The sequence below is a fragment of the Balaenoptera ricei genome, chromosome 1, assembly GCF_028023285.1.
Source record: "Balaenoptera ricei isolate mBalRic1 chromosome 1, mBalRic1.hap2, whole genome shotgun sequence".
In the NCBI taxonomy this organism is placed as follows: domain Eukaryota; kingdom Metazoa; phylum Chordata; class Mammalia; order Artiodactyla; family Balaenopteridae; genus Balaenoptera; species Balaenoptera ricei.
In genome coordinates this window covers 74,075,008-74,363,365 of record NC_082639.1, presented here as the reverse complement: position 1 = coordinate 74,363,365, position 288,358 = coordinate 74,075,008, and the positions used below count along the sequence as shown (strand labels likewise).

General features: G+C 38.8%; 6 protein-coding genes and 1 pseudogene across 14 annotated transcripts; 3 read left to right on the top strand and 4 right to left on the bottom strand.

Annotated features, from left to right (window-relative positions):
• Nucleotides 1–71,885: 71,885 nt before the first annotated feature.
• On the bottom strand, nt 71,886–72,457 carry LOC132350536 (large ribosomal subunit protein uL11-like; annotated as a pseudogene).
• Nucleotides 72,458–81,481: 9,024 nt separating this feature from the next.
• Nucleotides 81,482–120,586, top strand: SSX2IP (SSX family member 2 interacting protein). Of its 9 annotated transcripts, none has more exons than XM_059899718.1 (14): nt 81,482–81,593; nt 99,183–99,302; nt 99,908–100,077; nt 100,544–100,756; nt 101,671–101,781; nt 103,375–103,510; nt 105,851–105,926; nt 106,008–106,185; nt 109,266–109,416; nt 111,340–111,476; nt 111,828–112,001; nt 115,435–115,549; nt 116,027–116,192; nt 119,968–120,586. In XM_059899718.1, exons 2-14 carry the CDS (start codon nt 99,272–99,274, stop codon nt 120,140–120,142), a joined length of 1,833 nt encoding a protein of 610 aa, XP_059755701.1. In that variant the 5' UTR covers nt 81,482–81,593; nt 99,183–99,271; the 3' UTR covers nt 120,143–120,586. The 9 variants fall into 9 exon arrangements, with proteins under 9 accessions (XP_059755701.1, XP_059755684.1, XP_059755692.1 ...); XM_059899701.1 differs by having other exon boundaries at nt 105,996–106,185; XM_059899709.1 differs by having other exon boundaries at nt 99,183–99,314; nt 111,831–112,001.
• Nucleotides 120,587–151,231: 30,645 nt separating this feature from the next.
• On the bottom strand, nt 151,232–193,484 carry LOC132367270 (transmembrane protein 258-like). The gene is made up of 3 exons (XM_059925308.1): nt 193,432–193,484; nt 153,883–153,981; nt 151,232–151,802 (listed from the first exon to the last, which is right to left on the bottom strand). The coding sequence occupies exon 3, from the start codon at nt 151,677–151,679 to the stop codon at nt 151,440–151,442; it is 240 nt and encodes a 79-aa protein (XP_059781291.1). The 5' UTR covers nt 151,680–151,802; nt 153,883–153,981; nt 193,432–193,484; the 3' UTR covers nt 151,232–151,439.
• CTBS (chitobiase) lies at nt 183,987–199,578 on the top strand. The gene is given in 9 exon segments (XM_059925281.1): nt 183,987–184,160; nt 186,954–187,092; nt 187,590–187,694; nt 187,697–187,760; nt 187,762–187,789; nt 193,373–193,544; nt 195,462–195,559; nt 195,951–196,097; nt 199,299–199,578. Coding segments are annotated over 9 exon segments (1,128 nt in total). The 3' UTR covers nt 199,500–199,578.
• On the bottom strand, nt 193,457–246,397 carry SPATA1 (spermatogenesis associated 1). The gene is given in 14 exon segments (XM_059925267.1): nt 193,457–193,524; nt 201,438–201,525; nt 210,075–210,173; nt 212,096–212,274; nt 215,144–215,269; nt 215,959–216,070; nt 220,970–221,030; nt 221,782–221,896; nt 229,640–229,871; nt 229,963–230,016; nt 232,652–232,769; nt 234,370–234,476; nt 239,813–239,974; nt 246,236–246,397. Coding segments are annotated over 12 exon segments (1,326 nt in total). The 5' UTR covers nt 239,849–239,974; nt 246,236–246,397; the 3' UTR covers nt 193,457–193,524; nt 201,438.
• GNG5 (G protein subunit gamma 5) lies at nt 246,398–250,427 on the top strand. Its single transcript, XM_059925323.1, has 2 exons — nt 246,398–246,677; nt 250,257–250,427. The coding sequence occupies exons 1-2, from the start codon at nt 246,597–246,599 to the stop codon at nt 250,380–250,382; spliced, it is 207 nt and encodes a 68-aa protein (XP_059781306.1). The 5' UTR covers nt 246,398–246,596; the 3' UTR covers nt 250,383–250,427.
• A 4,518-nt stretch (nt 250,428–254,945) lies between these two features.
• On the bottom strand, nt 254,946–274,262 carry RPF1 (ribosome production factor 1 homolog). Its single transcript, XM_059925294.1, has 9 exons — nt 274,014–274,262; nt 273,135–273,191; nt 270,968–271,048; nt 262,329–262,424; nt 261,596–261,749; nt 256,685–256,767; nt 256,118–256,299; nt 255,818–255,944; nt 254,946–255,177 (listed from the first exon to the last, which is right to left on the bottom strand). The coding sequence occupies exons 1-9, from the start codon at nt 274,239–274,241 to the stop codon at nt 255,136–255,138; spliced, it is 1,050 nt and encodes a 349-aa protein (XP_059781277.1). The 5' UTR covers nt 274,242–274,262; the 3' UTR covers nt 254,946–255,135.
• Nucleotides 274,263–288,358: the final 14,096 nt, after the last annotated feature.

The window sequence follows — 288,358 nt, the reverse complement described above, 5'->3', positions numbered from 1 at the left end:
CTTCACAGAGACCAAGAAATATTTGATGATAATGATGATTCATTCAACAGAATCTATCCAAAAACATTTATTGGATGCCAAATTTGTTTTTATATATGTTGTGGTTGATGTTGACACTCCATCAACCAGAAATCACATCTATCTGGACATCTGCGCTTCTTCTGCCAAGTATTAATTCACATTTATAATAAATAAGGCATTTTCACTAGTGGAAAGGTTCAGAGTGCAGGATCTGTTCTGGTTTGAACTTTTCTGCCACTGCTGCCCTGTGTAACCCTGGGCAATCATGTAACCTTGCTAATCCCTATACTTCTTTTCTCTAAAACTGGAGTCATGTTTTGATTCTAAATTATCTTACAATGACAGGTAATGCCACCTAGTATCCAGATGTTGTTTCCTAAATACTGTTCTCCCTTGAAAGGAAACAGGGCTCCTTTGGAAAAGTGATTGATTATCGGACTGAGGCAGGGAAAACACAGGATAAATCTGGAAGATTTTGGTGGTGCCAAAAAGCAAGAAAGTACCCCCAAAAGGACAATAGCAGCATGTCAAAAGGGCACAGGACATGTCAAAAGGACAACAGCATGTCAAAAGGGCACAGAAGCTAATCTAAAAGAGCTCCCAATGGCCAGAGCTAGAACAATTTGAGCAGCAAAATAAATAATAATAGAATCAGATTATAATTCATAGCCTAAAATATTCCTGAGTCAATACTGATGTAAATAAATTGTCAAATTAATAAATAAATAAAAGGGGGGAGAAGGGACAACTTTACAGAAGAATTAAAATTAATAAATGAGGGAATGAGGCACATATAAAAATCACCTCTAGAACACCGCAGGCAAGATCCACAGATGCATGCTAAAATCAGTGGGCAGAAGTTTGAAGGGAAACAGATTATTTGAACAGTCTGAAAGTATCTCCCTCAAGACACTTGCTAATTACAATGGGAATATAATAACTTGACAGTGGGAAAACCCAGCAGACACCACCTTAACCAGATGTTCATGGTCAACATCACCAGTTATAAGACACACTGGCATCACCAACCCCTGGATATGATGGACTGAGACGGGCACATCACTTCTATGTGCTCCTGATAAAAACACATACCTTCGATCTAATCATAAGAAAACATCAAACAAACCCAATTTGAGAGATATTCTATAAAAATTGCTGACGAGAACGCTTCAAAAGCATCAAGGTGATGAAAGACTAGGAAAGACAGAGGAGCTGTCACAGATTCGAGAAGACTAAAGAGAAATGACAACTAGATGGAATGTGGGGTCCTGGATTGCAGCCTGGAGCAGAATAAGGACATTAGTGTTCCTGACAGAGGGGACGGCAAGAGACATGGACCCCTCACCCTCTGGCAGGAGGGGGCCTGAATCAGCCTCTGTTACCCCCTTGCTGTACAAATATTATCATTTTTTACATGTGCCACAATGGGAAAGAAGTTAGACAGCACTGAGGCTGGGGACCAGACCAATGGTGAACCTTTCCACTACCCATCCTGCTACCATCTTGCAGATTGGCAAAGGGCCAAGAGCTACTTCTGAAATCAGTGACTCCGACCAGGCTGGGGCTGGTGTGTTCTGGGCAGAACCTCACATCTGTGGGCTCCAGTTTGGGCCTGGTTTTATTTTTAGGAGACAGCCCAGAACTTACTAAAACATATAGTATACTAGGAAGAGCTCTGGGATAAAACACATCTGGGTTTAAGTCCCACTCACAGCTGTGCAATTTAGGGTAACTTGCTTAACCTCTCTGATCCTTGATTTCCTCATCTATCAAATGAGGATTAATAATGGTACTTAACATTAAGTGTTGGTCAGAAGGATTTAATGAGACATAGCAGACTCAGTAATGGGTTGTTTGCCTCGTTCTACACCTGTGTCTTTGGTGGTGTTGGCAAATTAATGGCAGGTTACCCTGGAGGCATTAGGCTTCTGTTTAAAGTGAGAGGCAGCCTAGCTGGGTGAAGTTGCTCAGTCTGTTTTGGTTGAAGTGCATCACTAACACCACCACAAATCCCCCTCCATACAGAGACTAGATAATAAACATTAAAAGTTAAACACTGATTTAAAGAAGAACCAAAACCCAAACAGATCAGAGGTCAGAACTTAGATGGACTGTTGGGGTGAAAGAGGGAAAGGCAGAGTAAAGATGGGGCAAACTGACTGTTTCTATTCAACATCCATCCTCCCAAACTTAGTAATGAACTTGAGTTGTATGCATGGTGACCACACACCAGCCAAAATACTATGTTTCCCAGCTTCCCTTGCAGACAGTTGTGTCCACGTGACTAATTTCCGGCCAATGAAATATAAATGGATGCTGTTCAGTGGAACTTCCAGGAAGGCTCCTTAAAGAGGAAAATGGTTGAGAAGTGCTCTTTTTCTCTTCCTTCTGCTTCCTACCTGGAAGGCAGGCTTAATGGCTGGAGTGATTGTGACCATACTTGAAGCATGAGGCAGCCTTGAGGTGGAAACCACATGCTAAAAGAGTGAGAGAAAACCCTGAGTTCCTGATGACACGCAGAATCACCAACCAGGCCTGGGCTACCTACATCCATAAACTTCATGTTTATTACACATTATTTCCAGCCTGTTAATAGTAGCCAATAGAAATTCCTAGCTGAGGGACTTCCCTGGCAGTCCAGTGATTAAGATTCTGCGCTTCCAATGCAAGGGGTGCAGGTTCGATTCCCGGTCAGAGAACTAAGATCCTACACGCCGCGTGGTGTGGCCAAAAAAAAAAAAAAAAATTCCTAGCTGATACAGGAGTATAGGAAGACATGAGATAAAATAAAATTTGATGATTGATGCTGATCATCACAGTGAGAAGGATAAATCCCTTTGGTGGCCTTGACCTATTCTTAGCCCAGGAAGACACAACCCCGGGTAGATTGTAAAACATCATTAGTTAGGATTTAAATGAGAAGTGCCAGATCCTATGAAAGTGTGATTTTGATTTTCATTTTTTGGTGTTATACAGAACAAAAGGCTACCAGGCCTGATGCCATGTAAGAAGGGATTCTGCATAGGCTCTGGGGTTAGTTCACTTGTCCATCCATTTATCCCATCTATTTATCTATCCAACCATCAACCCACCTACGTATCCATATTCATCCATCCAACTATGTGCCCACCCACTCACCAATCCATATCCATCCATATCCATTTATCCATCTATCCCATCCAACTATCTACCCAACCATCAAGCCACCCACCCACCCATATCCATCCATCCAACCATCCACCCACCCATTCATATCCAACCATATCCATCCATTTATCCATCTATATCCATTCATCCATCCACCCAAGAACATCTAATCACGGCCTCTGTGCCAGGCATGGAGCCTACTGATGAATGAGACACAGCGCCTTACCTTGAAGAACTCCTGTTCCAGGAGCCCAAATAGGGATATAAACTACTCAGCAAATGTAGTTGAGCCTACAAGACTTCACCTGATTTCCCAGCATAAATATAAATTGGTGAGCTAGCGATGCTGAAAAGAAGGAAGTTAAAAAGCAAATAATAAGTAGATCCTTATTTTCCCCAGGTATTAGTAATAATTATTATAGTTTATCATTTATAGAATGATAGCTTTGTGCCAGGCACTTGACATGCACTATCTCAGTTCATCTTTACAATGATTCCCCAAGATAGAAATTTGTATCAGTTGGAATGCTCTAAGTTGCAAGAATCCGAATACTCAGTGGACAGTGGCCTAAACCAAAGAGTCATTTAATCATCTCACTTGACAGAAGGATGGATGAGTAGTTCTAGGGAAGTTCAGCAGCTCAGTGATATCAGGGCACAGGCCGAACACCTCTACATTCTTTTGGCCTCCCTTTCATGGTGACATGATCATGGCAGCCGCAAACATCACGTTCTCACATGACAGCATCCACAACAGAAAGAGAGGAGTGTAAAACAAAGAATCATTTCCTCCCATGCCTTTCATTATAGAGGAAGCTATTTCCCCCAATTCTTCAGCAGCCTATTCGCCAGGACTGGGTCACCTCTAGCAGCAAAGGAGAATGGGAAAGCACGTGTCTGTTATTCTCCACTTCTAGTGTGAAGCAGGTAGGGAAGACAGGATTGGTCATGTACTATTGTTATCTTTTTTTTTTTTTTAATAAATTTATTTATTTATTTTATTTATTTTTTGGCTGCATTGGGTCTTCGTTACTGCACGCAGGCTTTCTCTAGTTGCGGTGAGCGGGGGCTACTCTTCGTTGCGGTGAGTGGTCTTCTCATTGCGGTGGCTTCTCTTGTTGCAGAGCACGGTCTCTAGGCGCGTGGGCTTCAGCAGTTGTGGCACGCAGGCTCAGGAGTTATGGCTCACGGGCTCTAGAGCGCAGGCTCCGTAGATGTGGTGCACAGGCTATCTTTTTTTATAGACAAGGAAGCTGAGACACGGGAGGTTACACGTCTACTAGTCCAAGTCACACAGTCAGAAATGGCAGAATTCAGATTAAAATATAGGAAGGCCTGATCTTGGGCTTGGACTCAATCACTGTATACGTCCCTCACCTGCTGTAGAAGACTGCAACAAATTTAGCAACTTTCCCATTCATTGTATTTCTCTGCTCTTCCTATTAAGCCTCCCAGTTGGTGGTAGTTTGTTACAGCAGCAATCAGAAACAAATACAGGGGCAAAGGTGGAAGCAGGCACCCACTTGAATGCCTGCAGACAAGGATGAGATGGTCAAGGTGAGGCAGAGGTGGGCAGGGAAGGGGGAGGGGTCTGTGTGAGGACTCAGCCTCAGCTGCCCTGTGCTTCCCCCTCCACTGTGGTCTACCTCTGTAAACTATCCTCACCACCCCAGACCCCTTCCCAAAGCAGGTGGGAGACTCCTGTTGAGAGCTAATCACCTACCTCCGGTCTCTGTGCTGGAAATTCACCATGTATCTTTCAGGGCTGAAGGGCTGATGATTAGCCCTCGATTTCAGGGGATCTTGCCCATTTCCTGGGCCACACTGAAGGGCTCCACTGTGTTTCTCCTCCAAAGTGTTTTCCTTGCTCTAGCTTTAAATGATCTGGCTGACGTGACTGCTCTCTCCGCCTTCCCTGGGAGTCTTGGTTCATTACATCCATTAGCACTCCCCGGGATCTTCCCAGCGGGAGCTTTTCAAAAGCACCTGTTCAAACAGGCAGCCTCCTCCCTTCCATGAGCTTTGGCATCCTGGCTCCATTCTGGTTTCCTCCCCTGTCCCACGGCAGTGGCGACATCCCAGGCGGCCTCTCTGCAGTGTGAGACATGTTTCTGGTGAGAGAAACTGTGTGCTTGGGTTTTACACGGATTGCATTCCTTTGCAGTAGATGTTCCCTGATTGGGAAGATAATCACTTTCAGAGTCTACAGAGAAAGCGAAAAAATACCCAAGTGAATAAAACCTGCTTTCAACCTTAACTCAGGAGGTATCCTTGTTTTACCTGAATTGACTGTGATCACAGGGCACCGTGTGGACCACTGACTTGGGTTAGAAACCTCATTAGGGAGTGTCTGTACAAAGACTGGGAACCTGTCTCGAGCTTCAGATGCAAATTTCCTCACTGTGGGCCCCCAGTCAAATAAGGATGGGAAGAGGTATACGTGGTCTTTTGCAAGAGCATTTTGCTCTCCAAATTGCTGGATGAAGATCAGATTGTGCTTCACTGTTAAGCATCCAGAACACATTATTCATTGAATGTAGAAGACGGTATTGTGTAGGATCAGCTATGCAGACAAGCAGCAGTATCTGAGGCTCAGAACATTGAAAACTAAGAGTCCACATAATAATAATGCCTCAATGCTGTAAAATATCAGTGGAAGGTATTTAATCCAGCTGCATTTTGTTTTAAAGATCTTTTTCTCATTATTTAGCCAGCGGTATGGATGGTACACACGGAAGCTTCCAAGAATCTATGGGCTAAATGTGGGTATAGTCAACTTGAAGGGCAACAGACAGCTGAAAAACTGCCTCATAATGACTGAGAACATGTTATTCTGACAAAATAGCAACAACAACAACGAGGACTATAATATATTAACAACAACAAAAAGTATGAGCACTGTGGAAGCTTCTAGTGAAATAATGGAAAAATGGCATGCATGTTGCCACCCTCTTCCTGTGATAGTGGCAGATTTCATTAATCAACCACCATACCTCTCCTGCTAGACCAGAATGTTGCATTAAAATCCTTCTCTGCGGGCTTCCCTGATGGCGCAGTGGTTGAGAGTCTGCCTGCCAATGCAGGGGACATGGATTCGAGCCCTGGTCTGGGAGGATCCCACATGCCGCGGGGCAACTACACCCGTGAGCCACAATTACTGAGCCTGCGCGTCTAGAGCCCGTGCTCAGCAACAAGAGAGGCCGCGACAGTGAGAGGCCCCCGCTCGCCGCAACTAGAGGAAGCCCTCGCATAGAAAACGAAGACCCAACACAGCCAAAAATAAATAAATAAATAAATTTAAAAATAACTAAATAAATAAAGGCCTTTACCATCTGAGCCTGGCCATCGGGGCTCTTCCTTTAAAAAAAAAAAAAAAAATCCTTCTCTGCATCATCAGAGGACAGAGTTGGCATGCAAGATTAAACTCTCGTCTGCAAACTAGAGTCACTATTAGCAATTTCATTCAAACCCCTTCAGTTCCTGAGGATTTAGCTCACAAGAATGCCCATGTGTCTAGAGCAATGTGTTAGGCACTGGGAGAAAAGCACTACAATGGATATCCTGTTGGGCTAAATGGAATGAATCTGTACGATGGGGGAAATTTTCCCAGGAAAGATAATATTTGAGTAGATGGTCTCCACTCCCTCTTCTCCTTAGAGGGGCAAGAGCATGACCAGCCACGAGGATACAAGTACACCCCTGGGGCATCCCAGGACACAGAAGGATGAGGCTGGGGGAGAGGTTAGGAAGACAGTCATTCTGTGAAGGGCCTTGAATGCCACACTAGGAGTTCTCTGCAGCAAATGGAGAGGCGATGACAACTTGTGAAGGGTGACCCAAGGCTCTCCATGGTTTAGAAAGATCCCCCTTTCAGCAGCATGCAGGAGGTTTGCACAAGGGTGAGCCCTGAGAAAGGAATCAATTATCTTAAAGGAAAGGATGTAATCCCTTCCTCTCCCTTCCTCTCTGCCACATCACAAGCCTTATGCTCAGCTCATTTCTGGATTGAAGATATTTACATTGATCTAGATGACTCTTCCTGAATGTGGGAGGCTCTCTACTGCTGCCGTTCTCCCAAAAGTCTGGAGGCCTCAGTGACCTGTCCTACTCTAGGCTTGATCGCTAGATTGGAAACTCCCTGAGGGCAGGGACCTGGCAGAAGCCCCCTTGATGTCCCAGTACCAGCTTATTCCTGACCCACAGCAGGTGCCCACAGATATTTGTTGAACTAACTCATTGTAGGATATTACTTTTTTAATTAAATATACCGCTATTGCATGTTCTGCACCAGCTGAGCAGATCTTGATATTTTCCAAGCAGGGAAGCTTTTTCCCAGACTCCGTTCTCTAATCTCCTTCCACTTCAAGAGAAAGCCTTCTCTCCTCCCTTCTCACAAAACCCAGTTCAAACTCATCCCTTCAAAGAAGTCTATTGTGAATAATAGGCAGACTTGCCCATCGTTTTGGAACTTGGGCTTTACAAGTCTATGGGACGTGCACTCATCATATGCCCCTGCCTGTGGGGAAAGCTTTGCTGCCCCTTTTGTCTCCAGGGGCTTTGTTAGCTCAGATTCATGAAATGTTATAGCTGGAAGCAACCGTACACAGCCAACCTTGTCGTGTTATGGTAAGGAACTGAAGCCCTCCTTTACCAGGCTTGTGAGTGGCAGAGTCAGAATTAACTCGGTCTCTTGACCTTTCCATCGTCCACAAAACCTCACAGCTGCCTCTCCTATTCACTGGGTGCATGATCCGTGAACTCTCTTCAAATAGTTGTTAATGGTGATGACAGCCATATAGAGATTACTGACTTTGAAAGGGACAACTTGTTTTTCAAACAAAATCCATTTTACACTACAATGGCATGGAACATGATTTTTAGGGGATGGTGTCAGGTGCTCTAGAAGACTGGACAGTCTTGTCTCACGGTGTTTGCATAAATCCCAGTTGACGTCACCTTATTGGCAAATGAGGTCCGTACAGATTACCACTGGGGGGCAGAGTTAGTAGATAGACTGAGTGAATGAGGGAACAGTTATAAAACACCTTCCACAGGGCTGGCCCTTACTTGGGTCTCAAACTGCTTATTTTGTTGCTGTTAACGTTTCCAGATGTTACAACTCAGGCCTGGCATGTTACCATTCACCCCGGAAGGATCCAGGAGAAAGCTGGAGCGGGGGAGGCTGGAGTGATGGCTGAAGGGGAGAACTAGCATTTATTAAATCCAGCTCAGGGCCAGGACCAGTGCAGGAAACTCCCATATCTCATTGATGCCTCTCAAACCCAGCACAGCAGGCGTTGTCGTTTAGGTGGACCTCATTACGCTACATACAGCACCTCAGAGTCTAGCTGTCAGTTACACGCTGCTGCCTGGAAATCGCTGTAAATTGCAGGTTGTTCATTTGTTTATCTTTGCATTATGTACACTGTTTAAGAACATAAATCATTTGCATTCATAGGTTTCCTTTCTGTAAAAGGGGTTAATAATAGTTCCTACTTAATAGTGTGGTCATGCATGTAAGATGCTCAGAACAGTGTCTGATACATGGCACCCACTCAAAGTTTCTTTGCAGATTGTAATTACTATAATGATGATGATTGATATTGTTTTGGTTTATTTAGTGTTACATGTTGTTTCCTTTTCAAAATGAAGTTAATTTTTTTTCTAATAACAAAAGTAATAGAAAAAAATCAGAAAATAGTGACTAGCAATAAATAATATTAAGCACTATTAATATCCTGGCTAGATTATTTTAGATCCTTTTTGTATACATATGCACATAATACAAGTACACACACACACACACACACATACATGTATATCAATCTGTTTCCAAAACACATTTTAAGCTATGAAGAATTTAACCCAAATAGCAGTAATTCATTTAATCACTCACTTATCCAACAAAAATTACTGAGAGTTGATGATGTGCCAGCACTGCTAAGACTGGATGAAGTGTTGAACAAGGCCGTGCTGGCTTTCAGACGCTTTTTAGATGCTTTTCACAGCTTGAAATGAGTGACCTTGAGAGGCGTGCAGGATTTCTGTAGGAGACACAAACCTGGCTGGCTGAGGCAGAACACACCCCTGGGCTCCCTCATTTGATACTCTTTTCTCAAGTGCCTTGAGGACATTCAGACCTTGGCCCTCCCCCTCCCCCATGTACTCCCCCCAACCCTCCCCCTCCCCAATACACACATGGGCCCAGGAGGTGGGAGCACCCATCCCTCTGATTGACTTTGTGAGAAGCTTTTTGGGTTGTGTGAAAACAAAGATCTTAGTTTTTACAGGGAAACATGATTGTTTCAGCCAAAAGCTCATTCACTGATTCCATATAAGAAAAGTAATAGGAGTACTATTTACTGTTGGCAATTAATCAGACTTCATCCATCTGGGGGCCAAGGCCAGCACTTGTACTCAGCCATGTTCGGGGAACAATTTGGGCCACTCCGTGCTGCTGCAAGGCTCTGCCAGCAAGCTCTGCCCAGATTGCTGGGGAAGGAGTAGTGGGTGTGTATTATTTATGCTCCCGTTCAAAACAAACCCAACAAAAGAACAAAGCTCCCCTTCTGCTGGCGACGTTAGTGGCCCCGACATATGGCGCTGCCCGGTTCTTTCTGCTGAGGAATGGGCGTCCAGGTTGGGCGAAGGTGCTGCCTGCAGCCGTCTGCTGGGTGCCAGCTCTTTTCACTCTGAGCTGAATTCTAACCGTGAAACAGGGAACGAGGGGCGGGGCGGGGAGGAGAGAGGCTGGGAGAGAAGACACGATTGATTTTGTGACAAAGGAGATGTGCCTGTCCAGATCATTACACATGTGGTCCAAGCCCATTCTCTGGGAGAAGCGTGAGATCATGTGGGGAGGGGGGTAGGAAGGGGAAGGGCAGGGGTTTAAAGAGAAGGGGGGAGGAGAGCAGGGTACCTGGAAACCTAGACCTGCAACTGGAGCTGTTTGTAGGTTCCGACCACAATTAACTCTAAAAGGTATTGTGAAATTTCTAGCCTCTCACAGGTGTTTATGAAAACAGTCACAGTGAAAACACCCACAGTGGGTGAAAACTGTATTTTCAAGCATGATTTGGGTCACAAAATTGATGTTTAGTAAAACGTGGCATAACCATAATCTTTTGTGCTCAGGGGTTCTGAAATGAAAGACGTGGAGAATCCATGCAGGGCTGGTGGCATGAGTTAGGCCCTTTGGGGGCAGTAAAATTTGCTTCTGTGCCCCTGAAATCTGACACGCACAGCAGGGCAAGAGGCAGCGGCAGACGTCAGAGCACTGAACTGGGGTGTGTGTGCGCGCACGCACGTGTGCGCATGTGAGCAAGTCCTTGAAGCAATTAAAACGACTTACAATGTGTGTTTTTTAATGTCATGTACTGCATGCTGTTGTGCCCTGAGTGACTCACCACGTCTGGGAGCACTGGTGCTGGGAAAGACAAGAACATACATAGATGCACATTTTTACCCTTGTTTTATTTTTATCTATCTGTCTAGAATCTAAATAATACAAATGTGTCTATATACAAAACAGAAACAGACTCACAGACATAGAAAACAAACTTACGGTTACACAGATGCACATTTTAAAAACCAACTCAAAACACACATTAGTCCTTGGAGATCATGAAATCCCCCAAAGACTTGGTCCCTTGGCTCAAACTCCAAGCAGTGGAATTTATTACTTTAAGCTAAGATTAACTGGGCTGTGTCAGGGTTTATTCCCCCTTTGTTTATCCTCCTCCCAGAGACCCAGGGATCATAGTTCCATTCCTGAAACCACCACCTCACACCTGGGACCGTCACAAGATGAGCCCTTTCCTTCTTGCCCCCGGCACGCCCGGGGACCAGAGCATGTCAAGGGTTGCTAATCCCTCAGCAAAGGCAGAACAGGTGGAGATAGCATTTCTCTAAGCTAAGATTTTTTCCCCCTATACTTGGAGAAAAAAAAAATAGGAAAACAAGTTTAAAGAAATGTGAACACTTTTATTTTCTTAAGGGTATTTCTCTTTTAGAGTAAAAATAACATGACAGTCCCTGGCCCTTGTCTCTACCATCTTCCCTGGAGAGACCCGGAAGGATGGTCCAGGGGTCATCGGCCCTTGTGTGAGGGATGCGCAGGAAAGTGTCCCCCTGGCACTGATGTGAGGGTAGATCTGGGTGACGGTGACATGGCCTGCTCCCGCTGCTTGCCTGTTGGAGCTCATTGAGTTGTCTTTCTCCCCAGCCAGTGAATAAAATCTGAAAGTATAAAATTTAGTTTGTAAGAAAGAGGAGAGAAAGGAAATCCAGTATGTGTATCTGCTAACAAGCACGGCTTAATGTTAAATCCAGGTTTGTTTCCAGAGACTGTACCGTCTCCTGCAGGGACCCTCAACTCCACAGTGAAGCAGCTTTGCTACAGAGTCACTTTGATGGAGGCTTCATCAGAAAATGAGGTGTGTGCAGATCCCAGGACCTCAGAGTTGGCAGACAACAAGCCCTTAGAGCAGGGGTGGGCCCAGGACCAGCTAGGGGGCACTGTAGGCTTTCCAGGGCGGGAGGCAAAATTGAGCACCTGTTCTCACTGAAAAGCTAACAGATCTTTGGCCATTTACACTTTACATTAAAACACGTAGAAACTATTCTTAGCTCTCAGGCCGTACAAAACGTGCAGCAGGCTAACACTGAAGTTCCTCGGCAGCCCCCCCCTCCTACAAGGGGCTGTCCAGGCTTTGCTTAAATACCTCTGAGCCACAGTACACTCACCACCTCCCAAAGTTGCCAAATCCACGCAGGGGCAGCTAAAATGGCGAGAACACTCTTCTTTAGACTGAGCTACAATTTGTCTCCTGCATCTTATTACTGAAGACTGACGTTAAGAACTGATTTTGATCATTTTAAGAACTGATTTAAATTTCTAGAAATGTTTTTCTGTGGAAATCATCCTCCATGACCTATTCCCCTGCCTCGCAGCCATGCTGTAACCTTTTCTGTTGAGTTAGAGCCATTATGCAAATAAATGACTGCAGGACGCTGTAAGGCGAAGGAACCCCGAGGAGCTGCTGGAATTTGCAGAGCTCTGGGCCCTTATGCTAAATGTCCCCGCACCGCAGTGCTCCATGAATGCTTGTTTCTTTTTTCAGTTTTTCATCCTGATCCCTTATTACAGAGATGTCACCCATGTCCATTCTCACTGTTGTCTGCTGCCTACTGAAGCAGTTCACTCCCTCTTCTAATTAAAGGCTTCTAATCTTCCAGTGGACTAAAAACTAGCCCGCCAAGAGGGGACAGACCCCGGGACCTCTGGGGCCTTGGTACTTGACTCACGTATTTCATCAGTGAAGTTTTTAAACCACTCAGAGGCAATGTCTTCTTTCTCTCTTCCTCTCTCCTGGGTCCCCACTATCTTAATACCAGGTAGATTTTTGAATAAATGGTGAAAGTTTGCCCAAAGTCTTTATTACCATTTGTATAGTTTACAGGTTATAAATTCCTTGAGGGTGGTGACTTTCTTTCTCAACATTGTAGCCTTAGATCTTAGCCTAGCGCTTCCTGTACAGTAAGAGCTCAGTAAGTGTTTCTGAGAGACTGAAAGAATGAGATGTTCAAGGGGAGTGTTGGGTTGATTTGTTTCAAGCTATTTTAATTTTTAGTGGAAGATTCTTTTGTTTGTTTGATTAACAGCAAGATTGGGGCTATTATATAATAGGGTTTAATAACCAACAGAAATCAACCCTTAGGGATATAATTTGATATCAATAGACATAGCCAAAAAACAAAAACAAAAACAAAAAACAACAACCTAGTCGTTGACATGGGGGGAAGGGGGAAGATTAAGAGGTACAAACTACTATGTATAAAATAAATAAGCTACAAGGATATATTGTACAGCACAGGGAAATATAGCCACTTTTTATAATAACACTTTAAATGGAGTATAATTATAAAAATATTGAATCACTATGTTGTCCACCTGAAACCAATATAATATTGTAAATCAACTATACTTCAATTAAAAAAAATACAGATAGCCAACTTCCAGTATGCTGTTTCCACAAGGCTGACACTGACTGTCATTAAACACGGATCTGTGGGATTTATGTAAATGTGAGCAGCTGTGTTGGCCCTGCTCCTGGAGTAAGTTCAGGGCTCTTGGCTTAGCTGCGTGGAAGTGGCTCTGTTTGTAGTTCCGGATGCTGGCAGGTAACAGTGAGCTTTAACTAATTACACCTCCCATCACCCCCAGGAGGCAGGTAATGATTATAGACGTGCTTGGCTGAAGTAACTCAGAATGTCTTAATAATCACTTAATAGAATCTTATCATGTGAAGCAAATTGCATTAAATGGGCAAATGAAGTTGACTGTGAGAAGCAGAGTTAGGAAATAAAATGCTATGGGGTGTTTTATATGGGAAAAATCCAATTAACACCTTTTTAAAAGAGTTGGCCCATGGCTTTTTCATATCCCTCTCGGTGCCTATCACAGGGTTATGCCCTGAATAAATACTTTCTCTTGATCGATGTGAAAGAAATTATAGGCAAACATAGAGAATGTGAAAGGATACATGGGGGAGGGGAGGGAGACAGAAGTAGTAGCCATCTGATATCACAATTCCACTTAGAAGCAAAATGCCAAATGATTTGATTGTGGAGCTACTGTGACGAGCTTTACAATAAGGACACATTAAAAAAAAATTTTTTTTTATTGAAGTATAGTTGATTTACAATACCGTGTAAGTTTCAGGTGTACAGAACAGTGATTCCGTTATATATAGATATATATATAATTTTTCTGACTCTTTTCCCATATTGCTTATTACATAATATTGAATGTAGCTCCCTGTGCTATACACAGGTCAAGGACACAGTTTTTTCTTATTTTATTCTTAAGCAAAATTGCTGTCATTACACAAAATGTCAACCAAATAGATTGTGTGTGGGATGGATGTGCCCTCCATTAATCCAAATCTGGGGGACCCTAGCGTTGAAAGAGCCAAGCCTGATGTCAAGGCAGCAAGAAAACAAATTTGGTGAAGAGAGTTCAGGAGGGGGTAGGGTACATATAAACACCCTAGGGAAGGCAGCTGGAATTTTTTATCACAAACAAAGATAAGGAGACTCCATGGAAGCCGCTGGGAGAGTCTTGTGACTGATGGTAAAGAAGGGGGTGGATTTTACTCAGGAGAAACGATTCTGGGAAGCATGGTGGTCAGCGTCAGAGCTGGGCTTTTAGAAAGAACCAGTAGGTGGCAGAAAGACATGGACAAAATCCAACTGCGTGTCCAGGATACCCAGATCCAACATGCAAGGAGCAAGGGCATGGGAGGCCAGCATAAAGTCAGGGGGGTTGGGGAGTGGGATTCTGGGGTCAGCCAAAGCAGCACCAGACCAAGGAGGCTGTGCAGGGGACCAAATTAAAGCAACAATAAAGATTGCACTCTGGACATAGCACAACAGGGTCATTGAGTCTGAAAGTTGAATTGTACACCTCAGTTGTACACACACATACACACACCAGAAACTACACACCAAACTGCTCCCAGAGGACTCCCTATGGAGAGGTGGGTAGAAAGGGAGTAAGAGAGATGAGAGAACTTTTATTTTTTCTCTATACAGTTTCGTGTTATTCGATTTTCTTCCCTTTAGTAAGGGACACGCATTTGGGTAAAACAACTACCACCTATTTACCATTTAAAAGAATTAAATGGGAGGTGGTGGAAGCATGTACTGCTTTCCAGAAAGGGCACCAGGGCTTTGGTCTTTGCCAGGAGAAATTGCTTCCCTTTTCACCTGAAGGACAACATGGACCCTAAAGCTGTGTAATAACGTTTAAGGGGGGTGCTGGGATCTATTTTTCTCACAATGCAAATAAATTTTGACCCTCACCTTCTTCCTGGAAGCTCTGACAGCTCTGTCAGTCTTAGCAGCCTTTTTGTAACCACGGTTTGCCTGTATTTCCTTTACTTGACGCTTCCGTTTGCCTGAGGTGGCCGTGTAGACCTGCATGGCACAGCCTTCCTAAATCATCGCCCATTCCGGGGCCTGAGGCTCAGGCGGGGCGCTGCCATGACCGCCTGATAGCCTGCTCTGCTGCTTACGTCTCCTACCTGTGATGGGCAGACCTCAGGGGTGAATTTTAGCGTCATTCTAATTGAGCGCGGAACATTGTTCTCCTGTGTCTAATGAGAGAAAACAGGCAGGTGCGACGGGCAATCAGGGTCACTTTTCTCACATCCAGGGCCAGCAGCAGCGGAGACGAGGGGCAGGGAGTGAAGAGACAAAGCCGGCTTTTCCGGCATCAACCTAAGACGTGAGCTGCCTGCTGCAGCGGCTCAGTTAGTGATACCCTAATGGGTTTTAAAACCTTGTAAGGGGTGCTCAGATGGGAATCACCGATGCTTCCAGAATGCAGTTATGTCTCTCAGCAGCGCAGATTCCTGCTGACTCCTTGGGGAATTTTAATAACATGTCATTTAACAAATTAGAAGGGGGAGCAAATTCGATACCAAAACAAAGCTTGAGAAACAAAGTAAAAGCAAGCAGACTTTTTCCAAGTGTGCAGATTTGAAAAAGTAAGGTTTCCAAAGGATTAGCAATAAAGGGGAAAGTTACCATAGCAACACCCAAAGCCGGCCTAGCTAGCTAGCCTCCACCTGCCTTCAAATGTCCCGCTCTGTGGAAGGGCAGCGGTGGGAGGCGTTTGAGGGAAGTTTTTGGATTTTTTTTTTGTGTGTGTGGGAAAAGAAAAAAAGAAAGAAAGAAGCTTAATGGATTGTGATTCACCTTTAAATACCGGGAACAGCCCTGTAATGACAAGATTTCTGGAAAGGAGCAGATGTCTTGATAAATGGAGACTGACCGCTTGGTGGCGCTGTTGCTCCACTGCTGCATTCTACAGAGGCCTTTCCCTCGCTGGTGGAAGACTTCTTCCCTTTACAAGTAGGAACCCTTTCTGTGAGCCGCCCTAACATTCATTTATTCAGAAAATATATTAAGTATCCACCACGTGCTGGAAACCATGTGGGTCTCTGGGGATAGGCTGGTGAACAGAACAGTTTGTGGACAGAACAGTCTAGCAAGAGAAACAAATAATCAAGTGAAATAATGACACATTGTGATTAGGTCTGTGAAGGAAAAGGGGCTGCTATGATAGAAGTAACCATGGTAAGCTGTCTTTATACAAGATGGTCAGGGAAAACCTTTCTGATGAGTTTTTAGTCTGCACACCCCACCCCCTTATCCCACCAAGTGATGGAGGAAGAGTGAGTGTATCAAGCAGAGGGACTGTAGGCAGCCACACCGGCTGGGGCACAGCAAGGAAAACAGAAGTGTGAAGAGGCGAGATCATGCAGAAACCTTTACTCCTGCGAAGACCTCCGTTCACATTTTATTCTTAGGGAAAAGGGAAGCCTTTGAAGAGTTTCAGCAGTAAAGTGAGATTATTCAACTTAAACAGTTTGCTTTTCACACTGTATTGTAATTTCTGTTTCATCGTCTTACTTTAGATATATGTAGACACTGAAAAAAACATATTCAGTATTGTAACAATTTTACATTTTCACACAGCTGTGGTTTTTATAATACAAACTATAGGATATAAAACTTAACAAAATCTCTGCTAGTGGGGCAGAGTTTAAGAAGTTTGAGAGAAGTAAAAAAAATATATGGTGAGAGAGGACTGCATTATGGTGAGAGTCAGCAAACTCTCCTCGTAGCATTTTTCAAACTGTGCTGTCATTACTCTTCACCTTGTCTTCTACCCCCACAAGACTCTGGGATCCTGTCTTATCTACCTCAGTAACCATAATGACTAGCACAGGAACGTGGTAGAATCTCAGTAAGTGTTGGATGGGTGGACAAGGAAAAGATGAATGGATGGAGAGATGGAGGAATGGATAGAGGAATGGAGGAATGGATGGATGGATGGATGAATTGATGGAGAAATGGATGGGAAGGCAGAAGATAAGAGGTGTGGAAATAACCATGCTGGATAAGTGAATCTTTAGAGAAGTTTAGTGACACTTTCCCAAAGATAAATCATTTTCAACTTCCAGGTATAAGACAAAGCATTTCCCTGACCTCCTTGTGTACATACCAAATATCAGTTGAGCACCTACTACATGCAAGGCACCGGGCTAGATTAGGGACACAAAATGAGTAAGACATCATAACAGTCCTCAATACTTACAGTCAGTAAAGGAGATAAGACCAAATCACAACCAACACACAGTTTAGAAAGTGTTATGTACACAAAGTGAGGTGTGGATTGAGTGCTGCAGGTGTTGAGAAGAGGGAAAGAAGACTTTGAACTGTTAAAGGAAAGCTTCATGAAAGTGACATTTGAGGTATGGTGGGGTGAGGTGTGCAGGCTAAAAACTCAACCTCTCAAAGGATGAGAAGTTTCCTTCTGGGGTGACATCTCTGTGAGCCTCTGCTAAGAACTAGGAGAGGTGGCTTGTTCCTGACCATGCTGTGCTAACAGGCAAAGAATGCAAAGCCCTCTCCCATCCCTACTCACTGTGTGAGCCCAGGGTGCTGTCGCCCCAGCGCAGGCAGACAGCCCAGCTTCCCAGACCACGGGCTGTGGGCCACCGTTGAAGAGTGCGCTCTGGGGAGGGATATTCTGGACCACAGCTTTCCCAGACCTCCCAAGCGGTGTCTGTGGCTCCCTGTTGGCGTCTTTGGTTTGGGTACACTCTTCATGTTTCTACTGCAGTATTTTTCCAACTGAGATCACAGTCCATTAGAGGGTCAGGTAATCAATAGAGTGAATGTGACCAGCATTTTGAAATTTGGAATAGCCTAGAATGGAAACTATTAAGGGGCATTTCATAGTAAGGGAAGTATCATTTTGTGAAAACTTTTTTCAGTTAAATGTAATGTGTGCCTGGGGGCCGTCCCACCAGGTGATCCTTTTCCTAAAGACTCTAGGGGACAAAATTCCTTGCAAGAGTATTGCTACCCTACTTGGAGGGCGATTCCACCCTTCACAGAACCAGGAGGGAGCTCCCAGTGTAAACTTAGATCTCCTCTGGGTCCCACGAACACGTAGGTTCATGCCATAATTTAGTGGAATCAGAAAACATTTTTGTACTAAACATAAACATTTTTTGAAAACAGATGTCTTTTTTGGAGTGCTACTAAAATATTCTCAATTCCCCACCTCGTGCTTGTGTGCACGGGTCCTACCACGACTGGCCAAAGCAGCTCTGTGCCGACACTCTGAGCACCGTGCCTCATCAGGCAGGAAAATACAAGTCAAGGGACCACGAAATGCTCGAGCCAGGGAGTCAGCCAGAGCCTCACAAAGCTGTGGAGCCTCTTTTTTTTTTTTTTAATGTTTTTTTTCCAGCAGTGTTTTTTTTGGAAATTTTGAATTTTATTTTATTTATTTTTTAATACAGCAGGTTCTTATTAGTCGTCCATTTTATACATATTAGTGTATATATGTCAATCCCAACCTCCCAGTTTGTCACACCCCCACCCCCACCACCGCTTTCCCCCCTTGGTGTCCACACGTTTGTTCTCTACATCTGCATCTCAATTTCTGCCCTGCAAACCAGTTCATCTGTACCATTTTTCTAGGTTCCACATATATGCATTAATATATGATACTTGTTTTTCTCTTTCTGACTTACTTCACTCTGTATGACAGTCTCTAGATCCATCACGTCTCTACAAATGACCCAACTGCATTCCTTTTTGTGGCTGAGTAATATTCCATTGTATATATGTACCACACCTTCTTTATCCATTCGTCTGTCGATGGGCATTTAGGTTGCTTCCATGACCTGGCTATTGTAAATAGTGCTGCAGTGAACATTGGGGAGCATGTGTCTTTTTGAATTATGGTTTTCTCTGGGTATAAGCCCAGTAGTGGGATTGCTGGGTCATATGGTAATTCTATTTTTAGTTTTTTAAGGAACCTCCATACTGTTCTCCATAGTGGCTGTATCAATTTACATTCCCACCAACAGTGCAAGAGGGTTCCCTTTCCTCCACACCCTCTCCAGCATTTGTTGTTTGTAGATTTTCTGATGATGCCCATTCTAACTGGTGTGAGGTGACACCTCATTGTAGTTTTGATTTGCATTTCTCTAATAATTAGTGATGTGGAGCAGCTTTTCAAGTGCTTCTTGGCCATCTGTATGTCTTCTTTGGAGAAATGTCTATTTAGGTCTTCTGCCCATTTTTGGATTGGGTTGTTTGTTTTTTTAATATTGAGCTGCATGAGCTGTTTATATATTTTGGAGATTAATCCTTTGTCCGTTGATTCATTTGCAAATATTTTCTCCCATTCTGAGGGTTGTCTTTTCGTCTTGTTTGTAGTTTCCTTTGCTTTGCAAAAGATTTTAAGTTTCATCAGGTCCCATTTGTTTATTTTTGTTTTTATTTCTTTTACTCTAGGAGGTGGATCAAAAAAGATCTTGCTGTGATTTATGTCAAAGGGTGTTCTTCCTATGGTTTCCTCTAAGTGTTTTATAGTGTCTGGTCTTACATTTAGGTCTCTAATCCATTTTGAGTTTATTTTTGTGTATGGTGTTAGGGAGCGTTCTAATTTCATTCTTTTACATGTAGCTGTCCAGTTTTCCCAGCACCACTTATTAAAGAGACTGTCTTTTCTCCATTGTATATCCTTGCCTCCTTTGTCATAGACTAGTTGACCATAGGTGCATGGGTTTATTGCTGGGCTTTCTATCCTGTTCCATTGATCTATATTTCTGTTTTTGTGCTAGTACCATACTGTCTTGATTACTGTAGCTTTGTAGTATAGTACAGTGTACTATAGTATAGTACAAGGTAGTATAGTCTGAAGTCTGATTCCTCCAGCTCTGTTTTTTTCCTGCAAGACTGCTTTGGCTATTCGGGGTCTTTTGTGTCTCCATACAAATTTTAAGATTTTTTGTTCTAGTTCTGTAAAAAATGCTATTCGTAATTTGATAGGGATTGCATTGAATCTGTAGTTTGCTTTGGGTAGTAGAGTCATTTTCAAAATATTGATTCTTCTAATCCAAGAACATGGTAAATCTCTCCATCTGTTTGTATCATCTTTAATTTCTTTCATCAGTGTTTTATAGTTTTCTGCATACAAGTCCTTTGTCTCCCTAAGTAGGTTTATTCCTATGTATTTTATTCTTTCTGTTGCAGTGGTAAATGGGAGTGTTTCCTTAATTTCTCTTTCAAATTTTTCATCATTAGTGTATAGGAATGCAAGAGATTTCTGTGCATTAATTTTGTATCCTGCAACTTTATCAGATTCATTGATTAGCTCTAGTAGTTTTCTGGTGGCATCTTTAGGATTCTCTATGTATAGTATGTCATCTGCAAACAGTGACAGTTTTACTTCTTCTCTTCCAGTTTGTATTTCTTTTATTTCTTTTTCTTCTCTGATTGCCATGGTAGGACTTCCAAAGCTATGTTGAATAATAGTGGCGAGAGTGGACATCTTTGTCTTGTTCCTGATCTTAGAGTAAATGCTCTCAGTTTTTCACCATTGAGGATGATGTTTGCTGTGTGTTTGTCATATATGGCCTTTATTATGTTGAGGTAGGTTCCCTCTATGCCCACTTTCTGGAGTGTTTTTATCATAAATGGGTGTTGAATTTTGTCTAAAGTTTTTTCTGCATCTATTGAGAGGATCATATGGTTTTTCTTCTTCAATTTGTTAATATGGTGTATCACATTGATTGATTTGAGTATATTGAAGAATCCTTGCATCCCTGGGATAAATCCCACTTGATCATGGTGTATGATCCTTTTAATGCATTGTTGGATTCTGTTTGCTAGTATTTTGTTGAGGATTTTTACATCTATATTCATCAGTGATATTGGTCAGTAATTTTCTTTTTTTGTAGTACCTTTGTCTGGTTTTGGTATCAGGGTGATGGTGGCCTCATAGAATGAGTTTGGGAGTGTTCCTTCTTCTGCAATTTTTTGGAAGAGTTTGAGAAGGATGGGTGTTGACTCTTCTCTAAATGTTTGGTAGAATTAACCTGTGAAGCCATCTGGTCCTGGACTTTTGTTTACTGGAAGATTTTTAATCACAGTTTCAATTTCATTACTTGTGATTGGTCTGTTCATATTTTCTGTTTCTTCCTGGTTCAGTCTTGAAAGGTTATACTTTTCTAAGAATTTGTCCATTTCTTCCATGTAGTCCATTTTATTGGCATAGAGTTGCTTGTAGTAGTCTCTTAGGATGCTTTGTATTTCTGCAGTGTCTGTTGTAACTTCTCCTTTTCCATTTCTAATTTTATTGATTTGAGTCCCTCCCTCTTTTTCTTGATGAGTCTGGTAATGGTTTATCAATTTTGTTTATCTTCTCAAAGAACCAGCTTTTAGTTTTACTGATCTTTGCTATTGTTTTCTTTGTTTCTATTTCATTTATTTCTGCTCTGATTTTTATGATTTCTTTCCTTGTACTAACTTTGGGTTTTGTTTGTTCTTCTTTCTCTAGTTCCTTTAGGTGTAAGGTTAGATTGTTTATTTGAGATTTTTCTTGTTTCTTGAGGTTGGCTTGTATTGTTATAAACTTCTCTCTTAGAACTGCTTTTGCTGCATCCCATAGGTTTTGAGTTGTTGTGTTTTCATTGTCATTTGTCTCTAGGTATTTCTTGATTTCCTCTTTGATTTCTTCAGTGATCTCTTGGTTATTTTGTAACGTATTGTTTAGCCTCCATGTGTTTGTGTTTTTTACGTTTTTTTCCCTGTAATTGATTTCTAATCACATAGCGTTGCGGTCAGAAAAGATGCTTGTTATGATTTCAATTTTCTTAAATTTACTGAGGCTTGATTTGTGACCCAAGATGTGATCTATCCTGGAGAATGTTCCATGTGCACTCGAGAAGAAAGTGTAATCTGCTGTTTTTGGATGGAATGTCCCATAAATATCAATTAAACCTATCTGGTCTATTGTGTCATTTAAAGCTTGTGTTTCCTTATTAATTTTCTGTTTGGATGATCTGTCCATTGGTGTAAGTGAGGTGTTAAAATCCCCCACTATTATTGTGTTACTGTCGATTTCCTCTTTTATAGGTGTTAGCAGTTTCCTTATGTGTTGAGGTGCTCCTATGTTGAGTGCATATATATTTATAATTGTTATATCTTCTTCTTGGTTTGATCCCTTGATCATTACGTAGTGCCCTTCCTGTCTCTTGTAATATTCTTTATTTTCAAATCTATTTTGTCTGATATGAGTATTGCTACTCCAGCTTTCTTTTGATTTCCATTTTCATGGAATATCTTTTTCCATCCCCTTACTTTCAGTCTGTATGTGTCCCTAGGTCTCAAGTGGGTCTCTTGTAGACAGCATATATATGGGTCTTGTTTTGGTATTCATTCAGCCAGTCTATGTCTTTTGGTTGGAGCATTTAATCCATTCACGTTTAAGGTAATTATCAATATGTATATTCCTATTACCATTATCTTAATTGTTATGGGTTTGTTTTTGTAGGTCCTTTTCTTCTCTTGTGTTTCCCACGTAGAGAAGTTCCTTTAGCATTTGCTGTAGAGCTGGTTTGGTGGTGCTGAATTCTCTTAGCTTTTGCTTGTCTATGAAGCTTTTGATTTCTCCGTCGAATCTGAATGATATCCTGCCGGGTAGAGTAATCTTGGTTGTAGGTTCTTCCCTTTCATCACTTTAAATATGCCATGCCACTCCCTTCTGGTTTGTAGAGATTCTGCTGAGAAATCAGCTCTTAACCTTATGGGAGTTCCCTTGTATGTTTTTTGTCGTTTTACCCTTGTTGCTTTCAATAATTTTTCTTTGTCTTTTTTTTTGCCAGTGTGATTACTATGTGTCTTGGCATGTTTCTCCTTGGGTTTATCCTGTATGGGACTCTCTGCACTTCCTGGACTTGGGTGCCATTTCCTTTCCCATGTTAGGGAAGTTTTCGACTATAAGCTCTTCAAATATTTTCTCAGGTCCTTTCTCTCTCTCTTCTCCTTCTGGGACCCCTATAATGTGAATGTTGGTGCATTTAATGTTGTCCCAAAGGTCTCTTAGGCTGTCTTCATTTCTTTTCATTGTTTTTTCTTTATTCTGTTCTGCAATAGTGAATTCCACCATTTTGTCTTCCAGGTCACTTATCCGTTTTTCTGCCTCAGTTATTCTGCTAGTGATTCCTTCTAGTGTGTTTTTCATTTCAGTTATTGTATTGTTCATCTTTGTTTGTTTGTTCTTTAATTCTTCAAGGTGTTTGTTCTTTAATTCTTCTTGGTCTTTGTTAAACATTTCTTGCACCTTCTCGATCTTTGCCTTCATTCTTTTTCTGAGGTCCTGGATCATCTTCACTATCATTATTCTGAATTCTTTTTCTGGAAGGTTGCCTATCTCCACTTCATTTAGTTGTTTTTCTGGGGTTTTATCTTGTTCCTTCATCTGGTACATAGCCCTCTGCCTTTTCATCTTGTCTCTCTTTTTGCGAATGTGGTTTTTGTTCCAAAGGCTGCAGGATTGTAGTTCTTCTTGCTTCTGCTGTCTGCCCTCTGGTGGATGAGGCTATCTCAGAGGCTTGTGTAAGTTTCCTCATAGGAGGGACTGATGATGGGTAGAGCTGGGTGTTTCTCTGGTGGGCAGAGCTCAGTGAAAGTTTAATCCACTTGACTGGTGATGGGTGGGGCTGGGTTCCCTCCCTGATGGTTGTTTTGCCTGAGGCGACCCAACACTGGAGCCTACTCAGGCTCTTTGGTGGGGCTAATGGCGGACTCTGGGAGGGCTCACGGCAAGGAGTACTTCCCAGAACTTCTGCTGCCAGTGTCCTTTTCCTCATGGTGAGACCCTCCTACACAAGCAGGTAGGTCTGGTTCAGTCTCCTATGGGGTCACTGCTCCTTCCCCCTGGGTCCTGATGTGCACACTACTTTGTGTGTGCCCTCCATGAGTGGAGTCTCTGTTTCCCCCAGTCCTGTCGAAGTCCTGCAATCAAATCCCACTAGGCTTCAAAGTCTGATTCTCTAGGAATTCCTCCTCCAGTTGCTGGACCCCCAGGTTGGGAAGCCTGACGTGGGGCTCAGAACCTTCACTCCAGTGGGAAGACTTCTGTGGTATAAGTGTTCTCCAGTTTGTGAGTCACCCACACAGGAGTTATGGGATTTGATTTTATTGTGATTGTGCCCCTCCTACCGTCTCATTGTGGCTTCTCCTTTGTCTTTGGATGTGGGGTATCTTTTTTGATGAGTTTCAGTGTCTTCCTGTCGATGACTGTTCAGCAATTAGTTGTGATTCTGGTGTTCTCACAAGAGGGAGTGAGAGCATGTCCTTCTACTCCACCATCTTGAACCAATCTCGCTGTGGAGCCTCTTAACATACCTCCATTTTGTCAGAATTGTTTGCGAATATGTGATTTCTGCCACAGATTTTTTTCAGATTCCATAAGCTACTGTTTTCTACTTCATTATTGTCTCATAGAAGCCTTCCAATGCAAGTTGTGAAACCATGGAAGCACAATTAAATTTGGATAGGACTGAGTAATGCATAGCTTGTCATTAGTTAATTAATTCTTTGATTCAGTGAACAGTTACAAGGGCCCAGTAAGGGCAAAGCACTTTGGCGAGCCCATGAGAGACAGGCATGGTCACTGCCATCAGTGAGCTCAAGTCACACAGAGAATTCAGCAAGTCACTGTGATGCTTTTCCTTTTTGGGATGGAATTATAGTGAATAATAATACATTTGGAACAAAGAATGAACCTTGTCCCTTCCTAAACAAATGAAGGCATCTGAATGATTGGGTCACTCTTCACTACACTCAGCAGTGCAGGTGACATCATGTGGTCATTTTAAAGTGGTTGCCCCTCTTGTGTATAAGATCCAAACCAACCTCAAGAGTTAACAAGCAAAAGTACCTTATATGAAATGTACATTATATTAAAGTATATTATACGTGAAACTCCATAGGAGAATTTGGGATGCAGGCAAGCCTCTGGCAAGTGTGTGCAGCCCAACTGCTGTCTGCTCAGCATTCCCAAAGCTCTCAAGGGCAGAGCTGACCTAGAGATGACCACTCCTGTGTCATTGCCTCAAGTCCCCATCTGGATCCGTCCACGTGGTGTGTTATATGCCCCCTGGTCTCGGCAGATAAGGTGACCTGACTCATTCATTCTACACTATCTTGCATCCAAGAAGCTGGGGAGGGTGAACGTGAGCACTGAGGAAGCCTGTGTTCTCCCACCTCCCAAAAGGAAATGTTTGCGCGTTCCTGATGAGTAGGATCATCTGTGTAAATATTTGGACCAAAGCCACAGATAACTGAGCAGAGCTGACCTGCCTGACAGCTTTGTCCCCGACCATGACAAACTCACATATTCCATTATACTTATGTCAGTAAAGACAGAACTTTTTTGTTACAAAGTTTAAGCTGAGTGAATAAAAACTGGATAAACAGAGGCTGGATGGATCTAAAACAACCAGATGTCTGCAGTGTGTCATGAGAGTTCATGTGTGGATTTATACTGAACTCTTTTTTCTTAAACTTTTTATTCTATATTGGAGTATAGTGGATTAAAAATGTTGTGTTAGTTTCAGGTGTACAACAAAGTGATTCAGTTATACATATACACGTATCTATTCTTTTTCAAATTCTTTTCCCTTATAGGTTATTACAGAATATTGAGCAGAGTTCCCTGTGCTATATACAGCAGGTCCTTGTTGGTCATCCATTTTAAATATAGCAGTGTGTGCATGTCAATCCCAAACTCCCTGCACTGAACTCTTCTTTGAAATTCGCCAGATGTTAATGGGTTAATATGTTATCTCGGGAAGTGACTGTGGGAAAGGGGGAGCTCATAAAGGCCTGATTCGCTTTATCACTTGGTGAGAAAGGAGAGGTGTGATCTGTATACGCCATCAACCTACACCATACTTTTTCCTCTCCCCTTTGTGGCGTCAGCTTTGTATAGACAAACTGGTGCTTGTGAATAACTGCAGCCTTTGCTTTAGGGACCCTGGACTTTCCCAGGGTTTCTGCTTCTTAGGACAGTGTCCTGGCTCGGGCAATGGGTGGACCGGGCACCTCCAGATGGCAGCTGCTGACAGTGTCCATGCCCCCAGAGGGGCTGCGGAGCTGCCTCAGACTCTTTGGAGCTGCAGGTCAAGCCAGCAGATTCCCAGGCTCCACCCAGACCTGCTGGCCCTGGGCGCCCGCACTCTTGTGCCTAAGATGCCTCACAATTGATTCTTATTCCAATGGAAATCTGAAAACCATTGTCTGATGGGAACCCAAACCTGGCTGCACCTCAAAATCATCTGAGGAGCTTTGAAAAATACTGGTACCCAGGTCCTACCACAGACCAATTGATAAAAATTCCACAGGAATTTGACAATAGCTCTCCAGGTGATTCAAATTTGCAGCCAGGGTTGAAAACCAAGCAATTCATGACAACAAACAGAGTTTTCCAGGTACCTTAGGGGAGCAAGCCTGGGTGACACTCCCACTCCCTGTCCTGGTTCCTCCTCCGGCCCTGAGGCAGGTGTGGGACAGAGCGCTGGGCTCCTTGTGACACAAAGTGGGGACAAGCCAGGGGTGGCAGGACAAAGCCACAGGATTCCTTCTGGGAACATCTGGTTTCTTCCCTGTGGTCTGAGTAAGGCTTTCCCAGCTACCAAGGGCTTTCTCACATTATGGAGGAAACGTGGCCAGGCTCCTAACTTCTTCACGTGGCTGTAGAACAAGGGGACCAGTGAGAATCAAGTTCCTGGGAAGATGTATAAACTCAGTTTTAATAATGACATTGGGATGCAGAACTTGCTTTTAACCAAAGTAATTTTTTTCTTCTGCCTTGCCTGCCTGGAGTAAAACATCAGGAATCAATGCTTTCCGTATAAGGAAAATAAAAATAATCTGATTTCAAAAGTAAGTGTAAGTGGTAAACATCAAGTGTCAATCCCAAAGAGATTCATCTTTGGAATCATTACCTTTGACATTTAAAACCCTGATATTCTATTAAGAATTCACAGGATCCAACATTGATTAGCTTACGTGAGGCGCTTCTATAATACGGTTCCTTCAATATCTCCATGGCTATTGCCCAGCAAATACTTTTGAGCACTGACTAAATGCCAGGCACTGTGCCAGGCTAGGAGTACAAACTGAGCATGACTAGATCTCAATCCTAAGTAGAATGGGGAGAATGGGGACTGTAAATATATACAAAGCAAGGTGATGTTAGCACTTATCATGAATAAAATATTGGATGCTACTGAAGTTGAAGGAACTATTTGTGAATGCATGTGTGAATCAGTTAATTTGAGCTGGGTTTTGAAGGATGAGTAGGAGTCTTCCAAGTACACCTAACAGGGCACTCTAGACAGAGAAAGTGGTACATGCAAGAAGTGTGGATGAGGAGACTTCCCTGGTGGTGCAGTGGATGAGACTCCATGCTCCCAATGCAGGGGTTCCAGGTTCGATCCCTGGTCAGGGAACTAGATCCCACATGCATGCCACAACTAAGGAGCCCTGGAGCCACAACTAAAAAGCCTGAGAGCTGCAACTAAGGAGCCCACCTGCCATAACTAAGACCTGGTGCAACCAAATTAATTAATTAATTAATTAATTTAAAATATATATATATATATTAAAAAAAAGTGGATGAGCAGATCACCTTTGGAAAACTATGTGCATTTTTTTCCTATTCCTGCTATAAAAAATTACCATAAGCTTAGCAGCATAAAATATAACAAGCTGATTATTTTATAGTGCTGGAGGTTAGAAATCCAACATGTGCTAAAATCAAGCTGTGTGCATCCCTTTCTGGAAGCCCAAGGGTAGAATCTGTTTCTCTGCTTTTTTCAGCTTCTAGACACTGCCATATTCTTCAGCTCATGGCCCCCTCCTTCATCTGCAATGGTAGGTCAAGTCCTTCTTTTTTTTTTTTTTTTTTAAACATCTTTATTGAAGTATAATTGCCTTACAATAGTGTGTTAGCTTCTGCTTTATAACAAAGTGAATCAGTTATACATATACAATATGTTCCCATTTCTCTTCCCTCTTGCATCTCCCTCCCTCCCACCCTCCCCATCCCACCCCTCTAGGTGGTCACAAAGCACCGAGCTGATCTCCCTGTGCTATGCGGCTGCTTCCCACTAGCTATCTATTTTACATTTGGTAGTGTATATATGTCCATGACACTCTCTTACCCTGTCACATCTCCCCCCACCCCCTCCCCATATCCTCAAGTCCATTCTCTAGTAGGTCTGTGTCTTTATTCCCGTCTTGCCACTAGGTTCTTCATGGCCTTTTTTTTTTTTTTTTTCCCTTAGATTCCGTATATATGTGTTAGCATACTGTATTTGTTTTTCTCTTTCTGACTTACTTCACTCTGTATGACAGACTCTAACTCCATCCACCTCATTACAAATACCTCCATTTCATTTCTTTTTACGGCTGAGTAATATTCCATTGTATATATGTGCCACATCTTCTTTATCCATTCATCTGTCGATGGACATTTAGGTTGCTTCCATGTCCTGGCTATTGTAAATAGAGCTGCAATGAACATTGTGGTACATGACACTTTTTGACCTATGGTTTTCTCAGGGTATATGCCCAGTAGTGGGATTGCTGGGTCGTATGGTAGTTCTATTTGTAGTTTTTTAAGGAACCTCCATACTGTTCTCCATAGTGGCTGTATCAATTTACATTCCCACCAACAGTGCAAGAGTGTTCCCTTTCCTCCACACCCTCTCCAGCATTTATTGTTTCTAGATTTTTTGATGATGGCCATTCTGACCGGTGTGAGATGATATCTCATTGTAGTTTTGATTTGCATTTCTCTAATGATTAATGATGTTGAGCATTCTTTCATGTGTCTGTAGGCCATCTGTATATCTTCTTTGGAGAAATGTCTATTTAGGTCTTCTGCCCATTTTTGGATTGGGTTGTTCGTTTTTTTGTTATTGAGCTGCATGAGCTGCTTGTAAATCTTGGAGATTAATCCTTTGTCAGTTGCTTCATTTGCAAATATTTTCTCCCATTCTAAGGGTTGTCTTTTTCACTGATGAACATAGATGCAAAAATCCTCAACAAAATACTCGCAAACAGAATCCAACAGCACATTAAAAGGATCATACACCATGATCAAGTGGGGTTTATCCCAGGAATGCAAGGATTCTTCAATATACGCAAATCAATCAATGTGATACACCATATTAACAAATTGAAGGAGAAAAACCATATGATCATCTCAATAGATGCAGAGAAAGCTTTCGACAAAATTCAACACCCATTTATGATAAAAGCCCTGCAGAAAGTAGGCATAGAGGGAACTTTCCTCAACATAATAAAGGCCATATATGACAAACCCACAGCCAACATTGTCCTCAATGGTGAAAAACTGAAACCATTTCCACTAAGATCAGGAACAAGACAAGGTTGCCCACTCTCACCACTATTATTCAACATAGTTTTGGAAGTGTTAGCCACAGCAATCAGAGAAGACAAAGAAATAAAAGGAATCCAAATCGGAAAAGAAGAAGTAAAGCTGTCACTATTTGCAGATGACATGATACTATACATAGAGAATCCTAAAGAGGCTACCAGAAAACTCCTAGAGCTAATCAATGAATTTGGTAAAGTAGCAGGATACAAAATTAATGCACAGAAATCTCTTGCATTTCTATACACTAATGACGAAAAATCTGAAAGTGAAATTAAGAAAACACTCCCGTTTACCATTGCAACAAAAAGAATAAGATATCTAGGAATAAACCTACCTAAGGAGACAAAAGACCTGTATGCAGAAAATTATAAGACACTGATGAAAGAAATTAAAGATGATACAAATAGATGGAGAGATATACCATGTTCCTGGATTGGAAGAATCAACATTGTGAAAATGACTCTACTACCCAAAGCAATCTACAGATTCAATGCAATCCCTATCAAACTACCACTGGCATTTTTCACAGAACTAGAACAAAAAATTTCACAATTTGTATGGAAACACAAAAGACCCCGAATAGCCAAAGCAATCTTGAGAACGAAAAATGGAGCTGGGGGAATCAGGCTCCCTGACTTCAGACTATATTACAAAGCTTCAGTAATCAAGACAGTTTGGTACTGGCACAAAAACAGAAATATAGATCAATGGAACAGGATAGAAAGCCCAGAGATAAACCCACACACATATGGTCACCTTATCTTTGATAAAGGAGGCAAGCATATACAGTGGAGAAAAGACAGCCTCTTCAATAAGTGGTGCTGGGAAAATTGGACAGGTACATGTAAAAGTATGAAATTAGAACACTCCCTGACACCATGCACAAAAATAAACTCAAAATGGATTAAAGACCTAAGTGTAAGGCCAGACACTATCAAACTCTTAGAGGAAAACATAGGCAGAACACTCTATGACATACATCACAGCAAGATTCTTTTTGACCCAGCTCCCAGAGAAATGGAAATAAGAACACAAATAAACAAATGGGACCTAATGAAACTTAAAAGCTTTTGCACAGCAAAGGAAACCATAAACAAGTCCTTCTTATATTACATCTCTCTGACCCTTCTCCCATCATCGTATCTCTCTCTGACTGCTGCTGAAAAAAGGTTCTCTGGGTTTAATGACTCATGTGATTAGGTTGGGCTCACCTGAATAATTGAGGATAATCTTCCTATCTCAAGGTCCATAACCTCAATCACACTTGTGAAGTTTCCTTTGCCGTGTAAGGTAACATATTCACAAGTTCTGTGGATTAGGGTGTGCACATCTTTGGGGGTTTATTATTCTGCCTACCACACCATGCATCAATTTACCGAGTGACTTCTATGGGCCAGCATGATTAGAAAGGGTAAGTTGGAGCCAAATGATAAAAGGCCCTTATGTGTCAGGTTAAAGATTATTCATCTTATCCCATAGGGGACCAAGAGTCACTGAAGGTTTTAAGCAAAGGGTTTCCCTCTTAGACATCTCTCTGGCTGTACTGGCTGATCTTAAGTATCAATGTGTGCTGGGGTGGGGCATGGGGGTGCTTGCTACTAAGAGAGACCTGCAGGCTTGGAGATTCTGATTTAGTAGGTCCAGAAAAATGTTTATGACAAGTCAGGTTACCAATACACCACTAGAGAAGGTGATTGAGAATATAGCAAGGCTGGAGGTAGGGAGACCAGTGCGGAGTCCTCGTGAGAACTAATGAACATGTAAACTGAGGTAGGGAACAGCCCTGCAGATGGAGCCAAGTGGGCAGATTTTAGCAATACTTAACAGGAAAACTTAGCAGAACTATTGGTGATGTATTGAATGCAGCCCTGAGTAGTGGAAAATGCATATCTTTTAGAATCAGATGGATGTGTGTTCAAATCTTGCCCCCTAGAAGCAGTTATTGAAATAATGCCTTTGCTGAAACAATGTCTCTGAACCTGAGGATCTTTGACTATTAAATGAGGACTACAATAGAAATTTTGTAGAATTTGTAAGGACTAGCAATAATGTGTCCAAGTGCCCGAAATATAATAGACACTCAAAAATGGCAGCCACTGTTATTGTTAGGCTGGTGGCTGACGTTATTTGAATGTAAATGGTGATGGCGGGAGACGGAACAGAAAAGAGAATAAAGATGACTCCCAAAAGTTTGGACTTGGACAACTGAATGGATGGAGGGACCATTCTCCCAGATAGAAAATATAGGAGGAGCGAGCCCGGAGTGAACGGAGATGAATTTTAATTTTGAACAGCTGAGTTGGAGATGAGGGTGGGACTTCTGGGTGGAGTGCCCAGAAAGCAGAAAGCTATACAGGTTTGGAGTTAGAAAAAAGAAAGTCTGGGTAAGAGCTAGAGCAGCTTTTCCATGGCTCTGAAAACTTTTGAAAGACATCTTTGAACGTGAGCCACAAAACTGTAGGAATCAAAAGACCTACTAATTCATCAAAGCCTTTTTACTGCTTAAATCACTTTTGTATTGTAATAACGCGAAAGTAATTACAATGTTCCTGTTTAAGTAATAACACCCTGACAATTGAAAGGCATGCTCAGAGAACCGCAAAGCCCTAAACATTCATTTTGAGCCCCCGCAGAGCTGTTTGGTTTATGATTTTACAAGTTTCCTGGAAGCGGGGTCATGCGGAGGTTAATAGACTAGGCTGTAATTCATCTGGGATCTTCGGCAGAAGCCGGAGTCCAGGTCTCTGCTTCCTGCTCTATCATTTCACTCGTTTTTTTGCTTTGTTAACCCAAGGCTGGACCCTCCCTGTGAAACCATACCTGCATCCCTCGTGTGTCCTCTTTGTGGTCTGCCAGTGTGACTCTCCTTCACTCTGGAGCTTTAAATATCCAGTTCCTCCTGCCCATGGACTCCTGGACTTGGGAAGGGGTCAGTGCAGTGTTTCTCACTGGCATCTGCTGCCTCTGGGTCCACTGAGTCCCCCAGACACGTTGATTCTTGGGACTTGTCTTTTATGACCAGACCATTCCTTTCATACTCAAAGCGTCCACAGTCCATGACTCGGGATCGATCACCCAACAGATGGCCTCACCTGCTTCCCTTTCCAGTCTCTCCTGTCTGCCACCAACTGAGCCCAGGATTGGGAGCTGGGATTCCTAGAGATTAAGTTGCTGCCCTCCCACCTTCCAGCTGGATGACCTGGGACAGGACACCTAACCTCTCTGTGCAGCAAATTCTGCTCACTCCCCGTTTCCTTTTTATTATTTTAGATACAAATCCCGTGTTCAAATGAGCTCTGAAGTGGAAGCCCAGGACAGGAAATGGGGGACAAGGCAAAGTGCTCTGGAGAAGTGGGGGTAGGAGTCCCAGGGCCTGTTCAGCTACCACAGCTTAGCTAAGCCCCGAGGTGGCCCCTGCATCTTCACAGAGTTTGGTGCAAGAGGCGCTCAGTGCTCTCGCATTGCCACCTGTGAAATTCTGCTCATTATGTCTCTGTGCTGGAACCTGTCAGTGGCTTTCCAATGGCCCAGAGATCCTGTCTAAATTCATTAATCTCTCCTTTAAGGGGTCCCACAGCCTGACTCAAACCGACCTTCTGACTTTAAAGTCTATTCTACTTGGCTACAGCAACCCTCGGGTCTAAAGACTGTCCCTAAATCATACTTAACATTTTCCTGTCTTTGCACTCAACTCCTCCCCCTGATTTATGCCCTATATTAGTTTTCTACTGCTGCTGTAACAAATTATCATAAACTTAGTGGCTTAAAAATGTAAATTTATTATCTTACAGTTCTCGAGGTCAGAAATCCAGTGCAGGTCTCGTGGGGCTAAAATGTAGGTGTTGACAAGGGCTGCTTTCCCCTCTGGAGGCTCCAGGGGACAATCTGTTTCCTGACCTTTTCCAGCTCCTAGAGTCGACCCTCTTCCTCCCTCTTCAAAGCCAGCAACGCTGTTTCTCTCTGTGCCTTTCTTTTGTAGTTCCATCTTCCTCTGACTGGCGTCTTCTGCCTCCCTCTTCCACTTTTAAGGATCTTTGTGATTACAGCAGGCTCACCCAGAAGATCCAGGATAATCTCCCATCCTCCATATCCTGAATTTAATCACATCTGTAGAGTCATCTAACATAATCACAGGTTCCAGGGATTAGGACAACTTTGGGGGCCATTACTCTGCCCACCACACACCCAATATCTGTTCACATGAGGGATGGGGAAGATCGCAGGGGTGGAGGGATGTTTCACTGCAGCCACAGAGGCTACTTCCAGCTGACTCTCAGGGGTCATGCTTTTGGCCATCCCACCACCGAGGGGGCTTCCCTGGCCCTTCCACCCCACATGGCACCCTAGCCTCATTCTACTCCTCCCACCTTCAGCTCTCCACTTTCTCCCCTTCCCACCCCGCCGCAATCCATGGATTGGCAGTGAGAACTCCCAATTCTTCTCACCCTGTTATGCAAAACAATGAAACTTTCTCTAGCCCTGGATTCCAAACTCAGCTCCCATGGAAGGGCTGAGCTGAAAAACAAACAAACAAACAAACAAACAAACAAAACAGCTTTCACTTAACAAGTGCTACCCTCCTTAGAGTATGATGATGGTTGTAAGGATTTACAACTTGATCCCGTGATGACATGCTGATTTGTCCACAGACATGGTGCCACCAGCCATATCAGTGCCACGTTTGTTTTGCACAGATGTTAATACTGATGTGTCTTCATTTCTTCTTTAGATGAAGAGATCTCAGGAATATGTGTCAGGAATTATCACCGGCTGGGGCAAAAGAACAGAAACTTATGTTGATGCTTTCCCTTCTCATAATCAAAAAGAAGAGACTGATGCGTGATGAATCTAAGTAAAAATGTGGAATATTTAAAGATAAGTTAAAAACTGTAAGTCACATCCCTCCATGGTAGTCAAGTACTAACCCTCACTAGATTGTCAGAACTTAAGGTTGGAGACCATATCTTATTGAATGTCATGTCCCCAGCATTCTAGTATAGAATCTCCACATCCTTAATACATTTTGATGGATATAATTAATAGATACAGTGTAAAAAATCTATCATTTATAAGTATTGATGTATAGATTTCCCCCTTACAAATATAGTCCTCTTTTTCTAACTCAAAAGGGAAGTTGCCCTCCCCCTATGCTCTGGCACATGAGAAAGCGGTCTGTGTTTCTTGCTGTCAGGTGAGGATTGGTGTTAAGGGAGTTGAGTAGTACAATAGACAGAAACTCTCCATGGGGGATGTTGGAACAGGACATTGGCGTAATGGAAGAGGTGTTTTAAAGCCACACATCAGTATGAACATTTGCGCAAAACAAGCTTCCAAACTGTGAACCGACAGAATTTACAGCAAACTATTAATCTTCATTCTGTTCTTGAGAAAGATGTTTTTTCTCAATAGTGAGTCTCTCAGAAACATGGGCTCCAAAAAGCTGCAATCTACAGACCCCAAGAAACACAGGGGAGACAACTCAAAATTAATTCTCACTCCTGTAATTAAGGATAACATTTTCCATTTTGTTTCATACGGGTGGCAAATATAAACCTTTGTTTCTAAGCAAAATTGGAAATTTTTGTTTATGTAGCAGGGACCACCCGGAGAGCCCTTCAGTGGGAATGTGAGGGTGTTGCATGCCTTTTCCAGTAAGATATATAGGAATCAAGAGAGCACTGCTCATGATGGTCAGGAAAGCAGCAACCTTTTATATAGAGAATGAGTATCACCTTCATTCCACGATGATCGGTTATTCATTCATTCATCCATCTGGAAAATACTCACTGTGTGCCTGCCAGCGTTGTGGTTGGAGCAGTGATGGAGAGATGTACCTGGTGATGTGAACACTCAGTACTTAATCCGGGCCCGGGGTGGCATGGGAAAGGCATTACCCTGGGGGAGTGGCTGTTGAGTTGGGTCTTCACGGATGAGTAGAAAAGAGCTGCGAAGCAGGGGGGCAATGCCATTCGGCAGGAAAAGGAGCCAGTGGAAAGGGAGAGATCGAAATTGCAGGGGACAGAGAACAAGATGACGGATATAACTACATCATGGAAAAGGTGGGGAGAGTTTGGGGTCAAGGACTCAGGGTTATTGATTGACAATGAATGGAAGAAAGTATTTTCTTTTTCTCAATCCTTTGACTCCAGCAAAGATACCAAAAAGCAGTACAGTAAACAAAAGTAGTCCTAAGTACCCAGAGAGGGAACTGAGCTGAAGTGAAGGGTGGAAGAACCTCAGGAGCTCATGGGCCCCACAAGGAAGCAGTCTAGGCACGCTCCGCCTGCAGCAGGGTGTGGCAACACTTTGAGAGAACAAGGCATCCAGCCTACAAAGAAGGGTAGGACCTAACAAACACAAGCACAAAATACAGGTGTGGTTCAAACCACTGGGCCAGATAGCATCAGAAGCAGCAACAGCAATCACCAGGAAGACCCAGCCAGGAACATGGAGCTAGGGAATCCGGATGCATTATTTGGAACCTCTGTCTCTGCCAGTCCTATTTTCCCAGCATCTTAGATTCCTGCAGCTCCCCTCTGTCTAGTCCCTTGGGAATTCAAACAATGGGAGTATTTCTGTCTCCATCCACCTCCAGCCCGGTGAGTCCCCAGCACAAGGACTCCAAGCAGGGGATCTGGTGGCCTCCGTTCTAGTCCTAGCTTCTGGCTTTCATGCTGGAGAGTAGAAGTCAAAATCTGAAAATTCTCCTGGACCCAGACTCCATTAGTGACTTCAACATCTACCTCCTGTATGACCCCTCAGCTCCAAAGTGGAGCTGACTTTCTATTGGAGAATGTTCCAGCACCAGGATATGTGTAAATTTACAGACCAGTTCATCCGTTTAAACATCCTGTGTCCCTTGGGGGAACCATGGTGAAACCCTATGACAGCTGTGTGTGTCTGAGAGATTCATTCGTGTTGTTGTATGAAGCTGTGGATTGTTCGTTTTCATTCCTGTTTAGTGTTCCACGGTGTGAATGTACCAGAATGCATCCATTCTTCAGATGATGGAGGTACCTTTGAGTTGTTTCAATTTGGGGTTGTTACAAATAATGCTGCTCTGAGAATCTTTGCACCTGCTGTTTGACTTACTCCTGTCGAATATCTGTGGTGTGTCTGGGAGTGGAGTTGCTGGCTCAGGGCACATGTACAATAAGCTTTGGTAGATTCATACAGTCAGAGTTTTCTAAAGTGATTTCACCGATTTTATACTTTCCTGAGCAATGTATGAGGGACTCTGTACCTTCCGTCAACATTCAGAATTGGGAGACTTAAAGTTTTGCCAATCTGGTGAACGTGTGCTTTTCACTGTGGTTTTAATGTTCATTTCCCAAATGAATTGATCCCTTTTCATAAGCTTATTGGCCGTCAGCGTTTCCTGTTATGTCAAGTGACTATTCAAGTTTTTTGCTCATTTTCCTAACTAATTAGAATGAAGTCTTTGTGTATTTTAGATACAGTTCTTTGTTTTATGTGTTACACATATTTTCTCCCATTCTGTGGCTTGTTTTTTCACTCTTTACGGTGTCTTTCAATGAACAGAATTTCTTGATTTTAGTGTAGTCTATTTCAGTGCTTCTCAAACTATCTGTGGCACTTTTATTTATGTATTTATTTTGGTTTTTTGGTTTTTAATTTCCAATCAGTCATAGACATATTTCTGAGAAATACAATAAAAATCAACTAATATAAAAATTAAATAGAAAACAAAGACATTAAAATTTACAAGAGGAATAAATATTCATTTAAAAGAGGAAGAAAGAGAATTAAGGAATGTAAATGTTCCCAAACCAAGTGAGTGGTTTCATGCTCTCTCAGACTTACCTTACCATGGCCACAGGCTCCCCTGGCCTGGCGGTCACAGAGGTACAGCTGGATCATTGTCAGTCACCAGGAGAGCCAGTCCATTAAGGCTTTCGCCCCTCCCGCCCTGGGTTAGCCCTTCCGCTGAGCTCTCCACATCAGTAACTCAGTCTTTGCCTCAACTATCAATGGGACTGGACCTTGTGATGTAGAAGTCATTCAAGCCTCCTCACCAGGGCTCCCCTTTATTTGGGCTGAGAGAACTTGTCAAACCTTGAATCCCATGACAGTTCTCAGCAGATTTTGTCTGTGTGACCATTCCAGTCTCAAGCAGGTTAGTGATTATAAATATACATCCTCCTGAGAGAAAGAAAGAACAGGAGGTTTTACTGCCTCAGAGGATCCCAGCTTTATGGCTTTCTTCCCTTCCTTGATGGGCTCCTGGTGAGAGAGTGTATTTCTCAGGCAGAGGTAAAGAGAAAATGGGAGTGTAGAGGAAATTATTGTCAGGATTAAGCCAGTCCTCTTTACTCCCTCCATTCCTCAAATATGATTTAAGCACTGGCTTAGAGGACTGTAACGCATGCAGTCATTTCCCATAACCATGACAAAGAACTACTATAAGGTCAACATTATTTGGGTTGTAAAGTAAAATTCCAGAGTGAGCATGAAGCTATAGCTTCACAGCTCAGGCAAAGAAGCTAAGGCCCAAGAGGCTTAAATAATGCACTGAATCAGCAGTAATGTTTTATAACATTTTATTGTGAAATAAAACAAAAATACAGAAAACCACACAAAACAAATATATAGCTTAGTGGAGTATGACCAGCCAAACACCCTTGTAATCACCACCCAGGTGAAGACACAGAACTTTGCCAGCACTCCAGAGAGCCTTCCATGCATGTACTCTGACATTAGCAAAGTCATAACCTCCCACGTTTCTCCAAAAATAACTACTCAGTGTTGACTGTGTACTAGTAATGTCCTCATGGTTCTTCACCCAAGTGCAGGTCTTCAGACACTGTGGTTGATTTAAAAAATTTTTGATATATTTCCTTTAATCTATAGGTTTTTCTTCCATTCTGTCTTTTGCTTACACTTCTATTGAAGAACCATGGACATTTGACCTAGAACAGTGGTTCTCAAACGTAAGCCTACATCACAATCACTTGGAGAGCTCATCAAAATACAGATGGCTGGACCCCACTTCAAGAGTTTCTTATTCAGGAGGTCAGAATGGGGCCTGAAAATGTGCATGTCTAGCAAGTTCCCAGGTAATATAAGTGTGGCTGGTCTGGGACCACACTTTAAGAATCACTGACCTGTGAAAATTTTCACAATTATGATTTTGCTGATTGCATCCTTATGGTGCATTCAATATGTTCCACTGTCCTCTGTGTTTCTTGCAGATTGGTGCTGGATCTAGGGACTTGACCAGACTCAGGTTCTATTCCTTTGGCAAGAATATAGATTGTATGTTCTTTCACTGGGAGGCACATAATATCTGGATGGCTCGTTTTTATGATGTTAGCAGCCATTGGTGCTCATTTCTTAGGTTCATTATTCATTGGTGGTTGCAAATTAGTGATATTCAAATGTTATAATTTAATTTTCATTTATTAGCTGGAATAATTTTGTAAAGAGATGCTTTCTTTTTCTACTATTTGGTTACACAATGGTAAAGTTCATATAGGAAAGGAAGGATAAATGTTTGATCCTTTCCATTTATTTACAGCATTCAAGATAGTAATATATTGCTTCCCTATTATCCTCCAAAGATGATCAATTATTTTTACATTTAAAAAATATCATTATGAACTCATCAATTCTAATATATATATTTAAATTTTTTTAAATTTATTTTTTATTGAAGTGTAGTTAATGTACAATATTGTATAAGTTACAGGTGTACAGAACAGTGATTAACAATTTTTAAAGGTTATACTCCATGTATAGTTATTATAAAATATTGACTATATTCCCTGTGTTGTACAATATACCCTTGTAATTTATTTTATGCATAGTACTTTGTACCTCTTAATTCCCTATCCCTATATTACCACTCTCCCTTCCCACTCCCTACTGCTAACCAATAGTTTGTTCTCTATATCTGTGAATCTGCTTCTTTTTTGTTATATTCACTAGTTTGTTGTATTTTTCAGATTCCACATATCAGTGATATCATACCGTATTTGTCTATCATCTTTCTCTGTCTGACATATTTCACTTAGCATAATACCCTCCAAGTCCATTCCTATTGTTGCAAATGACAAAATTTCATTCTTTTTTTATGACTGAGTAGTATTCCATTGTGTGTGTGTGTGTGTATAAATATATATATATATATATATATATATATATATATATATATATATATATTCACCACATCTTAATCACTTCATCTGCTGATGGGCACTTAGGTTGCTTGCATATCTTGGCAATGGTAAATAATGTTGCATGAACATTGGGGTGCATATATCTTTTCAAATTTGTGTTTTATGGATATACACCCAGGTAGAATTGCTGTGTCATATGGTAGTTCCATTTTTAGTTTTTTAGGAAACTTCCATACTGTTTTACAGTTCATATATATTTTATGTGTTGCAATTCATGGTCCTTATTATCATTACTTAAGCTCAAATCATTCCATCTTTGGCCGGTGGGAACCACTTCAAGTTGGCTCCGAGTATTTTTGACATGACCCTGTAGTCTTTGAGAGCTTCCTTGTTATCTGTAATGACAAGATTGTCCAGGCTCTTTTTGTACATTTCCTACCTCACACCTGAAATCAGCCTGTTCTACAAGTAACAAGCCCTGGTTTCTTGAAATAGTATTTCAAGACCACAATCTGAGCACTAGGGGTATTCAGAGGTACCTGGGTTCATCAGTGTTTCTAGAGCTTTGCGGTGGATAGATATAGATACACACATTTGTTTTTAAAATGTTTTATGTGTTCATACTGACATTTTCCATTCAAATATGAAAACTACAAATTTCAAGTCTCCTTTCTTTCATGTAAGAATTCTGAGTCTCAAGAACACAGTGGATGATAGGATTAGACTGTCTCATAAGTATTCACTTGATTTATCCCACATTACAGTCTCAGGATAACAATGCTGACACTATCACCAACTACTATGATTACTGAAAACAGTTAAACATTTTTTGGCAAATGTTATCCCCACTCCCTTTGCTTTTAAAAAAATATAGTTGTTTTATATCTGTAGTGTCAGAGCGTACAACCCTGACATATGATGCTCTTTCCTTCTTATCCCTCCTTAAGTTTGAATTCTATAGGCAACTGCATCTTCAGTGCTCACCACTGGTCCATATGTTGATATGTCTCGAATCAGTTTGGCTGTCTCAGGAAGGGCTCAGAGGAACAGTATCCTCTGGGTTCTTGTATTTGAAAACAGGCTGTGACTTTGATACTCTAAAGTCATTAGCTGGATATAAAATTCTTGACTCACATTTCCTTTCTCTGAGTATCTTAAATGTGTTACTCAAATTTCTTTTTTTAAAAAAAATTAATTAATTAATTAATTTTTTAAACATATTTTTTGGAGTATAATTGCTTTACAGTGTTGTGTTAGTTTCTGCTGGATAACAAAGTGAATCAGCTATATGCATACGTATATCCCCATATCCCCTCCCTCTTGCGTCTCCCTCCCACCCTCCTTATCCCACCGCTCTAGGTGGTTGCAAAGCACCGAGTTGATCTCCCTGTGCTATGCAGCTGCTTCCCACTAGCTATCTACTTTACATTTGGTAGTGTACATATGTCAATGCTACTCTCTCACTTCGTCCCAGCTCACACTTCCCCCTCCCCATGTCCTCAAGTCCATTCTCTATGTCTGTGTCTTTATTCCTGTCCTGGCTGTAGGTCCATCAGAACCATTTTTTTTTTTTTTTTAGATTCCATATATATGTGTTAGCATACGGTATTTGTTTTTCTCTTTCTGACTTACTTTACTCTGTATGACAGACTCTAGGTCCATCCACCTCACTACAAATAACTCAATTTCATTTCTTCTTACGGCTGAATAATATTCCATTGTATATATGTACCACATCTTCTTTATCCATTCATCTGTTGATGGACACTTAGCTTGATTCCATGTCCTGGCTATTGTAAATAGTGCTGCAATGAACATTGCGGTACATGACACTTTTTTTTTAAATTAATTAATTAATTAATTAATTTTTGGCTGTGTTGGGTCTTCGTTTCCGTGCGAGGGCTTTCTCTAGTTGCGGCGAGCGGGGGCCACTCTTCATCGCGGTGCATGGGCCTCTCACTGTCGTGGCCTCTCTTGTTGCGGAGCACAAGCTCCAGACGCGCAGGCTCAGTAGTTGTGGCTCACGGGCTTAGCTGCTCCGCGGCATGTGGGATCTTCCCAGACCAGGGCTCGAACCCGTGTCCCCTGCATCAGCAGGCAGATTCTCAACCACTGCGCCACCAGGGAAGCCCTACATGACACTGTTTGAGTTATCGTTTTCTCAGGGTATATGCCCAGTAGTGGGATTGCTGGGTTTTATGGTAGTTCTATTTTTAGTTTTTAAAGGAACGTCCGTACTGTTCTCCATAGTGGCTGTATCAATTTACATTCCCACCAACAGTGCAAGAGGGTTCCCTTTTCTCCACACCCTCTCCAGCATTTATTGTTTGTAGATTTTTTGATGATGGCCATTCTGACTGGTGTGAGATGATATCTCATTGTAGTTTTGATTTGCATTTCTCTAATGATTAATGATGTTGAGCATTCTTTCATGTGTTTGTTGGCAATCTGTATATCTTCTTTGGAGAAATGTCTATTTAGGTCTTCTGCCCATTTTTGGATTCAGTTGTTTGTTTTTTTGATATTGAGCTGCATGAGCTGCTTGTATATTTTGGAGATTAATCCTTTGTCAGTTGCTTTGTTTGCAAATATTTTCTCCCATTCTGAGGGTTGTCTTTTCCTCTTGTTTATGGTTTCCTTTGCTGTGCAAAAGCTTTTAAGTTTCATTAGGTGTCATTTGTTTATTTTTGTTTTTATTTCCATTTCTCTAGGAGGTGGGTCAAAAAGGATTTTGCTGTGATTTATGTCATAGAGTGTTCTGCCTATGTTTTCCTCTAAGAGTTTTATAGTGTCTGGCCTTACATTTAGGTCTTTAATCCATTCTGAGTTTATTTTTGCGTATGGTGTTAGGAAGTGTTCTAATTTCATTCTTTTACATGTAGCAGTCCAGTTTTCCCAGCACCACTTATTGAAGAGGCTGTCTTTTCTCCATTGTATACTCTTGCCTCCTTTATCAAAGATAAGGTGACCATAGGTCTGTGGGTTTATCTCTGGGCTTTGTATCCTGTTCCATTGATCTATATTTCTGTTTTTGTGCCAGTACCATATTGTCCTGATTACTGTATCTTTGTAGTATAGTCTGAAGTCCGGGAGCCTGATTCCTCCAGCTCCATTTTTTGTTCTCAAGATTGCTTTGGCTATTTGAAGTCTTTTGTGTTTTCATATAAATTGTGAAATTTTTTGTTCTAGTTCTGTAAAAAATGCCATTAGTAGTTTGATACAGATTGCACTGAATCTGTAGATTGGTTTGGGTAATATAGTCATTTTCACAATGTTGATTCTTCCAATCCAAGAACATGGTATATATGTCGATCTGTTTGTATCATCTTTAATTTCTTTCATCAGTGTCTTATAGTTTTCTACATACAGGTCTTCTGTCTCCTTAGGTAGGTTTATTCCTAGGTACTTTATTCTTTTTGTTGCAGTGGTAAATGGGAGTGTTTCCTTAATTTCTCTTTCAGATTTTTCATCATTAGTGTATAGGAATGAAAGAGATTTCTGTGCATTAATTTTGTATCCTGCTACTCTACCAAATTCATTGATTAGCTCTAGTAGTTTTCTGGTAGCATCTTTAGGATTCTCTACGTATAGTATCATGTCATCTGCAAACAGTGACAGCTTTACTTCTTTTTTTCTGATTTGGATTCCTTTAATTTCTTTTTCTTCTCTGATTGCCATGGCTAGAACTTCCAAAACCATGTTGAATAATAGTGGTGAGAGTGGGCAACCTTGTCTTGTTCCTGATCTTAGTGGAAATGGTTTCAGTTTTTCACCATCGAGAATGATGTTGGCTGTTGGTTTGTCATATACGGCATTTATTTTGTTGAGGTAAGTTCCCTCTGCCTACTTTCTGGAGGGTTTCTGTCATAAATGGGTGTTGAATTTTGTCAAAAGCTTTTTCTACATCTATTGAGATTATCATATGGTTTTTATCCTTCAATTTGTTAATATGGTGTATCACATTGATTGATTTGCATATATTGAAGAATCCTTGCATTCCTGGTGTAAATCCCACTTAATCATGGTGTATGATCCTTCTAATATGCTGTTGGATTCTTTTTGCTAGTATTTTGTTGAGGATTTTTGCATCTATGTTCATCAGAGATATTAGCCTGTAGTTTTCTTTCTTTGTGACATCTTTGTCTGGTTTTGGTATCAGGGTGATGGTGGCCTTGTAGAATGAGTTGGGGAGTGTTTCTTCCTCTGCTATATTTTGGAAGAGTTTGAGAAGGATAGATGTTAACTCTTCTCTAAATGTTTGATAGAAATCGCCTGTGAAGCCATCTGGTCCTGGGCTTTTGTTTGTTGGAAGATTTTTAATCACAGTTTCAATTTCAGTGCTTGTGATTGGTCTGTTTATATTTTCTATTTCTTCCTGGTTCAGTCTCGGAAGGTTGTGCTTTTCTAAGAATTTGTCCATTTCTTCCAGGTTGTCCATTTTATTGGCATACAGTTGCTTGCAGTAATCTCTCATGATCTTTTGTATTTCTGCAGTGTCAGTTGTTACTTCTCCTTTTTCCTTTCTAATTCTGTTGATTTGAGTCTTCTCCCTTTTTTTCTTGGTGAGTCTGGCTAATGGTTTATCAATTTTGTTTATCTTCTCAAAGAACCAGCATTTAGTTTTATTGATCTTTGCTATTGTTTCCTTCATTTCTTTTTCATTTATTTCTGATCTGATCTTTATGATTTCTTTCCTTCTGCTAACTTTGGGGTTTTTTTGTTCTTCTTTCTCTAATTGCTTTAGGTATAAGGTTAGGTTGTTAATTTGAGAGTTTTCTTTTTTCTTCAGGCACGTTGTATTGCTATAAACTTCCCTCTTAGAACTACTTTTGCTGCATCCCATAGGTTTTGTGTCATCGTGTTTTCACTGTCATTTGTCTCTAGGTATTTTTTGATTTCCTCTTTGATTTATTCAGTGATCTCTTGGTTATTTAGTAGCATATTGTTTAGCCTCCATGTGTTTGTGTTTTTTACACTTTTTTTCCTGTAATTGATATCTACTGTCATAGCATTGTTGTCGGAAAATTTGCTTGATACAATTTCAATTTTCTTAAATTTACCAAGTCTTGATTTGTGACCCAAGATATGGTTTATCCTGCAGACTAGTCCATGAGCACTTGAGAAGAAAGTGTATTCTGTTGTTTTAGGATGGAATGTCCTATAAATATCAATTAAGTCCATCTTGTTTAATGTGTCATTTAAAGTTTGTGTTTCCTTATTTATTTTCGTTGTGGATGATCTGTCCACTGGTGAAAGTGAGGTGTTAAAGTCCCCTACTATTATTGTGCTACTGTGGATTTGCCCTTTTATAAGGCTGTTAGCATTTGCCTTATGTATTGAGGTGCTCCTATGTTGGGTGCATAAATATTTACAGTTGTTATATCTTCTTCTTGGATTGATCCCTTGATCATTATGTAGTGCCCTTCCTTGTGTTTTGTAGCATTCTTTATTTTAAAGTCTATTTTGTCTGATATGAGAATTGCTACTCCAGCTTCCTTTTGATTTCCATTTTCATGGAATGCCTTTTTCCATACCCTCACTTCAGTCTGTATGTGTCCCTAGGTCTGAAATGGGTGTCTTGTAGACAGCATATGTACAGGTGTTGTTTTTGTATCCATTCAGCAAGTCTATGTTTTTTGGTTGGAGCATTTAATCCATTTACATTTAAGGTAATTAGTGATATGTATGTTCCTATTAACATTTTCTTAATTGTTTTGGGTTTGTTTTTGTAGGTCTTTTCCTTCTCTTGTGTTTCCTGCCTAGAGAAGTTCCTGTTGCATTTGTTGTAAATCTGGTTTGGTGGTGCTGAATTCTCTTAGCTTTTGCTTGTCTGTAAAGGTTTTACTTTCTCTGTCAAATCTGAATGAGATCCTTGCTGGGTAGAGTAATCTTGGTTGTAGATTTTTCCCCTTCATCATTTTAAATATGTCCTGCCACTCCCTTCTGGCTTGCAGAATTTCTGCTGAAAGATCAGCTGTTAACCTTACAGGGATTCCCTTGTATGATATTTGTTGCTTTTCCCTTGCTGCCTTTAGTATTTTTTCTTTGTATTTAATTTTTGATAGTTTGATTAATATGTGTCTTGGCGTGTGTCTCTTTGGGTTTATCCTGTATGGTACTCTCTGTGCTTCCTGGACTTGATCAACTATTTCCTTTCCCATATTAGGGAAGTTTTCGACTATAACTCTTCAATTATTTTCTCAGCCCTTTTTTTTTCTCTTCTTCTTCTGGGACCCCTATAATTCGAATGTTGGTGCATTTAATGTTGTCCCAGAGATCTCTGAGACTGTCCTCAATTCTTTTCATTCCTTTATCTTTATTCTGCCCCCTGGTAGTTATTTCCACCATTTTATCTTCCAGCTCACTTATCCGTTCTTCTGCCTCAGTTATTCTGATATTGATCCCTTCTAGAGTATTTTTAATTTCAGTAATTGTGTTGTTCATCACTGTTTGTTTGCTCTTTAGTTCTTCTAGATCCTTGTTAAATGTTTCTTGTATTTTCTCCATTCTGTTTCCGAGATTTTGGATCATTTTTACAATCATTACTCTGAATTCTTTTTCAGGTAGGTTGCCTATTTCATCCTCATTTATTTGGTCTTGAAGGTTTTTACCTTGCTCCTTCATCTGTAACATACTTTTTTGTCTTTTCATTTTTTTTTTGATGGGTGGTGCTGTATTCCTGTCTTACTGCTTGTTTGGCCTGAGACGTCCAGCACTGGAGTTTGCAGGCAGTTTGATCGAGCTGGGTCTTGGTGCTGAGATGAGGACCTCTGGGAGGCCTCACTCAAATTGATATTCCCTGGGGTCTGAGGTTCTCTGTTCACCCAGTGGTTTGGACTCAGAGCTCTCACCACAGGAGCTTGGGCCTGACCTCCAGCCTGGGAGCCAAGATCCCGCAAGCTTCGTGGCACGGTTAAAAAAAAAAGGAAGAAAGAAAAAAAGGAGCAGTACAATATCAAAGAATAAAGAAAAAAATAAAATTAGAAAGATAAAAAATATATTAGGAAAAATAAAAGTATAATTGAAACAACTGCCACAAGGTAAAATAAAACCACAACAGAAAAAAGAAAAAAAAAAAAGGGTGGCGAGAGCAAGCCGAAAGGAGAAAACAATAACAAATTATAAAGAATAAAATAAAATAAGGAAAATAAAAAATTTGTTAGGAGAAATAAAAATGTAAAAGAATCAACAATAATGAATCAACAAGGTAAAACAGAACCCCAATCTAAAAGAGGAGAAAAGAAAAGGAAAAAAAAAAAGCTTTGGCTATGGGGGCAGAGTTTAGGCCAGGGGTGGAACTTAGGCAGGGGTGGGGTTTAGGGTGGGGGGGGAACCTAGGCTCAAGACCCACCTAGCCGGAAAAGTCCCTGGGGGCGGGGCCTCTGCTTAGGACCTATGCAGAAGGGGAGAGGCAGCCTGTGGAAAGGAGGGCCTCTGGACTGTGGAGTTCAGGAGTTTGGAGGTAGGGCCCTGAATGAGGGTTTGTGGGTGGGGTTTAGGCCCAGAGCATTGGAGAGGGTCTCAGAGGGGGTCTCCGAGTGTAGAGGTAACGCCCTGGGTGGGGGTGTAAGGGCGGGGCTTGGGCTCTGTGCAGCAGGAGGGAGGCTCCGAGGGCAGAGGATTAGGCATGGGAACCCAACAAGCTTCCCTGTGCCTAAGTGGACAGGGAAAGCAGTGGCCACATTCCCTTCCCTTCCTTCATGCCCCTCCCCCACCATCTCCCCCAGGGTCCCCCCATCACTGCTGGACCCCTAACTGTGGGTGGATCCTGATGGGTGTAGGAACTCCTCCCCTTCCCCATCCACCCCTCAGGGGTGTCATCCCAGAGGTCCGGCCTTTAGGTTTGCTCCCCCTTCCCTCCCTCCCACTACCTCAGGACCCATGCAGCTGGAGGGCGCCGAGGTGTGCAGAGGATCAGGCCTGGGATCTCAGCAGTTTCCTGGGGGCCCAAGTGGGCAGTGGAAACCTGGCCATGCTCCCTTTTGATCCTCTGCCCTCCCAATGGTCCCCCAATTTACCCCTTCCCTCGTGGGATCCCTTCCTCTCCCCCAGCTACCCCTCAGGGGTGCCAGTCCCATCCTGCCTCCATTTCTCCTCCCCCTTCACTCCCCCCATGCCCTATGTCCTACCCGGTTGCTGGGGATTCCTCCCATCCCCTTAGGTGTCTGTGGCCCCCTACCAGTGCCTGGTAGTGACCTAGTTGTGAGGAGACGTGAATTCCATGTCCTCCTAGTCCGCCATCTTGACTCTGCCTTGTTACTCAAATTTCTTGTGGTATGAAGAGTCATTGCTGAAAAGTCTGAAGATTATCTAATTTTCATTCCTTTCTAAGGCACTTGCTCTCTTTGGCTAGATGTCCAAAGATTTTGTTATTTTCTTTTACTCTAAAATCCAGTAATTTTTACCATGTGGGTATTGGGTTGGGTTGATAGTCTCAACAGTGTGCTCTTTCTTTATATACTTTCAAATCATTTTTTTAATTCCAATAATATTTTTCTTGAATTACAGCTTTTAGTATTTCTTCTCTTGCATTGATTTTTTTTCTTTAGTTGCTCCTACTATCTGTATAGATCTTTTTTGCCTGTTTCAAGTATTTGTACTTTCTCTTCTTCATATCGTTTTGATTTTTAACCTTTTTCTTTTTTCACCTTCAACTTCTTTTAAGACATTATTTATTGTGTTCATATGCTTCTGTGTTCTTTCCAGTTTAGACTTCATGTCTAAAAGTTTTTTCTTTTATTCCTCATATTGAGTTCTGTCATCTCATTTTTGTGTTTTGCTACTTCTAATTTATGTTGTTCTTTCATGTATTATATTCTGTTCTTAATGTATTTTAGCCTGTTTTGAAAAAATAGGTTACAGTTTTAATTTATTTTAAAGTCACTAAATATTTTGGCTGCAAGATTATTTCTGCTCCTTAAGTCTCTTTGTACTTGGAATAACTTTGCTTAGGATTTGATCTCAAATCCTTTCTGTGGCTCATTTTTATTTAAAATTAGTTTGAAATAGCCTTTCTAACATCACAGATCTCCCTCTTCTGCTTGTTTACTATTTTTCATATAGAGTTTAGAAAATATGATGGTTTGTTTTCTGAGATCTCCTGGTTCTGTTCCCTCCACCACTTTTATCTGTACTTCTCTTTCCTTTACCTCTATTGTCCTTGTTCTTCTCAGCTTTGATTCCACTCCCAAAAGTTCCTCCTCCTATGAGTCCCTGTCCTTTTACTCCCGGTAACCTGGGAAACCCTTGAAGAGTTTTGAGCAAAGAAGTGACAATCTAACATGTTTTAAAATGATCCCTCTGGTTGTTCTCCTAAACAAAGACTGCAGGGGAGAACACTGTGGTAAACAGGGTTAGAAAACAACTTCATTGCTGGTATTGACAAATTGTATGCAGGAGAAAACTGACAAAGTTGGTTATGTAACCTCTAGTCTCACAGCTGGTAAGTGGCAGTCATGACATTCAAACCCAGGCAGTTTTACTTCAGCATCTGTAGTAAACATCTGCCATTTGAGACTCTTCAACATTTTTCAAACACCCTCTCTACATTTTGATAGTTTTTCACATTGTGAGCCCCAAAGCAACATTTCCCAGATTCCCTTGCAGCTAGAATGCAGAGGTATATAATTTAAGTTTCACTCATCTGATGCACCCTGATTTAACAAATAATAAGGATGATGCCCAGTTAAGACTTTTATTGTATATTTTTTATTGAGATAAAATTCAGCTTTTTAAAGTGTGCAATGCAGTAGTTTTCAGTATATTTACAAAGTGTGACCATCATTACTATTTAATTCTAGAATATTTTCATCACCTCCCCAAAGAAACCTCATACCCACTAGCAATCACTCTCCATTCTCCTTTTTCTCTGGTCCCCAGCAAAACTAATTTTTTTTTCTGTCTTCATGGGTTTCCCTATTCTGGACATTTCCTATAAATCATACAATATGCAGCCTTTTGCATCTGATTTCTTTTACCTTAGTATAATGTTTTTAAAGTTCATTTATGTTATAGCATGAATCAGTACTTCCTTACTTTTTTTTCTTCTTTTTTAAAATTTTTGGTTGTGTTGGGTCTTTGTTGCTGTGTGCAGGCTTCCTCTAGTTGCGGCGAGTGGGGGCTACTCTTGATTGCAGTGCGTGGGCTTCTCATTGTGGTGGCTTCTCTCGTTGCAGAGCATGGGCTCTAGGCGCACAGGCTTCAGTAGTTGTGGCATGCGGGCTCAGTAGTTGTGGCTCGTGGGCTCTAGAGCGCAGGCTCAGTAGTTGTGGCATACTGGCTTAGTTGCTCCACGGCATGTGGGATATTCCTGGACCAGGGCTCAAACCCATGTCCCTTGCATTGGCAGGCAGATTCTTAACCATTATGCCACCAGGGAAGCCCCCTTCCTTACTTTTTGTGGCTGATAATATTGCATTATATGGATATATCACATTTTGTTTACCATGCATCAGTTGATAGACATTTGGGTTGTTTCCATGGTTTGGCTATTAAGAATAATGCTACTATGAACATTCACGTGCAAGTTTTTGTGTGAACACATGCTTTCAATTCTCTTGAGTAAGTTAAGTTTGAATTTCAGATAAACAATGAATAATATTTTAATACAATTTTAACTCAAATATTGCATGGGACAAACATATTTAAAAACTATTTGTCATTTATCTAAAATTCAAATTTAACCTGGAATTCTGTATTTTATCTGTCAACCTTACCCAGGTGAGGCTTGGACAAAGAAGTGAGAAATATGAGGCAATGACAACAGTGAATTCCATCAAATATTTAAGGAAGAAATAATACTAATTCTACACAATGTCTACCAGAAAATAGAAGAGGAGGGAGTACATCCCAACTCATTTAATAAGGCCAGCAGCATTCAGAAGGAGACACTACAAGCAAAGAAAACTATAGACCAATATCCCTCATAAACATAGATGCAAAAATCCTCAACAAAAGTAGCAAATTAAATCCAAGAATACATTAAAAGATAATAAATTATGATAAAATCCTGGATCCCTCAGACTCAGCCCTGCTTCCCCAACCAGGTTAGCCCTGGAAGCATCTCCCTGGAATTCAAGAGTTTCCAGGATACCTAGTTCAAACACCTCCATTTAGAGTTCAGATTTTGTCCTTAGATTAAGCTACAGAGAGCAACATACTGATACTGGGTTATTTTGCCTTTTTGTAGATTTTTTTTCAGAATTAGTATTTTAAGACAACCTATCATAAACAGTGGTGTGAAAATCATAAATGTACATATTTCAATAGGAATATTATGAAGATATTTTATGGCTGTAGGAGTCTCAAAATCAAGGAAACTATTCTTCTGTGGAACATTTAGTTTTCCTTTTACTTTATCTTATGGCACATTCTAAGTCTTGTAACTGATTGGATTTCTCACTTTCTTTTGACCACTAGAAATATTAGAGCCAAATTTGTGGCCCATCTCTAGCAAATATATAAAAACATGTGCATAACATTTTGTGTGCTAATCTTCCTTCTGAATTTATTATCCTCCTGCACTTGAGTCTCCTATTTTTTATTTTTTCATATATATAAGATGTTCTTGAATACCAGAATTAATTCCATCCCTCTCAAATCTCAAGGTAATAACAGTAAAAAAAAATAACAGTCTTTTGGATTAGCAAACTCACAACATCAGGGAGCCATGTAGTCATTCAGTGGTGGCAAAGAATGAGGGGAGAGGATAATTGAGTATAGATCTGGGGAGTCAGTTGTGGACAAATCCTGATTCTTGTTAGGGGAAGGGTATGGCATGAAGAAGAGGAGTATGTCTGGCTCTTAAAATGAAGAGTTGGGAATTGTAGGTTTAGAACGGACTGGTTTGTAATCACTGTTGAACAATCAAGGGGTGGACTGAAGTCAACACTATTTATGTTTGTGGTCAAATAGCATCTGAACCACTCTTTCTTTGCTTGGAGAATTTCCACATTGTAAGTCCCTCTTCCTCAAGTTACTCTTCTAGTCTTCCTTGCAGCTAAGGTTTGGGCATGTGATACTGACCCAGTCCTATTCATGCAAACCTCTTATTTAGAAATGAAGAAAATAAAGTTCAGATACAGTAAAGAATGGGGCTATTGGTGAGGGTGGTGTTAGAAACATCCCATATTTAAACAGCAGTCATGGCAGCATTCCTTACATCTGGTCTCCATCTCTAATGGTGTGAACTCTGGCATCTTCACTGGAGAAGCCCCTATAGTGTGGTTTGAGTCTTGTTCCTGACTGCATGGCCTCTGGTACCCGATGAACTACCCAATATCCTTCAATATCCTTTTTAAAGGGATATTTCTACTTAAACTAGCCAGAATGCATTCTGTTGTTTTTACTAAGAACACTGTCTAATTCAAGGCAAATAAATATACACAGATTATATATGTATCTACAAATACACATATAGCCATCTTTATAACTAAGTAGATTAAAAAAAAAAAAAAACCTTGAGATTGTAAGCATGATTTACTTCTCTGAAAATGTTCCTCTCAGTTTTCAATTTGTCTTTTTTGTTTTTTTGGAAAGAGAAACAACTCCTTGTTCTAAAGATAGTTGACTTCTAAAACTATCAAGAAAACTTGAATGCTGTTTGGATAAGAAGGAGAAGTACAGTACTTTATAGGTTAACCTAAAAAGCTTATTATATTTTTTCACTTTAGGCTACTTCTAGAAACACCCAGATGGGTCAGGGCCAGGACAGGGGTTTAGACCTCTTGCCTCTGCCTGACATCTTGGCCATGGCCCATCCATCAGTTTTGCTCAGGGATGCAGGGTCTGCTCCAGACATTGTTGTCTAGGCCTTTGAATTGGGGTGGAATGGGGATGGGAGAGTGAGAACCAAGATGGTTAAAACTGCCCTTGAAAGCTTGAGATTATTCCTTGAGAAAGAGCCATCTTGGCCTAGGCCTTCATGAGTTCTACAAGCCTAGCATGGAAGAAAGAGAGAGAAGGAAAGACACTTAGTCATTGCCAAGACACCACTGGCCAGGAGAATGACCAGAGATGATCCATTTGTGGCTCTGCCCCCTCCTTACCCACGGGGCCCAGTCAAACCTATCTTGGCAGGATGGCCTAAGCAACACAACCAATGTGCCTGCTCCTTTCCTTGGACTCTTCCAGCATTTATGACTGTGCTAGGGGTGAACGCTTTGTCCCCACTGCTCATGTGCCCATAGAGAGAAAGGAATTTCCATTCCGCCATCCAGAAGAAAAGAACACAATCAACTTCTGCCCCTTCGCTTCCTCCTCAGGGAAGGAGGAGGATTTACCTAATCAGTGAATTTGGTGATGGAACCGAGCATACCTCACTCAGTCTTTCTCTCCCTTTTCTTCAGAGCTGCCAATCTCCAAAATGTGTGTCCATCTGTCCTCCTCTATGTTATAAGTTACAGGCAGGGCCTGTTCCTATTGCAGAGACTAAGGTTGCGTATCTATGTCCGTGACTTGGTGGATAAATCTTTTAGTAAAGGAAGGATATTGGCAAATCTGTCTTGCCACAAATCTAAAGCCATATTGGTGTCTCCTGTATCTTATTTCTTTATTCATTTGAACTTTGGCAGGGCCGAATGCAATGACAGATGTGGGGAAGGGAGAAGCAATAATTATACCACCCTCAGCAACGGATCAACTTGGCTGACTTAATCTCTTTTAACCCACACTGTTCGAACTGACTCATAAAAAAGAGACCAGGTGGCACACTGCGGCATGCCGGCCTTTGTGGAAGATAGGGGTATCTGATTACTTCCATACAGGTGATGAGAAAGGAGTCTAGTTTTAACCTTCAGGTGGCCAGAATTTCTATTCCAGCCATGGAAGTTGGTTTCCTGTGCATCACCAACCCTAAAGCAGTATGAGGAAACTACCATCCAACTACACTGAGAAGATCTAGGAACTGCAGGTGATGAAGACACAACCAGGTAAGGCCATACTCATCATCAGGTGTGATATAAATGTGGATTTTGTTGCTCCATCAGTTTACAAAGACTTGGAAGACAGGGAAAGATGTACTTGGTGCATATGCTGGAAAACCAGAATGTTAAGCCTTTTCTGACTCTACAAATAGATTCAGGAGGAAGAATAAAGTCATAAGGTCTAATCCCTCTCCAATTAAGCCTGGAAACATTCAAAAGACTATTTCCAATTTACGAATTTAAACTCTATAAGATCACTTTCCTTAGATGTTCATAATTACTAGTGAAAAATATGAAGAGCGTGAAGCTGGAGGCAGATTTGCTGCTTTTACAGGGAAAGAATAGCCAAGTGCAAAAGTGGAAGAAAGCCATAAATCCGAGTTAACTGGAAAAATGGAAAACAAAATAATCTATTGCATTTTAGTCACTGGGTTGAAGGCTATGATTATAGTGTTTATTACTAATACTCTGTATAGAGTTACCTAAAAATTACCCAGTTAGACCTGCAATTAAGCTCTGGGACTGTGGCAGGTGCCTAATTTGGTGGAGAGAGGAAGACCCTGAGTCAGCAAACCCTGTGTCCTCCATCAGGCATCTGTGGTTCCACTGGTTTAGCCTGGGACACGGGTCCCCAATACTCACAAACACCATAGAGAGGGGTTTTATGGCTCCTAATCAAAGAAGATGTTTCTTTCTACATTTATACCTTTCCCTATGTAAATTTGCATAGACATAGTTTTCATCTAAAAAGTGAGGTTTGAAGAGAAGTGTGTCTATAAAATAGGGGTAATCCTTATACTATAGTATTTGAGAAAGGGCACTTCTTGTTTTTCTTGTATATACTGAATTTTCAAAGTCACCAAACCCCAGAAGAAAGCTCACCTGAATAGCCACGTTGTTTAAATTTCCTACAGAAATAGCTTTGACCCCGTAACTGTTTGAAAAATAATAGCATTATGCCATAGCAAGAAGAAACCCCAGTAATTTCTATGAGGACCTTTCTTTTTAACCAATGACCTAATTCAACTGGCTATAAGCCCCATAATTATCATTAATTAATAGAAACTGAACAAAGCAAGTATCAACCTATCATACTGGTAGAGAAAGTACATGATATATAAGAAAAAAAGTAATTAATTTCTTTCAGTGAACTGGAAATTCTGGGAATATGTGAGGCTGTGAAGTAAGGTGAATACATGACCTTTTGGTCCCTTAACTGTTAGATTACAATTAGTTCTTTTTCTCTTGGTCCTTAACTTAGGTTCAAAGAGATGTTTGTTTTGAGGAGGGAGCTTCTAATGGGTCCAAAGTATAATCCAGTCTGAGTGTAGGCTGGTTTATAAAGTTCCCTGCTAGTAGCAATGTTTTCAGCTATGGCAGCAGAATTTCTTTATCTTTGTTGCTTACCGGATTTGTGTTAGAATGATACTTTTAAAATTCATTAGACCAGTAATAACGCAGCGGCATTTAATCTGATACTCCGATGGCACAATACACTCTCATCACTGTGCTAATAAAGGGCCTTTTCATTCTAGTCCCTTCCTGTTCAGCTGAAAGCCACTGTTAATGTTTTTTTTTCTTAGTCACACGTCTCCTAACTACACATCCCTTAGTCCATAATAACTGATGTTTCTGGCCAGAACCCTGGTTTAATCGTTTTTCAAATTCATATTCACAGACTGGTCAATTTGGATCAGGAAACAAAATCCAACACATACTGAAGATATGTAATCTTCCAACAACCTCAATCTTAGTTGTAACTGGGTTCCTAGCACAGGGCCTGGCACATTGATACAAATGTTACTGAATGCATGAACGAACAGATTAATAAATGAAACTACCAGCGTGGCACCATTTCCAAATGTACAGCAGGATGGGATGACTCAGAACTAAAAGCACAAATTTTACTTTTACTAGCTTCTGTTTTGTTTTCAAAAAAAGGCTTTCCTGAAAACTTGAACCTTCATCTCAAATTTGAAGCGCAGCAGTTGGTGAATTTCTCTGGGTTTGAGCTTGTTAGCTTTTACTAGTTCTCTTGGGATAGATTTTATGTCTTTTTGGAAAATACTGAAGGGAGAAATCTCTTTTGAACCTGTAAGCCCACATTGGAGAGTTCATCTGTTCTTCTGGGGGCTGAGTCAAGGGTGGCCACTCAGTACGATCCTCATTCCGTATGTTCTGAAATATAGCCAAGGCTGTCCTAACTCATTATGGGACTTTGAAAAGGTTAAGTAACTCAGCTGTGTACTTTTTCCATTCATGCATTGTTGGAATGGAAGGAAAAATAACTGACATACTTATGGACATATTCCCCCATTATTTATTTCCTTCCTCCGTTTAGTCAGTTACTCTATCTCTAAGCATTGCCTCAGAGAGGGAAGATGATAGGAGAAAGCAGAGAAAAACACACCTTTTCCAGCACTTGAGCTTTAAAAGGGCACAAAAAATTATATAAGGGAATACAGCTGAGTAAGAGCAAGGGCTTCCCAGGCTGCAGGAGAAGGCTGTGTCAAAGGGAAATGATAGGGAAATTGTTTGGGTGGGTCTTGAATAAAGGGGGCCCTGCAACAGCTCCCTGGGCTCAGTCTGGACTGGGGAATGGTGGAGGGGGATGAAGCTGGGCAAGACCCCAACTAGGTTTGTGAGGTTCAAAAGAAGACATTAGTGTCTTGTCTCCCAGGTAGCCTCAGAAAGTAGGAAAACCCTAGAGAAGAATGGCCTTAGAGAGTCTCAGGGATGGCCCACTGTAGTGGGAGCAGCAGTATGAGTTCCAAGGACCTAGAATGGCCTGGAAGTAGATTAGAGATCCACCCAACCCAAGGATAGAGAAAAGGGAACGCAAAGGTGAGTGGGTGACATGGGATGGTGGATGTCTCAGAAGATGATAAGTGTGAATAGAACACATTAAGGTTCAGATAGACTACCCCCCGAACCCTGTGCCCACAACTCCAAAACTTGATTCTATAGATGCCTCTGCTATTTAGGTAAAATACAGGTGAAAATTTGGGAGGATCTGAGAATTGAGTGAGATTTTTTTTTCTACCACCCTAGTAGAAAGTGGGATTTAAAAAGAGATTATGTTCTGCTGTAGAAAAATAATGCTGTTTCTTATATGCTTGCAATCACAGGCTAAGATTTAGACCTGCTACATTTAAGAAAAATATTGAATGCTTATCATGTAGTATATACAGCATCATTTTAAGTGCTTTATGCCTATTCATTCAGAAAAGAGCTTCTATGTTCATGAGCTTTGATTGGACTTTTACAGTGTCCTTATATAATAAGAATGTGTAGAAGTACTATAGTGTATTTCTAACAAGAATAATTTTTGTTTTATTATTCAGATCCTGCTCATTAAAAAAAAAGTTTTATTATGTATAATTTCAAACATAAACAAAAGGAGAGAGGATAATATAAAGAATCTCCATGTACCCATCTCCCAACCTTAATAATTATTAACCATGGACAATCAATAACATTGCATATTTTGAACCAAATCCTAGACATATCATTTTATCTATCTGTATCTATCTATCTATATATATATTCGGTATATATCTCAACAAATAAGGCTTTATTTCATCAAATGTCCAGTGTTCAAATATCCCCAATTGTCTCATAACTTCTTTTAAACATTTATTTATTTAAGGCAAGATCCAAACAAGTTCCACACATTGCATTTGGTCGATATGCCTCATGTCTCTTTTATTCTACAGATTTCCCTTTCCTCTTTTTATTTTTTTTTTTCTATTTTATTTATTGGAAAATCCATGTCATATGTCCTATAGGTTTTTCCACGTTCTGGGCTTTGCTGACCTTCATCTAATCATTTAGCTTGTTCCCCTGACCACTGTTGATTCCTGCAATTCTTGCTAATCTTTAGTCTCATTTTTTGTCTGTTTATCCTTTCAGCTATACATATACCTACACTACAATAGAGCCCTGACTAAAAACAAAACCAATAGATAATAAAAGTTTAATGGTAAGAGGAAGTCATCTTTATTTTTAGTGATTCTAAAGTTCTCACCTGAGAAATCTAAATCTCTCCTATTCTATTAAATGAACATCCCGCCTCCACCCCATCGTCTAACTAGACATTTATTTACAGATGACTCACCACATGTCTCAAAACTCTTTATTTAAGCAAAGATAAACATTAACACATATAAAGCATTAATTTGTCTTGGCTTTTGTGTCCTACCCCTGTGTTTCTAATTTCTTTTTGTTTACCAGACTATGTCTGGTGCTCTGGGATTGTGATATGCTAATCTGTTCCCCATGCACTGTGGGATTGAGGTCAGCCCTCAGGGAATAGGCTTTCATCTGAGTAGGCATATTGAATGGCTGATTTATTTCTATTCAGGCCTCTGTAGAGAAGACAGACAGTGGACTCTCCCCTGGGAGAAGGTGGGCCTGATTCTAGACAGCATTTGATACATTCACAGCTGAGAACTCTTGAAAACAAAGAGGGACGGAGGGAGAGTGTTGTGTTGTATTCAGAGCAGGTAGTTGGATAAGCCATCCACAAGCTGACATATTGTAGCTCCTGTGTGTGAACATTGAATGCTATGATGATTATTTTAGCTTTGGCCTCTTGGGTGATAGTAGCATTGACTTATACCATTCATTTGGCCTCAAAACTCTCTAATGAACTTTAAAGCCTCTCCAAACTCTGTTACATAAGGCATATATGTGTTACTCAGCTAAATACAGCCTTAACTTTCTTTGTTATAAATAATTCCAATAAACAGACTTTGTTATAAATAATTCCCAGTTGCATATAGCTTCAGATCTATTTTATCTTTTTGGAGAGTACAGTTATTTTTATTGCATCTGAGTTCCAGTTTCTAACAAATAAATTTGCAAGCAGAAAAAAGCCTGGAGAAATAAAAGCCCAGAACCATATAACTGGAGCACATTTTGTGTTTGAATGTCAGCTTTTGAAGGAAAATATTGATGTACTCAGAAGTAGAAATTGGTGAATATTGCTCGACCTACTATCTACACAGGGACATCAGAAGGTTGTCACTCAGTCTAAAACCCTGTGAAAAGATGAGATTTGCTCTACAACTGAAAATCAGCACGTTCCATGCCTTTAAAGATTGGAGAAGAATGGAAAGTAGGCTGCTTGGGACAAGGGGCATAATAATACCTAACTTTATAGACTTGGCAATTTACAAGAAAACTTACATTTTCTCATTTTAACTTCATGACACCCTTGTGGAATGGGATATTATGCACCTTTTTAACAGAAATAAACGGGGTAAAAGGAGATTAAATGACTTGTCCAAAATCACATAGTGAGTAAGTAATAGGATTTGAAAACAGGTCTTTGGATCCCCTCTGCAAGTCCCTTCACCAGACCCCACCACAGAGCCTACCTGCTTGCCAGCATGAGCTTTTCCCTCCCCTGCCTTCCCGTTGGGCTCTGAGCTGCCTGATCTGGTTACTGTAAGGATACCCACTGGAAGTGGCTCTTTCTCCTCACTTCCTCTGGTGTACCGCTTGATATCTATCTGCTAACTAACTAACAGCGTGTCCTGGGCATAGTTGCTTCTCCTCATTGGGCTTTATTTTCTTAATCCTTAACATTTCTTCTACTTCTTAAATGCTCTTTTTTTTTTTTTAAATTAAAACTTGAGGGGCTTCCCTGGTAGCGCGGTGGTTGAGAATCTGCCTGCTAATGCAGGGGACACGGGTTCGTGCCCTGGTCTGGGAAGATCCCACATGCCGCGGAGCAACAAGACCCGTGAGCCACAACTACTGAGCCTGCGCGTCTGGAGCCTGTGCTCCGCAACAAGAGAGGCCGCGATGGTGAGAGGCCCGCGCACCGCGATGAAGAATGGCCCCCGCTTGCCGCAACTAGAGAAGGCCCTAGCACAGAAACGAAGACCCAACATAGCAATCAAGCAATCAATCAATCAATCAAAAAAAAAAAAAAACTTTAAAACTTGAACTTGGACTTCCCTGGTGGCGCAGTGGTTACGAATGCAGGGGACACGGGTTCGAGCCCTGGTCTGGGAAGATCCCACATGCCGTGGAGCAACTAAGCCCGTAGCCACAACTACTGAGCCTGCACTCTAGAGCCCGCGAGCCACAACTACTGGAGCCCGTGCGCCACGAATGAAGCCCAAGCGCCTAGAGCCCGTGCTCTGCAACAAGAGAAGCCACTGCAACGAGAAGCCCGTGCACCTCAACGAAGAGTAGCCCCCACTCGCCGCCACTAGAGAAAACCTGCACCCAGCAACAAAGACCCAACGCAGCCAAAATAAATAAATAAATAAATATATGTATTAAAAAAAAAAACTTGAACTTTAAAGCATAATGAAAATGATAGCTACTATTTCTTGAGCACTATTTGGAATTAAGAACTGCACTGAATCTTCTGCATGTGTGGTGGCTAACTCAGTACAGCCCTGCGATATTAACTTTATTTTATGGTGAGCCTCTGAGCCACAGAGAAGCTAAGCCACTCTCCCAAAGCCCAGGCACCCCGATCATCCCTCTCCTGAACCACTGCAGTAACATCTTAATTGGTCTTCTTGCCTCTGCTTTGACATTACCACTTGCACTTTCCACACAACATGCAGAGTAATCTTGTTAAAACTTATATCAGAATAGGTTGCTGCCTGATGGCTTCCCATCCCACCTAGGTGACCAAAGCTCACACTCCTCACCACTTTCCTCCTTCATACTCCATTATAGTCAGAATAATGGCCCCCCAAAGACATCCATGTTCTAATCCCTGGAACCTGTGAAACTGTTGCCTTACAGGGCAAAAGGGCCTTTACAGACGTGGTGAAGTTAAGGAACTTGAGGTGGGGAGTGGCCTTTTGGGTGATTATTCTGGATGATCTGAGTGGGCCCGTTACAGTCACAAGGGTCCTTATAAGGAAAGGAAGGAGGCAAAGGAGGCAGTGGGGCAGGGGGCATGTGGTGGTGACAGAGAGATTTGAAGGTGCTAGGCTGCTTGCTGGCTTTGGAGATGGAAGAAGGAGCCATGTGCCAAGGAATGCAGGCAGCCTCTAGAAGCTGGAAATGGCAAGGAAACAAATTCTCACTGAAGTCTATGGAGGGGGTGTGGTGCTGTTGACACCTCGATTTCAGCCCAGGGAAACCTATGTTGGATTTCTGACCTCCAGAACTGCAAAATAATAAATGCGTGTTGTTTTACATCCCTAAGTTTCTGGTAATTTGTTACAGCAGCAATAGGTAACTAGTACATTCTCTATCACCCAACTCCCGTGTCTCAAACGCACCAGGCTTGTTCTGGCTTCAGGACCTTTGTACTTTTTCCCTCTGCCTGGAGTGCTCTGCCCTGAGATTTTAGAATAATACCCCATCTGAAGCAGCCCACCTGCCCATAACTCTCTGTCACATATTTTCTTTTCTTTATTTTATTAACACCATCTGAAGTTACCTTGTTGATTAATTTGTTTTCTTCTTGTCTCACCCAACAGGAAGTATAAGCTCCATGGGAGAAGGGTCTCATCTGTCCTTTTTGGTGCCTTATCCCTGATGTCTAGAACATTGTCTCTCTGAAACAATGTCCCTCTGTCTCCCTGTAGGCAGACAGTAAGTGATTTTGGAGGAAGGTTGGGAACGAAAGTAGCAGAACACATGTACAGACTCAGGTCAGTCTACCCCTAAACATTTTCTAGGACAGTCCTATTGCTAAGCCACATCCCCTCACTCTGTGGATGGTTTCTTCTGGAACCTTGCCAGATTTGGAAATGAGAGAGAAGTGAAATATATTCAGAGGGATAATCTTACCATGTCTTTCCCCTCATTGTTGGCACTCTGCTAGTCACCATGGAAGACTTCCAGGAGCAGAAGAGAACGGAGCCATTTCAGAGGTCATTGTTGACTGTCACACGCTAAGACCTTTACAATATCTAGGACATCTTTACTGTATATATAGTAAACTCAATATTTATATTCTATTTTTTAAATTAGAAAACTTGAATGTTCATCCAGCTCCTTTCCAAGAGGCCAGATCCAAAGAAGAAAATTCAAGTGATTCCTTACAAATGGAGATCTGTCCCTTTTTCCCCCTCCCATGAGGATTAGCAGTAATATTAATACCACGCATTTACATAGGTTAACATGTCTTCTGGGATTTATGTGGGAAACATGGAAATAAGTTCTTTCTAGATGTCAATGAATCACCCTGGGGTATCTCAAAGAGCTAGAAAATGTCAACGGGGAGCAGTGCTGGTCGGCTCTGAGGGCCTGGCCAGGAGCCTGCAAAGGCATTGCCCGATCCCAGCACCATGGTGGTTGGTTTAAGTGAGAGGGCGGGGGAGGTGGAGAAGAGAAGGGGGAATGGCCCTCAGCACACCAGGCATATAACACTCTCACTGCCAGCACCCCAGGGGAAGGAACACTGTCTCTTTCTCAGTCTCTCCACCCAAAATCCCACGAATGAATCTCATTGAATTATATGTCTGTCCCTTACCAATTACTGTGGCCAAAGGGATGCAGTACTCTGCTTGGTCAAGGCGAGGTCTCATGCCCACCTTCAAATTTGGGGTCGGAATCAATGCCGCTTCAATGCCTCAAGGAGAGCTGGGAAGAGGTGCTTTTCTAAGGAAATCAGGATGTTGTTACCAGAAGGAGGACTCGGTGCTGTCAGGCAAAAGCATCATAGGTCCTCTACCTTCTCCAATTGCTAAAGGTGGAGTTTCAGGCACCAAATCTCTTAGATAAGGGAGATATTTTTGAAGTGCTTTTTTTGGGTCCTCAGATAACAGCATGTTGCCACCAGCCTACTTTAAAAGCATTAAAGAGCCATCTGGTCTGGGTTTGACTATTCTATCCATATTGCTTGCAGTTCTAGCTTTAAATCTCTTGGCTTGTAAAATCAGGTAGCAGCATTTAAATATGTCGAATTCTGCAAATGTTGGGATTATAAATAGTTCATATTTAATAAATGCGAACAGCAGTTCTGAGAACTTTAGTGTCTCAAAACCTCCAGCAGGGTTTTTTTCCTGTTTTATTCTGTTTTTTTGTTTGGCTTTGTTTTGTATAGTTGAGAAAAGTGGAAATTTTATCAACAATTATCCTTACACTAAACAAATGAGATAGCAAAACTTTCTGTACAGATAAAACTTCCAATGCTTATTTTTGTTTCTTAAGGCTATTTTTGTTTGAATATCTTAAAATGTGTTCATGTTTTTTATTTCCCATTCTAGATTTGCAAAAACTGTGTTAAATTTAAAGTGCTCTAAATTTAAAACTTTATTTCTTATGAAAATGATAAGTAAAGGATATTAATTGTCTTGCTCTGATTTGGGTGTGTCTCATGTGTTGCCAATTTGCCACATATAAGTTAGATTCCGTTTGTCTTTTCCTAAGTTTTACTTTATAGGGCCTTTGCTTAATATTATTTTATAAAAATATTATTTTATTTTTTATTATTTATATTTTATAGATGATCTGACAAGGCATTGAAATTTATTTCACCGACTCCATTTTGATTATGGAATGAACTGTAATCTAAATTATACTGCAATCATGCTTTCTAGGATTTGTCTGCCACCCACTTTTCCAGGTTCCTGTTCCACCTTAGGAACGTTATTAGGGTATCTGTTGTTTATATTTATCCTGCATCCCTTTTTCTTTGGTAAGAGCACCAGCTCCTTAACTGCTCCGCCTTTACCCTGTGTGGCTCTGGTGGGACTGCCAATCATGGTCACGCTGCCTTTGGCAGAGGATGTTAGTAGGTGATCCAGGCTAAGCTATTTGACCACATTTCTCAGGACACAGTGTTGGTTCAAGGAGCGGGCACATCACCCAAGCTGAAACAAAGTCTCCTCCCAGAATTTTCTGGAATAGATACCATTTTCATTTCTCTCTGGTAAAAAGCAATAGTAGGTAAAGACCCAACGCAGCCAAAAATAAATAAATTAATTAATTTAAAAAAATTAAAAAAAACATGGGCTTCCCTGGTGGCGCAGCGGTTAAGAATCTGCCTGCCAATGTAGGGGACACAGGTTCGAGCCCTGGTCCGGGAAGATCCTACATGCTGCAGAGCAACTAAGCCCGAGGGCCACAACTACTGAGCCTGCACTCTAGAGCTTGTGATCCACAACTGCTGAGCCCACGTGAAACAACTACTGAAGCCCACGCACCCCAGAGCCCTTGCTCCGCAACAAGAGAAGCCACCGCAATGAGAAGCCCGCACACCTCAAGGAAGAGTAGCCCCCGCTCGCCACAACTAGAGAAAGCCTGCATGCAGCGATGAAGACCCAATGCAGCTAAAAAGAAATAAATTAAGTAATTAATTAAAAAAATATATTTAAAAAAAAAGCAATAGTAGGTAACCCAAGAGCTGCCTGCATTCATGTTCCCTACCTCATGGAGAAATCTTGTCCTCAGTAGGATAGAATGAGGTCAAATATACTGAAGGAAGCAAAAGTAAGTGCAGAGAGTAAAGAAAAAGATTTTTTTATAAGACCCCTGTCTATATAAACACTTTGATCCAAAAATGTATTACAAAATTCTTGGGCCCATTCAAGGTATAGTATTTATTGGTGAAGATTTAGAATACTGGGTAGGTGGATAAACAACAAGATCCTACTGTATAGCACAGGGAACTATATTCAATATCCTGTGACAAAACATAATGGAAAAGAATATGGAAAAGAATATATATATATACATATGTATAACCGAGCCACCTTGCTGTACAGAAGAAATTAACACAACATTGTAAATCAATGATACTTCAATAAAATTTAAACAACAACAACAAAAAACACCCCTATGTTCATAGCAGCAATATTTACAATAGTCAAGACATGGAAACAACTTAAATGTCCATTGATAAATGAATGGATAAAGAAGATGTGGTACATATATACAATGGAATATTACTCACCATCAAAAAGAATGAAATAATGCCATTTGCAGCAACATGGATGGACCTAGAGATTATCGTACTAAGCAAAGTAAGAAAAAGATAAATACCATATGATATCACTTATATGTGGAATCTAAAATACGACACAAATCAACATGTCTATGAAACAAAAACAGACTCACAGATATAGAGAACAGACTTGTGGTTGCCAAGGGGTGGAGGTGTAGGGGAGGGAAGGATTGGGAGTTTGGGATTAGCAGAGGCAAACTATTATATATAGAATGGATAAAAAACGATGTCCTACAGTATAGCACAGGGAACTATATTCAGTATCTTGTGACAAACCATAATGGAAAAGAATATGAAAAAGAATATATACATATACACATATATGTATAACTGAGTCACTTTGATGTACAGGAGAAATTAACACAACATTGTAAATCAACTATACTTCAATAAAACTTTAAAAAAAATAAAAATAAAATAGAATACTGGATAGGAAGAGGCACTTTCATATTTGTTTATTGTCCAACCAGTTTACATGAGGAGTCTTTGTAGTATCCAGACACCATCTCTTCTGTTCAAGAATCTCCTCTTCAACTTTATTGTCAAATGCACTGTTCCTCACTAATATCATAAACATTTGTAAAAATGTAGCAATATTCTTATTGCTCATACTGCCATGGCTCTTTAGAATCTCATTTGTATTGAAAGAATACAGATATTCTTGCAAATTCTGTAATATCATTTATTTAATGCTGGTTTCACCATTACTCATGAAGATGCATCATCCATGGTGCCATTCATGAATACTGGCTTCCAATGATTCTCTTAGAGGTGGTTACTGTGTTTCACTGGTGATGACCACAATGCAAGCCTTATCCAGAGTGTGCAGTGATGGATCATTTGTTTTCTGTTCCGATTAAAGTTACCATTTGTAATGTTATAGCATTAACATAAAACAGTATATCTTCCAACCACATCGTTTATTTAATTCTTTAGGCCACAATCACTCACAATCAATCCATTCAAAGCATGTGATCTCTTTCCATATTGACCATATCCCTACATCCATATACCTCCACCGGAAGGATAGGCAGTGGGCCCATGGGAGGGAAGGTAATAGTGGTCCCATCTTCACAAAGAGTGTATGTCCCTTGTGTAACATGGCTTAAGATTGACTTAGAAGAGCACAACATCACCATATCAATTGAAAATAAGAGACGACGTGATCAAAAGGCTCCAGTGGCTTTGCAGAGCAACGATCTCAAAGCCCTCAGATGAGAGGCATGGCCACCCCCAGAGCCCTGCATGACACATGGTATGGAACCTGAAGAGGAGATGGGGTGACTGCCCTGGGTGCCAGTGGTGCAGGCACACAGGGTAAAGGATGCCTGCCACCACTACCCCACAGCTAAGTGCTGTAGCCTGAAAGCATCACTGTGGTTGAAACTTGGATGGGCAACAGATGACACAGGGACCCCTGCATGCAGCTCAAGTCCAGAAATCAGCAGTGGGTTGCTAGTCACCCAAAGACCTGAACTTATCACAATTAAGAAAGTGGAGAATCAGGAAGCTTCCATTGAAACTATTGAAGTCATTAGAGTGTAAGCTCTATCAAGGAAGTGATTTGGTCCGTTTGTTTACTGATGTGTTCTCAGCATCTAGAATAGTACCTGGCACATTAGTAGGAACTCAATAGTATTTGTTGAATGGATGAAAAATACACGGTCATAGCTGCAGGTTAAGGACCAGGAAATTGGAATCAGGAGTTGCTGCCATCACTGCACAATTGGCTAGACAGTGGGATGTGGATTCTGGTCTCTGCAGTCACCATAACTTCCTCTTAACTACTGGAAACTGGTGCTTAGATATTGGGAAGCTGAGGCCAGTCAGCGCTACCACTGCAACTACCTCACGATATCCACAAACTAGAGACTCAACACCGTCATCCTCAAACCATGTTTGCAAGTAGTCAAAGCAGTAACAAGAATTACCTGTGCCTCATTTTTCCTTTCAAATCTCACACTAGTATATCTAATTAGTGGATTTTAATTTGCATCCAAGATTTACCTGCAAGAGAGGTTTGGGTAATGTGTTTTCTTTAGGTCTCTGCAGTCAGGACCCTCACTAGAATGAGGTAGGAAGAGAAGATGGAAACCATTTGTCAATATCAAGTTCAAAAGAAGAGTGCCTGGGGACTAAATCCTGAAACACACTGTATTCATTTTATATTGCTACTATAACAAATTACCTCAAACTTAGAGACTTACAAAGACACATGTTTACTAACTCATACTTCCTATGGGTCAGGAGTCCAGGCGTGGCTAAATGGGGGCCACAGGCTGCAATCTGGGTGTCAGCTGGGCTGTGTTCTCATTAGAGGCTCACCTGGGGAAAGGTCTTTCATGTTTCCTAAACTTGTTTGCAGAATTTATTTCTGTGAGCTCATGGTGACTTGCTTCTTCAAGGTCAGAAGCAAAGAGAATCTCTGACCTTCTAAGGGCCTCCATCTGATTAAACCAGGCCCCAGTCAGGATAATCTCCCTTTTAGACAGCTCAAAATCAACTGATTTGGGACCTTAATTATGTCTACAAAGTTCTATCACTGTTGCATAGTTTATTGGCTAAAAACTAGACACAGGTTCCACCCACACCCAAGGGGAGTGTGTTATACAAGGCGTGACTCTCTGGGGGGGCATCTCAGAGTGTGTCTACTATATACTCCGTGATTTAAAGGTCAGAAAAAGAAGGATAAGCAAGGCAAACCAAGAAGAATGGCAAGTGAGAAGAGGAAAGAGGGGGAAAAAGGAGATTGTTGGAGTCGGGAAATCACGTGAAGAAGTTGTTTCAACTGTGTTATATGCTGTCCAGAGGCTGAGAAAGATGAGAAGACGAGGATGAACAAATGACTATCTGATGTGGTAACGTGACCTTGGCAAAGGGTTCAGTGACTGAATGTAAGCCTGATTAGAAGCCGATTCACAAAGGCAAGGGAGGTAAAGATGTGGAGACACTGAGCACAGACAATTCTTCTAAGGAGTTTTTCTGTAAAGGGAAGCAGAAGAATGAGGTGGTAGTTGGAGGAGATATGAAGTCAAGGAGGGAATTTGTTTTGAAAGTGTTGTTTGTCCGTTAATGAGAATGACTCAATAGAGAGAAAAAAAATGTGAACATCTAGGAAAGCAGGGAGGCAACCATGGGAGTAGGAGGGGTTGGAATCCAGTGCACCAGTGAAGGGGATGGTAGGCAGGAGGCTGAGCCACTCATCCATTGCAACAGCAGGAAAAGAGGGTATAAAGGGACAGATGCAGGAAACAGGAGGATTTGATGGTGAGAGTTTCTGCTGCTGCTTACGTGTGTCTGAGAGGAATGGTCGATGAAATAGGAGGAAGGTGATGGAGTTCTGAGGAATGAAATAGCCCTGGGAGGGTCAAATAAATTGACCAGGAATGTGCTCGCTTCGGCAGCACATATACTAAAATTGACCAGGAATATGCAGAAGAATCGTCAGTCAGCAGTAAGGGGCAACTTAAGGTCTGATGTCAGCATAATCATTTTTTTCTTGAGGTATATTTAGATTCTTAAGGGCAGGAACAGAGCAGGGAGGGACAGGACTATTCCCAGAGTTGGGATTTTTTCTTTTTAGGATAATATAATGGAAGCAATAAAGGGTCAAAAGAGGTAAGAGCAGATTTAAAGGAGTAATTATAATGCAGGACCATGGAATCTAAGTTAGGTAAGGAGGGAATGAGGGCCTGGGGGATGGAAATAAACAGTGAAAAGGCAGTAGGGTCAGATGAACAAAGTGCCTGGTGGAGTAGAAGAATTTTTTGAGCTTAGGGCATGAGCTGGATGTAGAAGTAAAATGCTTGACACTGAGATAATTGAGGGGATGCAGTTATTATAAATGACAGGAACTAAGGATAACAGTGGGGGTTGGTGGCTGAAGTGGCAGAAGAAAAGATCACTGGAAGCAAAGGGATTGAGGACTAGAGAGGCCATGAGATTGGATGGACCAGCCATGTAGATATTGAAATCACCAAGAATAATGACAGGAGAATGGAGGAAACACAGTAAACCTGGTGTTGAAATCTCCAAGGAATGTGTGGGAGGGAAGACAGGAGGAGACGCAGCAAGAAGGTCTGGAGGTGCAGTCTGATAGCATGAGCTTCAAAGCAGTGGATGGGGGAGGGCAAGAAAGAGACAATGGCTTGGAAGTGGCAGTGAGGAGCAAGGCGAACACCTGGATCACCTTCTGACCCAGTGGTGCGTGATGGGTGAGAGAGAACTGGCCACCACTCATGAGGGCTGCAGGGAATTCAGTGTCCTCAGGGAAAGTCACGTTTCTCTCAGAACTAGAAAGTGAAGGGACTGTTCAGAGAAGAGTGTGGATACAGGGGATTTTTCTGATGACAGACCAGTCTGGGGATAAGGATTTGAGTGATGAAATTTGACCTGGGAAGCACGGATATCTTGAGGTCACTGAGATCAACATCTAAGACAAGATGGGGTACCCTGGTGGCTGCTTCAGTGGAGGGAATAATTAATTCTAATTATTCTTAGAACTTGACTCAGGCAATTCTTAGGTGAGAACAGGAATTAAATCCATTGGAATTCAACTGATCCAACAATGCTGTTCATCCTTTTTCCTTAGTAACTTGTGTTGGTCTCCTTTCCAATCCTTACTGATTCTGTCCTGCCTTAGTTTCTCATCAGTTCTTCCCTGGATTATTACGATTGCCTCCTAACTGGTCTCTCTCATCCTCTCACCTCTCTCCAATCCGTCCTCCACATTTCTGCTAGAGTGCTCTTTTTAAATCGTTCATTTAATCAGGCACCGTCTCTGCTCTAAAACCACTGATGGCTGTCCTAATGCTTCATGATCAAATCCAAACTCCTTAGCATGGGAAGGGCCCTCAAAGAGCCTGTCCTGCCCATCAGCCTCAAGGGCCCCGACTCCGCCACAAGCTCTTGCTGTTCCCTTTGTCTCAGGGCTCCATCTCTTTTTCACTTGATTATCTTGCACTCATTCTTTTAAGCTATAATTCAAATCTTTGGAAGAATATACAAGAAATTGGTAGTCCTGATTGTTCTGAGAAGAAGACCAGGCCTGGCAAGGGGAGCATAAAGGGAAACTTTTCAGAGCATGCCCTTTTATAGATTTTGAATTTTATATTATATGGATGTATTGCCACATCTTTAAAAGTAATGAAAATTAAAAAAATTTTAAAGCATCAAATGGACCAAAAAAAGAGATACATTTCAGTGTTTCATCCTCCATGAAGTCTTCACTAACTCGATGCTTCCATCCACTGAGGCATCATCATGCCTTCCACATTACTCTATTACAGCATTTATCAGTCTACGTTGTAATTATCTGTGAACAAGTTAACAGTCTTAATGTCCTCATAGCCTGGAAGCACCTTGAGGGAAGGGACTTACTTTGCCTCATTCACCTTTGAATCTAGTACATGGCAGGTGCTCAGTAAAGGCTTGTTGAATTAATGAACGAAAAAAAATCTTCTGCACAGAAGGGAAACGAAAGATAGGTAAGCAATTCCTCTTCTTTTACAGATGAAGAAAATGAGGCCCAGAGAGGTGATTTATTAAGGATTGGTAGAAGAATAAAATGAGAATCCAAGCTTTCTAGAGTCCAAGTTTGGCATTAGAATAAGTTATAAAACTTTCACGTTGAGACAGCAGATGTGATGTGGATTATACTTACTTATTTTGACCTGAGTTTCTGGATTTTCAAGAAATTTCTGAATTCCAGAAAGCTGCCCAGTTAACCTCCAAAGGATACTTTCACATATCAGATCATGGGTCCTAAATTTGGGTTTGGAAAACATGTATTCTAAGGACCTCATAGACTAGGCTTATATTGCAGAGAAATCACAGGAAAATCTTGTGGCACATTTGTTTATCTTAAGAGCTGTGTTTTGTTTTATTGTTTTCCTGAAACACACGCAGTGTGGACATAGCTACATACAGTAGCTCTCTGTAGAGATGCTAGAATAGCACAGGGAAAAGTGCCTGTGTCAACTCAAAGTGATGTATTCAGTTCTCATTTGTTAGCATTTGCTGAATATCCAGGGCACACGGCAGTGACCAAGGGCATTTTATTTTACACAGCAGCCGTGTTTTTACTGTGTAAAGTGGTAGTGTTAACGATTACTTGAGCCAGATTTTAAGTATCCTGGGGAGGTCTTCTGTGGGCTTCAAGATCAGTGGTCTTCAAACTTTTTGCTCACATAACTCCCTGAAAGAATTCTGAAAAACTTGCATCCTTCCCGTATTTTTATGTTGCCACCTATAATTTTTCAACATAAGTTTGCAAAGAGTATCATTTCCAGAGTACTGAATGCAATTCATATTTTAAAATAAAGCTGTCAGCTCACTTTTTAAAAGTTACCCCAAGGAATCTAAATCCCACAGTACTGTTTTACCCAACATTGTTAATTTTAAATATACGTGACCTAGCTCTTCTTTAACAGCCAGAAAAGTTACATTGTTCCTTCTTCTTGAACTCATATTTTCATTTCCATTTCATTTTCATATTTCCATTTCTCCCACAGAATGCTATCTTTTTTTTTTTTTTTTAATTTTTTTTTTTAAATTTTTTAATTTATGGCTGTGTTGGGTCCTCGTTTCTGTGCGAGGGCTTTCTCCAGCTGTGGCAAGTGGGGACCACTCTTCATCGCGGTGCGCGGGCCTCTCACTATCGCGGCCTCTCTTGTTGCGGAGCACAGGCTCCAGACGCGCAAGCTCAGTAGTTGTGGCTCACGGGCCTAGTCGCTCCGCGGCATGTGGGATCTTCCCAGACCAGGGCTCGAACCCGTGTGCCCTGCATTGGCAGGCAGACTCTCAACCACTGAGCCACCAGGGAAGCCCCAGAATGCTATCTTATTGCATATTTTCATGCCTGAAAAATTTGTGTTGATCATTACATCATTTTTTCAACTACATACTTACCTAATTTTACTTTCCGGTAACTCTAAGGTCCTAGGAGTTATGTCTCTGGATGGAGTTATTACTAAAATTATTAGTAGTACACTCTTGATCAAACAGTGGCTATATTACAAATTGACAACCATTTTTAAACATAAAAATAAGATTTTATTGGAAATGCATCTGTTAACAAAATGGAGGGGACTTTTTCTTTTCCAGTGGATTTGTGGATGAATATTATAGAGTGAGATTGAGTTCCACCCCAATTCTATTTGTGCGTTTGACAAGTTTCTTATAAATGCTGAAGCATTTTGTTCAGAAAATAAGTAGATGGGAATGTAAGGTTTTTGCTGTAGCCATGTTACTCAATTCCTTTAACTCCTTTCAATTATATGCCAAAAACCATGTGATGACGTCTCATTTAAACTATTTTTTCTTCCCATTGGTTGTCAAATGACCCTTTATTGAATTATGTTCCTTTGCAGTTCTTAACTAGCTGGGCATCCCACCGCACCACTGTTGTTGTCATTCATCTATGATGTCACGAGGATGTCGGCAATCCACATCAGAGACCACAGACCTGGCAGTCCCCAGGATCTCTTTAATGGTCCCAGAGTATGCTCTAGCTAAAGACTGGTGTCTCATCTGCTGGGCAATGTTGACGATCTCATCAAAAGTGATGTTCCACTGTGCTTAATGTTTTTCTGCTTCTTTCTGTCTTTTGGTTGTTCCTTGAAGGCTTCGATGATCAGGACTGAGACACAAGGTACCACCTCAATCTGGGCCTGTGTGTTCTGAATGGTCATTTTCACTGTAGTCCTCAGACCCTTCCAATCCCCAGTTGCCTTTGAAATGTTATCACCAACTGCTTTTGGAGACAGACCCAGGGGGCCAATCTTGGGGGCCAGGGCAGACGTGGCACAGACTTCCCCACTGGTGCACCTCAGGTATACAAATTTGATCCCCTTGGGCTCAAACTTAGGCAACATGGTGAGGTGGCTGGTGTCAGATAAACCCGGGTTTCAGAGGACCGAAGAAAATTGCACCTTGGCCTCCTTCAAGCCGAATCTGAATGAAAGCCATTTAAAAGATTTTTTAGTGCGCTAGCAGGTGACACTTTTGTTCCCCAGTCATCATAGTCATTCCCTTTCTCAACACTAACACAGACTTCTCATTTTCCATGTTTTGTGCACCTGGGGTGAATGCACCATGCTACGACGTGGAATTTGTGAGAAGAATGACTTTCTTTTTTTAAGCAGAAAAATGGCGATTGTAAAAAAGGGATGGAAAAGAGGCTGCAAGCATGTTCTCAGGCAGATAAGTTTTAGGAAAGTGTAGAAATGAAAGTTGAGAATGTGGAATTGATCCCCTTAAAACTATCCATGCTGTGTAGCACTACAGAGTCTTCATGTACATGGGCAGAATGTGGTTATCCCAGTTTGAAGATTTCTGTTCACTAATCGGCAGGCATTTGAACAAAAATGATTGGAGAGCAAGAAAGATTAAGGCAGTCCTAAATAGACTGGGAATGACCTGGTGGTTAAGAGAAGAGCTCTGTAAACCCTAACTCTGCAATTTACTAGCTGGGTATTTTTGGGCAAAATAACCTCTGCCTTCTTAATTCCTAGTCTAGAAATAAAAGCAATAATGATACCTACCTCATAGGGTTGTTGTGAGGATTAAATGAATTAATATGTAAAGCACTTAGAACACTGGTGGACAAATAATTATCACTCAATAAATCATTAACATTAATACTAGGAAATGATTACATATGACTAAAAATGTTATATATGGCTAACTCCTAAATAAGTTAACATTCCATATATACTTTGCTGTTAGCAAAGCTAACCCATTTAATTTGTAAATTAAATGAAAAATATAAGTACCCACAGCAAGTATGGGGCAGAGCCAAGATCCTTGCCCAGAGCTTGCATGCTTAATGATCAAGCTATGCTGCCTCTTGAAAAAAAGAAGAAAAAAGAAAAAAGCAACAAAAATAAATGGAACAGAAGGTGTATGAGTTGTAGTTATTCTTTCTAGGTCAAAGGGTAGCCTCTGTTAGGCAAAATTTATAATATGCTTACTTTGGAATGGCAAGAAAAATGTTTGATGTGTTCTTTCCTCATCTTCTGTAATCACAGAAAGTGCCATTACTTCCATTTAAGACATTCCCTCCCCCTACACATACACTAATTACTAAATATATCAACCACTTTTGGTGCTTAGAGGTTCAGGGGTTTTGCCTTGCTACTGTCTGGGGCTTCAGGCAGATCATGTTCAACAGTCCTATCTTTGTTAAATGAAAATTAGAGGTTTTTTTCAATATTATTTTATTTCTCCAGTATTTCTAATTGTCCCCACCCCTACCCCATTCTAAATTTGAGTTTTATGTTTGATAGCATATACTATAAGTCGTGAAAAACACAACAAAGAGCTTGAAAACCCTCATTTGAATAACATCGACTTTAGGAACAGCTGTTAAGATAAAATAAATCCAAGAGAGCTCAGCAACCAGAACGCAATTGCTTTTCTTTTTAAAGGGACAGGCAGATTCACACACGATTGTTAAGTCTTAAGCAGTTACTTTAAATCAATACCATATTTTAATTGATATCTAAGTTTTTCAACTCTGAATTTTTATGTGGGTGTTTTACCCAGTATATAGAGGATTGTATTCCACTATATTTCAAGTTGAACAATTATTTGATGACATCATTGATAGGGGTTTACAAAGCAGGACATAAAATCCACCAGAAATCAAGCCTTCAGATTTCTTCTTCCCTGAGAATGCAGAAAGAGAAACTTTGCCTAGTGAAATAGAAATAATGAAATCAAATGGAAATTTATTACTCAGATAAAATTGAATTGCCAGTTGCAGAATAAAAAGATAAGAACTGTTTTGTTGATTGCAACACCTCAGCCATCTCTATTGAGATTCATATTACAGAAAACTCTTCATTAAAATAGTTACCCAAAAGTCTGGGTTTTAAATAAGGAAAGGTGAAACCCTTTTAAGAAAATCCAACATATTAAAATATAATCTTATAGAATGGACAAATAATGAGATTATTTGTTCTACGAAGGCATCATTCATCATGCGAATAGATTTATCGTAATTTTAAACATCTAGTTTCACTAGTACATTCAGATTATGACTTGATTTCTAAATGCATTATTTACACATGACTTTTGCTGGAATATACCTATAACATAAAGCAAGTACTAGCCAGAAAACATAGTGCTGTGGTCTGAAATTTTCAAAAGAGCAAATCATTTTGTGCAAAGTCATATTTATCAATGTGTCTTAATTTTTCTGGCCTAGTTAAATTAGTAAAGAAAGAAAATATAATTTAGAAAAATGTTAATATCTAAGATACATATTTATAATTCAAAGCATAGACACAGTCCTGCATTTTCCCTGATTCTCATTTAATTATTCCATTCAGTCCTCTGTAAATAACTCCTATACTTCATTTTTCACCGACTTTTTTGCTCACTTGACTGTTTCCACATGTGGCACTTGAGTATATTTGTGCCAATAAAATGAAATATCACACCATCAGGTCACTTCATGAAAATTCTTTTTTCAATGTATTATCAGGATGCTTTTGGCTGCAATTATCAAACAACCTAACTAGAAGTCACTTAGACCATGAAGCATTTATTGTTTACTAAACAGAATGCCCAGAGGAGGAAAGGTGGGTTTGGGAGTTCAGTGATGTCAACATGGACCCAGGTGGCCCAGCCAGTATTTCAGCCCAGGCAGTCAGACTCAAGTGTCAATGAATTATTCTGTGTTTCTGGGAAACTCTGAGTTCCTGTTGTGAGCAGGGGCTTAAAACCTCTCAATCTCTCACACAGTAATCATTCAATAAATATTCATTAAACTGTTAAGGAAATTTTCAAATAAGAGCAGGGAAACTAAGACTATGTGAAATAAAAGGGTGCTTTGGTGCAGAATTATATCACAACTCTTCAAGTTAATGCTGGATCTTTGTGCTCTGTGGCTTTTACATAGATTTCAGTATAACTAAAAAACATTTTGAGTCATTTATAGTCCCCCTACTTCCTTGGAGGGTCTTTTGCTGTCCGCTCAATGCTTGGGGTTTAAATTTGCAAGCTTAGAAGAGTAGACTGAGCCAAAATGTTCTGTATGAGAAAGGTTTAGAGGCCACTGTAGTCCTCAAGGTAAGCTTTGTGCAGTGTTTCTGTGTGTGCGTGTGTGCATGTGTGTATGTTTTGCATGAATGTTCATTGCATTTCCTAAAGGAGGTATGCTTCTCTTTTGGAAATACAGGGTTTGAGAACTACTCTGGTTGGTACCTGATCACTTTTCTATGATAGCACCTTATTAACTGTTGGAGTGACTTATGCATAGTCAAGTTTTATATGAAATATTTTTAAATTAATAAATCAATTTTGGGACAAATGGAGAGTTGGAAACCAAAGAGTTAGCTTGGTAAAAGTCATCAGGTTCAGAAAAAACAAAAACAAAAACCCCCAAAACAACCAACCAAACAAACAAAAAACACTTTCTAAAGAAATCGTAGAGCAAAACATTCAGCAGACCAGACAAAATCTAAAGCACTAAGAGCGAACCACCTAGAAGATGATCAAGCATTTTGGCCGCTGTTCTGTGTGTTTGTTTATGGTGGTGGGGCATGGGAGGTGGGGTAGGGCAGGGCGGCAGGGCTGGTAATGAGGAAGGATAGTTTTCTTTTCTGAGACTCTTCACCTGGGTGGAGGTAGGAGGAAGGGGGAACCACAGTGGTCTGCTTTTTCTGCAGACTCAGCCAACACTTTATAAATGGCACAGGACTGTTGTTTCAAGCTGAACCACTACTGGCCCAAATCCAAAGGGACTGGCCAGAAATGAAATCATCTTTGGAAATGCAGGATGATGCAGAGATTCACTCAGATAGCTAGAGGAGCCAAGCCCAGCTAAGTGTAAGGCCACCTTTTAGACCCAGAAGCAGACCTAGTGGTCTGGTCTCTGCTTACTGCTATGCTAGGCTTGCAGAGTCAAGATTGCCCCAAGGTCCTACTCCAGTTCCCTCTCCTCCACTGAGTACTCCCTGACCACTCCAGCCCTCAGCGAGGACTCTAAAGTCTCATGGCCCTTGGAGTTTGTCCTATACCATTTTGTAGTTAATTACAAACAGGCTTAAATTGATCTTGTGAATAAAATGAGGCTACGGATATGAAAGTTCCTAGTACAGAATCCAGCAAGACTTTGTTTCTCCACCCTGCCACCCCTGGAAAGACAATCCTGGCCAGAACACAGAATTAATGAAAGTGAGGCCATTAAGAAGAGGTGACCCAGCCCCTCTTCTCATCTGTTAGAGCATAGAGGCCCTGAAAAGCAATGGTCTTCACTAGATCCAGAAATTGTTGCTGCTATTGAAATAATCCAGATGGTATGAATTACAGCAGAAAGCCTTTATAAGGTGGCCCATTATTATCCAGATTTGAATATACATGGTATTAGAAGCAGTGTGACCTGAATGTTTGCTGGGGTATTTGAAACACTGGTTTTTGAGGAACACATATGAGTAAATAGGGGGTGGATTATTAACTTACTACATGTATTAAAATCAGAGCCTATTTATTTCAGCAAAATTAAAATATTTAAAAATTATAATAGTACATACTTATAAAAATTCATATGTCACTGAAGTTAATAAAATGTAAAGCAATCTTACTATTAACAGTATGGTTAGCAACCCTCCAGGGAAGGCATGAAGGGGCTGAGACTACAGAGGCAAACATGACCGACAAGGTCCCTGCCTTCATGGGGCTTACATTCTAGTGGGAGGAGACAGGCCATAAGCAAGCAAACAAGTAGACAAATAAACCAGACGTGGGAAGGTTGCTTTACATATGGAAGTGGGATCTGAATGACGGAAAAGAATCAGAGTCTTGAAACCTTCTTGGAAGAGCCTTGCAGCAGAGTGAATGGCAGGTTCAAAGGACCAGAGGAGAAAAAAGGGGGCCACTACGGCTGGCACTTTGCATAACCAAAGTAAGAGTTCTAAGAGGGGTATAGGGGCCAGATCATGCATGCATGACTGGGTAGGAAGTTCAATTTCATGCTAAATACAATGAGAGGCCATGAAAGATTCTTAATTGAAGATGGAGGGGGGGGGAGGGCAGCAGAGAGGATCTGATCTTCATTTTTGAAAAAAAGTAGGGGCAAGAATGGAAGCCTGCAGACAGGTTGGAAGAGATTCATTCACACATACACACAAACATGTAGAGTTTAAAATACATGTATACTTTTCCTTCAACTTGTTATTAGTGTGTATTTTTAGAATTCCTCTTTGAAATTATGTTCACAGTCATTTTACTGTCTTAGAAAATCAAACACATCTTGTTTTTTGACCTTTCCCTATCCACCCAAATGCAATAACTTAGTTGGAAAACACAGGTTTTGGCATTTTAACATGACTCCAGAATGTGTTCATCAGATTTGGCTCTGAATAACTTTTGGATCATTCCAAAAATCAGATTTTTTATCAAAGAGAGAATTCTTTTCAAAAATTCAGTGTCTCCTAATGTGATACTTTTGAGCAGCATCATTGGAACATGTATATAGCCTGCCAAAGTGATTTATTTGAAATGAAAAACATCCATTTGAAGTTATATTCATTTATTCACAAATAATTATTGAGCACCAATCACTAAGTACCAGGCACTGTTTTAGGCACTGGGCATACATCAGTGAACAATCAGACAAAATCTCTGTCCCTGTTGGGCTTACATTCTAGTAAAGGGAAATGGACTAAACAAATAACAAATGAAAAAAAGTAAACTCTGTACTATGGTTGAAGATTACATAAGAGCAAGGTAAGAGATATTTAGGAGGCTGGAGGGGGTTCCAGTTTTAAATAATGTTGTTAGGTTGGGCCTCACAAGAGGGTGACTTTGGTTAGATTTGAAAGGGGAGAGATAAGTAATATAGACTTTAAGGGGAAGAACATTCAAACAGAGGGAATAGTGCAAAGGTCCTGAGGCAGGAAAGTGCCTGGCAAGAACGAAGAGCAGTGGCTAATGGAGAGAGTTGTAGGACATGAGGTCAGATAGGTAAGGAGATGGAGGGCAGGTCATAAGAAACTTGTAGCCACGGAAAGAAATTTGGCTTTAACACTGGCTGAGGGGGACCAAAACAGAAAGTCGTTATGATATGAATTATATTTTTAAAGAATTACTCTGACCACTGTGATATAGACTACAGAGGAGCAAGGATGGAAGTTTTGATGTGTTTTGGAAAACAGCAACACTTAATAGTCACATCCCCTTTATTTTGGTAGAAGGGGGGGGAAAGTAGGCACAGTTAAGCATTAAAAAACATTCTAGATTGTCTTTCCCCTTTATTTCCTTTACCATAGCAAAGTTCTATTAAGCCCAATTCCTTTACCTCTGGGCCAAAAAGCATCCTTAGACTATTTTCAGGCTGTAGCCAAATTCTTTATCTTGTCCTGTACATTAGTCAGGATCTTCTTGGCTGCAAGTAACCAAATACCTGACCCCAAATGGCTTAGGTGATAGGCCACTTGCTATCTCATATGTGAGCAGTCTGGAGGTATGCAGAGCCAGGGTAGGTTAACTTAGCCACTTAGTGACTTCTAGGTTCTGGGTTACCTTTCCTGTAGTTTTCTTGCTCATTGTTGGGGGATATGTCACCACAGCTCCAAACATGTCCTGCTTACTGGAGGATGGCCAAGGCAAGAAGTAAGGAAAAGACTTCTTAGGGGCTCTCAGGGATAAAACCCTTCCCCTGAAGTCCCCTTCCCCCCACTTCCCATTATGTACTCACCAGAATTAGGTCACATGCTTAGCTCCTAAACCAGTCATTGATAAAAGGGGACAAAGTATCAAGACCCATCTGGACCAGTGGCTCTCAAAGTATTAATTGGAGAAAGGGGCGGGGGGCACGGGGATTTTAGGAGGTGATCCCCAAGACCCTTTCAGGGAGTTTGCAAGGTCAAAACTATTGTTATAATACTAAAATGTTATTTGCCTTTTTTTCTCCCATTCTGAGTGTACAGTGGAGTTTTCCAAAGGCTACCTGAAATAGTGCAATAGATTAAATGCAGCAGATTTGAAGATCCAGTTGCCTTCCATTAAGCCAGACACTAAAGATATTTGCAAATTTTTAAAGTACTATGATTCTTTTTACTATGTTAGGGAGAAATATAGTTATTTTCCATAAAAATTTGCTATTTATGATAAGATGTAATTATTATTCTAAAATAAATATTTTTAAATTTCTCAGTTTTAATTTCTAGTATAGTAAATATCAATAGGTATAACCCACATAAACAAAAGCTCTTTGGGGCCCTCAAAAATTTTTAGGAGTAGAGCAAAAGATTCTAAAGCACTGGTTTAATCAGACAGCTCTGATTCATCCTCGCGGCTGGGGGCGGAGCCGAACTTCCCGGAGCTCACCTCTGCCTGACCCAAGCCTTCTTAAAATCCTGCACCGTAAGTGGGTAGGTCACAACAGGGAGTGCCAGGCGCTGCGTATCGAATCAACCGCTCTCAAAGCTTCTAGCTAATCCGAGAGTGAGCTCTCGCTTTTTGACTGTGAGGAGGTTAAAACGGTCAAAATGAACCTGGAAGTGTTACTTCAAACTGTCACACTAAGTTGCTTCTTAAGATGGGAAGGGGTGTGGGATTTTGGGGGGTGGACAGTTGAAATTTCAAAACCCCTCTCGGGAGCAGGGGTAACCCCCTTTACTCCCATCAGTTGTCTGGGTTAGCGATTAACGTAATTATTGGTAACAACTGGCTTTCCTCCCTACCAGCCTGCGCTAATAGTGTCCTTACAATGAGGGCCCTAACTGGCGATTCGGCTGTCATTCACCTATGCTTAACAGCATCAATCCAGGCCTCCTGATCGCTTAGGCCAAAGGCAAACAGGAGGATTACCTTGGTTTCTGAAGTTGCCGCCATGGCATGTTCGTTTTCTCGCCTTGATCTTTCATTCAGGAATGGGGATATGTGTGTGTAAATTGGAAGGGGGCACTCCTCTCTCCCTTGCTCTTCAGCGTTAATATTTCTTGTCCTTCTCTCATACTATTTTGGTTTCAAAGTGCTCTCAGGAGCCTCCTTAAAATACCAAACCTGTTTTTCCTTTCTTGAGTGAATTTCTTGGCTTCACTTAAAAAAAAAAATCTATCCAAGTACATCTTGTGTTTATAACTCAACTCATATGCCTGCGATTTCTCCATCTGATCGCTTTCCTTTCTCTGGCCTCTCATCTTCCCTGGAGAATTTTAGGCTGCCGTGGAACAGGGGAGGAGTCTGCATGACCCCGGCTACGGGTGTAGCAGGCATACGTTTTCTTTGCGCATATTTTGATCAGTGAGTGTGGGACTTCTTTGCATAAACGTCTAGTTCACAAGTGCCTTTTCTTAGTCTTTCCGCTGTCTTCCGCCTAGGTCCATTTCTTGCCCTAATTTTACATGAACTTTCTCCTTGGCATTCTCGACTCCCGGCGCTTGAACCTCCCTTCCCCTAGGCCTGACCTAATTCTGGGTGCCGGCTGTTGTTTGGTTTATTTCCCCACTTTTGCAAGCGCACGTGGCTTTTCTGGGCGCTTCACCTTTGCTCCTAGGGTGGGTGTTGGGGTTCACCGGGGCTCGGAACACGTGCTTTAAAGCAGCCACGACCCCCCTCCCCCCGCCCCCAGCCCCACGAAGCTTTGGGCCCCGAGCTCCGCGGTCGTCAGGAGGGGGTGGGGAGCAGGGCCCGGCAGGGTGAATCACAGGGCGTAACAGGTGCCGCAGCCGCAGCTGCGCCAGCATCCCGCTCAGGCTCTAGGGATAAGGTTTTCTTTTTCTCCGGGTTTTTTTGGAGGTAGGGAGGAGACTCAGGGGCCCCCACCGGACCAATGCAGGCCGCTGTTGTTCATCGCCTAGCAACTGGCGGAGCCAATGGGAGGAGGCTGGCCTGCGGCGCCAGTGGCGCGGGGGCGGGGTGGGAACCTTGCAAACCTGCAGAGCCCGGGAGGGTGCAGCGAGGCGAGAGGCGGAGCCCGGCCGGAGGCGGGGAAGGCGGGAGCTGGAGGTGGAGGCGGGGCCGCCGGCCCGGGCGCTGCGTGCCGCCGCGCCTGTGCGGGCCCTCGGGGCTGCGCGAGCAGGTTTAGGACGCTGAGCGGTGCGTCTCCGCCGCACCCGGGGGCCGTGACGGTGAGAGCCTCGGCCCGCGCCGGGGATTGTGACGCGCTTGCCCGGGGAGGGGCGACGGCGCCGGCAGGGCCTGGGGCCTGGGGCCTGGGGCAGGTGGGCGGGGGGCGGGCGGGGGGAGGGCGCGGAGGTGAGCACCGGCACCTGGCGCGGCGCCCCGCTTCTCTGCGGGAGGCTCGGCGCGGCCGTTGGGGTAGGCGAGCGGTGACCCCCGGCCGCGCCTGGAGGAGGAGGTGGGAGGTAGGTGCCAGCTCGGGGACCGCTCCCGCTGGCGGTCGCAGCGCTAAGCCCCAAATCCTATCGGGGATGGAGAGAGGGTGGCGCCTGGCGTGGGATGACGAGCGACGCGGGGACGTGGGGGAGGAGGGGATGGCCAGTTTGGGGCTGAGGTGTCCGTTTAGCAGAGGCTGTGGGACTCGCGGGCTTGGAGGATTGTTAGCTCGAGCCGCAGGGGACAGCCGTTAGAAGTAGTTGCTGGTGGCCCGTGGCCACTGCAGAGGAAGAGAACTCCGCCAGCGGTCTAGTTAAAAGACGAGCTGAAGGATTTACATCATCTACAGGCAGGCATGTGTGAGAATATTTTGGTGTAGAATTTTGTGGTAAAGTACAGTAAACTGAATTGTGAGCTCCCTGCTCTTTCGAGCCTATGCTGATCGCCCAGTTATGCAAGTCACTTGGGCCCAGGAAATGGAATCTGCTAAATAATTTGTTCTCAGCACGTATAATGTGGGGATCTTTAAGTTATTACCCCATTTCAAGGTCCGTAGTTGTGATTGCCAAGTTACCATTACTTGCAACGGGGATAATAGTTTTTGTTGAATCTGAGACTATTGACATATCCCTTTTCTGGACCCCATAATGGGGCGGCGATTAGAAGAGGCACTCCTCCCAAGGGTGGTTCGGAGGTGTAAGAGGGACTGCCTGGAATTCGAAATTGCTGGGCTCCCTTAACAGTTCAGATTAGAGTCTAGATCTAGAGTTGGCTGTGATTGATGGGGTGCCTTGGAATCCTTCATGGCTCAGGAGGGATTGGTTTACTGTTTAAGTAGGAGAAAATTCTGGTAGCCTTGATCCTGAACTGAAAAGGTAGGTATGACTTGACACATTTAGGAGACTGACCAAAATTTGGAAAAATTAGAGATGTGGACAGAGAAAAAATAATGCCTTTAAAGTTTAGGTCAAGCTATGTCGAAATTTAGAAGTTTGAGGTAGATTTACGAATTTGGATTCAGTCAGCAAAACTTAATCCATCAAATCTCCTGTCCTAGAGCTATCATAACCTACAGGTCTAGGGAGCTTAGGTTATTCATTCAAATTAAACAAGTAAGAGCTAGTAACTAGTTTGACGCTCTCTTCTGCCTGCTGTCAGTGAAAGTTTCTCAAACAAAATGGTTCTGTGAAGAGAGGATGAGGGACTGATAGTTAAAATGAAGGCTCTTTTGGTGACTTGCTGGACCTCTTCAGCCAAGTCATTTTATATCCTTCCTTCCCCCATCTGTACAATGAAGATAATAAAGGCCCAGGATTAAGTAACGTGGGTGAAGCAGCTTGAAGATAACTGTGAAGACTTAGTTATTCTGGGATGAAATGTGAAGATCTCCTCCCAACACATTGCGCCTTGTGACAGGACTTGTTAAAGCACATTGCGTTCCAAACATGCTGAGGCAGTGTATGAGAAACAGAAAATGTTAACAGTTCAGATGATTTGCCTAAGGCCTCAAGGCTGACACATTATATTCTTGGGCTGTCTGGAAACCTGACATAGCTTCTCTTTGACCAAGCTAGCTGTGACTCAGGTTTTTTAAAAGTATATATTTGAGTGCCTTCAATTTGGTATGCACCTAGAGATAAAAAGATGCTGCCCCAGAATTGTGTCATTTTAATTCATTTCACACACTTAAATTGGAGCACTTCCAAAGCCTTTTAAGTGATGTTTTTTCATATCTTTTACCAATAGTTGTAAACATGCCTTATTGGTTCGACTGGGTCATAAAGAGGTTTTGGTAGTCCTTGGGTCTCTTTTGTGTGTTTGGTGATGGTGCTCATGATTAGCTGGTGATGAAGGTACAAGTTATCTTGAATTCACGAGTTTTGGGGATGAGACAGAATAGAAAAGTGCACCATTCATTATCAGTAGTGGAAAGCTACCTAAAATCTTTACTTTTGATAATGGATCAGTATTATATAGTTCCTGCAGATTTACTGAATTATGCTTCAATGATTTACTCTTTTAACAAACATTTATTAAACACTTACTGAGCCTCTACTTGCCAGATCTGAGAATGAAAAAGATCAGTGTTGCCTTGTGGAGTTTGTTTTTAGGAAATTTACAGTATAGTAAGGGAGAGAGCGAAAATGAAAATTGCAAATATGAGAAGGCTTTAAAAAAGAATTTCAGGACTTCCCTGGTGGCTCAGTGGTTAAGAATCCGCATGCCAATGCAGGGGACACGGGTTTGAGCCCTGGTCCGGGAGGATCCCACATGCCGCGGAACAACTAAGCCCATGCGCCACAACTACTGAGCCCGTGTGCCACAGCTACTGAAGCCCGTGCGCCTAGAGCCCGTGCTCCGCAACAAGAGAGGCCATCGCAATAAGAAGCCCGCGCACCGCAACGAAGAGTAGCCGCTGCTCACTGCAACTAGAGAAAACCCACGCGCAGCAATGAAGACCTGACACAGCCAAAATAAATAAATAAATTTAGTTTTTAAAAAAGTAACGATTAAAAAAAAGAATTTCAGTTGTCTTGATGGAGGAGGAGACGTTCACCCGGTGAACACGTATGTTGCAATGGACCATTGAAGAAGTATAGGTGGTTTGGTAGTTGGAACCAGGGAGAGTGGGTTAGGTTTAAGGTTGGAGAACAGGGCTATGACCTTTGACTAGTAGGTGATAGGAATCTTTAAAAGGTTTTATCTAGGGGAATTATATTTGATTTTTACTTCAGAAGGGTATTTCCACCAAAATCAGTGAATTGCGTGGTCCATAGACAATCCAAGTAATATCTGAGGCAGAACAGTCCTACACAGCGATTAAAGACTTTAAAAATATATTATGGAAGCCCCCAGAAACTTCAGAAAAGTATAAATGATTATTCATACAACCAACCTTTACTGAGAATCTTTCTTTTTTTAATTGTGGTATAATTGACATGTAATGGTGTATTAGTTTCAGGTGTACAACATAATTTGATATTTGTGTATACTGAGAAATGGTTACTGCAGTAAGTCTAGTATCTTCTACTTTTAAGATTGAGGGTATAGAGATACAAAGACAAATAAGATACACTCCCATTTTCAAGTAACTTGCAGTTCAGTAGGAGAAATGACACAGTTGTAATGCAGTGCTGAATCTGAGTGTCATAAGAGGCATAAAAATGTCAGGTCTTAGCAATGTAGGATTCTGAGATGAGAGAAGACACAAATTCTTTCAAATTGAAAATAAGTTCTTGAATAGATATTAAACTTTGGCCGGTTAAACAGTCAGTACAGTCTTAACTATAACATTTACAGTTCTCATCTATTAACCCTCACTTCACACATTGTCCACCCTCCCTCTTACTCTTTTGTGTGAAATTTTGGGCTTGACTACCATACTGCTAGCTATGAGACCTCAGCAAGTACCTTATCTTCTCTGTGCCTTAGTTGTCTCATTTGTAAATTAGGAATAGTAATACCTACTTCATAGGTTTGCAAGGATTAAATAAGAAAACATGTTAATATCCAGAACGGTGCGTGGAAAAACACTTTATATCTTTTGAGCACTTAATATTTCTATTTGACATAAAAATGCTGTAATTGAATAAGAACTAACTTAAAGACAGGATTTTCTTTTTTTTTTTTTTAAGAGTCACTCATGGATCTATCCCTGAGTGTCAGGTAAAGCCTCTACATTCAGAGAAGCTAAATATATTCTGTTAAACTCAGCTTCTCGAACAAGTGACCTTTGTTTATTATCTCCTTTTCTTATTTGCTGATCACGTTTCTGAAATCCGATTTCCATTTTTACCCCTCAGCTTTGTCATAAAGTCACTAATTACCAAATCCAATGTAATATTCTATTTAGCGCTTGCCCTTTTTATGGCATTTGTTGCTGTTCATCACTTCCTCCTCTTTAAAACTATTTTCCTTGGCTTTCCTCAAACTCCCCCCACCCCTGGATTTTTATCTCCTACATCTAGGTCACCTGCACTCACCTGTTACATGTTGATGTTCTTTAGGGTTCTTTCTGCTGCCCCTTTTTTTCTGTATAGATTCAGCTATCACATGTATGCTGATGACTCCTAAATCTGCCCTGATGTCTTGATCTCCAGGCCCTGGAGTTTATCTCCATTTGAATGTCTCATAAGGACATATATAAGCCCAGTGAGTTCTACATGGAGGTTTATATCTCCACTCACTTAACCAAACCCACTGGTAGCCTTAGTCCTCTGTTCTCTTTACCTGTGTGACACTGTTATCTGTCTAGTACCAAAGACAGATTTTTACATGAGAGAGTAAATGCCTCCCTTTTGTATATTTGTCACCGTGTTTGTCAGGCCAACTTCTGAAGTATTTCATATCTGTCCTTCATTGTCCTCATTGTCACTGGCTAAGTTAGCCAGCCAACCCCTGACCATTAATTGCTCTGTGCCATAATATTTTTGTGCCAGACCTGCTGAAAATGGGACCTATTTTGGAAACATAATGTGGGAGGAGATTTCTAGAATAATATTGTTCTAAAAGAATTGAGTTTAATGAGTGGCTAGTAGATATTTGTAACCCGCCATTGCATATACACTCGGCCCTCCATATCCACGGATTCAACCAACCGTGGATTGAATTCAGTCAATTGAATTGAACCCAGACTGGTTGAATCCTTGGCTGTGAAACCTGTGGATAAGGAGGGCTGACTGTATTCATTGTACTGTACTGTCATTTTATATAAGGGACTTGAGCCTCCTCAGATTTTGGTATTCACGGGGGCTCCTGGAACCAATCCGTTTTGGAAACTGAGGGATGACTGTACTTTTTACCTGAGAGTTAGTATTGTTTAGGTTACAAAGTAGTTTAGGTTATAAAGGACACAGTCTTGAGTTTGTCAGTCTTTTGCCAGTTGATTTTAATCTGGTTGTTTGTGCTTCCTATCTAAAAGATGGCACCTTCAGCATGATTCTTTCTACAGGTGCCCTCGGAGAAATAGTGGGCTTGGTTCCAGACCACCACAGTTTTATGAATATTGCAATGAAGTGAGTCACATGAATTTTTTGGTTTCCCAGTGCATGTAAAAGTTATGTTTACACTATATTATAGTCTGTTAAGTATGCAGTAGCATTATGGCTAAAAAACAATGTATATACCTTAATTAAAAAATAGTTTATTGGCTTCCCTGGTGGTGCAGCAGTTGAGAATCCGCCTGCCAGTGCAGGGGACACGGGTTCGAGCCCTGGTCTGGGAAGATCCCACGTGCCGCGGAGCAGCTGGGCCCGTGAGCCACAACGACTGAGCCTGCGCGTCTGGAGCCTGTGCTCCGCAACAAGAGGGGCTGCGATAGTGAGAGGCCCGCGCACCGCGATGAGGAGTGGCCCCCGCTCGCCGCAACTAGAGAAAGCCCTCGCACAGAAACGAAGACCCAACACAGCCAAAAATAAATATAAATTAATTAAAAAAAAAAAAGTTTATTGCTAAAAAATGCTATTATCTGAGTCTTCGGCGAATCCTTAACTTTTTGCAGTAGTAACATCAAGGATCACTGACTGCAGTTCACCATAACAAATACAATAATAATGAAAAAGTTTGACATATTGTAGGAATTACCAGAATGTGGACAGAGACATGAAGTGAGCAAATACTGTTGTGAAAAATGGTGCAGATAGAATTTTTTGTTGCAGAGTTGCCACAAACCTTCAATTTGTAAACACAATATCTGCAAAGCACAGTAAAGCAAAGTACAGTAAAATGTGGTATGCTTGTATTCTGTATCCAAGTTTTAGAAATCTCCTCCTATGTAGGATCTAGCATGTAAAAGCAAGAAGACATTTTAGAAATCATCAATAAATACAGTCTGTCATCAGCTGTGTTATTTTAGAATGAGGAGATGGGCTCAGAGAATTTATATCATTTGCTCCAGGCACTTTAAAAATTTTTTATTTATTTATTTACTTATTTATTTATTTCTGGCTGCGTTGGGTCTTCATTGCTGCACGTGGGCTTTCTCTAGTTTCTCTAGTTGCGGCAAGCGGGGGCTACTCTTTATTGTGGTGAGCGGGCTTCTAATTGTGGTGGCTTCTCTTGTTGCGGAGCTCAAGCTCTAGGCACGCGGGCTTCAGTAGTTGTGGCATGTGGGCTCAGTAGTTGTGGCTCGCAGGGTCAGTAGTTGTGGCTTGGGGGCTCTAGAGCACAGGCTCAGCAGTTGTGGCACGCGGGCTTAGTTGCTCTGTGGCACGTGGGATCTTCCTGGACCAGGGATCAACCCGTGTCCCCTGCATTGGCAGGCGGATTCTTAACCACTGTGCCACCAGGGAAGTCCCTCCAGGCACGTTTTGAGTATCAAGAGGAAGCCAGGGCTTGTTAGGCTTTGGAATCAAATACAGACATACCTCTTTTTATTATGCTTCACTTTATTCTGTTTTTTATAAATAGAAGGTTTTGGGCAACCCTGTGTTGTCAGATGATGGTTAACATTTTTTAGCAGTGAAGTATTTTTTAAGTAAGGCATGTACATTGTTTTTTCAGACATAATGTTATTGTACATGTAATAAACTACAGTGTAATGTAAACATAACTTTTATATGCAGTGGGAAACCAAAAAAATTTGTGACTTGCTCTATTGCGGTGATCTGGAACCAAACCACAGTATCTCCAAGATATGGCTGTAACTAATCTTTATTCTTACCTTGCAGGTAAAACAGCTGGGTTTTCCTTTCTATCTTCCAGGTTTGCAACTGGGTAAGGTATCTAACCTCCCTGAGCTTCATATTTTTCCATCAATAAAGTAGTGTTATATCTACTCCTTCCTAGGGCTGTTGTAAGGGTGAGTGACGTGGCTGGTGAATACATCTGGCAGGTAGTAAAGGCTCAGAGCAGCAGTTCTTCTCTCCTACCAGCTTCACATAATTAGCTAGAACAGAAGTTCTTAATTCCCTGTCCTTGATCCTTGGCAAATCTGTGGATGGCTTCACAGATCCTCTGAAACTGGCCAAAACTGCCTGTTTTTGTACTTTTAAGTGGGTGGCTCAGAGGCTTTGAATTCTGTGACCCAAAACAACTTAACCTCTGGGTTGGCTGTAGTCAGGCCTAGAACCCCAGGGCTCTTGATGCCTCACAGCCAGACTGGGTAGAATTTAGAATTGCTTGAAATATTTAAGGAACCGTGTGTGTGTGTGTGTGTGTGTGTGTGTGTGTGTGTGTGTGTGTGTGTGATTTCTTGGTCCCACCCCAAGTTTCTGAATCTGTAGGTCTGAAATGGGACTTGAAAATTTGCATTTTTAACAAGTTCTCAGGTGGTATTGTTGAGGCCTATAACCAGTGATTGAATTCGGGCTAAATCATTGAAAAAACTGTTACAGATACATGATTACATTATCACAGAACAGATTCATGAATTATGTTTAGTTTCTTTGTTATTTCCATTGCCTTTAGTAAATGTCATTACCTTTTACCTAATTTTGAGAATGAAATACCAATAAATGACAGTTGTTTTTTAAATTTTATTTGGACGTCTTAGCTGACTGTCAACTTTACAAAGTTAGATTAATGTCCTTTTTTGTTTTTTTTTCTTAATCCTCTTTTAAGAATGATTGCTGCTGTTCCTACCTCTGCCCTGGAAGAATTTGAAGTTGGTATACTGCCTCTAAATTATCATGCTCTTGATTCATACATCTAATTGCCTTCCTGCTTCTCTAAGCTGGCATCACTGAAGACTCATTTGAAAGCCTTTCTAAGTCACAGCATGGCTAAAGTGTTGATTCTTGTCTGTCATAATATTACAGTAGAATACTTCACACCAATACATCATTGAACTTAGTTGACATTCATTCAGCAAACTTTATTGGGTTCCATACTGACAGTGGGTCAGTTATGATACCTCACACCAAAGCAGGGTACAAACAATATGCTGACAGGCTTGCTGACCAGGAACGCAGCTTAGGTGGTGGGAGAGAAGTTTCATTACAGTTAGATCTGTACTACAGAGTTAATGCAAAGTGTTCTGGAAGCACAAAGAGAAGGGATGGCAGTTTGGGGAAAGCCTGGCAATTTGGGCTGTATATATTGACTAGATTTTTCAAAAAATTTTTTGAATTTCTGTAACATTTAATATTTTGTCTGCTTTAATACAGTTCACATTCCAGTTACTCAATTGGAATAATACTATTGGATTATACTTTAGTCTCAAGGCGAGGTGGTAGAGAAGCAAGAACCTGTGTGTGTGTTGGGTTTGAAAAAGCAGCTTATGTATTGTGTATTCCTTCCTCTCCTACAGTAAAGATAGTAGGGTGTGTAGTTAAATGTGCTGGACTCTTATGGTTTGATTCTTGACTTTGTCATATTCTAGCTATGTGACCTTGGGCAAGAAAGCTCTCTGGACCTCAGTTTCGTCATCTGTAGTGCGGGGAAATGATTATATGAGTTATTGTGATATTGAATCAGTTAATACATGTAAAATGCTTTAAATTTACTTGTTTCAAGTAAATCTTTTATGCTTAATAATTCTTAAAATTAGGTAGACTCTCACTTGATAAACGTGGTTGTGAAGACAGTGTGTGTACATTCTGCTATAAAAATGTGAAGAAAATTTTAATATAAATAGCTGTATTCAATTCTCATATTAGGTCCCATGAGAAATGTAAAAATCGTAGTTCATAGAACTGAAGATTCTGTAAAGATCATGTAGCTCGACCTCCTGATTTTACAGATGTGGAAACTGAAAACCAGAGAAATCAGGGCCTGTTCAAGGTTGCTCAGCGTATGATGGAAGTGGCTGTGGGAACCGTGGTCCCTGGCTCTTGTCTGGGGCTCTTTCAGAGCCTTGTGCAGCTTCCCTGAGGTGGCAGTGCCCTGAAAAAATGAGTTTAATTGGAGAGCCAAGACCAGAACAGATGAAAACATGAGCAGTAAGAAGTCACTGTGTAATGAAATGCCGGATGGTGTGGCGTAGGCTCTAAGAACATACTGTCTCACTTCACCAGCTGCTCTCTTGAAGCAGAGAAACACACTTTAGTAGTTGCCTGAGTCACAGAAGGTTGCTAGATTGAGAGCATTCTTTTTTGAAAAGAGTCTTAATAGTTATAAGTCAAAGTCAGCCTCCCTCTTCTTTCTTCCCACTGCGTTTAGATTGTAACTGAGCTGGAGGAAGAGTCCACCTTTGCCAGGCCAGCCGGTACTCTGTGTCTTCACTCTTCGCATCAGTGGGGGGGAAGCCTCCCTGATGGGCTGGCTCCCCACAGACATGCTGTGACATGGCCGGGGTCAGTGTGAAGGCTGCAGCACCCTTGCCCACTTGTATGTGTGAACACAGGGCCGGGGCGGGCTAGGTGCTAGAAGTGTAATTGATCGATGGGGGGGGCGCATTTATTATTTGTCTACGCTGATATTTCCACTAAAGGGCAGGGTGCTACTGTCTGGGATGGAGGTGGGAGTGCATCCATACCCGTTGTCTTAGTAACTGTGCCTGAATCCACTGCCTCTCAAAGTTTTACAAAATAATAAATGCCCTAGAACATTCCAGCGGTATAAAGGTGTGCTGTAGAAGAAGTGAAAACCCTGGCCCACCTCTCACTACGCCGAACCGTCCCATTCCCCAGGAATGTCCTTGGGAACAGTTTGTAACCTTTCCACACCTTTCTCCTAAACATATTTAGATAGTTTGATTTAGCAAAAAGTGGTGATCAAACTATTCTTGTTTTTCATAACTTTTATTTTTCATGCTATACATGCAGGTCTACTTCACTGAGATTGTATCCCTCAGCCCAAAGGGAAACGCATGAAATATTTTGCCGCAATTTGTGTCTTCACACTATTTTGTGCAGTCTTTGCCCAGTTGGGAGATACGATCTCATGAGTGGTGGTAGGAGATACTGTTCCTGGGCCTCTCGTCCATGAAGCAGCAACACATGATAGTTAAGAGAATGGACTCTGGAGTGTGGGGTGGGGAACATCCCCTGGCTCTGCCACTTGCCAGCTGCGTGACCTTGGGCAAATTACCTAACCTTTCTGTGCCTCAGTTCCCTTATCTCTGAAAAGGAAATAATGTGATAACACGTAGGGTTGTTGTGAAGGTTGCCTTCATGAAGTATGTAAAGCATTTAGAGCAGCACCTGGCACGTGTTTGTTAGATCAGCCCCCTAGGTATTCTGTACTTAGTTTTTCACCCCTTACCCCATTAAATACCCATAACCACCCTACAGAGTAGATAGCATCACCCTGTTTTCCAGGTGAGGAAACCAACTCGGAGAGGATATGACCAGCTCGGTCAGGATACGACCTGTCTGACCCAGGCCTGGGAGGCTCACGTGGTTTGCACTGTGCTCCCCAACTGTAAATCCTCCTCAGAGCCACAAACTCAGCAAGGGGGCAGATGATTAAAGGGATACCAGATTTTCAGTTTCAGCCATTCAGATATATATTAAAATTTAATTTATGAAGAAGAATTTATTTCTGTGGAAAAAAATCGATACTATTTTGCCACTCAGATGAAATCATTTAGATTTTAAATTTGTAAAAAGTAGGTTCTAAGAGGTTGAATTTAGTATTTATCTGTACTGATCTGCATAGACGGATGGTTTTGTATTAGATGGCAGAGGTGTTTGTAGTGGAATTGAAAGCTATAGTCTCCTTTGGAACAAAATTATAGTAGAAGGTGGTAATTTTTAAAGTAATCATAATGTTGGTTTTTGAGAATAATAACATCTATTAAAGTATGCAGATAACTAAATTCTTAAGTTTTATGACTGAATTTGTAAGGACTAATGTTTAAAGACTTAGTTTTAACAGTTTTATTTTCTTAACCCAACAGTTGGGTAACTAACTTTGTGAGATTTTAGCAAAGACTTTAGTTGGTTATTTGTGAAAAATCCTGTGTAATATTTAGAAGTCCAGATGGTATCATGTTACTACCTTCCTGTATAATGAAAAAACTATTATTTTCTGATACTTGATTGAAGTTTGTTTTAGAATTCTGGTTAAGTAGGCAATTGTGCCTTCTCAAGTTTGAACTTCAAGCGAACTTGAAAAGAACGCTTAAAATAGTGTACTGTATGAAGGAAATCTTGTAATCAATACATCACTTAGTTTCTGCCAATCTCTCTTTCCGTGGGTAGAAGTATTAGGAGAGATTTGGGGGATGATGAAGAGTAGTACTTTTCTCTAAAGGACTCACATCTTGTGCATCTCTTCCATTGCTGTTTCATTTATCCACTTTTGCTTGCTGGAATGAATATGCTAATTTATCATCAGTTATTTACTTGGGTATTTGTTGATTATTCTGTCTATTAAGATGGGTGACGGGTATAGAAATGGAGAATGTGACTAAAGAGTCTAACTAGGAAAGATGAAATAAACTAGGAGGACCTAGAGAATAGAGTTTAATGGCCTGTGTGGAGGGGATGATGGTGGGTGAGCTGTGCTTTGAAGAAGAGTTAGTTTAGGGGCAGGTGAAAGAAGAAAGCACATGTGGAGCACACAGGCTGGAGTGAGTGTGCCGTATGTGGGACTCAGTTCATTTTATAAACATCTGCTGAGCACCTGCTGTGTTTCAGGAACTGTTGAACACAAAGATGAATACGTTCCCCACCCTGTCGAAGTTCATAAACTAGTTTGGGAGACATCCAGCTATAATAATATGGAGTGATTTGTTGTAATACTACATGACATCATTGTCATATACCTGATGAGTTGCTTTTGTAGTGCATGGTATCACTTTAGTTATGTTTCAGCAAGAAACATGTAATTATGGAAGGGACTCAGAAATGTAATATATATATGTATATATATATAAAAACTTATGTTATCTATTGCTGCATAACAAATTACTCCAGAGTTTAGCAGCTTAAAACAACTGGCCTTTATCTCTCAATTTCTGTCCATTGGGAATCTGGGTGCCACTTAGCTGGGTGCCTGTGGCTCAGGGTCTCTCACTAGGCTGCCTGTAGGTGTTGACCAAGACTGCAGGCATCTCAAGGCTTGACTGGGGAGGATCTACTTCCAGACTCACTCGCCTGGCTCCTGGCCGGCCTCAGGTCCTCACTGGCTGTTGGCTGGAGACATTGGTTCCTTGCCACATCAGCCTTTCATGGGGCTGCTCACAACATGACAGCTCTGACAGCTTGCTTTCCCTGGAAGGAGGGATCTAAGATACAGCGAGTGAGAAATGACCCCAAATGCAAGGCATGCCCTTTTTATAACCTAATTTGGAAGTGAAATCCAGTCCCTTCTGCTTTATTCTGTTTGTTAGAAGCTAGTCACGAAATGCAGCCCACACTCAAAGAGCAGAATAACCTAAAGGTGTGTACAGGAATAACTGGGGGCCATCCTAAAGGCTGCTTGCCCCAAAATTCTATAAGCGGTTAATATATATTGAGCAACCCTGAGTCTTTGGGGTAGAAGGAAGAAGAAGAACCAGGCAAGGAGCTTTTCTGTTGGAAAAAAACATATATAATTAACCTGAATCACAAATGTTCTTGCTAAAGATCTGTAAACTTAGTTTTGATGTCTTAATATTTATTCTAGGAATAAATGGTAAAGTGAATGAATTCCACCCTCATTAAACTTTCTGTGGAAGTGATCTCATTTCTGGGAGTTGTTTTTATGCCTTTTTAAAGCAAAGTATTCATAAATGAGAAAAAAGCTATTGTTTGTGGCATAGCAGAGAAGTTTACAAGTGTACCTCAATTTAAGTAGTAGGTAAGGTCCTTTAAGCATTGTGTGTTCTGAGTGGAATCATTTAGAATGAATTATAGGAACTCAGTCTTTTAAAGAACCTTGTTGGAAATCTTTTATTATATTCTACTTTTAACATAGATAGATTAATTGATTGTGTGTACGGTGTTGAAAGGTTGAATGGTAGAGAGAAAAGAAGCATGGTTTTGAAGACTGAAATTTGTGTCCAGGCTTCACAACCAATTAGAAGTGTGACCTCAGGCAATCCTGTTGACTTCCCTGAGCTCAGGTTTCCTGTCTGTAATATAGATAAATACATATGAAAGAAAATACTTTGACATGAAGAGTGATAGTTTTTTTTTTTTTTTTGAAACTTACTAAAATCTTCATTTTCTTTCAGAAACAGTATAATTATGTTCAAATGTCACACTGCTTCCCAATTTTCTGTCAGGATCCTAACCTAGAAGATGCTACTTGGTAGTTCTTAGGTTCAGCATAATCATTTTACTCAGAAAAGACGAGAGTACCCTTGCTTATTTTACACTCAAGCATGTGACGTTGTACTTGGGGCCTATAGCAACACAGAGGCATGCCAAAGTAGTTCTTCAGAAATAGTGAGATAACAGTTTTACTGAAGTAATTGCAATTTTACTGAAATTAGTACGATTTTCTGTTATGAAGATTTACTGGAATGTACTTGAGAGAAATACTTGGAACAGGGAAGTTTATTATATACTTATATATGTGTTATCCACTAGGAGGGAACAAAACTATGTCTTTCTGATGTGTCGAATAGGAGATAAAATTCTTACTTATGGATTACTTTGTAGATTTTTTTTCTTTAATTTATTTCAAGATTTTTCGCCTTCAATCTTGGAGGAATGAAATGACTTTTACAAGTTGTTTAAATTCTTTAATCTTCAGGTTTTGCTCATAAAGTTCACTCATGATTTTGGGAATTTGGGCAGCTACTCTGATTAATGGTATATAGAGAGAACTGGGGGTTACAGATTACTTGAACCAAAGCACAATTAACTGTTAACTGTTTTCCTTTCTTCTTCCGTGATGAACCTATAGTAACAGTGCTAGCATAACCAACCTTGTTTTTTACATGACTTGTCGTGGATAATCATGTCCACTATATAATGGTTTGCTATGACATGATTAATATGTAATAATAATAATTTTTATATAAAATATGGAACTTAATTCTGTGTTCCAGCACCAAGCTTTAATGGAGTCCTCCATGGCTGCTTTTAAAGCTTTCAAGTTGAAAGGGACTTGTGATGGTATTAGATTTATGCAAAGCAGAGATACCTCTGTTATCTTTCTTATTTTGCTTTTGAAATTAATATTGACTTATTTTAATATAACATAATAATAGTTTGTAACCTTCATCAATGAAATTTTAGCTATGATTGAGCTAGAATAGAATACTTTGCTTAAATTAGTCTCTTGGTTTTGGGATGCATATTGATGAGTCTTAAGTCTCTGTTCTTGGAAAGACTGGTTGGGTAACTTTTCTTTTATCACAAGCCTCATTGTGTGTAATTTGGTGCCTCACTGAACAGAAGAGGATACATAGAAACTTTTTAAATGGTGTGAAATCATATACTCTTCCTAAGTTTTGTTTCATAGCACTTCAGAATGGAGTTTTGGTTTTCACTTTGAACATTTAACTAGACCTGAATATTTTGCAAGGTTTTTTTGTTTTTGTTTTTTACAGGACAGGGAACAACTTACTGGTGAAACCTGTAGACACTGGAGAACTAAATTCACAGACTAAGAGTAACTGACTTAAATTACAGTTTTAAAGTATGGATATGTAGTAGACACATATTGGTGTTTAATAATCTTTCTGTATGAGGAGAAAAGGCACTTAGGCACACTGTTGTATTTTCTAGTGATGTCTGTCTCAGGTCTTCTAAGGATTTATGTTCAAGCCTTATTAAGAGCAACAGTGCATTTTGTTACAGGTTTTAGAATCCTGTCATTTATACCAAACAGTCAGATCTGTGTCTAGGTGATGACGATAACAACTGATATTAATTACATGTGTCCCATATGCCAGGCAGTGTGCTAAATACTTCACGTGCATTATCTCACTTAATCCTTAGGGGATAATGGCAATTTACCAGTGAGGAAACTAGGGCTTAGAGAGGTTAGGTAACTTACCCAAAGCAGAGCCGGGTTAGAATAGTTGGATTTATTGTCCCTTGGGTCCTGTTTTGCTTATAGCTAATATCTCTGAAAACCAAAAGTAAGATCATTTGTCTTTCTGGATGCAGATTCAACCTTCATCCTGCTCTTCCTGTTGCTGAAGGTTCCCATTTAAGGTCACTGGGAAGTGCCAAAGAGTTCAAGGTGCTCTTCTCAAGGCACATGAGTAGCAAAATAGCAAAAGATCAGTGCCAAACTAGATAACCTTCTGTGTGTATGTGTGTGTGACATCATAATGTATTATATGACACATACAGTCATTTGCACGAATATATATTTTATGTTGCTATGTTATCTAGGAATTATTTGTCATCTCTCTTTTGTCCTTGTTTCAATCCATCTTCAAGTCCTGAAGATTCTATCTCCAGGACACATCCCTAATTTATCCATGTGTCTCTGCTTCCACTGTCGGAGACGTAGTGCAACACTGGTCTTCTTGCCCGAACTGTTGCAGTAGCCTGATTTCGTCAGCGCCCACTATTGCCCACCTGTAATCTCACAGGGTAGATAGAGTGGCCACAATTTTTTTTAAAGCCTAAAAAGAGATCCTGTTGCTTTCCTGCCTAAACTGCTTTAAGAGCTTTTCATTGCAATTTAGAGAAAATCCAGCTTTATACATCTATTCTTGCTTACTGTGCTTCAGGCGTACTGGCTACTTGTATATTTTTAATATGTACCAAGTTCTTTCCATTTTGGGTTTTTGTACATGCTGTTTCCTCCACCTGGACTCCTCTGGTCATTGACCATCTTGTAGTTGATTCCGTATCATTTAGGTCTCAGTTCAAATATCAGCATCTCAACGCAGCCTTCCTTGACGGATCTAGATACCACCCCCCACCCTAATACTCTCATTACGGTGTTTTATTTTCTTTATTCTCATCACTCTGAGTGTGATGTTACTGTAATTTATTGCTTACTTCTTACCTGTTTCTTCCCTACCTGAATGTGGACTTCTTGAGAGCAGGGCTTCTCCTATGCCTAGGAAAGCGTGCCTGGCACGTAGTAGCACAATTAAAATTTTATTGAATGAATGAAAAATTTCATGTCACTTTAACATTATATTGTGAATATTTCCCCACAGTCTTAAATATTGAGAAGAGAGGTGGTAAACTCTTGATCTACAGTCCAGATCTGGCCTAAAGACACATTTTATTCGGCTTATTAAACAGTAGTGGTGTTTGAGGTGTAACTGCCGTTCAGTCAGGTGCGCAGGTCCTACGTGTACAGCTTCATGAATCGTCCTGTTGTGTGTGCCGAAGTAGCCACCTCTCAGATCAAAGCATAGGTGGATCTCTGATCTCCCCCTTCCAGCTGCTCCCCCTTCCACTGGGTAACTTGCGTAGTTACTCTTTTTAATTAGCTTCTAATATTTAAAAATTGGGAGATTTCACATAGAAATCCAGAATTTCAACATTTCATAAAAAATGGAGAGATGTATCAGCACAGGAATTGCTTTCTCTTTTGGCCACAATTTATTGTGGCTGGGAAACAGCTGTCCAAAGTGTTGACATGTGTTCTCCAGTTTGCCTGCAGTCTTCACCTCTCCTCTTCCTCTCCCTGACCTTGAAATCAATTTCCAGTTGCTGTTTATAATTTCATCTGAATTTTTTTTATGGTGGAGAAATAGTTACTACTTCCATTATCTCTGTAAAACAGTAGAGGCATCAGTGATAGACTAAAACGGTTACGTGTTTCTTAGTCTGCTTTATTCATGTGCATTTCTTGCCTTTTGTGTATCTGTTAGCCACCCTAATTCTACATGGCCGTGTTTAAAGGTTACACGGTATTCCAGCGTATAAATGTATTATTTATGTAACCAATCTCCTACTGTAGAACATATATGTTATTTCTGGGGGTTTTTTTTTTTTTTGGTATTGTAAAGAACAATATGTAGGTGAATCTTTGTGAAAATTGTTATTTTATTAGGATAAAATTTTAAAAGTGGAATTTCTGGATCAAAATATATTTTCATTATTAAGACTTTTGATACATATTGCCAGATTGCTTGGTAGTAGTATAAATTGATCTAAATTTTCTGGAGAGCAGTGTATGGGATTATTCATTTCACTACGTCTATGCCAACACTAGGAATTGTAATTAAAAGTTTTGTTAGTATAGTTAGTAAAAACAACAAAAAATGGGAATGCTGGCCAAGAAATTTTTCATCTTTTCATCTGTGTAAGTAGGAATTGTACTTTAAAGGGTATAGTTTGGAAATATTTGTTACTTAGTACAGTTCTGTACCTTATATTGTGAGTCAAATCATGTACCATGTACTTTGTGTATGAAGTAATGTGAATACCTTAGTATAACTCGAGAAGCCATTTACCTTGATTCTTGCACACACACACACAATTATTATTATTAAGCTGTACCATGTTCTGTATGAGAGTACAGGAGAGTAAATAATGCAGAATCCATCTGTTTTGAAGTACATACAACTAATTCTTACACATTGGCTTTATATTTGCTTTCATAGTTTTAATTGTATCCTGTTATTCTGTGATTTGTTTTCTAAGGAGATGCCTACATAGAAGAGTGACAGCAGCTGGGCTGAAAGTTTCACGGCTGAACTGGTTCCTCAGGTATCCTGGCTCTGGCGATTGCTATGGGAGATTGGATGACTGTTACAGATCCAGGTCTGTCTTCAGGTAACTGAGTTTAGAATAGTTGTAAGCAAAAGCAGTAATTATAAAGGTTAATTTTCAATGACACTGTAATTACCAAAAATATTGAAGATGTAACTACAGAGAGACATAAATAGTTGTAAAATATATAATTTTCATCTTCAGTAAAATTATCAGGGAGAGCTAAGTATTGTGCCTAATCCAGTGGGGTTAAGTGCTTTGGCTGAATAGTTGATTACTTGACGAGGAGACTTTTCTGCATTTGAAATAAATTCATTGGCTACTTCAGTACATTTCTCTGATTTATTCCTTTAATCACATAAACTTTGAGTGCATAGACAAGTGGGTTTTATCTATTAGTTTTATAAATCTAAAGTATTGTAAATTAAGATAGTATGTTGTAGCTTAACATGCCTTTTCTAAGAGCACCACTTTATTAGTTTTATCTTTTTGGAAAAAATTATATAGTTTTCATACAAAAACCAGCTTTGTCCTAATTTGAAAAAATTTAAAAATATTTCTATAATTCAAAATCTTTGGTAATGGAGATTATGTTGTTAGCTTTGCATGCATTTTTACAAATTATTTACATAAATGCCTTTTACTGATTCTTTCAGAAAGCAAATACATCTCTCAATATACCTCAGAAACAAAGATGTCTCCATCAAGTTTATACTCACAGCAAGTGCTATGCTCTTCAATACCTTTATCAAAAAATGTGCACAGTTTTTTTAGTGCCTTCTGCACAGAAGAGAATATTGAACAGAGTATTTCATATCTTGATCAGGTAACATGTTTTGTTTTTGTAAGAAGCAATAAATAACATAAATCATGTTATATAATAGAACATATCAAAGGTATGAGAAAAACTTGTCAAGCACAAGTATGTTACATATTGGCCCGGGACTTATATTAGATTTGCAGAGGACCTTGGTGACCGTCTAGTCTAGATACACGAGGTAAACGTTTTTGTCTGGAGCAGGTTGCATCCCCCATCACCCCAGGGGCTCCTCCACGGGGAGTCTTACCCTTATTTTACTGATGCAGAAACCTAAGTGCCTTCTCCAGATCACAGGTGATTGTAGAGCAGAGGCTAAAAGAGCCCAGTTCTCTTAATTCTTTGTCCTTTGGCATAGGTGCTACTTTCTTAACTATCTCAGGATAGTTTTCTTTCTCAGAAAAGATTTCTGTCTTTTGTTTATTTATTAAGTTGTCCGGTAACCAACTTTTAGGAAAACATTTTCTCCTACTAGGAATTGACTACTTTCGGTTTTCCTTCATTATATGAAGAATCCAAAGGTAAAGAGACAAAGAGAGAATTAAATATAGTTGCTGTTTTAAATTGTATGAATGAGCTACTTGTACTTCAGCGGAAGAACCTTCTAGCTCAGGAAAATGTGGAAACACAGAATCTGAAACTGGGAAGCGATATGGACCATCTGCAGAACTGCTATGCAAAACTTAAGGTAGAAATTAACATCTCAATCTGTATTTCAATGCCATTGTTATGTAGTTTGAAACTATAAATTTTCATTGGATTTATTTAGCAAACAAATTTTAGGGTTTTTTTTTTTTTAAGTTTTAGGATTTTTTTTAAACTGGAAAGTAAAACTGAATGTAATTTGTACAAATCAGTTGTGCTGCTTCCTAATACTATCTATATCGAAGGTGATGATTTTATGAACTGTTTAGTGTCTTGCTGAAACTGTAGAAAGTTAGATTAGGAAATACTTATATCTGAGGAAAATAAAATAAGGATTCTCCCACCCTATCCAGTCTTGCTTAATAAAGTAGATGCTTAACTTAAAATAGTCTTACTGTGAGAGATTGCATCAGTAAATTTCAAGAATATTCTTGAGGGCATCTATGCCCTCTAGGAAAAATCTTGAGAGAGTTTACTGCTTACGAGGCAGAACTGGTGTCATGCTGTAGTCCCACCCTTTTTGACCTGAAGTGTTCTACTTTGCTTGGTCACCTGTCTTCTTCATACTTAGCTCCAAATCATTTTTGGCTCTTTCTCAGAGTGTGCTGTAGAAGTGTTAAAAAGTGTTGAAAAGAAATTATGAAAATGTTCAGTGGCAACATCACTGGAATAGGTGAAGAGTCTTTCAAGGGATCCACTTCGAAGGTCTTTTGTATATACATTAAAAATTGGTATTTAAATTAAATAAAATTTGATATTCAAATTTAGGTTAATTTTGTAACACTATAGTATCAAGCTTTATAGTAATTGTTTTAAATAAACATTTTGTGTGCTGCTAAACTTCAATTTTAGGTAACAAACCCTAGTTTATGTAACTTGTTTTTACTAATCTTTTAAGGATTCAGTTGCTCTGAATCCTATGTTAATTTTAGTCAAAATTGCATATGAATGTTTTAGGAACAACTGGAAACCTCCAGGAGAGAAATGATTGGTCTTCAGGAAAGAGACAGACAGTTACAATGCAAGAACAGGAATTTGCATCAGCTACTGAAAAATGAGAAAGATGAGGTGAGTTGTCAGTTATTGCAGATAAAGTTTAAGTGAATGTTTTTGGGTTTTTTTTTTTTGGAATTTGAGGTGACCATAATGGTCACTTGACTTTAAAACAAGAAAGAGCCATTTGCTCACCCTGTGTCACATTGGTCTGGAGGAACTGTGTGTATAGTGTTGTATCGCATTTAACTGAGTGGCCAGGAGCCCTCCCCACCACCCTGTCCCCCAAGTGCATCCATTTGCCCTAGTAGGTTAGTCCAGAGCTCGTGACATCACAGTGTCCTATACCATCTGTCTTGGACTCACATGCACTGTTAACTTTTTGTCAGACACAAGGGCGCTTTAAATGCAAATCTTTTATTCTCTGCTATACCTTTACTTATATCTGGAATGCCTCTTCTTGCACTGTCTTAAATGTCAACATTGTTCATCCAGTCAGGCAATTACTTGACTAAATGGACACTCAAGTTACTGTTTAAAAAAAGCAATTCAGATTAAAAATCTCATTTTTAGGCTGAAGACATCATAATTCTAATCTCATTTTTGCTTAGTGATGACTTAGTATTTGGACCTATAGAGTTAATGCATTTGAAATTATCTTTCAGTTTATGTAAGAAGAAATCATTATGTTTTTATTGCTCTGCAGTTTGATTTCTGATCATGTGATAACTATAAAACCATAACATTTTCAGTGTTGTATATGTTGCTTTCAGTATAATTAAAGACTTTTAAGGGAGCGTATTTCTTTAAGGACCTTGTAGTGATTTAGACAGATTTGTTTTACCATATTTGATTATTTAGTAGTATATTTAGTAAGTGGGTAAGAAGTATCTTAACTAAACCACAAGGTTACTTATACTTTTCCTTGAGTTATTTCACAGAAAATTTTGACTTAATCCGTTGATTATACTTGAAATGGTTTGACTATAATTCTTCCTCAGTGAGGATTAAGTTGAACATGATCATCTCTAGCAGAGATAAAGAATGTCAGTATAGAACTTACTTCCTTTCCAGGGCTGCCTGAGAAGTCTTAGTAGATATAAACATTGACCAGTAGTGCTTGGCATATAATATGTACTCAGCAAATGTCTGAACTCTCTGCTGTTTGTCTCACTCTAATTTGAGAACTGTTTTTGATCAGAGAAAAATGAACCTGTTTATCTACTGCCACGTGTGATGACTTATTGGCCTTGTCACAGATTGATAAAGGATAAAGTGATTCAAGTCATTAGTAAAAGGAAGTCATTACAAATGATCAGATGAAATCTGCTTGCTTCAAATGAAGCTTTAATCACATTAATACTTCCATAAGAGTTTGTGGTTTCTAAATGATCAGAATCTGTATGTAGGGTGAAAGGTGTAGACAATAATTTAGAGAGCAGCTCTGGAAATTTCATAATTAAAACATAAAAACTTTATGTGCTTCATTTAATGATATTTTAAAGACTGATTTCCAGTGGTTACAGAGAAGGAGGAATAATCCTAGAATTCTTGAACTATTATATGAGGAGCTGAATTCTAGGACTTCTTCTCTCTATTGAATTTGTAAATTTTAACTGGGTTTACCAGTCCTAAAGAGACTCACTTAATAGAAAATGCTTTTTTTAGGTGCAGAAATTACAAAATATTATTGCAAGTCGAGCTACTCAATATAATCATGATATGAAGAGAAAAGAGCGTGAATATAATAAACTAAAGGAACGTCTACATCAACTTGTTATGAACAAGAAGGATAAAAAAATAGGTAAGGAGCAGCTGGCTAAGATAAAGCAAAGGGAATAAATAAGCTAGTATTACACTAAGAAATAAATGTAGAGGGACTGAGCTCAATAATTCATGAAGTGTCCTTTTCATGCTTTATACAGTTGATTTTAGATGGTATATATCCATGTAAACTAGAAATTGAGACAACTGGTTAGTTGAAAAATAGTAATTTTGCTTTGCTCCATTAGTTGCATATAAGAATTGCATACATATTTTTTTAACATGACAGATGTAGGATTAATCCACAGAGAAAAGCTAAGCCAGAGGACACTCTAACCTTTCATAGCAAAGAACTGATTATATTAAAAATCAGGATCAGTTTCTGAGTACCAAAAGTGTGATTTTTGAGTTAACTTCATAAAATGGTTCATCAGGCCCAGTCATTCATGTCAGTTTGAGTTCTTTTAAATTAGTTTAGCTGTGCATTTTTGAAGTACAGCTGACTGTGAAAGTTTTGTTTGTTAAAGTATACTTTTTTCTATTATTCTTTTGAAACTTAATTTACAACTTATTTCATTCAAGTTTGTGCATAATTTCAAGTAAATAGTGTAGATTAAAAAGTAGAACTACACTACTCAGGCATAGAAAAGAACGAAATAATGCCATTTGCAGCAACATGAATCCAACTAGAGATTATCATACTAAGTGAAGTAAGTCAGAAGGAGAAAGGCAAACACCATATGATATCACTTATATGTGGAATCTGAAATATGGTGCAAATGAACCTATCTACAAAACAGAAACAGACTCACAGACATAGAGAACAGACTTATGGTTGCCACGGGGGAGGGGAGGAAGGAAGAGGGGTGGACTGGGAGTTTGGGGTTAGTAGATGCAAACTATTACGTACAAAATGGATTAACAACAAGATCCTACTGAATAGCACAGGGAACTATATTCAATATCCTGGGATAAACCAAAGTGGGAAAGAATATAAAAAAAGAATGTATATATGTGTAATAACTGAGTCATTTAGCTGTACAGTGGAATCTAGCACAACACTGTAAATTAACTGCAATTCAATAAAAAAAAAAAATAGAACTACACACACACAAAAGTAGAGCTACACAGATAAAGTTTTGCTGGCCTGCCAAGATTCAGGGAACAGGAAATATGTGCATTGATTTATTGAAGAGTGGTTTCCCAGTGGGCTATAGGCTGTCATCTAACCTACATTATACATTATTCTGAACTTGGACTTGCATACAACAGCTGATGAGCAGATGTTTCAAGCTGTCACATGGTGGGCTAAGCCTGTTTCCAGCAAGCAGTTCAGTGTTCACTGTGTCACTGTCATTCTGTACGGCAGCGCTGTTGCAGTTATTTGAACATTTTATTTTAAAATTATTGAAAACTTTGTGATAATTAGCAGTTAAGACAAGGTTAGACATCTAAGTATTCTGAGATTATAAATCTTAAACTTGGACACTTATTGGTTTTTAAGATTGGTTAACCTTGTGTTCATTCATAAAGGGAATAGCAAAATTAAAGAGCAGGATGAAAGGCTAGAAGTATAAAATGCAACACTTTGTTAGAGAAGTTTATTAAATATTTAACCCTATAGCAGAGCCCTCATATTATGGTCGTCTGGCTCTTTTCCTGGTCCAGACCCAACTGGAAGTGACAGTTCTGTAATGATTTTTATCAGCTCTAAAATTATAATAACTTATTCTCATCTTTTTTCCTTCTTATGCCAACTGCTTTCATCTCTACGTGGGGCAGAAGAGACATTAATACTGTCAGGAGCCTTGTCTCTTTTGATGATGACGATGGTCATGGTTATGATACAGGGCATGGCAGATTTTTTCTGTAGTGATCCAAATAGTAAATATTTTGAGGTTTGTGGGTTCTGTGGTCTTTTGTCACTCTGCCACTGTAGTGCAAAAGTAGCTATAGAAAAGAGATGAACAAATGGTGTGGCTATGTTCTAAAAAAACTTTATTTACAAAATCAGGCAGCTGCCCACAGGCCATAGTTTGCCAACCCCGATGATAAAATTAATAATGATAATTAAATGAACGCTTATTAAGTGCTTACTGTGTTAAGTACTTTAACATTTCTTTCACTCTTCACAACTCTTTGATAGATACTTTCATTATTCCCGATTGATGAAGAAACAGGCTTAGCAGTTAAGTAACTTGCCAAGATCTCAGGCTTATGAGTGATGGAACTGGAGGTTAAAATCTGGGCTGTTTGAGCCTAAATCCTAATTTGTATACCATGTTGACTTACGTCCCTAATGCATATAGACCGTTAGGGTTTTAAACACTTAAAAATGTATGGTAAGAATTGGTTTTGTTCTGTGTGTTCATGTTTGTAGCTATGGAAGTTTTAAATTACGTGGGGAGAGCTGATGGAAAAAGAGGCTCCTGGAGGACGGGTAAAACTGAAGCCAGGTAAGGCACGAATCAAACTGACACGTTTAATCAGACTTCCCTTTCTATACTGCATTTTCATACTGACAGTTTCTTTCTCAGGAACGAAGATGAAATGTATAAAATTCTCTTGAATGATTATGAATATCGTCAGAAACAAATCCTAATGGAAAATGCTGAACTTAAGAAGGTTCTTCAGCAAATGAAAAAGGAAATGATTTCTCTTCTTTCTCCCCAAAAGCAGAAACCTAGAGAAAGAGCAGATGATAGTACAGGAACTGTAAGTGGCTCTTTCCTCTCTAATACAGTCTTCAGATCGCTGATCAGAACAATTAAAACAGTAGATAGGTATTCTCAATGGGGACACTGTTGATATCTTGTGCAGGACACTCACTGCTGTGCTACCCCCAGTCACTCTGACAACCAAAAAAATGTCCCTGTAAGTTTCCAGGCATGCCCTAGGAAATGATGGAGGTGATTTTCTGGGGACTTAATCTGTGCCAAGCACCATGAAAAGCACTTTATAAGCATTGTCTCATTTTAGTCTTAGAATAATTGATGCTTTGGGTACTATGATTATCCCTATTTTATAGGTGAGGAAATTGAGGCACAAAAGCTATCTCCGTATCACGCATGACAGAACTAGGATTTGAATCCAAGTCTGTCTCACTCCAGAGCTCATGTTTTTAACCACTGTGCCAAATATCCTTTAAGTAGCTTAAATGTTGAGTAACTTTAGCAGGCTCTGCTTTTCAGAGAGTGAAACTTTTATTAACTTTGGGAACCAAAGAATCACTTAGTCCATAAATTTATTGAATGTTCATTATGTGTTCTAGTCCCTGGAGAGAAAAAGCTGAGAAGATTTTGACTGTTTCCTTTGCCTTAGTTCAGGCTGCTAAAGCAAAGTACCATAGACTGGTTGGCTTATAAACAAACAAAAATTTATTTCTCGCAATTCTGGAGGCTGGAAATCTAAAATCAGGATGCCAGCAGGGTTGGTGTCTGTGAGGGTCCTTTTCCTGGTTGGATTGCTGACTTCTTTCATCCTCACATGGTGGGAAAAAGTGAGCGAGCTCACTGGGGCCCCATTTATGAGGGCTCCACCCTCATGACCTAATCACTTCCCTAAGATCACCCACCTCCGAATGCCATCACATTGGAGGTTAGGATTTCAACATAAGAATTTAGAGAGAACACAAACATTCAGACCATTGCATCCCACAAGAGCCTTTTTTGAGAGAGACAGGCATATAGAGAAGTAATTATTATACACATTAACAGCTATAATAGGGCGGTACAGTGTGTAAAATAAAACAATTATGGCAATCAAGAAAGGCATCACAGAGGAAGTCACATTTGAATTGGCCCTTAGTAGGTGTTTTTTGAGGTAGAAAACCTGGGGAAATCATTTGATGAGGGCATAACATGTAGAGGTCAGAAAAAAAAGTCACATAATGGTGAAAAGTTTTTAAACTTAGTTCTTTACATATAAATTTAAATTCTGTATTCAAGCAAGTTCACATTAGTAACTAAAATCTGAAAATAACAATGTTGATGAAAAGTAGTAATTACCAGTAAGTCACCAAACATGTTTTATTAACCTACATTTGAGGATTATTTTGTGGTTTCACAAATCAGTCCAACTGATAAGCTCATCTCTTGCCTTTTTTTTTCTTCTTTAAAAAAAGAACCTGAATGTTCTTTTTAGACTGTCCAATTTGGAGTCTGCTTGACATCTTATATTCAGTTAACTAACCTTTTCTCTCAAAGTCTGTCACTTTGGGTCAGTTCTTAACACTCACTAATGCCTTGCCAGAGTTAGCATAGTTTCTGTAACTCCTGTGGTTTCTTCAGTTTTGGACCCAGCCTTTACTAATGTCTGATTACCAGCTTTTAGTCAGCAAAAGTAGGTAGTAAATCAAGGAGATCTTTTTCAGATGATAGTATCCTGTATAATTTCTCATAATTCAGATGTTGAAGTTTGGAGAAACAATAATATCTTAAGTGTATTTCCTGTTTTTTAAAAGATCCTTTTTTTCTCGATACGTTTTCTCTTAAAATTTAAGTAATTCACCCATTCCTTACTTGTAAGGAAAGATTTTGGCCCATTATAGCAAGAAGAGTAAGACATAACCTTGGAATGCCTAGATAGCATCCAAATTTTCATTTATTATTTTGCTTAATTGTAGCCAAAATACATACCCAAAATTCAAGTTAAATGAATTTTGAATTTTTTTGTGGTTTTAGAGTTTCACTCAATCTGGCAATTATTAATGTGCAGCAGTTAATTTTAATAATGAATTTGTAGTATTCTGGTATGCCTTGAAATGTATAGCAGAGAAGGTGTATAGCAGAGAATTCTCCTTGGAAGAATTACTGTCAGGTAGCTCCAGAGTGTTGATTGGCAAGAACCAGAGTCACAATGAGCCACACCCTGGGTGTCCCTACCTACGCCCCCTGGGAGACCTAGACCTCTACCAACCCATTGCTGACCTCAGACTATTGATACAGTTCTTCAGACTCAGTCACTCCCTCACTCCTGCTGCATCTGTCAGTACGTGTGGGGACAGTCTAATCAGCCCTTCTTTCTTTTCATCGTCTCTTTTCTTCTTTTTTTTTTCCCCAGCAAGATATATTGTTCAAATTAGTTAAGTATATGTATCTACTATCCTGGATGTTAATAACAAATTAGGACCATTTTATGTAGATGCAGGTTATTATGACTTGTATACATTTAGTATTGCTTCCCTATGTTCTTTATCCTGCTTTGACTTTATTTGATCATATCAGTAAAGGTTGCTACATTTTCCTGTGATTTAATGTCTTGGTAGAATACAGAGAAAAATATCTCCAGTTTTATAAAAAAAAAAATATATGAGAAAAATAAGATTAACAGTTGCTTTTACTTTGGAGATTATTTCACAGGTTTATTTGTCAAAGCAACCAAAAATTGGAGGCCAGTTAGACTGGAGCTGTGTGACATCAGGAAAGTTAGTCTGCTTCTCTAAGCCTCAGTTTCCCCACGTGGTAACATGATTTGAGGACTAATTAACGTGTGAAAGCACCTAACACAGCATGAGACAGGTTCCTCCTCCTCACACAGTTCCATGACTTTTGTCACTGACTACATTGGGCTTCAAATTCAGCTTTGAAGAGACCTGAGTTGAGGAATTTCTATCTTCAGTATTACTTGCTTTTTCTCAAGACATTTATGTTAAGGACTGGGTCATTTATGCTTCAGATACAGCACAGAAATGATTTTGATATGTGTCTCTGACCATCAGTCTGACGACTACTGCCTGAGTGTCTAAAGCCATTTTAAGATTCTGGTCTTTCCCTCTCATCTCTGGCCACTGGTAGGTTATCTCTGATATTGAAGAAGATGCTGGGGAACTGAGTAGAGAGAGTATGTGGGACCTTTCCTGTGAAACTGTGAGAGAGCAGCTTACCAACAGCATCAGAAAACAGTGGAGAATTTTGAAAAGTCATGTAGAAAAACTTGATAACCAAGGTAAGTACTGCCTGAACACAGGTGGATTGAGCTGTGACACTCAGTAAGCTGACTTCAGTCAGTCACCTGGAAAGCCAAGTTACGGGCTCAGACTGAAGTCCTTAGCTCAGTCTGGTGGTTTGAAAAGCAAGACTCTGCCTACTTCCAGACATGCAGTTTGAACCTCGCTGAGAAAAAATGCTTTGCTCTCAGAGTGAATCTCTCCGAAAAGAGGACATCATATGTCCGTCGGCTCTGAGTGCAGAAGACAGTTGAATAAAGTGAACTGAGTCTCTTACTGTATCATGGAAATCAGGAAAATATTAATCATAATATAGTATAAATATGAACCTTTTGCTTATTATTCCTAGATACTTGCCTATTCCTAGGTTGCTAATAATTCATTTCTAAATTATTTTCAAAATAATAGACACTTGTTGCAAAGTATCAATTAGGAAGTGTTGGGTTGGCCAAAAAGTTCGTTTGGTTAATGAATACATTGTTCAGTAAGGTTCTTGGGTCACTTGTAGACATGTGGATGGACCTAGAGACTGTCATACAGAGTGAAGTAAGTCAGAAAGAGAAAAACAAATATTGTCTATTAACGCATATATGTGGAATCTAGAAAAATGGTATAGATGAACTGGTTTGCAAGGCAGAAATAGAGACACAGATGTAGAGAACGAACATATGGACACCAAGGGGGGAAAGCAGGGGGCGGACGATGGTGGTGGGATGAATTGGGAGATTGGAATTGACTGTATACACTGATATGTATAGAATAGATAACTAATTAAAAAAAAAAAAGAAAATTCTTTAAAAAAAACCAAAATAATAGACATTCGATGCAAAGTATCAATTAGGAGGTATTGGGTTGGCCAGAAAGGTCGTTCGGTTAATGAATATATTGTTCTTGGTGGAAATGAAAAATGTCTTTTATTTTTACTTTAAAACCGAACGAACTTTTTGGCCAACCCAATATATAAAGTAGAATATTCAGGTCTCTGTTCCCTATGTGTAACACCTAATAGTTTGGTGCATACCTTTCTAGACCTTTCTCTGTGTGCTCACAAAATATTTATTTTAAGTGTATACAAACCAAAAATTGAATATTACATGTTTTTTGCCTACACTGTGCTTTTTTCACTTAACAGTCTATTATTTTAGATACCACTTCTTGTCATTCTAGATAGTATAAATAGATATATGTGGATGAATATATCCTTATTTTATATTTGTTAAGATTCGCATGCTTTTAAATCAAGAAAATTAAGATTCCCGCTAAGTAAATGAGGTCTATTTAAAGAAAATTTATTCTAAATGGTCAAAAATGACACACTCAGTGCTAACTGTCTCCAAAAGTAAAGAGCAGTCAGCAAAATTATAGTATCAAAATTACTTTACATGAGATTTTATTGATTTCAGTCATCATTGTCTATTAGTAAATAGCAAGTATTTTTGGACTTCGTATTTGTTGAATTTAATAACAGCAAGATTTGTAGCACTGCACTGATCTTTGGGGAAGTGTCAAAAGAACATAGGTTATGAATGTTAATTTTTCTGTGAATATAGGTTGTACATTTTTAATTAGGACATAATCGTGAGTAAATATGAATTACAGATTAAATGTTGGCAGTAGAGCTCTGTAAGTAAGGATATCATTTAGTCCAGAAATAGCATGAATTTATAGTTGCCATGAACTCCTTAGAGCTGCTTTGTGCTTTTTAAAATTTTTTAGTGTTAAAATAATATACATTTTATTTTATTTTATTATAGCTTATGGAATTTTTAAAGGGCAAAGGAAATACCTACCTTTTAGAAAACCTGCAAGATTCCAGAAAGGGAAAAGTTCTGAGAGCCTTGATTTTTAAATATATGTCCCCAAACACCATAAACTAAAATGATGATTGTAAGGTTTATGTCAAATTACTGGTTTTGTGTTAGTTTCAAAGGTACACGTAGAAGGTTTTAATGATGAAGATGTAATCTCACGACAAGACCATGAACAAGAAACTGAAAAACTTGAGTTAGAAATTCAACAGTGTAAAGAAATGATTAAAACTCAGCAGCAACTTTTACAGGTAAATGCGAGGCACCTTTTAAAACTGTTCTCCCCTGTGAAGGGTCAGAATTTTACTTAATCTTACTATATTTTTACTCCTTTACTTTATAAGATCTGTAGCATTTGACATTTTTCAGTCTAAACTAAGTTCTGTGCTTGCCCGGAGATAGACCACGTAGCACTCCTTAGTAGGGGCTTTGCCAGTTAGAAGCATTTGGGAAATGAGACTCCTCATTTCAGTTGACTTTCTGATTCTTTATCATTTCTCTCCTTCCCCTAAAGTTTGACCTGCTTTTCCCTTGCGTTCATTTCAACTTGCTGGAGTGTTGCAGGGACACTCTGGAACTTACTATGTTTTAAAATTTAATAGCAGCAGCTTGCTACTGCGTGTGATGATGACACCACTTCACTGCTACGAGACTGTTACTTGTTGGAAGAAAAGGAACGCCTCAAAGAAGAATGGTCCCTATTTAAAGAGCAAAAGAAGAATTTCGAGAAAGAAAGACGAAGCTTTACAGAAGCAGCTATTCGCCTAGGATTGGAGGTATTTTAAGCAATTGGCTTTCTTCGTAGAGCGTTTGAAGGTCCTGGAGAGGTCAGCAGAATGCATCTAAGTTCTGCTTTTTCTTGTTTCTTTGCTATCCATTTTTTTTCTCAAGTATTTTACCAGTGATTTCACAAATAGCTTGAAATGGAAGCTATAATAGAAGGATATCATTCTGCCTTTACCAGATTTGGAATTGAAACATTTTTGTATTGAAAAAAAATTTTTTTATTGAAAAAACTATAAGCATTTATCATCCCTTTTGGGTGGCTTTCTTTATTTTATTTTATTTTGTTTTGTTTTGTTTTGTTTTATGTTATTTTTTTGGCTGCATTGGGTCCTCGTTGCTGCATGCCGGCTTGCTCTAGTTGTGGCGAGCAGGGGCTACTCTTCCTTGCGGTGCATGGGCTTCTCATTGCAGTGGCTTCTCTTGTTGCAGAGCATGGACTCTAGGGGCACAGGCTTCAGTAGTTGAGGTGTGTGGGCTCAGTAGTTGTGGCTCATGGGCTCTAGAGCGCAGGCTCAGTAGTTGTGGTACATGGGCTTAGTTGCTCTGCGGCGTGTGGCATCTTTCTGGACTGGGGATCGAACCCGTGTCCCCTGCATTGGCAGGCGGATTCTTAACTGCTGCGCTGCCAGGAAAGTCCATTGGGTGGCTTTCTACTGTTAAGGGTTTAGCTTCACACAAGAGATTTCTTTTGGGCATCTGTCATGTCTCCACTGTCAGTAGGTGTAGAGTCAGAAGAGAGTGCAACCAAAAACATGTCTTTTGTTTTAAAAAAAGGGGGTTAGGGGTAGAATACAGTAAAAATAAAGTTCTCCCTCTCTCTCTCTCCATCCCCTTACCCAGGGATGAATGCATTAACAGTTTGAACTGTGTGTGTATACACTTCGACAGGTCGCTTTTTTATTTAGCAGTGTATTACCTACATATTTCCTTTTCAAAAATTAGAGAAGTAATGTCTGAAAATGGTTTAAAAAAAGAAACTCAATCCATACAAAAAGCTACAAGGTAAGACAGTATCCTCCATTCTTATTGCCAGTTTCTTTCCTCAGAAGTAACCACTGCTAAAAGTTTGTGATTCTTCTGGGAAGTACTATTTTAACTTGAAATAAAGTTCAACCTTTTTTCTTGATATAAGCCTATCGATCCCCCACTATGAAAGATAAGGAGTTTCGTGTCTTTAGCATACCTCCCACTGTTTCTCATTTACATATGATTTCTTCATAATATTTTTACTTTTTTAAGCTACTTTTTAAAGAATTATTTCTCCTGGTTGACTTTTTTGCTTTAAGTAAATTTGTTTAATGCTTCCATTTCAGGTTTGCTCAACTTCAGACAGTATAGGTTTATCCCTGAGACAAAAGATGAGGACATCCTTGTAGTTACCCTTGTTGCACTGCTCTTACCCTTCGACTCCCCAGTTTTTGTCTGTGATATTAGTTTTCATTGTCAAGTATTATCACGTTTATATTCTGTCTTTTAATACAATTCAGGTGTAAGTACTTTGTCTAAGATTGAGACTTAAGAATTAAAAACCAGAAAGAACGTTGGTAACATAGTGATTATGTAAATGTTATTCATTCTGTAGCCAAGTAATTTTTTTGGACACATAAAAAATATTCTGTTACTAAGATTTTGCCACATGGAAGAAAATCTTCCATGTATCACTGTGTAGTAAATACTTTGACTTTCTTTGTAGCTTCCTTTATGATTTCCTGAATCAGATTCAACTTATATCTCATGTTATTCTCTTTCTTCAGTTCCTTTTCCAATTTGCTGTATTACTTTCTTGAGTAAGTTTTTCATAAGTAGTGTGTGAGTGAAAAATATTCTGAATTCTGGAATATGTAAAAAATACATTCTTAGTTGATTGGTTTGGCTGGATATAGAATTTAGTTTTCTAACTTTTCCCCTCAAAACTTTTGAGTTATTCCATTTCTTCCAGTGTTTTGTTTTGCTCATGAGAAGCCTGGCTGTAATATAACCTGTATTACTTTGTAGATACCTGTGTTTTGTTTTTCCCCCTCTCTGGAAGCTTTTGGAATTTTATGTTCTTAAGAGTTCTGCAATTTTACCAGGATATGTCTGGGTAGCTCCTTTCAGCCTGAAGACACTATATTTCTTCAGTTTAGGGATACTTTCTTCAATTCTGTATTTTTTCCTTCTTCTCTTGCATTCTGGAAATTCTGTTAGACAAATGTTTTGCCTTCTGACTACATCTATAGATTGACTTTATGTTCTGGATTCAGGAATATTTTCTCACTCTTATCTTGGGCATCACCAACCTGGTATTCAGCAAAGGTCAGTTTTATTATTCACTTCATCCACTGAGTTTTTATTTCAGAATTTATCTTTTAAGTTTTCTAATGTCCTTATTGTTTGCTTTTTTTGGTATACCATTATATTTTACAAATATTCATAAATCTGTCTGATAATTTGTGTTATTTGAAAAAAAAGTTTATCTTGAATTGTTTCCCTTGGCCAGTTCTCTTTATTTATCCTGGCCGTTTTTCTTTTATGCTGTTAGTTTTCTTCAAATGTCTGGTGATCCATGATTTTGTATTAATATTTATGAATGAAAGACTATATGCTATCTTAAGTAGCTGACATGACCTTCCTCTGTAATTATGAAAGTCTGTGTCATCAATAGCTATCTTCCTCAGGAGCAAAAACAGTTTGCACCAGCATTTCCTCCTGTCTTATGGGATCACCTGTGTTTCTGAGCCCGTATCCCCCCACCACCCCTGACGCTACTCCAAGAGATAGATACTCTTGCTGCTTTACATAACACTCCCCATTCTCTGCCTGAGACTCTATCTGCCTCTGGTCACTGAGGACAGTGGGGCCAGTGAAGGATGGGAAGGAAGTACGAGAGACCCGAGGGGAGAGGGAGAATTTAGGATTGCTAATTAGCTATTCAGAAGGAGGAGGTTTGACATAGGCCCTCTGTGGTCTAGTGGTGACGGCTGCTAGTACTGGGAGATGGTTGGAGGATGAGAGCAGTGCTTGATGAAGTCATATCTCCTTTTTTTTTTCCAAGTGATTAGTTTACAATGGGGTAAATGTCAATTTTTCTGTTGTTTGTAATCTTATATTTACCATGTTTTGTGTGTTCAGAAGTTGTGCTCATATTCCATATGTTTAGAGTTACGCTAACATGCTTATTATTTTGTGTTATACACTTGAATTTATTCAGAATTGATGTGAAAATAGTAGTTGGCTTGTCAGGAGAAACAGATGAATTTTTATTTTTTAAACATAATTTTCTTAAATGAAATTTTTCTTAGTTTTCTAGGGTTAATTCCTTTGACTAAATATATAGAGATAATCAGAGAGCAGACACAAATAGCTAGAGAAATCGTGTGAAATGGCAATTGTGTGAATGTTGAAGTATTGATCGGTCTTTCTTTGGTTTGCTTGTTATGGTAGAGAAAGGCATTTGAAGAAGAAAGAGCCAGTTGGTTAAAGCAACAGTTTCTAAATATGACTACCTTTGACCACCAGAACTCAGAAAATGTGAAACTTCTCAGTGCCTTCTCAGGAAGTGAGTACTTCATAAATTCTTTAATCTGAAAACGCATGTAAATAAAGTAGATAATTATTAATATATAATTTTAGCAGTCACCAGTAAGAACTCTCTAATTGGAACTAAAAATTAACTTTGATATTTTATTTACTGTAGTCAAAATAGAAATGACAGGAGGACTTTGCATACCCAGAGCAACTTTTGTTGTGAGTGTAATAATGTCAAGTTTTGAAAATTCACAATCTAGAAATATTTTTTAAACTAGATCCTTCTAAATGTTTGTGGACAGTGCATAACAAAGATCACCGGATTAGCTAGACTAGACTCATAGGGCCACAGTGGATATTTAGATTAATTTGTTCTCTCACACCTCACTTAAAACTGCAAATGAATCTAGTCTAGGACCCTAGTTAATTACCTTCACTATATTTAATGCTTGTCCATATGTAGTGCCTTTTTTCCTTCTTTTTTTTCCTTTTTTTCTTTTTTAAACAGGTTCTGATCGGGACAACCCTACAGTGCACTCGAGGCCACGGCAGAAGAAGCCTCACGGTGCGCCTAGTGGGTCTCCAGTTTGCATGTCTAAACTTACTAAGTCTCTTCCTGCTTCTCCTTCTACTTCAGACTTTTGCCAGACGCGTTCCTGTGTATCTGAACATAGGTACTGGTCTATAGGTGATCTTCTCACATGTTTGTTAAAGTGCTAGAGTTGCGTTGCAAAGGAAAAGTTGGCGTGTCTAGGACGAGCACCAGTAGAGACTCTGGAGAGGAATTGAGTAGATTGACTCATTCATTGTACAAATATTTATTGGGTATCCTATAGACACCTGTTAGGTGCTGGGAATACAGTAGTGAACAAGGTAGCTCTGGTCCCTGTCTTCTGGGAGCCAAGTCATATAATGTGATTCTTTTTACTTCACATGTAAAATACAATTTAAAATACAATCTTATTTCAGGAGTTACCTAATAATTTAATTGTATTGAATAGAAGGATATTGTTTTGATAGTTTCTGTAGAGTACCTATTTTAGAGTTTCTTGTGGTATGCCCATTTTATTGGTGTGGAAGGACAAAGACCCGAGAAAAGCCCCCTCCCCTTGACTGGTGAAGAGGATCTGTGCCCAAGGATGACAGGGCAGACAAAGTTGCTCCCCACCCCCAGGAGAGCCAGATACTGCTTTTGACTGATGCATTGTGGTATTTTCCTCTGTCTTAAGTTGTTACATCATTTTGTAAGGTATAATATCAGTACTCTACCTCAGAGCCTATTCCAAGATTAATTTTGAGCTAAGCAGATAGAACATTCCTAGGGAGATAGAGAGGAGTAGCAAAGAGCAAAGGGACATGTCGCCAAGTGTGGTGGTGACCGCTCTCCTCTTCATTAACGTAGGAGACAGTGGCACGAAGGCCTTCCCAGGCGCCTTAGAAAGCGGGAGCCAGGGCTGCAGCACAGTTGGCCTGTTGTAGTGAGAGAGAGACTGGCGTGCAGCTAAGTGCTGAAGACGCCAGCTAGCCCTTGGACCAAGAATTGTTAAATAGATAAATTTTTAAACAAAAATATGAAGTTTTAAAAAAGGACAAGGCACTCTCATTTGTAGTTGGCCTTTAAAAGGATTAGGACTCTAAGTAAACACTGGGGGGCAAAAAGGGAGCTGGGGGAAGAGTCCTCCAGGCAAATGTAGGAACCCTGAGGCGGGACACGGGCGTGTTTGTGGATGGCGAGTGTAGTTAGTGAGCACGACCCGGAGGTGTGAGGGTGGGAGGTAGCATTATGTAAAAGTTCACATGTATACACAGGTAGAGGGAATGAGGTCAGGGACGCTGCGTACCCGTCACCCAGGTTCAGCAGTTATCAACTCATGACTGATATTGTTTATACCCAGCCCACTCTGCTTGTGCTCCCACACGCACTTGCGATTTCATTTGTCAACTATGTTAGTCTGTACTTGCAAGTCGGATATTGTTCTAAGGGCAATGGAAAAGCATTGGAGACCTTTTAAGTGAGATAATGATTTTTTAAAAATCCAAGTTTTAAAAAGATTACTTCATTTTATTATATGAGAAACAGATTGTAGGAGCACAAGCCAGGAGAGCCAGTTAAGAAACATCAGTGGAGTTGAGGTGAGAGATGTGGTAATTTGCACCCTAGGGTCATTACATGAAGACAGAACTGTGCTTGGATTTAGGCTGTGTTTTGCAGTTAGAGCCAATAGGTTGATGTGTGAAATATGGGAAGTTAAAGTTTGTTTAATTTACAATCAAAAGATAATGTAAGCTCAGAGTATTTTCTTACATAGAATGTTATTGAAGCCCCCAAATTTGACCAGTCAGAACTCTGTGTACAGATGTAGACAGACGTTCTGCTCACCATTTACAAATACAGGCAGCCCTCGGAGATGTTGCAGATTCAGTTCCAGACCACTGCAATAAAGCGAGTATCGCAACAAAGCGAGATACTCAAACTTGTTGGTTTCCCAGTGCATATAAAAGTTATGTGTGCACTGTACTGTAGTCTATGAAGTGTGCAATAGCATTATGTCTAAAAAACAATGTGCGTACCTTAATTAAAAAATACTTTATCACTAAAAAATGCTAATTCGTCTGACAACCCAGGGTTGCCATAACCCTCTGTTTATAAAAAAAATACAGTATCTGCAAAGTGCAATAAGTTGAAATGCCATAAAACGAAGTATGCTTGTAATGCATTCTGTACCTAAAAGAGAACATAGCTTAGTTGCCTCAATTATTTTTATGTATTTAAAATTTTTACTTTGTTACATAATTATTTTTAGTTGTAAAGTATTTAACATAAATATTCCTTGAAGACTTTGTTTTGTGTTTAATAAAAAGTCCAACATTTAGTACCTACACCATAGGGTACTGTGAGATTCGGTACCAATATATGTAAAGCACTTAAAACAGTACTTGGTCCATTGTAAACCTTCAATAACAGGCTATAAAAATAAAAATATATGTAAACATAAGTGGATTATAAAAATGCTTTTCTGTTTTTTGTGTTCAAGAGCTATACTGAACAATGTCAGTGGCATAGAAACAGAATTGTGGATCTTAAAGAAATTTCATTAAGCTGTTCACAGATACTGGCCACTGAGGGTAAAACAAAAAGTCATGTAACTAGTTACCAGGAGAGAAGCTGTGCAGCTTGACATCGTTCTTGAAATTTTAAATTATTTGGTATATTTGGATTCCTGCTCCTAAAGCACCTTGGATCTGGGTTCGTAATAAGATTATGACAAAATAATGAGGAATATTTGTAGCTAATTTCTACAGCAACATCCTCATTGCTCCTTCACTGTAGAGAGGAATGTTACATACGGGCTGTGCCTGGATTCCCTGCAAAGTACCTCTTGTACTAAGTTACGTAGAGAACTTAGTTCATCATTGATCTCATCTCATCTGAGACAGCAGGGATTCTGAATCTGAATTATAAGCAAGTTCCTTTTTTTTTTTAAGCAAGTAAGTGTAAGTAAAATTGTCAATTATGTTTTTGGTTTAGCGTTTTAGAATTAAAGCAACTCAATTTTTTTTAGGATTGCCACATTATAAGGTTGAGTTAGTTAACCAAAGTCACACCAAAAAATGAACATTTAGGCAAAAGAAGTTTTGTGAAAAAAATTACGTAAGATATTCAGTTGATAAAAATGTATTGTTCATTGGTTCAATCCCATGATTTGCAAGTAATCATTTAACTAAATTTCCTCGTTTTGAGGGTGGTTGCAAAGCATACCTCAGACTGTATCTCTGAAGCTAGGGACTGTGTCTGTGTTCAGACACTTCGATTGTTATTGTCCGACACTTGAAGTTAATTGAGCATCATGGTTAAGTGCTTAGTGTGTGTTAACTCATTTAGTTCCCACCCCAACCCTGTGAGGTGTAGGTTCTATTATTATTTCCATTTTACAACTGAGGAAGCTGAAGAACAGGGAGGGTTAACTTGCCCGAAGTGACGTTGTAAGTGGTCCAGCTGGGATATGAGCATAAACCATCTGTTCAGGGTCTGGACTCCTAACCACTTTGTAGGCACTCATTAAATATCTGCATGAGTGAACGGATGGAGGATGAAAGCATGCATGAACAGATGGATGAGTGAAGAAAGAAACTATGAAGAGATTAGAAACTAGTGACGGAAAGACAGGGGTGTGGGGAACATTAGCTTTCAAAACTCACGTGTTCTCTATCTACCTTAGGCTCTAGTTGGGTAGCATCCTTCACAGTAGACTGAACAGATAAATAAAATAAATAGATGGATAGATAAAAGTGACCATGTTGAAACACTTTTGTGTTCTTGACCAGTGTGTCCTCAAAATTTACTTAGCATGAGACGAGGGAGTAATCAGATTTTAACATTCAGGCATATCTAAGGTATGAAAGGAGGAGGAGATGGTGATGAAGATCTCCCTTTTCTTTCCCCAACAGTTCCATCAGTGTACTAAATACAACCCCTGAAGAATCTAAGCCAAATCAGGTTGGAAGAGAATGTACAAATCAGAAGTGGAGCGTGGCATCAAGGCCTGATTCACAGGAAGGTGGCTATAGTGGACGCTCCTCGACCTACGCAAATTCTCATGTAGAGAAGGATGACTTACCTTAGACATGTGAACTGGGATTTTTTTTTTTCATTAACGTTCATCAAATTTCACATCTGAGTTGAAACAGGGTGTGTTATAAAGTCAGTCATCTCTAATAATTTAAAGTGGTCTGTGTTGTTTGTTTGGACTTCCCTGTTCCTCCCCCAAAGAGCTAAAATGTTAAATCTATTTAAAAGGATATAAAAGCTTTGGATATGTATTTTTAGTAACAGAAGCACCTGGTTCTGTGAATAAAGGAATGTATAAACGTTTGGATGGAAACAAAGCACTAGAATGAGTTTCCTCTTATAGGTATTAAAAATAGCACTTTTAGGAAACTGATTATTGTAAATGTTTAATTTTGTCTCATATAGAGTTGGCATTGGAAGTTTAGCCTTTCCTTGAATGTATACTGTAGCTTTTTAACAAAGCAAGTTATATATTTATTATGTTTAGTGTGATTTGAAATACCCTCTTTCATATGTTTTAAATAAAGTAAAATTTATGTATGTTTTGTACATAGATATACATGATTATGTTAAGAGGCTTTAAGATTTAAAGATTTTACACATCCATAATTATAGTATTTCATGCCAATAAAATTTTTATTAGTGATATTCTGTTTACAGATGTATTAGAGCCATTGCCACATTATGCTTAAGAATTTTTTGAACCCATCTGAGCAATAAATACTGAAAAGCTATTCCATGAAGCCAAGTTCTTTAGATCATTAACATTACTAATGTTACATTTTGGAGATTTCTACAGCATTAGGTTTTTTTAATATGTAGGATATTACAATTTTTCAAAGGATTATTGATTTTAGCGTAATAGAGGTAAGACAAGAGTACCTTTGGATGAAACAATTTAAGAATATTGGCTTAGGATATTTGGATGATAGAAGATAGTAAGGTATTTAAGATGTTTGGATGGTGATATTTTCTCTACCAGATGGGTACCCATACCGTAACACCTATACCAGCAAAGGCTTTGTATAGTTGCCAATAATTCATTAATAATTTTTCAATGAGATATTTACTGATAAGGAAATCTGATAGCATAAAAGCATCAGATTTTATAGTCCAGATACGATACTCTGGACAAACTTGCCATTTCATTTTCAGGACTGACTGCATGTTTCTTCATGGTTGTTATTGTTATTATTATTGATAGTAAGAATAATGTAAGTGTGGGCCCAAGCACTTTCTTAGAATTTTCATCAGAAAGCTTTAAGTACCAAACTCAATTTGTCTCTGCATGTAGAAGCCTACACATATCCAGTCCTTGCTATAGGTATTGTAGTTTAGGCCCATCTGCCTTCCCATTTTCTAGCAGTTTAACCATTTGTATTCACTCGCGTGGTTGTGGCTGTTCAATTTAAATTTGTCATGTTAAAAAGTACTTTTGTCATCCACTCACTATATATATAACTCTTTGGAGTTGCGTAGCAGCAGCCATTTTTTTCAGGGTTAATAGCATATTATTGAGTATCTTGTAAGACATTAGTGAAAGTACTCATGAGAAAGTACCACATTTATAGTCTCAGAAAGCTGGCTCTTGAGCAAAAGCAAATTAGTCACCACATTCAGCTTGGTGCATGCCCCTTCTTTACCATTTAAAAATATTAGAAATGATGCAGAATTTCAGAAGTAGTACCATACTCCAAAGGAAGAAACAGCTGTGATATCGTTCTTTTGCTATTGAGCAATAATGTGATCAAAGAAAAGCAATCACATTTTCTAAATAGGCAGTGATATATTTGTCAAGAATTGGGGGGTTTTTTTCAGGGGTTTCCATGATATACTTGGCTAGAAACAGTGTTCTAATTTTTAGAGTAATCTCTTATTTTAGGAATATTGCATTCCACAATGATGAATTTCTACAAAGCAGCATCAGTTTTTTGTTTTTTTCATTTTAAAGTTGGTTGAATTCTCATATTGGAAAGAAAAATTCCCTTGAGACTTACTGTGAAATCTAAGGTGTGAAAGAAACAGGAAAATGAAAGCCAGGATCATTGTGCTTTTGATAAAAGATCTGCCAGTAGTTGTATCTTTTACTTAACAGCGTAGAGTTTGCTTTACATTCCAGCTCCAATGATGATTCCTATTCATGCTAAACTTCCCAGAATGTTGAAACGGTTTCCATGCTGGATAACTCCTGACTCCACACATAAGACTCCTAGATTTTATTTCCCTTCCCTGTCTAGGTGTTTGCAGTGTACTAGTAATACAGCCGTGCTGCAGTCTTGTGCATTTAGCCACGACGAGGTGAGAGCACCACGTTCACTTTTGCTTGAAAGTCCTCCTCCTGACCATCTTCAGTGTCTTCTTGTTCATCAGGATGCAGATCTGAAATATTCTGTGCCTTATTTGTTTTTATCCATTTTGAATTTTCAAAGCATAAAAGTGGCAAAGAAAATTTAAGAGATTTTATTTCCTACTGTTAAATTTTTATATCTTCAATTTATGATGAGAAACTTAATAGAAGAACAATCCTACCAGAAAATTAAGATTAAAATTAAACTTAATAAATAGGTACTTTCTTGTAGAAGCAATGTATTAAATGTTTAGATTCACGGAACAATCCACGGCAAATTGTTTTCCTCGTGGTATAATTAAAATACTGTCGTACTTAGAGTTGCATTTTTCGTACCTTTGCTGACCAGACTTGTTCATAGGCCTGTGGTAGCACTTTTTGTGGGGAAACATATTCCATGGTGCATGGTGAGAAGGAGAGCGCCCTAGAATCCAGTTTTGACCTGTCCTGGTGGAGCATTTGAAAACGCCCAGAATGCCAGGAGAGGTTTTGCAGTGTGTACGCGCAGAACGCTGTGAGCTAGCAAACCCCTTCTGTGATTGCCCTGTTGTAAAAGTCTTGAACACCTGTTGCCTGATGTAAATCATGTTCTTATTTCTAGATTGGATTTAAATTAAGTATGGGTCTTGGAAGTCTAGTAAATATACTTCTTCCTATGTTTGTCCTTAATTTTTTTCATTCTTTTCATAAGCATATAAAGTAGCTGCTGTGTGTCAGGACTTATTACTACCTTCTAGTTACTGGGGAGAGAAAGACAACTAAGCATGCTCCCTGCCACTGAGAATCTCTGGGTTGAGTGGAAGACCAGCTATATAAACCTAAATAGTCATAAACAATGGGAGATGCTGTTCAGACATTCGGTCTGGTGATAAAACTTGGACTCATTGTTCTGCTCCAGGACCACGTATCCATCTCCTAACAGTGACGTGGCAAGCTTCTAGTTAAAGAGTCTTTGCATTATTTCCTATGGGAAGAACTATGTAATTAATATATTACTGTTTTGTTTTTGTTGGGTGTTTGGTTTTGTTTTTGTTTTCTACAATCAAAATACCTGCAAAGCAGCATTAAGAATTTCTGCCCACAGGGCTTCCCTGGTGGCGCAGTGGTTGAGAATCTGCCTGCCAATGCAGGGGACACGGGTTCGAGCCCTGATCTGGGAAGATCCCACATGCCGCGGAGCAACTAGGCCCGTGAGCCACAATTACTGAGCCTGTGCGTCTGGAGCCTGTGCTCCGCAACAAGAGAGGCCGCGATAGTGAGAGGCCCGTGCACCGCGATGAAGAGTGGCCCCCGCTCGCCGCAACTAGAGAAAGCCCTCGCACAGAAACGAAGACCCAACGCAGCCATAAATAAATAAATAAATAAATAATTTTAAAAAAGAATTTCTGCCCACAAGAACATGTATTATTATCTAATAGGAAAAGAATTTACAAAGATTTGGGCCATGTAGATAAGGATAATGAGATAGGTTATTCTAGTCATTTCTCTAAATATGATGTTTTTTTCAGGTTGGATGTAGATTAAAGTGGAATGGACTGATTAAATTATTTGATTTATATAAAAATACTTCACTTGACTCGTTGGTTTTTTTGTTTTTGTTTTTGTTTTCAACATTTACAAATACCTGATTTCAGAGGTCTTAGGAGGTACTGTAATGCCAGTGATACATAAAGATCCTGGTAGAGATCCTCTTATATTTTAGATTCAGAAATACTTATACCTCATGTGATGCTTAACCCATAGTGAGCACATAACATTTATTAATGAGAGAGATGACATACTAATGAAACAAGTAGCACATCACTTCATTGGCATGAATGGACTAAATTTCAGGTCAAAATCCTGAAACTCTTCTTTCTCAGGAGGGTTAGGAGCCTTTTTTTTTTGGTTGATTTCCAGCCCTATCTAGCTTGGTTCCTCTCACAGAGAATTGGAATAGAGTAGGCCATTCTACAATGAAAAACACCAAACTTGTGTGGTTCAATACAAAAATTGAATTCTTGCTCATGACATGACCAATGTGGATTGGGCGGTCTGCTCCATGGCCAGCAATGTTGTCAGATCGGGGAAAGAGCAGACTGGCAGGTGATGGTGGATAGTAAGAACCAGATCTGAAAGAGACACGCACATTGCTTTGTCCACAACCTAGACCTACAGCCTCAACCTAACAACAAACAAGACTGGGAGATGCAGAAAATGAGACTATTTGGTGAGCACTGATAGCTCTGCTACATAACGTGCTTGATGTGTTACTTACTTTAAAAAAAAATAACCAGCAAAACATATTACTCTGTGCAAGGGATTTATTACTGATTATTAAAGCTTCAAATCATCTTAATTTTTAGAAGGAATGTATCTTAAGACTTCTCTTGCCTTCTCTAACCTTTTCATAATATGAAGTTTTTTAATGTTTAAATGGTAATTTTACATGTTTACTAAAATATAGTATGCTGAACACACATTTTCTTTTGATTCAACAACCCTGCCAAAAAGAATATTAACCTTCCTATTTTTAGAGAGTTGGTAACAGACTCAGATGTCAAGGGACAAATGCGAGCTCACATAAGTGACAAAATCAGAACTGAAAAACCCAGATCTTCTCATCCCTAAATTTCAACTTATTCCAGCCTGCTATAGTGCCTTTTGGTATGGCTTTCTAAGTGAAATTGTTCAATTCTTAACCCATAATCTGTCACCCTGTCATCTTCTACACCAAAGGTATTGATTGTTTGATCCGCATACGAGGCTCACCCTTGTTTTTTGTTAATGGTGACCGTGGCAGTCCTATTCAGAACTGAATCTCTCTACCTTTTCAAGTTTAGGGCATTAAGGATCTAATTGAGATAGCTAATTTAATAGCAAATAATACTCTTAACGAAAGGCCACTGAGTAATGCCAAGATATACCTAGACAGCCTGCTTTTTCTGCCGTGTCTTTTGTTCTCTCGCACTGTGTGCACCATGTCCCTCTGTGACTACAGTCACGGTGACCAAAAACATTGTTTTGTCCGATGGTCCAGTAATCTTTTGCAGATATCACCATGAAAAATGAATGTTAAAGTAGTAGAATTAAGTAACGTGTATGAATATTTTTACTCAATTTAGAAAGAACAGCTGCTTGCAGGGCAGCTGGAGATTTTCTAGTTTCCCTGCTGTGTCTGCATTTAGATATTTAGTTTTCTTGTTTCTGGTCTGTCAAGACAGTTTCCTGGTTACAGTGCTCCGTTAAAGCAAACCACGCCCCAGCCCAGTGTACTGATTAGAAAAAAGCAGACTTTTGCACGTTCCCTAAAGCCCTCAGACTGAGACCCTAGAACCTGCCCTCCATTCCGGTTCTCTGGACCCAATTCTCTAATATACCTGGTGTCCAGCTAGGGATGGGGTCAGACACTGCTGGTTCTCAACCCTAACAAGTGTCTGCACCTATTCCTCTCCAGCCCCTAAGTGTGGTTGTTACTTGATTACAACATCATAATTAATTTACCCCGAATACCTGTAACTCTAACTCTTTCAGAATAACCTTTTTTCCTGATTTTATATCAGTGAAAAGGTTCAATGAAACAGTTCTGAAAGAGTTGCCCAGGAGTGCAATGCTTTTATGGAGGATCAATTAAACTCTTTTAGCCTTTTTCTTTATCAGTTGCTTTTACCTTGAAAAGTAACTAATTGATAGATTATTTTTGGTGGTTTCATTCCTTTTTAAGCAAAAGGAATTAAATAGTGAAAATCTCTATAGAGTATGTGAAATCAAACTTTCCCAAACAGTTATTTCTTCTAGGCTTAACGCCCTAAAGAAAAATAGAAATCCGTCAACAACTAGCCATACAAAACCACGTCCTATGTTAGTTCTAAGAAACTATGTTGATCTTAAAGAAACCATGGAAAATTTTAACTCGAATTAGAAAATTCAGCTTTGATCCTTTATTTCTGACACAGGATTGCTCATTTTTATCAAAGGCAAAGATCTGAGGAAATGACAAATTCAATTCATGCTTTTAATTTAAAATCTAGAAATTATTGTCCAAACTGAGAAGTTTTCAGTAGTGAAAGGGGAGCTGTTCGTAATGAGGCCCATACCAGAGGTGTAAAGTGGGATGAATGGTCACCTTACTTGTGGCTGAAGGCTCCTCCAAGCAACCAAAACTCTGACTTGAGTTTCGACTGTTGAACCCTAATCCCTTCAGAACTACTCCCTTTAATTCATGCCTCAGGTATGGTTTCTATCAATAAAAGATGGAGTCAAGTTGTAGTCTATCTTAATGTACAGTCAGTTCTCCTAAAACACTTGGTTTAGAAGTGCAACGCAAAAAATCAAATTTGTCCCAGTGTGATTGATATGTTAGGGGACGGTTTAAGCATAGTGCAAAATTCGCGTTTGCTAATGCGTGATTCTGTCTGTGAGAAACACCAGGTGGATACGGAAAACGACCCCCAGCTGAACTGAGCTGGGTAGGGACACATAAAACGCATAGACACCTCAAATATCCACCAGCAACTTCAGTTTACCACGTGTGTTACAAGCAACACCCACTGCTATCTGGCATTACAACTTCCCCTTCCATTTCAGACAACTTCCTGCCGCCACTTTACAATAACTCACAAGCTACAACCTTCCAACACCCCTTCCATAAGCAAACTTCCAGTCTTTTCCAAGGTCAAGTGCCGTATTTGTTGTGGTGTTTATGTGTTTCTTAACCATTTAACATGTATAAAACTCTGCTGCTGGTTGTATTAGGATTTTTTTTTTTCTGAGTCACTGATGAAGGTTTTGAGTGTTGTGCCCATAATCCTATTTTCTCCAAACACCCTGTGTTATTTACTGTGCGATTTTGCACATGGTGGTCTTAGGAGTGCATTTGTTGTTTGAGAGCAGAGCTGATAGAAAAGAGCAGCCTTCTGTCGACTCATTTATAACTCAGGCTGCTGGAGAGCCTCTCAAAATTCCATGCCAACTTCCCTCAACCTACACATCCGTGACAAAATCAAACTGCTTTTTGTGGGTAGACACTTACCACGTTTCAAACAGCCCTTGCTGTGTTCCAGACACCACACTAAAGCCATACTAAGTAATTTCTTTTATTTCTCCCAACAACTTTATAGGTAGGAGCTATAGTTATACCCACTTGACAGATGAGGAAACTGAAGCAAGGAGAGAGCAATTTGCCCAATGCCACACAGCTAATATATGGTGGAGCTACAGTTGAGCATAGGAATCATATTAAAATTATTTTATGGCATTTTCTCTCAATCTGATAACATCTATTTTCCTTTAATAGTAACTTAAATGTTATGTCTATAAAGATTTTTCCCTGATTCTATAAGCAGGCAGTCACCTCTCTGCTTTCAGAATTGAACTTTCTTTTATTCTCTCAGCAAATGTTTATTGAGTTCCTAGTAGGATTGCAGTGCTAGGTGCTGGGGCTGTAACATTGAAGGTGACTTGGTCATTGTTGTCAGAAACTAACAATCTACCAGGGGAAACAAGTGAGTGAACTATTGAAGGCAGTGGGACAAGCACTACAATAGAGGTGTCAGAGCGCTCAGAAAATCAGAGAAGGGGGCCAGCGTCTTTGACTGGGGGGTAGGAGATCAGAGAGGCTGTTTGAGCTAAATATTGAAGAGTAGACATTCCAGGTAAAGGAAACAGAACAGTTAAGGTCAAGGGTGTGAAACCACAGAACCTTTATTGAAACTACAAGTGGTTCTGTTTGCACAGAGTAAAGGGTATAGGAGACCAGTGGGAGAGTAAGCAGGGGCCAGGTTAAGAGGGTCTTGGATACAAGGGATTCTGAATTTATCCTAAAGGCTTGGTGATGCTATTGAATAAATCAAGCAGGAACGTGCCACAAGCAGACTGTTCCTCCTCTCTCCTTGTCACAGCGCCATGAGCATTCCTCTATTATAGCATTTATTACAAATGCCTTGATTGTGCATACCTCCATCATAGAATTTATCACGATCTTAATTTCCAGATGGAAGCAATATGGAGAATTGCTGGAAGGAAAGCAAAGTGGAGATGAAGCCAGTTTGCAGTAACCCAAGCGAGAAGTGATTGAGAAAGGGGATGGATTTACAGGTAGATCTGATTGGATGTTGGAGTTAAACAAAGCACTCTGGGCTGATTTCCCACTCAGGTAATGGCAGATGATAGAGTGTAAGGGAGAACAGCCTTGGGAGGTCATGTGGGAAAGAGTTAACTCAGTAGCCCTGGGCTACCTGTACATTACTCCCAAGAAAGTTCTGTCTTTAGGGTTGGCCCTTGGCTGGCTCCTGGGAAATAACCTCTGAGGCCTTGGAATAGTCTGCCCGATAAGAATGTTTTTATATGCCTGAAGCCTTGGGCCGTGCTGTACGGTGTGACCACATAAGTTCATTCTCACAATGTGACTCATGGTGAATGCCTGCTTTTGCCCCATGGGGCTGGCATCTGAGTAGCTGAGGTCATTCACATGGGTGCTCCACGCCTATGTGACTGACTCCCAATAAAACCCCTGGATGCCAAAGCCTGGGTGAGCTTCCCTGGTCGACAACACTTCACAGGTGTTGTCACACATCAATGTGACTCCACTGGGAGAGGATACCTGGAAGCTTGTGCTTGATTTCTCCTGTGCCTTTGGATTTTCCCCATGTGCCTTTTCCCTCTGCTGATTTTAATCTGTATCCTTTTGCTGTAATAAATCATAGCCATGAGTGTAACAGCTTTTCTCAACTTGCGAGTCCTAGTGAATCATCAAGCCTAAGAGTGGTCTTGGGGATCCCTGATGCAGGGATAATGAATTGTTCTGGGCATGCTGAATTTAAGGTGTCTGAAGCATCCAAGTTCATGTGTCCAGTAGGCAACTGGAAATATGGGTTTGGAAATCAGCAAGGAGGTCTGGGCTAGATACTGAGTTCTAAGAAAACATATAGGCACAGATGAGGTCAAAAAGGAGAAAGAATGAAAGGCAGAAGGTAGAGACTTGGATATCACTGGCATCTAAAAGGCACGTGTGTAAGCAGAAGAACCAGGAGTTTGGTTATCGACCATCCCTAGGAAGGAGAGAATTTTAACGAAGTTCAGGCAAAGAGGTTGAATTCATTGAGAAACATCAAGTCTTCAGCAAAAGTGAATTTACAAAGCCATTCAGTATTCAATAACAGTGGATGAAGGTGGTTCCTCCTGCTTTGAAAAGTTTCAGTCTTGGTCCTGTGCTCAAATAATCACAATGAAACTTATCCCTGCTAAGCCACCAAACTACTGTGTGGCCAAGAAAGTTGGGATAGTCAGTTCCTATTGCCGACAAAAATTCACAGAATTGACAATGGTTAAGTCCATGTGAATGAAGGAAATTCACCACTGGGACCACTGGTTCTATAACAAAACAGCTCTTGTGTCATTGCGTAATAAATTCAAATAGATTTACATCTTTCTGCAAAGTACCTGCTGCTTCACACATTACCATCACTTGTCTGAGCAGATTCCACTTCGAATTGTACTGAATTCGTGTTTTCTCAATGTCTTTGAAAATGTCCTCACCTGTAATTGTTCCAGGCCAACTATTCAGAGGCTAATTCTTCCATCACTTCAAACTTGCTGTTGACCCCTCAAATAACAACTGGGCAGTATTGGTAACATATGTTGACTCATCAAGAGCCATGGAAGATCACTTGCCTTGGTTTTTAAAATTTACTGTCGATGTTTCTCATAATGTCCTCAGTTCTTTAAGTAACTTCTTGCCAAAACCGAATAATCTTAAACAAATTCATTTCGTCTGGACACATGTCTTCAGCTGCAGTAATCAAATACTATCTGATTAACTCATCATTGGTAAACAGTTCTTGCTTGGATAACAAATGGACTCCTTGGAAACTTAGTTTGCTTGCAGACTCGTTTTCATTTTTTATTTTTGTGAAGAAATTCTGCTATAATAAGAGATTCCATTTAAACTTAAAATAATTTCTGACCACTGCTTTCCTGTGATGAACGTTTATCTAATAATGTTAACACACATTGTATTCCTTCAGCACAGCTCATATCCTTGCATAATAAAACCATGCTTTTTATAAAATATTTTTGAAAATTGAAGTATAGTTGATTTACAGTGTTGTGTTAATTTCTGCTGTACAGCTAAGTGACTCAGTAATACACATATATGCGTTATTTTTTATATTCTTTTCCATGATGGTTTATCACAGCATATTGAATATAGTTCCCTGTGCCATACAGTAGGACCTTGTTGTTTATCCATTCTATATATAACAGTTTGCATCTGCTAATCCCAAGCTCCCAATCCATCCATCCTCCATCCCCCCTCCCCCTTGGCAACCACAAGTCTGTTTTCTATGTCTACGAGTCTAAAACCATGCTTTGATATCTAATTTGATAGCAAAATTCTGTTAAGAATACAACATTCAAAGTTCACTCCTCTTGTCTCAATTTGTCATGATGAGTGTACACAGGTAATACAAAGAATTTTTAAATGTCACTGTATGGTGTAACCTGTGCCACTTGAAATGTGGACGAGGTGTGACTGCAGTCTGCTGCGCACAGTTATGACCGAGCAGCCATGCAAAGAGACGAGGGCATCACATACGGCCCATCACATCTCCTTGACTCTGCCATGTTAGCATGGGAGCAGTCATAGATGGTGGATAAATGAATAAAAACGGTGGTGTTAGTATAAAACTTAGGTTATGGTCACTGAAATTGAATTTCATTTAATTTTTACATGCCTCAAAATATTCTTTTCAGGGAGACAGTAGTGGGCTTGACCAGGTTTGGGGTCACCATCCCAGCTGCTAGACTGGTCCTCAAGGGGTGTCACCAACAGTTCCATCATGGCAAAGTCATGTCTGATCCTGTCTATAAATGATGGAAACCCAACTGGAAGTGACTTAGGCAAGACAATTTGGCAACTCATGTAAGCGTTGAAAAAGTGTTAGCAATGTGCCCCAACAGAACAAGATGCCAACCTGTAGTTGGAAATACAGAGCAAGGGGTCCACCCCACAGGGAGAAGGAGTTGGCAAGGCCTATGGATGTGGTCAGGACCCCAGGCCTATGGGCAGACTCCAGTCCCCAAGGCATCTGAGCAGAAACCCAATCCCAGGGACAGGTCAGTGGTTCTCATCCACAGCTATGTGGCAAGAAATTAGTTACAATAGAGTATAAGTGCTTGCAAATGAATTCCTTTTAAAAATGTTATTTGAAGCAAATTTAAGCTTATCTTTACTATCATTCCCATGTACTTGCATTTCCTTAGGTTTCTTGAGAGCAATAGAAGGGTGTAGGCTAACTGCTAGCACAAGGTGTGTGCTGTGTATGTGGATGTCACCATTCCTGCTGGGCAGCAAGATGGCTTTCAAGAGGAGACCCACTGTGGTAATCGATCCCGTGGGACCCCAGAGTCCACCGCTGCAGACACTGTGGTGACGGAGATGTAAGAAACTCTAACCCCCAAAAGCCCTTGATCTCAGGCTACCAATGGGCTGCCAGTATTGGTCAGGTTTGCTCCAGAACTCGATGGTTCTCAGCGGACAGGTTGAAGTTTATCACTTCTGCCTCTAGGTTACAAAATATTCTTTCCATTGAGGTTTGGAAGGAGTTATCCAAAACTCTTCTTCTGCCTGCAGTTTCTCCTAGAGTTCCTCAGAAAATGTTCTGCCTGATCCATTGCTGCCTGACCCTGGAAAGGGGTCAGAAATGAGGTCCCCAAAGCCAGAATATATTGGGATTTACTTTCTGGAAGCTGCCCGTGCATGTCGCCCTCCTGGGAGACCTTTCCTAATGCACTGTGGCAAAGTGAAGTGACAAGAATAGGGGCGATAATACTGATGCCAAGAGTGACAGAAGCAGCCTTGGCACTTCTGCCTTCAAACTCTACCTTTTGCTCTGCCTACGTGCAGAGGGGAGAGGAGGGCTGTCTCCTCAATCTCCTGCGCAGAAATCATATCTCCACCTCCCCAAAGCTAAGTGAATTTTCAGAAGATGAATTACTGTGTTAGGTAATTGGCTCCATTTAATATCTGGGGAAATAGGGGGAAGTAGTATTGGCTCAGTTTGGTGGGTCGTGTACTCCATGATGTCTTTGTGCGGGCAGAGTTCTCCCTCCCAACTGTCACCGACCACAGGTAGGGAAGGAGCTCAGGAGAGGGGCTGCTCCCAGAAGCCAGCAGCGGAAGGGCTGCCCCCAGGGACCCTGCAGGGTGGCTTGAGCTCCATTTCCGGTGGCTGGGTGTCCCAACTGGTCCTTGAACCCGTGGTCATCAGACAGGAGCCACCGCCTGCACGATGCACCCCTGAACACAATGGAGCCCTTGACAGGGGAGTAAGAAAGCCGTTTATCCTCCCCTGCACCTGGGAACGAACTTACATTTTCTGTTTCACAGACATGACTCCTAAGGTGAAAACCCTCACTTGAGGTGAGTTAATGAAATAAACAGGCAAAAATAAAATCCCCAACAGGATTACAAAAGAACTCTCATGTCTATTTTTGCTCCCAGGGCATTGCATTTTCACCTTATTCTGTTCCCCAACGGTCATCTCAAAACGTTTCCGGTTCTTGTTTTCAAGTTTGGAAGGCCTGTCTCCCCGCTGTCCATGTGCACCCCAGGAGAAACGTGGGTGTGGGGGAAGGTGGCAGATTACAGGTACCCTGGTGGTCCAGTCAGACTGCCCTTTAGGATAACACGATCAATCATGCTAACAGGAGGGATGGGATTCCCGTATGTTTGAGTGTGTACTGTAGGAACAGCCATGATATACATAAATAAGAATGAGGCAAGGCATAAATTATGTGGCTTAATAGAAAAATTCTTACTGGTTGCTCAGGCAGGTCAAAATTAGATGATCTCTTCTGTGGGATCAAGTGTAAATATTCAGGTCTTACAGATTGCTTCCATGTCCTAACCCAGCTCAGGGCTTAGTCTCTGAAACTGATCAAGATAGCTGCAGTCTATAGACTGGAAAGTATTTAGCGTCAAACTGGCCATTCAATATTTATGATGGTTCAGGTCAGAGCATCTCCACAAACACTCCCTGACAGAGATAATCATCCCACCAGTTCTGAAAAATAGAGTGGTAATTTCGAGTGACTCATTTAACATCAAAGCAAACTATTAAGTTGTCTATTTTCAAATTCCAGTATATAAAATTTTCAAAGGGCTTTAGAAGCCATTTAGGATGCATGTTCAGCTCTGTTATGGAACATGAAGAGCATTATTAAAAAGAAAACGATTCTAAATGCGTAAAGAATAAGGGGCTCATCCTCCCACTCCTAACATTTAGAGCAGCGTCTGAGAACCTCTCTCCCTTTCTCCGTGTCTCCTGCATGGGGAGAGGCATGCCCTGGAACAATTCCAAGGAGACACTTCTTCCCTCTCTTCTTCTATTGGAGATGATGCATGGACAGGTGGGTGAGAAGCCTATGGGCTGCAGTCCACTCCTGTCATGGTCAAGCTGTGTGCCTTTGCGCCAGTTGTTCGGTCTCTCCAAGCCTCTGCCACTACATGGTGGAGGGATTGTCTAGTTGTTGGGAGGCGAAGATATTGGATAATATCCTCTGAACTGAGAAGGAATTTTGAGATGGAAAAAACGAAGCGGGCAACTCCATAAAGTGCAATATACAGCTTATTATGGGTAACACACACAGGCAGGAAAGATGGGGCGGACAGATGATGCAGACGTATTAGCAGTTGCACTCCGAACCACCAGGGGGCTACGGGAGGATTTAAAGGGGCCAAAGCTAAAAGTAGAATCTGACTACCCAGTGAGAAGCACAGTTGGCATTGACTGGAACTGGGGATTTTTCCTCCCCCCGGGAGTCTCATGACCATTAACCATCTGTGTTAGCAAGAGGCATTCTTCTAGTTTTCATATCAGACGAAGGTGAGGGTAAAAGCTGATAGTGAACTCATCTGGCTTGGGCACAATCCTTGTGACTAGGCTAAAGTTTAGTGCTCAGGGAGGGGGCAGGACTGGGGGCCTGAGACGGAGCTGACAAACTGGTCAGCCACACACTAGTTCAATGCCGAGTCATGTCCCCCATCAAGCTCCCCAACCTGCTAGCGGGGGAGGCTTCAACACCGATGGAGGGGGATCAAACATAAGGAGGTATAGCATTTCCAAGGTTAGAAAATTTGCAGATGCAACTTCGAGATTCATTTGAGTCCCACAGCAATCACGGAAGCCTAACCTCCAAGCAAATATTACTCTTCCTTACCGGAGATGAACAAACTGAGGTCAGGTAATTTCAACAAACTGGGTAATGCTATTTGAGGAGTCAGCCTTGATGTTGAAACGGGCTCGTGAAAGAGAAGACAGAAAGGCCAAACGGCAGAGTAAGGGCCTCCAGCCCTTAGCAACCAGGCCTGGCTGCCTCTTGGCTTATCTTATACATAATATCGTGTATAGAAAAAGACACTGGAAGAAAAGAAGTACTTTAATCATGTGCTTATTTCTAAAATGATGGGATTAAAGATGTTTTATTTATTTTCATCTTTACGATATTTAAATGTTTTCCAAAATTTTTTACAACGAATAAGCATGACTTTGGAGAGGAGAAAAAAATAAGTGGTACTGCAAAACACAAAAAACAAAACAACGCAAGTGAAGGGAAATATGGATGGGGAGGCAAGAAGGTGGGAAATGAAAATCAAAACCCAAACCAAAAACTGGTCTCAGAAAACCAGGGCGGGCCCACTCTGACTCGCTCCACGCTTGGGGAGTCTGAGGCCCCTCCGCCGCCTCGCCCCGCGCCCGCGCGCCCCGCCCCTCGACCCCGCCAGAGGGCGCCCTGGGGCCGGCCCGCCGCGTCCTCGCCCTTCGCGTTTCCCTGAGTGCTTCTCCGCTGGGTGAGGAGAGATCGCTCCCGGGCCGCGGGCGAACAGGAAGCGCCGGGACACAGTGACGCGGGATCGGGATGCAGCACAGCGCACCCGCGCCTCACCCGCCGAGCACCGCGGCTCTACACCGTCCAGCCCGGCGCGCGCACGGCCCCGCCGTCTCCCCGCAGAGAGCGCAGCGGGCAGCCTCGCCCGGCCTGGGTGCGATGCCCACAGCTGCGGGTGGCCCTCGGGGCAGATCCCGGCCCGGGCTGCCTCCTACCCGTCCCCGCCAGGCTCCTGCGCCCGATTCCCGTCCCGGGCGCTCCAGCCTCGCCCAGAGGCCACCCTGGGTCACCTCTGCGCACCAGGGCACACCCAGGGGAGTGCATGACAAGATGCCACTTCCCCCAAGAGTGATTGCATTGTTTTTCACACTAAAACAGAAACAAAAACAAACTTTAACAAAAAGGGAAGTAATACACACATAGTAATATGTAGTTGTGAAAAATCCAAATAACCCATGTGTGTATTTTAAAAAATCAGTCTCCCTTCACCACCGTCTTACCAACTCCCTTCTCCGTAAAGAGCTACTAGCGATAGGTTCTTAAATGCATTCATATACATACAATAAGTATACTGTTGTGGATATTAGTGTGTTTGTCCATCCGACCATCAGTCCATCCATCCATACTTTAATGCATGTATCCATCCACCCCTGGAAGAATATTAATCAAAATGTTAACGGTGGTAATTTTTAGGTGGTAGAATTAAAACGATTCTTATTTCCTGAATGTTCTACAATGAAAATATGGGTGCAGGGGGAATTGTTACTATTTTTAAATCCATTTTCTCTCTTAAGGCTGTCCTCACCTCTACAATAAATGAACTAACTCCCAGGGGCATCTCTGAGTCTCCCCATCTTACTGGAGAGATCATCATCATCACCATCTCCCAGCTTCACCAAGCAGCGCTCTGGTCTCCTAGTAACAGACCTGAAGGTTTGTGTCTCGGTGATTAATGACTATGATGGACTTGGCTACTGCCTACGATTTTACCAGTTTCAAGAGCAGATTAATCGGAAAATGTTCGCTGCTGGCTTCTGGGAAATAGCAATAGAATCACGATGATAGTGTTATCTGTGGATTAAGAACTTATACGAAGGGGTATGTTTTTCTTTGTGATTCTTGAAAAGTGATTTTGAAAATTTTCTTTGATTTTTGGAGGCCAGAGAACCCAAGTTTTTATTTAAAATCTTGTTCTAACCAATCCTGAATCTTTATTGTCTTTGGGAGTTATGTAGCTTAGCCATTACAAGGCTCCTCCTTTCCTTCCCAGTGTTTGAAAAACAGCAAAGGGGTTTGGTGCTCTAACCTGAACACATGGCACCCAACATCCATTTCTGGGATGTTTGTGAGGGGCAGACATACAAAGCCTGAGAGGGTCTGCTGCAGTGTTGCCACGCAGGGGTAGTTTGACTTTTGTATGTGTAATAGATTTATTAAAAATACATGTGTTAAAAATCACAATTTTAAAAGTAAATCAAAATGTTTAACATTTTGGTAATAAATGGAGGAAACAAGTAAGAGCCCTGTTTAAGCCTTTGATTCCCTGTGCATCAACTATTTCCAATAAATTATTATTGAATAAGCACCTGCTCCACCACCAGCCAATATGATCTGGGCAGGGAAAGAGAGGATAGGAAAGCAGACCCACCCAACCCTCAGGGAATTGACAGAAATCCCAGTGTGTTTCCAAGCTTGTGGGAAGTGCATTACTCCAGGGATTCCTAGACTTTTACATCGCATAGACAAATAAAATTCCAAAATAAATTTAGGGATGGAGAAGCATGCCAACTTTTAATTTTGCCAAGTAAGGTCATTCAAAAAGAACCTGTCTTCTACTGGCACTACTGTTTTTTATAAAAGAAAGGACACATTGACAACAACAAAAAGGACATGATCTCAGAATAAAGGAGTGTCTTTTAAAAATTAATTTTACATAATAAAATATTTTACCATATTTTCCTTAACTTTTCATTTTTTGCCCATTTTCCTGTCTTAGTTCCAAGAGCACAAGGACGGTAATTTAACCTTTGTTTGATGGGGGTTGTTCTTACACTGTTCTAGGGCCATCATGATGACTATTAGTGAACAATATAGTACACTGAGGTGAGAAATATTAGCTCTCTGGCCGAATTTATACTAATCCTGAATTTATACTAATCATAGGATCCTATACTAATCCTGCACCCAAACTTTCCAACTTGGGTAAGCATACCACCGTTTATTTTAATTTTAGATTGTTTTTGTTGTTTGTGTTGAGTTTGGATCTATATACTTTCTAGATAATTGAAGGTCTTTTTACTTGGATTCTTGTCAGTTGAAGACTCTCTGCTAGTGACCACCCAAAGAACTGAGCACTTTGATATCATATTCTTTGGCCTAAAGTATTTTCCAAATTATAATTGTTGAATTTCAAGAAACCAATGCTCCAAAGATGGGTTATACTAGCCAACGCCTTAAAATGAAATGGGGGAGGAGGAGACGATGGGAGGGAGGGAAATGGGGAGGGCAAGGAAAGAAAAAAGGGATGGAGGCAGAGGAGAAGGGGAAGGACAACAAAAATCAATTGAGATGAAAGGGGTGCTGTATACAAACAGATTTTTTTAAACTGTCCTAGAATTGCAGCAGATCCTGGGACCAAGAATCAACCTCCTATTTCTTGAAAGCAATCAGAAAGGCATTAAATCACCCAGAAGTTGGAAGCGGTTTGTCAGAGAAGATTCCCTGATCTGTCAGTGTTTATGACATATATCTCAACCTGCTGACATTGTCCAGTCCCAGGCCTGGTGGAATAACTACAAGGCAGCTCCCTGGATAATGAGGGGGCAGGAGGTTTTCTGGGCACAGGCTGTACTGTATTACAGAGTAGTAATGGAAACCTCAACCTTGAATATGACTTTTTTTTTTCAAACTGAAAAGTTAAAGTATGTCAGCCAGGGAAATGAAAAGCCGTTAGAGGCTTTACCTTGTCTTGAAACCCAGAGATTTGACCCAGGTCCTGGATGTCTGGGAAAGGAATTCATTTGCAGCCTCAAATTTCTTGAGCTGCAATTCCCAAAGAATCTTCCATCAGAATGGACTTTGCAGAGAATTCATACAACCTTGGCACTTCCCCAAGCTTCATCCTTGACTTGGTTCCCCGATTCTTTTCTGGTCAAGTTATCCCAGATCTGTGTCTGCAGCTGTCACTTAGACACAGACTCTACAGCCCCTGACTTCTCTCCAGAGCTCCAGACACATATTTTTGTCTCCCATCCAACAGGCGTCTTAAACTCAGCAGATCCCCAATCAAATGGACCGCATTCTCCCCCCCAGCAGCACCCCCCTCACTTGCTGTACTCCTTTCTTTACTTTGGTCAGCTGCGCTGTCATTTACCAAACTGCTCAAGCCAAAACCTCGGCGTCATCCTAAGCTCCATCTTCTTCCTTCACTGCAGTCTCCCCATGGTCACCGAGGTCGGTCCTCTCCTGCCCTACTGCGCCTCGCTCTTCCATCCTCTTTGCTCCATTCCCCTGTCCAGGCCCTCAGCCCCTCTCACCCGGACCGGGGCAACTGCTTTCTAACTGGTTTCTGGGTCACAATATCACCCCACCAGAACCTGTCTACATAGATGTCAGGAAGATCTCTGTAAAACACAGTTCTGTTTCCATCTCTCTCCTGCTTAAACCTACCTGGTAGTTCCTCATTGTCAGTAGGATAAAGTCCAAAGGTTAATACTTGCCATGTCAGATCAGGTCCTTCCCATCTGACTCCCATCCACCCTAGTGTCCTCCTGGGACCTTCTCCACCAGGCATCCTTCGGGAGAGACTATAGATAATCCTCTGATTTACATTCTCCCCTCCTTCCTGATTAAAATAATAATTGTTAATTATATTTTCAAGTCCTTTGTGAGGTTTGATGTGGCCGAGTGACAAGTTCTGGATAGTGGAATGTTAGCAAAAGTATCATGAGAGAATTTCCAAAAACTTTTTCAGGGGGCGCTGGTGAGCATCCTTTGCTCCATTTCCTTTGCTCCCTTCTCCACCCTACAGCCTGGAACTCAGATGTGATGGATTCCATCTTGGACCATGAAGATGAGGGACACACCCCAGGGGAGGAAGAGCAGCAAGCTGGATGGTGCCATGGAGCAGGACTGCCAGAGTCCTGACTACCAACCTCTGGAATTTTCTGCCAGAAATAAACTTCTAACGTGGTTAAGCCATTGTCATTTTGAGTCTCTGTCCCTTGCTGCTGAACCTAATCCTAGCGGACCTAGAATTTGGTACCGGATAGGGGATGCTGCAGGTAACCCCATGCTTATCTTTTTCTTTCTTTATGCTCCAGAGGGACTCAAGGAGCCAGCCAACCCCCCAGTGTTTAAATTCTTCACTCTCACCATAAAGGTTTATTACCATAGCCACTTGGCCTTCCAACGTTCTGGTTTCCATAGATACTTTTTTCCCCAGGTGACCACAATGATAATTTGTGTAACTGTTCTGCCGCTGCATATCGCACACTAGTAGGTTTTGCAAGTGCATCTGATTGGCAGAATCACATCCAGAACCATACCTTCAAGGCATTCTGGAAATATGGCTTCATTTGCAGTTCTGCAGAACAGGCAGCACACTGGGAAGGCATGTGCAGTGCATCAGTCCAGACTGTTCAATCTGCACGTGCTGCTCAATCCAGCCCCACACGGCAGCTCTTCTTCAGCAGAATTGCCAGGACGTGCTTGCCTTCTTTACAACACTTCTGCAATTCCTTCTGCCTTGAATCTTGCCTTTCCCCCTCCCTCACTCCTCTGCGGGTGAGTTTATGCTTATGTCTCAGCCCCTGGCAGAGCAAATCCATCCTGCCTGCTGTGGGGTCTGTGCAGCACTTGGAATAATCCACTCACTGTCCTGAAGTGAAATATATTATTGGCTCACAGATCCCTCTTCTCCACTAAAAGGTGAGCTTCTCAAGGACCGAATGATAAGCGACTGTCGCATCTGTGCCCTCTTCTGCCTCCTACTTCTATCCCAGTCTGGCAGAGGCACTGAGGAAATGTTTGTTGAACTAGTGAACACTGACAATGGCTCCAAACTAAGCTACCTCCTCCCTCAGACTGCAGGGTTCAGAGTAGATTCCAGAACATGTATATGTATGGCTGAGTAGCTTTGCTGTGTACCTGAAACTATCACAGCATTGTTAATCAGCTATACTCCAATATAAAATAAAAAGTTAAAAAAAAAAAAAAAAAGTGGACTCCAGAGATGTCACACACAGAACCAGCTGTGTGTGAATCTCGGCTCTGCCGGGTCCCAGCTGGGGCATCCCGGGCATCCTATGTGACATCTCTGTGCGTTAGTTTCCTTCTCTGTGACATGAGTTCAATAACACCTGCAGGGTTGTTGGGAGGATTAAACGCCGGCGCCTGGGCAGCATGTGGTACAGCACCCAGCGCACAGATGGAACTCAGACATCAGCTGGTGTCATTCTGTGTGTGTCGCTCTCTTGCATGCTCTTCACTTTCCCTTTTTTTCTCCTCTCTCTGTACTTTGCTTATGAGTAACATTTCGACACAACGAACACTTTCCGAGCCCCAGCACTGTGCCAGGACAAACACAGCCTTGGGGAGCTTGCTGGCTTTTAGGGAGGCAGACGCAAACCATGAGCCCCAGCAAAGCATGGCACTTGAATGATAGGAGTTTTCACCAGTTTCCATGGAAGCGCAGGGGAGAGAGGCAGTTGCCGCTGTGGATAGGGGCTCGGGGTGGGGGGAGGACTGGTCAGGAAATGATTTACAGAGCAGGGTGGTGATTTTTGCGATGGTTTTTAAAAGAGACGTGGGAGGAAGAGGAGACTTCTGGGCAGAGAGAAGAGCATGTGTAAAGGCAGGGAGATGTCGAACACACAGTGTGGCTTAGAGGACTACCAGTAAAACTAGACCAATGGTTCTCACACTTGAGCTTCCATCGGAATCCCCAGGAAGCCCGGATAATAGGCAGATTGCTGGGCTCCTCTCCCAGAGTTTCTGCTTCACTAAATCTGGGGTTGGGCCTGAGGTCTTGCACGTCTAACAAGTTCCCAGGTGGTATTCATGTTGCTGGTCCAGGACCACACTCTGAGAGCACTGGGGGGCCAGAGCATGATGGGGGAGTGGGGAGCAGGGAATAGTGAAAAGGAGAGCTGGGCTTCACAAGCTAGCTCAGGCGTTTAGATTTTATAAACAATGACAACAATACTTAAAGAGAAGAGTACACAATCAGATCTATGTGGCCCGAGTGGATGTTAAGGGCCTACGACTGCAGAAGGGAAGACTCGCGAGGAGTAGAATCCAGGTGAGCTGTGGAAGCAGAGGAAGAGGTGCTTCTCTCATCTCCAGGGTTAGGGCTTCTGCTCCTGCCTTCCATCCCATCACCATCTCCTCTGGACTCATCCTCTTCCAAATATCTTCAGCCTTTTTTTCTGCACACCCCTTCCTGTTGGGCATAGTTTAAGCCAAACCTTCAAACATATAGCACTCCAGGAATCACACTACCCAGCTCCTTTTGGCTGCTACTATTAATACATTTAAACCAAAATCATCTCAGTGAATGGTCATCACCTGCCCCATTTCCTCACACTCGGTTCCTACCCTCTGAGTCTCATTCTGCACCAGCCTAAGCAATGAGATAGCACCTTGCTTTTCTGATTTACTTTACTTGCATCAGCCTTGCTTCTACCAAAAAGTCTTAAGAGAACCCTACATCAAGAGCTCCAGTAAACATAGTTAATAAATATTGAAAATGCCAAAACAGAACTGAATTTTTAAGCCTCCAAGACTTTATTAACCTTTCTATTTCAAGACAGCTTATAGGAAATCTATGTGATAGAATATATTATTATTTTCCTGTTAGGAAGATCATAATCCAATTTGTCTAAACTGATGGAGTCAAAAAAAATTTGAGACTTATGTAAAGTATAATTCCATAGAGACGTATGTCTTAAGCTTTCCTGGTCTGTCTAGAGCTATGTTCCTTAGAAACAGGATTTATCCACCTTTGTATTAATTACTGTAAGAAGTGTCCATGAATTATCCATCACTTGTTTCTACATTTTAAATTTTTTAAAGGCTTGAGATAGGGGAATTCCCTGGAGGTCCAGTGGTTAGGACTCTGCACTTCCACTGCAGGGGGCACGGGTTCCATACCAGGGCACGGCCAAAAAAAAAGAAAGAAAGAAAAAATAATAAAGGTTTGAGATTAAAATGGGGCCTGTTGGGTATTGGGAGCATAAGCAAAGCCTACTCTTAAAGGTTCTTTATTCAAATGTTGTAAACAAACATGGAACATCCATTGAACCCAGTTCAAGCCCTTGGATGTACAACAGGGATTGGTTTACTTCCTGAACAGGCAGTTTTCTGAGTGTTGCTTAGAGCCAGAGATCTCACACTTCTGTTTGAAATTTTCCCTCTCTTCTGGACCATTTATATATCTGCTGCAAATCCTTGATGTCAAATAGTCTTTTCACAGGTACCTTCCAAAAGTGAAGGAATTGAAATATCTCCAAAATCAATTTCTAACTCAGGCAGAATGCCTTTTATAATGTCAATAGTCAGAAGAGCTAGGAAATTCTAGAAACAAACAGAGGCCCATTTCCTATCAATAAGTTTGCTCCTTTTTAAAAGTTTTTTCTCCACTTTATTCCTGCTGTGACTTTGCAAAAATACATAGCTTTCTCAACTCCCCTGAGAGCGAAACTAACTTTATTTTTCTAATGAGTGGGAACACCACCAATTCTTCCATGATTATCAGAATCTTCTGAGGTTAAGGGCTTCTCTCTTTTTAAAGCAAACAACTTCTTCTTTTAGACATAGTTCCAGGTCCATTTACTTGATTTGATTAGGGGCACAGAGCAGAAAGCCTGTGATCTTAGCTCCCATGCTCCCCTTCCCCTGGACCCCCCGGAGACTAACCCCCAGTGTGCAGGTAGAGCCGAGCCTGTGCCACAATCCTGAAGGAGCCCAAGATGCCCAGTGAGATGGAGCTGGGGGAGGGGCAGGAAAAGGAGAGGAGGAGGCCTCTCTGTGTCCCCAACTCCAGCAATCATCCCCAAGCCAAAAGAAAAAATTGGCTGTGTTATTTTTACACTCGAGGCAATTCAGTGAAGTCCAGGCCTTTATCTTACCGGTTTCGTTGCTTTCTCAAGTGCAAAATCTTTAGTGGTCATTTAAAAACCACCGGAATATTTTCTCCTTAACACTGGTTCCTGCCAACTTGAAATTGGCTTCTCTTTTTGTCTCCCGTCCAACAGGCGTCTTAAACTCAGCAGATCCCCAATCAAATGGACCGCATTCTCCCCCCCAGCAGCACCCTCCCTCACTTGCTGTACTCCTTTCTTTACTTTGGTCAGCTGCGCTGTCATTTACCAAACTGCTCGAGCCAAAACCTTGGCGTCATCCTAAACTCCGTCTTCTTCCTTCACTGCAGTCTCCCCATGGTCACCGAGGTCTGTCCTCTTGTGACCTTGTGAATGCGGTCCAAGAGAAATTAGTTCTCTCTTTCTCATCTGGGAGGAACCCAGTCGGATTTCTGCCTACAGATGATAAAACCCTGCCCCATGTCCACACCAGATCTGTCCTCCTAGTGCAGGTCGGGAGGCTGGCTGAAAGCAAGGGTGACCATGGGGCCACAGGGATGATCCCAAAGAGCAATAAGGCTGCTGCCCAGGGCCTGGTGGTTCCTGAAGCTCATAGCTTTTCAGAACTGCAGTGGTAGGGAATTGGCGAGGAAACTATGGTAAGTGAAGACCTAAAATGACCTGAATGTCCTCAGGTATAACATGGAAATGTTCTCCAGTTCTCTGAGAGCTATCCCAAAGTTAGCACATTAGGGCCTGGTACCAGACAGATACTGGATAAATACTTATAGGATGAATGAATAGACACACTGCTAGAATGAACTAAACATAAATACTAGGGATGTTCTTTATATTTTCTTTCAAATGTTTTGATTTGAAAAATGTCTTAGCCATTTCCCCCATCTTGTTTCCAGATTCATTCTCCCCAAGTTGATGAACATGATGGTTACTGGCCCAAAGACCCCTTCATACCATCAAAGCTTCACACCATCAAAGCTTCATATGCCTTCATACCATCAAAGCTGACTGCTATGATGGCATCCCATCTCTCTGCCCCTGTTAACTTTGAGCACACCAGTGGGAAGGTTGGAAATATTTATGCCCCTGAAAATATGTCGAACACTATAATATTCTCAGTGCTCTCTACCTGCTGCATGTGACCACCAAGAAGATAGTCTATGAACTGCAGAGGTGGGTGTGAACGCTACCCTGTACTTGCTGACCTTCCTCACAGCTGTCAGATGGAGATGATCAGATGACAGGACCTCAGCCCTTGCCAACAGAAGGTTGTGAAGACCAGTGGGACTGGAACATGAATGGCTTCTCAGTCTACACTCCGGGGGTCCCAGGACGAGAGCTTCCCAGCACCTTCCCTGGACCAGCACCCCAGGGGGCATGACACTCAATGTCCACTCTCTTTAATCAATGTTGTACTGATTTGATCAGTGGTTTTCAAACTCTGTTCTACACAATCTGAGATGTTCTGCCCAGGAACCATGGTGAGGGATGGTGTGTGAGCAACAATTCAAGCATTCCCTTTTCTAAATTGAACAGCCCTACTTTTTGTTTTTTAATTGATTTTGTACGTTAGGTTTCTACTCTTTTATGGGAAGGTAATGCTCCATTCTTCAAACAACAATGATAGCTCACGAGGCCAAAGATTAGGGTTCTAATAGTTCTAACATGGGACTCTGCTTCCTATAGGCACTTAACTCATGCTCATTCAATTGAAGAGGCGTTGCCTTCTCTGAACTTCATTTCCAAATTGAAACATTTGGGACTGAGTTTCCATTCCTGTGACTCACTGTAGGAAAACTGAAAAGAACCTGAAGTCAACCATGTCTTTCTGCTGTTGTTTACCCAAATCAACACCTGTTGTTTACCAAACACCTAGCTTATAGTAAGCACTCAATGCATGTTGCTGAATGGATAAATGACTAAATGAATGATGTGTGATCCTGCACAAGTTACTTGACGTCAACTGTAAAATGAGCCTAAATCCACATTTTTTTGCAGTGTATGGTGAATATATAATGAAAGAAGATGGGTAAATTGTTTATCACATTGTAGGATCAACAAATATTCACTTTATTCTCTTCCCCTTCATGTAAACAGTAGATCTTATTCTCTTTGACCCTCTTTTCCTGCCAGGAAATCACTTAACCTGATGGAAATAATTGATGGACCAATCACATCTGATTTCCATAAACAGGGTAGGAGGCCTACCCTTCAGATTTCTGTCCATACAGAACTTGGCCAGATGCCAATGTAACTAACACATATACTGAAATACTGTACAAGTTTGGGATACATAAGATCTTTGAGTGACTACTTTGATGATGGAAAGTTATCATGTGATACCACAGCAATAAGGAAATTTAATTACTGTTCTTCATTTAAAAAAATAGATGGTGGAAACCTTACAACATTTAGATGAGAATAACCACCATGGAATTCATAAAGGTGTTGTACATAATTACCTAGAATTGGTTCTTCTCACTCACAGATCTACCTGGGAGACCTTAGATAATATTTAGAAGCAATTTGGTGATAAGATTCAATATAGGTAAAACTAGATTAGGGTTATATCACTTGATCAGGGATTCCTGTAATGGACCATGATGAGATAAATTAACAGAATTCTACAGATGTGGAGGCATTGACATCTGAGTGCACAGCTAATAGCAGGAATTTGGGACCCATTCAAAGCTTTGAAAGTTAAGCTACATGGTGGTGAACTTAACAACATGGAAACAAGTTTGCTCTTCTCCATGACCTACAATCTTGTCAAGGCTGAGGATCAACTGCTACAAGTGGCCACAGTGGATAAATCCTCATTAGGCACCTTTTCAAAAAAGTATAGGCTAACAGGGAAACCAATAGTTCTTTTAGTTTTGAAATGGTTTTTAAATGAGAGTTCAAAGCCAAGTGGACAAAATATGTTTTCTAGCGAACTCTTTAAAATCATGCTCTATTCCAAAGGACACTACATCCGTATGAGGATAAGTTATGCTGTGCTTTGAATTTTGGAGGTATTGTTGCAATGTTGGGAGAAGATTATTGTTTGAAAAATTTTAAGAAGAACTAGGGAGAGGGGACAGCTACAGAGCTGTTCAGATCAACCTTTCTCTGACACATTTACCTAATTGTGCTAACGTCTTTCCAAATTGCCCCTGTGAATATAAAAGACTGTCAAGTGCCTTGCTGAGAGCCAGATGCACCCTATCTGCTTCATCCTCCTGACCTAGAAACCCCATCAGAAGTGGAAATGAGCAGACCGCCTATGAACTGCAGCCAGTGGACCCTTGCTGGTTTTGAGTGATTATCTCTGAAATGCTCTGAAACCATCAGCTTCAAAATCTACCCCAGATTTTTTGTGAGGGATGGATGTTGTGCTTGATGAAATAAAATTCATATTTTAAAACAAGACAAGAGAAATCTAAACAGAAAATTTTTTTCTCTGCCCATTTGGGCCTCCTCCCTTCCCTACAGTGTGCATTGTTCATCTGCATTATTCATTAACCAGACTTCCCCAATGGCAGAAATACCTGCTCTGCCACAAAGATCAATTTTCTCCTTTCGCCAGCCATGTAACTCCTTAGAAGATAACATTCCTTTCTCAATCCTGTAAGGGGTCATGATGACCCACCACTCGCCTTGTGCGTGCAAACTCTTTGGTGAACTTTATGTACAATGCCAACATCTCACTTCCCTTAAAGATAGTGATTGGTGCAGAACAGACGGGTGAGATGACCTGGGGAGACACGGGGCCACATCTTTTGGATGGTCTTAGCTTAAATACTTACTTATGACCTTATGGATGTCACTAGCTATATTACTTGTATTCTGCCTATTTTGCAAGATTATTGCTCCTTGCATGATCAGCTTGTGACTGAACCACCGATAAAAAAAATAATGACTAGAGGACTTGAAATGATTGACCAAATATAGAGTTCTATAAGATCAATGATTTTAACAGTGTACCTCTAGTTATGGGAAGAAGCAACAAGAGGGAAACATTTCCTAGACCAAAACAGGCTAGGAAAACAGGCTGTCCAGGGGCTTTTAGTTACTGTTAATAGGGCCTAGTCCAGTAACAGCACATTGAATGACCTATCAATGAAATCCTTGCCTGACCTGGGAATGAGCATTCTTAGCACTGTGGGACAAACCTGTCATAAAATGTTTCCCAAACCTTGATTGAAATAAAGACCGAAAAGGAAGAAACTGTAAAATAAAGACTATTGCCCACCATCCAGTTCTACAAGAATCAAGTCATTAGCCACTGCAGTCACTGACCTACAGCACACCCTGAAAGAATTCAGAGCGAAGATCAGGATGAGGCAATTTGTGTTCTGGGAAGAATGGAAGAACTGGCCCTCACATAGATATATTCAGGAGAAAATCTTATGAACCCAGTTTCTTGCATCTTCCCATACTTAGAAAAGCACTAAAACCTTTAAAGAAGATATCTGTTCCTTGCGAGTAGCAGTAACCTTCTACCAAGATGTGTGCTTGATCGTACATACCCCTTCTCTGAAATCACATATATACTGGCCTCCCCCTTTACGTCTTTGGAACAGTCCTCAGAGCTTTCTGAAAGATTGTCTCCTTGGTTATAATCCTCAGGTTGATGTGAACAAAATTTTCCATTTGTGTTTTAGATTGACTGTTGATTAATTTTTCATTGATCTGTTAAATCTCCCAAACTCTATCTTTTATTACTTAAAAATATTTGTGATATTTGCTGCCTCTGGCACAGCTTATGCTCCCGTGATTTCTTAAAAGCTCACCAACAGTGGTTCATCATCCTTTACATAAGATTACTAACAATAGCTTAGCGCATATTGAGTTCTTAATATAAGCCGAGTACTGTTCTAAAAGCGTAATACACTATTAACATATTTAACCCTGTGAACTAGGTACTATTATTGTCCCCATTTTATAGATGAGTCACGTAGTGTATGAAACACATAGTATATAAAACTTGCCCAAAGGCACACAGGTATCAATAATAAATAAAGCAAATATTTGAACCCAGGCAATCTGGTGCTGGATCCTATAAGGTGAGCCTTTACACTACACCGCCTCTGTTCAGAAACCTGGGTCAATTGTTTAGCCCTTGACCTCTGTCATATCACCTCCTCCACTGTACCTGCGTGTCCAGCTTTCTTTCCCTCCACCTGAAGTTCGGTGTGAAGCCTTCCTGATGGATGTACCAGTGAATTTTCTTAGAAACACATCCATTCAGTTGTCTTCTCAGATCCACCTTCTTGTCACTCGTGCTTTACCAAATGAGCCATCTGCAATTCACCCGAGTCCTTCGGGTTCTGACTGTACATTGTTAACTACCATGAAACAATAAAATAGTATCAGTTCATAGCCATCATTGTTAAGTATTGGTCGGAAAAGCTAGTGTTTCAATCAAATTATCTGTGTTATCTAGTTAAGAGTGACCATGAGTGAGCCACTCAAGGCCCTTCTTTCAACAACCCCGCTCTCTCTTTGGTGGGAATTGGCGACTACCCCACGAATTTGGAAAGACTCCATTTCACACACTGGCTCTTTTAGGATATGGACCCTCTGTGTTCAAGTATTGTAAGCTGACTTCGTCCTGTCCTAACACTATTCTTTGGGTGATTGGTATCATTCAGATATCAATATCATAGATTTTTTTTTCACACACACACACTGTATTTTATTTTTACAAGAGATAAATAGGCTGACACCAAGCATTGTAAATGGATGACCACAACAAAAGCAACAATGATTGCAATTACCAAACATGAAACACATTCATACTATGTCATAATATTGACATTCAGTCCAGTAATCCTCCACTGTAACAGCTCCTTTACTTTGCAGTGAAAATAGATTTGTATATTCTTTGCCTCTGAGTCCTTGTGGGATTTTTTTTTTTAATTCAAACAGAAAGTCACAAAAATTATAATCATCCTCATCAGTTCACTCAGTCCCAGGTAATTATCAATCATAGATCTTTAAAAGTGGTTGTGAGTCTTTGGAAATCCAGATGTAGAGTCCAGAAATTGCTTCATCTCTAGGGTCTTTACTCTGAGTTTCCAGAAACTGGAAGCTCACCGAATGATCTCTGTCCTACCAAATCTGTACAGTGCTCACCCAGTGTAGCCAAGGCACAGTCCCTGATTTTTAACTAATTTTGGAGTCTATCTTTAGCTGTCCATGCCAAGAAGATCAGAGAAAGCAGGGTTTAGCCTAACATACTCATTCAAAGACTCTCTTGTTTATAAATGCAAATTTCTACAGACATCAAACAAAAGCAGGGCATTTGAAGGCTTTAGGATGATTTGTATTGCATCTATCCATATTTCTGCAATTTGTTCTATGGCTGCTCTAAATGTTTCCTAATGTTCCAAGTTATATTTTTTTCTTATATGTGCATTGAAGGGGAAGGGTGGATGTGTGTGCGTACACACACACACACACACACACACTCACTCACTCATAATTGCCACCTGGAGGTTTGGGGTTGGTCCTGGAGTAGGGCATCACTTGGTATTTGCTTCATGCCTCGTTGTGTCCCAAATACCCTTTTTATTCTTTCCTTCTCCAAAATCTAATCAAGCTCCTTCAGCGACCTAGAGACACCTGCTGGTAGATGCTGATACTATACCAATACTACTCAAGACAGATGACCCAAGACAAGTCATTCAAAATTAAGCCACAGAAGAGCTCTAGAAATGGGGGACTGAGAGGTGGGGTGCTGTACCTAGGCTGTGGCTGTGGAGATAAAATAAAAACCCCTGACTCGAGAAAGATTTGAATTGCTAATCCATCTGTCAGTTCACACCCTAAACACTGACTTGGTTTCCTTCCCTTAGAATTAACTAACAACTAGTGTCATCAGCACAGGCAAAGCCATATTTAATGGAGTGCAGATTAGGGCTAGCCGGAAGCTTATGACATTTATTTTGGATAAACTCGGATCCATGTATTACTTATGGGTATTTGGGGGGCCTTTTTAGAGAATTCTAATGGGGAATAATAATAGCATTACCACAAAAGGTAGTTCTGCTTTTGTTTTTTTTTTAATGACTAAATCAACAGTGCCTGGCACATAGTAAGTGCTATTATGATTTTTTTTTTTTTTTGGCTGTGTTGGGTCTTCGTTTCTGTGCGAGGGCTTTCCTCTAGTTGCGGCAAGCGGGGGCCACTCTTCATCGCAGTGCGCGGGCCTCTCACTATCACGGCCTCTCTTGTTGCGGAGCACAGGCTCCAGACGCGCAGGCTCAGTAGTTGTGGCTCACGGGTCTAGTTGCTCCGCGGCATGTGGGATCTTCCCAGACCAGGGCTCGAGCCCGTGCCCCCTGCATTGGCAGGCAGACTCTCAACCACTGCGCCACCAGGGAAGCCCCTATTATGATTTTTATTGCCTGATGATGGGCTTGCTTTGCAGGTTTCCATGACTTTGCAGCTGTGATACTGAGTAAATGCTATGAGGATGACATGGTCCTAGTTCTGAAGGTCAGGGGCAATGCTGGGCAGCTTACCAGCATCAAACTTATTCTGAAGTTCCTATTCAGGATTTCTTTCTTTCCTTCCTTCTTCCTTCCTTCCTCCTTCCCTCCCTCCCTCCTCTTTCTTTCTTTCTTTCTTCTTTCTTTCTTTCTTTCTTTTTCTTTCTTTCTTTCTTTCTTTCTTTCTTCCTTCCTTCCTTCCTTCCTTCCTTCCTTTCTTCCTTCCTTCCTTCATTTTTCTTTCTTTCTTCCTTCCTTCCTTCCTTCATTTTTCTTTCTTTCTTTCTTCCTTTCTTTCTTTCTTTCTTTCTTTCTTTCTCTTTCTTTCTTCCTTCCTTCCTTCCTTCCTTCCTTCCTTCCTTCCTTCCTTCCTTCCTTCCTTTCTTTCTTTCTTCTTTCTTCCTTTCTTTCTTTCCTTCCTTCCTTCCTTCTTTCTTTCTTCTTTCCACATCTGCCTTTACTGTGAGCAGCAGGTGGGACACTTCCAGCAATAGTTAAAAAAAAATTAATTGACAAAAACCAAGATTCAATGAATCCACCTGGTTGGATCCCTTAGGACCTCATATGTAGATGCCAACCCAGAGCAACAGGAAGAGAACTCCAAAGTCAATGAATAGCAAGGTCACCAAGGAGATGAGAAGCTTTTTGTACATATCATGAGTGTGCTTGGTGGAGGTGGCTTCATAAACAAAGTACCAGCGAGTGAAGAACCAGCCAATAGCCAACAGCCCCATGGTCAGATAGGGAGAGACAGCCAGGTTCCCTGGGATGGTGTATCTGTTCGTGGCCTTGAGCTCCATTTTTCTGGACACAGAGTAATCCACCAGTTTGCCCCGTCTGGGTTTGCATCTGCTGCTTTGGACCTTCCTGTTGCGGTTCAGGCAGAGGCTGTGATGGCATCAGGAAGACTGCCCAGAATGATCCTATAAAAAAAAAAGTGAGCTCTGAATGGGAAAGATGGTAGACAAGATAAAAGTTATCTTTCAGCATACAGATGGTCGACAGGCACATGAAAAGATGCTGAACATCACTAATCATCAGAGAAATGCAAATCAAAATGATGATATCACCTCACACCTGTCAGAATGGCCATCATCAAAAAGATCACAAATAACAAATGTCGGCAAGGAGGTAAAGAAAAGGGAACCCTTGTACATTGTTGGAGGGAATGTAAATTGGTACAGCCACTATGGAAAACAGTATGGAGGTTCCTCAAAAAACTAAATATAGACCTACCATATGATCCAGAAATTCCACTCGGGTATATATCTGAAGAAAACAAAAACACTAATTCTAAAAGGTATATGCACCCCAATGTTCACAGTAGCACTATTTACGATAGCCAAGATATGGAAGCAACCCAAGTGTCCATCAACAGATGAATGGATAAAGAAGATATGGTATACACACACACACACACACACACACACACAATGGAATACTACTCAGCCATATAAAAGAATGAAATTTTGCCATTTGTAACAACATGGATGGACCTGGAGGGTATTATGCTAAGTGAAATAAGTCAGACAGACTTATAACTAGTAACTCACTAGTGGTTACTAGTGAGAAGAGGCAAGGGGGAGGGGCAAGGGGAAGGGGCAAGATAGGGGTAGGGGGTTAAGAGGTACAGCTAATATGTATAAAATAAATAAACTACAAGGATAATGTATAGCACAGGAAATACAGCCAATATTTTATAATAATTATAAATGAAGTATAAGCTATAAAAATGCTGAATTACTATGTTGTATACCTAAAACTAATATAATGTTGTAAATCAACTATACCGCCAAAAAATGTTGTCTTTCAGTGAGTTGTTTTTAAAATCCATAAATGTATTTCTGGGAACTTTGAGTGGAGGATTTGCACAGCAATTTTTAAAAGTCTGAATAAATATATGAACACATAAGTAACCTGGTGTATGATCTCGCTGCCGACCCAGGGGAAAGCATGGAAGCCACAGAAAAGCAGAAAAAAGTGATCTCCCTTCTCGGTAGAAGCTTCTCCTTGCTCTGGACCCAGCCATTCTTCATGCTTGATGATATGATTTCTACATTTCAGGGTTTCCCCTGCAGCAAAGCTTACACCCCCTTGTCATATTCTAGGTCTCAGCAACGGGTGAACAGAGATATTCACGAGAAACACGCATTTCTTTGCTACTGAATGTTGCCACTTTTAGACAGTGTTTTTTTCCCTCAGTTAAACTTAAAACATTGCTCTTGATCAGCGAAAGCTTCTTCTTCTCAGGGCTGCTTGCATCTGCCTTGGATGTGCATTTTAATGTTACTTCATGGTGAGGAGAATTGGAGGCATTTTCCTCCTTGTCCTAAATGATTTCCTAAGAGTTTTAAGATCATTGTGCTTTATGCATAGACTCTACATCTAATCTGGATGTAAAAATTGCTATTATCTATGCATCATGACAACAAGAGGGGTTTTATAATTTGAGAGGGCTAGATTAGCTTAAGCTACTGAGATAGAAGATATTATGTATATTTGAGATACGATGTAGGGATCTAGTTGTTCAGTTTAAATTGGGTCAAAATGCCAGTGAAATATAAATGATGTTCATATGATATTTTAACATGCCATCTTTTTTCTCTTTTGAAGATGACATTGGCACACCATTGTAATCATGTCTGTCAACAAAATGACCTTGAACTCCATTAAAAAATGCAAATAACTTTGCCCATAGAATTTGATGCCAAGATAAACATGAAAACAAAGAATTTCAAGTTATTATTTCCTGTACCTCAGGATCAGTGATGCACTGATAAATGGTTCTCAAAAAATACATAAAACAAAACACGAAAACAATGCTGATTGAATTGTAATATTTGCCAACTTTCATAATATAAATACTTCTGTTGTGGCCAGTTTTGAGCTACCAACAGTTACTAGCTTACAAAATTCCTGAATACTTAACAGTTAGATCTGGTGAGCTGGCATGAGCTGCTTCCGGGGCATCACTATATCTATTTCTCTTTCATGCTCTCTTACCTCTGGGCCTTTGCACCTGCTGTTCTTTTTGCCTGGAATGCTCCAGTGACCTCTCTCCTCACTTCACAAATTGGCTCTTCACTTAGCATCATTGGAATCCTTAAATGAATTAAACAGTGGTATAAAGCACTTGGAATGATGTCTGGCATACAGTGAACACTATTTAAGAGATGTTTATTAATATTATTTTCCTTCACTGACCACCTAAGACTGAATAAGGTGTTCTTCTGTGTGCCCAGCCTGCTGTGCTTCTCCTGTGGTACCTCCCTGACTCTGTTGTACTGGCTCCCTTTCCAGCCCTTGTTGGATCAACCTCCATAATAGATGGACTGGCTTTGTTTACTGTTACAGCCCTGCCTAGCAGAGTGCCTGGAAAGTGGAAGACAATATGTATTTGTTAAATAATAACCCGATAGATCATTGAATCTGTTATGGACTACCAACTTGAATGAGGAATTAAGAAGGTCCATGTGGATGTCAAGAAATGGTTATAAGAAACAGGTAGAGGGGAAGATTTGGTGATAGCTAAAGAAACTATATTTTCTGAGGATGTCTAGACTCTTTTTTGTGCTGACAGAAAGGGTGTTCTTTGTTTGGACTAACCAAAGTGGAGAAAGTTTCAGTTAGGGTCTTCCAATGTTTGCATAGACAATCCCATTATCATGTGGGTGTGGGGACTTCTACACTGTGCCAACTGGTGACTTTCTCCAGCATTACAAGAACACTTGTAATCTCAGGGGCTTTCTCCCTATTTTTATTTTATTTTATTTATTATTATTACTTTTAACATCTTTATTGGAGTATAATTGCTTCACAAGTGTGTGTTAGTTTCTGCTGTATAGCAAAGTGAATCAGCTATACATATACATATATCCCCATATCCCCTCCCTCTTGCGCCTCCCTCCCACCCTCCCTATCCCACCCCTCTAGGTGGTCACAAAGCACCGGTCTGATCTCCCTGTGCTATGTGGCTGCTTCCCACTAGCTATCTATTTTACATTTGGTAGTGTATGTATGTCAATGCTACTCTCTCACTTTGTCCCAGCTTACCCTTCTCCCTCTCCCCATGTCCTCAAGTCCATTGTTTATGTCTGAGTCTTTATTCCTGTCCTGACCCTAGGTTCATCAGAACCTTTTTTTTTTAGATTCCATATATATGTGTTAGCATATGGTATTTGTTTTTCTCTTTCTGACTTACTTCACTCTGTATGACAGACTCTAGGTCCATCCACCTCACTACAAATAACTCAATTTCATTTCTTTTTATGGCTGAGTAATATTCCATTGTATATATGTGCCACATCTTCTTTATCCATTCATCTGTCGATGGACACTTGGGTTGCTTCCACGTCCTGGCTATTGTAAATAGAGCTGCAATGAACATTGTGGTACATGACTCTTTTTGAATTATGGTTTTCTCTGTGTATATGACCAGTAGTGAGATTGCTGGGTCATATGGTAGTTCTATTTTTAGTTTTTAAGGAACCTCCATACTGTTCTCCATAGTGGCTGTATCAATTTACATTCCCACCAACAGTGCAAGAGGGTTCCCTTTTCTCCACACCCTCTCCAGGATTTATTGTTTGTAGATTTATTGGTGATGGCCATTCTGACCAGTGTGAGGTGATACCTCATTGTAGTTTTGATTTGCATTTCTCTGATGATTAGTAATGTTGAGCATCCTTTCATGTGTTTGTTGGCAATCTGTATATCTTCTTTGGAGAAATGTCTATTTAGGTCTTCCAAAGAGCTAACACTTATCCTTCTCAAACTTTTCTCCCTATTTTTTCAAGATCCTTATCTTACACTGGGAGGAGAGGGAGGTTATCTCTAAAACAGCTCTAATGAAATCTTGCAAGCTGTTCAGCCAAGGCTCCAGATGACTTCATTATCCCATTGCTAAGATTTTACCATTCTTAAGTATGATTTGTTTACTGGTACAAAGTGACATAGAAGCGAGTCGTAGAACATAGAATTAACAAAAATATCTGGTACTATGTGAGTGAATGAGATTCTCCCCCTCCTCCCTGAATACACAGTTGTACAGTATATGCTGTCTTCAGGAATGGGATTTAGAGAAAACTCCTATTGTTCCTGACAGCATTCAAAATTATATTCTGTATGATCCTTTTTAATCAGTAGAATTAACTTCTAGAGAAAAGAAGCTTGATCGTATATTGTACTCATTGATATTGCTACTATTTTTAAAAAGTCACACTTGTTATCTCTCAAGATGCTTATAACATTGTCATCTTCAAAATATATTCAGTGCAGCAATGTGTGTCTGCTGTAGTGATGCCCCCCAAAGGTTCTGATTCTGGCAAAGAGGTTATTTTTTATTTTGCTCTTAGAAAGTCATTCACATGGATATTTTGTTTCAAAATATTTCATTTTTTGCATGAAATATGCATCATTATATAAAACCTTAGTATTTCATTTCTTAAATCTCTACTTTTCTACAACATTTTTGGAAATTATTTCTCTCACTGTTGTTGTGAAACTTGGTAAGAGATTGAGAACAGAATTTTTTCATATTTAATTGCTAAAGTGCAAACATTCAGAAGAACATGTTTAATCCTGGTTGGTTGGCCTCTTTCTGCCTTCCAGAACCCTTCTGAGATAGAATCAGACAACCATGGGATGTTAGAACAAAAGAGACACTGGAAACTCTAAACTTAGTCCCTTATTTTAGGGATGAGATGACTTGGTTCCACTGGCATGGTTTATTTCCAGGGAATAGAAATCCATCAAACTATTCACATGGGCAAGAAAAAATTAGGAAAGGAAACCAGCTTTTAAAATGGACTGCAAACAAATGCAAACAAAAAAAAAAACCCCACAAAAAATAAAAAAGATAAAATGGACTGCAAAAATAGAGTAAATTTTTTTTTGTTAGTCTCCTCTGCATCACCCCACTCTCCATCAGCAGAAACATAAGAAAGTTCAGAGAGTGATTATTTGCTAAAGCCTGTGTTGGGTGTGCAGTTCTTACAGATTACAAAATGGAAAAGACTGAATCTGATATAAAAGTTGGATATCAGGCCACTTTAAAACTTATCCAGTTGTCCACTTGCAAGGGTGAGACCACTGAACACAAGAATGATGATGATGAGTCCCAAAGTAGAGATGTTTAAGAGACCACCTCATAATAAAGGCAAGTTCCCTGAAAATAGCACTTCAATTTCCAGGAGTGGCCTTGAAAGAGAGGAGACCTATGTCGAGGCCTTCCTGGTGCAGCTAAGTAGTACAGAGACAAAGATAGCACGGTCAGGCAGAGAAATAACCATAGCTTAAACAAGTCATCCCCCAAGCACTCCCAGTTCTGTCTCAGGTAAAGGTAAAGTCTAATACACATTCCTCAGTTGTTTTGCAGAAATCAGATCCTAACCAGATGAAGAGTCGTGACCCTGAGCACATATACCCCCCAGACCAGCTGGAGCCTGAAGATTGATAATGTTAACCCCTGTGGCCTCACCTGGTTACCTCACCACCCACTAATGAGAAAACTGTGCATGAGCTGATTACGTTCCCCACAAATGTCACTCCCCTCATTTTGTCTTTAAAAACCTATTCCTAAAAGTCATCAGGGAGTTCGGGTCTTTTGGGCATTAGCTACCTGTATTCCTCGCTTGGTGCCCTGTAATAAATGCTGTATTTTCCTTCACCACAACCTGATGTCAGTAGATTGGCTTTGCTGTGTGTTGGGTGAGCAGACCAATTTGGTTCATTAACAGTCTCTCTGGCTGCCTGGGGATGCTATTTATGTAATCCTGGGCAATTATGTAATTGCTGCCAATGATGTAACCTGGGCAAATGAGCTCATCACTCTATGTTCTACCCCTACCAACTTCAAAGAAATTCCATGAAGATGAATCAGACAAAATGCACGAGGACAGGAGTTTTAACCTGGGGTTCTTTGGAATTCACAAGTGAATTTCATGTAAGATTTGTGTATATATGTGCACAGAGCATTTTTCTAGTTAGAAACTTTTATCAAATTCTTAAAGAAATCTGTAAACCCGAAGTGGTTAAGAAGCATTTACAGTCAGTTGATCCTTACTACTTGCGAATTCTGTATTTGTGAATTCACATACACACTAAAACGTGTTTGTTACACCAAAATCAGCACGCCCAGTGCTTTCACAGTCATTCACAAACACGTGTGAAAAATTTGAGTTGCCTGATGTGCACATTCCCAGCTGAGGTCAAACAAGGTGATGCTTTCCTAGCCTGTATCATTTCTCACACTGTATCCTTTCCATGGTCTATTTAGTGCCACATTTTTTGCACTTTTGTGCTTTATGTTGCTATTTTGCTATTTAAAATGGACCAAATCATAGTGCTGAAGTGTCATCTAATGTTCTTGAACACAAGAAGGCTGTGAAGTGCCTTACAGAGAAAATATGTGTGTAGATAAACTTCATTCTGGCCTGAGGTATAATGATATTGGCTATGATTTTAATGTTAACAAATCAACTATATATTAAAAAAGGAGTCTTTAAACAGAAACACACATAAAACAAGGTTATATATTGATTTATTGAAGAAAATGTTGTGACCAGAGGCTTGCAGGAACTTAACCCTATATTTCCTCTAAGAGCAATGATTTACTATTTGCTAATTCAGTGTTTGTGGTGACTTTATAAAACAACTACCACAAATAAGGAGAAGCAACTGTATTTAGAAGAAGGGTGGGGAGAAAACATGGAATAATGCTTAAGAGTACCACTTTGAGGTACATATAAACAATGATACTACTCAGCCATAAAAAAAGAATGAAATAATGTCATTTGCAGTGACATGGATGCAACTAGAGATTATCATACTTAGTGAAGTAAGTCAGAAAGAGAAAGACAAATACCATATGATATCACCTACACGTGGAACCTAAAATATGACACAAATGATCTTATCTATGAAACAGACTCACAGACATAGAGAACAGACTTGTGGTTGCCAAGGGGAAGAAGGGGTGGGGGGATGGATGGATTGGGAGTTTGGGATTAGCAGATGCAAGCTATTATATAGAGAATGGATAAAACAACAAGGTGCTACTGTATAGCACAGGGAACTGTATTCAGTATCCTGTGATAAACCATAATGGAGAAAAATATGAAAAAGAATACATGTGTGTGTGTGTGTGTATGTAACTGAGTCACTTTGCTGTACAGCAGAAATTAACACAACATTGTAAATCAACTATACTTCAATAAAATAAATTTAAAAAAGAGTAACACTTTGAAATTGGAGATAATTAGCTTAGAGTTACTGAGAGTTGAGCAAGTGACACCTGTTACCACCAACAGGGAGGAGGGCCCTGCATGGAAGATAGCAAAGAGATGACAATGCCTTCCACCAGGAGCAGCTGTCCCAAGATGTCAACCCACTGCATGGTTTGCAGGGCCCATATATTAATAATATTAATTTATTCATTTAATTATGAAACCAAAACTTATGTAATATTTGTATGTACAAAAACACACTATTAGCTGTGTGTAGAATATAATACTCCAGTAATGGAAATTACTATTACTATGTGTCAAGTAGTATACAAAGTGTTTTACATGCACTTCCTTTCTTTCATGGGATTCTCATAGCGCCCTAGGAGAATAATGCTATTGTTGTCTGTTTCATAGAGCAGAAAAAAAAATTCAGAGAGTTAAATAAGAATCTCATGGTCAAATGATTAGAATTGGGCAGAACTGAGACTTCAACTCAGCTGTCTATTATTACAGAACTTGAGCTCTTACTCTGCTCTGTGGCCTGTTTATTAATCAACATCATCATCATCATAAATCTCAATTTTACTTACAGCATAAAACTAAAACCAAGCTTGGCTGACATAAGCATGCATCTCCAAAGGAAAACATGACAATGACTGAAATTCAATTGAGGCTGGAGGAAAATCCCATCCAAGTCTCTATCGAAAATGTTAACATTTTCTGTGACATCTTCTGGAAAGAGCAAGACAAAAACTGGGACAAGGACCTCCAAACAAAGAGCAAACACAGCACAGGGGAAGCATAGGCAGTGCCCCAGGGAGGACCAGGGTTCAGCTTTCCCACGAGAAGACCCTCAGCAGCAAAGTCACAGCCGTGGCAGCCTCGGCATCTCCTTGGCGGCAGCAAGACGAAGAACACTCGGAATTAAACAGAAAGAAAGCAAAGCCCAACAAAGAAATGATTTTGGGCAAAATGAGCAGTAAGTGGAAGCAAGAGCAGCAACAGCAGCGATGCAGTCAAGGGGGCAAATGCAGCCTCAGCAGCACTAAGCACAGAGCCAATTAAGCAAAAGCATCCTTGGCAGCAGTGAGAGTGAGGAGAAAAAGGGAATTCCTTGGCCTCTTCACAAAGGCAAGGGATTACAGTTGGTAGTAATCATGCCACCAGGTTTAAGGACTGGGCTTCCAAAATCTATTTGGAATATACTACATAGATACTATGATCTGATTTTGTAATTATTCACTAGACATGTTTTAATGAGATAATATACAAATATAAATATAGTATATATAATCTACTTATATTAAAGCGTTTTGTAAACAGCAACATGCAATTAAAAATAATTATTTATATTGTTGCTATTAATGATCATTATATCATTAATATCAAAATGATCACAAATAATATTATTAATAATTAAAAGTGTCATTTTAAAAAATCCATACTAAAGAGGCTTTTGGTCATTTGGCTATTATTCACTTTCTAGGTAATTTAAATGGAACCTGTTTCCTACCCTATAATTCTGTTAATAATCACCATTTGGTAAGGTAAACCTTATGAAGATGACCAATGGAACTTTATCAAATAAATCTGGGCTAAATGAGGCTAATCATTCTGTATATGATCCCATTGCTTTGTTTTGCCCCATTCCAATGTTTTCCAAAATGAGTCTGCCTGCTTTCAGAATTCTTCAAATGATCATTTTAATTGCTTCCCTTTACATCCTATTTTAGTTTTTGTTAGATGGCATTTAATGAAGCTTCACTTGATTATTAACTGGAGACTATTTTTAAATTTTACTTGATTTGTGATGTCTTGGGCTCTGTTTCCCCACTTAAAATTACAGCGGTGTAGAGTTCTCTTTTATCCAAAGATATTATACTTATCAGTTATTTGCCTTAGTTCAAAGATTCTACCAGAAACCTACCAATTTAAATTCACATTGTCCCCCAAATATAAGACAGGTCTTATTCCTCCAGTGAATTCTAATTGTGAAAGGAACACATCTTTCATTGATGAAGAAAGCAAGCTCTGGCTAGGATCACCTAGGCAATAGAGATGGGATTTAAGGGAAGTAAATTAATGCCATTGCTGTCTAGTTCTTGTTCATGCCAGAACAACTTATGGTAATTTTTTTCTTGCACTGGAAACGAACATGAGGGAGAAAAAAACCCAGCTATAAGCCAGGATTGGATAAATTACTTTTTTTTTTTAACATCTTTATTGGAGTATAATTGCTTTACAATCGTGTGTTACTTTCTGCTTTATAATAAAGTGAATCAGTTATACATATACATATATCTCCATATCTCTTCCCTCTTGCGTCTCCCTCCCTCCCACCCTCCCTATCCTACCCCTTTAGGTGGTCACAAAGCACGGAGCTGATCTCCCTGTGCTATGCGGCTGCTTCCCACTAGCTATCTATTTTACATTTGGTAGTGTATATATGTCCATGCCACTCTCTCACTTTGTCCCAGCTTACCCTTCCCCCTCCCCATGTCCACAAGTCCATTCTCTAGTAGGTCTGCATCTTTATTCCTGTGTTGCCCCTAGGCTCTTCATGACCTATTTTTTTTTTTTTTTTAGATTCCATATATATGTGTTAGCATATGGTATTTGTTTTTCTCTTTCTGACTTACTTCACTCTGTATGACAGACTCTAGGTACATCCACCTCACTACAAATAACTCAATTTCATTTCTTTTTATGGCTGAGTAATATTCCATTGTATATATGTGCCACATCTTCTTTATCCATTCATCTGTCAATGGACACTTAGGTTGCTTCCATGTCCTGGCAATTGCAAATACAGCTGCAATGAACATTGTGGTACAGGACTCTTTTTGAATTATGGTTTTCTCAGGGTATATGCCCAGTAGTGGGATTGCTGGGTCATATGGTAGTTCTATTTTTACTTTTTTAAGGAACCTCCATACTGTTCTCCATAGTGGCTGTATCAATTTACATTCCCACCAACAGTGCAAGAGGGTTCCCTTTTCTCCACACCCTCTCCAGCACTTGTTGTTTGTAGATTTTCTGATGCTGCCCATTCTAACTGGTATGAGGTGATACCTCATTGTAGTTTTGATTTGCATTGCTCTAATGATTAATGATGTTGAGCATTCTTTCATGTGTTTGTTGGCAATCTGTATATCTTCTTTGGAGAAATGTGTTTAGGTCTTCTGCCCATTTTTGGATTGGGTTGTTTGTTTTTTTGATATTGAGCTGCATGAGCTGCTTGTAAATTTTGGAGATTAATTCTTTGTCAGTTGCTTCATTTGAAAATATTTTCTCCCATTCTGAGGGTTGTCTTTTCCTCTTGTTTATGGTTTCCTTTGCTGTGAAAAAGCTTTTAAGTTTCATTAGGTCCCATTTGTTTATTTTTGTTTTTATTTCCATTTCTCTAGGAGGAGGGTCAAAAAGGATCTTGCTGTGATGTATGTCATAGATTGTTCTGCCTATATTTTCCTCTAAGAGTTTGATAGTTTCTGCGCGTAGGTCGCCTGAGGGCGTCTGTTCCCCGCCCAGACAGGACGGGGTTAAAGGAGCAGCTGCTTCGGGGGCTCTGGCTCACTCAGGCCGGGGGGAGGGAGGGGTACGGAGGAGGCGGGGCGAGCCTGCGGCGTCAGAGGCCGGCGTGACGTTGCAGCAGCCTGAGGCGTGCCGTGCGTTCTCCCGGGGAAGTTGTCCCTGGATCACGGGACGCTGGCAGTGGCGGGCTGCACCGGCTCCCGGGAGGGGCGGTGTGGAGAGTGACCTGTGCTCGCACACAGGCTTCTTGGTGGCGGCAGCAGCAGCCCCAGCGTCTCATGCCTGTCTCTGGGGTCCGCGCTGATAGCCGCGGCTCGCGCCCGTCTCTGGAGTTCGTTTAGGCGGCGCTCTGAATCCCCCCACCCTGCGCGCCGCGAAACAAAGAGGCAAGAAAAAGTCTCTTGCTTCTTCGGCAGCTGCAGACTTTTTCCCGGTCTCCCTCCCAGCCAGCTGTGGTGCGCTAACCCCTTCAGGCTGTGTTCATGCCGCCAACCCCAGTCCTCTCCCTGCAATCCGACCGAAGCCCGAGCCTCAGCTCCCAGCCCCGCCCGCCCCGGCGGCTGAGCAGACAAGCCTCTCGGGCTGGTGAGCGCTGGTCAGCGCCGAGCCTCCGTGCGGGAAGTGCGGGAATCTCTCCGCTTTGCCCTTCGCACCCCTGTGGCTGTGCTCTCCTCCGTGGCTCCGAAGCTTCCCCCCTCCGCCACCCGCAGTCTCCACCCGCGAAGGGGCTTCCTAGTGTGTGGAAACCTTTCCTCCTTCACGGCTCCCTCCCACTGGTGCAGGTCCCGTCCCTATTCTTTTGTCTCTGCTTTTTCTTTTTTCTTTTGCCCTACCCAGGTATGTGGGGAGTTGCTTGCCTTTTGGTAGGTCTGAGGTCTTCTGCCAGCGTTCAGTAGGTGTTCTGTAGGAGTTGTTCCACGTGTAGATGTATTTCTGATGTATTTGTGGGGAGGAAGGTGATCTCCGCGTCTTACTGTTCCGCCTTCTTGAAGCCTTCCCCTGGGTAAATTACTTTATTCCGAATTTTCAAGTACTAAAAATAACTTTAAAATTGGTTTTGAAACAAAACCAGTATGATATAACATTATAAAATATTTTTATCACCTAGTAAAGGCCAACCATAAATTATAACGTGTTTTCTTAAGGTTGGATCTTACATCAGGTAAAGGCCCAATTATTTTCAAGGAGTGTGTCTTCATTCAAAATAAGGGAAAACACACTCAAAACTTTAAAAGCAACCAGCTCCCCCACAAGTACACATAAACTGTGCCAGAGACATATTTGCAGATCATTAGAGGCACTTCTGTAAATTCTATGAAAAGATTTTGTGTCCTATTCTCTTCTTGAAATTGATTCTGGTTGCTTCAGGATTCAAAAATTAAAGCTCTGGAAAGCAAGGAGAGTGGCAAAAGCAGTAGTTGCAACAGGAGCTGAAGCATCAGTAGCCACAGGGACGCCGCAAGCTCTGACATGAGCAGCAGCGGCCATGCCGACAACATCCCGACCCCGCAGTCAGACACAGGAGGCCGCCACAGTAGCAGCCAAGCCTCAGCAACAGCGGAAGCCCATTCTTCAGGGGCGGCAAAGCAGTGGCTAGCTCAGGCTGTAGCTTTGTCCAACAAAGGTAGGGAGGTAGCATTTGAGTAAAAGACCACCGAACAAAACCAAGAGTTAAAAAGGTGGTTTGTCAAATTTACATTCCCACCAACATAAGGGTACAAACTTGTAACAAGTAGTAAATAAGTCACAGAGATCTAATGGAGAGGATAATGGATATAGACAACAATATTGTACTGTTATGATGTAATGTGATAAATACTGCTTCAATGGCAATCATATTACAATATATATGTACCAAAATAACATGATCACACATTAAATTTATAAAATGTAACATGTCAAATGTATTTTAAAAGTAAAAGGTCGTTTGTCAAGGTTAACAGGATGCCCAGTTGCTCTACAGATTTCAAAAGCACTGAAAGCATTTTTTAATATCTAATATTTCTTAACATAATAAAGACATAATAGGGAATATTACAATCCAAATTTTCTATTTGAACTATTTTTCTTCTTCACTATAGAGACTAATGTACTGGTTGAGCCTGTGAAAAATGGTCTCACACTAACAGCCCATGATTATGTTATTGAGGTTTTTCATTGTGGAAAAACATGCCAAGTCTATTACCGTTACTATTATGATTAAATCTTATCATTATTACAATTGCTTATTAAAAATACAGAATCATATTCTTTCCTGTTGTCCTTTATTAAAAACAAAGATCTAACTTTCTTTTTGGATTACTGGAAAAAATCCATGGTTTGTGGAAACTCTGAGGCTGAAAAAAAAATCACATTCCAAATGCCCAATAGCTAAAGACTCAGGGAGCTCTGCTCAGTCATGAATGTTAGCAGGTAGTCCTGTAATTCAGGTACAAAGGGAAATGTACCTCTTTCCTCAGCCTTGAGTTGCCAATATTCCCCAAATCTACTTTTATACTAAGAGCAAATTAACTTTCCTGAGTAACATTAGTTTAGCTAATATAACAGGGTCCTTTACTAGTTTATCACTATGAACTTATGCAATTTGTCTCACATGCTGATAGGATGTCTCCAGCGTAATTCAGTTGAAAAAGGGGCACCACCAGTTTACAGAAAACACACACTGAGAGAGAGCGAGCATCCTTGTGGTGAGATGGGTGCAGTAGGCAGCCTCAAGTCTTGTGATCTTTAAAAATCTCCCTGGAGACTTGGGGTCAGTATCAGCAAGGACGTCCTGCTTCTTCTAGGGCAGAGGCAGAGTGGGCAGGCGAGTGGCTACTGCCCCAGGCCTGGCCTTGGCCTTGCTGATGCCTCAGCTTGGCTTCCTCAGTTACGCCAAGTTAACAGCTTCAAAGGGATTGACTCCTGCAAACCATATCTAGGAATGACTGAGGCATAATCTAAAATGCCACTTTCTTTCTCTTTGTCCACCTTCCACTAACCAGTGAAGATAAGTGAAGCCTCTAGGGCTACATAACTGGTAAAGACATAGGCCTGGGGGTAGAAGTCAGGGCTTTTGGTGCTGTCCAAAATCAAAAGTGCTGAAAGGCCAGCACTGACACCAATGGCATCATAGTGATGATCAGGTTCAATATGCTAAGGACCAGAATTGTAGTCAGAAGGACACATTAGCTCCCTACAAAACGAAGTGTTGTTTATCTGGCCCTGACTTATGGGAATACAAGTTTCCATTGAAGAAACATGTGGAGCATGTTGAAGCACGACAGTTTTTGGGGGCCACCATTATACTATTTCATGCACAGTACTGAAATGCAATTGTTCTTAGTAAAATTGTCACCACCATTACCATCCCCACTGTGGTCACCATCAACATCAACGTCACCATCATTATAGTCTATATGACCTTTAAAACAGATTTCTTTTGTTTTATTAGTCATCAGTTTTATACACATCAGTGTACACATGTCAATCCCAATTGCCCAATTCATCACACCACCACCCCCACCCCCCGCCGCTTGGTGTACATACGTTTGTTCTCTACATCTGTATCTCAATTTCTGCCCTGCAAACCGGTTCATCTGTACCATTTTTCTAGGTTCCACATATATGCGTTAATATAAGATATTTGTTTTTCTCTTTCTGACTTCCTTCACTCTGTATGACAGTCTCTAGATCCATCCACATCTCAACAAATGATCCAAGTTCGTTCCTTTTTATGGCTGAGTAACATTCCATTGTATATATGTACCACATCTTCTTTATGCATTCATCTGTCGATGGGCATTTAGGTGCTTCCATGTCCTGGCTATTGTAAATAGTGCTGCAGTGAACACTGCGGTACATGACACTTTTTGAATTATGGTTTTCTCTGGGTATATGCACAGTAGTGGGATTGCTGGATCATATGGTAATTCTATTTTTAGTTTTTTAAGGAACCTCCATACTGTTCTCCAGAGTGGCTGTATCAATTTATATTCCCACCAACAGTGCAAGAGGGTTCCCCTTTCTCCACACCCTCTCCAGCATGAGTTGTTTGTAGATTTTCTGATGATGCCCATTCTAACTGGTGTGAGGTGATACCTCATTGTAGTTTTGATTTCCATTTCTCTAATAATTAGTGATGTAAAGCAGCTTTTCATGTGCTTCTTGGCCATCTGTATGCCTTCTTTGGAGAAATGTCTATTTAGGTCTTCTGCCCATTTTTGGATTGGGTTGTTTGTTTTTTTGATATTGAGTTACATGAGCCCAGTCCCACCCATCAGCAGTCAAGCGGATTAAAGTTTTACTGAGCTCTGCCCACAAGAGCAAAAGTCAGCTCTACCCACCACCAGTCCCCCCCATCAGGAAACCTGCAAAAGCCTCTTAGATAGCCTCATCTACCAGAGGGCAGACAGCAGAAGCAAGAAGAACTACAACCCTGCAGCCTTTGGAATGAAAACCACATTCACAGAAAGATAGGCAAGATGAAAAGGCAGAGGACTATGTACCAGATTAAGGAACAAGATAAAACCCCAGAAAAACAACTAAATAAAGTGGAGATAGGCAACCTTCCAGAAAAAGAATTCAGAATAATGAAAGTGAAGATGATCCAGGACCTCGGAAAAAGAATGGAGGCAAAGATCGAGAAGATGCAAGAAATGTTTAACAAAGACCTAGAAAAACTAAAGAACAAACAAACAGAGATGAGCAATACAATAACTGAAATGAAAACTACACTAGAAGGAATCAATAGCAGAATAACTGAGGCAGAAGAACGGATAAGTGACCTGGAAGACAGAATGGTGGAATTCACTGCTGCGGAAAAGAATAAAGAAAAAAGAATGAAAAGAAATGAATACAGCCTAAGAGACCTCTGGGACAACATTAAATGCAACAACATTCACATTATAGAGGCCCCAGAAGGAGAAGAGAGAGAGAAAGGAACAGAGAAAATATTTGAAGAGATTATAGCTGAAAACTTCCCTAACATGGAAAAGGAAATAGCCACCCAAGTCCAGGAAGCATAGAGGGTCCCATACAGGATAAACCCAAGGAGAAACACGCCAAGACACATAGTAATCAAATTGGCAAAAATTACAGACAAAGAAAAATTATTGAAAGCAGCAAGGGAAAAATGACCAATAATATACAAGGGAACTCCCATAAGGTTAACAACTGATTTCACAGCAGAAACTCAACAAGCCAGAAGCGAGTGGCATGATATACTTAAAGTGATGAAAGGGAAGAAACTACAACCAAGATTACTCTACCTAGCAAGGATCTCATTCAGATTCAATGGAGAAATCAAAAGTTTTACAGACAAGCAAAAGCTAAGAGAATTCAGCACCACCAAGCCAGCTCTACAACAAATGCTAAAGGAACTTCTCTAAGTGGGAAACACAAGAGAAGGAAAGGACCTACAAAAACAAACCCAAAACAATTAAGAAAATGGTAATAGGAACATACATATCGATAATTACCTTAAATGTGAATAGAGTAAATGCTCTAACCAAAAGACACAGGCTCACTGAATGGATACAGAAACAAGACCCATATATATGCTGTCTACAAGAGACCCACTTCAGACCTGGGACACATACAGACTGAAAGTGAGGGGATGGAAAAAGATATTCCATGCAAATGGAAATCAAAAGAAAGCTGGAGTAGCAATACTCATATCAGATAAAATAGACTTGAAAATAAAGAATATTACAAGAGACAGGAAGGACACTACATAATGATCAAGGGATCAAACCAAGAAGAATATGTAACAATTATAAATATATATGCACCCAACATAGGAGCACCTCAACACATAAGGAAACTGCTAACACCTATAAAAGAGGAAATCGACAGTAACACAATAATAGTGGGGGACTTTAACACCTCACTTACACCAACAGATAATCCAGACAGAAAATTAATAAGGAAACACAAGCTTTAAATGACACATTAGACCAGGTAGATTTAATTGATATTTATAGGACATTCCATCCAAAAACAACAGAATACACTTTCTTCTCAACTGCACATGGAACATTCTCCAGGATAGATCACATCTTGGGCCACAAATCAAGACTCAGTAAATTTAAGAAAATTGAAATCATATCAAGCATCTTTTCTGAAAACATGAGATTAGAAAATCTCTTTTCCACTATGAGATTAGAAATCTATTGCAGGGAAAAAAACATAAAAAACACAAACACATGGAGGCTAAACAACCTATAACTAAATAACCAAGATATCACTGAAGAAATCAAAGAGAAAATAAAAAAATACCTAGAGACAAACGACAATGAAAACACGACAAGCCAAAACCTATGGGATGCAGCAAAAGCAGTCCTAAGAGGGAAGTTTATAGCAATACAATCCTACCTCAAGAAACAAGAAAAATCTCAAATAAACAATCTAATCCTACAGCTAAAGGAACTAGAGAAAGAAGAACAAACAAAGGCCAGAGTTAGGAGAAGGAAAGGAATCATAAAGATCAGGGCAGAAATAAATGAAATAGAAACAAAGTTAGGAATAGCAAAGATCAATAAGACTAACAAGCTGGTTCTTTGAGAAGATAAACAAATTTGTTAAACCTTTAGCCAGCACTCATCAAGAAAAAGAGAGAGAGGACTCAAATCAATAAAATTAGAAATGAAAAAGGAGAAGTTACAACAGACACCGCAGAAATACAAAGCATCCTAAGAGACTACTACAAGCAACTCTATCTCAATAAAATGGACAACCTGGAAAAAATGGACAAATTCTTAGAAAGGTATAGCCTTCCAAGACTGAACCAGGAAGAAATAGAAAATATGAACAGACAAATCACAAGTAATGAAATTGAAACTGTGATTAAAATCTTCCAACAAACAAAAGTCTAGGACCAGATGGCTTCAGAGGTGAACTTTATCAAACATTTAGGGAAGAGCTAATGCCCATTTTTCTAAACTCTTCCAAAAAATTGCAGAGGAACACCCCCAAACTCATTCTACGAGGCCACCACCACCCTGATACCAAAACCAAAGATACTACAAAAAAAGAAAATTATAGACCAACATCACTGATGAATATAGATGAAAAATCCTCAACAAAATACTAGCAAACAGAATCCAACAACATATTAAAATGATCATACACCATAATCAAGGGGCATTTATCCCAGGGATGCAAGGATTCTTCCATATATGCAAATCAATCAATGTGATACACCATATTAACAAACTGAAGAATAAAAACTATATGATCCTCTCAACAGATGCAGAAAAAGCTTTTGAAAAAATTTAACACCCGTTTATGATAGAAGATCTCCAGAAAGTGGGCATAGAGGGAACCTACCTCAACATAATAAAGGTCATATACGACAAACCCACAACAAACATCATTCTCAACGGTGAAAAGCTGAAAGCATTTCTGCTAAGATAGGGAACAAGACAAGGATGTCCACTCTCGCCTCTATTATTCAACATAGTTTTGGAAGTCTTAGCCATGGCAATCAGAGAAGAAAAAGAAACAAAAAGAATACAAATTAGAAAAGAAGAAGTAAAACTGTCACTGTTTGTAGATGACATGATACTATACATAGAGAATCCTAGAGATGTCACCAGAAAACTACTAGAGCCAATCGATGAATTTGGTAAAGTTGCAGGATACAAAATTAATGCTCAGAAATCTCTTGCATACTTATACACTAACAATGAAAGATCAGAAAGAGAAATTAAGGAAACACTCCCATTTACCATTGCAACAAAAAGAATAAAATACCTAGGAATAAACCTACCTAAGGAAGTAAAAGACCTGTACTCAGAAAACTATAAGACACTGATGAAAGTAATCAAAGATGACACAAGCAGATGGAGAGATATACCATGTTCTTGGATTGGAAGAATCAATATTGTTAAAATGACTATACTACCCAAAGCAAACTACAGATTCAGTGAAATCCCTAACAAATTACCAGTGGCATTTTTTAGAGAACTAGAACAAAAAATCTTAAAATTTGTATGGAGAGAGAAAAGATCCCAAATAGCCAAAGCATTTTGAGGGAAAAAACAGAGTGGAGGAATTAGACTCCCTGACTTCAGACTATACTACAAAGCTAGAGTAATCAAGGAAAAATGGTGGAGAGACCTTCAAGATGGCAGAGGAGTAAGATGTGGAGATCACCTTCCTCCTCACAAATACATCAGAAATACATGTACCGGTGGAACAACTCCTACACAACACCTACTGAACACTGGCAGAAGATCTCAGACTTCCCAAAAGGCAAGAAACTCCCCACGTACCTGGGTAGGGCAAAAGGAAAAAGAAAAAACAGAGACAAAAGAATAGGCATGGAACCTGAACCTCTGGGAGGGAGCTGTGAAGGAAGAAAAGTTTCCACACACTAGGAAGCCCCTTCACAGGCGGGGACAGGGGATGGTGGGGGGGGGAAGCTTTGTAGCCATGGAGCAGAGTGCAGCAACACAGCTGCAGAGGGCAAGGCGGAGAGATTCCCACACACAGGATCGGTGCTGACCAGCACTCACCAGCCTGAGAGACTGGTCTGCTCAACCGCCAGCTGGGACCGGTGGGGGCTGGGAGCTGAGGCTCTGGCTTTGGAGGTCAGATCCCAGGGAGAGGACTGGGGTTGGCTGCGTGAACACAGCCTGAAGGGGCTAGTGCACCACAGCTAGCCAGGAGGGAGTCCGAGAAAAAGCCTGGACCTGCCGAAGAGGCAAGAGACCATTGTTCAGGGTGTGCAAGGAGAGGTGACTCAGAGCACTGCCTAAATGAGCTCCAGAGATAGGTGCGAGCTGCAGCTATCAGCGTGGACACCAGAGACAGGCATGAAACACTAAGGCTGCTGCTGCAGCCACCAAGAAGCCTGTGTGCAAGCACAGGTCACTATCCACACTTCCCCTCCTGGGAGCCTGTGCAGCCCGCCACTGCCAGGGTCCTGTGATCCAGGGACAACTTCCTCGGGAGAACACACGGCGCGCCTCAGGCTGTTGCAACATCACTCCAGCCTCTGCTACTGCAGGCTTGCCCCGCATTCTGTACCCCTCCCTCCCCCGGGCCTGAGTGAGCCAGAGCCCCCTAATCAGCTGCTACTTTAATGCCGTCCTGTCTGAGTGAAGAACAGACACCCTCAGGTGACCTACATGCAAAGGCAGGGCCAAATCCAAAGCTGAACCCCAGGAGCTCTGCGAAAAAAGAATAGAAAGAGAAATTTCTCCCAGCAGCATCAGGAGCAGTGGATTAAATCTCCACAATCAACTTGATGTACCCTGCATCCCTGTAATACATGAATACACAACGAATCATCCCAAAATTGAGAGCTGTGTGGCTGACACGGTCTTGGTGCTCTGGCTGGATGTCAGGCCTGTGCCTCTGAGGTGGGAGAACCAAGTTCAGGACATTGGTCTACCAGAGACCACCCGGCTCCATGTAATATCAAATGGTGAAAGCTCTCCCAGAGATCTCCATCTCAAAGCTAAGATCCAGCCCCACTCAATGACCAGCAAGCTACAGTGCTGGACACCCTATGCCAAACAACTAGCAAGACAGGAACACAACCCCACCCATTAGCAGAGATGCTGCCTAAAATCATAATAAGGTCACAGACACCCTAAAACACACCACCTGATGCAGTCCTGCCCACCAGAAATAAAAGATCCAGCCTCATCCACCAGAACACAGGCACCAGTCCCCTCCACCAGGAAGCCTACACAACACACTGAACCAACCTCAGTCACTGGGGGCAGACACCAAAAACAACGGGAACTATGAACATGCAGCCTGCGAAAAGGAGACCTCCAAACACAGTAAGTTAAGCAAACTAAGAAGACAAAGAAACACACAGCAGATGAAGGAGCAAGGTAAAAACCCACGAGACCAAACAAATGAAGAGGAAATAGGCAGTCTACCTGAAAAAGAATTCAGAGAATGATAGTAAAGATGATCCAAATTCTTTGAAATAGAATGGAGAAAATACAAGAAATGTTTAACAAGGACCTAAAAGAACTAAAGAGCAAACAAACAGTGGTGAGCAACAGAATAAATGAAATTTAAAATTCTCTAGAAGGAAACAATAGCAGAATAACTGAGGCAGAAGAACGGATAAGCGACCTGGAAGATAAAATAGTGGACATAACTACCGCAGAGCAGAACAAAGAGAAAACAATGAAAAGAATTGAGGACAGACTCAGAGACCTCTGGGACAACATTAAATGCAACAACATTCGAATTATAGGGGTCCCAGAAGAAGAAAAAAGGAAAGTGACTGAGAAAATATTTGAAGAGATTATAGTTGAAAACTTCCCTAATATGGGAAAGGAAATAGTCAATCAAGTCCAGGAAGTGCAGAGTCCCATATAGGATAAATCCAAGGAGAAACACACCAAGACACATATTAATCAAACTATCAAAAATTAAATACAAAGAAAAAATATTAAAAGCACCAAGGGAAAAGCAACAAATAACATACAAGGGAATCCCCATAAAGTTAACAGCTGATCTTTCAGCAGAAACTCTGCAAGCCAGAAGGGAGTGGCAGGATATATTTAAGGTGATGAAAGGGAAAAACCTACAACCAAGATTACTCTACCTTGCAAGGATGTCATTCAGATTCAACGGAGAAACCAAAACCGTTACAGACAAGCAAAAGCTTAGAGAATTCAGCACCACCAAAGCAGCTTTACAACAAATGCTAAAGGAACTTCTCTAGGCAGGAAACACAAGAGAAGGAAACGACCTACATAACAAACCCAAAACAATTAAGAAAATGGTAATAGGAAAATACATATCGATAACTACCTTAAGTGTAAATGGATTAAATGCTCCAACCAAAAGACATAGACTGGTTGACTGGATACAAAAACAAGACCCATATATATGCTGTCTACAAGAGACCCACTTCAGACCTAGGGACACATACAGACTGAAAGTGAGGGGATGGAAAAAGATATGCAATAATTTCCATGCAAATGGAAATCAAAAGAAAGCTGGAGTAGCAATTTTCATATCAGACGAAATGGACTTTAAAATAAAGACGATTACAAGAGACAAAGAAGGACACTATATAATGATCAAGGGATCAATCCAAGAAGAAGATATAGCAATTGTAAATATTTATGCACCCAACATAGGAGCGTCTCAATACATAAGGCAAATGCTAACAGCCATAAAAGGGGAAATCGACAGTAACACAATCATAGTAGGGGACTTTAACACCCCATTTTCACCAATGGACAGATCATCCAAAATGAAAATAAATAAGGAAACATAAGCTTTAAATGACACATTAAACAAGATGGACTTAATTGATATTTATAGGACATTCCATCCAAAAATAACAGAATACACTTTCTTCTCAAGTGCTCATGGAACATTCTCCAGGATAGATCCTATCTTCGGTCACAAATCAAGCCTTGGTAAATTTAAGAAAATTGAAATCGTATCAAGTATCTTTTCCAAACACTATGCTATGAGACTAGATATAAATTACAGGAAAAAATCTGTAAAAAATACAAACACATGCAGGCTAATCAATACAATACTAAATAACCAAGAGATCACTGAAGAAATCAAAGAGGAAATCAAAAAATACCTAGAAGCAAATGACAATGAAAACATGATGACCAAAAACCTATGGGATGCAGCAAAAGCAGTTCTAAGAGGGAAGTTTATAGCAATACAACCCTATCTCAAGAAACAAGAAACATCTTAAATAAACAACTTAAACTTTCACATAAAGCAGTTAGAGAAAGAAGAACAAAAAAACCCCAAAGTTAGCAGAGGAAAGAAATCATAAAGATCAGATCAGAAATAAATGAAAAAGAAATGAAGAAAATGATAGCAAAGATCAATAAAATTAAAAGCTGGTTGTTTGAGAAGAAAACTACAGGTCAATATCACTGATGAACACAGATGCACAGATGCAAAATACTAACAAAATGCTCGTATTTTGTTATTCCTCAACAAAATACTAGCAAACAGAGTTCAACAGTACATTAAAAGGATCATGATCAAGTGGGGTTTATCCCAGGGATGCAAGGATTCTTCAATATATGCAAATCAATCAATGTGATACACCATATTAACAAATTGAAGGAGAAAAACCATATGATCCTCTCAATAGATGCAGAAAAAGCTTTTGACAAAATTCAACATCCATTTATGATAAAAACCCTCCAGAAAGTAGGCATAGAGGGAACTTAGCTCAACATAATAAAGGCCATATATGACAGACCCACAGCCAACATCATTCTCAGTGGTGAAAAACTGAAACAATTTCCTGTAAGATCAGGAACAAGACAAAGTTGTCCACTCTCACCATTATTATTTGACATAGTTTTGGAAGTTTTAGCCATGGCAATCAGAAGTGAAAAAGAAATACAAACTGGAAAAGAAGAAGTAAAACTGTCACTGTTTGCAGATGACATGATACTATACATAGAGAATCCTAAAGATGCCACCAGAAAACTACTAGAGCTAACCAATGAATTTGGTAAAGTTGCAGGATACAAAATTAATGCACAGGAATCTCTTGCATTCCTATACACTAATGATGAAAAATCTGAAAGAGAAACTAAGGAAACACTCCCATTTACCATTGCACCAAAAAACATAAAATACCTAGGAATAAACCTACCTAAGGAGACAAAAGACCTGTATGCAGAAAATTATAAGACACTGATGAAAGAAATTAAAGATGATACAAACAGATGGAGAGATATACCATGTTCTTGGATTGGAAAAATCAATATTGTGAAAATCACTACACTACCCAAAGCAATCTACAGATTCAATGCAATCCCTATCATCAAACTACCACTGGCATTTTTCACAGAACAAAAAATTTCACAACTTGTATGGAAACACAAAAGACCCTGAATAGCCAAAGTACTCTTGAGAAAGAAAAACGGAGCTGGAGGAATCAGGCTCCCAGACTTCAGACTATACTACAAAGCTACTGTAAACAAGACAGTATGGTACTGGCACAAAAACAGAAATATAGATCAATGGAACAGGATAGAAAGCCCAGAGATAAACCCACGCACCTATGGTCACCTTATTTTTGATAAAGGAGGCAAGAATATACAATGGAGAAAAGACAGCCTCTTCAATAAGTGGTGCTGGGAAAACTGGACAGCTACATATAAAAGAATGAAATTAGAACACTCCCTAACACCATACACAAAAATAAACTCAAAATGGATTAAAGACCTAAATGTAAGGCCAGACACTATCAAACTCTTAGAGGAAAATATAGGCACAACACTCTGTGACATAAATCACAGGAAGATCCTTTTTGACCCACCTCTTAGGGAAATGGAAATAAAAACAAAAATAAACAAATGGGACCTGATGAAACTTAAAAGATTTGCACAGCAAAGGAAACCATAGACAAGACAAAAAGCCAGCCCTCAGAATGGGAGAAAATATTTGCAAATGAAGCAACTGACAAAGGATTAATCTCCAAAATTTACAAGCAGCTCATGCAGCTCAATATCAAAAAAACAAACAACCCAATCCAAAAATGGGCAGAAGACCTAAATAGACATTTCTCCAAAGAAGACATACAGATGGGTAAGAAGCACATGAAAAGCTGCTCAACAACACTAATTATTAGAGAAATGCAAATCAAAACTACAATGAGGCATCACCTCACACCAGTTAGAATGGGCATCATCAGAAAATCTACAAACAACAAATGCTGGAGAGGGTGTGGAGAAAGGGGAACCCTCTTGCACTGTTGGTGGGAATGTAAATTGATACAGTCACTATGGAGAACAGTATGGAGGTTCCTTAAAAAACTAAAAATAGAATTACCATATCACCCAGCAATCCCACTACTGGGCTTGTACCCAGAGAAAACCATAATTTAAAAAGACACATGCACCCCAATGTTCATTGCTTCACTATTTACAATAGCCAGGTCATGGAAGGAACCTAAATGCCCTTTGACAGACAAATGGATAAAGGTGTGGTACATATATACAATGGAATATTACTCAGCCATAAAAAGGAATGCAATTGAGTCATTTGTAGAGACGTGGATGGACCTAGAGACTGTCATACAGAGTGAAGTAAGTCAGAATGAGAAAAACAAATATCATATATTAACGCATGTATGTTGAATCTAGAAAAAATGGTACAGATGAATCATTTTGCAAGGCAGAAATAGAGACAGAGATGTAGAGAACAAGTGTATGGACACCAATGGGTAAAGCGGGGGTGGGGCTGGTGGTGGTGGGATTAACTGGGAGATTGGGTATGACATATATATACTAATATATATAAAATAGATAACTAATAAGAACCTGCTGTATAAAAAAATAAAATAAAATAAATTAAAAAAAATAAAATACTCAAATACTTAAAAAAGAAAAAAAGAAACAAGGAAACAGACAAACAAACTAACTCCTCTCATAGTTTTGAGCCTACAAGACAGAAAGAACAGTAGTACGGTGCCAAGTATCACAAAGGGGACTTCACGATGAGGAAAATAAATCTGGTTTCCTTTCAGAAACGATATTTCAAACTAAGCTTTTCAAATCCATGTAAAGTAGAAATATATTCATTCATTTTTTTTCTAGTTAACTAAAGTATTGTCTTCTCCTCAGAGACCTGGATTGAGATCATCCTTTTGATAATATTTTGATTCTGGAAAAGGAATTTACATCATTTTAAGTTTTACTGGTGTTCAGGGGGTTTAAAATAAATTGAAATTCATATGATTTAATTAGTGTCTTAATTGTTATTATTTTATGAGCTTTGTGGTATTCAATTTTCTTCCCAGTCATGAAAAGAATTTGTATGCCTATTGTTGTTTAAAAAGGAGAATCCCTAAGACACAAAATACCTTTCAAAATGTGCTTTTCTTCTAGGATCCACTGGTATTCATAGCAATGTCATCTAGACCACAAGTGTGAGGATCTGGTGGAAACTACTGATGCTCACACATCATGTTTCTGTAGTAAAATGCAGTGCTCTACATGAATCTATAATCCACAAGTTCCGACCATTGGACCACTGTCTTTAAAGTTACTTTATTTTTTTGCTGGGAGATCACAAATCATACTTAACTGGATATATGGTAACGTAAATATATTATCCCAACTAATTTATAGTTTTCTAACAACCTGTTTTGAGACTTGGAAAAGAATGTCCTTAAGTGTATCAGACCCAATAAATTTTAAATTTTAAAAAGAAAATGTGAGTGTATAGAAATGCCACTGATTTTTGTATGTTGATTTTGTATCCTACAGCTTTAGTTAATTCTTTTATTAGTTCTAACAGTTTTTTTTTGTGGAGTCTTTGGGGTTTTCTGTATGTAAGATCATGTCATCTGCTAACAGAGATCATTTGGCTTCTTTTTGATTTGTATGCTGTTCCTTTTTCTTGCCTAACTGCAGTTTTAATTTACTTATATCTTTTAACACCTCTTTCAGTAATGTTTTATACTTTTCTAGGTAGAGGTCTTGCACAATTTTTATAGATTTATTCATGGATATTTGATATTTCATGTTTCTAAAAAGAAATGAGCTATCAAGCCATGAAAAGACATGGAATAATCTTAAATGCATATTGCTAAGTGGAAAAAGTCAATCTGATAGGGTATATACTGCAGGATTCCAACTATATGACATTTTGGAAAAGGCAAAACTATGAAGATAGTAAAAAGATTAGCAGTTGCCAGGGGTTAGGGAGGAATGCAGGATGAATGGGAAGATTTTTCAGTCAGTAAAACTACTCTGTATTATACAATGGAGAGTACATGTCATTATAACTGCCAAAACCCATAGAATGTACAGCACCAAGAATAAACCCTAATGTAAGTTGGGTGATAATGATGTGTCAATCTAGGTTCATTGATTGTAATAAATGTATCCCTCTGGTATGGGATGTTGATATTTGGGGAGGCTCTGCATGTGTAGGGACAGGGGGTATATGGAACTCTGTATTTTCTGCTCAATTTTTCTGCAAACATAAAACTACTCTAAAAATGTTATGTTCATTAACTATTTTGTATTTTGCTTTTATATTTTAATATAAAATTTTGACTATTTTAGAATAAAAATAACTTTTTAGAAGCATAAAATAATTTTACATTTTTGTTTAACATTGACTTTAATCTACTTTTTAAATATATATACTAAAATTTCATGTGTTCTGAATACAACTTACTATACTTATTTTGAATCTTTAAGATCTTACTCTCAACAGAACAGAAATTATGTGAAAATCTTGATGATAACAGCATGGTTTTGCTGAAATAAAGACAAGATAAACAAATTTAATGGAATAATAAAAAACACAAAAAATCCAAACAAATCATTAAAGTCTTTGTAATAATAATTAAGTGTAATCATCTTAATAGTTCGTTGATATTCAGTTATAAAAACTATAGCCTCGGACTTCCCTGGTTGCCAATGCAGGGGACCTGGTCTGGGAAGATCTCGCTGCGGAGCAACTGGGCCTGTGTGCCGCAACTGCTGAGCCCGTGCGCCTAGAGCCCGTGCTCCGCAGCAAGAGAAGCCACCGCAATGAGAACCGCGCACACCGCAATGAAGAGTAGCCCCCGCTCGCCGCAACTAGAGAAAGCTGCACTCAGCAACGAAGACCCAACGCAGCCAAAAATAAATAAATAAATAAATAAATAAATAAATAAATAAATAAAACTCAAAACTATAGCCTGCCACACACACACACACACACAGAGATACATTTACCTATTTAGTCACTATGAAGTATATTTTTCAAGATAGAGAAGAGTTTGTTGGCTTGGCTATAACTTTGAAATATTTAGACTTGGACGAGGGTGAGGTCCGGGATCCCTGGTCTGGGGTCCTGGTTGGGAGGGTTCAGGCCTGGCTTCTGGGGTCCGGGCTTCCAGCAGGAAGGTGGCCCGGGGACCCGTTTTCTTGCACTGGCTGCACCACGGGGTCTGTCATCTCGGCCAGGAGTTGGTATGCCACTCTGGGGGCTTGAAAATGCCGCCAACAACTTTACCCCTGCTAAGGGACTTCTCGCTGCATTTCTAAGCCGCTTTCCCAGAGCTACTCCCCTGAGGATCTTCTTCCGCTCGCGTGGGAGGTGGGAGCCCAGTGGAACCAAAGCAGGTTCCAGTAACCCAGCTTCTAAAGCCCTGGTGTCGCAGATGCTTGTGCTAGGGAGCGTTTGGCGGTTTATAAATGACTTAGGAGTGCTTTCAAAATCTCGTGTGTGCTGTGCGACAGCCCTGGGAAGTATTCAGAACAGGTATTAAGTCCGTTTAGAGACCTTTCATCACCTTTGGCCAAGAGGGCTTAATGGACTTGCCCAAGGTCACACGGCTGACTTGTGATAGAGCTGCGACTACAAGGGCCATTCTTTGATACTTAGTTTTATACTTTGGGCCATTCGGAAAAAGTAGGTTAGGGTCAGATTGCTGAAAATGGCAGATTTAGGACTGTTCGGAAGTAAAACCGGCCACTAGTTCCCCATCCCCCGACCCTCTTCCTTTAACAAAGAGATGTGACCATTATTAAAGGAAAAAAGAAAAGACCCGTTCATCCATTTCATAAACTGCAGGGATCGTAATGCCTGAGGGTTGAGGCAGGTAGAGTGAACATGGTGTAAGACGTTCAGGTTGGTAAGGAACGGGAAATCATAGAACGTGTGTAAACAGAGCAGCTGATTCTCAAATCCAGCCTGCTTTCCCCCCGTATGAATAAAGGTCCACTGTGGCCAAAGGTTCCATTTCTTAAGAGAAGCCAGAAATCTGGATTTTTTTATAATACGGCATTTCCCAAATTTCTGAAGTGTAGGCCAAATAAATTTGCCTGTGGGACTCCAGTATGCACCTTCTATGAAAGCAGATGATGTGGTTCTATCCCCACCCCTATTCCTTTATCCGGCTTTTAATGAGATGCGGGCAGAAACGTTAGAAAATGTGCTTAGGCAAAAGACTTTGGGCTTAAAATCTTCCTTTTTTTTTCTTCCTGTCTGCTATTTCAAGAGAAGCTATTTCTGTCAACATTAAAACAGTGCTCTGGGTTTGGGCATTTTTGTTGCATAACCCACTAAGCTAAAATTCTTTGTCCAGAGACCTGATCTTTAAAGTACATTCCAGCTCAGTGGAAGTCAGATTATATGTCAGATCATTGATGTAGTGTGACAACTGGGGATTTCCATTTAGAAGTAAGTGGACCATTCTCCTTACTGTGGGGATTCACTGTGGAGTCTCATTTCCACAATATTTGAATTGTATTTTTTCAAGCTAAATAACTGAGAAATTTAGTCATTTCATACAATTCAAAACTGCAATCAGCCTAACATACAAAGTTAGGGCCTAATACATCTTCACCTCATGACAACACAAGAATAAATGAAGTCTCCCGTGATCAGTTTGGGAGCCAATTTACCGCAATTGCTGTGGGTTAAAAAAAAATCACTTCTGGGTACCCAAATAACCTGACGTGATATGGAAGTTGTTAATTAGTTGAAAGCATAGGCCCCCTCTCAAAAATTATGTGTAACACTAAGCAATGTGTTCTTTAATTTTTCACCAGCACATAATAAAAATGTGAATATTGTTTGATCTTCTCAGAATGCTAACTCTACAATATTCTATGACAAACATGTTACTAATAAGAATGCAAAAACACTGTATTACTAATAACGAGAATGCCAAGCATTTACAAACACTACCAAAAGATGTTGATATTAACTGTCAGACTGTATCCTCCCAGCAACTTTGTGAGTTAAAATTTAGTGTCCTTAAACCGATTTGTAGGCAGAAAATGAGTACTAATCAGTGGAAAAACTATATTGAGACTTCTAGTCTCAGTTTTGCACTCATTTCACTTTGGCTTCCTGTTGAAAAATAAAATCTCTAGGAAAAAAAAAAAATTAAACTTCAGGTGTGTGGACTTCCATTTGTGCCCTTGCCCTGGGGCCTGCAAATGTTAGGGGAGGCTCTGGAGATGTCAGGAAGCCTGTGATGTTGGAAACCATCTTTGCACCATAAGGAGAAAATCTACCCGATAACAGAGCCAACTCAGAGAAAAGCAGAGCCAAGAAATGGAGAATGAGACTGAGAACTAGTGATATGATTAACGTCTCCGGGTCCTGAAGATCTACCCATGAAAGTTCAGTTCCTTAAGATAATAAATTCCCACTTTTTTTGCTCAAGTCGAGTTTTCTGTCATTGGTATCAAGTGTCATTCTGATTTGGTTCAGGAAAATTCGATACTTTTAAATGCAGAGTTAGCAGCAGGAGTGACAAGATAGCAGTAGGTAAGGAGAATGGGAAGGAGCCGAACTGAGGAGCTTTTGAAAAATGGGGCATGAGTGAACTGTGGCAGTAAAAGAAATATGAATGCCAGTCCAGGAATGTCAATGTAAAACATCACTTCTTAGCCTTATACCTAAGAGCAACCTAGTGGTCCACAGATAAACTAAAAACTGGTTCACAAAATTTGTATGAATATGTATATGCTGTTTTCTGGAGAGAGAGTTCATAGCTATTCACAGATCCTCAAAAACAAAACAAAACAAAACTGTGAGCTCCCAAAATAAGAAATACTGCCCTACTAAATGGGGAAGTCTTCTGAAATAGTGGGGAGATGTAAAATCGAAAAGCTGTACTTTAGAGAGATTATAAAATCACTCATTATGGCAGTGACTCTCAGATCACATACCACAACCACCTGCATCACAGTCACCTGGGGCTCTTGTTTCAAATTCACATTCACAGCCCCCATCCAGACTCAGTGAACCAGAATCTCTGGGGGCAGGGCCTAGAACACTCCATTTGGAGTGTATGATAGGTCAATATTTTGAAATTTTACATGACTTTCCCACTTGATTGATAATTCTGCAGAATTTATGTGGAAAGCATATTCTTTCAGAATTTCAAAGGCATTGTTTCATTGTCTTTGAGCTTTACATGTTACTGTTGAGAAATCTGATGACATTCTGATTCTTGATATTTTGTGATTTTTTTTCTCTCTGGAAGCTCTTAGGATCTATTCTTTGCCCTTTCCTTCTGAAAACTCCTGTCCTTCATTCCTGGAATTTTTCTTGAATTACTTAATTGATGATTTCTTCCCACCTGGACTGCTCTTCCAATTTTCTTTCTTTTTGAAGAGTATTTTTGTGTTACTTTGCTCAAATCTTCTGTGATTTTTCCCTCATTTCTGTGATCTTCTTTCTAATTTCCAAGAACTCTTTCTATTCCCACCCCCCTTTTTAAAAAATTTCATCCTGTTGTGGCTTCATCTTCTCTTGCCTTCCTGGGGATATTACTAAGAGTTTTTTTTTTTTTTTTTTTTTAATGTCCTCCCTACAATGTTTGTTTCCTCCCATATTCCTTTTTCTGTTGTTCCCTTTATATTATTCAATTGTCTTGTTTGTTGTCCATGATTAAATGCAAGAGATAAAAAGTAAAGAGGGAGCTCTGAGTGGGTGCCTGGTGTTTCTGACTTTAAATTTTGCTATAGGATGATCTGCGGGCATGTTGCCAATATCTTTGGTCAGGCACAAAGTCAGTTATATCCTATTTTAGGTATGGTACCTAAAAGCAAGTACCAGAGAATTCACCCTCCCCAGAGCATTAAACCTCCAAACTTCAGCCTGGGTGGGAGAGGGGCAGCTGCCCAGAGACATAAGGCTGGAGAAAGGATCTAGAGATTTCACTGCTTCTCAGGCAGCTTTCACCTAATTCCCCTTTATTTTCGGACATCCTAACCTCCATCTCCCCTTCACCCCTAATTCCTGAGGCACTTCTTGTAGTTCCAGAACCTTTTGAAGATTCTGTGGTTTAAATTGCGTTGTTTCTCAAGTTTCCGCACTGTTGGGGCCTGGGGCACTTACCCCTCATACTTGTGCTTTCAAGCTTCCAAAATGTTGCTGTCATCTCCCTTCCCTTGCGGGTTGAGGTTTTCACTGGAGTTTAAGCATGGGAGGAGGCGAAATTAGAGGCCGTATTCGAACCGCTGTCTTAACAGATATCTGTATCTTCAAAATCTTTGGGCCATTCCAGCCATGTAGCACCATCATCCCTTCCAAGGCATCCTACTTCTCCATTTTGGGGACTCCCTCCAGTTTCAGGCTCCACAAGGAGGACACAACTATGACACAGAGCCGAAGAGAGGCACATAGATGGTAGGCGATATACACTTGAGTCAACTGTCTGCCGGGCACCGAGGCCCTGGCTCCCTGGGCTCGACGTGCTAGGGGCACCGCGGCCTCGGTCCCTCTCTCCCGCAGCCCCAGATCCCCCGGACTTGGCGACCGCCCAGCTCCTCCCCTGCCCAGCCGGGGAGCTCGGCCCGGCCCCTCCCCTCCCCTCCATAAAGCAGGCGCCGCCCGGGAATGCGGGACAGCTCTGCTGATTGGTGAGCCACTAGCATGGCCTGCCCGCAGCTCCGGAGCCGGCGCCTCGTTCCCTCGCTGCGCGGGGGCCCGGGGCTCGCTCCTCTGCTGCTGCCGCTGCCCCTGGCGCTGCACGTCGGGCTCGGGGCCGACTGCCCGTGCCAGGCCCCAGCGCTGTGCCGTCCCATCACCCATCGCCCCGACTTCGAGGTCAGTGGCCTCTCTTTCCCCTGACGCTCCGGGTCTGGTCCTCAAGGCCCTAAGAGGAGTTACAGTAGAATAACCGAGCCCGAGAAAGAGGTGCTGGGGGCGCAAAACCAGCTTTGACCGCTCGCGGAGGGGCCTTTCTGTCCACGGATTTCCTTCAGCCTTAAAGATGAGGAAATTTTGGCTCAGAGAGGTTGAGTAACTCCTCCCAGGTCTCACAGTAAGTATTCCAACCCAGATCTGACTCCAAGTGCAAATTCCTTGCATTGCCCTGCTGTGCCTCTCCCCAGGCAGTCTGGCCAGACAAGCAAGGAGGCTGGTAAGGAGATACTCCCTAAGTAGCAAGACCCATTGGTTTCCAAGAGAATTGAGGATGAGTTTGAAAGAATCTCAGCACTCCCACAGTCCAGTGGAAGACTGAACGTTCTGCTTACTTTGCTTTTCTATACCTGCCACACAAGAAGGGGGATTAAAAATAGGTCTTTAAGTAAAAATTCCGTCTACCCACCTAAGAATTTATAAGGCCTTGGGCAGCTTTAAGCAAACACCCTTTCGGAGGTAATGTGAAGACCACTTGTCTGCCTAGAGTTTGATGACTGCACCAGGAAGTGGACACATCAGGCAGGTGGAAAAGTTCACTCCAAAAGAGCAATTCTTGTGTAAACATAGCGACAATTGCCAGTTCTTAATCTAGCAGATTACATTTGGCAGGGACATTTAAATGTCAGTTAAAAAAAGTAATATAAATTGCTTAGAAGAAGTAAAAACGGTGGAAGTGTTTACGGAGAACCTGCCTAGTGTGTAAGCCTAACATCTGAAAGACTTTCTGTAGCACCCAATACCTCTTAGTCGGTTAGGTGGCATCTGTGGGCATTTAGAAAACCAATTATGCAAAGAAGCCAAATTTTGTTCATTTGCATGTTGGTGGTTAATGGTCTTTTCTCTCTACTGACCTATATTTTTCAAAGACAAAGACTAGACTGCATTACTTTTTCCCTTATATATTCAATTGGTTCATCAAGCTATTTTTTAGGATTTCTATTATATCACAAGCTCTCTGTATATTTTTAACATATTCAATCTTAGTTATCAGAATTGAAATAGGGGTAAGGTTTGTGACATAAATATGATTCTAAGAAGTCTAAAAACAATGGGCTGTTCAGTTTCACATTTTGTAATTTTTATTATTTCAGTGGGTAACTGCCTAGTAGAAAAATGGGTTATGCACAGTTAATTCTGAAAAATAAACAAAAAACCAAAAAGGAGACAGAAAATTAGGAAAAGTCTGGTTTAATTTTTATAGCTAGCTCGCCCCACCCTCCCCCATCCATTCTCCTCACAGTGGCCCAGTGATCATAGATATCACTCTCCCTTTCTCTCTCCCCCTCTCCCTGTGTGTCTGTCTGTCTCTCTCATTTTTTAATGCAAATCTTATGATCCTCTGCTTAAAATACTTTAATGCTTCCCATTCATCTCAGGAGAAAATAGAAACTCCTCAGTGGTCTACAAAGCCCTACTTGATCCTGCCACCACCTACCTCAGTAGTTTCATCAGTTTCATCTGTTTCCATGTACTTTCAGGATTTCTGTGCTCCAGCCTCACTGACCTTCTTTTGGCTCCAGAAATTCAGAATTCTCCTGAGGTATTGAGACCTTTGCCCTTTTTTGTTCCCTCTTCTGAGAATGCTCTTTTTTGTGCATTGGTACCCCTCCTCTGTCCTGTCTAGGTCATTGCCCAGATTTCAGTCCTCCCCTAAAGAGTGTAGTCCTCAGGGAAGTTTTCCTGCCCTACCAGGGTCGCAGGTCCCCTTTATATGCTGTCATGGCGCCCTGCATTTCCGTGTAGCCCTTAACACTATTGCATTAAATAACCAATGGACCTGGTCTGTGTCACTAATGCCTAACAATATACCCTGCCTATACCTCATTGGGATTCAATAAATATTTGCTAAATCAATGAATTAACACCTTATTTGGGATAAAGTAAAAATGATCAGTGCTTCTAATATTATCTGTGGAGAAAAAAATACGGGAGAAACATAACATCCACCACCTTAGTATTTAACTTGAGCACTAGTCTAAGAAGTAAGGTTCACCAGAAATCATTCATAGTAAATGCAGCATCTATGAGTCCATCTGCAGCAGCCAGAAACTTGAGTATTTTCAACCTCCTCCCTTTCTCTTACCTTACTCATTCAGTGGGTCAGAGTCCTGTTAATTTTGCCTTCTTAGGATCTTCCAGATTTATTCATTTATCTCATAGTCTCCGCTGCTCCACAACTTTAGTTGAGGTCACCATCATCTCTTGCCTGCATTCTTCCAAAGCTTTCCTATTAGATATTCTGCCTCCAGTTTTGCCTCTTTAAACCATTTCCCACTTCAGCTGAAGGGATTTTTCTAAAATGCATACCTAAAATATGTATATTCTCTTTTTAAAACCCTTTCTCTTGGGATAATTTCTCAAGAGGGCTTCAAGTCCTTTCATGATTTAACCCTGCCTACCACCCTCAGGTTCTTCACTGTTGTCTCCCTCCAAATTTTAGGCATCAGCCATATAAACCTCCATGCTCTGCCTCCAGGCCTTGACACTTGCCACTATTTCTTCCTAGCCTACCCTCTCCTACTTTCCAGGCCCCACTAATTTCCTCCGCCACCAATTAATTGGGACCCCTATGTCTTATTCACTGTTGTACTCTCAGTGCCTGGCATATGATCAATGTTTAATTGTTACTTTGGGTGGTCAGCATGATATTCTTCTTGGTTTAAGTGAGGGTGCTTATCCCTGTTGTTTTGGCAGGTCTTTGTGTTTGATGTTGGACATAAAACTTGGAAATATTATGACTGGTCACAGATTACAACTGTGATACTTTTCTCAAATTATGACTCAGAACTTATGTGCTATGCTCATTCAAAAGGAGCCAGAGTAGTGCTAAAAGGTGAGTTACAGTTTTTACCAGATGTGTCTAAGCCAATTGGTAAGTTATACTTGCATCATCTGCTATCTTGAATTTCCAAAAAATTCTCTTTTCATTTTTATATTTTTTAGCATCCTAAAATTAATCTTAGATACTGTTTAATTCATTTCTCGGGTAGACATATTTTAGAAGAATTAAGTAAACTACTGTATGGTTTTGAGGAAAATATGAATCCTAATTATCATGATGACCCTTAGCTAGCCATAGTCCATGATTTTTTCTTTTAATTTGAGAATATTACTAATTATTCATAATGGTTATTTAGAAGATTAATGACTAATGATTTTCTGTGATCTTGATATATTACTTCTTCATTTGGAAAACTTAAATTTGGGGCTTAGTATTCCAAAATTATGAGATGTTTTAAAGACATTCGGATCTCTTTGGAAGTTTGTGAAGTAAATTTTATTAAACTGTTAAAAGCATATATGTACAAAAGATGTATATTTCTTCCATAGGAGATGTATCCTTAAGGGATATCATTAATGCTACTTTCAGAGCATCCTGGATAGCTCAACAAGTTAAGCTGGCCAAAACACAATATATGGATGGAATTAATCTAGACAAGAAGTTGCTCGTTCATCACCTGAATATTATACGTTAACTGCTTTAGTCAAAGAAACTGCAGACTTTGCATTGTGAAATTGAGGGATCACAGGTAAAAATTCATTTGTTGTTTTTTGGAAACCCCTTACTTTTCCTATCAAAATGTATTCATGAAGGTATGACAAATAGAATCTCAGTTTTATTGAGTAGGAAGAGTTTCAGTACATCCTAAAAAATTTTCTGGAACTTTTGAGGTTCTTAACTAGAGAAGTTTCATAAAATTTTAAGGTGTCAAATCTGTTCTTTATTCACATCAGGATACAATACTGGAATTGCCCCACCTACTTGCCTTGCAGCAGAGTTAGAAATATTAGATAGGCAATGGGAATCAGGAAGGATTTAGCTGCCCAGGCTCTGCTTTCATCAGTGCAGGACAGAAACAGCTCTTGCCTAAGAGTAGAGGTAGTTCTGGGGAAGTGTCTCACTTGCTCCATAGACTCTGAATTACTTTGCAAAGCACCCAAGGCCCAGTAAGGCTCAAAGCCTAATTCCATAGAACTTGTCAGTGCTATGACAAAAGGCAGTATTCTTCCCTACTACCATAATGAGCATGATCAGAGAGAAGATCACAACATAAGGCATCTTGCCAGGCAATGTGTGAGCAACAGAAGGACAGTGTGGCCCCAGATCAGTGATTCTCAAAACTGGTCATACACCAAGATAACCAGGAATCTTAAAAAAATTAAACACACACACGTACACTGGATCCCACTCCCAGAGATTCTTATTCAGAGAAATGCAAACCAAAACTACAATGAGGTGTCACCTCACACCAGTCAGAATGGCCATCATTAAAAAGTCTACAAATAATAAATGCTGGAGAGAGAGTGGAGAAAAAGGAACCCTCCTACACTGTTGATGGGAATGTAAATTGGTGCAGCCACTATGGAGAACAGTATGGAGATTCCTTAAAAAACTAAAAATAGAGTTGCCATATGATCCTGCAATCCCACTCCTGGGCACATACCCAGACAAAACTATAATTCGAAAAGATATATTCACCTCAGTGTTCATAGCAGCACTATTTACAATAGCCAACACATGGAAGCAACCTAAATGTCCACTGACAGATGAATGGATAAAGAACATGTGGTATATATACACAATGGAATGATCACACTCAGCCATAAAAAAGAATGAAATAGTGCCATTTGCAGCAACATGGATGGACCTAGAGATTATCATATTAAATGAAGTAAGTCAGACAGAGACAAATATCATATGTTATCACTTATATGTAGAATCTAAAAAATGATACAAATAAACTTATTTACAAAACAGAAATAGACTCACAGACAAAGAAAACAAACTTATGATTACCAAAGGGGATAGCGGTGTGGGGGAGGTAGGGGGGAGATAATTAGCAGTTTGGGATTAACAGATATACACTACTATATACAAAACAGATAAACAAAAAGGACCTACTGTATAGCACAGGGAACTATACTCAATATCTTGTAATAACCTATAATGGAAAAGAATCTGAAAAAGAATAGGTATATATATATGTACAACTGAATCACTTCGCTGTACACCTGAAACTAACACAACACTGTAAATTAACTATACGTCAATAAAAAAGTATATTACAGAAATTATAAAGGAACACATTAGGATGTTTCCTTCTTAAAAAAAAACTATACAATAATTTGTTAGTGGACACACATAAAAAATGATGTAAATTTTGACAGCCAAAACATAAAATGTTGGGTGGTGGAGTATAAAAATGTAGAGCTTTTTTATGTGTTCTAAGTTGTTAACAGTTTAAAATAGACTGTTGTAACTGTAAGATGTTTTAAAAAATTATTTTATTTCAATATAATTGACATATATAGTATTACATTAGTTTCAGGTATACAACATAATGATTTGATATTTGTATATATTGCAAAATGATCACCACAATAAGTCTAGTTAACATCCATCACCATACATAGTTACAAAATTTTTTTTAATGTAAGCCACATGATAACCACAAAGCAAAGACCTACATTAGATATACAAAAGAAAATCAGAAAGGAATCAATCATGCCACTACAGGGAATCACAAATCACAAAGGAAGAGAGCAAGAAAAAAAGTAAGGAAAAAAGGAATTAGAAAATAGCCAGAAAACAATTAACAAGATGGCAATATTACGTAGAAATCTATCAATAATTACTTTAAATGGAAATGGACTAAATTCTCGAATCAAAAGACACAGAGTGGCTGAATGGATTAAAAAAAACAACAAGATCCAACTATACGCTGCCTATAAGAGACTCACTTCAGCTTTAAGGACACACATAGACTAAAAATGAAAGGATTGAAAAAACTAGTTCCAGGCAAATGGAAACCAAAAGTGAGCAGGGGTAGCTATATTTATATCAGACAAAATAGACTTTAAGCCAAAAATGGTAACAAGAGACAAAGTTCATTATATAATTATAAAAGGGTCAGTTCATCAAGAAGATATAACAATTGTAAATATTTATTGTGGGTGCTCCACATCAGAGCACCCAAATATATTAAATAAACACTAAGATATCTGAAGGGAGAAATGGACAGCAATATAATAATAGTAGAGGACTTTAGTACTCCACTTTCAGCAATGGACAGATTATTCAGACAGATAATCAATAGGGAAACATCAATAAGGAAACTGTAGTTAGATACAGTTAGGCTGGTAAAAGGTATAAACTTTGTTGTAAGATGAATAAGTTCTGAGGATTTAGTGCATAACGTGATGACTATAGTTGACTGTACTGTATTGTATAATTTGAAATTTGCTGAGAGTAGAATTTTAGTGTTATCACCAAAATAATAAATAAATAATAAATAATAAATAAATAAATAAGGTGATGGCTATGTTAATTAACTTGATGGGAATACTTTTACATATATATGCATATCATCATGTTGTACACTTAAAATATATTACAATTTTACTTGTCTATTATACCTCAGTAAAGCTGAGAAAAAACTGCTAGGCTAGACAGTGAGTTTTTTGAAGGCAGGGACCAGTTCCCTGATGTCTAACACAATGTTTAAAAATTACTTATTGAATATATGAATGATACCTGCCTTTCAAAATTTTAAATCTAGTTAAGTAGGATATATATAGTATAAACTAATGACTCTAAATCTATCTCAGAATCACCTGGGAGTGCTTGTTAAAAATATGCCCAGAAGTTGATTCTGGCGTAGATTCTAGGAACTGTATTTTTACCAAGTGTGATAGGTGATTCTGGTGTAGTTGGTCAACATGAGAATCACTGGAAAAATAATAAATGATGTAACGATCAACATCTCTGTGGCTTTATACAAGTAGGGAAGGTTTGTCAGTGTGGAATTCAGCTTTGCAGATGAGTACAATTTAGATCAAGAATAGCAAATACCTGGTATGCAGGCCACCATACTCCTCTCCTCACACATTTTGGTCTCAGAAACTTTTCCTTCATTCTTAGATTGCTGTTGTTAATAGGGTAGAATTAATGTATGGGAACTTATTTGCTAGTCCTGATTAAGCTATAGTGAAAGAGCAAGGGGGAAGAGACTGAGCAAAGACTTTGCAGTAGGAATGTCTATTTCCATGTTTGAGGGGCAAGTAGAGAATTTGGGCTACTATGTCAAGTTCATGTTAGTTAAGTTAGTGGGAAGTACAGTTGCCAAGATGAACCAGATTGTGGAAGATCCAGGATGTGACACTGAAGAGTATGCATTTTATTCTGTATGTAATGGGTAATGTGTTTAGAAAGTATTTGGGGAAGATTATTTATAGTAATACATAAAAAAATCTAGAGGAGAAAGAGAGACCTGTAAGGACTAAGCCAGTAATCCAATAACTTGGAATTTATGGTTTGAATTGGGATGATGGCATAACCCTAACACTCAGCAAGTGTTCAATATTAATTGAATTAATTAATGGAAAGGAATGGGCAGAACAACTGTGAGAGGCCACCCAAAGGAAAATGTGAGATTAGTTATGGGGTGTGAGGGAAGAAGAGTCAGAAAATGGCCCAAAGGTTCTTAAACTGGTGACCAGAAAAAAATGACTAATATAGAGTCCCAGGAAGGAGAAATGAGTTTTTGGGAAAAGATGATAATTTAGGATTATAGAATTTGTGATCACAGAATTAAAGAGCTAGAAGTGCTCTTGAAGAATTCTTTCTACACCTTCATTGTTACATGTGGGAAAACAGATCAGATATTTAAAATGAAATAACCTAGTTATAAGAGAGCCAAGATAAGAACCAAAGTCTTTTGATTTGTTTTCTAATATACTAAAGCTGCCTTCTCAAAAATATGAGATTAACCATGACAGGAAACCCAGGTGAAAATATTCTCACTGCTCAGGAGGAAACCTAGGTGAAAATATTCTCACTGCTCAGGAGAGAGGTAAGGACTTACAAAATGGATTTGAAATTTACCTGCTTAGAGGTAATCACTTTCTCTATTACCTTATTATACTTCCATTTTGTAAGAGGGGACAGCGATAAAAATGAAGTCCAATATGTAAAAATTTCACTTTATAACCTATTTTGCTGGAGAGCTTTGGGGAAAGCCTATACTTAAAAAGCAGAGCTTCCTTTAGTGTTAATAATGAAAGAATTATAGAGAGAATTTTGAGAAAGTCCTAAAAAGAGTTATAGTAGAATAAATTAGCCAAAGTGTAAAAATTTAACTAAAATACCTCAATTTTTTGTAATATTAATCAATACATTTATTGAGAGCCTAATTAAGAAGAAAACTTTTAATGAAGCTTTAGAATGTTTGCAGACATATATTAATAAAATAAAGCTAATTAATATTCAGTTAAGGCAATAAATCTTTTTTTTTTTACATTAGGTCTCGGAACTTATTTATTTTATAACTGAAAGTCTGACCCTTTGACCAACATCTTAAGGCAATAAATCTTTTAAAGAGATTCATCCTTATTGAGGACTGGCTCACTATTCAAAATGAAAGATAATTTAACACTAAAGTTTTATTTGAATATTTCCATAAAATAAGACCATTTAAGTGATTTGTTCAACATTTTGAGTTGATTAATTTATACTTGTAGCCATAAAACACCACTACTCTTTAACTATAATGTTGGACTAAACTTACCATGTAAAGTAATTGTAAATCAAGGGCTCAAACTGCCAACATAGTCCAGTAAGCTTGTGCCAAGAGATGACCTATTTAGCTTGCACGATATTTTTAAGAACTTTTGTATTTGAATTCTTTTAGTGTGCTTTTACTCTCTAGTTGCTTATAGGCCCTACCACACCCTACTGTGATTACACCAGTTTCCTTCAATCAGTCGAGTTGCTAGTCTGTCCTCTGAAGGCATGTGACTTAAAAACTCCTCTTCTACACAGTGCCTGCTCCTGGTCATTGTATATGTCCAAATATGCCCGGGTCCAAATATATGTCCATTATCTAAATATATGTCCAAAACATTGTCCAAAATATATGTCTGGGTCAGTCCGTGTAGGCAAAAAATATATTTCTTAGAATTGTTCTAGTTCCATACATGTCAAACCTTACGTCAGACACGTAAGTGGTTCTTTTTGAGGTGGGGAGTAATATGAGGCAAGAGAATATATAATCAACAAAACATCTGCCATAATATGCATATTTGATCATGTTCATAAAATGGTTTTCCCACAGGTAACCTTTGATGTATCTTGGTCTCCAAACTGTGTAGGTAGGAGGTGCTATAATTATACCAGAATTGCAGATGCTTGTGACTTTCTCTTTGTGATGTCTTATGGTGAACGAAGTCTGGTCTGGTCACAATGTGTTGCAGGAGCCAACTCTCCCTATACTAAGACATTAACTGGTAAGAATTCACAAAACAATCAGTTATCAGCAATATTAATTCTATAACCTCAAACATTAAGATATATTTTAGTATTTCTAAGTCATTTGTATACCTTTTCCATTTGTAATGCGTTCTTGAAACATATAAAAACCTCCTTTTTTTTTTTAACTTATTTTATTTATTTATTTATGGCTGTGTTGGGTCTTCGTTTCTGTGCGAGGGCTTTCTCTAGTTGTGGCAAGCAGGGGCCACTCTTCATCGCGGTGCATGGGCCTCTCACTATCGCGGCCTCTCTTGTTGCGGAGCACAGGCTCCAGACGCGCAGGCTGAGTAATTGTGGCTCACGGGCCCAGCTGCTCCACAGCATAAGACCTCTTAATTTGAGAGCTTTAAAGTTTACAAAAAGTTTTAAAGTTCTGAAGTTTTCAATTACCTCTAAAAAATCTTGGGAGGAAGGTGTATTATATTAACCCTCTATTATAGATGAGATGAAGGGTGTTAAGTTCTCATGATTGCACAGCTATTAAGTATTATATGGTTGGAACTCAAGTAGGTGTTCTAACTTCAAGTCAACACTCTTGTCAGAAAGTTACACGAAGAAGATATTTGCTTACTTAGAATTTGATAGAATATTTTTGTTGAAATAACCAATGTTAAATAATTTAATAGCAAAGGTATCTATAATGTGAGTACATATTATACATGATTGATAGGATTGGCTTTATCTTATTTGGCATTTACTATTAGTACCCATGCTACATTAAAAATTATATTCCTATTAGAATTAAGAGTACTTCTGTTCTGTCATTCATATGATGTGGCCTTTGCATTATCCTTTCCAAAGTTTGGATTGGTTTGTATCCCATCAACCAATTGAATTAAAGATTGCTTGCTATCTTTTGGACTTAAGTGAGATTTTCTGGGATAGTTAGCATAGATTTAAGTGTTGAGTAATAAATAAAAATTATTTTCTTTTTCATATAGAGGTAAAATCATAGAACCTGGCCTCATTTTATCATGTCCTAATTGTCTGGATAGAATAGTCTGATCATAAGCATATACTATTTAAAATTTGAAAAATAATTTGTGTTATAATACAAAATAATTATTTAACCCAATGTTTGCCAACTGTGTTTATGAAAGAGATGATAATTATGTATATCAATAAAAGGTTCATTATCAAATATGTTTGGGAAATGATGCATACTCCACCCCTCTCTTGGATATTTAACAGTACACAATAACTTTAAAGCCTCTGAAAAACAGCAAATTTACTCAACATTCTAGCTAATCTTGGAACATATCTTGGTGGGAAAACATAATTTGCAGCATGGGCAAGAAAGGGATTGATAGTACCAGGAATTTGTTCGTTTTTCTCTTTGTTTCCTATAACTACAGATTATCTGCTACTACAGAGTAAGATGCGGTCATTCCTTATCCCAAGCTGTAATCCATGCTTATAGGATATTGATAAAATGTGGAACACTTGTGTGTTCTGTAGGTAATTGTGAGACCACACCTGCCAGAAAGTTTAAGACTTACAGAACTTTTTTAAAGCTTTAGAATCTAGAATATCAAATCCATGCCTTAGCAGTTAAGAGACACAATTAGCATGCTTTCCTAAAATGTGTCATTGTTACTAAAATATGTCATTGTTCCCAAAATTAAATTTTGTGAATATTTTGCTTCAATTTGATCTAAATTGTTTTGAATGTTTTCTGTTATTCAAAAAGAAATTGTTTAGAAAGTGATACCAAATTTATAATTCTTAAGAGATGACTTTTATAATATATTCGAGTAACACCATATTAGTATTTTACATAAATGTACCTGTTGTTACAAACTTGGATTCTGAGTGGTTGCATAGCTTGTATGAACACATTAGTAGACATATGAAGAGAAAAAAATATGCTTTTTCTGTCCCTATTTGATTAGGATATGATGACTACATCAAGATAGGCATTAACCCTAAGAAACTTGTAATGGGTATTCCCTGGTATGGTTATGATTATACCTGCCAAAATCTATCAGCGGTAAGAACAGATCATTTCTTACGCAATTTTTTTCTCTTTCTATTATATTTTTTAGAGTCTGTTTTGTTTCCTCTATATAAACTTCATTTTATTTAGAATTTATAAATTTCTCTCTCTATAGAATATATATACTTTATTGAGAATTTATTTAATATAGTTTGAGACTAAAAAGTAGACAGTTTATTTTAAATAATTAAATCCCACACAAGTTTCTGAATATTACATTTCTATTTAATAATGAAATTCAACTTTTATTCCATATAGTCAGGTTATCTATTTATAGTATATATTTTATATCTAATAAATAATTTTATTATATTTTTGGATTTGCTTAATTGCTTAAGATTTGCTTAATTGATAATCTATAACATGAACATTTTTGCATTTCTAGAATCATGTTTGTACCACTGCAAAATACCCTTGTAAAGATGCTGTATACCGTCAGGTGGCCTATCAAATGATCATGAAGCAAGAAAATAGTTCTACTTCTGGAAGACTGTGGGATAAAAATCAGCAGTCTCCTTATTATCACTGTGAAGTAAGACTTTTCACAAGTTATCCATCTTTAGTTTTCATAATTGCATATTTTCATAATTACATATTTGAAAGTAAGATTTTGTATCAGTTTTCTTATAGGGTACAACATGCAGACTTGCTGTTTACATGAGTAGACTTGTCTTTGAATCTGTGTAATCAGGAACTTTACTTCCCTTGTGAGCAATTCAAGTTATACTAATAGTGGAACTGCTCTGCATGGGCCACTTGTCATTTTAGATGATATAATAAAAACATGTGTGTCACAAACAGGATTTCCTTAAGAGTTGACAATTATAAATGATGTCTGTGGCTTTTGAAAGAGCTTTGGGCCAAAACAGGTTACTTGCTCTGAAAACCTCTAATTCAAAGTAGCCTCAAAATTCTGATGAGGCTCTTATATAGGGAGGAATGAGGCTGAGAACAGAGGTGTCATCAGGGACTTCACAATGGAAAATGGTACCATTTCAAATTTATTCCACAATTCAAACTATGTGATATTCAACAAAATTAAAAATTAGAGACAGAAAAATATTACAAACAGAGTAAATGACTAGCAGTTCTGTCAGGTAGTGTTTGATAAATAGGAATTGCCATACCAAAGGGACAAAGAAAAGTTATCTTTTCCATAGTTTACCTTTAGCATAATAAAAACTTTTTCACACCTCAAAAATCTAAGTACAAACCATCTTTAATGTACCTTGAATTATGTTACTACAAAAGGAACCCTAAAATGATATGATGAACGTTAATTCCAGTAAGAATTTATATTTCTTTCTAATGGTCTGGTACCCATCTACAAAAGAATGACTGCAAATATACATATTTAATAAATTATAATTGATATACATGTACATGCCTGTATATCAACTATGTAGAAAGCTTTAGTGTAGAGCTTTTTAAACTTTAGAATCTAAAGTATAAACATTAAACTAGGGTATACTGTGATCTTGTCTTTACCAAACAGTATTTATAGAACTCTGTTCTGGGAACTGTTAATAACACATAGACACACACACACCCACACACACTAGTGGTTACCAGTGGGAAGAGTGGGGGCGATGGGCAAGATAGGGGTGGGGTAGTGGGAGGTACAAACTGTTGGGTATAAGATAGGCTCAAGGATGTATTGTACAACACAGGGAATATAGCCAGTATTTTGTAATAACTGTAAATGGAAAGTAACCTTTAAAATTGTATAATTTTTTTTTTCATTTTAAAGAATATACTAAAAAAACACAAACACACACAAATACACACGCATGTGCCATGGCCAAATATATTTGGAAAACACTACAAACTGTAAGTCTCTCTTGGAGATTTATAATGTATAACATTATATTCAAGGATTTAAGATGTACTACAGTACATAAAGCCATTTAATTGTTTAACATAGAACCCTGTTTCCTAGCACTCTTAGAAACATGCAAGGGAACAGTGTTTCATGGATATCAGTTTGGTAAAGGGTTTGTTTAACCAATTATACATAGTTTGGAAATATGTAATTTAGAATAAATAGTTTAGCCTATGATGTACTGTTTTTTGTAATTCCTGACTTATTTTTTCCTTAATGCATAAGAAGACACATTCTTTAAGATTTTAGAACTCAGGAAACATCTTGATGAGCCTTGAAAATCATTCATTTAATGGCACTTCAGACAACCATCTATAACCAATTTGTCTTCTTCATTCATTGTAAGATTCCACAGCAACCCAAATCAAGTTTCTGTTTTAACGGAAGAGAATCATTCTGCTTTCTTATGCTGTCTCAGCAATAGCAGCTTCATCTTGCACTCAATATTCTTGGAGGCATACATTCCTTAACCAGGCATCTGTCAAACTTACATATACTCAGTTTTTTATCCTTTGATCCTTCACTATTTGAGGCATTTGAAATTTCTTAACATATCAAAAAAGCTCAAAGTACTAGCTAGAATGATGGCAAAATTCAAAGGTGCATGTCTTTGGGTTTGTCCCTGACTCTACAAAAATAAATCTTTCTAGTTGCCTTTTAATATTGAATCACAATTGGAACTAGAGCATGTATAGCTTTTTCTAGTTCTAAAGATTTTAAAGAATGGAATATAAGATACAGTATGAGATATGCTTGTATGTAATGAATCTACTGTACTTAAATATGCCATAGCTTATTCATTTACCAAGTGACTATTGTCCTTTAAAGCAGTCATCTTAGGAGATGATTCTAATTCTCGTGGTGCTACCATAAATAGAAATATTACTGGTATTCATTGAGAATTGTCTTGAAAGAGTTCCCCAGACGTATATAAAAATCAGTAAATTATTTTAAATCACAGATCATTCTATTTTTACTTCCTATCTTTTTCTCTTCCTTTACCCTTTTGCCTAATTCTGCTCCTTTCCTCTTTCTTTTATCCTTTATCCATAGCTTATATACCTTCTAAAAGAGACTGTGTTTAGTACTAGATAGAGGCAAGTGATGCTGGGGAGAAGGACTTTACAGGGTGGAAGGTGAGCATAAGACTAGTTTCTAGTTTGTGGTTCTTAGGTGTGTGCCTAAGTCACCCATGGGGTCCAGACCCAACAGGCTCTTAGACTCAATTCTGTAAGACCTAGAAAAGGAGATGTTTTCTTTGTCCACTGCCATTCATCATAAACAAAATCACCTGTTGAGCTCCTAACTAGGCACATCTCCAGGAACTGTAAGGAAATCCAAAAAAGTATATAAGCTGGTTTTAGAGGACAAAAGCAGTGATTCTCCTTAACCTTGGCTACATATCAGAATTACCTAATGGAACATTAAAACATAACATAAGGAAACAAATAAATATATGTTATAGCACTAGCCCTGGAAGATTTTGATTCAATAGGTTTCATGTGGTGTGGGTCCCAGGAATCTGTTTTTAAAAGCCCTCACAAGTGATTCAGATGTGTACAGTACATCTTGGTTGATAATCATCAGATCAGAGCAAGGAAAGAATCTTAGGGCATGAGAAGGACTTTAAATAGGATATACTGGGAGGCTCATTTGTGTGATCTCTATTGTTGTAAAAGTGCCACAAGCAATGATATCTAGAAAGTATTATATATAGAACCATGGAAAGTATGTATGCCCTAAAATTTTTATTATTTCATTGTATCCTTCTTGAATCATTGGATTTAAGAGACACGTTTCCCTCTTACTGCATTGAATACTTTAAAGTTACATTTTAATTTATTTGTATAGGATCAGGCTGGACATTTTCACCAAGTGTGGTATGATGACCCTCAGAGCATTTCTCTAAAGGCAGCATATGTACAAAACCATGGCTTACTTGGCATTGGCATGTGGCATGCAAACTGTCTTGACTACTCTGGAGATGCTATAGCCAAACAGCAAACTGAAGAAGTGTGGAAAGCCTTAAAACCAAAGCTGTGACAGAGATGAACATCTTTTGTTAAACTATTAAGGTTTAGAAAAATGATCTGTTTAAACAGATCTAGTTTCTTGAAGAGATTAAAAAATATATACCTTTTTTCACATTGCTATATATTTTAGTTATTAGTGTACTCAAAAACAGATAAAGAATAAAGAAATGCTTTGATTGTTTGAATTTGAAAAATACATACCTATTTATATCTTCAGTGTACAACAACATAAAGGTAAGAAACAAGTCAACCTACCATATCAAATATTCCTCTGTATGATGTTTAATATTATAGTTGGGAACAATTGCTTTCACAATTTTATTATGCTATAATTTCCCCCATATTAAAATATATGCTTACCAATCAATGCTAATTTTTAAAATATGTGTAATTTGAGTAGAAATTTTTTGCTTAGAAATACATTTTTAAAAATTTAGTCTTTGGGGGCTTCCCTGGTGGCGCAGTGGTTGAGAATCTGCCTGCCAATGCAGGGGACACGGGTTCGAGCCCTGGTGTGGGAAGATCCCACATGCCGCGGAGCAACTGGGCCCGTGAGCCACGACTACTGAGCCTGCGTGTCTGGAGCCTGTGCTCCCAACAAGAGAGGCCGCGATAGTGAGAGGCCTGTGCACTGCGATGAAGAGCGGCCCCCGCTTGCCGCAACTAGAGAAAGCCCTCGCACAGAAACGAAAACCCAACACAGCCAAAAATAAATAAATAAATAAATAAATAAATAAATAAATAAATAAAAATTTAGTCTTTGGGAATCAGTTTGCTCTATATTTTTTATTCAATAAATCTAAATTTAAAACCTGCAATTTTGTGTCTCTAGGTTCATTTGATGCAAATCATTTTTCTCCTTCCTGATTCCGTATAGCACTCATGTTCTCTGAGTCACTTGAATTAAACTCACTTATGCCTTCGGGGGGGGGAGAATAATGAATATAAAGGATCAAAATACTTAGAAAATACAAGAAGATAACTTAGTAGTAATATTTTGAATTAGTAGGTTAGAGCCACCTAATATTTTCCAACTAAATTATTTTTTTGAGGTTATATCTGAAATGTTTATGAAAAACTTGGTGTTGAACCCGATTCTATTCGTTGGCATTTACCCTTCCAATTATTAATATTCCTTCATTTATGGACATCTATAATATATTTCTTGGTTAGTTTTGATTCCATGGTTAAATTTTTTCATTTTCTATATCTGCATTTTACTTTTAATTATCTAAAGACATTGGTTTCTCAACTGTTTTTTTCTTTCTAAAAGAGAGATTTTGTGCAAAGAAATGTACAGAGGTCTCAGTTTCCTTTCTCAAGGCAATTAAGAAGAATATTGTGTAGAACTTATATTAGTTCCTATAAATACTTAGATTAGAAATCTGCATCCTTAAACTCTGGATTTACATAAATCCTGCCTTCCCTGTACATTTTCCCCTCTCCAAATTGGAATAAATGACAATTCAGTCATCTGTTATGAGAATATTTCATTTCCTACTTGCACAATTATTTATGGCAAAGTAAAACCAACCATTTTCCATAGTACTTGTTGAATTACTATTGTCTCTGTATTTTTTAAATAAATTTTAAAAATTTAAATTCTTAGTACTAATTTCTACATAGCTGTAGATGCAAGTTAGATTCATATTTATTAAAATATGATTTTTCATATTACAGTCATTCTAGGTATTACATTTTAAGACTATTAAAAAATAGTACTGTAATATAGTACTGTAAAATAATATGTAACACATCTGAAACCTTCAAAAATAGTCAAATAGATACCATTTTGCTTTCTTACGTCTAATATTTCCTGAAACACTGTATAATAACCACATGAAAAGGGAAAAGATGTAAAACTTATAATTTATATGAAAACAAGGAGAACAATGGTTAAACAAATCTGTTCAAGTAAGTAAATTTTTTAACAAATAAAAATTTTAAGTTAACATACCTTATTGAGATTCAAAAGATGTATTAAATTTCTTCTGGGCCAGTTCAGCTTTCAATGTGCGTAAATCTGAAACTGCTTGTTTTCTCACCTATAAAAGAACAATTGACTTTCAAAAATGAACTTTTATCTTACCTTTCTAAAATTATATAATCATCATATAAATAAGGGTTTTTATAACGGCTTTCATGTCTTCTCTCATCTGCCTTCAATGCCTTCACTTGCACTGGATTACTATGGTAAATGTGTAGTTCATAAGTTCCTTTGAATAAGCATGCTAGATATGCTACCAAATAATTTCATTTATTAGTATATAGGCATGATAAAATTAAACGGTTCTAAAAAACTAGAGAAAGAATTTTATCTTTTGCTTATTTCAAAATCTGTTCTCATTGTGCAAAGAAAGTAGTAAAAACAAAAACAAAAAACCTCTGCCTCCTAAAAAAAATTCCAAAAAACCTTAATTCCCAGCCCTTAGAAACTGAATAAGTACTTAAGAAATATAAGTGTGACAAGTGCTCTTCTAAGTGTACTTTGATACTTTCAAATTTTTAATTGAAGCAGATACTGTTATTTCTCCCCATTTTACAGTTGAGGAAACTGAGATGCCTAGAAGTTAAGTAACTTGCTCAAGGCATAAAACTAGTAAGTAACGACTGTACTGCTGAACTGAATGAATAAGCATTTTCAGAACTCTAATGAAAAACTGATGAACTCATAAAAGTGCTAACAAAAGATCAAGATAAAAAAAAAAATTAATTACATGGGACTGAGTGAACTGATGAGGATGAGTATAATTTTTGTGACTTTCTGTCTGAATTTAAAAAAAAAAAAAAAAAATTCCACAAGGACTCAGAGGCAAAGAATATACAAATCAATTTTCACTGCAAAGTAAAGGAGCTGTTACAGTGGAGGATTACTGGACTGAATGTCAATACTATGACATAGTATGAGTGTGTTTCATGTTTGGTAATTGCAATCATTGTTGCTTTTGTTGTGGTCATCCATGTACAATGCTTGGTGTCAGTCGATTTATCTCTTGTAAAAATAAAATACAGTGTGTGTGTGTGTGAAAAAAAAAAAAAACAAAACAAAACAAAAAAAAACTAGTAAGTGGCACAGCCAGGATTCAAACTTAAACCATCTGGTACCAGAGCTCTTGCTATTCCAAGTACTGTCTGTAGACCAGCAGCATATGCATCACCTGGGAGTTTGTTAGTACTGAAGACTTTCAGGCCTCCCCTCAGACCTACTGAGTCAGATCCTGCTAATTTTAACAGGATCCCCAGGTGACATTACATTGAACTTTGAGAAGCATTGATTGTACTATATTATCTTGAACATGGTTGCAACAGTCAAGCTAGATTTTCTGCCCCTTAGTTCTGTATCTTATGGGTAGTTGGGGTAAACCATTCAGAAATCAATAATAAATTCTTATAATGTCTACTATGTGACAATTAGGCACTATGGTTAAATGTAGGATTTTTTCCCCCCAGTGCGTAAGCTGAAAACTTGGTTCTCTTTTTTTCCATTTGTCTTTCCCGTTTTTTCACTAATAATTCTAATTTGGGTTCAAACCATTTATATGCAATATTTATAAAGTTAAAATACACAAAAATGGTAAGAACTAATTTGTATGCTTTCCAGAAGAAAAGAGCATTGAGAGAGTCATAAATGAAGGCGCTGGGGGTATTTTTATTACTCCCTTCTACCCATCCAACTATCCTTAAGTGGACAAGCTTCCACATTTGATTTCTCTCCTTTTTTCTGAATGCACAGGAGTTTTCATTCACTGAACGAACTACTTTTTTGAGTGCAGACTGTATAAGAATGTTAAATAACTCCTTTTTTTGGTTTAAAATTGTCCTTTGCCTTTTTCCTTTTCTGTAGTTTAAGTTTTAAGCTTCTCAGCGCTGAGCCAGGATTTAGCCTTGAGTATGCTGCTAGTGAAAAGAATCTAGAACTGCGCTGTCCAGTAGAGTATCTACTTGCCACATGTAACTATTTAAATTGAAATTAACTAAAATTAAATCTAAAATTCAATTCCTCAGTCACACAACAATCTACATTTCAAATGCTCAACATCCTTATGTGGCTAGTGGCTACCTTATCAGACAGTGCAGGTATGAAACATTTCCACCATCACAGAGAGTTGTATTGGACAGTGCTAATTCAACATAGGGGTCATTATTCTGGGTCATAAAGCTACTTTTGATAGAGGTGAATCGAGAGCACTCATATAACTTTATATATATATATATATATATATATATATATATGTATACACACACATATATATATATACACACACATATATATATATATGAAAATAACCAGAGAGAATGAGATAATTACCCAAGAGAGGACAAAAAATGAAAATTAAATGGGAGCTCAGAGAGCTCAGTGGTTTGTCAGACTTATTTATGAACAACTCTAATGTAGGAATATTCTTTCAGAATATTTTATGGAGACTCTATACTGATTCACAAGGTTCTTTTACTTTATTTCTTAGTGAAATTTTATTCAATTTTACTTTGGCCTTGTTAGGAATCTTTTCACAGAATTTCATTATTATTGTATTTTTTTTCATTCATGCTTTTTAAAATTTTTATTTGAATTTTATTTTTTAAATTTTTTTATACAGCAGGTTCTTATTAGTTATCCATTTTATACACATTAGTGTATACATGACAATCCCAATCTCCCAGTTCATCCCCCCCCCACCACTTCCCCCTTGATGTCCATACGTTTGTTCTCTACATCTGTGTCTCAATTTCTGCCCTGCAAACCAGTTCATCTGTACCATTTTTCTAGGTTGTACATACTTGCGTTAATAAACGATATTTGTTTTTCTCTTTCTGACTTACTTCACTCTGTAAGACAGTCTCTAGATCCATCCACGTCTCTACAAATGACCCAATTTTGTTCCTTTTCATGGCTGAGTACAATTCCATTGTAAATATGTACCACACCTTCTTTATCCATTCATCTGTCGATGGGCATTTAGGTTGCTTCCATGTCCCGGCTATTGAAAATAGGGCTGCAATGAACATTGGGGTGCATGTGTCTTTTTGAATTATGGTTTTCTCTGGGTATATGTCCAGTAGTGGGATTGCTGGGTCATATGGTAATTCTATTTTTAGTTTTTTAAGGAACCTCCATACTGTTCTCCATAGTGGCTGTATCAATTTACATTCCCACCAACAGTGCAAGAGGGTTCCCTTTTCTCCACACCCACTCCAGCATTTATTGTTTGTAGATTTTTTGATGATGACCATTCTGACCAGTGTGAGATGATATCTCATTGTAGTTTTGATTTGCATTTCTCTAATGATTAATGATGTTGAGCATTCTTTCATGTGCTTCTTGGTCATCTGTATGTCTGCTTTGGAGAACTGTCTATTTATGTCTTCTGCCCATTTTTGGATTGGGTTGTTTGTTTTTTTGATATTGAGCTGCATGAGCTGCTTGTAAAATTTGGAGATTAATCCTTTGTCAGTTGCTTCATTTGCAAATATTTTCTCCCATTCTGAGGGCTGGCTTTTCGTCTTGTTTATGGTTTCCTTTGCTGAGCAAAAGCTTTGAAGTTTCATTAGGTCCCATTTGTTTATTTTTGTTTTTATTTCCATTTCCCTAGGAGGTGGGTCAAACAGGTTCTTGCTGTGATTTATGTCATAGAGTGTTCTGCCTATGTTTTCCTCTAAGAGTTTTATAGTGTCTGGTCTTACATCTAGGTATTTAATCCATTTTGAGTTTATTTTTGTGTATGGTGTTAGGGAGTATTCTAATTTCATTCTTTTACATGTAGCTGTCCAGTTTTCCCAGCACCACTTATTGAAGAGGCTGTCTTTTCTCCATTGTATATTCTTGCCTCCTTTGTCAAAAATAAGGTGACAATAGGTGCGTAGGTTTCTCTCTGGGCTTTCTATCCTATTCCATTGATCTATATTTCTGTTTTTGTGCCAGTACCATATTGTCTTGATTACTGTAGCTTTGTAGTATAGTCTGAAGCCAGGGAGTCTGATTCCTCCAGCTCCATTTTTTTTCCCTCAAGACTGCTTTGGCTATTCGGGGTCTTTTGTGTCTCCCTACAAATTTTAAGATTTTTTGTTCTAGTTCTGTAAAAAATGCCATTGGTGATTTGATAGGGATTGCATTGAATCTGTAGATTGCTTTGGGTAGTATAGTCATTTTCACAATGTTGATTCTTCCAATCCAAGAACATGGTATATCTCTCCACCTGTTTGTATCATCTTTAATTTCTTTCATTAGTGTCTTATAGTTTTCTGCATACAGGTCTTTTGTCTCCCTGGGTAGGTTTATTCCTAGGTATTTTATTCTTTTCGTTGCAATAGTAAATGGGAGTGTTTCCTTAGTTTCTCTTTCAGATTTTTCATCATTCGTGTATAGGAATGCAAGAGATTTCTGTGCATTAATTTTGTATCCTGCTACTTTACCACATTCATTGATTAGCTCTAGTAGTTTTCTGGTGGCATATTTAGGATTCTCTGTGTATAGTATGTCATCTGCAAACAGTGACAGTTTTACTTCTTCTTTTCCAATTTGTATTCCTTTTATTTCTTTTTCTTCTCTGATTGCCGTGGCTAGGACTTCCAAAACTACGTTGAATAATAGTGGTGAGAGGGGACATCCTTGTCTTCTTCCTGATCTTAAGAGGAAATGCTTTCAGTTTTTCACCATTGAGAATGATGTTTGCTGTGGGTTTGTCGTACATGGCCTTTATTATGTTGAGGTAGGTTCCCTCTATGCCCACTTTCTGGAGAGTTTTTTATCATAAATGGGTGTTGAATTTTGTCAAAAGCTTTTTCTGCATCTATTGAGTTGATCATATGGTTTTTCTTCTTCAGTTAGTTAATATGGTGTATCACATTGATTGATTTGCGTATATTGAAGAATCCTTGCATCCCTGGGATAAATCCCACTTGATCATGGTGTATGATCCTTTTAATGTGTTGTTGGATTCTGTTTGCTAGTATTTTGTTGAGGATTTTTGCATCTATATTCATCAGTGATATTGGTAATTTTCTCTTTTTGTAGTATCTTTGTCTGGTTTGGTATCAGGTGATGGTGACCTCATAGAATGAGTTTGGGAGTGTTCCTCCCTCTGCAATTTTATGGAAGAGTTTGAGAAGGATGGGTGTTAGCTCTTCTCTAAATGTTTGATAGAATTCACCTTTGAAGCCATCTGGTCCTGGACTTTTGTTTGTTGGAAGATTTTTTAATCACAGTCTCAATTTCAGTGCCTGTGATTGGTCTGTTTATATTTTCTGTTTCTTCCTGGTTCAGTCTTGGAAGGTTATACCTTTCTAAGAATTTGTCCATTTCTTCCAGGTTGTCCATTTTATTGGTATAGAGTTGCTTGTAGTAGTCTCTTAGGGTGCTTTGTATTTCTGCAGTGTCTGTTGTAACTTCTCCTTTTTCATTTATAATTTTATGGATTTGAGTCCTCTCCCTCTTTTTCTTGATGAGTCTGGCTAATGGTTTACCAATTTTGTTTATCTTCTCAAAGAACCAGCTTTTAGTTCTATTGATCTTTGCAATTGTTTTCTTTGTTTCCATTTCATTTATTTCTGCTCTGATCTTTATGATTTCCTTCCTTCCACTAACTTTGGGTTTTGTTTGTTCTTCTTTCTCTAGTTCCTTTAGGTGTAAGGTTAGATTGTTTATTTGAGATTTTTCTTGTTTCTTGAGGTAGGCTTGTATTGTTATAAACTTCCTTCTTAGAACTGCTTTTGCTGCATCCCATAGGTTTTGGATCATCGTGTTTTCATTGTCATTTATCTCAAGGTATTTTTTGATTTCCTCTTTGATTTCTTCAGTGATCTCTTGGTTATTTAGTTACATATTGTTTAGCCTCCATGTGTTTGTGTTTTTTACGTTTTTTTCCCTGTAATTGATTTCTAATCTCATAGCACTGTGGTCAGAAAGATGCTTGATATGATTTCAATTTTCTTAAATTTCCCGAGGCTTGATTTGTGACCCAAGATGGGATCTATCCTGGAGAATGTTCTGTATGCAGTTGAGAAGAAAGTGTAATCTGCTGTTTTTGGAGGGAATGTCCTATAAATATGAATTAAATCTGTCTGGTCTATTGTGTCATTTAAAGCTTGTGTTTTCTTATTAATTTTCTGTTTGGATGATCTGTCCGTTGGTGTAACTGAGGTGTTAAAGTCCCCCACTATTATTGCGTTACTGTCGATTTCCTCGCTTATAGCTGTTAGCAGTTGCCTTATGTATTGAGGTGCTCCTATGTTGGGTGCATGTATATTTATAATTGTTATATCTTCTTTTTGGATTGATCCCTTGATCATTATGTAGTGTCCTTCCTTGTCTCTTGTAACATTCTTATTTTCAAGTCTATTTTATCTGATATGAGTATTGCTACTCCAGCTTTCTTTTGATTTCCATTTGCATGGAGTATCTTTTTCCATCCCCTTACTTTCAGTCTGTATGTGTCCCTAGGTCTCAAGTGGGTCTCTTGCAGACAGCATATATATGGGTCTTGTTTTTGTATCCATTCAGCCAGTCTATGTCTTTTGGTTACAGTATTTAATCCATTCACGTTTAAGGTAATTATTGACATGTATGTTCCTATTACCATTTTCTTAATAGTTTCGGGTTTGTTTTTGTAGGTCCTTTTCTTCTCTTGTGTTTCCCACTTAGAGAAGTTCCTTTAGCATTTGTTGTAGAGCTGGTTTGGTGGTGCTGAATTCTGTTAGCTTTTGCTTGTCTGTAAAACTTTTGATTTCTCCATTGAATCTGAATGAGATCCTTGCTGGGTAGAATAATCTTGGTTGTAGGTTCTTCCCTTTCATCACTTTAAATATGTCATGCCACTCGCTTGTGGCTTGTAGAGTTTCTGCTGAGAAATCAGCTGTTAACCTTATGGGAGTTCCCCTTTATGTTTTTTGTTGTTTTTCCCTTGTTGCTTTCAATAATTTTTCTCTGTCTTTAATTTTTGCCAATTTTATTGCTATGTGTCTCGGCATGTTTCTCCTTGGATTTATCCTGTATGGGACACTCTGCGCTTCCTGGACGTGGGTGGCTATTTCCTTTCCCTTGCTAGGGAAGTTCTCGACTATAATCTCTTCAAATATTCTCTCAGGTCCTTTCTCTCTCTCTTCTCCTTCTGGGACCCCTGTAATGCAAATGTTATTACGTTTAATGTTGTCCCAGAGGTCTCTTAGGCTGTCTTCATTTCTTTTCATTCTTTTTTCTTTATTCTGTTCTGCAGCAGTGAATTCCACCATTCTGTTTTCCAGGTCACTTAACCATTCTTCTGCCTCAGTTATTCTGCTATTGATTCCTTCTAGTGTAGTTTTCATTTCAGTTATTGTATTGCTCATCTCTGTTTGTTTGTTCTTCAATTCTTCTAGGTCTCTGTTAAATATTTCTTCCATCTTCTCGATCTTTGCCTCCATTCTTTTTCTGAGGTCCTGGATCATCTTCACTCTCATTATTCTGAATTCTTTTTCTGGAAGGTTGCCTATCTCCACTTCATTTAGTTGTTTTTCTGGGGTTTTATCTTGTTCCTTCATCTGGTACATAGTCCTCTGCCTTTTCATCTTGTCTATCTTTCTGCGAATGTGGTTTTTGTTCCACAGGCTGCAGGATTGTAGTTCTTCTTGCTTCTGCTCTCTGCCCTCTGGTGGATGAGGCTATCTAAGAGGCTTGTGCAAGTTTCCTGTTGGGAGGGACTGGTGGTGGGTAGAGCTGGCTCTTGCTCTTGTGGGCAGAGCTCAGTAAAACTTTAATCCACTTGACTGCTGATGGGTGGGACTGGGTTCCTTCCCTGTTGGTTGTTTGGCCTGAGGCAACCCAACACTGGAGCCTACCGGGGCTCTTTGGCGGGGTTAATGGTGGACTCTGGGAGGGCTCACACCAAGGAGTACTTCCCAGAACTTCTGCTTCCAGTGTCCTTGCCCTCATGGTGAGACACAGCCACCCCTCGCCTCTGCAGGAGACCCTCCAACACTAGCAGGTAGGTCTGGTTCAGTCTCCTATGGGATCACTTCTCCTTCCCTTGGGTTCCGATGTGCACACCACTTTGTGTGTGCCCTCCAAGAATGCAGTTTCTGTTTCCGCCAGTCCTGTCGAAATCCTGCAATGAAATCCCTCTAGCCTTCAAAGTCTGATTCTCTAGGAATTCCTTCTCCTGTTGCCGGAACCCCAGGTTGGGAAGCCTGACCTGGGGCTCAGAACCTTCACTCCACTGGGTGGACTTCTGTGGTATAAGTGTTCTCTAGTTTGTGAGTCACCCACCCAGCTGTTATGGGATTTGATTTTATTGTGATTGCACCCCTCCTACCTTCTCATCGTGGCTTCTCCTTTGTCTCTGGATGCAGGGTATCTTTTTTGGTGAGTTCCAGTGTCTTCCTGTCAATGATTGTTCAGCAGTTAGTTGTGATTCCCATGGTCTTGCAAGAGGGAGTGAGAGTATGTCCTTCTACTCTGCCATCTTGAACCCATCTTCCATTCATGCTCTTTTTTTTGTTAAGGTAACAATTTTAAGACAGTCAGTCCTTTCTACCATTATGCTACTGACAGCCAAAGTTAAAACACCAAAATATTTTATTTCAAGATAAATGTTATAATCTAATTAGGGGAAATGCAAAATACCTTAATTTCTGTTATCAGTTTCATTTTGTCAGTATCCAATTTTCTCTTAAGTTGGTCAATAGCATGCTGTACTTCAGTGATCTCAATGATAAGGTAACTCTGTATGAGACACAGAAAGACATCTTTGTTTAGTATAACAGCTATTCATTTTTAATTTTAATTGCCTGCTAATGTAAACTACAAAGTGTTATCAAATATCAAAAAAGGAAATCATGAAAATAACCCATTCCATAAAATAAACTTATTGCTTTGGAGTAAATTACTATTGAACTGTTGATTTCTTATGTTTTAGGGACCACTTTCCTTTCTGTTTTACTACCATTTTCATGTATTATAAAAATAAATAGGTATTTGTAAAAGTTACCATTAAATTAGCACCATAAAAACCAACAACTATTACTATAAGAGGAATATACTAGATTAAGATACTTAGCAAGGCTTTAGAAATTGGCATAATGGTTTATCAGTGGAATCATATTAGAATTACTTAAAAATATTTAATAATGAAATACTGTATTTTATAAGGAAATCTGTTTAATATGAGAAAACCTATTCTAGAAGCCTTTTGATTACTTTTGTTCAGAAAAGTTTGTGAGCTGTAATAGTCAACAAAGAAATTATTTAAGCTGCTTTTGTGAAAAAAACATTAGCATATATTGAACTTGAGAAAACAATAAGATAAAAAGTTTCAATAATGCTTAAAAAAAAGTATCAGCTAATAAGAAGAAACTTTTACTTGAACCTATTTGGATTTTATATTAAATTGATCTAAAATAGTAAACTTTTACTCATAGAAACAGAAGAGGTTAGTGGCTCTGGCAGAAACAGGAGGTGGGGATTAGGGGAAATGGGTGACGGTGGTCAAATGTATAAACTTGTAGATACAAGATAAGTAAGTTCTAGGGATGTAATATACAGTATGGCAATTATAGTTAACAATGCTGTACTGTATATTTGAAAGTTGCTAAGAGAGTAGATCTTAAAAGTTCTGATCACACACAAAAATAACTATGTGAGGTGATGGATGTTAACTAAACTTATTGTGGTGTCCATTTTACAACATAAACATATGTCTTAACATTATGTTTCTACTTTAAACTAATACAATGTTATACGTCAATTATATCTCAATAAAACTGGGGAAAAAAGTAAACTTTTAATATTTCATCATGTCTAAAGTTAAATCTACACTCAATCATAATTAACATATTATAAAATCTTTTTTGGATAAGTGGTATCAACAAACAAAAATTAAACTGATAAACGGCCTCTGGAATTTGTTGTTTAATTATATGGTGGAATTACTCAACTAAAAAATAAACTTCATGTCTCTCATCTGTCAAGATTGAAGACTATCTCAAGAAAATGAATTGATCAAAATTTAATATAATTTATAATTTATTTAGAATATCACTACCTATAGATTCTGTGGTTATCAAACTGCACTTCCCACCCCCAACTGAAAGAAAAGGAATGTATTGCTCACTATTACTCCCTTGCCATACTTCATTAGGTATTTCTCTCTTACCCATAGAATCTTGACCCTTTCCCCTGGTACAGAGGTAGATCCTAATTAGGCTAAGTCAGGATATAGCATTCCCTGGTAACTATGATCAATCCAGGGTAGGCTTGGTTGATTCCCAACCAGGTCAACGGGAAAGTTTTATATAGTCCATGCGTTTGGAAGAGGTTGTCTCCTGTTTTGGAGGCATATATCCCTACTTGCCATTGGTAACTCTGTTGCTACCCGGAGGAAAAGCAGTCTTAGAATGAAGCCAACACTGAAAATAATAGGGAGGAAATATCAGAAGTACCTAGGCCCTTAAAGACATCATTAAGCGGCTGATTGTATCTCCTCAGCACCCATTACACGAGATCATGAATTTACTTATTAAGCCAGGTTAAGCCGAGGTTTTGTTACCTGTAGCCCAAAACATCCTAGATATGATCATACTAACAATTACAAAGCATGTATTTTAAATAGAACTTCTCTAACAGAATGTGAATATATTTAGTAGTACCTTAGAGTTTGTGATGGTTGCCAGATTCTTTGGTCTCATCTTGATCTCCCTGGCTTCAAGCTGAATGAGCAATTTTTTATAGTAAAGTTCCAAATCTTCTCGAAGTTTTGTTAAAACCTCCTCCAATGATGCTGCAACTTTCTTTGTTTCAAAGTACTTTTTCTTCCAAACATCACAGGCTATTTAAAAAAAAAAAGCAAAGGCTATAGTTTGTTTAAACTTTTCAACCTGCAAAGGACCCTAGAGTTAATTTAAACCATTCCTCTCTCCTCTCCTTCCTCTCTTATATTCTGAGGAAATTAGAGTTAAGAGTAAAATGTTTATTGGATAATAAAAGGACTTGCTTATAAATACAGTAAAATACTGATAAATCCAGGAACCAAAATCACGTTCTTCTTTAAGCTTGTAATTTGTTTAGAAAATCTTTCTTCAAAATACTACCTATAGCCAGAATTGTATACTTTTTATTTCAATTACTTTTATCTATAATCTGATTTGAATTCACTATTTATATAATTAAAGCTATGAAAGAAAAGGCAAAATATATTTTTTCAGATTTTCCTTATTTTTCAGCCCCAAAATGACTTGTTTTGTGAAATCAGCTGATTCTGATTCATCATTTATCAACATTATTCCAGGTATATCCCCAAACTTCTGTAGGGTAGAATTTCTTAAACCTGAGACTTCTGGTTTAGAAAATTAGAAATTAAACTCTGCCAGTTTAGGAAATCACTTTGACACCAATGAGATTCTAAATATAAACTTAATTGGAACACAAACTGCATGCTAGTATACCAGAATATGCTTATGTTTCTTTTTTTAAGATTATCGAAGAAATGAAAACACCAAATTTTAAAATTCTATATTATAAAGTGATTTAATTAAAAATATAAAACTATATGGAACTTTTAACTCAAGATTTTAACTATTTTCCTCAGCCCTATATCCAATCCCTCTGCAAGTTTTACTGGTACCACTGCCAAAATACTTTGAGCATCTGGCACGTTCTCCCTTCTTCAATGCTACATTCCTAGGCAATCCACTATCATCTTTTGAAAGCTGTATTATCTTTCTAACAGTCTCTCTGCTTCCATTCTTGCCCCTCTACAGGCTATTCCATACCGCAGTCATCCTCATCTAAGATATTTTAAAAATCACATAAATCCCTAGTTTAAAAATCCTCTGATGTCTTCCCATATTACTTGTACTGATAATAAAATCCAAACTCCTTGAATTGGCCTATCTGTTCCTTGCTGATCTTTTGATTTTCTCCCTCTACATTCCTCCTTATTTATCACACTCCAGCCGTACTGGTCTTAGTTCAGGTCCTTAATTCTGCAAGCTTATTTCTATCTCTGTACCTTGATTTTTAGTGTTCCTCCTGTTTGGACTCTTTTTACCCTGTCTCTTCACGTGCTTACCATTTTATTAATCAAATCTTAGTGATATCGCCTCAAAGAAGCCTTCCTTGAAAACCCTAGCTAAACCATCTCTCCTGCCCCACCACTCTTTACTGCACTCTTTTAATTGACTTTTAAGCTCTAATCAGTAGCTGACATTGTCTTACTTATTTATTGTCAGTCTCCTCCCATTAGAGGCAAGCTCCTTAAGGGCAGGGCCATGTTTGTCTTATTTACTGCTGTATCCTCAGCATTTAAAACAATGCTTAGAACTGAGGTATATAGTAGGCTCAATAAATATTTGACAGCTGATACATACCTTTTATCTTGAAACATTCCTGTTGAAATAGAAAGTGACCGATGATTCTCATTTTATAAATAGAAGGAGTGAGGCACAAAGAGGAGAAATAACTTGCCTAAGTATAAGATTATTCTAGTATTAGAATCCTTGTCCTGTGATTTCTAATCCATTGCTCAAATCTGTCTGATAAACTTGCTCTTTTAGCAGCACAACAAGGCCAAATCATTGCCACCACTTCTGGGGTAACACTTGAATATTATGAGGTAGAACATTAAGAAATACCTCCTGACACTGTATAACCTCTAGTCAGATCTAATACTGAAGCAATAATTTTGCTGTAAATTGAGAATCCTAAAGGCAGTTAATTCCATATATACCTTTTACCCTTTTTATCCTCAAATACAACCCAAAAGGCAGGCCTCTCAAATTATTTAACATCTCTCAAACCATTATCCTATACTTTCTCCACCCTGGCTCATTTTTCCATTTCTACCAGTTCTAACAACATTGTTTCTAATTCTATTGCAAGGAAACTGTCTATTTTTCCTACCTCATTTCTCTCATTCATTCACTCATCCAGTCAGTTTAGCAAAGCAGACACACACACACCCCAAAAAAATTGAGCACCTAGGGGACACTAAGGGACTCAAAGAAGGCTTCGAGAGTGGTATCTTAGCTGAGATTGAATGACTGGTAGGAAATAACCAGGAACTGGGAAGAAGGGGGTAGAAGGAGAAGATAGGAAAAGAAGATTTAGGTGGCAGAGGGGAAAGAATGCCTGAAGGCCTACAGCCAAGATGAGGCACACTTCAGATTCTTGTACATCTACCACTTTTCCTGCAAGCCTTTCTTGACCTCTTCCATCTAATTTAGGTGTTCTTCCTCTGCACTCCTATGCATAGAATTTGTAATTCCTTTATCATAGCAGTCATCAGTATGTATCACTATTGCTTAACTTGATCATCATTTCCCCACAGGACCATAAGCACTTTGAAGGCAGGGACAAGATTATGTTGGCCTATTAGTATCACCTCAGCCCCTGGAACAGTGACTAAATTCAGTAGGCCCTTAATAAATACTTATTTAATAAATGAATGTTGAAATGAATAAACAAATGTCCATTTTAAAAAATAATTGAATTTTAATAAAAAGCATGTTGCATTTATTGTATAGAGTTGAACAATGATTTCTTTCATCTTTCCTATAGTGAATTTATATAAGTAGTGTACCACTTAAACTACAACAGTAAAATAGTAAATATTATCATTTTATCATTTATTCCAAAGGCATACATTTGTAAAACTTGAGTTTCCTTTATAGTGATAAAAGATACGTAATAAACTTTACCATGATATCGCTTTAATTTGCCTTGTTCCAATAGCCTTTCAACTTTTTTTATTAGTTCTTCTCTAATTCTTTCCAGATATCTTCTTTCTTCCTTTACTTGTTTCATTTGTTCGATAATATTCTCTCCTAGAAGATTATAACCCATACTCATCAATGTCTAAAAGCTAAAAGATGGCTCATATCCTAAAATATAGCGTATAAAACTAAAAAATGCTTACAACAGCAAGTATGAATTTTACCCCAAACTCTGGTTTTCTGGCTGCAGTACAGCATGTGCCACGATGGAAAACACTGAGTCATCATTTCAGTACCTATAGGGGATTTATAGATATGTAAACAATACAGTATATCTCTTCTGCATTTATATACATGTATGGAAATGAGGCAAAGCTCATGTAGTTATACCTCTTGTTTTAATTCTTTAAGTAAATTTATCTTGGGACCGAAGTTATTGTACTTAAATCTTACATGGAAAAATGTATATTTTAGAGTACATATTTAAAAAGCAGAAATAATATTAGTGACACACATATGCAGTAATCAACATAACAGTCATAGACTTTAAAATACTTTAATTTCTTGTGGTAAAACATACATAATTGACCATTTTAACCATATTTAAATGTACAGTTCAATGGCGCTGCATGCATTCATAATGTTACGCAACAACCACCACCCCTTTATCACCAAAACTTTATCTTCCCAAACTGAAACTCTGTATGCATTAAACAATTAACTCCTCATTAACATTATTTAACTTTACCTCACAGAATCATCGGTACTTACATCTGTACCTATGGTATCATCATACTTACTCTCTATCTGTAATAACAATATATCAGTTATTCCTGGAGAAAGAGCAGGTTGACAAGGAACTGAAGGAAAATCAATAAGGTCTGGTAGGCTGATGCACTCTTTTTTACCTAGCTGTAAGCAAACATGAAAATCAGTAAGATCTGGTAGGGTTACACATTGTTTTTCACCTATTTGTAAACATCTGGTAATGCACAACAGTAATGCATTTTTTTACTTGTATGGTGATGAACTCCCAAATCTGTCTTTATAACTATAGACCCTCGTGCTCTAGCTTCTCCATTCCACTGGACATTACTTGGACATTATACCACAGGAGCTTCAAACTTAAAATTCAAAAAGAAGAAAAAAAAAGAATCCATATTCCTTTCTAAACATGATTTCCTTCCAAGATTTCTGATTTGTTACTTGTTATGACAACTTTTAAATGTTCCTAAGATGGCTATTGAATTTTTTTCATTTTGAGCCAATTTTGATTATTTATATTTGCTTAGAAAATTGGAGATCTTAGCACATTTTCAAATTTTAGCATACATTTTATTCTCATAAATTTTATCACCTCTGTATTTGTGTTATATCGCCTTCATCTCACCTAATTTTTGTGTTTCTATCCTTTTCTTGATAAACCACCTCAAGCCTTACCAATGTTAATGTTTCTGCCACTACCACTTTATAGACATTGAATTGTTTTCAATTCTACCAGGCTCTTAACTTCTGTAACTTATTAGCTTCTACTTTTATCTTCATTAATCCCTTACCCCTACTTTGTTTGTTTTATTATTCTTTTTCTATTTTATTGCATTGACCTTAACTTAAAAGGTCAGGTTCCCACAGGATAATGGCAGCCACTAAAATCTCTCCATGCATGCTCTCAACTACTATAAAAAGAAAGCAAATACAATCACCCATAATTTATGTCTGGAGAATAACTAGGACACAGAATCCTCTAATTTACATATACTTTAATTTACATGTAAGTGGGGAAATAAACACCCTAGACCAGCAGAGTGTGCTTCGGAGGTCACACCTGAGCAGAGTCTTATGGGAGCTATGCATTAAAGAGCACAATACACAGATAACACAGTAAACATCAACCACAATTTAGTCTTAAAGGAGAAGGTCCTGCATGTGGTGGAAGAATACTGAGTAAGGGTACCAAATGGTAAATCAAAGCTCTTTCTATGAGGAATCTAAAAGAAAGGGGCTTTTAAAATGTAGGGGGCCAGAGGTGGCAATTATGGGAAAACACAGCTACTGGGTGAGAGGAAAATTCTTTGGAAGCAAGAGATGTTTGTCAGGGGTAGGTGGTAAGAGAAAAGAAGGTGGTCAAGTTAAGAGCTCTGCTGAATTAAATTAGCAGGGAAGAATACAAAGAAAAAAGACCACTTCCCTAAAGGCCCCATTTATTTGAAAATATATAAATAAATAACTGCATTTCACTATAACAACAGGAGAGAGCTTTCTTAATCTATTGATACAAGCTAAAATAAACCACCAGAACACCTGTTTCTCTATAAGAACACTTGTTACTGATTCAGAAAAATCCAACACAAATAAACATAGACAAAATCTACAACATAATCTAGCATCCATAGAAAGTTACTTTTTGAAAACCCTCAAAACTGAGAACTAAAACAAAACAAAACCAGCAGCCAAGAAGCAGAGAAAAAATTAACAATATTCCCAACATAGATTAAATTAAATTAAATCAAATCATTTTAGGTATTAATGAACACCACAAATCACAAATTTAGAAACTCAGAATAAAAATGGAAAAATAACAGGAAGATGTAAAATGGAAATTGACCAAACTGAAGAAAGAAATTAAAGAAAAAACAAAACTGTCTCAGAAATGAATAACAGGTATCCAAAAAGGAACAGATATGACCAAAAATACAGTAAGCATAATGGAGAACAGAAATAAAAGGAGTAAAGAAAATTAAACATAAAGAAAGTAGTAAACTAGATCAGAGAGAAAGTAGTAGAGATAAAAGGTAAAGAACTAGGATAAGACCAACTGAGGTCCCTGAAAAAAAAAAACAAAAAAACAAAAAACCATGGAATGGATCTGCTATTTATATTGTTTTCTAGAGTTATAATTTCTTGAAATAAAAGAAGTCCTGATTTTCATACTGAAAGGGCCCACTGGGTACCCATAAAAACCAGACCTAGAACTCTCAACTGAAATATAGTCTGATAAAACTACTACACATTAAAGAAATCCTCTGGCCTTCCAGACAAAAATAACCAACCCAGTTTACAAAGAAAAGAAAATCAGTTTGGCATCATACTTCTTAACAGTAACATATAAAACAAAACATCAGTAGAGCAACATTTTAATAAACTCAAGGAAAAATTGTGTAAGCCAAGGATGTTACAGCCAATCAAGCTATCCTTCAAGTATCAAGGCTCTAAAGCAGGGATGAGCAAACTTCTTCTGTAAAAGGCCTCAGAGTAAATAATTTAGGTTTTGTGGGCCACATATGGTATTTGTCATAATTCTTCTTTTTTTCAACTTTTTAAAAATGTAAAAAACATTTTTAGGTCCCATGCTTCACAAAACAAGCTGTGGACCTTGTCTGCCTATTCCTGATCTAGACAAAATTTTAAATATGTAAGAAGTAAGGGAATATCATACCTGGGAGCTTTTTTTAAATAAGTGGAGCTTTACCCAATGAAGAAATGATTGAAAAATCTTGTGCAAAAGAACTGGCAGTAAGTGTTGAACATATTTAATTATAGAGCTAAGACTAAAACAAAGGTGAGGAGGATAAGACAAGAAGCACAGCCCATAAATGTTCTGTTCTTTAACAAAGTAGAAATAACACAACTTAAAGTACATGAGAGGAGAAAGGAGGGGGAAAGATGACTTTTTAATTGCCTTGAATTTAAAGATAGGAGTCAGAGGATAATTTTAGAAGTAACAAAGCAAAATCAGAAGCATAAATTTTAAAAAAAGGAAAAAGGAGGGCTAGGAATACTAGCATAAATTTGTATCCATATAAAGGTAAATACTAGAAAGAGATTCAGATTTCCTAAATACCAGGAGCCGGGGGGAGTGCAAATAAACCACGTAGTAACACATAGTAACTATAACATAAAGTAAAATGAGAAATCTGAGGTCAAATGTATCAGTCCTATCAAAAACATAAATGGACATAACTCATCTACTGAATGAAAACGACTTTCAGACTGGCTTACAAAGGGAAACCCAACTCTAGCGTGTCTGTTAAAGACATACCTAAAACAAAGCAATTCAGAAAAGTTGGGAAAAAAAAGTAGGGGAGGAGTATAGGGGTATACCAAATAAATGTAAACAAAAAGAAAGGATAGGTTAGTATCTTGATATGCAGTAAGGGAGAATTCAGGTCAAAAAAGCATTTAATGAGTCAAAGAAGGGCACTTCATAATGCAAAAGTGATAATATTACTATTTGCATGAGAACAACTTTGTGTCAGATAATACATAGAAATCTAAATAAATCAAAAACCACAGGAGATGTAAGGATAAATAGTAACATACTAATAACAGAAGATTCTAATATACTATTCTCAGTCCAAGACATAGAAAGAAAAATGTAGAAAAAAAATAAGGATATGGAACACTTAAACAACATATTAAACAACACAGATTATAGACGAGGCACAGAGTAGGGGAAGGTATTTGCAATGCACATAAGCATCAAAGGACTATCTTCCAAAGTATATTAAAAACTCTTACTAATCAGAAATATATGGCAGACAACACAATAGAAATACTTGAAAAGGTAGTTCTCCAAAAAAGTTATCAAAATGAGGTCTATAAAATATAAAAATATGATCAACTGTATGGGTAATCTGGGAAATGAAAATTCAAACCACAGTGAAATAGCATTAAGCACCCACCAGCTGGAAAAATTTTGAAGTGTGAAGACAGCATATTTTATTAATATCTAGCAACAATAAAACAATTATTTGCTGAATATGGCATGCCTCTGCTCCAAAACTCAAAGGCTCTGAGCTGTGATTCTCCTATCAGGACTTGTCTCAGACTCCATTCAGCATTCCAACCAACATATCATATATAATCAACAACCAACAACCAACATATGTATTCTAACATATCAAGCATCACTGGACCAGATGGATATTAGCACACAACTGGCAGCACTGCTTGCTGTGCCTCTTGGATCACCTTGTGAGCCTTCTCTTGCTTTGGGCCCACTCAAAGTTGGCAGTCTTTTAGATTACTTGATTAAAAAAAAAAAAAAAATTGGAGCCATGCATCCGAATGCAGTAAATCTCCAAATTCCAAAGAGGTCCATCAAGTGACTCATTCTTCATGGTAGCTGGGGCAAGATACAAAAACCTGGTTTTTACTTTAAAGGGCATACCTCAGCGTGTCCCAGATCATGAAACTCCCAGAAATTTCACTGAATTGGCAAGCTCCTGAATTTTGAGGTTTATCTCCCCTACTCTAACATTTAAGGTTAGAAAACTTAAGACATTTTAATCTGCAGTTCCATTTCAATTTCAGTATAAATATTATGGTGCAATACCACATCTAAAAAAATGCAGCACTATTTACAATAGCCAGGTCATGGAAGCAACCTAAATGCCCATCAACAGACGAATGGATAAAGAAGATGTGGTACATGTATACAATGGAATATTACTCAGCCATAAAAAGGAACGAAAATTGGGTCATTTGTAGAGATGTGGATGGACCTAGAGACTGTCATACAGAGTGAAGTCAGAAAGAGAAAAACAAATATCGTATATTAATGCATATATGTGGAATCTAGAAAAATGGTACAGATGAACTGGTTTGTAAGGCAGAAATAGAGACACAGATGTAGAGAACAAACGTATGGACACAAAAGAGGGAAAGCGGCGGGGGGGTGGGGGTGGTCATGGGATGAACTGGGAGATTGGGATTGACATATATACACTAATATGTATAAAATAGCTAACTAATAAGAACCTGCTGTATAAAAAAATAAATAAAAATTTTTTAAAAATTTAAAAATCATACCTGATTGTCCTCTCTTCTAATGATATTAGTTCTATCATCTTCAGTTTTCCAAAGAAGCTGACTTAAAGGGGAATGACAGATTTGAAAGTCATATTAAAAAATGATCCCATGAATATTAACTTTTCATGTTTTTTATTTAATATTCTATAAACACAAATATAACATTAAAAAATTTTAAAGTCTGCTTGAAACCATTATATTATCTTTCAAAATCATTAATGATCAACATAAACTATATTTAGCATGAGTTATAAAATAATATTTCATTATATTATAGCTAAATTCAAATCATAGTCCAATGTCTATAGCAAGGTAAAATAACTGGAAATTTTGTAAACATATTTTGCTTATAGTTCTTTTGTGAATAATTGTTTATAAAATTCCTTATCTTAATTTCAGAAGACTATATGCAAAACTGTTGTCTAAGTACTATAATTTTGAATGAAATGATACGAATGTGAAACTCAAGCATGATTAGTTTACTCAAAACTAGGAATATAAAAGGAGGCAGAAAAATTAATTCTAAGAAAGCCAAATGAAGACAGAAATTTTTCTGTCATTAGGTTGCCCCTGATAACAAAAGGATTACAACAGAATAAATTTAAGCAACAAATTATCCCTCATTATGTTGGAAGGGAATATTAGTATATAACAGTAAACATCAGAATCAAGGTAATTTTAATTAAAAATGTCACTAACTTCACTCATATCTTTGTTCTAATTAGAAGTCTTTATAACAGTACCCTGGATATCTCACTCTTTTTCTTATAGTCTAGATTATGACATGTAGAATCAACATCCATATTAATTACCTTTTTTTGCCGCTAAAATAATCATTATCTGAATCTTCCTGTGATCCTGGCAATTCAGCATTTCCAATTTGATTATTTCCAGTCTGATTTTCATTTGGAGTGGCTTTTCCCCCAGCTGATGTTGATGTCCATCCATAGCAAAGAAAGTTCATAATATTAAGAAAATACTAAAATAAAATTTTGTTTTTTAATGTACATACTATACACTCTTGTCCCATGTTTCAGAATCTCTATGAACTTTACTCTTCCAAACTGAATTTCATGAAACTTTAGTTTATGCAAAAGGAGAATTCTTTGGTAAATTCAGTTTGGGAAAAATTGGATAAAGCAATCCTAACAGAACACAAATCCCACCCCCCCCACACACCCCTATTGCAGGATTTCTCTGTTTTTATGTACAATATGAATCTGCAAGAGGGGGTAAGTTGGGTTTTATTCAAACTTTGTTGTCTTCATAAAGCTTTTGCCAAAAGCATCTTTTAAAACAGTATTCTGAGGATCCTTCTCTGGAAAGTGCTGGGTATAAATACAGAGCATATAATGCCATTTGTTATTTCACATACATTTTCATTTATAAAATCTCCCTTCATTTTAACAGAATTTCTCCATATAAGAAAACCACACAATGTCTTTAAAACATTAACACTAATGTTCCACACGATCTATACGAACAAGAGATCAGTGAACCTGGTAGTGTTAATTCAGATTTTTTTCCCTTGGGGAAATCAACTTTCTTTAATTTAGAAAAAATTGGAGTCATATTAGTGTTTGAAAAGTCATTTTCCAAGAGTTGCCACAGTATTTTGCAAACTGAAGCCCATATTGGTTTAGTTTTAGTCAGGTTTCTACCACTTATTTCCTATCTGGCACTGGACTCAGTCATTTAAAGACAACAAATAGGGATTTTCTAAAAGATATATTCAAGGCAAAGGAACAAAAAATAGATACATCAGCTGTTTAAAACTGATAGTAAAATATCACTCCCCCTACCTGCCCCAAAAAGAAACAACGGAAAACTCAGTAGATTCTGAGTGACATTTTGATAGGAATATATGACATGTATCTCTTATTCCTAATAACGGTTTAGAGAATGATGCAATGCACCATTCAATACCTATGCAACTTAATAAGAAAGCAGGCCTATTTACTTTTGAAAAAATATAGTGTTTTGAGACCTAGAGTAGATGTACATATAAAATGTTATAGATTCATAGAAAAAGGAGTGATAACTGTGAAACTATGTTTTTAACTGTGAGATGTTTGCCTGGCAAAGAAGAGAGAAAGAGGAATTTAAGCAAAGAAAATGGCATTTGCAAGACAAAGTATTGTACTAATGTATATAGCATTTTTGACAATAGTGAAAAGTTCAGTGTTACTCTAGAACAGTGTTGTAAAGCATGGGCTTCAGTCAAACACACAAGAGTTCAGGTCCTGGCATTATCACGGCGGGTGTGACCTCAGGTAAGTTATTTCTCTCGCTTCAGTTTCCTTATCTCTAAAATGGCATAGTGCATGTAAAACACTTTCAGCACAGTACCCAATCCTTAGAAGTCTCTAGACTTCAATTTCTGATTTCCATTCCATTGCATTTCCTAATTCAGGTCTTTATTACCTCAGTCTAGTCTCCATATTGTCACCTACATTGTTTCTCTAGAACTGAAATCCAATCAAGCCACTCCTGTTAAAATCTTCAGATGGCTTCCCACTGCCTACAAAATTTTTTAGCTTTGCAAACAAGGATCTTGCAGTTAAATCCCTACCTACCTCCAGTTGTACTACCTGGTACTTCTTCCTCCCCCTACCACCAAACTATAATAATAATAGTACTAATACTAACAACAGCTAGAAATTATTGAACCAGCTACCACATTGAGCAAATCCTGAAAGCTCCATTCATATCATAATCTACATGAAGAAAGTCTTCTGGAGTTAGGCAGTGAACAACATACATGTACCAACATTTGCAACTCTGGGTTTGAAGTCAGAGTATGAAGAGTTCTCTATGCCATCTTAAGGATGTGGGCTTTAAGTAGTAATCAGTGAATCTTTAAAGGGTTTTTAAGTAGGGAGATAAATAATCTAACTCGTAACAAGAAGAATGATGCTGACGGCACTCTAGAGGACAGATTAGAAAAAATATAAGCAAGGAGGCTACTTGAGGTGGCTTTTAAGGTTCTTTTAACCTAACAATCTATCATTCTATTATACAATAAGGAAATTTTCAAAGCTTGAAGTCTGAACACCTGGAAGAATGATGAAACCAAAGAAACAAGTCAAGAAAGTATACTGGTTTGGAGGCAACAACAGAGTCAAGGATTAAACATGTTAAAGTTGAGGTGTGTCAAAAATGTAGAGATGTGTAGCACTGGGAAAGAACAAAAGATAACTAATGAAAGGGACTATCAATTTTAACACATAAAAATAAGTAACACAATACTTCTTTTCTTCTTCATTAAAGGACCTGTAAAACATACTGTGCATATTTTTACCAGTCATATTTGATAATATCACAATGTTAGAGCTCAGATATTTTGAATTTTCATGCACTACTAAAGAGCAATCTGACAATTTTTTAAAACTGCACAACTGTCATCAATAAATGGTAGTGTACATATGGAAAAAATTAAGGAACTCTATCTCACATCACACATAAAAATTAATTCCTGGTATATTAATGAACTAAATGTGAAAAGCTAACCATAACATATTTGTAATATAATACAGGGCCCTATTTTCATGATCTCAGGGTAGAAAAGGGATTTTTAAAGAAGACATAAATAGCACTAACCATAAAAGAAAATACCAGCAAACTTGACAATATTAAAGAACTGCAGTTCTACTTTTGCTGAGGATGTAGAAAGACAAACAGTGCACCCACCCAAACAAAGAGAAAAACATAAATAGTCTATAAAATAATAATTCTTCTTGAACTCATCAGAGTTGAGGTTGCAAGGAATCAGATTCCAATTCCCTCCAAGGAGAAAATAAACTAATTGTTTCATCTTTGGCAGAGCATAGGAGGAAGAGGTAACTCCATTAAAAGAAGTAAGAAGAAAACAGCCAAAATTTTAAGGAATTCTAAAGGCTAATGTGGGCTACCAAGATAGTCTGGAATCTCTAGGATCCCCAGACACAAAAGGCAGTCAATACTTAACAGCAAGCTCCTTTCCATGTACCTGTATCATATGCTCTCAAGAAAGACTGAGGGCAGGGCAGGAGACTCAAAAGACCCATCAATGGCACACAGGTATGAAACCCCATCCTTCTTAACACTCTTCTCTCACACAAAGCAAGAGCTTTAAGCCAATGGGGAAGGAGCAGGAAACTCTCCCATCGCAGGGCTCAGACAAAAATCCACTGGCTTTGAAGGAGGAATAGAAGCAAAAGCCACCAAAAAAGCAGGTAACTCCCCTCCCACCAATCTTAGCCTTGTAAAGTCTTACTACTGAGGCCTTGTAAAGTCTTACTACTGAGGAGGGGGTTAGGAAACCCTCCCACCACCAGTCTTAGGCAAAGGCTAAGGAAGGGTAGAAGCAAAAGCTGGCAGGATCATCATGAGCCCAGGATCACAAACGTACACATCATGGGCTTACTACCACTGGGTTAGGGGAAAGAAATTCTCTCCTAAACATAAAAAAGTCATTTTTCCCTTATTTTTTTAAATTTTAATTAAAATTTTTTTTTGGCTGCGTTGGGTCTTTGTTGCTGCACGTGGGCTTTCTCTAGCTGCAGTAAGCAGGGGCTACTCTTCGTTGCGGGGCACAGGCTTCTCATTGCAGTGGCTTCTCTTGTTGTGGAGCATGGGCTCTAGGCACGTGGGCTTCAGTAGTTGCAGCACGCAGGCTCAGTAGTTGTGGCACGTGGGCCCCTAGAGAGCAGGCTCAGTAGTTGTGGCACATGGGCTTAATTGCTCCATGGCATGTGGGCTCTTCCTAGACCAGGGATCGAACCTGTGTCCCCTGCATTGGCAGGTGGATTCTTAACCGCTGTGCCACCAGGGAAGTCCATTTTTCCCTTATTTTTAATTCCTTTAAAAGATAACTCACAGTATAAAGTAAAAATGGTAAAAATGTATTATGGAATTTATAACATATATAGAGGTAAGATGTAGAACAACAATAGCACAAAAGATTTGAGGAGGAATTAGAAGTATACTGCTGTAATGTTCTTATACTATATATGAAGTTGTATATAATTTGAAAGTGTACTTCAAATTAAAGTTGTATAATGTATATCCTGGAGAAAATTTTTCTTAAAGGGCTAGACAGTAAATACTTCAGGCTTATAGACCATTACAGTCTTTGTCACAACTACTCAACTCTGTCACTGTAGTGCAAAAGCAGTTACTGACAATATGTAAGTGAAAGGGCATGCATGGCTGTGTTCCAATAAAAGTTTATTTATAAAAAACAAGCCATAGAGTATGGATTAATATAAAGCAAAAAAAAAAAAAAATAGGTGTTTGCTGACCTCCACCCTATGGTAACCACTAAATGCTTTTTAAAATGAGGAATAACTAATGAGCTAATGGGGGAGATAAAATTGAATTATAAAAAACTACTCAATCAAAAAAAAAAGCCAACAAAACAAGAAAAACAGAGAAAATAGAAGAGATGAGACAAATAGAAAACAAATAATAAAATGGTAGATTTAAAACCAATAATTACATTAAATATAAATGGTCTAAAGACCCCTATTAAAAGGCATAGATTGTCAAACTGGATTAAAATTAAGATCTAAATACATGCTGTCTACAGGAAACCCATTTTGAATATAAAGTCAGACAAAAGTGAAAGAATGGAGAAAGATATACCATTTACCAAAATAAATCCAAATGGCCATGAAATGTATGAAAAAATGTTCAAGCAAAGAGAACCACTAGAAAAGAAAAATAAAATATTTGGAATTAAAAATTCAGTGTAAGCATTTAATAGCAGATTACACACAGCTAAAGAGAGAATGAATAAGGTAGATTTGGAAGAAAGATCTGAACAAATTGTTCAGAATGTAGTCTGACAGAATGGCAAGATTATGGTTCAACAGGAACTTTCAGACATTGCTGCTGGGTACAACCACTTTGGAAAACACATGGAAATTATACATGTGCACACAATGCTAATCCTAGGTATACTCTCTTGAGATCCTCTTGCACATGTACATTTAGGAGTCATGTATAAGAATGTAGAAAATAGAGTATTTGTAATAGCCCCAAATTGGAAACCAACTGTCCATCAGCAAAAGAGGTAAATAAATTATGATACAGTCATACAATAAAATGTTATACAACAATAAAAAGAAATGAAATAGTATTATACATGACAACATGATTGAATCTTACAATTACAATATCAAGTAAAAGAAGAAAGTCCCAAATAAAATGCTTTCAATATGATTCTGTCTAAATAAAATTCAAAAGAGACAAAACTAAATTATTGTCAAGGAATACATATCCAGGTTGTAAAACTATAAAGAAAAATAAGAAAATAATTATCTCAGAGAATCAAAGTGGTAGTTATCTCTATTGGGGAAGGAAGAAGATGTGACCAGAAAGAGACACACAAGGTTAGAAAGTTCTTATAAGAAGCATAGTGAAATATGCCAGTCAGAGAAAGACAAATACTGTATGTTGTCATTTATATGTGGAATCTAAAAAATAAAACCAATGAATATAAGAATAACAAACAAACAAACACATTACCTTAGAAACAGCCATTAAACTCCAAAAAAAAAATAACAGGATAAATGCATGAAGCTGTATTTAGAAAAATGTTGCTGCAGCACTATTCATAATAGCAAGAACATTAATACAAGGTTATATAAACAAATATACCACAAGGGAATTCTATAATGATATAGATCTATATTTATTGGTATGAAATGACGATGATATATTCTAAAATAAAAGAAGAGGATTTAAAAGAGTTTGTATGTGTCCTCATTTTTTAAAAATTAAAAAATATTTATTTGAGCAAGAACTGAAAAAAATTGGAAGAATATACACCAAAATACTAACAGATACTAACAGCTATCTCTGGATGGTGGAATTATGGTTAATCCTTATTTTCTTCTTAATACTCATTGATCTTTCTAGAACTTTTAAAAATGAGCATACACTAGGCTCTCACTTAAATTATAGTTTTTTTGGTGTGAAGCACCAAGAAATTAATACTATTTAAAAATTACACTTACACAAAATTCATAGGATTAAATACTCTCAACAAAATATTTTTTGGGGTTTTGTGCAAGTATCAATAGCATAGTTCAAGATCTTGGCCAGTAGCCCAGGGTATAAAATATGATACTACTCACAACTTTATGTAGGGTAATTGCCTACTTCATTAGCTACCTCACCTTGTACTTTTCAGGACTAGTGGGATTCTACTCTGAATTTTTTCCCAGGTGTTTTTTCATTTAATCTCTAATTGATACCATGACTAGAAAGCCATATTTAACATTGCAGGGACATACCTAGATAAAGAAGGAGGTAAAGACTCTCACTGAGCATATTAAATGTACCTACGGTTAAAGAAGGGGCTAAGTTTGGAATATCACTAGGTATACTATAAACTTAGAATGTAATAATTTATAATTGAAGATGAAGAAAAACTGGTTAAGAATAAGTGTATTGGGCTTCCCTGGTGGCGCAGTGGTTGAGAATCTGCCTGCCAATGCAGGAGACACGGGTTCGAGCCCTGGTCTGGGAAGATCCCACGTGCCGCGGAGCAAATGGGCCCGTGAGCCACAGTTACTGAGCCTGCGCGTCTGGAGCCTGTGCTCTGCAACAAGAGAGGCCGCGATAGTGAGAGGCCCGCGCACCGCGATGAAGAGTGGCCCCCGCTTGCCACAACTAGAGAAAGCCCTCGCACAGAAACGAAGATCCAACACAGCCATAAATAAATAAATAAAGCACACCTAGTATAGTGTAATTAAAAAAAAGAAAAAAAAATCCCTGAATATTTAAAAAAAAAAAAAAAAAGAATAAGTGTATTTTGCAGCTATAATGAATGTTGTCATTATTTTGGGGGGGAATTCATTTAATTCATAAATGTTTAGTATATTTGCTTTTCCATCACAATTTATTTGCTGTATGCAATATGGTAAAAAAATTCAACTGACTTTTTTTCAATCGATTCTTAGAGTGTAGTTCCAGCTTTATTTATATGTTTATAAGTTTAATTTTGATTTTTTAAATTACCTACCACTTTTTAAGAACTAAATTATCAGTAAATTGGTGGGTGTAACCATATAAAAATTTTTAAATCTTTGAAATACAAATGTCTCCCAACATTAAAGTTGTTTTGCTTTGGTTTGATACTGTTTTCCTGGCTAAGATACTTCTGAACTATAATAATAATACAAAAGTTTTATGAAACAATAACTTCTCTTCTTTTCTCCTTTAGCCTTAACTTTATCTGAAACTATTATAAAAGGTGGTAGACTTTATTTAAGTGCTGTAAGTATTTTGACTTTATTTGATTTTTAAATTTTATTTATTTTTTTTTGCAGGCTCTAGAGCACAGGCTCAGTAGTTGTGGCACATGGGCTTAGTTGCTCCACGGCATGTGGGATCTTCCCAGAACAGGGCTTGAACCCGTGTGCCCTGCATTGGCAGGTGGATTCTTAACCACTGCGCCACCAGAGAAGCCCTGATTTTATTTTTATTTTCGAACAGTACTTAAATTGTCTTTTTTTCCTCCCAACTGGTGAAACTATTTTTTAAAATCCCCATAGTGAATTGTAGCTTTCCTTTTATACTGCCTATATTCGTAAGGCTAGATTTGCCCAGAATTTGCCCAGACCTGACTGTTAAAATGTACTATAACAACCTCTTTGTCTTTCCCATTCCAGTTGAAATCACCTTCTTCCTGATTCTTGTTAAGAAGCTTTTTCAAAGTGTTTTCTAAACAACTGGGATCTGTTCCAGGTTCTTCCTTTGACAAAGTTACACTAAGTGGTCTGTGTATTATTCCATCAGCCTCAGCAACACCATTATTAGTCTGTTGCACATCTAAAGAAACTGCTGATGATGCTGAATAAATATTTCCTAAATGATCCATTATAGGAAGCAAATATAATTCTGGTTGAAGAGCCTAAAACATACAGGAAATTTAAAAAAATTAGTTTATACTTTAAAAAATAAGTTAAAAAATTAGTATAAGTTTAAAATGTCACATTACATACATATGGAGGAGCAAATGATTTGAGTTTCAGTTCTGATTCTTGCTTTGCCTTCACCTGGAAATAAATGAGGAAATAATTAAAGCTTCTGTAACATTTTTCAATTACTTTTACCCTCACTTTCTTGCAGACGGCATATTTCTGTGACATAAAAATCAAATCAAAAAGCTAGTAACTAAGGCTATATTCTAGAAAATGTGGAATATAATCCTATTTCTATTCACTGTACTAAACATAATAGAAATTCTATGTCATTTAATAATAATAATTATGGCTATCACTTGCATGGACTTACTATGTGCCAGGCACTATTCTAAATGCTTTACATATAAAGCTCAGTTAATCCTCACAATTCCATGTGATAGGCACACATATTGTCTGTAGTTCACAGACAAGAATGAGGCAAGGAGAGGTTAAGCATCTTGCCCAAGATTTTATAAATAGGAAGTTTTCAAGTTGGGATTCAAAACCAGGTAGTCTGGTTCTAGAATCCAACTTTGTAAACTTTATTTCCTAAATATTCAGCCCATAGAGTTAATTTGTTATTCATTCATTCTTTCAACAAATATTGAGGTATACTATGTGTCAGGTAGTGTTCTACATGGTGGGGATACAACTGTGAACAGTGCAAAGTCCCTGCTCTCATGTAGCTTATATTCTGCTTGGGAGAGTAGATGTTAAATAAATGTGATTTAAGATAGTGATATGTGATTTATGAAAATAAAACAGAGTGATGTAATAGAGAGGAATTCAGAGAAAGAATATCTAAAACTAGGTGGTCAGAGAAGGCCATTTTTGAAAGATAATAATTGAGCTGAGAACTGAATTATGAAAACAAGAAGCAAGCTATTTGAAAATTGGGGGAAGTGATTTCCAGGCAAGTACAAAGATGATAAAATAGAAATGAGTTCGCTGTATGTGAGGACCAAAGGAAGATTTTTGTGGCTAAAGTGTAGAACCAAGGAGAAAATAGTAGTAGATGAAATCTGAGAGGCAGCCTGTTCCTGAGACTCTCCTTACCTCTTGCCTAACCACTGCAAAAGTCTCCTGGTTACAATTCCTGTCTCTAGTTTCTTAAGGCTCTCATCATGTCACATCTTTTGCTCAAAAACTCCAAAGCTTCAGAAAAAAAAAAAAACCAAATTCATTAATCTGGCATTCAAGACCTTCAATAAACAACTTTTACAACTTGTTGTCTACTATTCCCTTTCACACAGTCAATGCTCTAGTAAAAACCGAACCACTCACTTTTCCCTAGAGTTGCCTCCTTTGCCACTTCTGTGCTCATTGTATTTTCTCTGCTCAGAAAGCTTCTCCCACCCAACATCTTTGCAAGATCAAATATTTATCTGTCAAAATCTAAACTGATGATCACTTTTTCCTTAAAGTTCTCCATCTCCCCTCTTGTCCTGCTGGAAGCAGTCTCTTTTTCTTCTAAATATACAGAATATGCTATTTTAATTATTTATGTATTTTATCTTCCCCACTACACTGAATATTCTTTAAGAGCAGGATCCATAGTCAATTCTTTTTTCTCATTTTGTATACAGAAGAACATCAATAAATATTTGTTGAAAATTTTATAATAAAATATTGATATTAGAGCATTTTAGAAGTTGTCTTAAATTGCCATTAGGTCCCTTCCAATCTAGAATTCTGTGATTGGCATTTTGTAATTTTACATATCATGAAAAAGAACAAAAAGTTATGAGGGTTGTTCCTTTCCTTCCCTGATTAAGGAAAACTAACTTAATGATCAGCAAATTAATATTCTGCTATACTAAACAGAACTCTAATGACAAAAACTTTAAATCTACCTACTGAGCCCAAGAATGCCACATAGCAAATTCCTTTATAGTTCTATTTTGGGGGGAAATGTTTTTTTTTTCCCATTATCATTCATTATTTAATTTTTTCAATAAACATTTAAATGCCTCTAAGTGCTAAACACCTTGTTAGGCACTGGTTGTAAATACAGTAGTGAATAAAATAAAGTCTCTGCTCACAGGGAGCTACAGTCTAATGGCAGTTACGTTAAACAAATAATCGCATAAGCAAATACATAATGATATGTTAACTAGCATAGAATAGGAATATACTGCATTTTAAAGGGTTTAAATATGGAAAAATCTTGATTAAAGAAATAAACCTTATATAAATACAAGAAACCAGAAGCTTTGAGATCTCATGGTTTGCTGGTTGAGAATTTCAGCTTGGAAAACTCTCTATTTAGAAAATTCTGCCACTCAAGCTACAAATAGGAGTATTCAACAGAGAATAGCTGGTTCCCGTCCCCTCAAATGCAATATGTTGGAGTCATATCATTTCATATCAAATAAGGCTAGTTGTGACCTCAATGAGAATCCATTTTTTTCCACAACCTAAGTACTTGTTTAAAAAGCTTTTAAACGCTGTTATTTAAATTTAAAAATACATGATCACATTTAAAATTAGTCTTTCTTTTCTTCCCAAGGAAATCACACAAAAAAATACTCCCATATTTTAGTGCCCCATAATATGCCAGAAAGGTCCATCTTTTCTTGATGACCTGTGTGCTTAATATTTCCATTTCATTATGATTGAGATCACATATTGCACAGTATGTTAAAGAGTTGAGTTGATAAGCATTTAAGAAACAAAATTTAAGGTATGCTTTTCTTTAATCAAAAGGAAAAAAATTAAGAAAACTTACTACAGCTAGATTATTTCCAATGCATTTCAGAAATAAAAATTTTTCTGCAACAGGATCTTCACCAAGGAACTCACCGAGTCGCTCCCTCAGGGTTTATAAAGTAAGGTGAGGAGATACTCTGAAATATCATGACATTTCCTTATAATGTAAAATGAAATAGGTTTCAGCTGTACTAAAGATTTAATAACTTTAGTCACCTATTGTGAACCCAAAGACTAATTTTATGTATCATATATAGCTTAATATATTGTGTTTCTACATTGCCTGGTACTTTGTAGCCCTGAAGGCTGTAAATATTTTTTAAAATAAATGACTAAAAGTCATTTAATCAATAAAATCATTAAGTTTTAAAATTATGCAAATGAACACTGTTTATAAAAGTCCTTTTTGTACTAAAAAGGAAAATGCTTGTCTACTTTTCTCATCTACCTTCAAATATTTTGTTAAAATAAAACTTTGCAATGAAATTTATATAATTTTATACATATATTAAAGAAGGGTTTAGCCACAGATATTTTGGAAGTTTGACAGGATTAGCTAGTGCTTAAAATTTTCTTTGATGATCAAATGTTGTCAGATTCCACATCTTTGCTCACTGGGGATACGTCATTCCTCAACAACTAAAATTTAAAGCCATCACTTATGTTCTTGTTCTGAGTTCTTATTTTTCTAGGATCTTATGGGAATATTACATAATTAATTCATTCAATTAACAAATACATATTGAGCCCCTCTTTGTGTCAGACATTATTCTAAGGGCTGGGGATAAGGCAATCAACAAAACAAATATCTTTGCCCTTACAGACCATACAATCTAATGGTGGGAGTGAAAAATTAACAAAATAAGAGAAAAAATTTAATTCATAAGACACTGCTAAGTACTATAGAGAAACAAAAAGCAGGGAAGGGAGAGTAACTGCAATTTAAAATACACCGATCAGAGAAGATATAAACAAAAAAGTAATATTGGAGCAAAGACATGAAGGAGATGAGATAGCATATGTAAAGGCAAAAAAAGCATTTTAGACAAAATAAACAGCAAGTACAAGGGTTCTGAGGTAGGACCATGTCTAATGTGTTCCAGAACAGAAAGGAGGTTAGTGTGCTTGAAGAAAATGATAGGGAAAATTAGGAAGATTGAGGTGTCTTCAAGAAAAATAACAGGCAGTTAGATCACATAGTGTCATGTGTGTTTCTGTGAATGTGAAAAAAAAAAGTGTATATATATATATATATATATATATATACACACACGTGTGTGTGTGTGTGTGTGTGTGTGTATTCTGTTTCTATTTTTAAATAGTTCAGTGAAAAAGTCATTGTAGATATACTGGTTTAATCACTATTCACAGCTCTTCAACAGGTTTCTAATTTCAGATAATTTCTCTCTTAATTCTCTTTGGGTATAGCCATAGTAATACACAGGTTATACTCTGTTTCCTAGGTGGCAGTACTATGGCTAAGTGACATCTGTTCCTATAGTACTTTTTAACTTTATAAGTACTTTATAACTTTATAAGTACTATAAGTACTTTATAACTTTAATAAGTTATATAGCACTACTTATTGATAGTATTCATTAAGTCAGGGACTGGATCCATCACATGAATAAGATATTTTTCACTTAGAATTTTTGAATTTCCAGAAAGCATTTTTCTCTGCAGAAAAAAGAAAATTGCTTTTTCAGGCACATTGTAACATGACTACAAAATACTTGCCTTATAAATCCAGCTAAAATTAATTTGTTAACAACTTGTATTGAAATGCTATTAAACTGATAGTTCCAAGATCTTTCAGGGACATAAAAAACATGAAGTTCCACCAACTGAATAAATTGAGAATAAAATCAGTTAAAATATTTTTAAAGTGAAAAAAATCAACTGATGTCCTACAGAATTTTAAGTTTAATAAACATAATTGAAATAAACATGGAATACATGTATCCTTCTGAACAAACATAAAAAAACAAAATGAAGAGCCAAAAATTTGTTAGGTTGGCTACTTGGCACTTGGAGCATATTTTCCCTTGGAAACAATGTCATGGCTGTGGTCCTAGAGTTCCTTAACATATCCGACATACAATGCTTGTTTTGTGGCTTGCAGTAAGGATACTAGATTGCCAAGATCAGTTTTCTTATTACCAACCTTTCCCCCTTCCCTGACATCTACCTACACAGTTTCATTGGTGTTATCTTGTGGAATCCTTATCCTTTACATATTGTCTCCCTAACACTGCTGTGATGATTGCTAGTTCTCAGCACCTGCTAAAGTGTGAATACTAGGGCTTGGGGAATATTTCTGTTTCCCAGAATTCAAGGAAGAACCTATTCCTGACCAGTGATGGGGAAAGGAATGGTTGTTTTCACATAGGGCATGTCTGTAAGCTTAGCTTGTCTGTGCTTATATGTACTACCCTTTTTCCTATTAGTGTTTTATGACCTCAGTTAGAATTCATCTATTGAGAAGAATATTTAGATTACTACAACAGAACAATTACAGCAAATAAAGTCTTATCTTTTAGTCTAATTAAAGTTTGCTATTCATGTATATTAAAAGTCAAAGCATTGAAATGATTATACTCTATGATATTAAGTATCTGAGAAAAATTTTAAAAATTTTAAGTAAATATGACCTTATTAGTAATTTTTATAGGAAATGACAATGGCTCTTGAACTGAGTATTTTGCTCAAGTTGTTTTTATAGACCAAGCAGATTACTTGTATAGTTCTGATGTCAGAATATTAACCAACAGTTTAAGATGTTTGAATAGATGGAATAGGGAAGTTTCCTATATGTTGTATTTTGAATATCAGGGCATTTAAAAGATTATTCTCTAACTATGCCCTCCTATTAACAGCTAAAGCTATACTATATATTATACTATAATATTAAATATTAAAGCTATAATATAAATACTATTACTATATATACTATATATACTATATATATATATACTATAAATACTATTAAATATTTGTAAAACCTTCAGAAATCTGAAGTAAATATGGCCTTGCCCATTATATAAATGCATTAATATTTTACAGGAGAAAAAATATTTCTTGAACTAAACATTTTACTCTTTTATAGATGAAGTAATTACTTCTATATATTTTATAACAATTCATGAATTATAATTCAAAGTGTATAGACTTTCATTCTATAATGGAAAGAGGAAGCAATACAAAGAAAATATAGTTGACAAAACATTTCCTGGCCTTTGACACATTTTGTGAAGTAAATCAATTTATTGGGAATTTGGATTTATTCATTCATTCAACAAATATGCCTACTATGTGCCAGCACTGTTCTAGGTACTATGAATATGTAGTGAATAAAACAAAGTTCCTTGCCTGCATGCAGCTGATATTCTAATGAGGTATCAGGACAAGAAGAAGGGTGAGGGAAGTGAAGCACTCACCTCAGGTACAAAATTTAAAGGGGTACCAAAACCTCAGTAATCAAGATAAATAATATTTTAAAAAATCTATTCAGGGACTTCCCTGGTGGCTCAGCAGCTGGGAATCCGCCTGCTAACACGGGAAGAATCCCCCTCGAACACGGGTTCGAGCCCTGGCCCGGGAAGATCCCACATGCCATGGAGCAGATGGGCCCACGTGCCATGACTACTGAGCCTGTGCTCTGGAGCCCGCGAGCCACAACTACTGAGTCCGTGTGCTGCGACTGCTGAAGCCCGCATGCCTAGAGCCTGTGCTCCACAGCGGGAGGGGCCCGCGCAATGAGAAGCCCGCACACCACAAAGGAGAGTAGCAGAGTAGCTCCCGCTCACCGCAACTAGGGAGGGCTCATGCGCAGCGAGGAATACCCAACACAGCCAAAAATTAAATAAATAAATAAATAAATAAATAAATCTATTCAATGCAAAAAATTCATGATGAATAAAATATCATAAATTTAAAGACAGAATGGTACTATTAGAGCCTGAGTAGAAAGGAAAAATATGAACTGCTATATACATGTCTTTTTAAAAAATACATTTCTTAATGGTTAACTTTTTCCAGAACAACATAGTTGAAAAAATATTGAAAATTTTGAAAGCCTGTATTAAAACTCACAACATCATTTTAAGGTTAAACATTCTATTTATATCAAAACCCAACTTTATCCTGGCTTTAATGGAAGCAAATTCATCAATAATATTCTTACTAAAACTATTATTTTAAAAATACATTAAATTGGACAGGGAACTATCAATATTATACAATAACCTATAAGAGAAAATAATCTGAAAAAGAATATATATATATATTCATATATATATATATCTGAATCGCTGTGCTGTATACCTGAAACTTACATGATATTGTAAATTAACTATACTTTGATTAAAAAAATTTTTTTAAATAAGTAAAAATAAAAATAACTATTTTACAATAAATAAATAGATAATAAAAATACATTAAAAGGTATACAGACGGGCACATATTTTGCCTTTTGCCTCAGGCTCCAAAATGGCTAGGCATAGCACTATTAGATCCTGTTTCTATTTAAAATGTTGATATCTTGTTTGTCACAGGTTTTTGCATTAATTTTTCATTTTAAAAATCTTTTATTAAAATATTTATCTTAATTACTTAAATTTTTTGGTGCCTGCTTAAGTTTTGCACCAAAGGCAAGTGACTCATTTTCCTCAGACTAGTCTCCGTCCTGTGAGGGACACAGACAATAAACATTAAATATAAAACACTGGTAAGTGATATAGCAAATCAGAAAGTGGGCAGTACTGGGAAAAGAGAATAAGTAGAGCAGGGCAAGGAAATTGGGAAGATAAAAGAGGGAGTAGTTTTCAGTTTTAAATAGAATAGTCCGGATACAAATCTAAGAAAATTAACAATTCCTTAATGTCAACTAATATCTAGTCCATATACAAATTTCGCCAATTGTCCAACTGTCCTCAGAATGTTTTTTCAATCTAGAATTCAATCAAGGATAACATCTTGCATTTGGTTGTTACGTCTTTTTTTTTTTTTAATTGAAGTATAGTTGATTTACAATTTGTGTTAGTTTCAGGTATACAGCAAAGTGATTCAGTTATTTTCTTTCAGATTATATTCCATTAGAGGTTATTATAAGACACTGAATATAATTCCCTGTGCTATATAGTAAATCCTTGTTGCTTATTTATCTTATGTATACTAATATGTATCTATTAATCCCGTACTCCTAATTTGTCCTTCCTCTCTCCCTCTCCCCTTTATCACAACTTTTAAAAAGCTTAATTTGGAAGAGTTTTCCAGACCTGCTTTTTTTTCTCTTCATGGCACTTTTTAAAGAGACTGGACCAATTGTTTAACAGGCTGTTCTGCATTCTGAATTTACCTTATTAACTCCTAAGGTGTCATTTAACTTATTTCTCCAATCCTTCTCTCTCCTGTAAAGAGTTGACTTTATAGCCCTCAATTGACATGTGTTAATCAACTGGGGTAAGAACACTTCATAATACCCTGTATTACATATTACTTCACATTTGGGCATACATAATGCTCTACTTCCAAATATTTGTATATTTAATAATTATTAAAGGGATAATAGAACAGACTATAAGGGACAAGAAAATGGAACCTGTTATAAAGTTATTTGAATAATTAAAGTGTGAGGTGATAGTGGCTCAGACTAACATGCTAACAATATAGGTGATGGGAAGTGGTCAGATTTTGTATATAATTTGAAGCTAGAGTCCAAGAAGTGAAGTTTGAGTAAGGTGTGAAGTATGACTTCAAGGTGTTTGGCCTCAGATATCGAAAGGATGGATTTGCCATCAACTAAGATGGGTAAGGTCATGGTTAGTACGGGTTTGGGCTGGGGGGAGAACTGTAGTTCAGTTTCAGACATACTGAGTTTCAGCTGTCTATTGATTATCCAAGCGGAGATTTCAAGTAGGCAGCTGAAAATATCAATCTGGAGTTTGGGAAAGAGGGCTGGGATGGGGATATAAATGTGAGAATACTTAGCATAAAGTTGGTATTTAAAGCTACTAGACTGGATGAGATCACAATGAGTGCAAACAGAGAAGAGAACAAAGAGCTGACCCCTGAAATTCCCCAATATCAAGAGATCAGGAAGAAGAAAACGACACAGAAAAGAAGACTGAGAATGAATAACAAGGAATGTAGAAGGAAAACCAAGATAATGTGTATGCTAAAAGCCAAGTGAAGGAATTATGTCAAGGAAGACAGAGTGATCAACAGTGTCAACTATTGTGCACACACAGATCAAGCATATGTGGAATAAGAATTAAGCAATAAATTTAGTAATGTAAAGGTGAATTTAACGGAGCAGTTTTGGTGGAATAGTGGAGTGAAAGCTTGACTGGAGTTGATTTAAAGTGAAAATGAGAAGAAGGTATTGGGGGTTTGAGAAGGTATGAAATAGTTATCTAGAATAGTGGAAGAGTGAATGAGTGAGTGGAAGATAGTCTTACTGCCTACTAGCAAAAAGTTCCACTTGAGATTCATGGTCATTAATTTAAAATGAGAATAGTCCTATGCTGGTGTATTTTTCTCCAGCCATGTTCCACTGTAGGTATACGTGAAGAATAGGTGAAGAAGATTAAGCAGGGTTTTTGTTTTGTCAAGGAGTACAATGAAATGAGAGGGCAAGGAGTCAGAAGTATGTGCAAGAGAGTGATCAAGAATGCTCCGTGAGTTTGCAGGGCAGAAATAGAGACACAGATGTAGAGAACAAACGTATGGACACCAAGTGGGGAAAGTGGCAGGGGGGTGGGGGTGGTGGTGTGATGAATTGGGTGATTGGGATTGACATGTATACACTAATATGTATAAAATGGATAACTAATAAGAACCTGCTGTATAAAAAAATAAATAAAATTCAAAAATTCCAAAAAAAAAACAAAAACAGTGCTCCATGATATTTAAGCCAGCCATGGAAGGCATCCCGAGAAGAGGAATAAACAAACAAACAAACAAAAAAAGGTGATAGGATCAATGCATTGGAGGTCCCAGTATAATTGGGGTCCTTAGAGATACGAGAACTGTAATCAAGTACTGGGATACACAAAGTTGGGTTCACAGTGGAGTTGGTATCTAATACTTTATATAATCCATATTTTTGCTGTATCAAAACTTTTCAAAACCAATGATAAGCAGGTTTTTCTCATATTTTAGTGTAAAAAGATTTTCTTACCTCTGATGAGGAAGGTCGACTTGGACTGAGGGACATATTCACCAACGTCTGAATGGGGTAATTTTGTAGGGTTTTTTTAATCTTTCTTCATTGAAGTAGTATTTAATAAAGGTTATAACAGATTTTTGGCTTGTTTAAGATAGCATTCCACTCATTTCTGGTCTTTGATTCATTCAAAAAATAAACAGAAAAACACAAAAGGCTTTAGACTCAAAATGAAAACTTGATAAGTATACAATCTTATCATCATAATTCAAAAAGATATACTACTAGTAAGTAGGGCTGGTAACTGCAATGAAATGAACATATATCCCATACAACTAAGTAAAGTGGTAAGTTATAATAGACTTGTGACTAGAACATTTTTTACTATTCTAAACAATTCATTTTCTCTTGGTCAAATATTAAGGTTAAATATATATAGTATTTTACATAAAGTAGAAATATACTTTTGGAAGTAGAAAGACTAAACTTATACAAATGGCTGTAGAATGATGAAAATTGTTTTATCCTTTGCATTTCTTCCTGGCCTTGGATACTTCAATAATAATAAATGTGAACAATTATTCCAGATGAAAATATCAGTCTTTAAGTATATCAGGTTTGTGTACCTATGTTTGTGTATTATTTCTTGTGTTTTTCCTCAGAAAATGTATGACAGTTTACAAGAATACACAATAAAATTCAAAGTATATAAATATATAATAAAAGTTAAAAAATAAGGTAGCAGAATTACTACTCTAAAAAAGAATTATCAAAGTGGGACAATCCTTAGGGATATACTATAATACCAATAGTAGAGAAGTTTTTTCAAGATTCCAAAGCTTTGTTTTATATTAAGATAGTGATTTAAATCTGACAAAACTTAAAATTCAAGCTGAGGGTGCCTGGAGGATAGGAATGGAACGGAGAAAAAAAAGAAAATTGTCTGGCTACCTTTAAAAATGAGATCACATGAGGCTGTAGGCAAGCCTCCTCAGATCAAAGGCCTGACTGAGGGCTATAATTAAAAAATTTCTTAAACCCAGGGAGGATCCCCAAAAGTGTTGTAAATAGCATAACAAAATGGGAAGCCACTGGTCTAAGCTAACCGTACCTGCTAGAAATTTTGGGGGAGGCGTTCTCCCCTAAGCTAAATGAGGAAAGTAAAACATTCCAACATAGGTTAAAAGGTATATCGGTCCTTCAGTATCATTGAGGTAGCCACCCAATTATTTAAAAAAAGAAAAAAAAAAACCCAAAACTGCCCTTGTTTTACAAATCTGGTCTCTACAGGATCAGAGGTATGGCTCCAAAAATAATCCAAAGCCCACCAATCCTTTTATCACTTCCAAAAGCTTCCCTATTTATCTTAAGAGACTTGTAAGTGTTAAAGGAGAAACAGAGTCATACTAGGAGGAACTTGCCTGTGCCTTTGAGATGCAAATATCCTACCTGGTTTTCTCCAGGAACCCTTATCTCTGCCATCTTTTTAAAATGCAGATTTTGAAAAAGGGGGTAAATTGGAACTTGTCAAGGACAAATAAAAATCTTAAGCATCTTTTCCATAAATATTATTAACAAGGGTTTAGCCATCTAGACAAGTGAGCTTGATTTGTTACATCGGCCAGAAACCCAATTTTAATCCAACCTCTTTTGCAGACCGATGGGTTTTACATTGCTGTACCTGGCTCATGGCTGAAATTCTGGAATGGGAACAATGAGGCCTCTGTGTTTGTTTGTGTGTTTGTATGTATCTATGTGTGTCGTAGATGTATGGTATTGCCGAAAAGTAATTAGTAAAAGAGCTCTATTTCACTGACTTAAAGGAAATTACCGCTTATATACTCAGAAATAGAAAATAATCTGGCCAGAATGAATTTCACCTGGTGGCGCAGTGGTTATGAATCCGTCTGCCAATGCAGGGGACACGAGTTTGAGCCCTGGTCTGGGAAGATACCACATGCAGAGGAGCAACTAAGCCTGTGCGCCGCAACTACTGAGCCTGCGCTCTAGAGCCCACGAGCCACAACTACTGAGCCCACGTGCCACAAGTACTGAAGCCTGCGTGCCTAGAGCCCATGCTCTGCAACAAGAAAAGCCACCGCGATGAGAAGCCCGTGCATTGCAACAAAGAGTAGCCCCAGTAGTACTGGAAAATATTCAGTACTAAACTGATATCTGGTATTGAAGGTGGCTTAAGCTTGTTGGCTTGATTAATATAGACACGTCTTTAGAATCATCAATGTTAAGTATAATATTGTACAATATTTCTGTTGTACTTAGGTTTACTAGACTCTATTATATCTATTGCAAATTTGTCAGTAAGAAAAGTAACCCAATGTGGAAAAATTTTTAAGCAAAGTTAGATATGTGTCTTCAGTAAAAGAAGGTGTGAGGATGAAAAAATACTGAAGAGTTATGCATGATCAGGATTTTCTAAGATTGGATTGAATTTAGGTGGGTAAATGGATTTTGTTGGGAGTAAGCTAAGGTAAGACTTGGATTTGGTTTCTCTTTCCGTTAAAAAAACAAGGTTTTCTTTTCCTTTTTTTTAAAAAAATTATTTATTTATTTATTTATTTGGGGTTGCATTGGGTCTTCATTGCTGCACGTGGGCTTTCTCTAGTTGCATTGAGCCGGGGCTACTTTTTGTTGTGGTGCATGGGCTTCTCTTGCTGCGGAGCATGGACTCTAGGCACACGGGCTCAGTAGTTGTGGCCTAGATGCTCCGCGGCATGTGGGATCTTCCCAGACCAGGGAATTGGACCCATGTCCCCTGCGCTGGCAGGCGGATTCTCAACAACTGAGCCACCAGGGAAGTCCCGAGAACAAGGTTTTCTTGGAATACTGTTTTTTCTTATAAATTTATTTATTTTATGTATTTATTTTTGGCTGCATTGGGTCTTCCTTGCTGCACGCGGGCTTTCTCTAGTTGCAGCGAGTGGGGGCTAGTCTTTGTTGCGGTGCACGGGCTTCTCATTGCGGTGGCTTCTCTTATTGTGGAGCATGGGCTCTGGGCGTGCGGGCTTTAGTAGTTGCGGTGTGTGGACTCAGTAGTTGTGGCTCGCGGGCTCTAGAGCGCAGGCTCGGTAGTAGTTGTGGTGCATGAGCTTAGTTGCTCCACGGCATGTGGGATCTTCCCGGACCAGGGCTCAAACTCGTGTCCCCTGCATTGGCAGACAGATTCTTAACCACTGTGCCACCAGGGAAGTCCCTGGAATGCCCGTTTCTGATAACATATTGTGTGAGTTTCTTTGCTTTTAAGTGATCTGTGTTTGCTTTTGAGATCTCTTGTAACTTTGGTTAACAAATAAGTATTGTCTCACAGTGACCAATGACCTTATTTGATTAAGTGTTGAAACTTTTTGAGAAACTTCCCAAATATCAAATTTTTTTTTTTTTAAACTTTGGGTTTTATTTATTTATTTGTTTTATTTATGGCTGTGTTGGGTCTTCGTTTCTGTGCGAGGGCTTTCTCTAGTTGCGGCAAGTGGGGGCCACTCTTCATCGCGGTGCACGGGCCTCTCATTATCGCGGCCTCTCTTGTTGCAGAGCACAGGCTCCAGACGCGCAGGCTCAGTAGTTGTGGCTCACGGGCCTAGTTGCTCCGCGGCATGTGGGATCTTCCCAGACCAGGGCTCGAACCTGTGTCCCCTGCATTGGCAGGCAGATTCTCAACCACTGCGCTACCAGGGAAGCCCCCAAATATCAAATTTTAATCAAAGTTCTTTTGACTTTCAGCTAACTTTGGGATGCTTTGGAGGGCCCCTGAGGCATCTCAGAGAGAAATATTAAACCAGTATTATTTGGTATGTTAAATTACATAGAGAGCATTTTCACACGAGCGATTAACCTACTTCAGATATACTGTATAGATGAATGTTATTAACATAGACATTCTAAAAATTATATAGTTTCTGGAATTTGGATATGTCCTGGTATTATGCTATAGTTCTAGTTGTCATCTTAAAATGTTGTCTGTCACTTCTTTATGGATTACACTGTAATAAGATGTTTAACCATGCCTTTTAAGTCTTGTCATTTATAGATAGTTATCATTGTACTCTGATGCTGTTACAAAAGTACTTCCTCTTCAAGAAGACTGGGTCATTTGTAGAGATGTGGATGAATCTAGAGACTGTCATACAGAGTGAAGTAAGTCAGAAAGAGAAAAACAAATACCGTATATTAACGCATATATGTGGAACCTAGAAAAATGGTACAGATGAACCGGTTTGCAGGGCAGAAATTGAGACACAGAAGTAGAGGACAAACGTATGGACACCAAGGGGGAAAAGCGCGGGTGGTGGTGGTGGTGGTGTGATGAATTGGGACATTGGGGTTGACATGTATACACTGATGTGTATAAAATGGATGACTAATAAGAACCTGCTGTATAAAAAAATAAATAAAATAAAATTCAAAAAAAAAAGAAGATTCATAGGAAGGCTACAGAAGCAGTTACAACAGTCCCACATAAGATGACTATGCAAGAATTCCAGCCCATACCAACTCAAAACAAGAAGCTGTCCTGCCCCTGGGATCTCTAGATCAGGCATCCAGAGATTTTCACTCCCTGACAGGCAGGGTTGACGCCCCTACTCAGCCCTGAAGCAGCTACAGAAGACAGACCATCACCCCTCTGCTTCCCATAAGATTATGGGAGTAAAATCTCTGAGCGGGGAATGAGACAGGAAGGGGGCAGGGCACAACCTTTAAAAGAATGACATAGCTGGAGGACACGACATAAACTCATTAGAACCAAATAGGTCCAAGATGGTGGATGAGTTGACTTCCACTGTAACACATCAGCAAGCTCAATGACACACCCACAGGTGCCATGACAGTTCCTAGGCTGACCATAAAGGTCAGAAAGTGGGCCATGGCCCAACTCCTGGAAATCCTCACCCCTCCCCCCAAACAGCTAGAATACTCCTCCCACTCATTAGCCTACGAAATTACCCACCCCTATAAAAACTGACAACCCCCTTACCCTGGTGCCTTTCACCTTCTGAGATGGCCCACACTGTCTATGGAGTGTGTATCTTCCTGAATAAACCTTCTTTCTCTTAAAAAAAAAAAAGAAAAAGATTCCAAAGCTTTGCTTTATGTTAAGATGGTGATTTAAATCTGACAGAACTTAAAATTCCTGTGATCTAGTACTGATTACATCTCTATGAAATCCTATCAGACTCCACTAATTGTTCTAATGGTATCAAAATTAAAAGATTATATTCTGGGACACACAATCTTTCAAATCAAATTATTTCCACATATTACTTCCTATATAAATTTTTTACAACAATTAAAACAGAATGTGATTTGTCATTTTAACCATCTCAAACGCTATTTTAAATACATTAGTGCTTTAAGGAAACATTAATATATTTCTATTTCTGTATCTATCCAAAGGCTCTTTCTGACATTGTACTATTATTAGTCTCAATTATGAACCTAACAAAGCACAACTCAACTTCTTTATTAGATAAGAATTAATGGTAATAATCTATATTAAACACAATATACTGGCATTCATTAACTAGTATGCCAATTGGGAGACTACAACTTTCAATTTTTCTGGATGCATTAAAAACTTGATATTCTAACTCAGAACAAATTTTTAATTAAGCAAACTCAAGATAGAGCAATCAAGACTGCTTTACTATTATCTTAAGTTAAACTGCCCCCCTATACTATTCCTTCTAAAGGAACAGCAAACAAGCCGTGTTTTGAGCTACAATTCCCTTTGTCATTACTGACTGGATCAGTACTAAAGACCAAATCCTGGCTGGCCAGAGACAAAGTGGCCTGGCATGAAAAGACGAGCCCCTAGGAATTAGAATTGGGAGAAGATCTCAAGATTCAAGTATGTAGTTCGTAGATACTGAAGCAAAATGAATGTATAAAGGGAAGTCATGAAGCAGTATCATATCCATGAAGCAAGCCCATGTTATGAGAAAGCTGTAATTATTTGTAAACCACAATAGAAAAAGAGATCAAGACTAGAGAGAATGACTGATTGAACCAGTAGTGAGATGCCAGCTGAGGAGATACATAGGTGATTCATGTTTATAGCTAAGCACTAGAGAGAAGAGTCAAAATTTGCTTGCTGTTGAGGTCCCTAACCTTACATCTACTCCTATTGGGGTCCGACGATGGGGAAGCGGGCTGCGGATGGGCCGCCCGTTGGACAAACTCGGGTCACTTAGGGATGCGTCTCTAAGGGGACAGGGTGCCAGTGACTCAAGCCCGTATTTCTAGCTCCTACGCCTCGGTAAGGCTCTCCCCTTCCCTGCCCTCAACCTCTGCCGCCAACTCCGTCAGGAAAACAGGAACCGCCTCGTCGTCCCGCCACCAGGCCTTTTACAAAGTCCCTCAATATCTGACTTCTCTCACCGGTCCCCTCGGGTCTTGGAGGATAACGACAAGCTCTTTCCTTACCTCTCTCAAGTCGGCCTTTCCGGAGAGGGAGAGCGGAGAGGATGGGTGTCTGGTCGCGTTAGCATCCCGCCGCTGCCGCGCCCACCGATCCGCTCCGCCCCTTCTCGCTCCCAGCTCTCCCCTCACCCCCCTGAGGCTCGGGCTCCCGCATGGGTGAGGAGCTAAAACAGAAGGCGGAGGAGGGCGCGCATGCGCGCCGCGGGTGGAGCCACGGGGCAAAGAACCGGAAACTTAGAGACAAAGTTCCGAGCCCCGCCTCCCGCTCCGCCGCTCCGCCGCCCCGCAGTCCCGCCGTTTGGCCCTGCGGACCCACCACCGATCCACCGACGGATTGCCGATCTGCCCAGCTCTCGCGTGCGCCATGTCTGGTTCCTCCAGCGTCGCCGCTATGAAGAAAGTGGTTCAACAGCTCCGGCTGGAGGCCGGGCTCAACCGCGTGAAGGTGAGCGGGGGCGGGCGGCTGAGGGGGAGGGGAGGGCGGGGGAGGTAGCGGGGGGGATCCGGCAGGCGAGCTGGCGCGGCGAGCGAGGCTCGCGTTCGGCTCTCGCCACCCCTAGGGAGGACGCGCTCTCGGCGGCTGCAGCGGCGAGCTCGGCGGCCAGCTTTAGAAAAGTAGCGGCGCAGGTCGGCGCTGTGGTTTGGGGGGCCGGTTAGTGCGCCCTTCCGCCCCAAGACTTTCCAAGGCGGGCTGGCCCTGGTTTGAACAGCGGCTTTCCGCATTCCGGTCCTCCTCCCCGTCTCCCTCCCTCCGTAGTGACTCCGCGGCTGTGCTCGCCAACAGCTGCTCCTCCGCGCGCAGTCCGCACCCTTCCCGGCCTTCTCGACCAGCTTCTCTGTTTTTTGTCACCCGACGGGGTTTTATCCGACTTTTGATTCAGAAGTATTTTTTCTTTGCATTTCAGAACTTTCCCAAATCCACTCTCTTTAGTAGTAGAGTCTTACTTCCAGCTCCTCTCATTCACCGAACACACACTTGAAAACGAATTCTTGCATAACTTTAACTGTAGGTTAAAGAAGCCTGTTTTGGAAAAGTTCGCAATGTCTAAGGTTACCACTGGTGCCCTGTACAACTTCGTACAAAGCGTGCATTTCGTATCTGTTTGGCACCGTTTGCTGTGTTGTGACTTTGGGTATATCTACTGGTCCGCGCGTACCCGAAAAAGTAATTAGGGTGGACCAGTGTTATTTATTTTGGCATCTGGTTAGCATTGATCTTGTCCTGGGGTATTTACTTTGGGGAAAAAGCCTTTTGTGTGTGGTGATATGACAACCTGACGTTCTAGTGCTATTTCGAGTTTCCTGATTTCTTAAATCCTGCGTGGATTGGCTTCTTTCTGGTGCAGGTCAGTTTACGTGTGAAACACTTGTAATTAAAAAAGAAACAGAGAAGAGTATAAAGCATGCACTCTGTTGAAAGAAAAAGCCAGTTTCCAAGATGATTTGATTCTGTACTCATTAGGCTAGTTTTTACTTCCCCCTGAAATGTTTTGTGGAGTAAGATGGTCTCCTATTTACCCATTTCCTTAAGTAGAAATGTCAGGGACCTAGTTTACTCAGTTGTGGTCATCTCGGGAGGGAAGGGAAATTCCCATCAGTCTTGGGGTGGGATTCTCCTCTCTTTCTGTCCTTTAAGTGTTGTAAACTCCATTGCAGTCTCGAATCCATTTCTCTAATCTCCAGATTCTTACCTCATCCCAGTGATTTATGGTTAGTCTTGGCTGGATTTAACTTTGAAATCACTATCTTATCATTCAGGCGTGTCTTTATCATAGATTGGGGGGAGGGGAAAAATGCTGGTTAAAAACAGAAAAGTGTTAAGTAGGGGTATTTAGCCCTAATCTGCAAAGAAAATGAGTTGAAGTCCTCAGGCTCAAGTACTCTGAGGGCTTTACCATAAAAACTCTAGCCCCTCCAGTAACTCCCCAGCATGATGCCTTCCTCCTATTCTTAGGAGGGTTTTGGTCGGAATCATTAAAGGCACCACAAGTGATTTGGTTTTAGAAATCTCAATTTGTCTGATGCCAGGGCTGTGTGTAGCAAGGAGCGGAGGCATCACACCTTGGGACTTTAAATGAGCTTTTCATTAGACATGTTGCAAAATGTGGTTAGTTCGATTTCATTTTGTGCTTCTGTTTTACCCATGACTCTATGCTAGATGGTTTTGTAGTGATATTTTACTTTCGAATTACCACAGCTTTACTTTTTAAACCTTTATGTGAGTAGTTGATAGAAATTATCACAAATGCTTGACAGACTCTCCCACTGTTGGGTAACCATACACTTAACCCAGGGCACTTTTGAGAGTGAAAGAGGGCGCTGATTATTATGCCAGGATTATAGGGTTTCAGCCTCCTGGATGGTGATTATTACAGTGCCATAGGGGCTAGAAGCTTGTTAGAGTTTTAAGCCTTTGTGTCCATTTTCCCCACTGATTGGAATTCTCACTGATCATTTTCTCACTGATGGTCACTTGGCTGGATCTCTTGTTACTGAGATCTCAATTTAAATGTCACCTCCTCAAAGACACTTTCTCTTAGGTCCTGATCTAAAAAACCACTCTTTTTTCTGCAGAGCACCTTGTCTCTTTTCATCTGAACTGTTAGCTCCATAACAGCAGGGATTTGGCTGTTCTTACATATTCTCAGTGCCTAAAATTATATTTGGCACATAGAGGCGACGAGAAGTTTGTGAAAGGGAGTTAAGCTGGAGCCTACCTACACTTTAGGCAGATAATTAACACATTCTTTACTGCTGGTTAATGTGAATGAATGAAACCATGTTATAAGACAGTGAAAAATTATACCACCATTCCCCCACTGTAGCTACACCTTTTAGGCGAGCAGGGTACCCATTTGTTATAGTACTTGGTACCAGGTATTTATAAACTGTTTACTCACACAGTTGCTAAATAAATTTATGGAACTCATTACCCTGGATTGGTATATAAGCCAAACATATAAATAGATTCCAAGAAGAGTTTAGATTCATCTCATGAAGATGGATCCTTTTATCAGGTTAATGTCTGGGGTACAGCTGTCATGTGCAGAAATTCTTTGCAGAGAGCATTTGTGATGCCCTAAGCTCCCTTTCAAAGGCTAAATATTACCCAGCCAGACTGGACACCTGTTCTCACCCTCCTTACGGGAAGTTAAAACAATAAATGATTATCTTCTCCATCTTCTTAAACCTCAATTCAAGAGTTAGGATATTGTATGTATTTGAGGCATCCTTTAGTCATTCATGTTATATATCTGAACTATTCAGTTTATTGTTTTGGTGTCCTGTATCACACCTTACCAGAATATATACAAATATTAGATGTTTAAGTGATAAATGATATAAAGTTATTTTAACTATGAAGCCACAGAAGTTCCTTAAGTCCTGTTTAAATGGCTTTGCATACATATATGAAAATTATTAAATCACATTTAAGGCATACAGTTTCTTAAAGGCAGGCTGCTTGGTAAAGTTGTTAAAATAAACTGAAGTTTGCTAATCAGCCTTTCAGTCACATGACACTGAGCAGAAACTGTCACTGTCCAGTTTTGTAACATTAGACAGCTGATGGAACATACACCAAAACAATAAACTGAATGGTTCAGATTTTGAACATGATGTTCACTCAGAGTAGCATTTTCCCATTTCCCATACTGCTTTCAAGACAGAGTGATAGTTTACTAGCATTTTAACACTTTTTAACTATAATATCCTGTGTACTGCTTTTAATAAAAGACAAGATGTTGAGTACCCTCAAGGTTACACTAGAACAACCTATTTATTAATAAACTAGCAGGATGTGCTATGCTTTACAAACAAACAGAATTGTACTGTTCGTACTTATTTACATGCAGTGTTTTAAGTATAAAAGCTCAGTATATGACTGTTGAGCTTCAATTAGTATATATCTTTTTTGAGTTAAGAGAAGTGTTTATTGGCAGGTATTTTTGAAGATTTGAGAAAAACTTCATTAAAACATTGTCACCACCTCCCACCCACTTCCCCCACCCTTTGTTATATACAGGTTTCCCAGGCAGCTGCAGATTTGAAACAATTCTGTCTGCAGAATGCTCAACATGACCCCCTGCTGACTGGAGTATCTTCAAGTACAAATCCCTTCAGACCTCAGAAAGTCTGTTCCTTTTTGTAGTAAAATGAATCTTTGCAAGGTAAGTTTCCTTAAATTAAAACAACAAAGCCCCACATAGTAGGGATAACTCGTCAAGTCTCTTTCTTTGCAGCACTTATAAGTTGAGCAAAATCATCCCATACACTTTTGTTTGGCACTCTTTGTTTTGTAAGGATTGATGAAATTTGCTGATTTAGTAGTCATAGAAAGACTAGTTGTTTCTATTTTACCATAGAGGGTTAAGTAGAGGATTTAATAACCATAAAGAGGATATAGGAGTTACTAGAAAATTTCACTGCTATGACAAGTCATGTTACCTTTTATAGCTTTGGTCTAATGGTGTATTCTGGTGTCCCCAAATATTAGTTTAGTCTTATTTTTGTGTATCTAGCAAATATTTAGACACTGGACTGCCCTGGCCAGTCCAGTGGTTAAGACTCCGTGCTTCCAACGCAGGGGGCACGGGTTTGATCCCTGGTCTGGAAACTAAGATCCCACATGCTGTGCGGCCAAAAAACAAACAAAAGCCCACATGCTGTGCGGCCAAAAAACAAACAAAAGAGGCTAAATCAGTAAATAACAGCACATTATTAAAAAAAAAAAATTTAGACATTAAAAAAAAAATCTGCAGTGTTCATGGTGGTGGCTTTTGAAATACTATCAACTGATTTGGATTAATGATGATCTAATAGAACAGCATAGAAAATAATTGGGAGTTGTGAATGCAAGAGAAACTGAAGAGATAGCCGAATAAGCTAACATGGTGTTGGCATTTGGACTGGGGAACAACAGGTTTTAATTTCATTGTTGTTAGGTAAAGATAAAATGAGAGAAATGAAGTGTATATGTTCATGGTGGCAAACAGTGGATTGGTTTTCAGAGGATTAAGAAACTAAATTTTGGGCTGGTTTAAAGCATACTTTTATATGTTAACCTGTAACTTACAGAACACATGTCAGTGTATGCAAAAACATATGTTAATCCAAAAGAGATGTGAGAAGAAAACATGATGTGCATAATTGAAAATGTAATCCAAGGGTACTACCTTAACAAATCCATAGGACTTTTGTCAGAGCATTTATTCATATTGACCTACGAGAAGCAAACTTAAATAGTGCTTCAAAAAAAAAAAAGACTGTGTATGGCACACACCATCTACAGACATTCTGACTCCTCAAAGTGCAGGAAGCTGCTTCCTAAAATACCATGTTACATAGTTGTGCCCTCCCTAATTAAACTTTGTAGACTTGGGAGTGTCCAGGAAGTTTGTGTAAGTACAACATGTTTCCAGTAAATACAATGATTGGTTGAATTGGTTAAGATTTTCGAAACACAGGAAAAAAAAAAAAAACCCCCGCCTTTGAGATTAAGGGAAGTAATTCTTTTTAACAGTCTAGCACCTTCATATTTAACAGGTTAAAAGTCGTTTGCTCCTGGCAGTATTAATTCTTCATGGCAGTTTTGGGAAATTTCATATTTTTACGGTTCCCCTTGTATTCTCTTCACAAAGTGTTTATTTTCATTTAAACTACTGTTAAGCCTGGCTTCTTAATTGGCTGTTAATAGTTTCACTTCATAGGAGTCTGCAGACAAGTGTTTAATGAGTTGCTCAAGGTTAAAATATGGTTGGGATAAGAATCCAGATTTCAAAGTAAAATAATGGCTGTTAATTCTGGCAGTATAATAAACCCTTAGCTTTGTGGATATTATGATTTGAAACACTTTTGGCTAGGAAAAGAATATTTGGATGTAAAAGCATTTCTTCTCAAACTTGAAAGTAGGTCTGGGATGTTATGCTGATGTTGGTTGTCCTAGGCACACTCAGTGGCATGGATGCAAAGAGTCTGTATTTAAGTCTTTATACTCATAGCTTTTAAAAAAATATATATTTATATAATTTTTTTAAAAGCATAGATAATTTAGCAACAGATAGTACAAGGTATTAAAATAGAAGTTACCATGATCCACATACCTAGAAATAACCACTGTTAACAGATACTTCCTTTTAAGAGAAAAAAACAATCATTGAAAAATAGTGATCATAGTATGCACAGTTTTTTTCTACACTTGAATTTTCTTATTTCATTTAATAGTCTTTGTAAGTTCCCTGGTGGTCTAGAGGTTAGGATTTGGTGCTCTCATTTAATAGTCCTTGTAAATGAGATTTTCTGTGGTTGTACTATAACTTAAATTATACTTCATCAAATATTGAGGTTTCCAAATTTGAGGATACACTGAGGCGAAGATCTTGGTACCCATACATATACTTTACCCATTTCTTTAAGATAAATTCCCGTAAGTAACAATAAGGAATGACATTTAAAATGTAATAACCTTGAAAACTGCCAAATTAAACTTTGCTATTCCACCTGGAGCTTAAGAATACTTTTTTGCTGAGCCGTTGCCAAACAGATCTCAGATTCTTTGCTACTTTCTTCTGCCTATCTCATTTTTGTAATTTGCACTGATTAACTGAGGCTAAACATTGTTTTTTCACCACTGATTTTGTTTATGCTTCTTGAACATTTTTGTAATGAAGTAACAGAAATTTTTAAATAAGTATAAAAAACCAGGTGTCCACTGTCCTGAATTAAATGGTTTACCTTTTTTTTTTTTTGGTTGCACTGTGTGGCTTGTGGGATCTTAGTTCCCAGATCAGGAATTGAACCCTGGCCCTTGGCAGTGAACGTGCCAAGTCCTAACCACTGGACTGCCAGGGAATTCCCAACTTTCAAGAAATAAAAAGATACTTTTCCTACCTTTCCATATAGATGACTTATCCTGAAGTTGTTATGCCCCTGTTTTTACTTTTTATATATATTTATTGTTTTATAGTTTTAAAACATAGCTATTATTTTTAAGGAACTATTACTGCATTACTTTTGAGATTTGTGTTAATCCATAGATTGTTTAGTCATTTTAATTGCTGTATAGTATTCTGCCATGTGTATGAACCTTAGTTTATTTATCCATTGCCTTATTGAGTTGCATTTAGGCTACTTCCAGTTCTCTGCTGTTAAACCATTACTATAGTCAATATCCATGTACACATTTCTCTTTGTATATAGGTTTATGTGGGTAAATAGAAGGGATTGCATCTTGCTCTCCTCGATACTATTGCTCATTTCCTAGAGGTGTTCAGATTTTCCTCAACTTCAGAGATTCTTATATTAACCTTTTTTAAAATTAGGATCCAGAGTGTATTTTGGCAATGATATTGGCAAGTCAAACTTTAAGTCTGTTTATTTCTAAACCCTAAGTTATATATACTTCAGAGTGGTTATAAATCATAAGTTATATATACTTGAGAGTGGTTAAGAGAAAGTTACATTTTACACCACAGGCATTTTCTATCCTGTTTCTCATTTTTTTCCCTAGAAACCCTGTGATGTCTGTTTTTTTTTTTTCTTTTTTAAAAACAGGCTTAGTTTAACAAAGCATTTTATAAGCTGACATTCAGATGAATGCCTTAAATGTAATGTAAGATGTACTGCTATTCAGAAAAAAAGCTATTGTTCTTATGATACTTTACCCTAATTCACTTTTTTTTTTTTCATTTCAGGTTTTTAAACCACTTTTCATAAACCGGTGAATATTCAAAGGAAAGCTAAATCTGAAGCCTGTACAAAAGCCTGTCTCTATAACACGTGCCATACTATATAAACTTCTACTTTTGTCAGTCTACCTCTCTGAATATTCATGAATTTCTGTTTCACAAGGGTAATTATTTTATATACACTGGTGGCAGCATATAATAAAATACTTAGTATAAAAGTTTTTGGATTAATTATTGGTATTAAATATACTATGTACAATATTAATTTGTTTTGAACACCTAAGAAAAAAATGACAATTTTCCCATCATCTTTAAGGGGTTAAAATTTTTAGTGTTTGTTCCAGCAACTCATCTCACATAACTTTATGCCATACATTTGCAAGACTGCTAGAGAATTAAAGGTAAGTTGCAGATTTATTCTTTTAAGGTCAGGAGGAGGCTGCTAATAATACTAGTTTCTATTCATGAGTTATTTACAGGGTTAACTTTGTTTTCTAATGAACTACTTTGTGGGGTATTACCATTACAGCTAGAAGTTATTTACTTCATAACAGATGGCTCTCCCAGTAAGGATAGTAAAGACTAGATATAAGAATTCCATTACAAGATGGAAGAGAAAAATTTCAGAGCCCGAGGTAATTCCTGAGTGGAGCACTACAGTACAACGTAATGAGGTAAAGAAGTACCAAAGACTAGCATCAATAATTTGCAACTTTTGCTTTAAGTCCTTGGCAAACCACTTTGCTTTAAAAATGTCTACCCTTCTTGAAAGGCTTAAGGAAATGTTAAAACATCCTAGAAACCTCACCCCCAAATATATGTATTTTCTGGAAACAGAATTAAAACTATGAAGATCAGTCTGATACAAAACCAGTGGGCTACACAGTATCTACCAAGCACTGTACTTCTCTCCAGCCCACATGTTCCATGAAAGTACAAACAGGAATGTTAGTTTGAATGCTGATCCCAATTTCAACTATTAACAATTACCTAAAAATAAAAGAGAATTAAGCTTTAGGAAACCTGAATTTATAAACTCTTACCAAAATGACCTTTTATTTGCTACATAAATAGTGAGTGGCAATTCATGGCACTTGGTACTTTATCCAGACATGACAGAAGGCTTATGAAATCAGTAAATGCCATTTTGAAAAGGGTCTTCTTTCATAAATTCAAGATAGGCCTGTCAGCACAATCCAATACTATCCCCTCAGTACTTTATAAATGGAATTTTCTTCTACTTGTATCCATTTCCCGGGGCTGAAAATTAGAAAAACAACAACAAAAGTAAACAATCTGTAACAGTGCTATAAAAAAAGGACCTCTAGGTTTGTCTCTGAGACAATTTAAGTCTTTAGCTCTAATATAAAAAGTATTGGAAATTACTGTTCCAATATGTGTGTGCATAATATATATAAAATTTTAGTCATACTTAAGTGAAATATTTCTTATTAGGTTGAAAAATTATGTGTTTTAAAGTATTAAAGTTTTCATTTATGATTTAAAATGATCTCCAAACTTCTATAAAACCTCTATAGCAATAATGTTCAAGCATGCTGCAGAATCATTATAACACAGGCTCATAAACAGACTGCTGGCCCACTCCCTAAGTTACTGATTGAGCAGGTCTGTAGCCCAACAGTCTGCCTTCGTAACAGGTCCTTAGGTGATGCTACTGGTCCCACTTTGAGAACCACTGATCTTTAGGGATATTTCAGATGAACCAGGGTTAATCTCTAGACCAGAACACTGTACCAGAGATTGGTTATTGCTAGCTCCTGGGAAGAAATTCAGAAGCCTAACTTAAGGTATAAACACCCAAAGCTTAAAGTACGTGGTTTTATTCTCATTCCATCCTTTTAAAATTCTCTAAATGGCTTTTCTTAGAGTAAGCACATACCTTATGGACCCATTCATATTCTCCATATTTAGAATCAAAGGTTCCTTTCTGAAGAGATCTTAATTTTAAGGTAAAACGTGGTCCAAGTTCCTGAATTCCGACTTTCTTTTCACTCTTGAATATGTATCTTCAAAGATAAAATAGAGTTAAGGAAATTAGTGTGAATGAACCCAAACTGTTATTTCTTTAATTTGACAGTTTGAAAGATAATTTCTCATCTACAATACTTGTCAGAATACATTAGAAAACAGGTTTGTGTGTAAAATGTATTTCATCACTGAAGTCCAAGGAGTTTCTCACCTGTGAAATCTGAAGAAGATATAATCCCGTTGATTGTGGAATGTGGCAACCTGCCTTCCAGTAAATTGAGGATTATGGGGAAAGAGAGATGCAAACATACGTCCAACAGAATGACCCAGCCGTGTGGTAAAATTGTTTAAAATTATTTCAGGTATGTGTTCTGTGGGCTCCTTGCCTCTTCTCTAGAAAAATGATGGAAAGTCACAATAACGATCTCACTGCAATTTCAAGTTTTGGAATTTACATGCCATTGAAACATTTTAGTTATCTTAATGGCTTAATCAAACCCATGAAATAAGATTTATCTAAAATTATTTAATATGCAGTGAATGCACCAAAAAGAAAGTTCTACTAAAAAGTGACATGTTTCATATTAACGAAGGCTACTGCTTGTCTGCCGTAACTCAATTATAATCTCACAAGAAAACAGTCAGTACACAAAACTGTCCCTTTAACCAGAAGAGCAAATACCATTATTAAAATCAATTAGATCTATATAGGTTATAGCATTTACTGATCAAATACTGTGAGGAGACCAATACCAATCAAGGAATGCATAAAACTTACCTTAATTTCTTTACGCAGACGAACACTGCTCATTTTAAAATGAGCAGTTGGGCCATTTGGCAAGTGACTCAGAATTAATCCATCTGTTCACAAAGCTAAGAACACATTTAGATTACACTCTGTAATCTAAGTCTTAAATTGTTTAAATAACTAGTCCTTTGTATGCCCAAAGCCTCCTAAAATCTGTAGCTAGGTAAATAGGTGGGTGCATGTATTCCTCTGGCTTAACAGATTTTCTTACTATACCCAAAACTCAAGACACCGAAGTCAACCTAAATCTTTCAGAAAAATAGACTAACCTATAGCAGTCCTACTTTTTCTCTTCACAATATGGTAAATAGCTGTAGGGTATGTTTGGCATTCAACTGAAGTACACTACTCTAATACTCTAAAAGGATAAGATTCTAGCATAACTGTAGCATTGCAAATGGAATATAAGTTTACCTCTACGTTCAGAGGCTTTATAACTCTTAAAAGGCACACTTTCATACATATATATACGTCTTACACATTTGTAAGGTCAGGATATGCAGTTTTGAATATCATCCTACAAGACCAGTGACAAACTCTTTTCTGGAAATCGAGGTTATTAGTGTTCTCAAGAGACATGGTCTTAATTCTTGGGATTACTGTACCACAATTTAAAATCAACCAATTAATTAACCACTTACTGACCCTACCACAAACAGAATTAGGCTAGACACTCTAAACTACGAATGGTATAAGACAACTACCTACAATCAGCAGGATTAGCAGCCCAAGGGCTTTAAAAGTTTGGAATGCGGCTAAACTACACAACATACCTCAAGTCTTTGTAGCACAACCTGATTCTTTCAAATACTTAACCTTAAAAGGAGGTCAGAATTAGACTGTTTTAAGTCTATCCGCACACAATATGAGTTTTATAAAACATGTTGCCATATTTAAAAGCCATCAACATGATGAATTGGGAGATTGGGATTGACATGTATACACTGATGTGTATAAAATGGATGACTAATAAGAACCTGCTGTATAAAAAAATATATAAAATCCAAGATTAAAAAAAAAATCAACATTCTCCCATTCATCTACTGAAAAACTATGGTGGTTATCATCATCACCTTCCTCCTCCCATCAAATCCTATTTACTGCTTTTACCTTCCTAAATTCCTCACTTCTATAGCTTCCTCTTTACCCCAATTGTTATTGTCTTAATTGAGGTCCTTGAGATTTTTCACCCAGATTAGGAAAACAGTATCGTGCTTGGTTTGACCTCTCTCACCATTTCAAGTACATCTTCTAATATAGACTAAATCAGGTTGGATTCAGGCCTTGGTTCTACAGTTACTAAGCTATGGGACTCGGCTGTGTCACTGTATCTGTACCATAGCTCCTCGTGTGCTATTTGAAAAACTGGATACTGTGAGAGTTTGACAGCTGTAGCTAATTTCAAACTACTCTCACCACAGACTCATCTATATAGATTTAAGACATCGTCACAGCAGTCATACTGTGGCTCCAAACTACCTTTCTAACCTGTTGTCTCCCCATATTGCTTCCCAGCTGGTAGACAATGACAGTCTCTCACACGCCATACACATTAATCCTATCGTGATTTTTGCTCATGCTATTTCAAATATCTACAATATTTTACTCATTCATTAAGGCCCACTTCAAATGCCACTTCTTTACAGTCAAAATTAAGCTCTAAATATTCTCGATCTCACTGTTACTTACTACAGCACTTGTCATTTGAGTTACAGTCATGTAAAATGCCTTTCTTCCCAACAAATCCATTAACTAATTTCTGACAGATACTAGTGCCTACTACATAGCAGATTATCAGTAAATGTTTGAATTCTTTCCTTCAAGGACTCACCAAAAGTTCAAACTCATGAGGTACAGGCCAAAGTATTTCTGTATCATTTGCACATTGAAAAAAATCATAAAATCTTGAGGGGGTTAAGAGAGGTACAAGTCATTTCTTTCAATCTAAATCAAGGCTTGAATCCTTTCCAGAACATTCCCACTAAATTGTGGTTTGTGTCAAAAGAAACTACAGAATCCAGATGTATCAATTCGTAAGTACCTGCATTGTACAAAAGGCTTTATTAATGTTATTGCTAATCTCCAACCCAAACCATGTAAAATAGGAGTCCTACTGATTTTAGCAATGAGGAAGAGTTTGAGAAGGGTCAGGTAGATTCAACCCAAGTTTCAGTGCTACATGGCAGTAGATCTCAACTGGAGTGGGGTTACACCTGAGCCCAAACCCTTGACTGGTAATTTCCATTTAGAAATGTATAGAGGCATTTTGTTATGATTGATACAAAGGCTAGGAATGTAAAACACCCTATAAGCTGCCAAAAGCACAAAGACTTATCCTACCTCAAATTTCCATTTAGAAATAATGAATAGAGGAAGTCTGTCTCTCCAGAAAAAGCCTTCATGCTTCCCACTGCACCACAATTAAAAAAATGCCTAGTACAGGCCAGGCACTATGCCTCTGAAACATAATACATTTAATGTGATCCTGGTGGGAACCCCAAAGATAGGTATTATTTCCTACATTTAAAATATGAGGAAACTGACTAAGAAACTTGACTAAATTCACAAAAATAGCAAGTAATGAACTCTGAATTTGATATCACATCTGCCTGACCCAAAGCCACAAGGCTCCTGGTAGGATAATGAAGTTCTTTTCTAGAATAAGTCAAAAATGTATACCCCTATAAATTTCCACCATATGGCACACAGTAGCCCTTCCTACTGTCAATATATCTTTAGACAGCTGTCATGTTCCCACTTTCTTATTTCCAGGCTGGATATCTTCAATTCTTTCAACTTTTCTCCAAGTGCCATCATTAGGAGTCATGATTTGTTATTTGTGAGCCCATGTTAAGTCTCTAGGAATCACCACTATTTCTATTAGGTGCTTACAAATTATTCTCCCTTTAATTCTACATTTTTTTTTTGGCGGGGGGGAATCATGGCAAAGATTAGCCACTGTCCTTCCTCCATTTACCTGTCTCATATCTTCCTCAGAGCAACAACAGTCTCATTTACAAGTTTCTGCAGATATTCTTTGCCTTATCTTACAATCTCTTTATCCAAGATGGACTTCCAGTCTGGCTTACCAATGTCCATTAGTCTGAAGATCATTCTATGTGATCAAGCAAATCAAGAGATTTGTTTTCCTAGTGTCTTTCACTGATACTTCGACATCAGCTGCATTACTAGATGTTAATCAGAAAAGAAAGTGAAACATCTTTGAAATTATAAAAATTAACATCCAGGCAGGATTATACTTATAAAACTTCCAATCATGAGGACTTTTAGAAACTGCTGCATGATTCTGTATCCAAAAATTAAAGTCTTGGGTAATTTTCCCTCAGTATCTGTGGGGGACTGGTTCTGGGACCCACCATGGATGGCAGATCCAAGTCCCTTATATAAACTGGCATAGCAGAGTAAGCCCTCCAACTTTCAATCCGGTTGGTTGAATCCGCAGATGCAGAACCCGTGGACAGGGAGGGCAGACTGTATATATATGTTTATATGAATAGGAGTAAGCAATTTCACATTTGGATTACTTAAGTAGCCTAATTATTTCCTTAAATCAGGTCTGTGTACCGATGGTACCTTAATTACCTGATGGGTTAACTTACTCTCTAGGGTGTCCAATATGGTAAACAGAAAAATATTAATACATTTTGGGTAAAAAGACAACACAGTATTATAAAGTAAAGAGAATATAAGCTTTCTAAAGGCAAGAGATGGATAGAATGTTTATTGAATTGATAAATGCTTGCTTCTTAGCAAAGAGTTACTAGCAGGCTTGCTAGTAATGAAATGATGATGGGTTTTTAACTGCCAAAAATAGAGGAACGCAGACCTTGCCACCTTATGTTGGGAGGGTAGTTTTAAAAAGGCAACAACTACCTTAAAACAGATCTCTTCTGGAATAGTTAAGTATGCAAGAGATTTTTGTTACTTTGTTACAGTAACTCACGATCCGGCCAAATTATAAAATGACCAACAATATACCACAATACAAAGCTAGTTTTAGTCTTAAAAGTCTCTGAAAAGCAACCTGTACAAGTGGGTAAAGTCTTTAACTTATATTGAAAACAATAAAAGCCATAAAAATTATTTAGATGAAAAAAAAAACAGCTTGTAAACCATTATTTTTTAAAAAGTGTTCATTGATTTAAGAAAAAAAATGTTACCCTGGCAGCAGAGAAGTACTGTCCCCATTGTTTATAGGTCCTTAATAATCTTGTTTTAATAATTTGGACTTATTCAACTGGCCATCTTAAAGTTACTGAGTTCACAGGCCACCATGAGATGAGTAAAACAATAGCAATGACAAAAAATCTAGGCATCCTTTATATGATCTCTTACCTCACAACAGGAAGAAACACCTAGGGTTTAGGGAACACATTCACCTCAGATCTGTGATTCATGGTAAAAGGATAGATTATTCTTGGCATCTGATATACTAGTTAATACATAATATGGGCCCAAATACCTACTTCAAAAATGCAATCCTGTGATACCACCTCTGGCACCAAAAAATCTAGTCATATCAAATGACAGTTGCAGATCCCCACCTGGGTCAGCACCTTCATGCCTCTATCTTTCCAAACGGTTATTTTTGCAGTGGGTACTCTTCCTCTTCCTTACCTCATTCACCCATATCCACCTAGACGGGGTTTAAGCATTTTTTTCTATCAAGTACTTCCTCCCTGATATCCCCAGGGCAGATTTTACCAGAGTTTGCACTGTATCCTGTATTTCTCTCTTAATTGTACTATCTACACTATATTTTTGTTTGTTTACATGTTTCTTTTCTCATACTAGATTATGAATTCCCTGAAGTTGTCTCTTGTTTAGACAGGAAAACTTCCGTAAAAAAACAAAGGATACTTGGTATTTTACGATCTTCATTAATAACAATCAGGTCTGTGAAATCTCTTGAGATGCACTGTGGAATAATTTTTTTCAGAGCCAGTCCTCTTCTGTAATAAACATGTGAGTTTGGTATAACTGTGGAGAGCTGTTCACAGAGTCGTACTGTTCTCTATAAAACAAAATAACAAAAATCCTCAAAAGTGAAAAAGGATACAAATCTGTGTGGCATATGTTTATAAGCAAAGAAGTAATTATTATAAGATGGTGTTATTAAAAGAGCAAGGCTAGGGAAAGAGTGAAACCTAAACAATGTTTCATCCATCAAAGGCTGATCAACCTAAAGCAGTGGTTCTCAACTAGGGACAATTTTGCCATCAAGGGATGTTTGGCAACATCTGGAAGCATTTTTGGTGGTTATGACTGGTGGTAGTGTGGGGTTTGGCTGCTACTGATATCTAGTGCATAGAGGCCAGAGATGCTGCTAAACATCCTATAATGAACAGGACAATCTGCATAATAAAAAATTATCCAGCCCAAAATACTAACAGTGCTGAGGCTGAGAAGGCCTATCCTGAAGAATCATGCTTAGTGAACCTATATCACATCACCATTACATTTTATTTAGCTTATTTACAGGCATAATCTAAGGCAATTAATAATTTAACTCTTCTGAACAGAGTTCTTTTAAATAATCTAAGTAATGTAAGAAAATTAAGAATTCAAGAGCTATACTAATTGATATGTTTACCCCATGAGGTCTATCTGATGTAGTGATGAGAATCTTGGGAGAAGTTTGTCTGTTGAAGTAAGAAGCAAATTCATCCGTAGCTTCATCATAAGCAACCTGAAAACAGAAAGAGAGATAATTTTACATCAAACATTCTACTGGGCCAGCATTTTAAAAGTAGTTCCAGTAGGGATTCTATAACACTAACTACCTAGCTGACTGGTGATTTAAAGAGGGCCCAGGAGGGACTTAGGTTAATGGCAACATGAAGAGGTTGGGTAATTTTCTGCCTGAAGAATACTAATATAAAACTGGAAAAAAACTGTCAAAAACAATTTCAAGACACACACTGAGATGCGTTTATTCTTGAAAAATGGATACATCTGTGGGCAAGAACATCAAGAATCTTGCCTAGGGCTTCCCTGGTGGCGCAGTGGTTGAGAATCTGCCTGCCAATGCAGGGGACACGGGTTCGAGCCCTGGTCTGGGAAGATCCCACATGCCACAGAGCAACTGGGCCTGTGAGCCACAATTACTGCGCCTGCGCGTCTGGAGCCTGTGCTCCGCAACAAGAGAGGCCGCGATGGTGAGAGGCCCGCGCACCGCGATGAAGAGTGGTCCCCACTTGCCGCAACTAGAGAAAGCCCTCGCACAGAAACGAAGACTCAACACAGTCATAAATAAATAAATAAAAGAACGTGAATTTCTTAAAAAAAAAAAAAAAAAAAAAAGAATCTTGCCTAGAGCTATTCCATTTCCTCTATCAACCTGGTTGGTGAAAACAGTAACTTTGCCAACTTCAGGACTGATAGTAGGCGAGAACCAGCAATCCTGAATCCAGAGGTGGTGGACCAGATTCAAGGAGGGGCAGGTGTGAAGACCCTAGCTTTGCCAATCCAAGATTACAGGCCCAGTTCAGGGTAGATGTGGACCAGCCCAAAATTTAATGAGAGCTCTGGAAGTAAAAATCATAGAGGGACTGACATAATCTCTCCCCAAATCCCTGACTGACAGCTAAACTACGCATGAGAGAGACCTGAGAATCCAGTGCACCTGAAAGGCAAGGGAGACTTGAGAAATGGCTGCAACTCTGAATGCATTCCTCAATCCACACACAGCTCAGCTGGCAGAGGGTATATATGTCTTAGGGGTTCATGGTGTCACAACACAACCTCTACCCAAATCACTGGCTGACCATTAAGCCACACAAACACAGGGACAGTCCCTAGGGAGGCACGTTAAAAATAACCAACTGAGTAGTAACATAATGCTACTGTCAAACAGATTCCAGTTTAAGTCCAGACAAGTTACTAAAACAAAAAGAATCAATAACCCTTAAAAAATAAAACAATCCAGAGTTATTGCAATGTTTTCTAAAATGTCCAATTTTCAACCAAAATATCAGATATACAAAGAAACAGAAAAGTATGACTTATAATCAGGAAAAGAGAAGTCAATAAAAACTGACTGAGTGGGCCCAGATGTTGAATTTAGTGAAAATTTGAAAGCAGCTATAACAGATATATTCAAGGAATTAAGGAAAAATACCAGCTTAATAGCAGATCTAAGATACAGAATAATCAATAAACTTGAAAATAGATTAATGAGTATCCAATCCAAAGAATGGAGAACACAATCATCGCAAAAGGAGCAAAGCTGCAGAAACTTTTAGAACACTCTTAACCATTTCAACAGTGTGTGTGAAAACGAAGTCCCTGAAGGAGAGAAGAGGGCAGAAAAAAAATATTCGAAGAAATAAAGGATGAAAAACTCTAACTTAAGGTCCAAACTCAGAAAACCTTAAGTAGAATAAAAAGAAAGAACAACACCTGAACACATCAGTGTCAAACTGGTAAAAGCCAAAAAACAGAAAATTTTGAAAGAAGAAAAAAATAAATCATGTACATGGGAACAATGATTATTAATGGCTGCTTTCTCAAGAGAAATAATGAAGGTCAAAATGCAATGGAACAAGTTCAAAGTACCAGAAGAAAAAAAAAGTCAACCAAGGATTCTATATCCCACAAAATTCTTTCAAAACTGAAGGCAAAATAGGCACACTTTCAGATAAACAAAAACAGATAATTAGCTATCAGACCTGCTATAAAAACAAAGGCTTAAGAAAGTCCTAAAAGCTGAAAGAGAACGATACCAGATGGTAACTCTGATCCAGAGGCAGGAAAGAAGAGCACTGTAAATAGGTAACGATGAAGGTAAACATAAAAGACTTTGTGGGTGTGTTGTGTGTGTATGCTCTTAATTTCTTTAAAAAAACATGAGGATGTTTAAAGCAGTAAATACAACACTGGGTTTATAACATAGACAGATGTAATATATAACAACGTGTGCTGACAATAATAGCATGAGTAAGAGTGGAGGGTCATGAAGCTATACTGGTGCAAACTTGCTGTATTTTACCAGAATCGTGTCACTATTTACTTGAAGTAGATTGTGATAAATCATTCTTCAGAATAGATCTTATTTATGCTAGGACATAAATGCTAGGACATTTCTTTAATTGAAAAGGACTGAAATCGAACAAAATATGTCCCAAACCACAACAAAATTGAATTAGAAATCAACAGCAGAAAGGAATCTGGGAAATCCTCAAATATTTGGAAATTAAACAGGACACTTCTTGAAAATCATAAGCCAAAGAAGAAATCACAAGAGAAATTAGAAAATGTCTTGAACAGAATGAAAATGAAAACACAACAAGCATACCAAAATGTATGGGATGTGGCTAAAGCAGTGCTTAGGGGAAAACCAGAGTTTTATATGCTTATACTAGGAAAAAAGTATAAAATCAATAATCTAAGCTTCCATCTTAGGAAGCTAGAAAAAGAAGAGCAAATGGAAGAGCTTTCATTTGCTCTTCCAGGTAAGCAGAAGGAAAGAAATAACAAGGATCAGGGGAAAACTAATGAAATAAAAAAATACAGCAAACAAGAAGAAATCATCTTTCATTAAAAGAGGTACTCAGATTTAAACAATAATGAAAGAAATGCATCTTAAAACTTGGGGGCTATAGCAAAAGTGAATTTTATGACCTTAGTTGCTCATAATAAAAAAGATGAAAATAAGCTAATCAAAAAAATAAAAACAAAATAAACTCAGAGTGTAGAAGAAATAAAGGTAAGAGGATATATAAATGAATTAGAAAACAAAGATTCAATAGAGAAGATTAAAGAAAACAGTAGTTTGAAAAGAAAAACAAAACAGATACATCTCTGGTGAAAAGCCCAAATAAATTAGGAATGAAAATAGGACATTACTGTAGTCTCACTCATGAACACACATGTACATGTTCTAAACAAAGTATTAACAAACCAAAACAATATGTTAAGAAGATAAAACATCTTTTTTTTTTTAAACATCTTTACTGGAGTATAATTGCTTTACAATGGTGTGTTAGTTTCTGCTTTATAACAAAGTGAATCAGTTATACATATACATATGACCCCATATCTCTTCCCTCTTGCATCTCCCTCCCTCCCACCCTCCCTATCCCACCCCTCTAGGTGGTCACAAAGCACCGAGCTGATCTCCCTATGCTATGCGGCTGCTTCCCACTAGCTATCTATTTTACGTTTGGTAGTGTATATATGTCCATGCCACTCTCTCACTTTGTACCAGCTTACCCTTCCCCCTCCCCGTATCCTCAAGTCCATCCTCTAGTAGGTCTGTGTCATCTTAACTAAATTGGATTTATCCCATGAATACAAGAGGTTTAAGATTAGAAAATCTATTTCATTTACTACATTAGTGCAATAAAGGAGAAAACTGCACCTTCATCTCAATATCTGCAGAAAAAGTGCATAAATTATCTTAATATTTGCAGGAAAAGCATCTAACTTTCTACATTCATTCGTTAAACAAAAAACCCAGCAAAAAAAGAATAAATGGAATTTCCATAACTCATAAGGAGAATCTACCATTAATGACACAAACATTAATAATGATACACTGGAAGTATTCTCTTTAAAATCAGTAACATGGCACAGATGCTAATATTGCTTTTTCTATTTATTTGACATGCTGGAGGTTCTAAGTAAGAACAAAAGAAACTGTTAATGGATTGAAAGTAAGAAACAAAAACTTATTTGCAGAAATGATTAAACATGAAATGAAAACAACATTCAGACAAATTATTAGAAATGAATTTAGGTCAACTACTGGTTAGAAGATCACAATCCAAAAATCAATTGCAGGGACTTCCCTGGTGGCGCAGTGGTTAAGAATCCGCCTGCCAATGCAGGGGACATGGGTTCGATCCCTGGCCCAGGAAGATCCCGCATGCCATGGAGCAACTAAGCTCGTGTACCACAACTACTGAGACTGCACTCTGGAGCCCGCAAGCCACAACTACTGAGCCTGCATGCCACAACTACTGAAGCCTGCAGGCCTAGAACCTGTGCTCCGCAGGAAGAGAAGCCACCGCAATGAGAAGCCTGTGCACCGCAACGAAGAGTAGCCTCCGCTTGCAGCAACTAGAGAAAGCCCACGCGCAGCAACGAAGACCCAACGGAGCCAAAGATAGATAGATAGATAGATATTTTTTAAAATGTATTAAAAAAATCAACTGTTGGGCTTCCCTGGTGGCGCAGTGGTTGAGAATCTGCCTGCCAATGCAGGGGACACGGGTTCGAGCCCTGGTCTGGGAAGATTCCACATGCCACAGAGCAACTGGGCCCGTGAGCCACAATTACTGAGCCTGCGCGTCTGGAGCCTGTGCTCCACAACAAGAGAGGCCGCGATGGTGAGAGGCCCGCGCACCGCGATGAAGAGTGGTCCCCACTTGCCGCAACTAGAGAAAGCCCTCGCACAGAAACGAAGACCCAACACAGCCAAACATAAATAATAAATAAATAAATAATAAACAAATTTAAAAAAAAAATCAACTGCATTTTTGTAAATCAGCAATTTAAACAGTTTTCAAAGAGATGTGCTTTACACTAATAAGAAAAAATGTAAGATACCCAGGAATAGCTCTAACAAGATTCATGTGTACAACCTGTATTAAGAAAACAAAGAAATTCACTGAAATACATTTTCAGTATTCAAACAAGACCTAATTAAGCAATATATATATATATATCCTCAAACTGATCTGATTTAGTACAATTTATAATTTTATATGGAAGACCAAAGGTCCAGGAAGAGAACACTCCTGAACAGAGGGATTTTAGGATGGTAATGGGGAGGGGCATCTTGCCCTAACGGGTATCAAAACTTATCATGAAGCTAAATAATTAAGAAAGTAAAGAACTGATCCAGCAACAAACTACCAAAAAAATAGCCCAAAAAAAGACTAAGCATATATGGATACCTAATATATGACACAGCATTACAATTTACTATGGGAAAAGGCTGTACTGCTCCAAAAATGGTGCTGGGGAAACTGGTTGTGTATGAGGGGGAAGGAGGGAACAGTGGAAGAAAGAAATTGGTTTCCTTTCTCACACCAAACAAATCCATTCCTGATAATTAAGTACATAAATGTGAAAGGTAGCTCTCCAGTTCTTTTAGGAAAAAAAATATGATATCATATGATTACAGGATAGAGACAGATTTCTTAAACATGACAAAAAAGCATTCACTACCAAAAAAAAAAATTAAACCCAACTATATTAAGGACTTTTGTTCATCAAAAGACACCAAAGAAGAAAGTAAAAAGAGAATCCACAAATTGGAAGATATTTGTAATACATGTAAAGGATTAGTAGAAATTAGAGTAATTCTACAAATCAGTAAAATACACTACAGGATAGAAAATAGGGCAAAAGACATGAGCTGGCATACCTCTACCAAAACCACAGTACATGCGTAAAAAGATGCTCAACCACTTTAGGAATCAGGGAAATGCAAACTCAAGCCACAATGAGATAGCCCTTTATCACTAACCTGAATATACCAAGCATTGGTCAGAACGTGGATGACCAGGAATATTGCTCTTACACCGTGAGAGTGCAAAATGATACAGCCACTACTTTGGAAAACATTTTGGCACTTTCATGTAAAGTTGAACATTTATACACCCCATGACCTAACAAATTCTCCCCTATGTAAATATTTACGGAAACTTTTACATTACACGTCTTTGATCCCCAATTTATCTCCAGCCAAGGCCTGTTCCATATCTTGTCAATGATAATTCCATCATTTCTATCCTTCAAATTGCTCAGGCTAAATACCTCAATACCATCTTTGAATCCTCTTTCTCTAACACCTCATATCAAGAAATTCTTAGTGGCTCTAATTTCAAAATACAACAAGGCCAAAAACGCAAACCTCAGAATCAGACTGATTCTCAACGTTCACTGTAACCACTGTGGTCCCAATCATCATCATCATCACCACCACCACCACCATCATCATCATCTCTTTCCTGGATTAGCTTCCTAACTAGTCTGTTTACCTCTCTGACTGCTATCTCAGTAAAGCAACCAATTACTTAAAAAAATTAAATACAATCACATCATTCCCCTGTTCAAAATCATCCAATGGCTCCTCATTTCACTAAGTATAAAAGCCAAAGTCCTCACAATGGCCGGCAAAGTCACTGATCTGGCCTCTTCCCTTCCCCGTATTTTTCCTGGCACCTCTTCTACAATCCTCCCTCTTGCTCACTTAATTTCAGCATACTGGCTTCCTTATTGATCCTCAAAAATAAAATAAGCATGTTCCTGCCTTAGAGCTTTTGCACTGGCCATGTCCCCTTATCCTGGATTACTTTCTGCCCAAAGATGGCTAATTTCTTCACATCCTTCAAGTCTTTGCTAAAAGGTCATCTCCTCAATGAAGCCTACCCTAACCATTGTATAAAAATTGCAACCCTAACCAACAGAAAAATGGGCAAGAGACATGAACAAACAATTGATTAGAAAGAAAGGAAGAAAACATGAAAAGATGTCCAACCTCATTCATAACGAAAGAACAGCAAATTAAAACTACATGGAAATACAATTTCGCACCTACCAGACTGGAAAAAATTATTTGTAATTGCAAAATCTTGAGTGAGAGTTTAAAGAGTAACATATATTTATTTATATAATCTCAAAGTATCTCTCTCCCAAAATATTTATTAAATTCAAAGAGGAAATTAGTAGTTATAGTGGAGAAACCTGACAGACACCACTTTAATCATGTGATGAAAGTTAATATAACCAGTAATGGGAAAATCAACAATATGTGACTCCTGCTAAGAGCACTGAAAAGAACATAACATCACAACTGTGGTACTCCTGTCAAAAGTACATAAGCTGAATATAATCATGAGCAAACATCAAACTCATATTAAGTGACATTCTACAAGTATACCTGGTCTGTACTCTTCAAAAACGTCAATGTCATTAAAAGCAAATTCTGAGGAACTCTTCCAAACTAAAGGAGGTTAGAGTCATTGTAATGGGATGAAATGCAAGAACTGGGATTTTTCTTTTATGAAAAATCATTGTGACATCTGAGTAAGCTGTACAGATCAGATAATAATGTATATCAATGTTAATTGTCTTATTTTGGAAACTGTACACTGTGCTTATTAAAAAAACAGTTTATAGGTAAAACACACTAAGCATGTATGAGTAAAGGGGCTTATGTCTGCGACTTACTCTCAAGCATTTCAGAGAGAACATAAATGAAAATGAAGTATGATATAATTTAACATTTAGGAAATCCAGGTGAAGTGTACACATGAATTCTTACTTTTCTATTAAGTCTGAAATTATGTCGAAATAAATAAAATGCAGGCACACACACACACAGATACTCTCTCTCATGCACCCCCCCATATGTAAAATTGCAAACTCGCTCTACACCAAGTTGTCCTGAATCTCCTTTACCCTATTTAACTTTAGTAACCTACCATCTGCTAACCTATGATAATTTATTTTATTATGTTAATTGTTTGTCTCTCTTCCTAGAAAGTAAGCTCTGGGTGGGCAGAAATTTTTTGTGTATATGTGTATTTTGTGCACTGATGAATCCCATGTCCCTAAAACAGATCTCCATACATAGCAGGCAATCAAGAAGCATTTGCTGGAAAACTGACTGATAAACTGAATGAATGAATGGCTATACCAGGAAATATGGGAAAGAATGTTGGTAACAGCATTGTTTGAAAGCAAATAAATATAACAAAAACAAGTTTCCCGTACACAAATCAAAGAATACATATATATACAAAGTTTTAAAACCTTGATTCTCTCACTGTACTGTTGCAAACTATTTAAAGGGAAAATGTGAAAAGTGGAAGATTATCTTGAAACCAAGAGTTTTATGAGGACACAAAATTACCATCAAATGTTATCCTTAGGTGTCAAAATGTATAACAAATACTACAAAAATCTATAGTATGAGGAATGCTTTTCAAATGACATTAAAAAACACTCGAACTATTACAGAGATTAAATGACAAATAAGTTTACCTAGGAATAAAATACAATACCTTTCTAGAAAATAAATAATTACTGCCTTTTTCTATAGCATTGTTGGAAAACTCAATTATGAAATAATCTAAAATAAATAATGATAATACGCCAACATTACAGTTGAATCAGTCCATTATACATCTTCACCAGCTAGTACTTTAAACATTGACATACGAATAGACAATTTATCAAGTGTGGTCATCCTAATTCATTTAAGACTTCTAACATTACCTCTTCATCATTAGGGTCTACTGTGGTTTCATCATACACTCGCTGGTTGTCAATGGTCTTCGGTATAGGCTTTGGTGGAGCCTAAATAAAAGAAAAAGGGTTAAGTCTTAGGAGCATTTTACATTAATAATTTTGCATTATGATTGGGGAAGAGTAACAGAAATCTGCAAATAATACAAAAACTCAATCTGTTCCTCATTTCAACCCACTGCTACATCAATCCTAATAACAATATTGAGTAAGAGGCTTTTTAATTCTCTGAGCAGACACACGCACGTACTGGAAGAATTGCTGACACTAAATAAAATGGCTTAAAACCAGGCAGAAGTAGCAGAGAGAAGAAACTGGAATCAAAATAATTATTCATGGAGAAGAAAAATATCAAATGGGAAAAAATTACAAAGGTACATATATATGTAGCTTTGTTTCAATACTTTCAGAAAGCTATTCAGAAATATATAAGAAAAGCTATAAATCTGTTTCCATCTGCTGAACTAGTAATTCTAGTTTGGGGGATTTATGGTAAGGAATGAAAAGGGGGAGCAATTTATACAAAGAAATATGTATTATCACTATGGTTAGTGGAAATGAACAGTAAATAGGGCAGATGTCCAACAACAGGATAATGGCTACAGCATTTCCAGCATAATGGAATACCATTAGAATCAGCAATCATGCACAATATTGTTTGCTTGGACCAAAATATTGTGTAAATGAAATTTTAAGGAGCAGGAACACAGAACTATAACCATATACTGATTAAAACTAATCCAAAATATATGTACACTAACAGAGATGAATATGAACTGACAAACTAGGATTTTTTTATTATTCTATGAAATGAATATTAAGTTTTAAGTAATTTTTTTAAAAGAGGCAGTTCTAAGAAGTCATCTTTCAATCCAAAAAGCAAGAAAGGTGATATTTTCAAATGGTGATCAGCATATTAATTTGCTATAACTGACTGATTATTGAGAGTTTAAAAAAGACTAAGATTGCTTGATAGGATTTCGCAGGTCAAAACAGTCTAATATTGGCAACTTCCTGTGATTTAACCTAATACTATTAAAGAGAATTCATGAAAAAGAAGTGTTTAGTTTGTATATAGTATATATATATATAGTCTATTATTTTTCCCTTTCTCAAAAATGCTTATCATTTCTTGGTCCCTCATCTTAAGGGATGGGAGGCGGGAAAAGTTGAACATTTTTTAAATTTTGCAAGTATAAATTGTAACCTAGAACTAACTATAACTAAAATGAAAATAACTTAGCTGTGCAATAATGCAGAAGTATTTAGTAGTTCTTTTAAAATTTTTCAATAGAAAGATTTCACTTTTTTTTAATATAACAAAAATAGCCAAATCCTTTCTTGATGCATTATCTCTGCTCTCTTCTTTGCCATAATCCACTCAGGTATCTCACCTTCCTCCCACTCCCCATTCTCACTCTTCGCAGGTTCCTATCCTCAGAGTCAGCTCTCATTCTTACACGCCCCAACCCTACAACAGAAGAGGCTGTGCCCAGCCATTCCCCAGCCTTGCATAACAAAGCACATCAAGTCAGAAGAGCTCCAGTTGCAGGCCTAAACCGGGGATCTTCCCCATTCCCAGTCAGGGAGATGTGTCTCTGCCTCTCAAACACATAAAGTTAAGTAAAATAAGCAAGTTGAAGTAGACACACCATTTTGAAAACATGCAAAACACCACTACTGGGTTTACTGTTTAGGGACACAAACATAGTAAAGGTAATAAAGGAAGTGCATGGGAACAATAAAGAGCAATTTCATGAGTGCTTGTCTTTTTTTTTTTTTTTTTTGGCCATGCTACATGTCAAGCGGGATCTAAGTTCGAAACCGGTGCCCCCTGCAGTGGAAGCACGGCGTCTTAACCCTCTTAACCACTGGACCACCGGGGAAGTCCCAATGAGTGTTTCTTTGGAGGGGAAAGCAATCAGAAAAAAGTACACAAGAACTCGAACACTATCTACTAATGCATAATTTCTTAAGCTGAGTAAAGGAAAGAAAGGGGTATGCTGTATTATTTTTATATCACTTTATATATCCAAAATATTTCATAATAAATTTTAAAAGAAAGTGATTCAATGTAAGTATCAGGGAGCACTCCTCAATAACAGACAGATAGCAGAGGACTAAAAGTTTCATTTACCTTATCACCAAGAGCCTCTCTCTCTTTTTTAAGTTTTTTCTTAGCTGCCAACTTTTCCTAAAGGATTTGAAAAAGAAAAGAACAATATTGAGAAACCACCAGTTATATCACAAACACATAATGAAGCTACAAATTACTAATGCTATGAATATTGAAACTGAGCAATCTTAGAAATGTATTAAAGTAAACATCCTGACTTAGATTTTCATAGCTGTTATTGTAAACCAAATGAGCTAGCCAATCAATAAGATTTCTCTAACAAAGATCCTGCTCCTTCAAAACACTAATCTAAACTGACAAGTTTAAATGTTTAAAATTTCAGTAGCTTTATCTTTTACTATAAAGCCTCAAACTAAGTGAAAGTGCAAAATGTACATCTAAACAAGTTAACTAGTTTCTGTTGTTTTGTTTTGCATTCCTAGCAAGTTGCATCCTGAAGAAAACCGTGGGTGGCTATGCTGGTTGCTTGTCTTGAAAAGTACTAAAAATAAATGGTAATGAGACAGGAGTTTTCAGGTTGTTTCCAATAAAACCATCACTAGTTACTCAAATATTTTATAAACAAAATATGCTTTTAAAATGATCAAGAACCGGCAAGGGGTACCGTAAATCTGTAACTTCTGGCGACTTCTGAACAGAATGCTTGACACACAATATAAAATAGTTTTTTTTTTCCTCCCAGCGCCTGTTGACCCTCAATCCATCAGATCTCGGATTAGAAATTACAGTCCCAAGAAGTCTTCTAGGACACCCTTCCCCCATACTTGCACACCAGAATGGGTTAGATGCCCCTTCTACATCCCCTCCACCCCCCAACTTCCACCCCAGGGGAGCTAGAGGGACATCGCGCATGCGCTCTGGCGCCTCCGCACCTCATACCTTCCGCTGCTGCTGTTTCCACCGCGTGAACATTAAATGTCGCCGCTGTTTGTTCTTAATCTCCGAAACGCTGAAGCCTGGAGGAAAGGCAGCCGCCTTCGAGGGTTGGACCCCACTTTCCGTCGTCCCATCCTCAGCGACTGCAGCCTCCTGACGTTCTTCAGTAGCGGCTTTGCGTTTCAAGCCTTTGTTTCCGCTGCCGCCGCTCTTATCCCCGGCCTTCGCCATGGTATTTTTGCTCCTTGTGGTCTGTACGGAAACGGAAGTAGCTTTCTCCTCTGACCCCCGTCCTTAAGCTATTACTTCCGGGGTCGGAAAGTTCTTAAAGGAAAATGTATAGTTTAGGGAGTTCTAGCGGTTTAAGAAGGTGCTGAAATTTAGGCTTAAGGAGAGTTTAGGGAGCTTGCCCAGCCATGTGAGCAGTGAAATGATGAGTCGGTGGAATCCGTTATTGAGCGTTTTCCATGTGCCAAGCCCCTAAAACCTAAGAACAAAACAATCTTTGAAGTATATAGAGTTTACATTCTACTAGAGACTAAAATGAGCTCCCAAATAATTAGTGTGGTAAGCTATTAATATTAAGTAGTGCACGGTGTGGAAAGAATAGAACAGGGTAAAAGAAGATGAGGGGATAGAGGGGCAGATTACAACTCTTAAATAGGATTCTCAGAGTGGGCTTCATTATTGAGCAGAGATTTGAAGGAGGTAATGGGGCATACTATGCAGTTAATTGGGGGAAGATCTGTTAATCTGAGAAAAGCTGTCCAGGCAAAGGAAACTTACAGCTCCAAGGCTCCTAGTCAGTAGCAAGCCTAGCTTGTTCAGGAAACACCGTGGAAGCCAGGAGTCAAATGAGAAAGGAGGAGAGTAAGTGCTGGCGGGGGTGGGGTGGGGGTTAGGGTGCCAGATTGTGTAGGGTTTTGTAAGGACTTTGGCTTTTATGTGACGTGAAGATTTCTTGGAGGATTTGAGAAAAGGAATGGCGTGACCTGACACATTTTAAAAGCATCACTCAGACTCTTCTTTTGAGAAAGGACTGTAGGGGAGGGAAAGTGACAGGAGGGGCGAAATGAATGTCGTGAACCAGGGTGGTTCTAGTGGAGGTGGTAAGAAGTGATCAGATTCTTCCTACGATTGAATAAAAGGCATGAGAGAAAGAGAAGAGTCTTGGATGACTCCAAGATTTTTTAACCGAGTGACTGGAAGGATGGAGTTACCATCAGTTGAGATGGGACAGACTTCAGGTGGAGCAAGTTTGAAGGGTAAGATCAAGACTTCAGTAACGGAATGTTATGTTAAGTTTGAGATGCTTACTTGTCATCATGTTGTCAGGTAGTCAGTTGGGATGTGTGGTTCTGCAGCAGGAGAGAGAAATGTGGGCTAGAGAGCAAAACTAGGGAGTCATCAGCAAACGGATAGTATTTGAAACCATTATAATGAGTGTAGATAAAGAACTGAAAAATAGAAGAGGATGAAGGACTGAACCCTGGAGCAGTCCCACATGAAGAGCTGGAGAGAAAAGGAGGACCTAGTAAAGCAGAATGAGAAGGGAAAAACAAGAGGGTAGAGTGTCATGGAAGCCAAGTGAAGAAAGTGTTTCCCCAGTGGTTACATTTTGCTGTATTTCTCATTTTAATTTTTTATGAAAATGCCCTCCAAACAGAATTCCTTTTGGTTTATGGTCAGCACTTGATTATCCAGAAATTGACTTAATTTCAAGTTATATATTTCAATATTGACATTGGGTGTTTCGATGATCCAACATTTTGGTGTCTATACTGCATTTTTCACCTTTTTAAGTTCTTTTAAACAGGACATTAAAAACATCAAAACTGTCTTTTAGAATACGAGTCCCACTAAAACGTACTACCAAGCCACAACTGCAAAATTGTGATTAGAAGACAAAACCTATCATGTTTAGATCCAAAACTGTATTTGAATTGTACAATACAATAGAAAGGAACAAATAGTGTTGAGCTAAAAAATCACTGACATACAGGTTTGGCTGCAATAATTTATAAAATATTATGTAGTTTATTTAAAGAGGAAAAATCAGATCAAAAGTGAGGAGTTGGAGGAGGAGGAGGAGGAGGAGGGGCAGCAGGAGGAGACAAACCAACCTTTATCTAAAAAACATAGACTGAAAAAATATTTTAGAAGTCTCTTCTAGCCTTAATATTTTATCTCCCTACATATAATACATTCTTTCCTTATAAGAATACAAAATAATCCTGAACTAGATAACTGTCTTAAATTTATTCAGTGGTGCCATACACATGAGACCAAAAGCTGTTTATAGAGACTGCCTTCATGGCTTACTGGTAATAATAGTTCTGTGGGTTGAATAAGACAATTTCTATGATCAGAATAAAATCCTTATCCAGAAGAAATCACAAAAGCATTGATCAATTCAGCAAATGTGTATTTAATGCTACTCAATAAATGAATAGGGTGAGTAAGTATGATGGAAACAGTGGGCTCTATATTCAGATCTGTGTTCAGATTTTGACTCAGATGCTATAAAATCTCAATTAAATCACATAATCTCTGTGAGCCTCATTTTCTTCATCTGTAAACTGGGCTAATTATATTACCACATAGGTTGTTGAGATAATGTACATTAAAGAAATACACACACCCAATAAATGCTAACTAGCTATTTTTATTACGTCTAGATCTAGAGACTAAGCTAAACATTGTTGAGAAAAAAAGACATCATGTTTGCCCTCAAGTACCTTACAGTTCAGAAGAAGATAAAACACAATTCTAGTGTAAGTATTCAGTAGTGGTCAGTGTAAAGTGCTGCTTAATATGAGGTCCATTTCTTCCATTTGTTTTTTCTCAGTAACTGCTTCATTGTTCATTATTTTCAGGGCCCACTTCTAATAGAGTATACATTATTTTAAAATAAAACACTTATTTTTGATATTTAATAAATATTTTTTACTTGTTTTAGTTCTGACATTTGGGAGACCATGAAATACAACACTTGGACACCAGATGAGTTCAGTGATCCAAATAAATACATGACCTAAGATTCTGTTGAGAAAATTTGATCTGTATTTTACAATATGACTTAAGCTCTTTATATCACAGAAACCATTCCAAAAGTTCAAAATATTAATCCATTGCATGAGAAAAAGGAATATCAGTTTTAGGGATGGAAGATTTTTTATTTGCAATGTGGTATAACCCTTGGACAAACACAAAGTAATAAATTAATGCTTTCTGAGCTTGAATTATGCCATTCAGTTTGTTGCTAAGAAATGTTAAAAGAAAAACCAAAACAGAGGCCACATTTTGAATATACTTTTTGACCAAACACTCATAGTTAAATAACCAAAACTTAAACTATCCTGATTTCCCCAAAGTACTGACTCTGAACTAAAACAAAAAAGCTTTCTTCAGGTCAGTGTACACAGTGCTACTCCCATAAAAAGACTGTGAGTTTCTAGTAGCCAATCACAAAAAAAATGTACTCCCTCATCCATGCTTTATAAATTCAACTGTAACTGCTAAATGCTGAGCTTCTAACCACCTTTCAGCTCAAATCGCCCTGTTTGTGAGTAGTGTTTCTTGCTTGATAAAATGTTTATATCAAGTAAAGCTCTCCAAATTTTCTTTTGACAGAACAGCAGAACTATTACAAAGCTAGCGTCTCATCTGTTAATGTTTCCTTGGTACCCAAGACCTGTTTTTGGCACTTAAACTACTTATCTCATGGAAGTTTGAGAGTTCTCTTTTTCGTTTACAGTATTCTATACCTTGTTGGTAGCTCAGGATGTATTTCCCATCGATATTAACCTGCGTGTAGTGATTAGATAACTCAGACCAGAGACACAGATACTCATTCATTTATTTGTTTTCAACCGATACTGTTTATTTTCCCCATATTTGTCTTAATTTTCCATAATCATAGAATTACTATGTGAAATAAAATATTCTCTACCATATCATTTCATGAACATAAAATATAGCAAACATTCTGTACAATTATCAGAGACACAATATTAAAAATGAAAGCTAATGAAGCATAGTCCTTAGCTTAGGCTAGCAGTTTTCAAACTTTTTGTTTTAGAACTTTTTGTCCTTAAAAATTATTGGGGGGCTTCCCTGGTGGCGCAGTGGTTGAGAATCTGCCTGCCGATGCAGGGGACACGGGTTCGAGCCCTGGTCTGGGAGGATCCCACATGCCGCGGAGCGACTGGGCCCGTGAGCCACAATTACTGAGCCTGCGCGTCTGGAGCCTGTGCTCCGCAACACGAGAGGCCGCGATAGTGAGAGGCCCGCGCACCGCGATGAAGAGGGGCCCCCGCTTGCTGCAAATAGAGAAAGCCCTCGCACAGAAACGAAGACCCAACACAGCCATAAATAAATAAATAAATAAATAAATAAATAAATAAAATATTAAAAAAAAAAAAATTATTGGGGACCCTAAAGAACTTTCATTTATGTGGTTTCTATCAATATTTACCATGTAGAAATTAAAACTGAGAAAAAATATATTTTACTTAAAAATAATAACAATAAACCCATTATGTGATAACATACACACTTTATGAAAATGACTCTATTTTTCCAAACAAAAAAGCTAATGAGAAGAGTGACATTATTTTACATGCTTTGCAAATCTCTTTTATGTCTGGCTTAATAGGAGATAGCTGGGTTTATATCTACTTTTGTGTTTAACCTGTTGTGACATACCATTTTGGTTGAAGTATATAAAGAAAAATCTGGCCTCAAACAGGTATGTGGTTGGAAAAGGGAGGAGTATTTAAGAACTTCTTCAGATAGCCATGGATGCTCGTCTTTGATATTACATTGAAATTTGACTAGTTGTAAGTTTTTAAAAGATTAGTTGCAATGTACAATCTGAAATCATATTAAGCAGCTCTTTATGCTCTGGTACATTAAAATCTATTAGTCCATTTTGCATTTTTAATGGATCTTTTACCCATGCATGATTTTGTAATATCATGCATTCATTGGTCATCTGGAAAATATTGGTTCACTGAGTTATGCATTTCTTCTAAAAGTTGACACACTATATTTTACAATATCAAAAAATCACGTCTGTTAAAATCACTACTAGTCTCATCAGAAAAGTCTTCAGGCACTAGTAAGCTGCCAAGCTTACAATGGTGGATAGAAGTTTTCTGAAATTCTGATTTTCTTGAATAGGGGCTTCCCTTGGTTCCAGGTCACTGATGGTAGTGCCTATAATGCAATGCAGGGGATGGAAGCAGGGAATTAGGAGATTTGTGAGTGGTGAGGGCCTCTTGTTGATATATACTTCCCATGGCTATTTCTCAGGCTAGGCCATCTCACTGTTAGCTTTTTCATCTATGGACCCCTGAAAATTGCCTGACTTTTCCATTGCCACCATTGGTTAGCTAGAGCCACCTTATCATTAACTTGAAAATATTTTGGGAGTCTACTTATAGAGACAGTCTGAGGGGTGCTTTGTGGGGGTCCTTCTACCCTGTTCATTTGTGCAAGATGCACGCCACCATCCCACCCTAGGATGGATCATTAGGCAGCATCTTGGGAGAGCCAAAGTTTATACTATTAGTTGTTTCTGACTAAGGTTTTTTTTTCTTTTCCAACCCACTATGGAAAAGAATGCATTCTCATAGCCACTCCTCTTCTTCTTGAGGCAATCAACAAACCTTTTCAATTTTTCTGAAGTTTCCTTTTTTTTTTTCTTATAGCAACCAGTTGAAATAGAGATAAAAGACTCCTTATCCTTTATTCCTTTACACTCTAATAGGGATGATAAGGTCTTACATAATGTTGGCCTTTGGCTCCACAAAAATTGAAAGAAAGCTAAGCTTCATTTAGGGGAAATAACAAAAGTCGGTAGCTTTCCTGGAATTTCCATCATAAGAGCCAGTAGGACCTCTGGGACAGAGAGGTAAGGAGATGGAAGAACAGTCTGAGGAACTGAAGACGTGTTCATGAGATTAGCATTCACAGCAGTGATGTGGGCAGAAACTGCAGAACTGGATTATACTCTTCTCTATTTTTTTGCTAGGTCACTCCTACTTACTAGATTAACTAGGGTAAAAAAGTGGAGAAAAGAGATAAAGGACCCCTCAGTAAGTGACCAGGTTCCAAAAGTTTCCACCATGTACCAGTACCCTCCAGGAAGATTTTGTTGATTTAGTTTCCCTACAATTATCCCTTCTTTATTCTAAAGTCTAGAGTTCAGAGGCAGATTAGTATATTCCAAAATTTGCCTTAGTCAAAGGCACTATTCCTATGACAGAGACATGCTAGGAAGTTCCAGGGTTCTCCAGGGAGCACTAGATGCTAGAACATCTTGTATTTGCTAAAACCTTCAGAAGGCATATAGAGCTAACTTGGAAGTATGATCCATGGCCCGACAGCAGTGGCACCATCTGGAAGCTCGACAGAAATGCAGAATCTCGGGGTCCACACCCAGGCCAACCAAAAGATCCCCAGGTGATCCGTAAACACATTAAAGTCTGAGAAACACTGCTGAAGATGTGCGTTTCATCCCCCACCCATATTAATTTCCATTGATCAATCAGAGGCCTTGTTTCAGGCCAAAAATTTATGGTTGGTTTATAATATTATTGTTAAAAACAATATTATTTTTTAAATGATTACATTGCTTGAACGGAAGACAGACTGGTGGAACTACTGTGGAAAGCTAATATATTTGTCTTATTTTTCTAACTTAGTCCTTGCACAGACATGAAATGAGATTTAACAAACCCCTTATCTGACTGGTAGGCAACAGATAAATCCAGGGACCTATGATTATACCTTGTCAGAACAAAATAGCTTTATTTTTCTTTCATGCAACTATCAACAAAAGTGATTCCCAAAGTTTAGTACCAGGACCAGCAGCATCACATCACCTGGTAACCTGTTAGAAGTGCAAATGCCTGGGCTAGCCAAGACCCTCTGAGTCAGGCTCTGGGGATGGAACTCAGGAATCTGTATTTTAATAAGCCCTCTAGGTGATCCTGGTGCATGCCCAAACTGGAGACCCACTGGTCTTGATCCATAATTATCTTCTGATACATATAACCATTTAAGGTTTGTTTTTTTTTCTCTAGTGTCTAAGGTAAGCTTCCTTAACTGGGAACCAAATCAGCCTCTTCCCATGTCTTCGTTTGGAAAATCTAGGTGCCTACACTAGGTGATACCAAAAGAATGATCACATCAAAATGTTCTCATGGATATACTAAAAAAAAAAAAAAAAAAAAGCCCCCAGAACAAAACACAAACAAAAAAACCCCCTCTTGTATTGATACAATCGTCACCTTTAGGTAAATAAAAGAGATTAATGACTGCCTACAAAATCATATTTATTTTTTTCCAAAGTTAGTTAAGAATCTGACACTATGGAGTGCCCAGGTGGCTCTTGGACACTCAATTCATTTCTATTACTGCTCACATTAATATTTTGATTAGCCTCATTGTCCAGAAATGGCTGATTTTTTAAATCGCAGCAGCAAGACATTCAACACTCCTGCTAAATGCAATGTGATATATGGATTGAATCCTGAAACAGAAAAAGACATTAGTGGAAAATGAATGAAATTAGAATAAATTCCAAAGTTTAGTCAATAGTAATGTACCAATGTTGGTTCTAAGTTTTGAAAATTGTACTATGGCAATGCAAAATGTTAACATTAGGGGAAACTGGGTAAGGGTATATAGGAACTCTATGTATTATTTTTGCAACATTTCTGTAAATCTAAAATTATTCCAAAACAAAAAGTTTCTTAAAAAAAATCTCTCCCTGACCCTTCACTTAACAAAACTGTTGCAGTATTACCAGGTTAAAGAACTGCTCTGCACCAACCCAGGCTACCCATTTGTAAGTAGACCAACATTGTTTAATTTGTTTTCTTGGGATGCCAGCAAAGCTACTAGCAGTCACAAAATACATTTACTAAATATATAGGACAGGCAGTTAAAGCAGGAAAGGTGCTTCCTTTATTCTCCATTTCTTGAACTTTTGTGTATACAGTTTCCAGTTGAGTACTTTGTACTTGGTGATATGTTGTGATAATAATAATCCTTGAATCATTTCATGATGACTGTTCGCATCTACCGCCATCCTCCTCCAGAGCACTTATTGCAGTGTGCTGCAGGAAGTCGGCATTCAGAGCTCAGATTTCTCTGACTAACTGACTGACTCAATGTGCTACCTGTAATTATATTTTAAAATTTAATCAAGGCAGTTCTAGGAACTCAAGGGGATAAAGTCAAAATCAACTATTCAAGTTAGGTTTGTATTAATTGTCTAGAGTGAATAGACTTCATCAAAACTTGTCAAAATGCAGAATTCATCAGTGGAAACCAGAATATCAGAAATTTAAATCATCCCTATGAAATACACTTAAGACTGAAGGTGAATAGTTCATGGTGAAGTTAACATTTCTAAAATAAATTTTGAGCTGAATAGAAAGTTACCAGTCTTACTTCTTTCGTGCTTTTTAAAAATTGTATTTTGTTTTTTAAAGTAATCAAGGATCACATATTATTTTGCTCTGGTTGTTGATATGTGTTGAGAAATTCTGAAAAAGGCTTGTAATAGAAGGAACCATTTATCTCTCCAGTCTTCCTCAGTCGTATCTATGTAAAAGCCAAAGCTACTTAAAAATACCAAGAATTATGATACAGCTAACCTTAGATATTCTCAAAGTGTTTCTGATATATCATCTCAGTCCTCCTAAAATTACTATAAGTAGATGCAAGGCAGGAATTTCACCATTTTTCCAGTGGGAAAATGGAAATTCAAAGAGATTTAAAACAGCATCCAGATTAAACTACAAATTGTAGTTTTTAGGCCATTGCTCTTTTAACTTACCATGTGTCATGCCCTTAGGTCCATATTACTTAGAGTAAATGATTAAGTGAACACAACCTCATATAGCTGCATACAACTCATTTTCTTTTCTTGACTCTGCAGTGAATGTTCAGGAGCAAAGCACTTGATGAAGTGAAGTGTGGATCCTTTGAAAAAGGCAGATGCATGAAGTCTGAAGCAGTGAATGTGAGAGCAGTATTTGTTTTTCATTTAATTATTTCAACCCATGTTTTCTATTGTGGAGATGATAGAGCTTGATGTAATTTTGGCAAAATGAATTTAAGCAAAATAATATATATTTGATATATTGTTTCCCATATCTATGACTAAATAGGGAGATTTACCTCAGGGGTTCCCAGTTGTAGTAAGTGGGAAAGAATTATCTTTATGATTTCCTGACGTGAGGTAATAAATTGAAAATTATTTAGTTGACACAATTACAAAATTGTTGGTCAGAAGCCAGAAGAATTATTGATTTCTTTTCCAGGTTTCTTTCTCAGTAACAAAATAGTTTTCAAATACATGAATAAGATTTTACATTCACACCATTCATGCGGAGATTTAATATTTGAGTAGGTAAATGGAGGTTTACTATCTGAATGGTGCCTTCTAGACTTATACAAAATGAAGATGCACCTAATGTACTTTACATAGCTGATAAAAGGTACTGTCTATTTAATATTTTATCTCAAATTAACATAAACATTTCTGCAATTGTTTTGAAACTAACATCACAACCAAGCATGGGCCATGTGAGGAAGCCAGAGAAGCAAAACACAATAAAAGGCCCCTCTCTGCCAGTAACTTAAAATTTAATGAAAAATCAAAACATACAAACATGAAGTCTTATATCTCAATCCAGGTGTTAAATAGCACTGAAAAAGTACAGTACTGTAAGGATTAGAAGATGATATCTCCAGATACAATCTTAAATATTAAATGAGGGGAAAGCCCTGTGTTTTGGAAACAATGTATCATAATGGTTAGGAGCACAGGTTTCTAAAAAAATTTTTTGGACAACATTATTACCTAAAATCATTCTACTGTGCTTAGATCTCTGAGGCTTATTTAATACTCATTGTAAGTTTATACCCTTGAACACCATCTCTCTTGACAGCACCTCCTCCCTCCATGCCCTGGTAACCACCATTTTACTCTCCATTTTTAATAGGTGTAACTTTTTTAGATTCCACAAACAAGTGGTACCATACAGTATTTGTCTTTCTTTCTGACTTATCTCCCTTAGCATAATATGCTCAAGGTATATCCATGTTGTCATAAATGGGAGGATATCCTCCTTTCTCATGGCTGAATAATATTCCATTGTGTATGTATACCACATCTTTTTTCTTTTTTTTAACATCTTTACTGGAGTAAAATTGCTTTACAATGGTGTGTTAGTTTCTGCTTTATAACGAAGTGAATCAGCTATACATATACATATATCCCCATATCTCTTCCCTCTTGCATCTCCCTCCCTCCCACACTCCCTATCCCACCCCTCTAGGTGGTCACAAAGCACCGAGCTGATCTCCCTGTGCTATGCGGCTGCTTCCCACTAGCTATCTATTTTACGTTTGGTAGTGTATATATGTCCATGCCACTCTCTCACCCTGTCACATCTTACTCCTCCCCCTCCCCATATCCTCAAGTCCATTCTCTAGTAGGTCTGTGTCTTTATTCCCGTCTTGCCACTAGGTTCTTCATGACCTTTATTTTCCCTTAGATTCCATATATATGTGTTAGCATACTGTATTTGTTTTTCTCTTTCTGACTTACTTCACTCTGTATGACAGACTCTAACTCCATCCACCTCACTACAAATACCTCCATTTCATTTCTTTTTATGGCTGAGTAATATTCCATTGTATATATGTGCCACATCTTCTTTATCCATTCATCTGATGATGGACACTTAGGTTGCTTCCATGTCCTGGCTATTGTAAATAGAGCTGCAATGAACATTTTGGTACAGGACTCTTTTTGAATTATGGTTTTCTCAGGGTATATGCCCAGTAGTGGGATTGCTGGGTCATATGGTAGTTCTATTTTTAGTTTTTTAAGGAAACTCCATAGTGGCTGTATCAATTTACATTCCCACCAACAGTGCAAGAGTGTTCCCTTTTCTCCACACCCTCTCCAGCATTTATTGTTTGTAGATTTTTTCATGATGGCCATTCTGACCAGTGTGAGATGATATCTCATTGTAGTTTTGATTTGCATTTCTCTAATGATTAATGATGTTGAGCATTCTTTCATGTGTCTGTTGCCAATCTGTGTATCTTCTTTGGAGAAATGTCTATTTAGGTCTTCTGCCCATTTTTGGATTGGGTTGTTTGTTTTTTTGTTATTGAGCTGCATGAGCTGCTTGTAAATCTTGGAGATTAATCCTTTGTCAGTTGCTTCATTTGCAAATATTTTCTCCCATTCTGAGGGTTGTCTTTTGGTCTTGCTTATGGTTTCCTTTGCTGTGCAAAAGCTTTTAGGTTTCATTAGGTCCCATTTGTTTATTTGTGTTTTTATCTCCATTTCTCTAGGAGCTGGGTCAAAAAGGATCTTGCTGCGATTTATGTCATAGAGTGTTCTGCCTATGTTTTCCTCTAAGAGTTTTATAGTGTCTGGCCTTACACTTAGGTCTTTAATCCATTTTGAGTTTATTTTTGTGTATGGTGTCAGGGAGTGTTCTAATTTCATACTTTTACATGTACCTGTCCAGTTTTCCTAGTACCACTTATTGAAGAGGCTGTCTTTTCTCCACTGTATATGCTTGCCTCCTTTATCAAACATAAGGTGACCATATGTGCGTGGGTTTATCTCTGGGCTTTCTATGCTGTTCCATTGATCTATATTTCTGTTTTTGTGCCAGTACCAAACTGTCTTGATGACTGTAGCTTTGTAATATAGTCTGAAGTCAGGGAGCCTGATTCTTCCAGCTCCATTTTTCGTTCTCAATATTGCTTTGGCTATTCGGGGTCTTTTGTGTTTCCATACAAATTGTGAAATTTTTTGTTCTAGTTCTGTGAAAAATGCCAGTGGTAGTTTGATAGGGATTGCATTGAATCTTTAGATTGCTTTGGGTAGTAGAGTCATTTTCACAATGTTGATTCTTCCAATCCAAGAACATGGTATATCTCTCCATCTATTTGTATCATCTTTAATTTCTTTCATCAGTGTCTTATAATTTTCTGCATACAGGTCTTTTGTCTCCTTAGGTATGTTTATTCCTAGATATTTTATTTTTTTTGTTGCAATGGTAAATGGGAGTGTTTTCTTAATTTCACTTTCAGATTTTTCATCATTAGTATATAGGAATGCAAGAGATTTCTGTGCATTAATTTTGTATCCTGCTACTTTACCAAATTCATTGATTAGCTCTAGTAATTTTCTGGTAGCATCTTTAGGATTCTCTATGTATAGTATCATGTCATCTGCAAACAGTGACAGCTTTACTTCTTCTTTTCCAATTTGGATTCCTTTTATTTCTTTTTCTTCTCTGATTGCTGTGGCTAAATCTGCCAAAACTATGTTGAATAATAGTGGTGAGAGTGGGCAACCTTGTCTTGTTCTTGATCTTAGTGGAAATGGTTTCAGTTTTTCACCATTGAGGACGATGATAGCTGTGGGTTTGTCATATATGGCCTTTATTATGTTGAGGGAAGTTCCCTCTATGCCTACTTTCTGGAGGGTTTTTAATCATAAATAGGTGTTGAATTTTGTCGAAAGCTTTCTCTGCATCTGTTAAGATGATCATATGGTTTTTCTCCTTCAGTTTGTTAATATGGTGTATCACATTGATTGATTTGTGTATATTGAAGAATCCTTGCAATCCTGGGATAAACCCCACTTGATCATGGTGTATGATCCTTTTAATGTGCTGTTGGATTCTGTTGGCTAGTATTTTGTTGAGGATTTTTGCGTCTGTGTTCATCAGTGATATAGGCCTGTAGTTTTCTTTCTTTGTGACATTTTTGTCTGTTTGGTAGCCAGGGTGATGGTGGCCTTGTAGAATGAGTTTGGGAGTGTTCCTCCCTCTGCTACATTTTGGAAGAGTTTGAGAAGGATAGGTGTTAGCTCTTCTCTAAATGTTTGATAGAATTCGCCTGTGAAGCCATCTGGTCCTGGGCTTTTGTTTGTTGGAAGATTTTAAATCACAGTTTCAATATCAGTGCTTGTGATTGGTCTGTTCATATTTTCTATTTCTTCCTGGTTCAGTTTCGGAAGGTTGTGCATTTCTAAGAATTTGTCCATTTCTTCCAGGTTGTCCGTTTTTTTGGCATAGAGTTGCTTGTAGTAATCTCTCATGATCCTGTGTATTTCTGCAGTGTCCGTTGTTACTTCTCGTTTTTCATTTCTAATTCTATTGATTTGAGTCTTCTCCCTTTTTTCCTTGATGAGTCTGACTAATGGTTTATCAATTTTGTGTATCTTCTCAAAGAACCAGCTTTTAGTTTTATTGATCTTTGCTATTGTTTCCTTCATTTCTTTTTCATTTATTTCTGATCTGATCTTTATGATTTCTTTCCTTCTGCTAACTTTGGGTGGTTTTTGTTCTTCTTTCTCTAATTGCTTTAGGTGTAAGGTTAGGTTGCTTATTTGAGATGCTTCTTGTTTCGTAAGGTAGGATTGTATTGCTATAACCTTCCATCTTCCAACTGCTTTTGCTGCATCCCATAGGTTTTGGGTCATTGTATTTTCATTGTCCTTTGTTCCTAGGTAATTTTTCATTTCCTCTTTGATTTCATCAGTGATCTCTTGGTTATTAAGTATTGTATTGTTTAGCCTCCCTGTGTTTGTATTTTTTACAGTGTTTTTCCTGTAATTGATATCTAGTCTCATAGCGTTGTGGTCAGAAAAGATATTTGATACGATTTCAATTTTCTTAAATTTTCCAAGGCCTGATTTGTGACCCAAGACATGATATATCCTGGAGAATGTTCCATGAGCACTTGAGAAGAAACTGTATTCTTTAGTTTTTGGATGGAATGTCCTATAAATATCAATTAAGTCTATCTTGTTTAATATATCATTTAAAGCTTGTGTTTCCTTATTTATTTTCATTTTGGATGATCTGTCCGTTGGTGAAAGTGGGGTGTTAAAGTCCCCTATTATGATTGTGTTACTGTCGATTTCCCGTTTTATGGCTGTTAGTATTTGCCTTACGTACTGAGGTGCTCCTATGCTGGTTGCATAAATATTTACCATTGTTATATCTTCTTCTTGGATTGATCCCTTGATCATTATGTAGTGTCCTTCTTTTTCTCTTGTAATAGTCTTTATTTTAAAGTCTATTTTGTCTGATATGAGAATTGCTACTCCAGCTTTCTTTTGATTTCCATTTGCATGGAATATCTCTTTCTATCCCCTCACTTTCAGTCTGTGTGTGTCCCTATGTCTGAAGTGAGTCTCTTGTAGGCAGCATATATACGGGTCTTGTTTTTGTATCCATTCAGCCAGTCTATGTCTTTTGGTTGGAGCCTTTAATCCATTTACATTT

Coding starts and splice junctions, on each gene's coding strand:
- SSX2IP (XM_059899673.1), top strand. CDS start 99,272: ATGGGAGATTGGATGACTGTTACAGATCCAGGTCTGTCTTCAG. Junction 105,927..105,995: donor ACGGGTAAAACTGAAGCCAG/GTAAGGCACGAA, acceptor TCATACTGACAG/TTTCTTTCTCAGGAACGAAG. Junction 106,186..109,265: donor CAGATGATAGTACAGGAACT/GTAAGTGGCTCT, acceptor GGCCACTGGTAG/GTTATCTCTGATATTGAAGA.
- LOC132367270 (XM_059925308.1), bottom strand. CDS start 151,679: ATGGAGCTCAAGGCCACGAACAGATACACCATCCCAGGGAACCTGGCT.
- GNG5 (XM_059925323.1), top strand. CDS start 246,597: ATGTCTGGTTCCTCCAGCGTCGCCGCTATGAAGAAAGTGGTTCAACAG. Junction 246,678..250,256: donor CCGGGCTCAACCGCGTGAAG/GTGAGCGGGGGC, acceptor TGTTATATACAG/GTTTCCCAGGCAGCTGCAGA.
- RPF1 (XM_059925294.1), bottom strand. CDS start 274,241: ATGGCGAAGGCCGGGGATAAGAGCGGCGGCAGCGGAAACAAAGGCTTG. Junction 271,049..273,134: donor GAGAGGCTCTTGGTGATAAG/GTAAATGAAACT, acceptor TCTTTTATTTAG/GCTCCACCAAAGCCTATACC. Junction 256,300..256,684: donor GTCTGCGTAAAGAAATTAAG/GTAAGTTTTATG, acceptor TCATTTTTCTAG/AGAAGAGGCAAGGAGCCCAC.